Source organism: Rhinopithecus roxellana, chromosome 20 (assembly GCF_007565055.1).
Source record: "Rhinopithecus roxellana isolate Shanxi Qingling chromosome 20, ASM756505v1, whole genome shotgun sequence".
NCBI classification, from domain to species: domain Eukaryota; kingdom Metazoa; phylum Chordata; class Mammalia; order Primates; family Cercopithecidae; genus Rhinopithecus; species Rhinopithecus roxellana.
The window spans coordinates 72433404-72659831 of record NC_044568.1 but is presented as its reverse complement, the minus strand read 5'-3'; the positions used below and the strand labels follow the sequence as shown (position 1 = coordinate 72659831).

At 62.1% G+C, this 226428-nt stretch overlaps 21 protein-coding genes, 1 non-coding gene and 1 pseudogene across 71 annotated transcripts; 14 read left to right on the top strand and 9 right to left on the bottom strand.

Annotated features, from left to right (window-relative positions):
* Window positions 1-2015: 2015 nt before the first annotated feature.
* On the top strand, window positions 2016-30391 carry CAPN15 (calpain 15). Of its 12 annotated transcripts, none has more exons than XM_030924734.1 (15): window positions 2052-2328; window positions 9006-9056; window positions 9179-9304; window positions 16490-16768; window positions 22659-24129; window positions 25022-25230; window positions 25326-25509; window positions 25729-25952; window positions 26957-27082; window positions 27166-27318; window positions 27709-27870; window positions 27954-28183; window positions 28258-28424; window positions 28517-28695; window positions 29112-30391. In XM_030924734.1, the coding sequence occupies exons 4-15, from the start codon at window positions 16587-16589 to the stop codon at window positions 29119-29121; spliced, it is 3297 nt and encodes a 1098-aa protein (XP_030780594.1). In that variant the 5' UTR covers window positions 2052-2328; window positions 9006-9056; window positions 9179-9304; window positions 16490-16586; the 3' UTR covers window positions 29122-30391. The 12 variants fall into 12 exon arrangements, with proteins under 12 accessions (XP_030780601.1, XP_030780594.1, XP_030780592.1 ...); XM_030924732.1 differs by having other exon boundaries at window positions 29108-30391; XM_030924730.1 differs by having other exon boundaries at window positions 28517-28728; window positions 29108-30391.
* An 8473-nt stretch (window positions 30392-38864) lies between these two features.
* Window positions 38865-41296, top strand: PRR35 (proline rich 35). Its single transcript, XM_010381830.2, has 2 exons — window positions 38865-39980; window positions 40421-41296. The coding sequence occupies exons 1-2, from the start codon at window positions 38899-38901 to the stop codon at window positions 41052-41054; spliced, it is 1716 nt and encodes a 571-aa protein (XP_010380132.2). The 5' UTR covers window positions 38865-38898; the 3' UTR covers window positions 41055-41296.
* A 1590-nt stretch (window positions 41297-42886) lies between these two features.
* Window positions 42887-45359, top strand: NHLRC4 (NHL repeat containing 4). 2 transcript variants are annotated; one of them, XM_030924470.1, is made up of 2 exons: window positions 42887-42965; window positions 43352-45359. In XM_030924470.1, the coding sequence occupies exon 2, from the start codon at window positions 43587-43589 to the stop codon at window positions 44298-44300; it is 714 nt and encodes a 237-aa protein (XP_030780330.1). In that variant the 5' UTR covers window positions 42887-42965; window positions 43352-43586; the 3' UTR covers window positions 44301-45359. The 2 variants fall into 2 exon arrangements, with proteins under 2 accessions (XP_030780330.1, XP_030780329.1); XM_030924469.1 differs by having other exon boundaries at window positions 42896-42965; window positions 43377-45359.
* A 443-nt stretch (window positions 45360-45802) lies between these two features.
* PIGQ (phosphatidylinositol glycan anchor biosynthesis class Q) lies at window positions 45803-58759 on the top strand. The gene is made up of 11 exons (XM_030924467.1): window positions 45803-45960; window positions 49260-49957; window positions 51052-51183; window positions 51350-51470; window positions 53582-53708; window positions 53891-54044; window positions 54198-54309; window positions 54956-55036; window positions 55650-55764; window positions 56899-56960; window positions 57532-58759. Exons 2-11 carry the CDS (start codon window positions 49269-49271, stop codon window positions 57682-57684), a joined length of 1746 nt encoding a protein of 581 aa, XP_030780327.1. The 5' UTR covers window positions 45803-45960; window positions 49260-49268; the 3' UTR covers window positions 57685-58759.
* On the bottom strand, window positions 57843-58661 carry LOC115895197 (annotated as a pseudogene).
* Window positions 58760-64067: 5308 nt separating the features above from the next.
* On the top strand, window positions 64068-105230 carry RAB40C (RAB40C, member RAS oncogene family). Its single transcript, XM_030924468.1, has 7 exons — window positions 64068-64111; window positions 64254-64426; window positions 91387-91447; window positions 93115-93175; window positions 101317-101394; window positions 101749-101971; window positions 103300-105230. The coding sequence occupies exons 2-7, from the start codon at window positions 64285-64287 to the stop codon at window positions 103581-103583; spliced, it is 849 nt and encodes a 282-aa protein (XP_030780328.1). The 5' UTR covers window positions 64068-64111; window positions 64254-64284; the 3' UTR covers window positions 103584-105230.
* A 139-nt stretch (window positions 105231-105369) lies between these two features.
* WFIKKN1 (WAP, follistatin/kazal, immunoglobulin, kunitz and netrin domain containing 1) lies at window positions 105370-109675 on the top strand. Its single transcript, XM_010381824.2, has 2 exons — window positions 105370-107359; window positions 108139-109675. The coding sequence occupies exons 1-2, from the start codon at window positions 107189-107191 to the stop codon at window positions 109612-109614; spliced, it is 1647 nt and encodes a 548-aa protein (XP_010380126.2). The 5' UTR covers window positions 105370-107188; the 3' UTR covers window positions 109615-109675.
* A 312-nt stretch (window positions 109676-109987) lies between these two features.
* Window positions 109988-111815, bottom strand: METTL26 (methyltransferase like 26). Of its 7 annotated transcripts, none has more exons than XM_010381821.2 (6): window positions 111549-111815; window positions 111068-111230; window positions 110838-110897; window positions 110448-110515; window positions 110277-110355; window positions 109988-110202 (listed from the first exon to the last, which is right to left on the bottom strand). In XM_010381821.2, the coding sequence occupies exons 1-6, from the start codon at window positions 111788-111790 to the stop codon at window positions 110155-110157; spliced, it is 660 nt and encodes a 219-aa protein (XP_010380123.1). In that variant the 5' UTR covers window positions 111791-111815; the 3' UTR covers window positions 109988-110154. The 7 variants fall into 7 exon arrangements, 4 of the variants coding, with proteins under 4 accessions (XP_010380123.1, XP_030781418.1, XP_030781417.1 ...); XR_749990.2 differs by having other exon boundaries at window positions 110166-110202; window positions 110448-110621; XM_030925558.1 differs by lacking the exon at window positions 110838-110897.
* Window positions 111816-112224: 409 nt separating this feature from the next.
* On the bottom strand, window positions 112225-112295 carry TRNAG-CCC. Its single transcript has one exon. It is a non-coding gene; the product is annotated as a tRNA-Gly (tRNA).
* A 6295-nt stretch (window positions 112296-118590) lies between these two features.
* On the top strand, window positions 118591-125337 carry MCRIP2 (MAPK regulated corepressor interacting protein 2). Of its 5 annotated transcripts, XR_004055458.1 has the most exons (6): window positions 119667-119899; window positions 119975-120104; window positions 123337-123474; window positions 124281-124408; window positions 124646-124747; window positions 124983-125337. XR_004055458.1 is itself a non-coding variant. In XM_030925260.1 (5 exons), exons 1-5 carry the CDS (start codon window positions 119848-119850, stop codon window positions 124996-124998), a joined length of 393 nt encoding a protein of 130 aa, XP_030781120.1. In that variant the 5' UTR covers window positions 119668-119847; the 3' UTR covers window positions 124999-125337. The 5 variants fall into 5 exon arrangements, 2 of the variants coding, with proteins under 2 accessions (XP_030781120.1, XP_030781119.1); XR_004055456.1 differs by lacking the exon at window positions 119975-120104 and having other exon boundaries at window positions 118595-119899; XM_030925260.1 differs by lacking the exon at window positions 123337-123474 and having other exon boundaries at window positions 119668-119899; window positions 124646-124712.
* A 549-nt stretch (window positions 125338-125886) lies between these two features.
* WDR90 (WD repeat domain 90) lies at window positions 125887-144165 on the top strand. 10 transcript variants are annotated; one of them, XM_030925257.1, is made up of 41 exons: window positions 125887-125962; window positions 126606-126697; window positions 126833-127009; window positions 127094-127202; window positions 127377-127547; window positions 127815-127923; window positions 128019-128086; window positions 128461-128564; window positions 128644-128862; window positions 129277-129345; window positions 130143-130253; window positions 130327-130472; window positions 130548-130605; window positions 131616-131734; window positions 131913-132074; window positions 132171-132301; window positions 132370-132486; window positions 132926-133161; window positions 133354-133493; window positions 133732-133862; window positions 134406-134536; window positions 134821-134982; window positions 135163-135291; window positions 135535-135650; window positions 135725-135765; window positions 135884-136015; window positions 136608-136711; window positions 137154-137256; window positions 137542-137663; window positions 137864-138023; window positions 138124-138314; window positions 138422-138590; window positions 138750-138861; window positions 139196-139367; window positions 142033-142155; window positions 142306-142480; window positions 142576-142706; window positions 142777-142953; window positions 143034-143147; window positions 143251-143335; window positions 143776-144165. In XM_030925257.1, the coding sequence occupies exons 6-41, from the start codon at window positions 127856-127858 to the stop codon at window positions 143931-143933; spliced, it is 4686 nt and encodes a 1561-aa protein (XP_030781117.1). In that variant the 5' UTR covers window positions 125887-125962; window positions 126606-126697; window positions 126833-127009; window positions 127094-127202; window positions 127377-127547; window positions 127815-127855; the 3' UTR covers window positions 143934-144165. The 10 variants fall into 10 exon arrangements, 7 of the variants coding, with proteins under 7 accessions (XP_030781117.1, XP_030781116.1, XP_030781115.1 ...); XM_030925256.1 differs by lacking the exon at window positions 125887-125962 and adding an exon at window positions 126160-126269 and having other exon boundaries at window positions 127094-127266; XM_030925255.1 differs by lacking the exon at window positions 125887-125962 and adding an exon at window positions 126166-126269.
* A 262-nt stretch (window positions 144166-144427) lies between these two features.
* Window positions 144428-150303, top strand: RHOT2 (ras homolog family member T2). Of its 10 annotated transcripts, none has more exons than XM_010381818.2 (19): window positions 144428-144574; window positions 144684-144742; window positions 144819-144900; window positions 144983-145026; window positions 145855-145908; window positions 146406-146458; window positions 146533-146641; window positions 146752-146853; window positions 146971-147069; window positions 147188-147296; window positions 147379-147499; window positions 147907-147991; window positions 148063-148205; window positions 148283-148383; window positions 148452-148582; window positions 148689-148766; window positions 148903-149022; window positions 149124-149326; window positions 149620-150303. In XM_010381818.2, exons 1-19 carry the CDS (start codon window positions 144538-144540, stop codon window positions 149744-149746), a joined length of 1857 nt encoding a protein of 618 aa, XP_010380120.1. In that variant the 5' UTR covers window positions 144428-144537; the 3' UTR covers window positions 149747-150303. The 10 variants fall into 10 exon arrangements, with proteins under 10 accessions (XP_010380120.1, XP_030780927.1, XP_030780932.1 ...); XM_030925067.1 differs by having other exon boundaries at window positions 144440-144574; window positions 144986-145026; XM_030925072.1 differs by having other exon boundaries at window positions 144469-144574; window positions 144689-144742.
* Window positions 150304-151211: 908 nt separating this feature from the next.
* Window positions 151212-154649, top strand: RHBDL1 (rhomboid like 1). Of its 2 annotated transcripts, XM_030925066.1 has the most exons (8): window positions 151212-152218; window positions 152725-152886; window positions 153054-153278; window positions 153353-153501; window positions 153660-153772; window positions 153843-153943; window positions 154023-154083; window positions 154166-154649. In XM_030925066.1, the coding sequence occupies exons 1-8, from the start codon at window positions 152180-152182 to the stop codon at window positions 154435-154437; spliced, it is 1122 nt and encodes a 373-aa protein (XP_030780926.1). In that variant the 5' UTR covers window positions 151212-152179; the 3' UTR covers window positions 154438-154649. The 2 variants fall into 2 exon arrangements, with proteins under 2 accessions (XP_030780926.1, XP_010385688.1); XM_010387386.2 differs by having other exon boundaries at window positions 151212-152886.
* A 241-nt stretch (window positions 154650-154890) lies between these two features.
* Window positions 154891-156839, bottom strand: LOC104681175. Its single transcript, XM_030924460.1, is given in 7 exon segments — window positions 154891-155137; window positions 155267-155430; window positions 155511-155675; window positions 155832-155866; window positions 155869-155921; window positions 156000-156102; window positions 156473-156839. Coding segments are annotated over 7 exon segments (984 nt in total). The 3' UTR covers window positions 154891-155040.
* Window positions 156361-159046, top strand: STUB1 (STIP1 homology and U-box containing protein 1). Of its 4 annotated transcripts, none has more exons than XM_010381814.2 (7): window positions 156369-156996; window positions 157518-157659; window positions 157747-157912; window positions 158105-158192; window positions 158328-158384; window positions 158468-158584; window positions 158666-159046. In XM_010381814.2, the coding sequence occupies exons 1-7, from the start codon at window positions 156838-156840 to the stop codon at window positions 158789-158791; spliced, it is 855 nt and encodes a 284-aa protein (XP_010380116.1). In that variant the 5' UTR covers window positions 156369-156837; the 3' UTR covers window positions 158792-159046. The 4 variants fall into 4 exon arrangements, with proteins under 4 accessions (XP_010380114.2, XP_010380113.2, XP_010380116.1 ...); XM_010381813.2 differs by having other exon boundaries at window positions 156374-156996; window positions 157461-157659; XM_010381812.2 differs by having other exon boundaries at window positions 156361-156996; window positions 158105-158384; window positions 158666-159044.
* On the bottom strand, window positions 157979-160790 carry JMJD8 (jumonji domain containing 8). 4 transcript variants are annotated; one of them, XM_030925377.1, is made up of 9 exons: window positions 160524-160790; window positions 160355-160444; window positions 160151-160199; window positions 159979-160075; window positions 159827-159895; window positions 159619-159738; window positions 159465-159532; window positions 159256-159385; window positions 157979-159172 (listed from the first exon to the last, which is right to left on the bottom strand). In XM_030925377.1, exons 1-9 carry the CDS (start codon window positions 160757-160759, stop codon window positions 159156-159158), a joined length of 876 nt encoding a protein of 291 aa, XP_030781237.1. In that variant the 5' UTR covers window positions 160760-160790; the 3' UTR covers window positions 157979-159155. The 4 variants fall into 4 exon arrangements, with proteins under 4 accessions (XP_030781237.1, XP_010380119.2, XP_030781238.1 ...); XM_010381816.2 differs by having other exon boundaries at window positions 157980-159172; window positions 159251-159385; XM_010381817.2 differs by lacking the exon at window positions 160355-160444 and having other exon boundaries at window positions 159251-159385.
* On the bottom strand, window positions 157980-166939 carry WDR24 (WD repeat domain 24). Its single transcript, XM_030925376.1, has 15 exons — window positions 165452-166939; window positions 163853-164030; window positions 163038-163710; window positions 162362-162480; window positions 162163-162284; window positions 161983-162087; window positions 161559-161899; window positions 161292-161476; window positions 160524-161202; window positions 160151-160199; window positions 159979-160075; window positions 159619-159895; window positions 159465-159532; window positions 159251-159385; window positions 157980-159172 (listed from the first exon to the last, which is right to left on the bottom strand). Exons 1-9 carry the CDS (start codon window positions 165930-165932, stop codon window positions 161034-161036), a joined length of 2373 nt encoding a protein of 790 aa, XP_030781236.1. The 5' UTR covers window positions 165933-166939; the 3' UTR covers window positions 157980-159172; window positions 159251-159385; window positions 159465-159532; window positions 159619-159895; window positions 159979-160075; window positions 160151-160199; window positions 160524-161033.
* Window positions 166940-168786: 1847 nt separating this feature from the next.
* On the bottom strand, window positions 168787-182149 carry FBXL16 (F-box and leucine rich repeat protein 16). The gene is made up of 6 exons (XM_030925375.1): window positions 181818-182149; window positions 173325-173971; window positions 171726-172234; window positions 171303-171387; window positions 170943-171006; window positions 168787-170686 (listed from the first exon to the last, which is right to left on the bottom strand). Exons 2-6 carry the CDS (start codon window positions 173955-173957, stop codon window positions 170538-170540), a joined length of 1440 nt encoding a protein of 479 aa, XP_030781235.1. The 5' UTR covers window positions 173958-173971; window positions 181818-182149; the 3' UTR covers window positions 168787-170537.
* A 9341-nt stretch (window positions 182150-191490) lies between these two features.
* METRN (meteorin, glial cell differentiation regulator) lies at window positions 191491-193838 on the top strand. Its single transcript, XM_030925373.1, has 4 exons — window positions 191491-191763; window positions 191957-192357; window positions 193287-193346; window positions 193425-193838. Exons 1-4 carry the CDS (start codon window positions 191537-191539, stop codon window positions 193739-193741), a joined length of 1005 nt encoding a protein of 334 aa, XP_030781233.1. The 5' UTR covers window positions 191491-191536; the 3' UTR covers window positions 193742-193838.
* A 3062-nt stretch (window positions 193839-196900) lies between these two features.
* Window positions 196901-199611, top strand: ANTKMT (adenine nucleotide translocase lysine methyltransferase). 2 transcript variants are annotated; one of them, XM_010381808.2, is made up of 5 exons: window positions 196904-198501; window positions 198658-198762; window positions 198861-199001; window positions 199144-199194; window positions 199329-199611. In XM_010381808.2, the coding sequence occupies exons 1-5, from the start codon at window positions 198340-198342 to the stop codon at window positions 199479-199481; spliced, it is 612 nt and encodes a 203-aa protein (XP_010380110.2). In that variant the 5' UTR covers window positions 196904-198339; the 3' UTR covers window positions 199482-199611. The 2 variants fall into 2 exon arrangements, with proteins under 2 accessions (XP_030781232.1, XP_010380110.2); XM_030925372.1 differs by lacking the exon at window positions 199144-199194 and having other exon boundaries at window positions 196901-198501.
* CCDC78 (coiled-coil domain containing 78) lies at window positions 199579-203964 on the bottom strand. Its single transcript, XM_030925370.1, has 14 exons — window positions 203304-203964; window positions 202965-203084; window positions 202793-202879; window positions 202443-202577; window positions 202235-202291; window positions 202055-202143; window positions 201891-201969; window positions 201662-201787; window positions 201304-201491; window positions 201088-201187; window positions 200822-200901; window positions 200093-200159; window positions 199920-200020; window positions 199579-199782 (listed from the first exon to the last, which is right to left on the bottom strand). The coding sequence occupies exons 1-14, from the start codon at window positions 203604-203606 to the stop codon at window positions 199695-199697; spliced, it is 1620 nt and encodes a 539-aa protein (XP_030781230.1). The 5' UTR covers window positions 203607-203964; the 3' UTR covers window positions 199579-199694.
* A 48-nt stretch (window positions 203965-204012) lies between these two features.
* Window positions 204013-206704, top strand: HAGHL (hydroxyacylglutathione hydrolase like). Of its 2 annotated transcripts, none has more exons than XM_010381807.2 (8): window positions 204013-204614; window positions 204970-205034; window positions 205127-205244; window positions 205327-205435; window positions 205515-205615; window positions 205799-205900; window positions 206001-206080; window positions 206282-206704. In XM_010381807.2, exons 1-8 carry the CDS (start codon window positions 204510-204512, stop codon window positions 206448-206450), a joined length of 849 nt encoding a protein of 282 aa, XP_010380109.1. In that variant the 5' UTR covers window positions 204013-204509; the 3' UTR covers window positions 206451-206704. The 2 variants fall into 2 exon arrangements, with proteins under 2 accessions (XP_010380109.1, XP_030781231.1); XM_030925371.1 differs by having other exon boundaries at window positions 204033-204141; window positions 204485-204614; window positions 206001-206704.
* A 38-nt stretch (window positions 206705-206742) lies between these two features.
* Window positions 206743-218303, bottom strand: CIAO3 (cytosolic iron-sulfur assembly component 3). Its single transcript, XM_010381805.2, has 11 exons — window positions 218144-218303; window positions 216904-216999; window positions 214929-215072; window positions 213677-213809; window positions 212189-212323; window positions 211684-211802; window positions 210769-210898; window positions 209793-209865; window positions 208708-208845; window positions 207987-208144; window positions 206743-207626 (listed from the first exon to the last, which is right to left on the bottom strand). Exons 1-11 carry the CDS (start codon window positions 218207-218209, stop codon window positions 207388-207390), a joined length of 1431 nt encoding a protein of 476 aa, XP_010380107.1. The 5' UTR covers window positions 218210-218303; the 3' UTR covers window positions 206743-207387.
* Window positions 218304-226428: the final 8125 nt, after the last annotated feature.

Below are 226428 nucleotides of genomic sequence, written 5' to 3'. Positions count from 1 at the left end.
GGTCTGGATAATCCAGAGTCACTTACCTTCTGCTCTGCAGGCATTTACAATTCACGCCTGTGTGCCTGATGTCTTGTGACTCAGAATCTTCAAGACAGTCACAGGCTGGCCTCACGGATGCACGGGAGACTCTTCTCTCATCGCACCCATTCTCTCCAGCACTCTCCTTGTGCGGGGCAAGTTCAGTCATCTTGAAGATGCCTCCTGAGGCCTTCTTCTGGGTGAATGGGGTTCCTCCTCCACCATGGCAGGCTGCTGGGGAGGGCTGGGGTGCTCCCACCTTCTCCTCACCCCAAATGGGCCTGGCTTAGCAAAACTGGCCAGAACTGACCACTCTGCAGTGAGCTGGCAGGGCCCTCAGCATCAGATCCACAGGCTCAACTGCAGCTGCTTCTCTGGTTGGGAGGTTATAAGGCCATGAACCTTCTGCCAGCTAGATCACTGGCCCCTGGCCAGGGAGCCACCTAGGCAGTGCCAGGGAAGGACTGGGAAGGGGAGGGAACCTTCAGTCCCTGAGTCAGCCCTTGAGTGCACCCTCTCCTGTGGTTCGAAAGCCACATTTGGCCAGTAACCTGCCAGAGGAGAGCCAGCTCTCACTCTGCACCCCTCTGTGCCCCCAGACCCCCCACTGGCCCCTGAGGATGCATTTCCTGCCCTTGGGATGCCTTTGCATGGATATAGGCTGGGAACAAACGGCGCATTCAGCTGCCCTGCCTGTCTTCACAGAGGGGGCAGCAGACCTAGAGGGGGGTGTCCAAGACACAGGAATGAAGCGTCCTTACCAAAAGCTTCCAAGGACAGAAGTAAACCCCTCCTGCCAGCTTCTGCCCTGACTGCAGCTAGAAGCCGAGCTCCACGTGGGACACAGGTGTCCCTACTGCACTATGTAGAGCATGAGGGAGGCCCATCCTTGGCTTTCCTGGAGCATGAATATCCTCTGAGGGGCACTGGCCCTGGCCTTGTAGGTCTTGCTGAGACTGGCTTAAGAGTTGTTGGCCCCGGAGCAATCGTCACCCAACCTCCCACTTGTAAATCTCGCCACAGAATCGGACCACAACCAAACCGTCTCTCCGGACTCTCAGCTGACCAGCCCTGCTCCTGTGTCTCCCTCTCCTGCAGGGCCATTGCCTTCTCAGGCTCCTCATCTGCGCCTAAGAGCGGGAGTCTGGCTGCCCTCAGCACCTGCAGCCTGATAAGCTTGACGCCAAGGCACTTTCCCGAGAGCCGGCCCAGCAGTTGCTGGCAGGAGAGTGGCCTCAGGGCAGCGGGAAGGGGACCTCCGAGGAGAGAATGAGGCCTGCGCAAGGGGCCTGGGAGGACCCAGGAGTCGCCCCGGCTTCCCTCCCCCAGGCCCTGGCTGGGCGCCGTGGGCCGCGTCCCGGTTGAGGCCGGCGTGGCCGTTTAATGGCGTCCCTCCGCGACCGAGAAGGAAGGGGCCTAGAGAGGCTGTGCCCAAGCGACGCTACGAGGCCAGGTCGCGTCTCGGGTCAGGGCGGTCCCTTTGCCACTGCCGCTCTTGACCGCCGGGACCAAGCACAGCACACGGTGTCGCGAGGGGTGCCCTGGGAGGAGCGAAGGGGTCTTCGGTTCTCGCGAACACGGCGGGGTCGGGGCGGGGTCGTGGGTCCTCAACAGGGCAGCCGCCCAGAGACCTGCGGGACACGGACGCCCCCGGCCCGGCCACCCCCGAGCCCCACGGGACTGAGACGCCCCGGACGCGCCGACGCCGTGGCGGAAGGCCGCGCCCCTCCGTGCCCCCTCGCAGGGCCCTCTGGGAGCCGTAGTCCTAGCACCTCGGGCCGTCCCACTCCCTGATAAGCCTGGAGCGCGGCGCCTCCCAGGGACCGAGGCGCGGGGCCCGGCCGTCTCCAGCAGCACGGGCAGGCGGAGTGTCCCGGGCGGTCTGTGGACTAGGAGGGCGCCACCCGAGGACTACAACTCCCGGCCTGCCTCGCGCAGGCACCGCCCCGAGCTTCCGCCCCGGCGGCGCCGCGCAGCCCTGTGGGAGCCGTAGTCCGGACGCGCGATTCATAGCGCCGCGTGCGCCCCGGGCGCGCCGTAGCCGCGGGGCCCGGGCCGGGCGCTACGCTACGAAGGCAGCGTAAGGCGGGCGCCGGACGCGGGCAAGGGCCGGGGCCGGGGCCGGGTCGGGGCGCTCCGCGGCTGAGGACGGGAGGCCGTCCGGGCAGCGCGGCCGGCGGCGAGAGGGGCCCCGCCGCTCTCCGGAGGCAGAAGTTGTGGATCGGCCGGCGGGGGCGAGCGGTCCCGGGGGCCGGGGCCGCGCTGCCCGGGCCGCGAGGACTGAGGCGGCGCCGCCGGGCTGTGGAGGTGAGTCCCGTCGGCCGCGCCGGGCCGGGCGCGCAGCCGGGGAGCGCGGGCTCGGAGGGCGGCGGGGAGCGCGGGCCTGGCGGGACGCGGGAGGCCTCGGAGGCTGGGCGCGCCGGGCTCCGAGCCAGGGCAGGGACGGCAGGGCCCTCGGAGTGGGGTCAGCCCGCCGCCCGCTGGCGCCTCCAGGCCGGTGGGGACCCGGGCTGGGCTTGGGCGATGCTTCGGAGAGGAGCCCAGAGGAAGGCGGGAAGTCGGCAGGGACCTGGGCCATGTGGGTCACTCGAGGCCAGCCGCGGGGGCCGCGCACACAGGAGGCGGCCTCGGCCCTGCCTGCCCCGGCCCTGCCTGCCCTTGAGTGCCCTTATATCCGGGCCCATCGTGCGGTCTCGGCCGCGTTAGGAATGTGGTGCTGGTGCGGGCATGGCTCCCCTGTCACTTGGGGAACGGCCTGGGGGCGGCCACCTGGCGTGGAGGGGCTGGCAGGAGCCCCGTCTGTGCCAGCCATGCCAGTGTTCTCTTCCGTGTTTCTCTGGGGCTGCTGCGGCACCAACTGGGAAGTTGCAGATCTGTTCTCTGACAAGCCAGCTGTTCCTGCTGGTTGCAAAAGGGACCGCTCTAGTCCGACGGGGGGAACTCTTGTGTGGTCCGTGGCCCTGGCCCGGTGAGCTCTCGGGGGCCCCCTTACCGCCCTGGAGTTTGTTACCGGACTGCAGGTAACAGGACCCGGAAAGCAATGGTGAGACCCAGAACCCGAGGCGGGGCCTGGGTGTATGGGGCTAGTGGGGAAGACTGGGACTCCGCTGGGTGCTGAAGAGTTCTGTGCTTCTCCTTTGGGAAACCCGGGTCTCTTCCTTGGCCCAGGTCTGAGGGATGCGGAAACGTGAGTCACAGTTCAGTGTGGGAGTGCCCCGTAACTGCCTCCGCGTTCCCAGAGTCTGGGACTGGGTGAGGACATAGGGGTGATCTGCCTTCCGGTTCTGAGTGACTTCTCGACCGTGAAGTGGGGCAAGAGAGATTGTTTTTCTGGTCTTTACGGGGGAGGCAGATCCTGCAGGAACCAGCTTGGCCTGGCCTTGGGTTCGGTGTGCTTTGTCTCCTCTTGAGTCCTTCTGCTTGCTGGAGGAGCACCCCTCTTTTTCCTGCTTCTGTCTCTGCGTCTGAGGCTCTCCAGAGCTCCTTGATTGGCAGACGAGCCAGTGACCTCTGAGTCCCCAGGAGAGCCCGAGGCTCAGTGACTGCGTAACTGCACAGGGCCTCCTTTCTGGGCCTCCACAGACCGTGGTCTCTGAGAGCAGGAAGCGGCTGGTTCCCTGTAATCCTGCATCTGTGTAAGAGCCTCAAGCTCTGCTGGCCCTCTCTCCGGGCACCCCTCACTTTATCCTTGCCCTGGCCTTGGGCAGCACTCTGGTAACCCCAACGCCACAGGTGAGGAACCAAAGCTGGAGATAGCTGTTGATGGCAAGGGAGGGGGCCAAGGGAGGCTGAGTGCCTGGTCTCTACCTCCTGCTCTTTCACCAGCTCATACAAGGCAATTGGAGGGAAGGATTCTGCTGCTCAGAAAATCCTCCAAAACCATGCGTGTTGTTCATGGGCCTGAAGCAGTCAGTGAAGAACCTGAGGGGGGCCGGCCACCCACGTGGCTGTTGGTGGCCAAGCGGCTCCTGGTCCAGCCCTCTGGCCCGCAGTGTGATGCCTCTGCCCACTGCACTAGGTGTGGAAAGGTGCTGAGAAGGCAGATGACATCGTTAAACAAAGTAGCTTGGGGTCTTTGAGAAACAGTGGCGGAAACCCAGGAAGGCTGGTGACTTGTCAGGTCTGCATCTGTCCTGGGCGACTGCCCAGCCCTGGACTATGAGGCTGAAATGACAGCAGACGGGGGGTGTGCTTGGGTGGTTTCCTCATCAGACACCCAGAAAAGAGACCCCCAGCCCAGGGGCTGCCTCGTGCGCTCTGCTCTCCTCCTGCTCTGTCCCTCTGGTCCTGCCCTAGACCCCGGCACAGCAGGAGTGCCCAGAAACCCAGTGGGACTTGTTCTATGCCTACAGCTCTTCCGCATCCCTGGTGACCTCTCAGTGTGGATATGGGTTTCCTCACCACCCGGCTGTGCCTCAGCTGCGTGGAGCCACTGGACTCTCATGCCCCACGCTGGCGAGAACGCTCAAGTCTGTGCAGTTCTCATGTTGCCCTCCAGCTGGTCCCTGGCTCCCCTCCGTGGGATCTGCCTGCAGCCCTTACACTGTGACCGCCCTGTCTCCTTGCTGGATGTGGCGCTGGGAGGGCAGGGGCCGTTTCTGTTTCTTGGCAGGCCCGGTGCCGAGCACCGTCCAGCCGTGTGTGGCGCAGGTGGTCAGTGAGCACCTGGGGTCGGCTCTAACCACAGGCAGCTCTGGATACCTGGGCTCTGGCGGCCAAGGGGGACTCCTGGGTGCTCCAGGAAAGCAGCACTGCAGCCCCTGTGGCGTGGACACGGCCACACCTGAGCTCGGCTTGTTTCTGAGACTGAGAGAACAGCCTTGCTGGCCTGTGACCCTTACATGTGTGTCTCGCTGCAGGGAGGCTGTGGGTTGAGGCTGGGCCTGGAGACCTGTTCAGCCACACCCTGTCACTATGTGGGTCACACACAGCTGGGTGGAGACTTCATGGTGCGTGGCCCAGGGAGGTGTCTGGGCATGGAGTCTGTGGACAGCTACATTGTACCACTAGGACAGGGGCTACTGCTGGGCCCACAGGGTGCAAGAAATGGGGACTGTGAGAGGATGGGGCATCCTAGCCCAGGGCAGGGACCCCAGGAGGGACTGTGTGAGCCCCCCAAGATGAGCTGCGTCAGGCTGTTGCTTTGCACACTTTGAGGGGCCTGCCCGAGTGCTGCACGGGAAGCTAGCAGCGTGGCCGCCCTCCCCAGAACTCATCTAGGGCACCAGGGTGGACCCTTGAGTCCCATCGGATCATGGGCATCACCCTCACCGTCCTGGCCTCCAGATCCCACGATTTCTCAGATTCCCTGATGTCAAAGGGAAGCTTCGAGGGTTGCCATGCCCGCCTCCCTGGAGGTCCTAGACAGGACGTCAGGAGGACGCAGGGCCATCGCTGCTTTTTGAAATGCCACAGTGATTGCAGCATCCTTTCCTCTGTGGCAGGAGCTCGCTCTGCTGACGAGGGCATTCCTCCTCATGCCCTTCCTCTCACTTTGCTTCACAAAGTTGCCGTTTATTTATTTATTTCTTTATTTTATTTTATTTATTTATTTATTTATTTTATTTTTTTTTTGAGACGGAGTCTCGCTCTGTCGCCCAGGCTGGAGTACAGTGGCCGGATCTCAGCTCACTGCAAGCTCTGCCTCCTGGGTTTATGCCATTCTCCTGCCTCAGCCTCCCGAGTAGCTGGGACTACAGGCGCCTGCCACCACGCCCAGCTAGTTTTTTGTATTTTTTAGTAGAGACGGGGTTTCACTGTGTTAGCCAGGATGGTCTCGATCTCCTGACCTCGTGATCTGCCCGTCTCGGCCTCCCAAAGTGCTGGGATTACAGGCTTGAGCCACCGCGCCCGGCCTATTTATTTTTTTTGAGACGGAGTCTCGCTCTGTCGCCCGGGCTGGAGTGCAGTGGCCGGATCTCAGCTCACTGCAAGCTCCGCCTCCCGGGTTTACGCCATTCTCCTGCCTCAGCCTCCCGAGTAGCTGGGACTACAGGCACCCGCCACCTCGCCCGGCTAGTTTTTTCTATTTTTTTAGTAGAGACGGGGTTTCACCGTGTTAGCCAGGATGGTCTCGATCTCCTGACCTCGTAATCCGCCCGTCTCGGCCTCCCAAAGTGCTGGGATTACAGGCTTATTTTTTAAATTTTTTAAGTATTATTTTTTTGAGCCAGGGTCTCACCCTGTTGCCCACGCTAGAGTGCAGTTTCTGTCATAGCTCACTGTCTCCTGGGCTCGAGTGATCCTCCTGCCTCAGCCTCCCAAAGCACTATGGGACTACAGGTGGTCGCCACCACACCCAGCGTCCGCCCTTTGTAAGTAAAGTCCCCCAGGCAGGTGGAACCTCTTACACCTTCTGCCCCCTGCCTGATCCCCACTCCCTACCCCCCACCTCCCTGCCCCCTGTAATGAGAAAGGCAACACGTTTTGGAGCTTTCTGGAGTTCCTGCCCCTCCTGAAAAGGTGGCTGCAGAGAGGCCGGAGCTGGTGGGGAAAGAGGTCCCAAGAGGCCTACTCTGGGCCCAGGGCCACACGGCTCCCAAGGCCCCAGTCTCCCTCTCTGCAGTGACAGGTGCCCCCTGTGTCCCAGTGGCCTCTGCTTGGCCACCAGCGAGGTCACCGGGCTGCCCAGACCAGGGCCGCTCCTGCTACCACTTGGCAAGCACAGAAATAGAGAAGTGCCAAAAACCACGAGTGCTTGTCTGGTCCTTTTTTTCCTGTTAAAAATAGAATTTGGGGCTGGGTGCGGTGGCTCACACCTGTAATCCTAGCCCTTTCAGAGGCCGAGGCAGCTCGGTCACCTGAGGTCAGTAGTTCGAGACCAGCCTGACCAACATGGCAAAACCCCATCTCTACTAAAAATAGAAAAATTAGCTGGGTGTCGTGGTGTGCGCCTGTAATCCCAGATACTCAGGAGGCTGAGACTGTAGAATTGCTTGAATCTGGGAGGTGGAGGTTGTAGTGAGCCGAGATGGCGTCACTGCACTCCAGCCGAGGTGACAGAGCGATACTCTGTCTCAAAAAAAAAAAAAGTAGAATTCGGTTGGGCTCAGTGGCTCACACCTGTAATCCTAGCACTTTGGGAGGCCACGGTGGGTGAATCACATGAGGTCAGGAGTTAGAGACCAGCCTGGCCAACATGACAAAACCCCTGTCTCTACTAAAAATACAAAAATTAGCCGGGCTTGGTGGCATGTGCCTGTAACCGAGATACTTGGGAGGCTGAGACAGTAGAATTGCTTGAACCCATGAGAATTGCTTGAACCCAGGAGGCAGAGGTTACAGTAAGTCGAGATGGCGCCACTGCACTCCAGCCTGGGTGACAGAGCGATACCCTGTCTCAAAAAAAAAAGAAAAAAGGCCGGGCATGGTGGCTCACACCTGTAATCCCAGCACTTTGGGAGGCCAAGGCGGGCAGATCACCTGAGATCAGGAGTTTGAGACCAGCCTGACCAACATGGAGAAATCTCGTCTCTACTAAAAATACAAAAAATTAGCTGGGTGTGGTGGCGGGCACCTGTAGTCCCAGCTACTCGGAGGCTGAGGCAGGAGAATGACTTGAGCCTGGGAGGCGGAGCTTGCAGTAAGCCGAGACAGAGCGAGACTCTGTCTCAAAAAACAAAAAAAAGAAAAAAGGGAAAAAAAAAAGTTGATGCCTGTGCCACTGGACACACCTACACACCGTCTTCATGCTGATCACAAAGAGGGTGAGGGGCTGGGCACAGTGGCTCATGCCTGTAATCCCAGCACTGTGGGAGGCCCAGGCGGACAGATCATTTGAGGTCAGGAGTTCGAGACCAGCCTGACCAATATGGTGAAACCCTACTAAAAATACAAAAATTAGCTGGGTGTGGTGGCAGGCGCCTGTACTCCCAGCTACTTGGGAGGCTGAGACAGAATAGCTTGAACCTGGGAGGTGGAGGCTGCAGTGAGCTGAAATTGCGCCACTGCACTCCAGCCTGGGTGACAGAATGAGACTCTATCTCAAAAAATAAAATAAAACAAAACTTTTTTTTTTTTTTGAGACGGAGTCTCTCTGTGTCGCCCAGGCTGGAGTGCAGTGGCGCGATCTCGGCTCACTGCAAGCTCCGCCTCCCGGGTTCCCGCCATTCTCCCGCCTCAGCCTCCGAGTAGCTGGGACTACAGGCGCCCGCCACCGCGCCCGGCTAGTTTTTTGTATTTTTAGTAGAGACGGGGTTTCACCGTGTTAGCCAGGAGGGTCTCGATCTCCTGACCTCGTGATCCACCCGCCTCGGCCTCCCAAACTGCTGGGATTACAGGCTTGAGTCACCGCGCCCGGCCAAAACAAAAAAAAAAGAGGGTGATGGCTGAGTGAGGAGGCCACCGTGGGCCGCACACAGGGCCCAGGAAGGACAGGGCAGGGAGTGTGAGCGTCCTGTCCACTGCAGTGGCTCCGCCATGGAAAGCGTGACCTGAGAGAAGCAAAGCTGTCTGGCTCGAAGCAGTGGCCGCCCTGCTGGCAGTTGTAGTGGCCGGGTAGCACTCGGGCCAGGATCCAGGGGAGTGTAGGTGGCCACCTGGCCATGTGCCTGAGCCCTGCCCAAGCTGGGCACCTTTCCCTGGCAGTGCCCGGTAAGCTCAGCTGCCCTCCCTGGTTGGTGCCACTCGGCAGCCCTACTCATGGACTCTTGCCCATGGCCTGTTCCTTGTAGCAGGGCCGGGCTGTGGGAGGTCCGGACAGGATCTTGAATGGCCCTGTCTGCGGTCCTGGCTGGCCAGAGTTTGACTGCACTGGACAGGTCAGGGGCCTTATACCAGGGTAGTGAGGAACCAGCCGAGCCCATGATGCTCCCCGGGCTGCCTTTGCCTCTCGGACAGACAAGCTTCTAAGGCGAAGGGTCTCCTGGGGCTGACTTTCGGGGACTTTGGCTCCTGCAGAGCAGCCTGGAGGCGGGGCTTGGTGTTCCGGGGCCAGAGTCCTCCTGGTGGAAGCTGAGGGGCCTGATTCAATGCTCCCTCCCTAGGCAGCAGCCCAGCCGCGGCAGAGAGGGCTCGGGAGCTTGCGGCAGCTTCAGGTGAGCTTGTTCCCAAGCACTGCGGCTCATTGATGGGTTTGTTTGGGCTGCGGAACTGTTCGATCAGCGGGGTTGGAGTGCCCGTGGCTGGGGGGCCTCTCCTCAGAGCCCTTGATTCACAGAACCCCTCGAGGCCAGCAGTCCTGCCCGCCCTGAAGAGCCTGGTTCTCCCAGCCGTTTGGGCTGTGGTCCTGTCGTGGAGGTGACGGTGAGGGCGCGCCGCCCGGGGTCCTGTCGTGGAGGTGACGGTGAGGGCGCGCCGCCCGGGGTCCTGTCGTGGAGGTGATGGTGAGGGCAGCACTGGGGCGGGGCTGGTGAGGAGCATGTGCAGGGCCCCCGCCGCTGTCCTCGGCCAGGAGGGTGCCTGGTCCCTGGGGAGCGGCCTGCACCTGTTTCTGGAGAATGCTGTCCTGCCAGTTGTCATTGGGGATGGGCAGTCGTAGTCCACATCCTCCCCCAGGGTGGGGCCCTGGCCTGGTTTCTTGTAGGGACGATGGGAAGCCCTGTCCTCAGCCCTCCCACCCTCCTCATGGATGAGCTTCACGTCCTTGGGGCCTTCTCCTCCACAGGGGGCCTTAGCGTCAGTGGGGACACAGGCAGAGGGGCCTGTCTTCGGGTTGTGGGGACCGACTGAGCTTTGTCCCAGTAGCGGCTGGCTCTTGTTTTCTGTCTGGACCAGCAGCCTCTGGTCTGGTGGGTGCAGTTCTAGGGCGCAGTGGGGTTGCCGTGGGGCCGGGCCGGGCCACCAGCTGCCTGGACACAGGGGCCTCCGCTTTCTGTCTGCTGCCCCGCACACCCCCAACTCGGGCAGGGGTGACACTGGGGCATCCTTGTTGGGGTCGCTGCGGTTCCCATGGTGGTGAGATGGCTCTGGTGAAAGACTGATCGAGATGCAGGGCCCGGGAGCAGGTGCTGTGTGAGTGGTACACGCCTGTGTCACCTGCGGGGCAGGGGAGGGCCCAGGGTGTACGGCCGTATACATCATTAGTTAGCAAGACAGTGAGGAGTGTGTGTGGAGTGGATGCAGCTGTGGGTGCCACCCGCGCAAGGCTGGGGGTTGTTGTGTCAGCCCTGCTCCCATGTGGGCTCCCAGCTCCCAGGTGGGACGCTGACCCAGGGAGGTGCCTTTGCCTGCACCCACTGGAGTCTCAGGAACATGCGTCCCATCCCCACATCACGCCACCGAGCCCACCACCTACCGAGGGGCACCCCGAGACCCACCACCTACCGAGAGGCACCCCAAGCCCACCACCTACCGAGGGGCACCACTGAGCCCACCACCTACCGAGGGGCACCACTGAGCCCACCACCTACTGAGAGGCACCACTGAGCCCACCACCTACCGAGTGGCACCACTGAGACCCTGTCCTGCCACAGGTGGGCTGTCAAGGCCAGCACCAGAGACCCCCAGCAGACCTCAGTGGCCACAGATGGAGTGGGGCAGCGGTGGTCACCTCCAGGACTTAGCCCTGTGCTGAGTCCTGGACAGTGTTGTCATACTGGCCCTTCTCGTGCCATCCCCTGGCTGGACACTCCTTGCTGCCCTCACGGGGTATGTGTGTGGCATGCCTCATACAGGACCGGGACCAGCCGGTTGGCCCTGCTCATTAACCACTTGTCCCCACAGGGCAGTGGCGGCCTCACCTCTGCAATTCTCCGAGGCTGGATCTAGGCCACCGCCCCGTTTAAAACTAGGGCAGCGGTTCCCAGGGAGGGTGGGGAGCTGCACGGTTGGATTTGTAGGGGGCAGGCATGGGTCCACACAGCCCGGGGCCCTCAGTACCCTGCCCCTCCAGGAAGCCCGGAGGTGGGCGTGGCTGCAGCCTGGCTCTGACAGTGCTAAGTCCTGGCCACTCTTGAGGTGCCACCCTGAGAGTGAGCCCCTGCGGGCACGGCTCTTGCTGGTTCCCATTCGCAAGCACCTAAAACAGCCTGGCCCACAGCAGAGGCCCCGGGGGTGTTTGCTAAACCAGCGGGGGGCACATGCTGCTCACAGGAGCAGCACAGATGCTCCACCAGCAGCAGGCCCTGCAGGAGCAGCAGCAGGCCCTGCAGGAGCAGCAGCGGCCCAGGGCTCGACATGCTCTGCGGGTCCTCACCCTGCTGTCCCTGGGGGACCAGCCTGGGCACATTCCTTGGTGATGGTGCTCACCCCCCCGCCCCGGTTATTCGGACAGGAACTTGGTGACGGTGCCTCCCCTCCCCGGTTATTCAGACAGGAACTTGGTGACGGTGACAGTGCCCCCCCCAATCCCCCCTCCCCCCCGGTTATTCGGACAGGGAGCCAGGAGGGGAACCACGGATTGACCTGACCTGCGTCCAGCCCTCCTCAGGGTCACTGCACTGGGTGATTGACGTGTGCCCAGGCCCTGAAGTGGGCTGGACCTGGGAGTGGCAAGTGAGCCTTCCTCCCGAGAGCCTCTGGCTGGCTGCAGCAGGCCCTGTCCCCGCTGTCCTCAGGCGAGTGGCCCTGGACATGGTAAGCCCCTGCCAAGGTCTGACCGGAGCCAGCACCATGGCCGAGATGCAGTCAGCCCTGGCTGGTGCTGCCCCTGGAGGTGGCTGCTGGTGCTGCCTCCCTCCTCACCACTCCTTCCCCTCTTTCCTGGGGTCCCCTGCCATCGGAGTCTTCCTCCTAAATTCAGTTCTCTCCCTCTAGGGGAACGCCGGCTGGGAGCCTTCGTGTTTTTTTTTTTTTGAGATGGAGTCTCGCTCTGTTGTCCAGGCTAGAGCGCAGTGGCGTGATCTCAGCTCACTGCAACCTCTGCCTCCTAGGTTCAAGCAATTCTCTGCCTCAGCCTTCCGAGTAGCTGGCATTACAGGCACGTGCCACCACCCCCAGCTAATGTTTATATTTTAGTAGAGATGGGGTTTCACCATCTTGGCCAGGCTGGTCTCGAACTCCTGACCTCATGATCCACCTACCTCAGCCTCCCAAAGTGCTGGGATTACAGGCGTGAGGCCCCCCACCCGGCCTGGGAGTCTTTTCCGTAGCTGCTCGTCCTGTACTAGCATCTGTCCATCCATGAGTGGATGGGGACACAGGGGGACCCAGGACCCACACCTGCACTCGGGAAGGCTGGCAGGGTGGATTTCCGGAAGAGCATCAGTGCCAGCTTCCCATAGTCACCCCTGTGATGGGACCCTCAGGTTGGCACGTGGCTGGCCGCTGTGTCCCGGGAGTCCCAACTGCTTGCAGCCCTTGCTCCTTAGTGGGCCTTGCCAGCCAGGGCAGGGCCCCCGCTACCCACACGGGGCTCTCGACTCCTCTGGCAGCAGGTCAGGGGTGGTTCAGTGATGCCATCTCTGGAGATCCCCTGGCGTGTGCTGGAAAACCCCAGAGAGGCCTTAACAGAGCCGGCTGTCCAGCCTCCGTGGCAGGGATGTTTACTCTTCTGGGCAGGCTCCTCTCCTCCGAGCACCCACGAGAGGGTACTGTGTGGTCCCTGCTCTCCTGGGACAGGCCTTCCTCCTGTCCAGATGGGGCCCGCAGGGTCGGGTGGCTGAGACTGGCTCCAGTTCAGGGAGGGTTTTCTGAGCGAGCACAGGGGAGCAGGAGGCCGGCAAGCAGCTCACTTCCTGCCCTGGGTGCAGCTGGGCACCATTTCTGCCCTGGGCCTGCTAAAGGCATCAGTGAGGAGCAGGCAGGACCTGGTAGGAGTCTGTGTTTCTAGCAGCACGCGTGACCCCAGGTGCCACAGGGGTGAGTGCGTGGGTGGGTGAGTGGCGAAGGCGCTGAGGCTGGCCCCGGCGGGTACACAGACCTCACACACAACAGGGGCAGGGCTCCTGTCAGAGCCAAACCAGCTCAGGGCCCGGTGCAAGCGGTTTCTGTCCCGTGGCACCTCCGCTAGTCACGGCTCCCACCCAAGCCCTGCCCTGCCCCACTGAGGGTTTGGCTGCAGAAGGGGAGTGTCGGAAAGGCCCAACCCATCTCCCGTGAGGGACTCCTGCATGGCATGGGCTGGGGAGTGCAGGGGTTGTTTGGATGGTTCCAGTGTCTGGCTTAGCCGCACAAGAGGCCCTGGGTTGATGTGGGCTCCCTGCTGGCGAGCCTGCTCCGTGCGCGCTGGGCTCCCGGCATTGCTTCCGGGCGGCATTCAGGGCTGCGTGGACCTCGCCTGGATCCTGTGCGTTTGAGCGCTGCCCCTCGTGGAGGCCGCCAGCCCCTGCGTCCTGCGCGTTTGACCGCTGCCCCTCGTGGAGGCCGCCAGCCCCTGCGTCCTGCGCGTTTGAGCGCTGCCCCTCGTGGAGGCCGCCAGCCCCTGCGTCCTGCGCGTTTGACCGCTGCCCCTCGTGGAGGCCGCCAGCCCCTGCGTCCTGCGCGTTTGACCGCTGCCCCTCGTGGAGGCCGCCAGCCCCTGCGTCCTGCGCGTTTGAGCGCTGCCCCTCGTGGAGGCCGCCAGCACTGGTGGCTGCAGGGCCCGTAGTGTGGCGCATCCGCGTGAGATGAGTGGCCAGGCACAGTTGTATCCAGAGACCCAGCCTGGAGAACGGGCCTGGATGTCTCCGTCATGTTTTTACGTTCGTTTCACACGGACGCAGCGATGTCTCAGATACCTCGGATCATGCAGGGCACGTGGCCAAGGCTTGTTTTGTCTGTTCCTTTTCTCATGTCTTACGTGGCTACCAGGAGGTCTGCCACGACTCCCGTGGCCCCTGTCCACTGCATGGCGCTCTCCGGCCTGGCTGCCAGCTGCCCCTTTGAGGGCAGATGTGAGCACAGGGTGGTCCCTGGGGAGAAACACCGGCAGGCGAGTGAGCCAGGCTGTGCCCAGTCAGACCCCTGCAGACCCCGAGGCTTGAATTTCATGGAACTCTCACCTCTTACAGAGTATTGTTTTTCTTTTGATTTTTTTCCAACCATTTAAAAATTTAAAAGCCATTGTTGGCCGGGCACGGTGGCTCAAGCCTGTAATCCCAGCACTTTGGGAGGCCGAGACAGGCGGATCATGAGGTCAGGAGATCGAGACCATCCTGGCTAACACGGTGAAACCCCGTCTCTACTAAAAAAATACAAAAAAAACTAGTCAGGTGAGGTGGTGGGCGCCTGTAGTCCCAGCTACTCGGGAGGCTGAGGCAGGAGAATGGCGTAAACCCGGGAGGCAGAGCTTGCAGTGAGCTGAGATCCGGCCACTGCACTCCAGCCCAGGCAACAGAGCGAGACTCCATCTCAAAAAAAAAAAAAAAAAAAAAGCCATTGTTGACGTGAGGGCTGGACCAGGCTTAGGGCTGGGCTCTGGTCCGCACCCCACACTGGCCCCGTGTGTCGTGTGCCCATTCTGCCTGCAGGGCAGGCCTGAGCCACCACGGGATTGCAGGGTCCTCAGGGTGCAGGGCCCGCGATGCTTCAACCCTCCCACGACCCCAGCACCTTCAGAGAAAACGGACCCTCGCGTCGAGTGGAGTGGTTCCGGCGAGCATGATCACCACACGGGGGACTTGGCAGCTTCTGCCCCAGGCTTCAAAGGAGAGGGGATCCAGAATTCTCTGTCCCACCCCCTGAAGCCCTGGCCCTTAAAGCTTCTGTCCCCAAGGCTGTGGGGAAGAACCAGGGAAAGGCTAGTGTGTCTGCTGTGCCATCCCAGGTGCTTGCGCCTCGCCAAGCTCAACCCCTGCAGTCTCAGAGCTGCAGACCCTTCCCTGGTGTCAGAGCTGCAGGCCCCTCCCTGGTGTCAGAGCTGCAGGCCCCTCCCTGGTGTCAGAGCTGCAGTTCCCTCCCGGGTGTCAGAGCTGCAGGCCCCTCCCTGGTGTCAGAGCTGCAGGCCCCTCCCTGGTGTCAGAGCTGCAGGCCCCTCCATGGTGTCAGAGCTGCAGACCCCTCCCTGGTGTCAGAGCTGCAGACCCCTCCCTGGTGTCAGAGCTGCAGGCCCCTCCATGGTGTCAGAGCTGCAGGCCCTTCCCTGGTGTCAGAGCTGCAGTTCCCTCCTGGGTGTCAGAGCTGCAGGCCCCTCCATGGTGTCAGAGCTGCAGACCCTTCCCTGGTGTCAGAGCTGCAGACCCCTCCCTGGTGTCAGAGCTGCAGACCCCTCCCTGGTGTCAGAGCTGCAGACCCCTCCCTGGTGTCAGAGCTGCAGACCCTTCCCTGGTGTCAGAGCTGCAGACCCCTCCCTGGTGTCAGAGCTGCAGACCCTTCCCTGGTGTCAGAGCTGCAGACCCTTCCCTGGTGTCAGAGCTGCAGGCCCCTCCGTGGTGTCAGAGCTGCAGACCCCTCCCGGGTATCAGGACACTGACTGGAAAGGCCCCCCCACATCCCTGAACTCCAAAGGGTATGTCCTTTGGTGCTTTTTTTTTGGCTCTGTCTGCCAGGCTGGAGTGCAGTTGTGGTACTCAAGCCATCCTCCCACGTCAGCCTTCTGAGTAGCTCAATCTACAGGTGCACACCACCATGCCCAGAGAGTTTTTAGTTTTCTGTGAAGACAGGGTCTTGCTGTGTTGCCCAGGCTGGTCTGGAACTCTTGGACTCAGGTGATCCCCCACACATGGCAGCTTTGACACTTGACCATTTCCTCCCAAGCTCTACCCTGACACTGGCTCTGTGTCCCAGAGACTTAATCAGAAGCTGGTAGAAGGACTGTGAAGTGTGTCACCGTGGGAACTGCCGTCAACCCACAGCTGGCCGGCCTACCTGCACGCCCACCTTGGCCCCGAGCTTGGCAGGGAGAGGGGGGTGTATTGGACTCTGGGGAGAGCAGCTGCCTGCGCTGGCAGGGTCCTCCTGTCTCAGGGTTAACGCTCTCAGCTGTATTTGATTTCTCCTCAGCCAGAGGGGGTAAGATGGCCTTCCCGGAAGCACAGGTGGGCTGCGTGTCAGAGGCCCTGGACAGCCTGTGCCTCTCCTGGGCCTCCCAGCAGGGGTGGCTCTCACCTCTTGGGAGGGGAGACCCCAGGAACCGGCCCCTGCCCTCAGCCACAGCCTCACAGGTTCCTTGTGTTTCTCGGGGTCTGGGGCGGGCACAGGCTCTGTGGGTACACACGGCACAGTCAGGCTCCCATCCTTCTAGAAGGCTGCAGAGTGGCGCGTGGGCAGCTGTGTGACGCGGCCGCAGATCTCCATCTGGCCTGGCCTGCAGCAGCTCCCTAGGCCCTCTGCTACCTCCCCTGCCTACCTTTGGGTACACGTCCTCTTGACCTTTTCTTCTGTGATAAAGCAAAAGCGTGTGATCTCTTTTCTCACCAAGGAATAAAACGTCTCTGAATACCACAGACGTGATGCCGGGCTTTTGGGGACCGGGGGACATCCTAGGGCCCTGAGGGAGGAGCCCCATGGGTGCCGACGTCGGGCCCCAGGCCCTGCACCGAGACATCCCCTCACCTCACCCCAGGCGGCTGGGCATGCTGGGAAGTCCTCCCAGGCTGTGTGTGTGAATCATGCTGTTTCTTCTCTATTTTCTCTCTGTCTGTTTATTTTTGTTGTGTGTCACTCTGACCAGCCGGCCACCCTGTCTCTTCCCTCCATGCTCCGCTTCGCCTGCTGCCGGCCAGAGGTGACCAGGTCCGGCTCTCAGCACGGCCACCGGCCGGAGGGCCATGGGGAGCTCCGCCTCCTCCCTGGCCGCAGAGACCGAGTCGGACCACAGCTTCCCCCGGGGGCCGCCCTACCCAGGTCCCCCGGCAGCGGCTGGCTGGTGTAGGAGCGGCCCAGGGGGACCCGTCTGGGGAGGTGCCCTGGTCAGCCGGCAGCACCAGCCCCCACGGCCCCGGGCCCGAAGGTAAGAGGTGGGGAGGGGTGGCCCCGGAGGGGTCCCGGGGGCAGAGGGCCTCTTTGTCAGGGTGCCCCCTCCTTGGCAGAGGTGCTTGCAGAGATGGGGGGGTCCCTGCTCCTTCCAGTTGTAGCAGCTGTCTTCCCAGGGTGCAGAAGCTGGGACCCCGGCCTCGGCCCGGCTGCTCGTGGGTGGGAATGGGGCTTGTGCGCAGTCCCGGCGGCCCTGTTTCTCACGCTGCGCTGCTGCACGCAGAGAGGCTGTTCTGAAGCTTCTCTTTGGGCTGGGGTCGCTGGCGGCTGCATGCTCTGGGCATGGTGCCTGCTGCCCACGGTTTCAGCACTCGCTGGGCTCCACCTGCTGCCCCTCCGGGGGTCACAGGCCGCATGGCTTGGTGGCCGAACTCCACGTGCTGGCTCCTCACAACTGTTACCGCGGCCTTGGCTACCCGCTGCGTCCCTCGGGAGCCCCATTGGGTTCTGGGGTGCCTGGTGTGGAGGCAGCCCAGGCGGCGAGGTCTGGACTAGCTGGACACCACCGATGCTCCTGCCGTCACCCCGTCCTGGCCCTCACTAGAGGCAGGGACCCGGGGCCGGGGCCTCGGGCCGGTGCTGCGGTGGCAGCTCTTGCTGTCACAGAGGGTCCAGGCCCGGCCTCTGCAGGCAACGTGCCTGCGTCTCACACTCGAAAGCGCCTGTCAGGCTGCACCTGGTGGCAGCTTCCTGCAGACCCAGCTCCCATGTGGGACGGCATCCTGCTGTCTGCTGGCCCCCAGGTCGGGGGGATGGGTATGGAGCTGCAGGCAGTGGGCAAGGCCATGACAGGTGGCCAGGCCTGGGGACCAGCCTCCAGGTGGCATCCAAGCTGAGGCCTGAGCTCCGGCTGACAAGGGCTGAGGATGCAGGGGATTAGCCAGGCGCCGTGTGGGAGAGCCCTGGAGTCCCATCTCAGAGTTACCCCGATAGACAGGGAGGAGCCTCATCTCAGAGTTACCCCGATAGACAGGGAGATGTGACAGAGGCGGGGCCGTGTAGGGCCTGGTGCTCCTCCTGCATGTGGTGGCACCAGAGCGCCTCCCATTTCCTGGTGTTACTGCCCCAGCCGCCTCCCAGTGAGCATCTCCATGTGCGCCGACAACAGCTTTATTGAGGTAGAACTTACCAGATTCACCTGTTACAAGACTGCAGTTTGGTCACTCTTAGCCGTTTGTAGAGTTGTACAGCCGTCATTGCAGTCCAGCGTTATAGCATCCTGCAGCCCAGAGGGACCCCCAGCCCCACAGTCCAGCATCACAGCATCTCGCAGCCCAGAGGGACCCCCAGTCCCGGACGGCCACTGACCAGCTTCCTGTCTGGGTTTGCCTTGTGCAGAAGGTGCGTGGATGTGGAGCCACAGGATGTGGGGCCCCGTGTCTGGCCTGTTCACTTGGCACCGTGCCCTCCAGGTTCATGCACGTGCAGCCCGAGGCAGTTTCGTTGACTGCTCGGTTGCGGGACAAACCACAGTTTATCTGTTCGTGGACACCAGGACTGCTTCCACATGGTTTCTGTGGACAATGCTGTGAACATTCTTTATGAGGTTTTGCATGGACCTATTTTCACTTACTTTGCATAAATACCTAGGAGTGGGATTGCTGGGGCGTGTGGTGAACTTCTGTAACGCTCTGAAGAACTGCCAAGCCGTCTTCCACAGCGGCTGCCTCACCTGGTTCCCACCCACAAGGCCCTTGACAGCTCCTGCTGTTGTCTGTCCTTGTGATTCTGGCCATCCCAGGGGGTGGCAGCTGGTGTCTGCTTGGCTTTGATCTGTGTTTCCCTGGTGGCCAGCCTTGTGGGGCCTCTCTCCCTGTCTCATCCACCTATGCCTGTCTTTTTTTCATTCATTCACTTATTTATTTATTTAGAGACAGGGTCTCACTCTGTCACGCAGACTGGAGTACAGTGGTGTGATGACAGCTTGCTGCAGCTTCTACTTCCTGGGTTCAAGGGAACCTCCCATCTCAGCCTCCCAAGTAGCTGGAACTACAGGCGTGCACCACCACAGCTGGTTAATTAAAAAAAAAAAAAAAAAATTGGCCAGGCACGGTGGCTCACGCCTATAATCCCAGCACTTTGGGAGGCCGAGGTGGGTGGATCACCTGAGGTCAGGAGTTCAAGACCAGCCTGGCCAACATGGTGAAACCCATCTCTACTAAAACAAAAATTAGCTGGGCGTGGTGGTGGGCACCTATAATCCTAGCTACTAGGGAGGCAGAAGCAGAAGAATCCCTTGAACCCAGGAGGCAGAGGTTGCAGTGAGCCAGGATTGCACCACTGCACTCCAGCGTGGGCAACAGAGTGAGACTCCGTCTCAAAATAAAATAAAATAAAATAAAAATACAAACCCTGAGCTTGAGGGTTGAGGGTGCAGTGAGCTGTGATCGCACCACCACAGCCCAGCTTGGGTGACACAGTGAGACGCTGTCTCAAAAAAACTTACAGAAAAATGTAGAAAAAATTGTTCCCTTTCATTTTCCAGAGGGCAGAGGACTTTCAGCCCCTGCTTTTTGAGCATCGGGCGGAGTTTCAGACCTCAGGATGGCCTCTCCAGTCTGCAGGTCCCAGCGGCCTCAGGCCACACTCCCAGGATCCCCAGGGACTGGCCTAGGACTATTGGTGGTGGCGGTGGTTCTGGCTACGGGGAGGGAGGCGGGGCAGTGGGGCAGGCGTGGGGTCTGCTGTGCCGGGCGTGTAGGGTGTGTGTCAGACTTTGGATCTGGCCTGCAGGATCAGGCCGTGGTGTCTGGTGACGCCACATCGCTCTTTCTCTTTCACCCTGGCCTCCTGCTGGGCCCTCCCCTGGGTCGGCATCCCTGTGGCCACTCCTGCCACGGCCCGCTGCTGTGGGGCCTGAGCTCCAGGCAGCTCCTGTCTGCTGCTGCAAGCAGGCCCCCAAGGTGCATGGTGAGGAGACCCTCAGGCTAGAGATGAGCAAGAGAGCAGTGGGAGAGCAGACTGTGGGAAGGCAGATGGGGTCCACACACAGAGCCCTCCCCACCACATGCACGCACAGGCGACCCCTGCTCTGCTCCGACAGAGGGCGCTGGGACTGGGGAAGGTCAGCCACAGCAGCCCTGGCATTGACTGAAGAGCTGCCTGCCCGGCTCGCTGCCCTGGTGGCCGCTGAATTCTCCCAACGCCCCAGGAGAGCAGGTGCTGTGGTCCCATGACCGCTCCCCCATATGGATGAAGGGGTGGTGCACAGGCCGGTGGAGCCTGGGAGAGCCAGATGCAGTCTGTGTCTCCCCCACAGCATGTGGCCAGCACGGGGCTGAGGTCCTGTACAGCTGCCAGGGCCTGACTCTCTCAATCAGTAAACCAGTAGTCTACGGGCCAACGGCTTCAGACACAGAGGAACAAGCGCAGGTTCCGCTCCCTCAATCACTAAGCAACGGGCCAGGCACTGGCAGCTTAGGACAGAGAGGCAACAAGGGTAGACCCCACCTGGAAGGCTGACCAGTGGCTGGGCTGTGGCCAGCCTAGGAGAGTGCAGCCCAGCTCGAGGGAGGCACCACTTCTGCCCCTCAGAGCACTGAGCAGAGCCCCCCGTGGCATCACCCACCCTGGGTACAGCAGGAGGAGCTTCTGACCAAGTCTGGCACCTCAGCGTGTCCCGAGAGCTGTCTGGGCACAGGTCGCAGGGCTGCCCGGGCCAGACAGGGCATCTGTGTTTCTCAGTGTGGCCTCAGGGGCTCCGGTGGCTTTGACCGAGGCCCTGGGGGACAGAATGCAGCTTCCTGCTCCTCGCTTTTCCTTAGAAAGAGGCTGCCTCCCAGGACGGGGATTGCATCAGTCACAGACCCGTGGCCTCCATGCTCCGGGGGCTGCTGTCCCGGCTGCTTCGGGGTGGGCTCTGTCTTGCACACAGCGAGTGGCTTCATCACCTTCCTTTTCAATTGGAGCTGAGTGTTGGCAACATTCAGATAACTGGGGCACACAGGTCTTTTGTGTTGGATTTTCTGGACACTTGCCTCGATTTTCCATTCCACTTGGCCTTTGTGCAGGAAGGAGCAGCCCATTGTCTCCCCTGAGCCCGTTCCCTTTGAAGGTGCCCGTCCCACGATAGTGGGGCCGCCTCACGGAGCATGTGTGGCTGTGACTTTAGGAGGGTTCTGGGTTGAGAATTCCGAAAGGGCTTTGCTTAGGCCTAGCTTTGGGTCTTTGGGCTCCTGACGCAAGCATTTTACTTCCAGGCATTGGTGGTCTGGCCTCAGGAGGCCACAGCTGCAGTGAGCCGTGCGCGAGCCACTGCACCATCCTGGGTAACAGAGTCAGACCCCATCTCTAACGGCCAAAAACAGTTATTGTAAGGGTTTCAGGTCTCTGAGCCCATGAACCTGCCCAGGCCCTGCAGAGGTGAGGGTGGCCTGGAGTGGCTGGGGGGTTGTGCTGAAGGGAAGGGAGGGTGGGGGCCCCGCCGAGGTCTCCTGCCACTGACCCCTGACCCTTGACCCCCTTCCACCTCGGCCCACCGAGAGAGGGCGGCACAGTGCAGACTGCGGGGTTGGTGACACTCCACTCAGAGTCTCCAACCACAGAAGGGCTGTGCCCTGCCTTCGCCCTCCTCACCCGTGTCCCAGGGCCAGGTTTGCACTTTAGGCCTTGTTCCTCCTTCATGGAAACTCTCCTGAACTGCAGGCCGTCTTCCTGACTCACCTGGGTTTTGCCAGGACGGCTCTGAAAGGTGTCTCCCAGCAGGCACACCCCACTGGCGATGTTTTGGTCATGGGGACCTGGGTTCTCTTTCTCCTCTCTGGAGCCTGTGACGCTGTTCTTGCTAGTCAGTGACAACCACAGGCCCAAAGGGAGGGTGTGTCTCAGGAGGCCCAGCCCACCTCTGCCTGCACCTGCGGTCAGAGGGGCGCAGAGTCTGTGAAGGCATCTCCCGGAGTCAGGGCTGCAAAGGTCATGGCCACTCTGCAACCCACAGGGGCCCAGGCCAGACGCCAGGGATTGTGCAGGTGCAGCCGGGAGCCCGCCGGCCACAGCTGCATCCATGCCCTTCTCCGAGTCGGTGATGGTGGGGAGATGCCTGGCTGTCTGCAGGCAGATTGCTTGGGCTTTTCACAGAAGTCCACTGTGAGAGCCTTGGTCTCTCTGCTCCAGCTGGACGCCCTGAGCATCTCCGGGCACAGTCCACCCCCGTCTACTCTGCCAGGGGCAGCTCAGGGCCCTCGCCTTGCGAGGCTGAGCGCAGGGAAGGTAGCATCACAGAGTTCACTCGGCTCCACAAAACAACCGTGTTGCTTGCGGAGACTTTGTTTTTTTGCTTCTTAAGAAGAGGCAAGTTTTCTTTCTTCCTGAACCAAAAGGTTTTAGATGGAGCACAAGATTCATGCCATATTTACAAGAACAATTGATTTTTCTGCCAGGCAAAGCAGCCAGTTTGTATCAGAGGCTGTGCTATGGAGTGGGGAGGACCCTTGCTCAGAACAGCCCATGCCTTCCCCAGGCCCCTGCCCGTCCACCCGCCCTTCTGTCTGAGTACCTCTTCCACGCCCGGGACGACCTGGTCCTGAGCCTGGCCAGGCCCCCCCGCCATCTGCCATCCACAGGCCTGGTGACAGAGAAAGCAGTGCCCTTGAACAGCAGCCTGGCTTTGGGGTGCTCAGCCCTCTCTGTAGGATCCTGTGTGGCTCAAGGGGTCTGCCAGGCCTCCAGTGGGCAAGAGGGGCCCTGAGCCGTGGATCCATTCTGGGCAGAGGCAACCGCCACCACCACCTGCCTCGAATGCTCAGCCCTAGGCTCTCAGCCCCGTAGCTCTGCAGCCACAGACGGTGCCTTCCCCAGGCTGAGAGAAGGGGGGGGTCCAGGCGCTCAGGACCTCACAGGGTGGCCCTGATGAGCACCTTCCCTTGCAGCCACACCCACTCGCCCGGGTCTATGGCCACGGCCGGAGAGTGGTCCTGTGTGCGCTGCACCTTCCTGAACCCGGCCGGCCAGCGTCAGTGCTCCATCTGTGAGGCCCCCCGGCACAAGCCCGACCTCAACCACATCCTGCGGCTCAGCGTGGAGGAGCAGAAATGGCCCTGCGCCCGCTGCACCTTCCGCAACTTCCTGGGCAAGGAGGCCTGCGAGGTGTGCGGCTTCACCCCAGAGCCTGCACCTGGAGCTGCCCTCCTGCCAGTCCTCAACGGAGTCCTCCCCAAGCCACCCGCCATCCTTGGGGAGCCCAAGGGCAGCTGCCAGGAGGAAGCAGGTCCAGTGAGGACTGCGGGGCTGGTGGCTACGGAGCCCGCCAGGGGGCAACACAAGGACAAGGACGAGGAGGAGCAGGAGAAACAGGAGGAGGAGGAGGGGCCGGCGGAGCCCAGAGGGAGCTGGGCCTGCCCACGTTGCACGCTGCACAACACGCCTGTGGCCAGCTCCTGCTCTGTCTGCGGGGGCCCACGCAGGCTCTCGCTGCCACGGATCCCTCCTGAAGCCCTGGTGGTCCCGGAAGTGGTGGCCCCGGCCGGCTTCCACGTCGTGCCTGCCGCACCTCCACCTGGCCTTCCTGGGGAAGGCGCCGAGGCCAACCCCCCAGCCACCAGCCAGGGTCCAGCTGCTGAGCCAGAGCCGCCCAGGGTCCCGCCCTTCAGCCCCTTCTCGTCCACCCTGCAGAACAACCCCGTGCCACGCAGCCGACGTGAGGTTCCCCCCCAGCTGCAGCCGCCGGTGCCTGAGGCTGCCCAGCCATCACCCTCTGCCGGCTGCCGGGGACCCCCCCAGGGCTCGGGCTGGGCTGCGGCCGCCCGCCTAGCAGAGTTGCTGTCTGGCAAGCGGCTGAGTGTGCTGGAGGAAGAGGCCATGGAGGGCGGCTCCAGCCGCGTAGAGGCCGGCAGCTCCACCTCGGGCAGCGACGTCATCGACCTGACCGGAGACAGCGTGCGTTACACGCCCGCCAGCCCCTCCAGCCCTGACTTCACCACCTGGTCATGTGCCAAGTGCACGCTCAGGAACCCCACGGCGGCCCCCAGGTGCTCGGCCTGTGGCTGCTCCAAACTGCACGGCTTCCAAGAGCACGGCGAGCCCCCCACCCACTGCCCTGACTGCGGGGCGGACAAGCCGGGCCCCTGTGGCAGAGGCTGTGGACGGGTCTCCACGACCCAGAAGGCCACCCGTGTGCTGCCCGAGCGCCCGGGCCAGTGGGCCTGCCCTGCCTGTACACTGCTCAACGCACCACGGGCCAAGCACTGCGCTGCCTGCCACACGCCTCAGCTCCTGGTGACCCAGCGGCGGGGGGCCGCGCCCCTGAGGCGCAGGGAGAGCATGCACGTGGAGCAGCGGCGGCAGACAGATGAAGGCGAGGCCAAGGCGCTCTGGGAGAACATCGTGGCCTTCTGCCGGGAGGTGAGGCACCCCTCACCCTCTCCCTGCTCCTGAGCCTCCTGCTTCTGCCCTCCCCTTCCTTGGCTTTGGGCTCTGCCCGTGGGCTGGGGAGCAGCCCGCAAGGCCTAAGATGTGATGGGGTGGGCAGCACCCTCCACCCCGAGGCTCCAAGCTCCCGACGGCCCTGGGGTCCAGCTTGGCCTCCTGACCCTTGGTCCTTGCTCATGACCAAGATGCACGACCTTCACCCCCCTCAGCCCTCCTCCTTGGTCAGGAGGGCACCAGAGCCCTGTCTGATGTTCGGGCCGCAGGGAGGCGAGGGCTTCCCAGGGACAGCGTGGAGACCCCGCTGAAGTCTGAGGTCGGGATGTGAAGTGCGAGGTCGGGATGTGAAGTGCGAGGTCGGGATGTGAAGTGCGAGGTCGGGATGTGAAGTGTGAGGTCGGGATGTGCCCGTACTCTGCCCTCATGGGCAGCGTGGAGACCCTGCTGAAGTGCGAGGTTGGGATGTGAAGTGTGAAGTCGGGATGTGAAGTGTGAGGTCGGGATGTGCCCGTGCTCCACCCTCGAGTCCAGCATGGCGTCACCCACAGTCAACTGGGGAACGGCCTGCATCCTCCCCAGCAGGGCCAGGGCCAGAGCCATGCTGCCACCCCTGTCCCTGCAGCCTCCCACTGGGGGCTGAGCTGTCCCCCTGGGCCCACACATCCCCTGCTCCTCACCTGTCCCCAGCCAGGGGCCTCTCCACAGAGGGCAGGGCGGCCGAGCGCCAAGTCTATGGCTGTCCATACTCCACCCGTCCCTTTGGGGCTCAGGCAGTGCTTTTGGGTGCTCTCCTGGGTGGCATCTTGTCCCTGCCAGGTGGAGCAAGGCCGCCTTGCCCAGCCTGAGCACGTGGCCGTGGTCTCTGCAGAACAACGTGAGCTTTGTGGATGACAGCTTCCCTCCCGGGCCTGAGTCTGTGGGCTTCCCCGCGGGCGACAGCGTGCAGCAGCGCGTGAGGCAGTGGCTGCGGCCCCAGGAGATCAACTGCTCCGTCTTCAGGGACCACAGGGCTACGTGGTCTGTGTTCCACACACTGCGACCCTCAGACATTCTGCAGGGGTTGCTGGGGAACTGCTGGTGAGGTCCTCTCCAAGGCCGGGGTGGGGCGGTGGGCGGGCGTCCAGCCGTGGTCCCCCCGAAGCTGCCCGAGGTCACCCTGAGGCTCTGCACAGGTTCCTAAGCGCCCTGGCGGTGCTGGCAGAGCGGCCGGACCTGGTGGAGCGGGTGATGGTCACGCGCAGCCTGTGTGCAGAGGGCGCCTACCAGGTGCGGCTGTGTAAGGATGGCACGTGGACCACGGTGCTGGTGGATGACATGCTGCCCTGCGATGAGGCCGGCTGCCTCCTCTTCTCACAGGTGGGGCAGCGTGCGGGGTGTGCGCAGGCGGCAGGGGCAGCCTCTGACCCCGGCCCCCCTGCCCCACAAACAAGGCCAGCTGCCTCCTCTTCTCACAGGGTGGGTAGTGTGGGGGGGCAAGCAGGGGTGGCCTCTGATCCGGCCCTCTGCATGTGCAGTGGAAGCAGCTGTGGGGTAATGGGACTGGGTGGGGTGGCCTCTGACCCCGGCCCTCTGCAGGCGCAGCGGAAGCAGCTGTGGGTGGCCCTCATCGAGAAGGCACTGGCCAAGCTGCATGGCTCCTACTTCGCGCTCCAGGCGGGCCGTGCCATCGAAGGCCTGGCCACGCTCACCGGCGCCCCCTGCGAGAGCCTGGCGCTGCAGGTCAGCTCCACTAACCCCCGCGAGGAGCCTGTTGACACTGACCTCATCTGGGCCAAAATGCTGAGTTCTAAGGAGGCTGGGTAAGAGGGGGGGCACTGTGTGGTCAGCCGCGTTGGGAGGAGAGGCGAGGCGGAGCGGTGGGAGACGTGGGGCTGGTGGCACCTTGACCCGGTTCTGCGTCCACGAGGTGCCCCAGCATGGGCTGACCCCATGTGGCCAGGCCACAGCCCCCATCACCTCCCCCTCCCTGGGTGGGTCTGGAGCTGGCATTCTCATGCCAGGAAGGCCACATCCTGGCCCAGGCTGTGGGGCGAGCCCGATGCTGTCACCCCCTCAGGGCAGGCATGAGGGGCGTGTTAAGTTTGGCCACAGCCTGGTCAGCGGGTCTGTGCCTTGAGCCCTGGAGGCCTGCTGAGAGTGGCCCGGTGCGAGCACCTCGAAGCTCCCGGAGCCCTCCTCAGCTGACCCTGGGCAGTGCCGCTGTCCGCCCGCCTGGGAGCCACAGAGCCCAGAGCCAGCCCCACAAGGCCTCCAGGGGACCCAAGCGTGCCACCCCTAATTCAGGCCCTGTGTGCTTCAGGCACGGTGGAGGGGGCTGGTCCAGAGCCTCCTGAACACACTTCACATGCTCCCTACAGGCAGGCGTGGGCCCTCCTCTGCTGTACCTGCCTGCCCAGGTGGCCCCGGTCAGTGAGGGCACCAGTCAGCAAGGCCCCCCAGTCAGTGAGGGCCCCTCTCAGCCATGCGCCCAGTCAGTGAGGGCCACAGTCAGCCATGCCCCTGGTCAGTGAGGGCCCCGGTCAGTGAGGGTCCCCAGTCGGTGAGGCCCCCGGTCGGTGAGGCCCCCGGTCGGTGAGGGTCCCGGTCGGTGATGCCCCCGGTCGGTGAGGGTCCCGGTCGGTGAGGCCCCCGGTCGGTGAGGGTCCCGGTCGGTGAGTTCCCTGGTCGGTGAGGGTCTCGGTCGGTGAGGCCCCCGGTTGGTGAGGGTCCCCGGTCAGTGAGGGTCCCGGTCGGTGAGGGCCCCAGTCGGTGAGGGCCCCAGTCAGTGAGGCCCCTGGTCAGTGAGGGCCTCTCTGCCACACAGGTTCCTCATGGGTGCCTCCTGTGGCGGGGGCAACATGAAGGTGGACGATTCGGCTTACGAGAGCCTGGGCCTGCGCCCCCGCCATGCCTACTCCATCCTGGATGTTCGAGATGTCCAGGGCACCAGGTAGGGCCGGGCTGGCTGAGGGTGGGCAGGTGCCGATGAGCCACGGGCAGTGCTGTTCTGATCCTCAGCCCTGTGGTCTGCAGGCTTCTGCGGCTCCGAAACCCATGGGGCCGTTTCTCCTGGAATGGCAGCTGGTCTGACGAGTGGCCGCACTGGCCGGGTCACCTGCGTGGCGAGCTCATGCCACACGGCAGCAGTGAGGGCGTCTTCTGGATGGAGTATGGCGACTTTGTCAGGTATCAGAGCCGTGGGGCAGTGTGCGCGCTGCTGCCGCCCTCCCAGGGCCAGGTCCTTCTCTGCAGAACAAGCCTGTCCCTCCTGCTGACCTGGGGTGGGGACGGCTTGTCTGTGGCCCAACCCAAATGGGACCTGGGGCTAAAGCTCGATGGTGCTGACCTCAGAATCCAGGTCCACCCAGATCAGCAGAGCCCAGAGCCCTGAAGAGCCACCCCTGGAGGGCTTCTAGTGTAGGCCTCAGGGATGGGCCCCCAGGGGCCGGGCTGCAAGAGGACGGTGACAGAGCAGCTGGCACCGCTGGGGTCACTGGCCTGTGGTTGCGCCAGGAGCTGAGCCATGGAGGTGTGGGCTGCGTTGGGCTCAGGGCCTAGTCCTCCCGCTGCCCCCAGGTACTTCGACTCTGTGGACATCTGTAAGGTGCACTCGGATTGGCAGGAGGCGCGGGTGCAGGGCTGCTTTCCCAGCTCGGCCAGTGCACCCGTGGGGGTGACAGCGCTCACGGTGCTGGAGCGGGCCTCGCTGGAGTTCGCACTCTTCCAGGAGGGCAGCAGGTGTGTGCTGTGGGGCCGCACTGGGCTGGGCTGGGCTGGCGGCCATGGCCACACGTGACCCCAGCCCGCGGTGTCTGACGCAGGCGCTCGGACGCAGTGGACAGCCACCTGCTGGACCTGTGCATCCTGGTGTTCCGGGCCACGTTCGGCAGCGGTGGCCACCTCAGCCTGGGCCGCCTCCTGGCCCACAGTAAGCGCGCGGTCAAGAAGTTTGTCAGCTGCGACGTCATGCTGGAGCCTGGCGAGTACGCAGTGGTGTGCTGCGCCTTCAACCACTGGGGGCCGCCCCCGCCGGGCGCCCCTGCCCCCCAGGGTACGTGCCCCCTACCCCAGGCTCATGCCCCAGGCCCACAGGGAGGGCTGCAGCTCACACGCCCCTCCTTGTAGCCTCCAGCCCCTCGGCAGGGGTCCCAAGAGCCTCCCCAGAGCCGCCGGGCCACGTGCTGGCTGTGTACAGCTCCAGGCTGGTCATGGTGGAGCCTGTGGAAGCTCAGCCCACCACGCTGGCCGACGCCATCATCTTGCTCACCGAGAGCCGCGGAGAGCGGCACGAGGTGGGTGGGAGGTCCTAGGGGAGGGTGGCGTGGGGCAGGGGGAGTCTGCCCCAGCCCCTGCCCTGCCCCACAACTGCTGTGCCTGTGCCCAGGGCCGTGAGGGCATGACCTGCTACTACCTGACACACGGCTGGGCGGGGCTCATCGTGGTGGTGGAGAATCGGCACCCAAAGGCCTACCTGCACGTGCAGTGTGACTGCACCGACAGCTTCAACGTGGTGTCCACACGTGGCAGCCTGCGCACCCAGGATAGCGTGCCACCCCTGCACAGGTGCACCCCCACCCCGCCCCCACCCCTGCACAGGTGCGCCCCCGCCCTGCCCCCACCCCTGCACAGGTGCACCCCCGCCCCGCCCCCACCCCTGCACAGGTGTGTCCCCGCCCCGCCCCCACACCTGCCCCACGCCTGCACGGTGCGCCTCCACCCCCACCCCACTGCACCCACACCCAACCCATACCCCCACCCCTGCTCGGGTGTGCCCATACCCCTGCCTCCACCCCCACCCCACTGCACCCACACCCAACCCATACCCCCACCCCTGCTCGGGTGTGCCCATACCCCTGCCCCCACCCCTGTACGGGTGTTTGTCACCCCCCTCCTGCCTCTGCCCTTGCACCGGTGGGCGCAGCGCTGTCCCCTCCCCCCCCCACCCTCCCCGGTCCTCACCAGCCCCCTCCCCTAGGCAGGTCCTGGTGATCCTGTCCCAGCTGGAGGGCAATGCTGGCTTCTCCATCACCCACCGCCTGGCACATCGCAAGGCAGCCCAGGCCTTTCTCAGTGACTGGACAGCCTCCAAGGGGACCCACAGCCCCCCACTCACGCCAGAAGTCGCCGGTCTGCATGGGCCCCGGCCGTTGTGACCACCATGCCCGGGGCAGGGGCTGTGGCAGACGGACCCCCACCCCCCACACGCACTTTATGAGGGAGACCCCGACAGAGGACGCTTGAACCAGAATCTCAGGACCCTGCCCAGGGAGCTGCCAGCCCAGTGCGCAGCTTCCCATGGGCCTCCCGCCCCCTCCCTCCCCTCCCTGAGCACCCACAGCCCGCCTGGCCAGGCCTCCCGGCCACCACGCAGAATACCTCGAACCAGACGGGCTGTGAACCAGCCCCACTCACCTGCCAGCCCCAACACCCGACGGGGGGCCGAGGCCAGGCTGCCCCTCCCTGTGGACTCACAGTCTCCTGTGGGGGAGGCAGCCAAGAGCTCTGTCCGCAAAACCAAATCTGGGTGGGATCAGGGACGACCCCTCATGGGGCATAAGATCAGTTTTCCCCCAGAGCCCGGGTCCCTGTTCCCCACGGGGCAAGCGGGGTCCCTGGAGCCCTGGTGTGGAGTGGGAAGTCCCAGGGCGGTCCCTGTCTCAGAAGGAGGGGCCCTTGGCCAGCCACCCCGCAGCGACACTATGCAATTGCGCCCGCCAGGATCGAAGCCATGACCGGGTGCAGGCGGGCGCCAGACCCGCTGTGGGTGGGCACCAGTTCTCAGCACCGCTCACTGCTGCGGCGCAGGCCAGGACCAGCAGGCTCCTCAGCCAACCCTGTCCCTTGGCCCGGCCCTGCCACAGAGAGGGACCCCAGTCCATCATGGACGTCGGCAGGGCTCAGCCGGTCCCACCTCCCCACAGAAGCCCAGGAGCGTGTGGACGTCTGAGTCCAGCTTCCTGCGTCCCCACCTGGCCCTCCTGGCCCCTCACCCCCAGGCAGCGGGCCAGCCCCGCCCCCACTCCCCCTCGTACCCTGGCAGGGGCTTCCGGGGCTGTTACACCTGGAGAAACATTCCCACTCCCCTTTGGCCTCCCTGTACTCTGAGCTGTGAATATTTTTAACCCTGTAAATATGGCCAGCTCTTGCGACACAGAGACTATTTTATCAACTGTCAGCACCGTTCCTTTACGATAGGATTCTCCACAGTGGCTTCCGACTCAGGCTCCAATGGACCAAATAAAAGCGTTTTGTTTTGTAATCACGCCCCCTCCGGCTGTTGCTCTGTCCAGGGCCCAGTGGTAGGGCAGAGAGGTTGCTGGTCCGAGGGATAGGCCCTGCCCAGGCATCCCGGGCGGGTGAACAGATGGGGGCCCGTGGAGATGGCCGTGGTGGGGTGACTCACAAGCTTTTAATGGGCAGCCGGCCCTACCAGGTAGACGCAGCCAGGAAGGACGGAGTGACTGGGTGGGAGCAGGGGCCGCAGCCCCAGGGCCAGGAAGGACTGGGCAGACAGGAGAGCAGCACGTGCAGCTTCTCCCAGCGAAGCATCCGCACTGGGGCCCTTTCTGAACCCATCAGTCACCCAGCAGGAAAAGATGGAGTGAGGGGCATGTGGGGAGAAAAGTTTCCTGTCCCCTCCCAGCCTCATCCCAGGATGGCCTCTGCCCCCACGCGAGTGCTGCTGATCAAAGAGCCCGGTCGGAGGCTCTGCTGTCTCCCTGGACGGAATTGGGGGCTGGGGTGCGGCCGGCGCAGGGTAAGAGGCTGTCACGGGCAGCGTATCGAATGTGAAAGCAATTAAAGCCACCAGCAGTGTTGGCTCCGGGCGGGCCTCGGGCGGCGGGGAGCTGCCAGAACACATCTCACCTCGGTGCCAGCGGACGCCTGCCCTGCTGTTCCGCGCCTGCGTGGCCACACCACACTCCTCCTGTGGGTGGGGGCCGGGCTCGCACCCACTCTTGTCTGACATAGAGCTGGCTCTGTCCAGCCCTAGGGTATCTGGGACCCCCATTCCTCCCAAGAGCTCCTCTGTCCCTGGCCCCACTCCCACCGCCACCCACCTCTCTGATTTCTGCCGCCCCAGCCCTGCGGTGACCCAGGACAGAGGCCCACGAGAAGGACCCTCGTGGGCAGGAGTCTCCATAGCAGGCAAGGGGTCCGTGCCCACCCTTTTAGCTGCCCAGAGTCCCCACTGGCCCAGCCAGCAGCCTCCTCTCAGCTTGAAACCCCCCGGGGGCAGCTCCAACAGGGAGGTGGTGAGGGAAAGGGGAGGCATCTACAGAGGACTTGGGCTCCCACAGCCCAGACCCTGCCAGGTGTTGGGCCGGGGCCACAGTGGGGACCTGGAGTAGGCGGCTGGCAGCAGGTAAGGGGAATAGGTACGAGCGTCCTGCAGGCAGCAGGGAGGACTGGCTGGGCAGAACACACAGCCCTGGCGCGGGGCAGACCCTGGGGGCAGCTGTCAGGGCTGCCTCCTCCCTGACACAGCCCGGCCCCTGCTCAACCCTCCCCTCCCTTCTCTGTGCAGGCCTCTCCCCTCCCCCGCATTTCCTCCTGGGTTTCACCCCCACCAACAGCACCATCTCCCTGGTGTGTCTGGTCTATGCCAGCCCTGTGCCCCCACGGTGCCCTCTCCTGGCCCCTCTTGTTGGCGCTGCTGGCCACAGTGGCCTTCCTGGGGCGGGCAGTGGCGAGTTCTCACTTATGAGCCATCCCTGTCAGAAGCACTTAGTGTACAAATTAGCCGTGGCCTCCTCGCCTCCTTCCACAGTTCTGGGCTCCAGGCTGACTGGGCTGCGGCTCCAGGCCCTCTCCTGCCTGCCCGGGGCGCACGGCTGCCCAGTGTGGACCCCTGGCTGCCCGCCCATGTCCTAGCAGGAGTGCCCGCTCCCCACTGGCCGGCCAGGGCTCCCCCAGGACCCCAACCCAGACCTGGGTGGGGGTGGCCACGGCAGGCTAGGGGTGCACAGTGAGGTTTGTGGGGGTGGGAGGCCAAGGCCCAGGACCTGGATCTACCCCAAGAGTGGCCAGCCCTGGTGCTGAGGGCTACAGGGGGGCTGGACATGGGACCCCACCGCCCCCACCTGCCAGTTGGAGGCCCCGCCACCCCGCCCACCAGCCCGCCTGCCACTCAGGCGGGAAAAATCATCCATGACAGGCCCAGGAAGGCCAGCCCCGGGGGCCGAAGAGAGACGCACACAGCTCCTCTTCCCAACATATGGCTGCTGTCGGCCCCGGGCGCTGCTGGTCAGTGCCAGGCTCAGGAACCGGTGGGGGCTCGAGCAGCCTGAGCCTCCCGTCCCACCCGCCTGGCCGGCTGCCCCCTCTGTCAGTCTGCATCTCAGCCTCCTGGAACGGGCTCACTCCCACTACAGCAGCTTGGTCCTCCAAGGAGCATCCCATACCCTCATCTGTCCCAGAGGCTCAGGACACACAGAGAGAGGGTCAGCCCCACACCCGGCCCAGGGTGGCCAGTGACCTGGCATGTCCGTGAAAGAGTGCAGTGCATGGGGAAGGGCCCAGCTGGGGTCTTCCAGAGCCGGGCGGCGGGTGGGAAGGGGACTCTCTGGAGTGGACTCTGGGACGGTCGGGGCTGCTAGGGAGGACTCTGCCTGGTACAGCTGCATGCAGAGCGTTGGAGCCAGAAGACTCCTGGAGCCAGGGACCCATTCAGGCACCTCCTAACAGGATCCCTCAGGTGGATGGACCCCAGAGTTCCGCAGACTCTTTGTGTGCCCCCCCACCCTTGGGCCATTGTCCTGGGCACTCTGGCCCACTGGGGTGCCCAGCCCCCTCCGTTCTCCCCCCACACCACCACTGTGTACCCGCCCTTCAAGGCTGGCAGCCTCAGGCTGGTGCTCAGGGCCCTCACGTGTGGCCATGACCCCTTCGGCCAAGGCCGGGCTGCCCCTCTCAAGCAGGGGTCCTTGAGTGGGCTGGAAGGAGGAAGCCCTCGGGAGGCCTGTGCTCTGTAGACCTGGGGTTCTTGAAGTGCTCAGGTGGCCACAGGCCCTGGGGTCCCTTATTGAACAGACAGACATCAGCTGTGACCAGGCACCTTGCAAGGTACTGATCCCACATGGGGGCTCCAACTTGCTGCCACTGGATACGCCAGTCTCAGGACCTGCGTGGGGCCTCCAGCCTGGCTCCAGCCCTGCCATTGCCCTCACTGCGCGGTTGCAGGCGCCCCGGCCCCTGCACCTGTCCCGACGCTGGCTGTGTGTCGATGCTGAGGGGATGAGACAGGCCTGCCCCCAGGCACTGGCCATGCCAAGCACTGCCTCCACTGCCTTCCCTGAGCCCAGCTCTCCATCCTGCCCGTGAGCCCCGGGCACACAGTCCCAGTGTTAATGGAGGTGACAGGCAGGCAGCCGTGGGCAGACCGGGCAGAAGAGGTTAATGGCCAAAATGAGCTTCTGGCTGGAGGCAGAAGGAGGGGCCATGGGGTCCCCATCCCGCCCTGCACTGGGACGGGCTAAGGAGACATCAGGGCACCCACTAGGACTGGAGCAGAAGTGCCCGGAGACGGAGCACCTCACCGCCCATTCTGCAGAAGGGGGCCGTGGCCCAGGAAATTGATGGGGTGGGGGCACAGGTGCCAAAACAGAGTCCCAGTCACTGCCTCAGGAAGCAGAGGCCACCTCTCCATACCCAAAGTCAGCCCAGTGTGCAAGGGCTGGGCCCCAGCAAGTGGGTCATAGCCGCAGTGAAGAAGCTGACGTGCCCAGGCGGCCCTGTGTGTGGGGGGTGCTGGCGCTGACGACCCGGCCTCGCCTGGCTGTTCGTAATGGGAACAGTCATCTGGGCACACAAGGTACTGGCCTCACACGCCCCTCACCCCCCACCCCGCGTACGGCTGAATCTCAGGACCCCCACCAGCAAGTGCAGGGCCCCTCATCCTCGCTGCCAGAGCCCTTCCGGGAGGCCAGAAACACGTCCAAGTTGTGCCCCTGGGCTCCTCTGGGGGCTGCCCCTCTTCTCTTCTCATGCAAACTTCTGCAAAGGCCCATCGGTGGTGAGAGGCGGGGAGCTCCTTCATGGCCTTGTTCCGCCTCTGGGGCTCCTTGGTCCCCTGAGCTTCAACTGGGTTTTGTTTCCTGCACGCTGAGATCTAGGTGCCAAGACCAGGGCTCCCTGGTCCCTATTTTCCTTTCCCTGGACGATGACCAGAGCCTCCGGCCAGTTGGTCTCCTGTGCTGTCAGCTGTGGCCTCTTCCAGACCTTCAGAGGGGTCAATCTCGGGCTGGCCAGTGAGGGACTACCGGTGTCAGGGTGACCTTGGACCCTAGTCTCCCGGGGCAGTGCTCGGCTGAACACGTCCAGAGTAGGGTCTATGTATGGAAGCAGCCGGCCTCCTGGCCCCCGCTCTCCACGGGGCTGCTGGCGTGACGGCAGTCCAAGCTGTCTCCCGGCCCGGAGCTGCCTGCACGGTCAGCTGGTCAGCTGGGCCAGGCCAGGCGGGCAGAGAGAAGGCTGGCATGCTCTGCCATCCACAGCACCCCTCCCAGTCCCCTGCCCCACCCCAGGGACTTCCCTCAGACGGGCGTGGGCGGCTGTGTCAGGAAGGTGGTATGGAGGCAGGAGGGAGACAGAGCCCCACGCCCACCCCAGAACCAGGGACTGCTTTTCATGGACCCTGGGTGTGCTCCACCAGGGAGCTCTGCCAGCAGCCCGGCCAGGACCACAGGGAGATGCTGCTGGGCTCTCTTCTCAGCCCCATTTGAGGGGTGACACCCAGAAGTCCCGTGGGGTCCTCCCTTCTTCCCCAAGGCACCCCTGACCCCGACCTGAGCTGGGGACAGCCCCGGAGCCCGCAGCTGAGCCTGCAGGAAGCCCCAGGTCCTGGGGAGCCATGCGGGTCGGGCTCCCTGTGCTGCCTCAGAGCCAGCGGGGAGTAGCACACTCCTCTCTGGCTGGATACCCGGAGAGGGCCGCCCATCACATGCGTCAGGGTTAGGACGTCTCCCCGGAGTGAAGGCAGGGGCTCTGCCCCAGCCATGCCTGCGTCCGCGTCTGGGAGGCAGCAGGCCCGTCCGGTGACTCTCTCCTAGGACCCAGCTGGGCCGTGGGGCTCCAAGCCTTTATGCTGGAACTTGGTGCAGCCGGGGAGGTGGGGCTGGGAGCAGCCCTGGCCAGGAGGACACTGGGGAAAGGGCTTCATGGTGTGGCTGGGGGTCCAGGCCCGTCCCCGGCCCTGCTTCTCACCTCCACCGCCCCAGGTCCTCTCAGGAGGGGACTCCCGTGGGGAGGGGCCTTTCAAACAGCAGGGAAGTGCGTGGCCTGGTGGGGCAGCCCTGAGGCACCTCCCAGGGGAGCCGGGAGTGAGGGTTGGAGGGGTCCGCATCCAGGAAGGGGGAGGGTGCCTGGAGACCAGCCCCAGGTGGAGGCCATCAGCCGGCAGGGCGGGGTGCGAGGGGCCGGTCCGGGCAGCCTCCTGTTTGGAGGAAAAGAGCACGGAGGGCAGGGCTCGCCCAGGGAGGGCAAGGAAAGGAGCCTGGCTCCGCTGGCTCAGTCCGCGGTCCCGCTGTCCTGGGGCTCAGCCCCCCGAGCCCTGGCTTGGGTGGGCCTGTGGCTCTCAGGGCCAGAGCCCTGACGGATGAGCGCTGACGGCCCCTCTCCCGCGCCCCGTGCCGCTGACACCCATCACGCCGCGGCGGGGACCCGGGAGACCTGGCGGCCTCTGCGCACCCCCGCGGCAGCCTGCGGGCGACGGGGGAGGGAGGTGCCGGGCGCCCCTGACTCCACCGCACACCTGCGCCGCTCTCCGGGCACTGCCTCCCGGGCTCCCGGCCGCGCCACCGCGCACCCCGAGAGCTGAGCCGGTCCCGGCGCACAAGGCCGGTGAGTGCGCACGAGGGGGCGGCGGGGGGCGCGCGGGAGGAGGGGCGCGGTGTTCGGGCCGGGGGCTGCTCCTTCCCTCCCGCCGCGAGCGCAGTCGGAGGTCGCGGCGCCCCCCGGAGCCCGGAGCCCAGGCGCACGCGCGCCCGCCTCTGCCGCCAACTTCGGGAGGTGCGAGCGGCGTCGGGGGGACGCGGGCGGCGGCAGAGGCTGCGGGAGTCGCTGCCGCTCGAGGGACCGCGGGTCCGGGGGTCCGGCTCCCGGCGCCGGGCCTCAGTTTCCTCCGCGGGAGCCGCGTCCCCCCCTCAGATCCCCAGCGCGTCCGCGTGGTCCGAGTCGGGGCGGGGAGGGGCGGGAAGTTTGCGCCCCACGCGCGGCCTCACAGACTTGGCGGCTCTGCTCCCGGCCGGGCGCAGGTAGGAGCAGCGGGAACCGCGGGGGCGGCAAGTTGGGGCTTCGCGGGGCCGACTGGACGCGGGGCGCGGGGGTGGCGGGTGGCCAGGCGTGTGGGGGGCGCTAGGGGCGGCCGGGTCCCCCCCACCCTCTTCTCGGCGTCCAGGAGCAGCGCGAGGGGAGGGAGGGCCGCCCTCAGGGGCCAGGCGGGGAGGGCAGGGCCCGGGTCTGGGGTCTGGGGCAGGAGCCTTGACCTCGCGCTCTCCGCACCCGCCTGTGTGGGGAGCCCCGCGTTCCCAGGGGGTAGCGGGATCTGCGGGTGGCCAGTCAGGGTCCCCGGCTGCTGGGTGCCCTCTCTTGCCCTGGGGGGTACCTGTGCCCCCCATACCACCGGTTCTTGCCCAAACAGAGAAAGGTGAGTGGGGCTGGGTGTCGGGGCCTGGCACAGGGCTGCTGGCTGCCCGGGGAGCGATTGCCCGGTCGGGCTGGGACGAGCGTGTGAGTGCGTGTGCGTGCGTGTGCCTTTGTGTGTGCGTGTGGCTGCTGTCCGGGGGTGTCTTCTGCTCTGTGTACACACACCAGGTGGGTGCCAGGCATCCTCCGGGTCCCCATGGGGTCAGCAGCTGCTGAGACAGCCCCTCGGACAAGCCCCTGACCCAGGAGCCCCCAGTCCCTGCTGGGAGGTGGGATGCGTTGTGGCATCAGTCGGCACAGCTGTGTGGCTCCCAGGGCTGGGTGATCGATGGCCCGGCACAGCTGCCTTTGTCGCCGGAGCACCCACACCCATTTGTCATCCACATGGGGTGGGGGGGCGGCAGGCAGGGAGAAGGGACCGCTTCTGCACCCACCACCGGGTCCAGGCTGGGTCTGCAGTCCCTCAGGGAGCCCCAGGTCCTCTCCTGGCCCAGCCCCTGCCTCCCGACCCCCACCCTGTCTCAGCCACAAACCAGCTGGTCAGCCTCTGCCTGCCCCCGCAACCCGTGACCCCCCTGCAGGGCCCCAAGCCTTTGGACGAGTGGACCTCTCCAGCCATGTTGATCGTCCCCCCAACGGTACCAACACAGTGTTTTGGGGGCAGCAGACAGCACTGCCCCAGCCCTACCCTGCTCAACCTACCGGCCATGCATGACCACGGGTGTGACTCCCAGCCATGTCTGCGTGTGTCCTGGGGAGTCGGTGTGTAGGGCCTGTGTGAGTACGTGAGTGCTGTGTTGGAGTGGTTTGGAAAGCCCCCGACACCTGGGTGTGCAGTGAGTGTGTTATCACAGACAAGCAGCCATGTCAACCGTGATGAGGTGTGATGTGTGTGTAGCCAGGGCCCCGCACTTGGTGGCAGGCTCTGTTCTGAGCTCAGGTGGCACAGAGGTGGCTTCTCTGGGCGCTGGGTGAGGGCTCCATGTGAGCCTGTGGGCTGTGCACCCCACACAGGCGCGTGCTGGGGCGGTGGACAGCCCAGGTGGCAGCCCAGATGGAGTGTGGCGTGCATACCAGCGCCGTGTGGGGCGTGGGGAGGAGCGGGTCTTGGCTGAGTGTGGCCGCTGCAGGCTCGGCCACTGACCTGCCTGAAGCCACCCAGATGGAGCTGGGCTGAGCAGGTGGCTGAGCCGTGGGGCCATGCTGGGACGTCCACTCCCCACAGCCTGGCCTGGCCCCACATGAGACTGACCCCCTCAGAGACTCCCAGTGCCCACCTGACGCCCTGCTGGAGCAGGCTCTGTGCGTGTGCGCAGACACACACATGCATGCACACACGCACACACATGCACACACGCACACGCATACACATGCACACATATGCACACATGCACACACACAGGCACGCACATGCACGCACACTCGCACACACATGCATACACACACGCACATGTGCGCTCACGCACACACACGTGCACACGCAGCATCATCCCACACAGGCCCTTCTGTTGGTGTCTCGTCTCAGTGCCTTTTCCTCGGCTTTGAACAGGGGCAGGCAGATCGGCAGGGGCCGGGGTTGCTGGAGGGAGTGAGACCAGGAGGCTGACGTCTACCCAGAGTGAGCCCTGGTCACGCTGATTCTTTTAGCCACGCACATGCTGTGGGGAGATGGGTGTGGGCTGAATTCTCCTAGAAATTGGCCAGCCTCAGGGTGGGGATTTGTGTAGGGTCAACCGATAAAATAAAGGATGCCTAGTTAAAATGGAATTTCGGAGAAGCAATGAACACCGTTTTGGTGTGCCTTTCCAATATTGCTTAGGCATCACTTAACACTCAGAAATGACGTACTGCTGATCGCAGTCAGATGCAGCTCGGGGCCTGGACTTTGCTTTTTTTTTTTGGTGCCCTGCACTTTGCTGACACCCTGGAAGTGTGTGTGGGGAGGAGCTGAAGGATGGGGCTGGGGGTGGTGCAGGGCGGGGCACCCAGGCTCCTGTCCCTGGAGCCGGGGGAGCCCTGGATGGAGAGCAGTGGGGAGTTAGTCAGAGGCAGGCTTGGCACTGACTGTGGCCCCATCTACAGGTGGCCATGGTGCCCAGCCCTGCCCCATAGCAGTCTGCCATGTCACGGGAGGCGGGCTCATGCCGCGTAGGCACAGGGGCGAGGGCTCGGTCTCGGAAGCCCAAGAAGCCACACTACATCCCGCGGCCCTGGGGCAAACCCTACAACTACAAATGCTTCCAGTGCCCCTTCACCTGCCTGGAGAAGTCGCACCTCTACAACCACATGAAGTACAGCCTCTGCAAGGACTCCCTCTCGCTGCTGCTGGACTCCCCGGCCTGGGCATGCCGCCGCGGCTCCGCCACACCCAGGCCCCGCGCACCCACTCCAGACCGCCCCGAGGAGCCCGAGCCCGGCAGGCAACCCCAGGGAGCGCAGCCCTTGGATGCTGTCCCCACGCCTGACCTCGTGGTCGCTGATGTCCGCTCCCTGCACCGCGGCGGAGGCCCCAAGCCCAGGGCTGAGGGGTCCCCAGGGCCACCACTCCCTGTGGCTGGGGCCACCCGGAAGGGTCCTGGCCCCAGTGGGCTCCTGCCTGAGTCATGGAAGCTGGGGATGGGAGGGAGCCCAAGGGGCATGGCTGCAGGGGATGTGGCGTCAGCGGGCCCTGAGGGCAGCTTCCCCTGCTATCCCCCGCCTGCCCCAGGGGAGTTCCCTGAGGCCCACAGCCTCCACCTGTCTCTGCTGGGCATCAACTACCCGCTCAGCCCAGGCCTCTGCTCCTTCTTGGGGCCCTCACTGGCCGCTGCGGCTCACGTGCCCTTCCTGGCCTCAGCCAGCCCCCTGCTGCCCCCGGCTGCGGCCTTCCCAGCTGCGCAGCCCCCTCAGCGCCCCACCCTGGGCCCCCGCCTGTACTACCCGCTGCTTCTGGAGCACACTCTGGGGCTGCCAGCAGGCAAAGCTGCCCTTGCCAAGGCCCCTGTCTCCCCCAAGAGCCCCCCTGGGACTCTGGTTCCTGGTCTGCTGAAGGTGCCAGTTCCAGGGCTGGGGCCGTGGCCCCGAGTCACCCCCAGGGACCCAGGGCAGGAGGGGGAGCTGGAGCGGGCAGCCCAGAGTGACACCAGGAGGAGGCTGTCCCTGGGAAGCAGGCTGGAGCTCCCGAAGGCGCCCCCCAACCTGACGAGGTTCTGTTCCCGGAGCAGGTGGGCGTCTTGGGCTCCCGGTTCCTGAGGTGGATGGAGGGGCTGGGTGGCTGGGCATGGCGACTGGGTGGCTGGGCATGGCGGCTGGGCATGGCAGCTGGGTGGCTGGGCATGGCGACTGGGTGGCTGGGCATGGCGGCTGGGCATAGCAGCTGGGTGGCTGGGCATGGTGGCTGGGTGGCTGGGCATGGCGGCTGGGTGGCTGGGCCCCGCGGCTGGGCATGGTGGCTGGGGTCTGTCCTGAGCTCAGTTGCTGGGAAAGTGGGCTCTAGGCCACAGAGGGGAACTGAGAGCTGAGATCCAGCTTGGGGTTCTCGGGGTCTCCAGGAGAGCCCAGGCTCTAGGCTGGGGCCGCAGGGCAGAGGCCATGAGGGGAGTGGGGCTGGGGCCGGAGGCGCTGTGGGGGCAGTGTGGCCTCCTGACCGGCTCCCACCCCACAGCCTGCCCACCAGCCCCTCTGTGACGCTGTGGTCTGAGGACAGGGAGCCAGGCGGCCCTGAGACCCCCGGCCCCGAGGGCCCCCTCCCACCGCAGCCACGGGGCCCAGTGCCGGGAAGCCCAGAGCACGTGGGTGAAGACCTGACCCGGGCCCTCGGTGACTACGCGAGGGTGGAACGACGGCTGGGGCAGCTGGGGCCCGCAGGGGGCCTGGCCCCGAGACCCCTGCGGGAGCAGTTGGGCAAGATCCGCCTGGAGCTGCTCACCATCCACCGGGCACTGGAGCGGGCTGCAAGGCCACCCGACGCACCCCTCGACCTCTCTGTGAAACGCGCCCCTGCCAAGGGACCCCAGGCTCTCGGAGAGGCGTGGGGGCAGCCTGAGCTGAGTCCCATGTTGACCAGGGGTACCCCCGAGCCACCCAGCATGCTGGGCCCTGCAGCACCCCAACCCTTCTCCGGCCACACCACAAAGTGTGAGGCCGACTCCAGCGTCCCACCCCCGGGGCTCCCCCTCCCGGCCTCAGATGACCCTGTCATTCCTGGCAGTGGCTGGGGTACCTGTGTTACCACAGGGAGTTCCCAGACCCCTGAGGCTGTCTGTGGCCTGCAGAGCCCCCGGGGCGCCGAGGTCTGACCAGCAGCGCCTGAGGTCTGTCTGTCTCTGCCCACAGCGAGCCGGCCCCTCTCCTGCGGCCCCCGCCCCTCACCTGCTCCAGCCCCATGGCCAAGGCCTGGGACCTGCCCCACCCCCGCATGCATGTGGATAGACCCCACGGGCCGTGGCCAGCGCTTGTCCCTGGAGCCACACAGGGACACGGGAGGTCACAGTTATTTATTGATCACAATTGTGGACATTAAAATGGAAAACTCTTCACACACGCTGTCTGGGCCTCCTTCCTTTGGGGCCCTAGTGTAGCCGACTGGACACCCCCTAAGGAAGTGTCCTGGCCTGGGAGTCCTGGGTGGGCAGCAGTCCTCCCGGGCCTCTGTCTTCAGGCTCGGCCCTCTCCTGTGGGCTGGGCTTTCCCTGCGGGGCTGGGGTCTGGGGGTGGGCGGGACATCAGTGTCAGGAGCTGAGCAAGGAGAGGCGTGTGATCTGGCCTGTGTCCGGGGTGGGCACGGACCCCTGAGCATCCTCTCGCCTCTGAATTCAGCAAGGCAGCTCTAATGTCAGCTCTCCAGCGGTTAAACGGCGACCCCGAGGCTGTGTGGCTAGAGGCTGCTCACCCAGCATGGGCTCTGCTGGCCTCTGCCAGCCCCTGCAGCCCAGATAGGTATCGGCCTTCACGGCTCACTGCCTCCCTCCCGGCGTGGCCTGGCTTGGCCCTCCCACGGGCAGGGGATGGGCAGGCAGGGAGGGGTGCCCAGGACCCCCACAGCAAATCACTTCTCTCCTGGGGGAGCTGGCCAAACCCTCCACGCCCACCCTGGAATGGGCCCTGGAGCCCACGCTGACCCCCCAGGAGGAGAAGCAGTTCCTGGCTGCACCTGGTTTCCTGAGCTGAGCTGGGCCGGCCGGGCTGGGGCCAGTCCAAGCAGGCTGGCAGCGGGCCCCATTAACTACCAGGGAGATAGCATCAGCCCCTACCCTGCCTCAGGGCAGCCAGAGCTGGGGTGTTGCCTTGCCAGGGAGATAGCATCGGCACCCACCGCCTTGGGGCAGCCAGAGCTGGGGTGCTGCCCGGCCAGGCACGGAGTGCTGTGGGGACAGGTCCTAGCTGGGCCCCTCTACCCAGAGGCTTCTTGGAGGGGCTGCAGGGAGTCCTGGGCAGCCAGGAGGTGTTCTCAAGTCCCCACTCTGAGGGAGACTCCCTATACTCAGCCCCCGCACCCCACATGTCCACCGCACCCCACACGCCCACCACACCCCACATGTCCACAGCACCCCATATGTCCACCGCACCCCACACGCCCACCGCACCCCATATGCCCACAGCACCCCATATGTCCACCGCACCCATGTCCACTGTACCCCATATGTCCACTGCCCCCGAGTTTCTCACCCCCACTGGGCAGACAGGTGAGCATGGCCTTGCTGGGGGCAACAGTACCCGTCTCCCAGGTGTGGAGACATGCATGACCTTCTTCGCTGTCAGGACAGGCCTTGTGGAGCGTGCCTCAGCCAGCAGGTCACCCACCCGTGGTCCAGACCCAAGGGCCCTGCTTGGGGGTGGTGGCCTGGGGCTGCCTTGCCACTCGGATAATGAGCTTGCTGGTTGTGGGGGGACCGTGGGGGACCCCCTGAAGGGGGGTGGGCTGCATGGCATCCGGCCGTGCAGGGGACGTGGGAATAGTGTCGGGGCAGAGGGTGCAGGCTGCAACGAGGTGCAGAGGCAGGAACACCGCAGCATGGGGAGTCGTCAGGAGACTTGATTTTTCTTTCATAGAAGCTTCCGGGCCGAGGCCTGAGACTGCGCTCTCCCTCCTCCACCCGGCCCAGCTGCATCCCTGCCAGTAGCTCCTCCCACTTCCTCCGTTCTAGTTTCCAACAACAGAGGCTGCAGCCACCCAGCCCCGAAGCAGGGCCCAGCGAGACTGGCCCCAGGTAAGAGACCCCTCCCTTGGCCTCTCTTGGTGGGGCAGGTGGAGGCCCTCAGAACAGGCTGCCTCGCCCCAAGGGGTCAGAAGTCTCCCTGACCTGGGGGCTCAGGTAGAAGGGCTATGTGTGGGTGACCCCCAGGTAGAAAGGGGTTCCGTAGGCAGATGGATTTGAGAAATGCTGCTTATCTGTCTGATGCCCGTGAGCGCATCTGGGGCTCAGGGGAAAACCCACAGCGCGCTCCATGGGTCATGTGTCTCCCAGACTCGAGTTGCAGGCACCCAGACACTAGGTGGCCACTGGGCTTGGGGGTCAGGCACACCCTCAGGACCTGGAGGACCCAGCCTCATAGGAGGGCACTGGAGGAGTGACTTTGCCATTCCCACACACAGTGGGGCCTTATTCTCTGTCTTGCAGCCCCAAACGTGATCCAGCTGCAGAGAAGCTGAGACGGTGATTCCGACCGACTGGACTCCGGCCTCCGGCTGTCTGCACCTCACGCTGGACCTGCCTAGAGACTCCCCTGGCTCCCAGCAGCCCCGGCTGCTTGGGCGGATCCGGGTGCCCGCAGGGGCTGCAGGAGGGCCCCGGGGCCTGCACTGCTCCCCCGATGGCCTGCTCTTCCTCATGGCCGGGGCTGCACCCTGTGTCCACGTGCTGGATCTGGAGGGACGCCCTGTCTGCCTCCTGCCCTGCTGCACTCCGGGCACCGGGGCCTTTGTTCCAGAGGATGTGGCTGTGACAGTGTCAGGGCTTGTGGTGGTCAGCGATCCCATCCATGGGGCTGTCCATGCCCTCCAGCACACAGTCCGGGACCCCGGAGGCCGCTGGGTGACAGTGGGCACCTTCCTGTCTCCCCGAGGGCTGGCTGTGGATGCCCTCAGCCGCCTCCTGGTGACAGACTACTTGCCCGGGGCTGTGCACAGCTTCACGTTGGGCCCTGCTTGGGAGCCCCTGGCCCCAGCCTCCATGCTGGGTCTGGAGGGCCCCTGCTGGGTGGGCCCGGGGCCTGATGGGGGCCTTGCTGTGAGTGAGGAGTTTGGGGATGTGAGGCTGTTTGGCAGTGCCCACCAGCCCCTGGGCTCCCTGGGGGGCTGGACGGGGCACACTTTCGGCTGCCCAGCAGGCATCTGCTCCAACTCAGAGGGCAACATTATTGTAGCAGACGAGCAGAGGCGCCAAGTGACCATGTTTCCCCGGGCTGGGCCACCCATCTGCCTGGTGTCGGAGGGGCTTGGGCAGCCCTTGGGAGTGGCCTGTGCACCCCAGGGCCAGCTCCTGGTGGCTGATGCCAAGGACAACTCCATCAAGGTGTACCAGGGCCTCAAGGAGCTGGCCTGACCTGAGGCTGGGTTGGAACAGGCCTCCTGTGCCTGAGGCCAGCTCCAAGGCCCTTGGATCACCGTGGGAGGAGTCCTCAGGGTAGGTGGAGCCTCTAGACTATGGGCATTGCCTGCCTGATGCCAGCACCCCCTGGGCTGGGCCCTGGGCTGGGCTCGAGTTCTCCTGATGGCGAGGCTCCGGATCTCAGGGGCAGCCCAGAGTCAGTGCCTCCCAGGCTGCCCCTGCCAGGCCTGCAGCCTCCCCTGCTGGGGCCGCTCTCTGCTGTCCCCATTCAGTGCCCTGGGCCCTGCATTCATGCCCCCCACACCCACTCAGACCCTGTGCCTGGACTTTGGGGCTGGCAGCTGAAGCCTTGAGATCCCGGGCCAGCTGCTGGCACACAGCTAGGCAGGCCCTCCCGCCAGGTGCCCCCGCCCAGGCCTCCCAATCAGAGGCAGACAGGCAGGGAGGGTGTGGCTGGGCTGGGCTGGGCGGGGTGGCCTGGGGCAGGGGTGTAGACCCGAAGTGTCCCCAACCTCAGAGCGACCTAGAGTCCTGAGTCTCCAGTAGCTTCTCTGGGCCTGGCAGAGGTAAGGGGGAGGTAACCCTGGAGTGTCTGGAGGCCAATGGCTGGCTGAACCCCGGATGCCTTTTATTCCACGTCCCCATGAATGAAAGCTGTCTGGGCCTTCATTCTGTAAATAGGGACAAACAGCTCCGTGCTTATGGTGCAGCTGTGCTGAGAGGGCCTGGGGGAGCCTTCCTGCAAGGAGAGACTCCTGCTGCTTTAGAAAACTGAGAAAAAACAGGGGTCTAACCCTCTCCTCCCATTTTACAAGTGGGGCAATGAGGCGTGAAAGGAGAGGCGTCTGGGTTACTCCGTGGGTCTGGGGTCCAGGGAAGGGCCTGTATAGGGGAGGGAGCTGGGAGGGGATGGTGTCTGGCCCTACCCCTGTGGGGTGGGGAGGTGGGGCTCCCCTGTATCACAGGACATCACCCCTGAAATGTCTGGGTCCTGTGGGTGGGGGATTAACTGGGCAATATAGTTAGGTGCTCAATAAACGTAGTTGCTGCTGAGGTCTGGGCTGGGGTCTTGTTCCCGGGATCGGGAGGCGCTGGACGCCTGTGTGTTCCCTCCTGACGATCGCTGGCGGCAGCCTCTGGGCTGGTCCTACCAGGGTTCAAACTTCCCGGCACCACTGGCCTTGGGGATCTGGGGGCGGCCCCTCTGCAGACAGCAGGGTGAGCGGGGCGGGACCGGGCTGGGGCCGGGACCCTCCTGGAATCCCGCAGGGCCTGAGGACCTGTCCACCTGGCGAGGCTGGGAGCAAGGCGGGGTCCGGGTTCCACGAAGGCCAGGTCCAGTCGGTTTCTCAGGCGAGGAAACCGAGCGGACGGAGGGCTGGCGGCCCAGAGGCTGGCTCGGGAGGTCCGGGCCTGGGGGCGGGGCGGGCACGCTGCGCCGCGGAACGCTGGGGCCAGGCGGGCGGGCGGGCAGCCCGGGCGCCTTTGGGGGCCGGACCGTCGCGCGGCAACGCGCGGAGCCGGCGGAAGTGGGGCTCCGGTCCCGCGGCTGGGCTGGAGGCCGCGAGCGCCGTCGTCTGCCCGGGCCGGCCCAACCGGGTTCCCAACCCCATCCGGACCCTGCTGCCCGAGCGCGCGGCCCCGGGAGCACCCGGTGAGCAGGGGGGTGGGCGGCGCGCGGCGGGATCTCGGGCAGCGCCCCTGAGTCTCCGGGCCCGGGCTGGGGGCCCCGCACTCCCGCCCGCGGCGCCGCTGGTTCCTCCTCCGGGAAGTGGGGCCGTCCCTGGGCCCGCGCCCTCCGACCCGCGCCCACCTCGGCCCCTGTGGACCCTGTGGACCCTGTGCAAGGGCGGTCGGCGGCCCGGGCCTGGCTGTGGGCCCTTCGCAGTTGTCCCGGGTTGCAGGAAAGGGCAAAAAACAGAATCATAGGCTCCTCCCAAATGAGAGGGGAAAGCCTGCTTGAGGAAGGCAAGTTTTTTTTTGTTTTTTTATTTTTTTTGAGACGGAGTCTCACCATGTTGCCCAGGCTGAACTCGTGTTTATTTTTCATTATTTATGTATTTATTTTGAGAGGGAGTCTCGCCTTGTCACCCAGGCTGCAGTGCAATGGCATGATCTCAGCTCACTGCAACCTCTGCCTCCCGGGTTTACGCCATTCTCCTGCCTCAACCTCCCGAGTAGCTGAGACTACAGGCGCCGCCACAACGCCCGGCTAATTTCTGTGTTTTTAGTGGAGACGGGGTTTCACCCCCGTCTACGCTGGTCTTGAGCTCCTGACCTCTGATCCGCCCACCTCGGCCTCCCAAAGTGCTGGGATTGCAGGCGTGAGCCACCGCGCCAGGTTCGTGTTTATTTTTCAAACAAGGCGCTGGGAAACGCAAATTCTCCGGAGCTCTTGTGGAGCGATGGCAGGGAGGGGCGGCTCAGCCAGAGATGGCCCTGGCCCGTCCTCACTGGCAGGGGTCCCACCGTGGCCTCATTCACGGGACCAGAGGAAAGTCTTTACTGCTTTATATGGTTGACCTCCCTACCTGCCTGGTCTGGGAATGGCCTCACAAGAGCACTCAGGCTCATTCTTAGCAGAGGAAGCTCTTCTGGCTAGCCTGGCGCGTGCGCGCATGTGCGTGTGTGTGTGTGTGTGTGTGTGTGTGTGTGATTTCTCCCCGCAGTCTTTAAAGATGCTCACGTTGCCGCTGTTTCTGCCGCTTTCTCCCGTCCCGCACCTCCTCTGCTATCGATCGCTTCTCTTTCATCTTCCTCTGGCTGTGTGATCGCAGCAGCCTCTAGTGCAGGCTTCTTTGTGCCGCCGACCGTCCCCGAGGCTGAGGTGGGAGTGTGACGGGCGTTTGCCCCACGGTACGTTGAGTTCTGTCTCACTACCCGACAGATAAGAACAGCTTCTGCCCTCCCAACTCCTTCAGTAGACACAAGGCGCTGCTTTTTTTTTTTTTTGGGAAACTTTGTAGATGAAGCAGAAGGAATACACACAAAGAAAGCGCACAGATCCTGAGCACATAGCTCGGTGAATTTACCCAAAGTGAGCCCACTGCAGAACCAGCTCCCCCCAGAACATCTGTTTACTGTTAGACCAATTGTGTTTCCTTTCCGACAATCTCTGTGGGCGGTTTTCCTTAGTCCCTGTGAAAGCTCTTCCCCAGCAGGGCGTGATGAGTCCCTGGGCTGAGCTGGTGTGAAAGGTGGGCTGTGCAGGGTGGTCCGCCTGTGGTGGTCACACAGCCAGATGCACTGGGCCCCTCACAGGCACAATTGCTCTGGCCCTGTCACGGTGTCCTTGGTGCCCCACCTCAGGTGGCCTCCAGGCATCCGCCCGCTGCCTGCCCTCTCTGGCCACTGAGGACATGGGCATTTGGGGAGTTCTACAGCCGACCCAGAAGGCTCTTTCCAGTTAGAACCCACGGCCTTGAGTGGTGGGACCCCTCCAGCCCCGGTGCGGGCTGCCTGCATGGAAGGAGAGCAGCTGCACCAGGGACCTCTTAAGACCCAGGCATTTCTGTGTGAGGCCTCTTCCAGAGCCCCTCCAAGCTTCGGGAGAGGACTTCCAGGTCACACCACCCCGATGTGTGCGTCCCACTGTGTTCCCTCCTCCCTAAGGGCATGGTGGGCTCTGGGACCTCCAGGCATCCCGCTCTGTTCCCTCGTCCCTAAGGGCATGGTGGGCTCTGGGACCTCCAGGTGTCCCGCTCTGTTCCCTCATCCCTAAGGGCATGGTGGGCTCTGGGACCTCCAGACCCAGGCTCAGGCCAAGCTATGTCCTTCCCTCGAGTGTGGGCTCCATCCTGGGGGGTATCTGCTCAGGGTGGCTGCTCCACTCTTCGTGCAGGCGAGATGGGGCTTTCTGTGTCTGAGGAAGGCGAGCGGCCCAGCCAGCTGGCCAGCAGTGCCCCCACCGCTAGGCGGTTTTCCTGCCCTGTGGGACCCTGCCGGGGAGGGCAGCAGTGGAGGAGGAGGAAGCCCCAGCTGGCTGCGCGGCTCGGCAGGGACCTGTGAGAAAGGGGGAGGAGAGGCCCAGGGCCTGGGAATTGCAGGGGCTTGGGTGGCTTCCTACTCAAAGGCCACCTTGGAAGGCTGGCGTCCCTCAGCCTGAGAGTGCAGGATGCGGTTCTTCCACCTCTCCAGGACCTGTGAGCCTCTCTCTCCCCGTTTCTAGGCACCCACATGGTTGGAGAAATATATCCTGGAGAGAAATATGCCCTGGGGTGGCTGTGGGGATGTTTGGGAGAGCCAGGCACTGCCCAGGTGCCACTGTGGGCAGGGGTCAGAGTGGAGGCCGAAGCCCTGTGTGCCCTGAGCCTGCTCCCTGAGCAATGAGGCAGGTCCTTCCTGCCCCCAGGGAGGGGCTTGTGAGAGGCAGGGACCTAGTGGGGGCGGCCCACCATGTGCACGAGGGTAGTTTCGGCAGCCCAGCAGCACTTCATTTTAAATTTTCATTTTATTCTTGCTTAATATGTGAATCATGGTTTGTCACAGTTTCAGTTGGCGTGACCTTGCTAATGAGATTGTATAGCTCTCCATGTGCTACACCTTTAAGAACACCTCTCTAATCAGGTTTCTTAAAAACAAAAATAAGAAGCCTGGAGTTCGGTTCGGCCCCACACCCCTGTCAGGTGGTCCTGAGGAGACTGTGCACTGGGCCGGCCCGTCTGGAAATAGTGGGGCAGGCCTGGTGGCTCATGTGCTTGGCTGCCTCGTGCGGGTTGGGGTGAGGGCCTGGGGTGGAGGTGGGGACAGCGCTCTGGCTGCCCCTTGGAACAGCATGGCCTGCATGAGGTGGCAGCCAAGGGGCCCTATGGCCTCCACCACCAAACTCGAAGCTGAGGTGCCCCGACCTGTGGCCCTGTGGCTGCACCTGTCAGCCTGTCTGTGCCACATCCCGCAGCCCACGGTGGGGGAGCAGCAGCAGCTCTGAGCCGAGCCTCTCATCTTCTCTTCCAGCCTCCCAGCATGGTCCTCAAGGCCTTCTTCCCCACATGCTGCGTCTCGGTGGACAGCGGCCTGCTGGTGGGAAGGTGGGTTCCGGAGCACAGCAGTGCTGTGGTCCTGGCGGTCCTGCACTTTCCCTTCATCCCCATCCAGGTCAAGCAGCTCCTGGCCCAGGTGCGGCAGGCCAGCGAGGTGGGCGTGGCCGTGCTGGGTACCTGGTGCCACTGCCGGCAGGAGCCCGAGGAGAGCCTGGGCCGCTTCCTGGAGGGCCTGGGTGCCGTCTTCCCCCATGAGCCCTGGCTGCAGTTATGCCGGGAAAGAGGCGGCACGCTCTGGAGCTGCGAGGTCACCCACCGGCAAGCGCCCACTGACCCCAGTGCCCCTGGTGAGGACCAGGTCATGCTCATCTTCTATGACCAGCGCCAGGTGCTGCTCTCACAGCTACACCCGCCCACCGTCCTGCCCGACCGCCAGGCTGGAGCCACCCCTGCCAGCACGGGGGGCCTGGCTGCGGTCTTTGACACAGTGGCGCGCAGTGAGGTCCTCTTCCGCAGCGACCGCTTCGATGAGGGCCCCGTGCGGCTGAGCCACTGGCAGTCAGAGGGCGTGGAGGCCAGCATCCTCGCGGAGCTGGCCAGGCGAGCCTCGGGACCCGTTTGTCTGCTGCTGGCCAGCCTGCTGTCACTGGTCTCAGCCGTCGGTGCCTGCCGGTAGGTGTCCCAAGACAGGGAGGTGGCAAAGAGGGGCGTCCCGTGAGTGCTGGCCTGTCCCTTTGTCTGTAGTGGGCACAGAGGCCCGGACGGGCTCTTCCTGGGCCCAGGCCCCCTCCCCACTTCCTGCAGCCGGGCTTTGGCCCCATCCTGCCCTCCCAACCCTCGCCTCTCAGAGGGTGTCCCTCACCCCTGGGGTAGAGCCAGGTCTCCAGGCAGCCTCAGGGATTGCCAGGGGCCCTCCCATTAGATGTAGAGGGTGAACCTCAGTGGCTCAGGTCCCTGAAAGAGAAATCACATGGTGAGCACAGATGTGACTGCTGCTACCTGGGGGCACTCCTGAGGGCACACGGGCCCGCTGGCCTCCCTGAGCCCAGCCCGTGCCCCCAGGAGGACTCTGGGCACTGCAGTGCTCATGGGCTGTGGGAGTGTCATCCACTTGCTGGCCCCGTGTGCCTGGGGGAGTGGTCTACAGGCCCTGCTGCTCTCCACACTCACAGGTGCTGCTGGCCAGGGGTCAGTCTAAGCCCAAGGGCTCTGGGGGCACTGGGGTCGCCCTGAGCTGTGACTGAGAACAGAGGGCCCCCTTCCACAGGAGACCTCATCTGCCTGGCGGAGGCACCTCGTGGGGAGCAGCTGGGGTCACCCTCCGTTGCCTCCTGCCTTAGATCTGGGGGTCCCTACTTTGGAAGCCTGGGGTGCTCTTCCTTGTGAGAAGCCGAGTCAGCCCAGGAGACCCCTGCCCAGGCTTCTGGGCCCCATCGGCGCGGCGAGGCCCTGGGCCCGTGGGGGTTGCTGTTGGCTCGCAGGTGCTGCCTTGGCGACAGCTCTGAGAGCACGTGGTGACCACAGGGTCACTGACCCAGGGTCAGCACCTGTGAGGAGGTCAGGCTCTGTGTTAGTCATGTGCACTGTGAGGTGGCTGCTGTGAGCACTGCCTACCACCACCTGGGCCACCGAGGGCCCCTCCCACCTGCCCCCCATCCCGCTGAGCTCAGGAGTGTGGCCTGGGTGTTTGTGGTCCCCTGCACAGTGGGGGACGGTGGGAGGAGGATCTGGACAGGGGCACATCACTCCTCTCCGCTCCCACACAGAGTGTTCAAGCTCTGGCCCCTGTCCTTCGTCGGGAGCAAGCTCTCCACGTGTGAGCAGCTCCGGCACCGGCTGGAGCACCTCACACTCATCTTCAGTACACGGAAGGCGGAGAACTCTGCCCAGCTGATGAGGTGTGGGCCTGCCCTGGTCTCCCCTGCAGGGCTGGGTGTGTGCCTTCTTACCCCTTCCCCATCCCCCTCCACACCACGCTGACCCCTCCGGCCAGGCAGGCCTCCTCCTGCGGCCCCAGGCTGTGCTGGCCACCCTCATGCCGGCTGGGCCGGACTTCCCTTCCAGGAAGGCCAACACGGTGGCCTCCGTGCTGCTGGATGTGGCCCTGGGCCTCACGCTACTGTCCTGGCTCCACGGGAGAAGCCGCATTGGGCATCTGGCCGACGCCCTTGTTCCTGTGGCTGACGTGAGTGGACTGGGGTGGAACCTGGTATCCTGGGTGGGCATGGGGACCCTTCCTGGGGCAGTAGAGCCTTCCCGGACCAGAGTCACCCCCACCCCAAAGCCAGCTCTACCTTCTCCATGCTCTGGAGACATGGCCCTCCCTGGGACCAGGAGCAGGAACTCCAGGGGTGCTGGGACCTGGGCAGGGCAGGCCTTGCAGGCACACCCCCCTTTCCTTCTGAAGGGGCCGTGTGCAGGAGCCACTGGGCTGAGGCTCTGGGGAGCCCGCCTCTGCCTGTGGGCCCAGTGTTGTGGTGTCTCCCTTGTGGCCCCTCCCTGAGGTCAGCGCTGCTCTCCTGTTTCTCTGGGGCCCTCTGCAGAGCCAGGGACATGAACCTTCCCTGTCCAGGGCTGTGTGTGTGCGGCCTAGCTGGGACTTCCTGCCCTGCCCCTGTGCTGATTCTATAACTCCTGTGCTGAGAGTCAGAGGCACAGCTTGTCTCCCATCTCCCACCTTCCCTGCATGCTCTGTGCCCCATTTCCAGCCGGGTGCAGCCCCCTCCTCTGCAGGCCTAGTGTATTTCCACACTGCCTCTGGACCTTCAGCTGCTCTGTCTTCCTCCCTCAGCACCAAAGCCCTGTCTCTTCCATTAGGAGCTTGTCTTCCTGACAGGGGTGGTCCCTGGCTCTTTGGCCCACCCTTGGGCCTCTGTGGAGGCCTCCTTGAGGCCTGGCTGAGTGGGTCTTGTGTGGGCTGCAGGTGTGCACTGGGCCTGCTTGTGGCCAGGCCAGGCCTCTGGGGGCAGCAGTAGGCACGTCTGTCTGCCATGGGCTGTGGAGGTGCAGGGAGACCCAACCCAGAAGGAAGGAGGGGCAGGGCTTGGGAAAGGGCTTGGCGACTTTGCCTGTGGTCGTCTGCACCCGCCTCTGGCCTTCCTTGTCCTAGACCTCTCTTTTGCAAAAGTGCTCAAAAATATAAATATTTAATTTAAAAATGAAAGTCTCTTCCTGCTGCCAAGCTCTTATCCTTTAAATATTAAATAAGCTCTATTTATAAAGAATGTTCTTTTCTCGGCCGGGCGCGGTGGCTCACGCCTGTAATCCCAGCACTTTGGGAGGCTGAGGCGGGCGGATCACAAGGTCAGGAGATTGAGACCATCCTGGCTAACACGGTGAAACCCCGTCTCTACTAAAAATGCAAAAAATGAGCCAGGCGTGGTGGCGGGCGCCTGTAGTCCCAGCTAGTCGGGAGGCTAAGGCAGGAGAATGGCCTGAACCCGGGCGGCGGAGCTTGCAGTGAGCCGAGATCAAGCCACTGCGCTCCAGCCTGGGCGACAGAGCGAGACTCCGTCTCAAAAAAAAAAAAAAAAACATTCTTTTCTCCTTCTTGTCAGTCCTGCTGCGGCTGAGGCCTTGGCCCAGGCTTGGAAGGGGCCTGTGCAGTTGGCAAGTGGGGGCCGAGGTGTCACTGTCTCCGTGGTGGGGAGGCTTAGGCTCCCTTGGGGTCTGCCCCCCGGGGCCAGTACAGCCTCTGGATGCTGGGTTTCTTCCTGGGCGTCCAAGACCCTCCCCTGTTTGCTCTTGGGGGTGCCTGTGCCCTCAACTTGACGTCATCCTCCCTCTGGGGACCTGCCCTCCTGCCTTGTTGCTGCGGCCCTAATGGACTTTGCACTGTCTCACTTACCTGTGGCCATCCCGGGCAGCCCTGAGCCTCAGTGATGGGGTGGGGTCTCTGGAAGGGACTGTGTCTGCTGTGGGTGCCCCTGCAAAGCTGGAGCTGAGTCAGGGTCTGCCAGGCCTCAGCGTGTCCACGTGTTTGGAGCTGAGGGCTGTGGTGGGTCCCGTGGCCCAGGTAGTGAGAGGGGAGGAAGATGGTGGAGGTGGGTGCAGGGAGGGGGCCGCGTGCCCGGCCATGTCCCCCAGGCCGGTGGAGAGAGCCTCCAGAACAGCCTTCTCAGACCCCAATCCTGGAGCCATCTGTGAAGGGGAGCCCGTGTGCTGTCCACGCTAGGATGCAGCGGCCCCCGGCGGAGGGAAGGCTGACCAGGGTGGGGGCCTGTCACGAAAGAGCCTGGGGAGATGCAGGTGCTGAGCCTGGCTGCCCCTGCCCCAGCGTGGCCCGTGTCCCTGCAGCACGTGGCCGAGGAGCTCCAGCACCTGCTGCAGTGGCTGATGGGTGCTCCCGCCGGGCTCAAGATGAACCGTGCACTGGACCAGGTGCTGGGCCGCTTCTTCCTCTACCACATCCACCTGTGGATCAGTGAGTGCAGGGCAGGCGGGGGCCCCAGGGACCCCAGAGCTTGCTGAAGAGGGTAGGGACCCAGCCAGACCCCACCCCCTGCGCCCCCAACTCTGCTCCCTGGCGTCCTGTGTGTGTGAGGCTTGTGCTGGGCCAAGGGCTGGGGTCTGAGCGCCTCCTGACGGCCGACCCCACCCTGCCAGGCTACATCCACCTCATGTCCCCCTTCATCGAGCACATCCTGTGGCACGTGGGCCTCTCGGCCTGCCTGGGCCTGACAGTGGCCCTGTCCCTGCTCTCGGATATCATCGCTCTCCTCACCTTCCACATCTACTGCTTCTACGTCTATGGAGCCAGGTGGGCGCGGGCTTCCCTTCCCCACCGCCCTCTGGGAGGTGCAGAGGCTCCTGCTGGGCGTTCAAGAAGGGCGGGTCGGGCGAGTGGGGCGGGGCGGGGGCGGGGTGAGTGGGGCTGGGAGCGGGCCCGGCCTGACAGCACTGTGTCCTGTAGGCTGTACTGCCTGAAGATCCATGGTCTATCCTCACTCTGGCGTCTGTTCCGGGGGAAGAAGTGGAACGTTTTGCGCCAGCGCGTGGACTCCTGTTCCTATGATCTGGACCAGGTATGTATGAGGCAGGGTTCCTGGCTGGAGGGGCTGACTGCCCCCGGCCTGCATCCGCAGGGCCAGCGCGGCTGCTTGGGCACCACAAGGGGGCAGCCTGCTCCCGTCCTGCAGCTCAGGACCGCACAGGCCCTGGGAATAGGTGCCGAGTCTGCGGTGTGGGCTGCACGTGGGGCTCTGAAGCTGCGCAGAGCTTCCCTGGGCCACAAAGAACGGACAGACACACAGCCCCGAAGGTGATGCTGGCATAGGGCCTAGAGGTGCCCAGGGTCAGAGACTGGGGTGACCCAGGTGCAGGCCCTAGTGGTGCCCAGACTTAAGAGGCTGACTCTGGCTGTCCCATCTGCTGCTCACACCTGACAGCCCCTGGATGCTGCCATCCAGAGTGTGTTCTTGGTGACTGTGTGGCCACGCACCCTCTTGGTTGGTCTGGCCCCCACCTGTCTCCCCTGCGAGTCCCCCAGTCCATGGGGTGGGTGGACACAGCCCTCCTGCTACTGAGACTGCTTCTGAGCAGGCTGTCCCGAGTTCCCTCAGGAAGCCGCAGAGTCCCGACTGCAGCTCCGGGATGGGGGAGGGCGCAGCGCTGGGCCGTCCCTGGGCATGGGGTCCTGCTGATGCCCGGCGTGCCGGCCCCTCCCCACAGCTGTTCATCGGGACTCTGCTCTTCACCATCCTGCTCTTCCTCCTGCCAACCACGGCCCTGTACTACCTGGTGTTCACCCTGGTGAGCTGCGCACCCCCAGGCCTGGGCACAGGCTGTGGCCACTGGGCCTGGCTGCAGTGCTCTGTGTGGTTCCTGCCAGCACTGCCTGGGAGCTGTCAGCTGTGGGGCGGGCTGTCTCCTGCTGCAGGCCACGTGGGTGGCCTTTCAGGACCCTCTGGGCAGTGTGTGCTGGGCCCTGGAGCGGGCAGGGACCTAGCCTGGCCGGGAAGACCCCCTCACTGCCCTGGAACACACAGCTGGGTGCTTGGTGGGAGGACCCACGGCAGGTGGGGTCATGCAGGATGCCTTCCCTGGTGCCTGGCGCTGGGGCAGACGGTGGGAGGTGAGCAGAACCACCTCCAGCACCTGGCTGATCCCCAGGCCTCGATCCCCTCTGCACGTAAGGCTGTGGGGAGGCACCTCTGACCTGGTGGGAGGGCCGACTGCTCCACCTCCAGCTTTGCTCCAGGGCAAGGCCCAATGGCAGGCTCCGTGCCCTGCTCAGGGTGTGGTCCCTGCTCTCCCCAGGGCCCTGCAGCCTCTGGGCCCCCTTCATCACAGCCCAGGATGGGGTCGGGCTCCTCTGCCCCCAGGCACGTCTGGCCGGCCGGTCCTAAGTGCTCCTCTGCCACAGCTCCGGCTCCTGGTGGTCGCTGTGCAGGGCCTGATCCATCTGCTCGTGGACCTCATCAACTCCCTACCACTGTACTCACTGGGTCTTCGGCTCTGCCGGCCCTACAGGCTGGCGGGTAAGTGCTGCGTACTGGACAGCTGTCCCTGGGTGGGTGGAGGGGAACCATACCTGTGGGCCCTGCAGAAGCAAGGACAGCACAGGCCGCTGTGCCTCCGGCCTGGAAGCCGTGGTAGACATGAGCAAGTGGGCAGGGAGGACAGGGCCTCCCAGTCCCAGAGGTCTGCAGGATCAGCTGCCTCCAGGAGGTGGAGAGAGAGACTCATCTGCCGGCACAGGTTCAGACACTGGGCGATCCGAGGCCACAGGCCTTTGTTCTTCTGCCTTGGGATTTTCTGGGCTTGGGAGCCTGAACTGCAGGCCAGGGGTGTGGTGGGTCCTAAGTCGGCCCATCCCAGCAAACTCAGAGGCACTAAGAGCCAGCAGGGCGGCCATCATCCAGCAAGTACCCTGTCCACTCTGCCGGAAAACCCCGTCCACTCAACAGCACAGCCTGCACCTGTCCCTGCGGCTCTTCCCTGCTTGCCAGACACGTGGCTTCTTTCAGTGGAGCTCTGCAGGAGATTTTTTTTTTTTTTTTTTTTGAGACAGAGCCTTGTTCTGTCGCCCAGGCTGGAGTGCAGTGGCGTAATCTCGGCTCACTGCAACCTCCGCCTCCTGGGTTCAAATGATTCTCCTGCCTCGGCCCCCCAAGTAGCTGGGATTACAGGCGTGTGCCACCACACCCGGCTAATTTTTTGTATTTTAGTAGAGATGAGGGTTTCATCATTTTGGCCAGGCTGGTCTCAAACTCCTGACCTCATGATCCTCCCATCTCAGCCTCCCAAGTAGCTGGGATTACAGGCACAAGCTATCACACCCGGCTAGTTTTTGTATTTTCAGTACAGATGGGGTTTCACCACGTTGGCCAGCCTGATCTTGAACTCCTGACCTCGTGATCCGCCCCCCTCGGCCTCCTAAAATGCTGGGATTCCAGGCATGAGCCACTGTGCCTGGCTGCAGGCGGCTTTGATGCTGCCCTGGCAGCAAGCTCCAGAAGTTGGGGTGGGGAAGGGGCAGGGAGAGCCTCGTGGGTGGCCACAGCCAGCAGCACCTGGATGCCCCTCAGAGAGGAAGGGACCTCCGGCCTCTGCCCATGCGTGGAGCCGACCCCCACATGTCCTCCCTCGTAAGCCCCTTGCTGTCCTTGCAGCTGGTGTGAAGTTCCGTGTACTGCAGCACGAGGCTGGCAGGCCCCTCCGCCTCCTGATGCAGGTGAGGCCCCTGTGGCCAGGGCGCCCCTATGCTGCTGCCCCTGTTCTGGGACAGTGGGGTCAGCTGGGTGTAGTGTCTGGATGGCACCATGCCAGCCTGCGATGAGCCACAGGAAGGGTCCAGTGGAGCTGAGGGGCAAGGCCCACCCAGGAACGCCCTCCCTTACCCCCAGGGCCTGAGGACACTGGTGTGGTCCTGTGGATGGGGCCCATTCTGCCCTGTGTCAGAGGCGCCCTTGGCTGGCTGGGGCTGCCCTGGGCCCCACAGGGCTCAAGTTCTGGGTGGAAAAGAACCGACTGAGTGAGTCCTGGAGTGGGGCGTGTGTCCCTGCAGCATGGCCCCTCAGAGTTGGGCAGCCCCGAGGCGAGATGCAGCTCCTGCCTCCCCACAGCGCTCCCTTCTGGCTGCAGGCTCACCTGCCTCCCTGGGAACTGGGACCGGCTTATCCCACAGGCGAGGGAATGTCTGGGACAGCGCTGGCCCTGCCCCACAACTGCCCGCCCCCGCCCTCTCTCTGCAGATGGGGTTGGAGCTCAGACCACCCCGCTGACCGCCGCCCTTGTCCTTCCAGATAAACCCGCTGCCCTACAGCCGCGTGATGCACACCTACCGCCTCCCCAGCTGTGGCTGCCACCCCAAGGACTCCTGGGGTGCTCTGTGCCGCAAGCTGTTCTTTGGGGAGCTCATCTACCCCTGGAGGCAGAGAGGGGACAAGCAGGACTGAGGTAGCCGGCCGCCGGCTCGCCCAGAACCACTGCACAGCCACGGCCAGCCCTCCGCCAGAGTGGTGGCAGCTCAGCTGGCTCGTGGCCCGTGCTTTGTGGACGCTGCTATATGCTCCCGAACACGGCAGGCCCTCCTATCACACCTTGGGCTTGGAGGTCATTGGGGGTGAGCAGATGTGGGGGTGGCCAGCCCGGCTGGCCATGCTCTATCACTGGCACTGCCTGCCTTGGGACCCGCTTCCCACCTGCTGCAGTCACCACGGTGGCGAGCACAGCAGCCCTAGGTGTCCAGAGCACTGCCCTATGCCCACCCTGCGTACCCAGGTCCGGAGGGCCCGTCCACCACAGCAGCCCCCAGGTGGAGAGGCCGGCTGGTCTCCCTGGGGGCTCCCCAGTGGCTCTGCCCTGGCCGGGGGGGGTGGAGGGACCCTCCCAGGATGAACCCCCCAGGGCCAGGCACCCTCCGGCTCCCTCAGCCAAACAGCACCCCGCATGTGGGGGACTGAAGCAGTCGCTGACCCCCATCCCCAGCTCTAGCCCTAGCGGGCCCGGGACCTCACTCCCTGAACCACACGGGGTTTATTTGCTGATGTTCCCTGGAGAGGTCGCTTTGTGAAGGAGCTGTCAGCAGGCCGTCAGCCAGGCTGCTGTGGGGGCGGGAGCAGCCTCAGTGTCAAGGGCCCGCCCACTGACCCAGCCATACGTATTCGTGAGTGGTGCCCCTGCAGCAACAGGCCCTTGGGCCAAATCTCTTGTCTCCCATCATGGGCCTCCCAGGGAAGGAGGAAGCCCTGCTGTGCAGACAGCTCTGTGGCCCACGGGTGTGAGCAGCCTGGGAGGGGCTGTGGCACTGAAGCCAAAAGTGCCTGCCAGACAGTACGGCCCGGGTGCGGGTGTTCCCTTCAGGAGGGGAGCCTGCAGGTGCCGGCTGGCGAGGGGATGACACGTGCTGTGGGCGGCAGGAGGCAGCGCCCATCTCAGCAGCACCAGGACCACTCCGGACTCCCTGGCGACCCAGCACTGGGGAAGCCGTCAGCTGCTGTGCAATAAAATCTGCCCCGTGTTTGGAGCGCAGGCTTGGCCCCGGGTCCACGTGCACCACGGGTCCAGGGAAGCTCCAGGGTGGGGATGCGGATGCTACCTGAGGGATCTGGGCTGCCTCACGTGGGCCTGCCCTGCGGAGTCGACGCCGGTCTCCTGCTCGAGGCCCTGACGACGGCTGACGGGACGAGCTCGCAAGCCCTGGGCCCTTGACGACTTTGGTGTAGGTGGGTGGACCCGGGCCCCCCACCCTGGGGTCATGGCCTTGCCCTGACACAGATGGCGCAGGGGTGTAGGCCTCCAGGGGTGAGGCGGGGCGAGCAGCTCCAGCTCTGGGTCTGTGGAGTCCATGCAGGGTGGGGCCCTCATGGGTCCTGGCCCAGTAGAGCTTGCAGCTGCCACATCAGCTAATGGTCTCTGTTGCCTGCAGTGCAAGGGGCCCACCTGGCAGGCCCCACAGCCCATTCCGAGCCCAAAGTGTACAGGCCTCCATCCAACCTGGACTTCCAGGCAACTAGAGGCTGGACTCAAAGGCACTCAGGGGCCACCAACCCCCTACCTGTGTCCCCCGCCTCCCCCCAGCTGCCCACCTGGCCCAACACCCCTCCCATCTGTATCCCCCCCCACTCCCCCTCCAGCTGCCTACCCTGCCCCTACCAGCTGCCTACCTGGCCTGTCACCCCTCCCACCTGTGTCCCCTATGCCCCACAGCTGCCCACCTCGCCCCCCACCCTACCTGTACCCCCACTCCCCTCCAGCTGCCCACTGGGCCACCACACCTCCTAGGGCTTCCACCCGGTGAAGGTCTTGACGCTCGGTCCACTGCTCTGTGATGGCCGTGTCATGGGTCATGTCTGGCAGCGGTCACTCCCTCTGGTGGGCACTGGGCTGACTGCCTACCCTGAGGGAACACCGTCACCCCAGCCATTCGCAGCCACCAAGAGGTGCCACCTGCACCTCCAGGCTCCAGCTGTCCTCGCTGTACAGCCTCTGCCTGGAGACAGCCTACCCCTGTGGGGCGCCCCTCATTCCTCCACCAGGGCTCTGGCCACCCCTGCCTCACTGACCCAGACAGGACAATGGGCTAGAGCTTTTCCAAGGCCTGCCCAGGACAATTTATGGACCCTTAGGACACCCTGAGAAGCAGACACCTTCCCTTTCAGAGCTGGGGCCGCCCACAGAGAAGGGTCTCACCAGTACTTCACAGATTCAGACTTACAGAAATGCTGTGAGAATGACACAGGGTGCTTCCAGCACCCCTCACCTACATGCCCCCACGACCTCGTGCTGTGTGTACGTTTTAACATTTAACATTTTGTCTTTTTTTTGAGTCAGGGTCTCACTCTACTGTCCAGGCTGGAGTGCAGCCTCAATCTCCCTGGGCTCCAGCGGTTCTCCCACCTCAGCCTCCTGAGTATCTGGGATTACAGGCACCCACCACCATACCTGGCTCATTTTTGTGTTTTTAGTAGAGACAGGGTTTCACCATGTTACCCAGGTTGGTCTTGATCTCTTGGGCTCAAGCCACCTGCCTGCCTCGGCCTCCCAAAGTGCTGGGATTACAAGTGTGAGCCACCAGGCCCAGCCAGCACATTATATTTTTCTGCACCATTTGAGTCAGCTGCCCATTTTGGCTCTAGAATTTTCAGCGTGCATTTCCTCAGAACAAGGCAGCCAGTGCGGTGCTCAAATCCGGGGCTTTTGCACAGATGCCGTCCAAGCCACCGACCCCATTCCCGTGTGTCCCATGTGTCATGGGCCAGTCTCCAAAGCCTCTGGTGCTTTAGGGATGAAGCCCATTACTCAGGCATGTCCCTGGTTGGGTCTGCTGATGACCCTCATGATGAGATGCCAGTCATGCTTATGGCAGCAGTAGCAAGGCACCACCCAGGGTGGCACACAGAGTCCACCTGTTCATCCCAGCGATGCCAATGTGACTACTTGGTTGAGGTTCTGTCTGCGGGGTTTTCTGCTGCAAAGCCACGTTCCCTTGTCATTAGTAACTTGTCCATGGAAACGGGACCATGTTCACGCTGCCCCTCACTGCCCTCATCCACTGCACACTGTCCACCAAGGTGATTGGCTCTGTCCACTTGGGATGTGAGTGAGGCCTCCCCATGGCGGCAGGCCAGGACCAGGGGTCCCTGAGTAGCTGAAACTTGTAGGTGCTCCCTGGGCACAGGGCTTCAGGGGCCAAGGCTTGTCTGCCCCACTGGACAATTGTCCACCCCCTTAGCAGGACTTCGAGGACATCCCAGCGGCCGCTGAGCATCCAGGGTGCAGGGCGGACACCCCAAACCGCTTCCGTTGTCCCCCAAGCCCCTCGGATGGGGGCTCCGCTTAGTGGCCTGGCCCGTCTCTGCCAGTGGGTGTGGGGCGTGGCACGAGGGGACTGTCAGGGTCTCCACCAGACACTGCTCAGGCCTTCGAAGTGAATGCCCAGCTGGTGGCTCACCCAGAACTGCTGGTTGGAGGTCTCTTCCCACACTCCACTGTCCCTGGCTGCCCTGCCCTTGGCCTGAGGTCCCTCAGCAGCAGGGACGGTGTCCTGGCCCTGGGGCCCAGGCCTGGCTTGGTCACGGTGGACCCCAGGATATCCTGTGTAAGTGCACGCAGCTGCATGGGAGGCGCAGCCCCTCGGTCCACAAGGCCTGGATGCCAGAGGACGGTACCCCGTCCGTCCCTCCCTTCACTGGGCGTGTGCCCCAGGACCCATCTAGGTTCCCTGTGACGCTTTTCTGCTCAGAGGCTGGGAGGTCACAGGGCACAGCAGCTTTCCGAGGATCTCACCCTATGGAAAGGTTCCTGAACCCAAACCACAGGTCCCCACCAACAGGGCTGTGTCCACAGGCTGTGGTGGGCAGGTCCAGTGGGAGAAACCTGACTTCCTCCTCAGCCAGGGGATGGCCCCTTCTTGTCCCAGGAGGTGGGAACCAGGCAGCAGTGGCCCACAGCTGGGTCTGGAGAGCATTTTACTTTTTTTTTCTTTTTTAAAAAAGTTTATTTTTGTGAAGACCATAAGAACATTTTTAATTGTTTATTTTTGAGCCACTTTTTTTTCTTTGTTTTTTTTTTTTTTACTGAGACAGAGTCTTGCTCTGTAGCCCAGGCTGGAATGCGGTGGCACAATCTCGGTTCACTGCAACCTCCATTTCCCAAGTTTAAGCAATTCTGCCTCAGCCTTCCAAGTAGCTGGGATTACAGGCACATACCAACATGCCCAGCTAATTTTTGTACTTTCAGTGGAGAGGGGATTATCACCATGTTGGCCAGGCTGGTGTAGAACTCCTGACCTCAGGTGATCCACCCACTTCAGCCTCCCAAAGTGCTGGGATTACAGGCATGAGCCACCGTGCCTGGCCTCAGAAAGTGTTTCTGATTTACATGTTCAGGAAAGGGGGAAACAGCTGCTCACCACTATCCCCGCTTCCAGGCAGCCTCAGAAACCGAGGAGGAAACATCACACCTTTGGTGCTTCCCATCCCTGGAGTGAGGGGCCTCAGGAACTTCACAGCCAGGGCTCAAGTCTGGGCACAGTGACCTCTGGGCAGAAGAGGCTCTCCCTGACCTGCCAGGTTGATTCCGGGTCAGTTAATGCCTGGGGAACGTGGCAAGACGCCATCTCTACAAAAAATACAGAAGTTAGCCGGGCATGGGGGCGCCTATAGTCCCAGCTACTCGGGAGGCTGAGGCTGGAGGATCGCTTGTGCCAGGGAGGTAGAGGCTGCAGTGAGCCGAGATCGCGCCACTGCACTGCAGCCTGGACGACAGAGGGGGCCCTGTTTCAAAAAAGAAAAAACTGGTGTGTCCATATGGTCGCCGCTTAGTCAAGGCCGTGTCTTCAGCTCTGGGGGGCGGGAGGTCACTGGAGGTGTGGGGCCACCCGTCCTGGCGTCCCTCTGGGTGAACAGCACCTGCTCCCAGAGGCACAACCCGGGTCGGGGTCCCTCGGGAGGAGGGTTCTTGCCGGGCTCTGCTCCTCGTCGGCCGGGTAGAGGTGACCGGCTCCGCACCCGGTCTGGAGAGAGCTGCGCTGGGTCGACGCTGACGTTACTGCTTTTACTTACTACTGTAACAGCGTTACTGAGCGCAGAGCACGTATCACAAAGCTCATCCGTTCCAAGAGTCACTGACGTTTAGTAACTTCACCGAGAGTGGCAGGACCATCCCACGACTGTAGGACCTTTTCATCACCCCAGAAAGACCACGTGCCCACTCAACCCCCGACCCCACGCCGGGACCCGCGAACGCGGCCGCCTCGCTCGCCCACGCACCTGCGGCTGCCGGGCCCTGCTGGGACCAGCGCTCGGCGGCGCCCCCGGGAAGAGTGCGGTCCGGGCCCTGGGTCCCCGTCCAGAGGCGCCGCTGCCGCGGTGAGCATGTCAGGCCAGGTCTTGAGCTCGCGCCGGCCGCGCTTCCCGCGTCTCGCGCTGTGGCGGCCGCGTCCCCGGGCGGAAGGCTCAAGCTCGGTGACGCCGCGGGGTTCCAAAACCTCAGCGCCTTCGCAGACTCAGTGGTGACCCAAGGGTCCGCCCCGCCGCCGCCGGACGGAAGTCCCGCCCCCGCCCCGGAAAGGAAGTTCCGCCCCGCCGAGCGCCGATTGGCCGCACCGCCTTGGGGGAGGACGCGCCCAGGACCACCCCACCGCCTCCGCCGAGGTTTCTGCAGTAGCAGGCGGCGTAGCCTGCGAGGGGCTTTCGTTTCCCAGACTCAGCCGCCTTGCCTCGGCCCGAGCGCGCCTGCATCCCGCCGCCCGTCCGCGCGTTGAAGGGGCGGCTACAACCTGGACTTCCGAGCCCCTGATTGGCGAGCGTGCAGGAAAGGGGCAGGGTTAGCAGAGCCGTGATGGACGTGCAAGCGGCCCAATGGCGCCGGCCGGCGAGGGGGCGGTCGAGGACAACGGCGTTGTGGGCCGGGGGCGGGGCAGCCGGTGGCTCTGGGATTTCTCTGGGAGGCAGCCGCAGGGAAGGGAATGATCCTGGTGAACTTGTAATCGAATCAATGGTTCCGGGAAAGCAGGAGGCGAGTGGCCAATGGCGACGGTGATGAGGCAGGCGTCCGCTGTCTCCGCAACGCCGTGTGGGAAAGGGAGGGGCGGTCATGACAGACGGGCGAACAGGCCAATGGCTGAGGGAAAGAGAGCGGCGGGCGACCTATGGTGACGACGGGAAGGCAGGGCGGGGCGTCGAAGAGGCGGTGCGACAGGAGGCCCGGGGGCGCCGTGTAGGACGCGGTGAAGGCGGGGCAATCGTGACGGACGGGCGGACGGGCCAATGGGTTTGGGAGGGCGGGCGAAGGGTGGCCAATGGCGGCGGCGCGGCCGGGGGCGGGGCAGCGCGGCGGCGCTGGTGGTGCGGGAAGCGGCGGGGCGGTGGCGAGCCTGAGGTGCGCCCGGGCGACGGGCTGGGCGGGGCCGGCGCGGGGCTTCGGGCGCGCCCACTCGGCCGCCCTGGGGCGGACGCAACGGGCGCAGGTGCAGCGCGCGGGCTCTCTCACGCCGCGGCCTCACCCGGCGGTGCCTCAGCAGGCGGCCGGCGCTGGGCGCGGGCGGCGCGGCCATGGGCTCGCAGGGCAGCCCGGTGAAGAGCTACGACTACCTGCTCAAGTTCCTGCTGGTGGGCGACAGCGACGTGGGCAAGGGCGAGATCCTGGAGAGCCTGCAGGACGGCGCGGCCGAGTCCCCGTACGCCTACAGTAACGGTAAGGCCCAGCCCGCGGCGCGCGCTGCTACGCGGGGCCGGAGCCCGGCGAGCTGGGCGCGGAGCTCGCCCTCGGCCCGACCCTTCCAAGCGCCGCCGAACGTGCCCAGGAACGCCTTTGCCTGACTTCCAGACCCGGTGGCTCGGCGGCTGCGGGGTGCCCGCGCTCCAGTCCCGAGGTGACGCCGGGGAGCAGGAGGATGGACCAGAGGGGCGCGCCCAGCGGGGACGGTGCCATGGACCCGGGGTCTGGGGGACGGTGTCACGGGTCCAGGATCTCAGGGGAAGGTGTCATGGATCCTGGAGAAGGTGTCATGGGCCTGGGATCATCTGGGGTCCGAAGGAAGGTGTCGTGGGCCTGAGGGAAGGTGTCATGGGTCCAGGATCTGGGGTCTGGGGAAAGGTGTCACGGGCCCAGTAGAAGGCATCATGGATCTAAGGGAAGGTGTTATGGGTCTGGGATCATCTGGGGTCCGAGGGAAGGTGTCACAGATCTGGGGGAAGGCATCATGGATCTAAGAGAAGGTGTCATGGATCTAGGATTATCTGGAGTCCGAGGGAAGGTGTCAGGGACCCAGGTCTGGCGGCAGGTGCTGCTGGACTGCTCTTGGGACCCTGTCTGGAGCATGCACAGATGACAGGCCCTTATAGGCAGACTGTTCCCCGGAGGTATTTACTTACAGTTGAGGGAGTCAACACTTTGTGCTGGAAGAAAATACCTCTGTAATGAGTTACTGAGCATTTTTCTTTTTTTTTTTAATTTTTTTTTTGAGATGGAGTCTCACTCTGTTGCCAGGCTAGAGTGTAATGGCACAATCTCGGCTCACTTCCATCTCCGCCTCCTGGGTTCAAGCGATTCCCCTGCCTCAGCCTCCCGAGTAGCTGGGACTGCAGGTGCACGCCACCACGCCCGGCTAAGTTTTTGTGTGTGTTTTAGTGGAGACGGGGTTTCAGCATGTTGGCCAGGATGGTCTCGATCTCCTGATCTCATGATCTGCCCGCCTCGGCCTCCCAAAGTGCAGGGATTACAGACGTGAGCCACCGCGCCCGGCCTGAACGTTTGTTTTTAACTTCCGGTTGCATGGCTAAAATACACAAGATAGAGCGCATCACTGGGGCTTGCCTGCCTGAGCGTGCCTCTTAATTTAGGTATTCAACATAGCGAAGTGGTTAACAGGGTCAGTGAGACGGCGTGGTCCTCATCACCTCTCATGGGGGCCTGGACCGAATGGGATGTTTCCTTAGAAGACCTGGGTGGCCCCAGATGAACTGGGAGCAGTCAGCATCCAGCCTCCCCATAGTCCATCTGCGCTTCAGGGAATGCCATCTACACTGGCGAACTTACCTCTCCTGGTCCCTGCCCTCTCCCCTTGCTTTGTTTCTTGGGCTCTTGTCTGTCCTGTCTGACTGCCCTGAGCATCTGCTGTTTGCTGAGTTGCTTGCCCTTGGCTGCTGAGAGTGTGGGCACAGCATCCCCCACTCTCTCACTCAGGGGTTGGCAGAGTGTGGGGTTACCTGGACTGACTCTGAGTGCGCTTCCTTCTGGCACGGCTTCAGCAGTGGGCAGCAGCACCAGGGGCTCTGGAAGCTTGTGCTCTTGGCCTCAGCCTGGAGGAGGGGTTGAAAAGGGCCAGGGAGGAAGAGCTCTGGGTCCATTTTTAGGTGGGGGGAAGTGTAAGGCCCACTAGGGGCATTGGGGGCTCACACGTTAAGCCCCTGCACCAGCCACAGCCTCCCGGGCCTGCACTGGACAGCGACTGTCTCAGAGTTGGGAACTCCTGACTCAGGTGGTGGGCGGCCAAGCTGATGGTGCAGGTGGCGTTGCCTTCTAAAGCCTGGCTCCAGGGTGCTGTGCACTCCCAGGAGGCTGGCGGCGTGCGTGTTTGTGCATGTTCAGACGAGCACGGGAAGGGCTGGGCTTCATCAGGGTCAGTGTTTTCCCGGGACATGAATGCTTGCTTCTGAGGGCCAGCTCAGCCACACTGGCCAGCTCCCCTACTCCAACCACAGCACACAGCCAGGAGCTGGAGAGACAGGACCCTCCTTCCTCCCTGTCCCCTTTGTCGGGCTGCGGGGCATTGCCACACTTCCTCTGACATGCTTGCTGAAGTGGGGCCAGTATTGTGTAAGATGTGGAGACCTGCCTGCTTGCAGAGACTTTGGAGGCTCACAGTGGCTTGGACCAGAAGCAGAGAGGAGACTCCACTCTTAGAAAGACACCATGTGCTCTCAGGGCCCGGGACATACTTCCAGGTCCCCGCGGGAGTCCTGTGGCCTCGAGCAGAAAAGGGAGCGCCTCTGCGCTGTGGAACGCGCTTTCCGTGTCTAAGGCCTCAAGGTTAAGACGTGCACAGCACAAGGAGCAGGTCTTTGTGGTCAGGTGGCAGCTTGCCAACCCCAGGGGCCAGCCCTCTTCATCAGGGTGAAGTTGGTGGATCTGAAGGTTTCCCGAGGGGGCTGCGGGGTCTCGGAAACTCAGGAGCAGCTGGTTCTCAGGACTCAGCATCTTGAGAATGTATTCTCCTTTGAAAGAGTTGTAGCAGGAGCTTTAGGTCTCTGGCCCTCATGGGAAGGACGTATGTGTTAAGTTTCGTTGTTTTCTCTCCTTTATTGTGAGGTGCCCTCTGTGTTTCCAGTTTCCATGTTTCTGCAGGGCTCCCCGTGGGGCGGTGGATGCTTGTGACAGGGAGGCCCCTTCTGTGCAGGGCTCGCTGCTCCAGCATGGCCGAGAGCTCCTTCAGCTCACACCAGATCACTTACTTGCCTGTCTAGCACGTTCCTCAGACAGGTGTGTGAGCGTACGTTGCCCTCTCCAGCTTCACAAACAAATGAGTCATCAAAGTGACCTTTTTCTTAGTACTGGCACCTGAGGCAGCAGCGTGTGACTGCATGCCCAGCACCTGTGGAGCCCCTGTGAGCTCTTCCATGTCCCCTAATGCGGGTGTGCGCTGGCTTTCTGGATCTCTAGGTCTGGAAAGGTTTTCCTGTCTTTGACACCCAGCAGTGATCTTAGGGAGTGCTTCATGCTCTCCTCAGGACAAAACAGAGCCCTTTGCATAGAGTGCCTCTGAGTGATGGTGGTGAGTTACCCAGCAGGAATTACGCTTCATCCAGGAGTGTGGGTGGCACACACGGTGGGGAGGAGACAGCTTCAGTTTGGGAGCAAACCTGCAGTCAGGCTCCAGGGTGTGGGCCAGGGTGGTGGGCCCATATTGGCCCTGAGGAACCACCCTCATGGGGTGCACACCCCTCCCCCAAGCCCAGGAAGCATCCTGCTGTGGCCAGGCCCGCTCCTGCTCTGTGAAGGGTGTTGAAGGTCCTGGATGAAGGCAGTTCCTCCCTCTGTACCTTGTCCCCTACAAACCTTCCTGGGAGCGAGTTTGCCTCCAGCCACGTTTGTCAGGGTTTGTGTGCCCAGATCCTGGAAGACTTCAGAAGGGGTTAATCCTCTTGACTTTATTTCTCTCTCTGCTTCTTTGGGAGTCAGTGTTGGTGGAAGCTGCTGAGTGACACTCCGGTCCTTCGAGCCTGGCAAGTTGTGAGGAGAAACGGAGGGAGGCAGTTGTGGACATAGCAAGGCTAACATCGCGGTTGCTGTGGATGTTGGGGTCTGATGGCCACTGAGATGTCTGTGGGGCCACACTCTGCCTGCTGTGCCCATGGGAGCGAGGGCACCCTGTGTGGGAGTCCCAGCTTCTTCGGCTTCACAACTCCCTGAGCTTTCTCCAAACAGTTACAAACATTTCTTCTCATCTGACTTGAAGTTCACGGCTCCAAAGTGGCCAATTCCAGAGGAGACTATCTTCAGAGGCTCCTCTGTGTTTCACTGTCCTGAGTGAAAACCACGTGTGTGTTGTCGGCTGCTTATCCCCAGGGCTAGCTGAGGCTTTTGCGGGAGGTTCTAGCTGTGTGTCTTTAGGTGACTGGACAGCCGTGCATGGCTTCCCTGTGCCTGCTGTTGGTGTTGGGCACCACTGCAGCCCGGAGTCCCTTCTCTTCCCCTGCACTTGATTGGGTTTTGCTCGTTTTCTTTTTTTTCTTTTTTGAGACGGGGTCTTACTTGTCCCCCAGGCTGGAGTGCAGTGGCATGATCTCGACTCACTGCAGCCTCTGCCTTCTGGGTTCAAGCGATTCTCCTGCCTCAGCTCCTGAGTAGCTGGGATTACAGGTACCCGCCACCACACCTGGCTAATTTTTGTATTTTTAGTAGAGACAGGTTTCACCATGTCAGTCAGGCTGGTCTCGAACTCCCGACCTCAAGTGATCCACCTGCCTCGAGGTTTTTGCTCGTTTTTCTGGGGCAGTGTTTTGGGGTTTGCTTTTCCTCTGTGAGGTGCCAGGTTTTCCAGCAGGGTGTTGTTATTGGAGGAACAGGGGTGATCACCATGGTAACAGCTAATGCTGCCAACGTGTGATGAGTGCCTGCCAGCACTGGTGGGTGCTTCCTGCTGTCCCCATGTAGCCTCTGCTGCCACCTGTGAGAAGGCAGCACCACCCCCATTGTGCAGACGAGGGATTGAGGCTCAGGAGGTAGCAGCTGTCGAGGGCGGGCTCAGGGTCTGGAGGAGCTGCCCTGCAGACCTCCTGTGAAGCAGTGGGCTTCATGGCTCTTCCCCCGTCCTCCTCCTCACCTCCACCTGGGCCTGGGGTAACTGCCACACACCTACTTCTGCTGCACCATGTACACTAAGTTCTTCTGAGACCCGAGCCTCAGAGGACCGCCCCAGCCCCAGGGTGACCCTGGGCGGCATCTGGGAACCCACATGTTCAGGAGGTAGGACTTTGTGGGTCATTATAATTTTTTTCTTTCTTTTTTTTTTTTTTTTTGAGACGGAGTCTAACTGTTGCCCAGGCTGGAGTGCACTGGCATGATCTCGGCTCATTGCAGCCTCCGCCTCCCGGGTTCAAGTGATTCTCCTGCCTTAGCCTCCCAAGTAGCTGGGATTACAGGTGCCCACCACCACACCCAGCTAATTTTTTTTTTTTTTTTTTTTTTTTTGAGACGGAGTCTCGCTCTGCCGCCCAGGCTGGAGTGCTGTGGCCGGATCTCAGCTCACTGCAAGCTCCGCCTCCTGGGTTTAAGCCATTCTCCTGCCTCAGCCTCCCGAGTTGCTGGGACTACAGGCGCCCGTCACCGCGCCCGGCTAGTTTTTTGTATTTTTTAGTAGAGACGGGGTTAGTAGACACCGTGTTAGCCAGGATGGTCTCGATCTCCTGACCTCGTGATCCGCCCTTCTCGGCCTCCCAAAGTGCTGGGATTACAGGCTTGAGCCACCGCGCCCGGCCTTCTAATTTTTATATTTATAGTAGAGACGGGGTTTCACTGTGTTGGCCAGGCTGGTCTCAAACTCCTGACCTTGTGATCCACCCACCTCGGCCTCCCAAAGTGCTGGGATTACAGGCTTAAGCCACTGCGCCCGGCTCGTTATAACTTTTTTCAAGACAGCCAGGACCCTGCGACTTGCCAGCTCTGCCTGTACCAGGCCTCCCACCGGGGGCACGCTGTCCCGTACCCCAGAGTACGGGACAGGCCTGAGGGCAGCCCAGTCCCTCCCAAGTGACTTCATGTCCCTGAACTCCGACCGGCCGCCCGCTGGGCATCGGTTCACACTTGCCCTGGTCTCGTGTGGGACACTGCCCCAGAGACACCGCCTTCTGTTGATGGCTGGGACCAGGGCCTCGCTCCTCTCTCTTCCTGGCCTTGCTCATGCTCTGCCCTCAGTCTTTTCCCGGCTCTGGCTGTGGACTTCTCATGAAGGCCCGGTCCTGAGCCCTTGAGTTTTTCTCCCTCATTTCAGACATTTGTTCTGTCATTTATTGGGCATTTTACGAGGTGCTGGGCCAGGAACTGAGGGTGCAAAGGAGAACAAAATACAGACAGTCTTTTTTTTGTTTGTTTGTTTTTTGTTTTTTGTTTTTTGAGGCGGAGTCTCGCTCTGTCGCCCGGGCTGCAGTGCAGTGGCCGGATCTCAGCTCACTGCAAGCTCCACCTCCCGGGTTTACACCATTCTCCTGCCTCAGCCTCCCGAGTAGCTGGGACTACAGGTGCCCGCCACCTCGCCCGGCTAGTTTTTTGTATTTTTTAGTAGAGACGGGGTTTCACCGTGTTAGCCAGGATGGTCTCGATCTCCTGACCTCGTGATCCGCCCGCCTCGGCCTCCCAAAGTGCTGGGATTACAGGCTTGAGCCACCGCGCCCGGCCTGAGACAGTCTTTTCTTTTACATACTTTTGAAAAAATAAGAAAGGGACCTTTAGGATGTGGTGTGGCCGACTGGAGGAGGTTCAGCACGTGGAAGTGCATGGGAGGGATGTGGGCCTCGGCTGCGTGGGGGATGGCTTCCTGGAGGAGGCGCACCTGAGTGAGTCCTGTGATGGGCAGCCCAGGCCAGCGGCCCTCAGATGCAGGAGCTGCTGGTGTCACCAAGCTGTTCAGACCCTTCCCAAGCTCCCCAAGTGGGAGTGCCACTTGTCATCCGGGTTTTGAGAGCATTCCTGGCAAAGACAGCCTGTGCGAGGGGCCTTGGGAGAGGCAAGCAAGCTGGCCCCCAGGCAGGGTTGGGGGTCAAGCGTTCAGCGTTCTCATGACATCTGAAGCCACAGTCCTCTTTCCTTCAGGACTGTCTGTTCTTCCCTGCCTCTTTCCCACCCTCCTGGGCAGGCCCCTCTGTACCTGGGCCTAGGGGTGCCTCCCACCTTTGCTCTGTTCCTGGAGACCATCACCAAAGCCCATCTGTTCTCCCTTCACTGGGCTCCTCCTTCCTCCCTCCCTCCCTCCCTCCCTCCTTCCTTCCCTCCCTCCTTCCCTCCCTCCTGACCGGGCTGCTCCTGCCTCCCTCACTCCTTCCTTTCCTCCCTCCCTGGCTCCTGGGCTCCTGGGCTCCTGGCTGGGCTGCTCCTGCCCCCCTCCCTCCCTCCCGGCCAGCCACACCAAGCAGAGTTGTGCCTGAGAGCTCCCACGGCCAGCTATGAATGAGGGCAGCAGGCCACTGGGTTCTGGAGGTTTCCAGAGCCACTCCTGGACTCATCCATGTGTGGTGAGGTTCCTTCTGTTTAACTCCATGCTGTGGAGACAAACCCACCTCTCCCTGAGAGGGTGCTGGACTATGAGATTGATTGTGTGTCTGGTTTAAATTATGGTAATTGTGCTGAATTTTGTTGGTTTAAGACAGAGTTTTGCTTTTGTTGCCCAGCCTGGAGCATAATGGCGTGATCTTGGCTCACTGCAACCTCTGCCTCCCAGGTTCAAGCGATTCTCCTGCCTCGGCCTCCCCAAGTAGTTGGGATTACAGGCCCCCACCACCATGCCCAGCTAATTTTTGTATTTTTAGTAGAGATGGGGTTTCACCATGTTGGTCAGGCTGGTCTCAAACTCCTGATCTCGTGATCCATCCGCCTTGGCCTCCCAAAGTGCTGGGATTACAGGCGTGAGCCACCACGCCCGGCCTCTGTACAGTTTTGTAAGTTGGGCTGGCATGGCCTTACTTAAATGTTCAGGAAACTGTTAAGTTAGTAGGTACAATATTTAATGTTAAGTTTGTACAGTGGCCAGATGCCAGAACTTTTGGACAAGTGAGTTAATGTCCACCTCCAGTCGTTAGCACTTGCTCTCAGTGCTTGCATGTAGCAGGGCAAATGCTTGCACGGCAGGTGCACGGCAGTGCCAGCCAGGTCTCTCACAGGGTGGTGTGGACACAGATGACTCTTGGGTTGAGCACACATGTTGTGGCTTGCATGATGAGCTGAACTGAACAGTATTTCAGGAAGGAAGCCACGTGGGGGAGCTGAGAGGTGGGCGGGAAGGACACAAGGGAGGGATCTGGATCCTTGCAGGTACTTTCGCCTCTTGTTCTATTTGAAGATTGCAGCTGGGAAGGTGCGAAGTTGCTGGTCCCAGAAAAGCTGCCCCCTACCCTGGTCTGGAGCCCCTGTGAGCTGGCGTAGAGTAGGAAGGGGCTGCATCGCAGCTGGGTCCTTCCCTGGGCTGCGTGTAATACGGGTAACACCCCACGGAGGGCTGTTCTGGGGCCCAGGGGCCATGTCAGCCAAGGTGTCGTCTGCCGGGTATTTGGAGAAAGCAGGGAAAGGTGTCGGTGTCCAGCATCCTGGTGCAGAGAACACTGCCGAACCAATATGAGAAGGCGGGGAGACTGCTTGTCTGGCTGGGTTGACTTCCTGGGCGGTCGGGAGAGGGATGTGCAGACTGTGGCACTGGCGGGTGTCAGTGACCAGACGTTGTGGAGGTGGTGGGGAAGAGGAGCAGCTGTAGGAAGAAGGCCTGCCTACCAAGACCGTGGTCTGTGGGCACCCTCAGGGCAGGAGCTGGGTGGAAAAGGGGCCTCTTCGGTCCTCTCGAAAGCAATGTAAACAGATGGCAACAGGCTGCACTCGCACTCTGAGCCTAAGGTAGGGAGGAGGCTCCTGAGCCAACCTGGGGATGACAGCGCTCTCTTGCTGAGATCAAGATTTTGAGTACAGCAGAGATTTCTGGACATTTGTCCTTCAGAAATTAGAGGGACAAGGGCATGGGTGCTGTGGAGGGGTAGGGACCCATGGGTGTGGGACAGAAGACCAGGGAAGGACCAGATACCCTGAGTGCCTCTGCCCACCAAGCTGCTGCACGTGGAGGTAGCAGGGGAGGTGATCCAGGCGAGGCGGGATGGGAGGGGCTCAGGAGCAGCCAGGCCCTAGTGCTGGTGACGAGGGGGGTGGTGGGCAAGGGCATATGGAAGGGTCTTCTGACCACGGTGTGCAGAGGGCTTGGTGCTGGGGGGCCCGGAGCGGTGGAACGGGTGCAGGAAAGAGTGGGTCCCATATTCCCAGATGGCAGAGTGGAAGCAGAGGCTCTCGGCCCCCAAACAGCCTTCGCCGTCTTTACAGTGAACAGAGTCTGCAAACCAAACTGGGAAGGATTTGAATCCTGGATGGGTGATGTGGGCCTGGCTGCGTAAACTGGCCCTGCCCATCCCATGAGAGGGAAAGCTATCCAGCATCTTTTTTTTTTTTTTTTAATTTGTGTTTTTTGAGACAGAGTCTTGCTCCGTTGCCCAGGGTGGAGTTCAATGGCGCAATCTCAGCTCACTGCAACCTCTTGAGCCTCCTGGGTTCAAGTGATTCTCCAGCCTCAGCTTCCTGAGTAGCTAGGATTACAGGCATGTACCACCACACCTGGCTAATTTTTTATATTTTTAGTAGAGATGGGGGTTTTACTGTGTTGGCCAGGCTGGTCTTGAACTCCTGACCTCAAGCAGTCCACCCACCTCAGCTTCCCAAAGTTGGTGGAATTACCGGCATGAGCCACTGTGCCCAGCCCAGCTTAGCATCTTTGGAAAAGAGCAGAGGGCTGGGCGCGGTGACCCACACCTGCAATCTCAGCACCTTGGGAGGCCAAGGTAGGCGGAGTGCTGGAGCCCAGGAGTTTGAGACCAGCCTGGGCAACAGAGTGAGACCCCACCTCTACAAAAAAAAAAAAAAAAAAAAAAAACAGGCCAGGCGTGGTGGCCTATAATCCCACCACTTTGGGAGGCTGAGGTAGGTAAATCACGAGGTCAAGAGATTGAGACCATCCTGGCCAACATGGTGAAACCCCGTCTCTACTAAAACTACAAAAATTGGCCGGGCGTGGTGGCTCACGCCTGTAATCCCAGCATTTTGGGAGGCTGAGGCGGGTGGATCATGAGATCAGGAGATTGAGACCATCCTGGCTAACATGGTGAAACCCTGTTTCTATAAAAATACAAAAAATTAGCTGGGCGTGGTGGCGGGTGCCTGTAGTCCCAGCTACTTGGGAGGCTGAGGCAAGAGAATGGCATGAACCCAAGAGGCGGAGCTTGCAGTGAGCCGAGATTGCGCCACAGACTCCAGCCTGGGTGACAGAGTGAAACTCTGCCTCAAAAAATGTGTATATAAATTCAAATACAAACATTAGCTGGGCTTGCTGCCACATGCCTGTAGACCCAGCTACTTGGGAGACTGAGGCAGGAGAATTGCTTGAACCTGGGAGGCAGAGGTTGCAGAGAGCCGAGATCGCGCCACTGCACTCCAGCTTAGTGACAGAGCAAGACCCTGTCTCTAAAAATAAAAAATAAAGAAAAGAGGATGGAAGAAGAGAAGAGCCGAGACCTGGAAATGGGCAGGTACTTTACAGTTTGTACAGCGGCTGGATATAAGAACCTCATGTCAACCCTGAGTGAAGATGTAGGCCGGGCGGTCAAGCACAGCACTCTCCAGCAGCTCCGACAGCATGGGCCACCCGGCGGGAGCCCGTGTGCTGCTTTCCCTGCCCTGGGCCGGCGGCTGCTGGTGGGCTTTCGCCTGACTTCCTGGATAACAGTGTTGTCTGCCACCTGGGCACAGCACCACCTGGGCACAGCAGGGAGAGCCTGTGTGTCAGACCTCACTGGGAGGGGCGGTAATAGGCTAGATGACATCAGAATTCAGGACTCTGAACACAAACACAGTGACACTGATCAGGGTTGCCAAGGTGCTGTGTTTGGGTCCAGAAAATCACTGCTGCAGGGGAGGGGAGTGCGGCCAGAGCCCAGGCCCCCACCCCTGCCGAAGCTTCCACTGACAGGGGACCCTGCTCTGCCTGTGCCACCGGCTTTGCTCTGAGGGGTGTCTGTGTCCTCAGGCTCTGCCAAGGCAGTAGCAGGCTGATGTCTGCCCATGTCGGCCAGCCACAGCCCTAGTGGTTGCCCACGGAGGCTTGTGCCCACCTGATTCCTGCCTGAGAGGAATCTCTGGGTCAGCCGATGCCAGCAGGACCCGCGTCTCCTGGTCAGCAGGGAGGAGGCGACTTCCCTCGGGGCCATGCCGTGCCTCCTCTGTGTGCACGGCTGCCATGGCTGCTTCTGTCCATAGGTAGATCTGTGAAAATGCACGCCCCGGGCGTTCGTGAGTGTCAATGTGGGTTCAGCAAGGTTTTGTTCCCTTGGGGCATCACACTCCTTTCCTGTCGGGTTTGGGACTCACATGGCCCCCTTGATGTTGGAGCCTCTTCAGGCGGCACCTGCGTCCTGGGCTATGCCCTGAGTTCCTGGAGCTCCCTGCGTCCTGGCACAGCCTGGTACTTCCAGCAGATGTGGTTCCTGCCTGCCCTGGAAGTGGCCATCTCTCTAAAGAGGCTGGGTCCTCTTGGTGGGGAGAGAGAGAGAGAGTACGTCAGCTTCTTACATTCCGTTATTAAAACTTGAGTATATGCCAAAGAGTAATAACAACAGTAATAGCAGCAAGTGCAAAGCGTAAGTAATAAGAATGGATGTCACCTAACCTGCTGACTTTAAAATACTGTTATGTTGGACTTTTTAAAAGAGCTTTTGTGCCAGCCATGCATGGTGGCTCACGCCTGTGATCCCAGCACACTGAGAGGCTGAGGCAGTCTGATCAAGAGATCAAGACCGTCCTGACCAACATGGTGAAACCCCGTTTCTACTAAAAATGCAAACATTAGCTTGGTGTGGTGGTGGGCACCTGTATTGCCAGCTACTCAGCAGGCTGAAGCAGGAGAATCGCCTGAACCTGGGGAGGCAGAGGTTGCAGTGAGCCGAGTTTGCACCACTGCACTCCAGCCTGGGCGACAGAGTGAGACTCTATCTCAAAAAAAAAAAAAAGCTTTGGTGCCTGAGTGCATCGCATAGACAGTTTAACCCATAAGTCATTATCAGCAAGTGGTGACCGCTCAGGTTTTTGCCTGTGGGGGAACAGCAAGGTTTTGATTCCAGTCTCAGTGTTGTGAAGAGTTGGCAGTCACACTGTGACAGAGCCTGGTGTGTGGCAGCCGCGTGAGGCTCTCCTGGGCTCCTCTGGAGGCAGGGTCCCTCCAGCCTCCCAGGAGCAACCTGCCCCTCTGTCTGCCTCTGCATTTAACCCTTAGCCTCCCTGCTGAGCCGCCTCCTGGTCATTAGCGTTGAAGCTCTTCCCTCTTGGTTTAGTTTTCCTCACTGTGCCTACTGCTCGTGTCTGGAATAGAGATAGAAGATGTAGCGCCCGTGTGTGTGGAGCTGGTTTTTTAAAAAAACTGTAATACCAAAAAGTATGATTTTTTGTGTATTATCCACACCATCAAGGCTGTATCACTAAGTATCTGCTCATTCTGAAAGCATCCGTCCTTTCTGAATTGAAATGAAAGAACAGGAGAAACCATTTGTGTCCAGCCTGTTCGAGGTGTTACATTGGCCCTAGCTGGGCTGGGCAGAAGGCTGTTCTCCCCGGAGCATCAGTGTCCCCACGTCAGTTTCCAGAGCTGGGTTGCCGCGGTCCGGCTCAGCGTGAGTTTGCTCAGGTGTGTGCTGAGCGCCCCTGTGCACTGGACTCTGGGCAGGGCAGGTCCCCACCACACCCACGTCAGGTGGGGCGATTTGATCCTTATTGGGACTGTTCCCCCAGTCTCAGTTCACCAGGGCCACACGTATGGTGCCCAGACAGGAGATTCTAATGAAAAATAGAATTGTAATCCTAAAATTACACAAGAGGGAATGCTTATAAGTTTATCAAATATTAAAATATGACAACATAGGACTGGGTGTGGTGGTGCACGCCTCTCATCCCGGCTACTTGGGAGGTCAAGGCAGGAGGATCCCTTGAGACCAGGAGTTCAGACTAGGCAACATAGCAAGACCCTATCCCTACAAAAAAAGTTAAAAAAAAAAAATGGGCCAGGCACGGTGACTCACGCCTGTAATCCCAGCACTTTGGGAGACCGAGGTGGGTGGATCACTTGAGGTGAGGAGTTTGAGACCAGCCCGGCCAGTATGGTGAAACTCCGGGCGTGGTGGCGCATGTCTGTAATCCAGCTACTCGGGAGGCTGAGGTGGGAGAATCACTTGAACCCGAGAAGGGGAAGGGGGAGGTTGCAGTGAGCCGAGACCGTGCTACTGCACTCCAGCCTGGGCAATAGAGAGGTTCTCCGTCTTAAAAAAAATAAAATAAAAGTGGCCGGGCACGGTGGCTCATGCCTGTAATCCCAGCACTTTGGAAGGCTAAGGCAGGCGGATCACGAGGTCAAGAGATCGAGACCATCCTGGCTAACGCGGTGAAATGCCGTCTCTACTAAAAATATAAAAATTAGCTGGGTGTGGTGTCAGGCACGTTTAGTCCTAGCTACTCGGGAGGCTGAGGCAAGAGAATCGCTTGAACCTAGGAGGCAGAGGTTGCAGTGAGCTGAGATCACATCACTGCACTCCAGCCTGGGTGACAGAGCTCTCAAAACAAAACAAAACAAAACAAAACACTACTGATTTGGAGACACATTTAATGATTAGTCAGTGAAGTGGGTATGCCTGATATCTTAAGTATGTAAAATAACCGTGGAGTCAAATATGCAACGTTAGCAGTGGTCATCTCTGTTTTTGTTTTGTTGTTTTTTGTTTTATTAGAGAGACGGGGTCTCACTCTGTCTCCCAGGCTGGAGTGCAGTGATCATAGTTCACTGCAGCCTCAAATTCCAGGGTTCTAGTGATCCTCCCACCTCAGCCTCCCAAGTAGCTGAGACCACAGGCATGCACCCCAACACCTGGCTAATTTTTTAATAAATTATTTTTTTATTTTTGAGACAAAGTCTCATTCTTGTCCCCCAGGCTGGAGTACGATGGTGCGATCTCGGCTCACTGCAACCTCCGCCTCCCGGGTTCAAGCGATTTTCCTGCCTCAGTCCCCCAAGTAGCAGGGGTTACAGGCACCTGCCACCATGCCTGGCTAGTTTTTTGGTACTTTTTTTTTGTAGAGATGGGGTTTCACCATGTTGGCCAGGCTGGTCTCGAACTCCTGACCTCAGGTGATCCACCCACCTCGGCCTCCCAATGTGCTGGGATCACAAGCATAAGCCACTGTGCCCGGCCAATAAATTATTTTTGTAGTGATAAGTTCTTGCCGTGTTGGCTAGGCTGGTCTTGAACTCCTGGGCTCAAGTGATTCTCCCACCTTGGCCTCCCAAAGTGTCGAGATTCCAGGTGTGAGCCACGGTGCACAGCCAGAAATGAGTCTTAAAGTGGACATGCAATTGGGGTTTAAGCCACACTAAGCTGGATTTGTAATCATTGAAAATAATCTGAGAGCTACAGGATCTGCTCCTTAAAAGATGGGCAAGGAGGCCGGGCGCGGTGGCTCGCGCCTGTAATCCCAGCACTTTGGGAGGCCGAGGCGGGTGGATCACGAGGTCAGGAGATCGAGACCATCCTGGCTAATATGGTGAAACCCCATCTCTACTAAAAATACAAAAAAAAACATTAGCCGGGCGTGGTGCCTGTAGTCCCCGCTACTTGGGAGGCTGAGGCAGGAGAATGGCGTGAGCCTGGGAGGCAGAGCTTGCAGTGAGCCGAGATCGCATCACTGCACTCCAGCCTGGGTGAAGGGTGAGAGTCCCTCTCAAAAAAAAAAAAAAGATGGGTGAGGAGAATTTTTTTTTAAGAGAGGGTCTCGGCCGGGCGTGGTGGCTCATGCCTGTAATCCCAGCACTTTGGGAGGCCAAGGCGGGCGAATCACAAGGTCAGGAGATCGAGACCACGGTGAAACCCTGTCTCTACTAAAAATACAAAAAATCAGCTGGGCGCGGTGGCGGGCGCCTGTAGTCCCAGCTACTCAGGAGGCTGAGGCAGGAGAATGGCGTGAACCCGGGAGGCGGAGCTTGCAGTGAGCTGAGATTGCTCCACTGCACTTAAGCCTGGGCGACAGAGCAGGACTTCCTCCCAAAAAAAAAAAAAAAGAGATAGGGTCTCACTGTGTTGCCCAGACTGGTCTTGAACCCTGGGGCTGAAGCAATCCTCCTGCCTTGGCCTCCTGAGTAGCTGGGACCGGAGCTGTGTTTTTTGTTTTTTGTTTTCTTAATGTTCTGTGTTTGGCCAGGTGTTCTGTGCCAAGCGTGCCTGCTCTTTGTAGACACGAGAGCCCTTTTGGCTTGTTGTGGGTTTTAAGGCGTTAAGTAAAAGCTCTAGCTTCACAGGAAACTGGTCCACAAACTGCTCTAGAATTTCTTCTGACATTTGGCATGCTGGTGTAGACAGACACATTTGAAATTTGTTAAGGTAACTTTTCCTTCTTTTACTGTCCTCAGGCAGGCAGGTGCCGGTTTGCCAGCAATGGGGTTGGTGGACATGGGTCATCCTTGTTTCAGAAGACATCCGAGGGCGTGGCATGCCGGGAGCTTGAATGAGGAGTGCCGGCCCGTGCATAAATGATGTCCAGCCCCAGGTCTTCCGGGACAGGCAGCGTCTTCACGTCCGGCTCTGATGTGTGTTCAGGCTCTCTTGTAGGGTAATCCAGTCCCCTCATCCTTCAGAAAGACCTACTAATCCGAATTCAAGGCAGATCAATACCCTGTGGGTTTGTTTTAAAATCAATTTTATTGGGAGATGATGTCTGTGTAATAAATGTACTTTCTTTGCATGTACGGTTCTATGAGTTTTGGCCCATGTAGGTACCTATGCAGCCAGTACCCTCATCAAAATCAGGAGCACTTGCACCCTCCTCCCAGAAAGCCCCCCAGCCCCCAGCACTCAGCTTCCATCACCATGGGCTGCTTTTTCCTGTTCCGGCCATCGTGGACAGGAAGCAGATCCTGGTTTCTTTTGCTCCGCAGTTTTGAAACTCATTCATGATGTACGATGTAGATTCTTCTTTTTTGTTCCCAAGTCATGTTCCTTTGCACGAATATACCCCAGTTTGTTTATGCATTTACCTTGTTGATACACATTTGGGTTATTTTCTGGTTTGGGGTATTATGAATAATGCTGCTATGAACGAGTTCTTGTTTTTTCTTTTTTCTTTTCCTTCTTTTTTTGAGACTCTCACTCTGTCGCCCAAGCTGGAGTGCAGTGGTGTGATCTTGGCTCACTGCAAGTTCGGCCTCCTGGGTTCACACCATTCTCCTGCCTCAGCCTCCCAAGTAGCTGGGACTACAGGCGCCTGCTACCACGCCCGGCTTATTTTTTTTTTATTTTTTTTTTTTATTTTTTTTTTTTAGTAGAGACGGGGTTTCACCATGTTAGCCAGGATGGTCTCCATTTCCTGACCTCGTGATCTGCCCACGTCGGCCTCCCAAAGTGCTGAGATTACAGGCGTGAGCCACCGCGCCAGGCCTAAAACTTTTTTTTTTAATTATATTTTTTTTGGTAAAATACAGAAAACATGTCATTTTAGCCATTTGCAGGGATACAGTTCAGTGGCACTAGCACTAAACTATAACTAGAATACGCATGAGTCCTTCTGAAGGCGTTTCTCTTAGGTAGATATCGAAGAGTGGAATTGCTATCATACATGATGAGTGTACGTTTTATTAGATTGCCCAGCCTGGGCAACATAGTAAGAACCCGTTGCTATAAACATATTTAAAAAATTAGCCTGGGGCTGGGTGTGGTGACTCGACTGTAATCTCAGCATTTTGGCAGGCCGAGGCAGGCGGATCACTTGAGGTCAGGAGTTCAAGACCAACCTGGCCAACGTGGTGAAACCCCGTCTCTACTAAAAATACAAAGTTAGACTGGTGTGGTGGCAGTGCTTGTGGTCCCAGTTACTCGGGAGGCTGAGGCAGGAGAATCACTTGAACCCGGGAGGTGGAGGTTGGAGTGAGCTGAGACTGTGCTGCTGCACTCCAGCCTGGGCAACAGAGTGAGACTCTGTCTCAAAAAAATAAATTAGCCTGGTGTGGTGGCGCACACTTGTGATAGTCTTAGCTCCTCAGGAGGCTGAGGCAGGAGGATTGCAGGATCCCAAGGTGGAGGCTGTAGTGAGCCATGATTGTCCCACTACACTCCAGCCTGAGCGACACAGTGAGACCCGATCTCAAAAAAGAAAACCGTTTTGTAAAGGTGCCCTATGGTTTCACATAGTCCCATCAGCAATGCATGAGAATTCCAGGTGCTCCACATCTTTGCTAACTTTTGATGTCAGCTTTCCATCTTTTAATTAATCAACTTTATTGAGGTGTAATTTGTGTACAAAAATCCCCTTTCCAAGTCTGCAATTCAGTGAGTGCGGACAGGCATGCCGGCCTGAGAAAGCATCAGCCCTCGCAGCCTCGCCCTCTGCAGGCCTCTCACACCCTGCCCCCGGCCTGGCAGCTGCTGGTCTGTGTCTCTGTAGACTCATCTGCCTTGTCTCGTTTTCACGTAAATGGAGCCACGCAGGGCGAACTCTCCTGTGTCTGCTGCCTTCTTTCCACATCTTCTGGGTGAGCTTCGGCCACGTGGTTGAAAGCGGTTGCTCCCTTGCTTCCTGCGCTGAGTGGCCTCCGTGTGCACGAGGCTGCAGTGCGTTTGCTCCACTCTAGATGGGCTTGGGATGGTTTCCATGTTGGGTGATTCTCGCCGTGCTCCTGTGAGAAGTCTCAGAGGCGTCTGGTGAACACAGGTGCCCGTTTCTGTTGGGATGTACTGAGGAGTGGAAGCTGGGCTGTAGGACCTCTGTAGATGCTGCCGAGCCATTTTCCAAAGCACTCACCCAGTTTCTGTCCCACAGGAGGGAGGGAGAGTCCTGTCTGTTCTAAGTCCCGCCTTCCTTTTAGCCATGCTGACTGCTGCAAGCTTGTGTCTTTGTAACAACTATAGAATGTTTCTGTTCTCTCAGTAACTGTTCCCCAGTGGGTGGATTTTTAGTTTGGATCCAGTTTATTTCTAATCAATACAGGGCCACCATAGATGGCCTTCGGTGGTTTCCACCTTTCTATTCCTTTATCTGTGACTGCTGTCACTCGTCCTCTCAGTCCTCAGTCCAGTGTGGGTTTCCCTGGCTGGGGCATCGCTTTTTGCAGGCCCTAATCGAGGTGTTGGCTGGGGCTTTGCCTTCTGAAGGCCCTAGAGGAAGATGTTCCCTTGCTCATTGGGAGGTTGGCAGAATTCCGTTCTTGCTGGTGGTAGGACTGGCAGCAGCACCTTGCTGGGTGCAAGCCGACCCTTTCCCGGTTCTCCAGGCTGCCTGCATTCTTCACAGAGGGCCCTTGCCCGTTTGCAGAGCCAGCACCGGCGGGTGAAGTCCCTCTAGTGCTTTGACTCTCCTTCTATCTCATCTGTAGCTCAGCCGGGAAAGGCGGTTAAGGACTTGTGTAGTTAATTGGCCCCACCCAGATAATCCCGGATGATCTCCCACCTCGAGATTGCATACCTTAGTCCTGTCTGCAGAGTCCCATGCTGGCAACTCAGCAGCAAACAGCCCCTGCACTGTGCCCTGCAGGAACATGGCTGCTGGTGGCAGGCTGGCTCTGACAGACAGACTGCCATGTGAGCCACTGCCACGTGAGCCAAGGAACCTCCACTCCCGAGCCGAGGGTGGTACACAGGCTCAGCAGCCAGCCTTCCTTGGCTGCCTTACAGCAACTCTGCTGACAGTCCCTGGGCAGATCGGCCTCCATGGGCAGGGGCACAGGTGCCATGTCCACTCCCCCAGACCACCAAGATGTTGGTGACTGTTGAAAACAAAGTCGCCTGGGCACACTGGCTCACGCCCGTCATCCCAGCACTTTGGGAGGCTGAGGCAGGCAGATTAACCGAGGTCAGGAGTTTGAGACCAGCTTGGCCAACATGGTGAAACCCCATCTCTACTAAAAATACAAAAAAATTAGCTGGGCTTGGTGGTGGGCACCTATAATCTCAGCTACTCGGGAGGCTGAGGCAGGAGAATCGCTTGAACATGGGAGGTGAAGGTTGCAGTGAGCTGACATTGCGCCACCGCACTCCAGCCTGGGCAACAAGAGTGAAACTCCATCTCAAAAAAAAAGAAAACAAAGTCGCATCTGGTAAAGCAGACAAAAAAGAAAAAAAAAAAAAAACGAAGTTGCACCTGGTAAAGCAGATGCCTCAGTGACGTTTTCAGTCCCCTTCCTCCCCCTCCACTGCCCGTTTTCAGATAGATGCTGTGAGATCCCTCCCAAAGGGTGCCCGAGTCTGCACCAGGCAATATGCTGTGCCCGTCCCCACCTCCCTCCACACCTTCCTGGGCGCCCTCCACGCCCATGTACTCGCTGGTTCTCACGCTGCTAGGAAGAAGTACCCGAGACTGGGTCATCTGTAAAGAAAAGAGATGTAATTGACTCACAGTTCCGCAGGGCTGCAGAGGCCTCAGGAAACTTAGAGTCATGACGGGAGATACCTCTTCACAGGGCAGCGCGAGAGAGAATGAGTGCAGAATGAAGCGGGAAGCCCGTTCTAAAACACCATCAGGTGTGGGGAGAACTCACTCACCCTCACGAGAACAGCACGGGGGGAACCGCTCCCATGATTTAATTATCTCTACCTGGCCCCGCCCTCAACCCCTGGGGATTAGTCAAGGTGAGATTTGGGTAGGGACACAGCCAAACCTTATTGCTCCTGCTCAGCTCCCACCTGGCCCTCTGTCCCCTGAGCCTGCTCAGCCCCCACCTGGCCCTCTGTCCCCTGACCTCAGCTCCCACCTGGCCCTCTGTCCCCTGAGCTCAGCTCCCACCTGGTCCTTTGTCCCCTGAGCTCAGCTCCCACCTGACCCTCTGTCCCCTGAGCCTGCTCAGCTCCCACCTGGTCCTCTGTCCCCTGAGCTCAGCTCCACCTGGTCCTCTGTGCCCTGAGCTCAGCTCCCACGTGGCCCTCTGTGCCCTGAGCTCAGCTCCCACGTGGCCCTCTGTGCCCTGAGCTCAGCTCCCACCTGGCCCTCTGTGCCCTGAGCTCAGCTCCCACCTGGCCCTCTGTGCCCTGAGCTCAGCTCCCACCTGGCCCTCTGTGCCCTGAGCTCAGCTCCCACCTGGCCCTCTGTGCCCTGAGCTCAGCTCCCACCTGGCCCTCTGTGCCCTGAGCTCAGCTCCCACCTGGCCCTCTGTCCCCTGAGCTCAGCTCCCACCTGGCCCTCTGTGCCCTGAGCTCAGCTCCCACCTGGTCCTCTGTCCCCTGAGCTCAGCTCCCACCTGGCCCTCTGTCCCCTGAGCCTGCTTAGCTCCCACCTGGTCCCCTGTCCCCTGAGCCTGCTCAGCTCCCACCTGGTCCTCTGTCCCCTGAGCTCAGCTCCCAGGTGGCCCTCAGTCCCCTGAGCTCAGCTCCCACCTGGCCCTCTGTCCCCTGAGCCTGCTCAGCTCCCACCTGGCCCTCTGTCCCCTGAGCTCAGCTCCCACCTGGCCCTCTGTCCCCTGAGCCTGCTCATCTCCCACCTGGCCCTCTGTCCCCTGAGCTCAGCTCCCACCTGGCCCTCTGTCTCCTGAGCTCAGCTCCCACCTGGTCCTTTGTCCCCTGAGCTCAGCTCCCACCTGGTCCTCTGTCCCCTGAGCCTGCTCAGCTCCCACCTGGTCCTCTGTCCCCTGAGCCTGCTCAGCTCCCACCTGGCCCTCTGTCCCCTGAGCTCAGCTCCACCTGGTCCTCTGTGTCCTGAGCTCAGCTCCCACCTGGCCCTCTGTCCCCTGAGCTCAGCTCCCACCTGGTGGTCCTCTGTCCCCTGAGCTCAGCTCCCACCTGGTCCTCTGTCCTTGCCTCACCCCAAAGGGCTGGGCGCCGGGACCGGCAATGCAGAGGCCAAGCCTGGGAGGCCCAGGATGCTGGCTTCAGGCTGCCAATCCGTGGCCCTCAGTCCCATCAGGACCCTTCTAGACAAATGGTTGTGGCATTCCCTTTACCATCCTGAAAAGAATGAAACTCGACTGGCCATGGTGGCTCACGCCTATAATCCCAGCACTTTGGGAGGCTGAGGCAGGTGGATCACTTGAGGTCAGGGGTTCGAGACCAGCCTAGCCAACATGGTGAAACCCCATCTCTACTAAAAATACAAAAAAAATAGCTGGGCGTGGTGGCGGGCACCTGTAGTCTCCCTACTTGGGAGGCAGAGGCACAAGAATCACTTGAACCCAGGCGGTGGAGGTTGCCATGAGTCGAGATTGCACCACAATTGTGTGGCAGGTCATACCTGTCATCCCAGCCCTTTGGGAGGTCAAGGTAGGCAGATTGCTTGAACCCAGGAGCTCAAGACCAGCCTGGGCAACATAGTGAAACCCCTGACTCTACAAAAGATACAAAATTAGCCAGGTGTGGTGGTGGACACCTGTAGTCCCAGCTACTCAGGAGGCTGAGGTGTGAGGAGCACATGAGCCCAGGAGTTGGAGGCTGCAGTGAGCCTTGATCACACCACTGCACTCCAGCCTGGGTGACAGAACGAGACCCCTTCTCAAAAAATAAAAGCGTGGACTGATGAGGTCAGAGAGGTTTGACTGTTTGGGAACAGGGGTGCTGCCATGGCTGAGTAAGGGGCCATGGGAGCCCCTCTCAATGCCACGTGAGGGGACGGGGAGGTCAGGCAGTGCCTGGTGTGGTTCCCAACAGCAAGCACAGGAGATTTATTCTCTGGGAAAATTGAGTCGTGGACACCAGACGCCAGGGGGCATGGTGGGGGATGGGGTGGCGGGGGACAGGGTGGCGGGCAGCTGGTGGCCTGAGCAAGCCTCCTTACCTGGAAACCCAGTCCCACTGGCATGCAGATGGGAGCCCGTGGCAGGATAATGGCAGGATAACCGTCAGCCCAAAAGAAGTAGCCTCCAGACGTTGCCGGGAGCCCCAACTTAGAAGCCAGAGTCACCAGCTTCCTGGTGGCTACTTAGGGTCTGTCCTTGAGGGTCCCCAGAATGTGAGGAAAGACCCAGACAGACAGGAAAAGAGCTCAGGGAAGAACATTGTACCAATGGCGTCGTCAGAGATGCCGCATCCAACAATGAAGAGCCGGACGCTGCCAGAGGGGAATTGCTCAGAGCACCGGAAGGAGCTTTTAGAAATTATAAATAAGCAGCATATTTTTCAAAAGCCATAAAAGGGCAGAAAAGAAAGTTGAGGACATCTCCCAGAAAATAGAACCAAAAGAGATTAAAAAACAACTGGGCGATCCCTGCAGTGGTTACCCTGGCTGGCGCGGCTCAGGATGGAGGGCGGGAGCCTCTGTGGGGGAACTGAGGCACGTCAGGATGTGTCTCCAGACTGCAAGGGCCTCAGAATACGAAAAAGACCACCCAGGACAATGTGGGCAAAGAAAATGCCTTAAAAGCTTTTAGAAAACAGAATGGGTCCCACAGGAGGGTGGGGACGTGAACAGCACCGGCCTGGTGCCTTGGGCGCCAGGCCAGGGCCAGATGTCGCTTCACACCAGCCTGGCTGGGAGTCCGCTTGCTGGAACTTGGTCTCCTGTAACTGCTGGGGACATGGCACCCCGTGCAGTAGACAGAACCAGCAGCCCAGGTGCTGATGGCTTTGCTCTGGTGGCAGGACAGGTGTTCCTCCCTTCCTCAGTGTCCCCTGAGGTCAGAGCACCTGTCCCGGGGGAGCCGGCTCTCCCACGTGGCTGACCAGGACGCTGCTGTGTGTCTCATGGGGTTGTGTTCAGTCGGCCTAGAGGCAGCGCCTGGCTGGGGCTAGATGAGTGAGAGGTTTGTTGGGAACAGTAAACCTGAGGTGGTGAGCAAGGCCTGCGGCGCCCAGCGGATGAGGAGGAGAGCAGGAGGGAGGGTGGCAGGAGTTGCTGGTGCCGCATGAGGCCTCAGGGGACCTGCAGGGAGCAGCTGACCCTCACTGGCGCTCTTGCCTTTTCACTGAACCGGGTGTTCGCTTAGCTTATTTTTGAAAAGACATTTCACCAGGAGGTAAAAGTGAGCAGCACACCAAGAGAACATGTCACAATTAATACCGGGGACCCCTCATGGGTTGGTGTTGAGCTCTGCAGCCGAAGCCCACTGCCCCTGCCCCTGCGCTGTCGCCCAGCACGGGCTCCAGGCCTGTCCCAGGCCACTGCTCTGTGCCTCCAGGCGCTCCTTCTCCTTCCCGCCCTGCCCTACTCCATCACCCGCCTGCCCTGACCCTGCCTGGATAATTGAGACCTTCCAGGCCAAGGACCCCCTCCCCAGGATCCTGACACCTGTCCCTCCTCTGAGAGTCCAGACCTTTTCCAGAGCCACATCCTGGAGCCAGGAGGGCTCTGTGTGGTCAGTGGCTGTGGCTTGCCGGGAACAAGACACTCAGTTGACTGTGCCTAGAGAACAGGCCTCTGTTTGTGTCTAAATGGTATCCATGGGGACGTTGTTTCATAGTCTTCTTGAACTTTTTCTCCCCAGTGTTGCTGAGAATCCTGTTCTGACGCACAGTGTGGGCAGCCAGGTGTGGAGCCTGCGGGGTGGGTGGGAGGTCAGCAGGTCAGGAGGTCCCACGGGTGCCTACAGCAGACACCCAGTGGGAGGAGTATCCCGTAGCCGCCTCTGATCCAAGAGTGCAGCGCTCTAGAGGCCCCAGCCTCTGTGAGTGGCTGACATGGTCCCCAGGCTTTGCCCGGCACCCCTGCCCCTTCGTGGCAGCTATGGCTCCTGGCAGCCCTGGGCCATGGCGCCATCTAGGGGTGGCCTAGGGGAGTCCCCGGGCCATCAGCACCCATCCTGTGGGTGTTGCTGGTGCCCGCCTGCTTGGCCAAATTGACACATGGAGGTAACTGTCAAGGAGGAGCAGCCATGGCCTTTGTTGCAATCGTGGTGTCCAATCTTAGCCTCTCAGGTCAGCCTTGTGGGGGCTGCAGCAGCCAGGACCAGAAGGACTGAGGCCCCTCCGTCCATGTGTCCTGCTTGACAGAACTGTGGGAGGAGGGAGGTGTGGGAAGGGTGTGGACGGCATGAGTGCGGTTCCTCCCTGAAGAGTGTTGTTTCACTTGTGAGTGAGCACAGGACAGCTGCCCTCGCCTTTAGAATCAGGAGCACAGGACAGCTGCCCTCGCCTTTAGAATCAGGAGCACGGTGCAGCCGCATGCAGCACACTCACTGGGTGAAGGGCCTGGCTTCCCCATGCCGGCCGGCACTTGCTGCCAGCTGCCCTTTGCCGTGAGGCTGGGGCGTGGTGTGGTGGTGGCTTGGATGTGTTTCTTTGCTGGACGATGTGGAATTGCCTTTTCACTGCTTCTTGGCCGTTGGTTTATCTTCTTTGGAGAAGTGTCTATTCAAGTCCTTTGCCCTTTTTTTAAAGTATAATTTCCATATTTTTTCCACAGAGGATAGTTTTTCTTTAGTCCTTAAGGACTCAGCTTCTTATGTGGGCCTTAGTGGAAGTCGTGGGCAGCACCCAGGTCTAGACCCAGGTGGAGTGCATGGTCTTGGGGCCTTGGTTGGGGTTGTGGGCAGCACCCAGGTCTAGACTTGGGTGACATGCATGGCCCTGGACTTGAGCGGGATTCCTGACTGGCTCGCCATGAAGGGCACCACTGGGGCAGTGACGCAGCTTTGCACGCAGCTCAGGAAGCACACAGTCGGCGCAGATGCTTCCAAAATGTCTCCAAGGCTGTGACCTCTACCACATCCTGATGTTAAACTGCCAAACTCCACCGCATCCCGATGGTGAACTGCCTAACTCCGCCGCGTCCCGATGGAGAACTGCGTAACTCCGCCGCGTCCCGATGGAGAACTGCGTAACTCCGCCGCGTCCCGATGGAGAACTGCGTAACTCCGCCGCGTCCCGATGGAGAACTGCGTAACTCCGCCGCGTCCCGATGGAGAACTGCGTAACTCCGCCGCGTCCCGATGGAGAACTGCGTAACTCCGCCGCGTCCCGATGGAGAACTGCGTAACTCCGCCGCGTCCCGATGGAGAACTGCGTAACTCCGCCGCGTCCCGATGGAGAACTGCGTAACTCCGCCGCGTCCCGATGGAGAACTGCCTAACTCCGCCGCGTCCCGATGGAGAACTGCCTAACTCCGCCGCGTCCCGATGGAGAACTGCCTAACTCCGCCGCGTCCCGATGGAGAACTGCTTAATGACGCTGTCCCTGGGTACACACTGGGTGCGACTCCTGCAGTGATGGGCCGCCCATAGCTATGGCCCTTTTGGCACAACCATTGTTCCTTCTTGTCCTGGAAACAAGGACCTGAGAGAGACTGTCCGTCCATCCTAAAATCAGGACATTGGGTTTTCTGTTGTTGAGTTGGAGTCATCCGCAGAGTCTGGAGATCAGTCCCTAGGAGACCGTGATCTGCAGACATTTCCCCCCATCTCTGGTTGCATTTCTCTCTGTCGATGGTGTCCTTCGATGCGTGAGAACAGCCTTTGATGGGCATTACGCGGTGGCCAGGCAGAAGGATGGCGTGGGCAGAAGAGCTGATGCCTGAAGAAGGGTGCAGTAGGCAAAGTGACCCGCGGGGTCGGCTTGCAGGGGTCAGCCCCACACGGAGAGACAGATGGGCACAGACACACAGGCACACTGTGCAGGCGCACTCTGTGGGAGGGCGTCACTGATGTTTAAAAAGTGCCCGTTTCCAAGCCCCTTGGAGAAAGTGTCATAAAAAGACAAAACATGAATGATGTTTCTAAGGTGGGGGAAGGCGCTGAGCCCTAAAGGTAGAAGCTTCTGGAAAGTTTCCAGAGGGCCCAGAGCCTGTTTAAGATGTTGTGCCTGCGTTAAGTGTCCAGAACTGTCTGTTCTTTTTGATTTGTCTTGGACTGACCTTTTCCCATAGAACTGTAAGGAAATAAAAAGTAATGATGTGATGTGGGCCGGGCGCAGTGGCTCTCGCCTGTAATCCCAGTACTTTGGGAGGCTGAGGCGGGTGGATCACCTAAAGTCAAGAATTTGTGACCAGCCTGGCCAACATGGTGAAACCATCTCTACTAAAATTACAAAAAGTAGCTGGCCGTGGTGAGAGGCACTTGTAGTCCCAGCTACTTGGGAGGCTGAGTGGGAGAATCGCTTGAACCCAGGAGGTGGAGGTTGTAGTGAGCCGAGATCGTGCCACTGCACTCCAGCCTGGGCAACAGAACGAAACTCCGTCTCAAAAAACAAAACAACACAAAACAAAAAACAAAAAAAAAAAACGCTGGTCACGGTGGCCCATGCCTGTATCCCAGCACTTTGGGAAGCCAAGGCGGGCAGATCACGAGGTCAGGAGATCGAGATCCTCCTGGCTAACATGGTGAAACCCTGTCCCTATTAAAAATACAAAAAAACTAGCTGGGCGAGGTGGCGGGCGCCTGGAGTCCCAGGTACTCGGGGGGCTGAGGCAGGAGAATGGTGTGAACCCGGGAGGCGGAGCTTGCAGTGAGCGGAGATGGGCCACTGCCCTCCAGCCTGGGTGACAGAGCGAGACTCCGTCTGCAAAAACAAAATGAATGTGGCACGCAGGCGGGTGGCTGGCTGAGGTCAGTCCGGAGAAGCAGTATTTTATTTATTTATTTATCTATTTATTTATTGAGCTCTGTCGCACGGGCGAGAGTGCAATGGCGTGATCTCGTCTCACTGCAAGCTCCGTCTCCCAGCTTCAAGTGATTCTCCTGCTTCAGCCTCCCAAGTAGCTGGGATTAAAGGCACCCGCCACCACGCCCAGCTAATTTTTTGTATTTTTGGTAGAGACTGAGTTTCACTATGTTGGCCAGGCTGCTCTCAAACTCCTGATCTCATGATCCGCCTACTTCGGCCTCCCACAGTGCTGGGATGACAGGCGTGAGCCACCGCGCCCGGCCGGAAGCAGCATTTTAAACTTGCTTGCCCTCCCTAACACCAAACTTGGTGGTTCCTGGGCTGCAGCAAGCCAAGACTTGGAAAAATTCACCTTTGAGAATTCAACCTCAAAATGCATACGAAGTAGGTCAGGGTGGAAATAAGGCACTGCCCTTTCTCCAGGCACGCTGGAGTCCACACCCTGCCTTTGCCCAGTGCCCTCTGAGTGAGAGGCCCTGTGCCTTGCACCCAGTGCAGCCCACAGAGGGAGGCCCTGTACCGGGCAAGCCGTGCCCACGAAGAGGCTGGCCTGCTGGGCTGTGGGGCCCGATGGCCTGACCCTGTTCTGACCACCCTCCTGCCCTGCCCTGCCCGTGGCCCGTGTGCAGAAGTGGGCAGGCCTGGGTTACTGGGCTGGAGCCCCGAGATTGCCCCCTGCCCCACTGACTGAGTGTGGGGGAGCTGCTTGTCCACTTCCTCCTCGTGGGGCTCGGCCCTGGGTGGCTGGTGGCCGAGGCTGGTCTGGCGGGCGCTTGCTCTGAGTGGTGCGTCCCCTCAGCGCCCTGTGCTTCCTCGCAGGGATCGACTACAAGACCACCACCATCCTGCTGGACGGCCGGCGTGTGAAGCTGGAGCTCTGGTGAGTCGGGGCTGCGGCACTTCAGTTCCTGGCTGGGGACACGAATGCCGCTGGGAGAACAGAACCTTCAGAGGAGCAGGAAAACGTCCTGTGCACATTTCACGTGGGGGAGCCCCTCACAGCCCCTGTGTGAACACAGAATGGGTTTTGCTCCGAGAGGTAAACAGTCTGGGGCACTGTGTCCCGAGAGGTCCCAGCTTCCCTTCAGCCCCGGAAGACCTGATTCCATGGTGGCTGTGGTCCTTCCCTCCCGCTTCTGCCGGCTTCACCTCAAAGAGCATTTCCCAGCCAGGCGGCGGCTCAGCCTGTCATCCCAGCACTGTGGGGGCCGAGGAGGGTGGGTCACCTGAGGTCAGGAGTCCGGGACCAACCTGGCCAACATGGTGAAACCCCATCTCTACCAAAAATACAAAAATTGGGCTGGGCGCGGAGGCTCACGCCTGTAATCCCAGCACTTTGGGAGGCCCAGGTGGGCAGATCACAAGGTCAGATCGAGACCATCCTGGCTAACACGGTGAAACCCCATCTCCACTAAAAATACAAAAAGTTGCCAGGCGCGGTGGCTCAAGCCTGTAATCCCAGCACTTTGGGAGGCCGAGGCGGGCGGATCACGAGGTCAGGAGATCGAAACCATCCTGGCTAACACGGTGAATCCCTGTCTCTACTAAAAATACAAAAAATTAGCCGGGCGTGGTGGCGGGCACCTGTAGTCCCAGCTACTCGGAGGCTGAGGCGAGAGAATGGCATGAACCCGGGAGGCGGAGCTTGCAGTGAGCCGAGATCGCGCCACTGCACTCCAGCCTGGGCGACACAGCGAGACTCCGTCTCAAAAAAAAAAAAGACAAAAACAAAAAGTTAGTCAGGCGTGGTGGCCGGCGCCTGTGGTCCCAGCTACTCGGTAGGCTGAGGCAGGAGAATGGCACGAACCCAGAAGGCGGAGCTTGCAGTGAGCTGAAATCACACCATTGCACTCCAGCCTGGGTGACAGAGCAAGACTCTGTCTCAAAAAAACTAAAAAATAAAAATTGGCCGGGCGTACTGGCTTATGCCTATAACCCTAGCACTTTGGGAGGCCGAGGCGGGTGGATCACCTGAGGTTAGGAGTTGGAGACGAGCCTGGCCAACATGGTGAAACCCCGTCTCTACCAAAAATATAAAAATTAGCCAGGTGTGGTGGCAGGCACCTGTAGTCCCAGCCACTCAGGAGGCTGAGGCAGGAGAATCACTTGAACCCAGGAGGCAGAGGTTGTAGTGAGCTGAGATCGCACCACTGCACTCCAGCCTGGGTGACAGAACGAGAGACTCCGTCTCAAAACAAAAGCATTTCCCAGAATGTCAGCGTTGATGAGATGTCAGTGTCCACAGGGTTGGGGTTCCCCAGCCTGGCAGGACAGTCTCCTGGAGCTCCCAGGCTCACTCACCAGGTGGGCGGGGACCTTCTGCTGCCTGCTTGACTCAGCAGCACGGCGCCAGGCTGCTGTGACCTGTGCAGACAAAGTCTCTTAGCACAGCCCCATTGGCACCTGTCCTGGCCACCCCGCTGCCCTCAGGACATCCAGGTGGGTCCGCAGAGGAGGGCAGGAGGTGAGCCTCTCCTGGGAACCACAGTGCAGGCGCTAAGGCTGTGTGACCCCCGTCCCAGCCCCTCCCCTCCCTTTGTGTTTCAGGGACACATCGGGCCAGGGCCGGTTCTGCACCATCTTCAGGTCCTACTCCAGAGGCGCCCAGGTGAGTCCAGCACCACTCTTCCTGTTGCTTTTCAAAAGATGTTTCTCCTGATTCTTTCTGAATGTGAGTTGTCCTGTCAAACCCCCAAGCACTTTCTTTCTTTCTAAGGATATTTTCACGTTTGTTTGTTTATTTGTTTGTTTGTTTTGAGACACAGCCTCACTCTGTCACCCAGGCTGGAGTGCAATGGCACAGTCTCGGCTTACTGCAGCCTCCCTGTCCCGGGTTCAAGCGATTCTCCTGCCTCAGCCTACCCAGTAGCTGGGATTATAGGCGTGGTGGGTATACTTGGGGCCATGTGTGTGTAGGCATGTGCACGGGTGTGGCGGGGGCACCGGCTCAACCACCCTTGTTTCTGTTTCTGGGCCCCCCAGCACACTTTTGTGCTGACTGGATCTGCTGGTGAATGTGAGGCCGGAAGGAGGGGAAGGACGTAAAGCGCATGTGAACAGACCTGTCATGGCCACTGTTGTTGCTGCTTCAGTGAGAGGGATTCAAGCAGGTCTGTCCCATCCGTGATGCCCCTAAGACTTCTGGAAGAGCCAGGGGAGACCCTCTGGGGCCAGGTCCTTAGCCTGGAGCCCCCCATGTGGGCCCAGGGAGGCTGTCTGGGTCTGGGATCTGGATCCTTTGGGGGCGAAGGTTCAGGTCTGCGCCATGCAGCTTCTGGCTCAGGTGGGTCCCCTCTGGGGACCCCTCTGGCTCAGGTGGGTCCCCAGGTGAGACGGGGATGGACACTGGAGTTTCTTTCCCCGGCAAACTCATTTCCTTCTGTTTCTACACTGAAGTGTAGTCCACGTCAGCTCTGCTGTCTTCTACCTGCTGATGGGGGGTGGGAAGGACCCCGGGGCGAGATGGGTAGCACCCTGTCCCGGAGTTCCCTCAGAGATGTTGGCGACTCCCTTGTGGGAGCAGAAGGGCCTGCAGGCTCTGTGCCATCCCTGTGAGAAGTGGAGTGACATGGCCGTGATGCACGGAGCTGGCAGGTGGAAGACAGGCAGGTTCGAGGGTGTGTTCCACAGGCCCTGCTTGCTATTGAAAGAGGAGCTGGGGCCGGGCGCAGTGGCTCAAGCCTGTAATCCCAGCACTTTAGGAGGCCAACGCAGGCGGATCAGGCAGATCACAAGGTCAGGAGTTCGAGACCAGCCTGACCAACATGGTGAAAACCCGTCTCTACCAAAAATACAAAAATTAGCCAGGCGTGGTGGCGCGCGCCTATAATCCCAGCTACTCAGGAGGCTGAGGCAGGAGAATTGCTTGAACCCAGGAGGTGGAGGTTGCAGTGAGCTGAGTTTGTGCCATTGCACTCCAGCCTGGGCGACAAGAGTGAGACTTCATCTCAAAAAAAAAAGGAGGAGCTGTGTGGGTGATTTACATCTACAAAAACGCCTTGTCTTCCTTTTGCTTTTAAGTATTTCGTGATTTTTCTACAATGAACATATACTATTTTGGTATTAAAAAATATGGGGCGTGGTTATCTTGGATGACAACAAAGGGTTGTTGGGGAGATGCTGGAAAAGGCAGCAGGGAGGCTGAACCTGACGGGCATCCCACCTCCCCTGACAGGCTCCACCGTGGGCATCCCAGCCCCCCTGACGGGCTCCACCCCAGGCATCCCAGCCCCCCCTCCAACAGGCTCCACCCCGGGCATCCCAGCCCCCCCGACAGGCTCCACCCCGGGCATCTCAGCCCCCCCGACAGGCTCCACCCCGGGCATCCCAGCCCCCCCTCCAACAGGCTCCACCCCGGGCATCCCAGCCCCCCCGACAGGCTCCACCCCGGGCATCCCAGCCCCCCCGACAGGCTCCATCCCCTGCATCCCAGCCCCCCCGACGGGCTCCACCCCAGGCATCCCAGCCCCCCCGACAGGCTCCACCCCGGGCATCCCAGCCCCCCCGACAGGCTCCACCCCAGGCATCCCAGCCCCCCCGACAGGCTCCACCCCAGGCATCCCAGCCCCCCCGACAGGCTCCATCCCCGGCATCCCAGCCCCCCTGACGGGCTCCACCCCAGGCATCCCAGCCCCCCCGACAGGCTCCACCCCGGGCATCCCAGCCCCCCCGACAGGCTCCATCCCCGGCATCCCAGCCCCCCCGACGGGCTCCACCCCAGGCATCCCAGCCCCCCCGACGGGCTCCACCCCAGGCATCCCAGCCCCCCCCGATGGGCTCCACTGCAGGCATCCCAGCTCCCCCTGATGGGGCTCCACTGCAGGCGTCCCAACTCCCCCTGATGGGGCTCCACTGCAGGCGTTCCAGCTCCCACACTGGGAGGTCTGTGGGACATGAGGGCCAGCACAGTCGTGATTTCTGTTCAACTGCATGAGAACTTAAAAAAAAAAAAGCAGTTCCCAAGCTCTGCATTTGCCAGGCTGAGGTTCTGGAAAGCAAGCTCTGTTATCATCTCTGTGTTCTTTCCGAAGCATCTGGCACAACCGGTTATGTGTTTGTTTTGCCTTGTTAATTCTGGAAGTTCTTAGCTGTCATTTTCCACACGAGAGGAGCAGGTTTCAGACCCAGGTGCACATGTTGGTCCTGGGTTGAGGGTGCCAGGCGCTTCCTTGCCCTGGGAGAAGCACCTGAGCCTCTGGCTGCCGTGACTGAGCATTTGGGCCACCCTGGGAGCCTAGCCCTGTGCTGTGTCTCTCCTGCCTGGTGAGCAGCAGTGAGGTGAGGGTGCATCCAGCTGAGGTGCAGAGCCCGCGTTTGCAGCAGGGTTTCTCCTGCCGCCCCGATGAGACACAGACTAGCAAGGACTGTCTGTCGCAGCTGGGATTTGTCACTCTGCTGCCCTCTGTTAAGAGTGGAGAGGCCTAGGCCGGGCGCGGTGGCTCAAGCCTGTAATCCCAGCACTTTGGGAGGCCGAGACGGGCGGATCACGAGGTCAGGAGATCGAGACCATCCTGGCTAACACGGTGAAACCCCGTCTCTACTAAAAACTAGCCGGGCGAGGTGGCGGCTCCCGTAGTCCCAGCTACTCGGGAGGCTGAGGCAGGAGAATGGCGTGAACCCGGGAGGCGGAGCTTGCAGTGAGCTGAGATCCGGCCACTGCACTCCAGCCTGGGTGACAGAGCGAGACTCCGTCTCAAAAAAAAAAAAAAAAAAAAAAAAAAGAGTGGAGAGGCCTGGCAGGTCCCCACAGCCTGGGTCTTGCAGATGGTACCAGCAAAGGCCACTGGCCACTCCCTGCTGCTGTCCCTTGTCTCACAGCAGCAGCCCCATGGCTCTTCCCACGAGGCCCTTCACGTGCCGCCAGAGGCCAGGCTTCCTAGACTTTGTGGTTGTGTTTGCGTGTTGTGTTGCTGTGATCTGAGGCAGCCCCTCTCAGAAGCGGGTGCCACCCGCTGGTGGGATGAGCGAGTCACCCAGGTGCAGGTCCCTTGGTGTGTGGAGGGTGGGGCAGGCTCCTTGTAACTGCTGTGTGGTAACTGCAGTGTGGTTGACGGGACGTGCTGTCCCGTTTGGCTGAGAATTTGGGGTCAGCGGGCTTAGCACCAGGAAGGGTGTGGCCAAGTGCCCTGTCTCCTTCAGGATAGAGGTACGGATTTGTTTCCCTGAGAAGGGGTTTATGTGGAGAGTGGTACAGAAAGCACGCATGCTGCTGGCTTGTTGGCACACGGGCAGGTGGGCGTGAGTGGGCACGGCTTGGCAGTAGCTCCCACTTTACATGTCAGTTGCTCCTGGGCAGAGCCTGGGTGCAGGGATGCAGGCAGGAGGGCTCCACTCTGGCTGGCTGTACCTTGGGAGCTTCAACCACATGGATGGAAGGGGCATGTGTTTGTCAAAATCATCAAAATGTTCATACCTCGGATCTTTGTATTTTCTGCTTTGTAAATTACAGCTCAGTAAAAAATGATAGCAGAAAGGGCACCCACTCTTAGGCCCGGCAGTTCTACTTCTGGGAATGTATCGTGTAGGTCGAGTTGAACAAAAAAAGTGTAAATGTACTCAGATGTACGTTGCCAACGTTACCCAAGAGCCAGCGCAGTTAACGAGCGGGCGGGAGGGCGGGGTCTGAGCTCAGCGCGTGCTGGTGGGAGCAGCGCAAGTGCCTCGACCCCGCCCCGAGGCGTGAGCGGCACCTTGGACACTTCTGTAGACACGGAGGAAACTGTCCGGGGCGGCTCCTGGTGGGGCGTAGAGCAGGGGAAGAGCGTGCACTGACTCATCCCCTAGAGCCTCGCTCGTTTTTCGTTTTGTTTTGTTTGGTTTTTTGAGACGGGGTCCTCTGTCACCCAGGCTGGAGTGCAGTGCCGCGATCTTGGCTCGCTGTAAGCTCCGCCTCCCGGGTCCAAGCGATTCTCCTGCCTCCGCCTCCTGAGTAGCTGGGACTAGGTGTGCACCACCGCGTCCAGCTAATTTTTGTATTTTTAGTAGAGACGGGGTTTCACCATGTTGGCCAGAATGGTCTCCTTCTCTTGACCTCATGATCCGCCCACCTTGGCCTCCCTAAGTGCTGGGATTGCAGGTGTGAGCCACCGCGCCCAGCCAAAGTCGCTAGTTTTTAAAAAATCAGATCATGCAGGGCGCGGTGGCTCACGCTTGCAATCCCTGCACTTTGGGAGGCCAAGGTGGGCGGATCACGAGGTCAGGAGTTCGAGACCAGCCTGACCAACATGGTGAAACCCCGTCTTTACCAAAAATACAAAAATTAGCCAGGCGTGGTAGCGGGCGCCTATAATCCCAGCTACTCAGGAGGCTGAGGCAGGAGAATCGCTTGAACCTGGGAGGCGGAGGTTGCAGTGAGCCGAGATCACACCATTTCACTCTAGCCTGGGTGACAGAGCGAGACTCAGTCTCAAAAAAAAGAAAAATTGGCCGGGCGCGGTGGCTCAAGCCTGTAATCCCAGCACTTTGGGAGGCCGAGACGGGCGGATCACGAGGTCAGGAGATCGAGACCATCCTGGCTAATACGGTGAAACCCCATCTCTACTAAAAAAATACAAAAAACTAGCCGGGCGCGGTGGCGGGCGCCTATAGTCCCAGCTACTCGGGAGGCTGAGGCAGGAGAATGGCGGGAACCCGGGGGGCGGAGCTTGCAGTGAGCTGAGATCCGGCCACTGCACTCCAGACTCCAGCCTGGGCGACAGAGCGAGACTCCGTCTCAAAAAAAAAAAAAAAAAAAAAAAAAAAAAAAAAAAAAAAAAAAAAAGAAAAATCAGATCATGTGTTATTTTTAGAAAATAGAAGGTGGTGGAAGAGTCTGTTTGCCCCATGCTCTGCCCCTTCGAGACACACGGCTGAGGGTGCTAAGGGTGCCGTTTGTTAGGCGGCTTCTGGTCACCAAGAGTCTCCTTTTCCTTTCCCACTCTGTGGTCATTTGGGTCCCTGTGGCCTCACTGTGACCCGCGCTGGAGCATGAGTATGCCTCCAGGTCCTCCTGTGCCATCACCCCTGCCCGTAACCCCTGCCCCTCAGACGTGGCCATCCCAGGAAGTGGGGGCCTGCTCAGGGCAGCGGCCGGGAAGTGTGGCCAGGGCCCCCAGCCTCACAGCACACTTGGAGCCTGAGCCAGCCCATCACCCAGGAGGCGGACCTTCTGCTGTCTTTCTAGAGTTTTCAGTGTCATGGGAACAGGAGTGTTTGCCACAGAAAACAGGTCAGCATAAAAAGTCACCCACTTTCGGCCGGGCGCGGTGGCTCAAGCCTGTAATCCCAGCACTTTGGGAGGCCGAGACGGGCGGATCACGAGGTCAGGAGATCGAGACCATCCTGGCTAACACGGTGAAACCCCGTCTCTACTAAAAAAATACAAAAAACTAGCCGGGCGAGGTGGCGGGCGCCTGTAGTCCCAGCTACTCGGGAGGCTGAGGCAGGAGAATGGCAGGAACCCGGGAGGCGGAGCTTGCAGTGAGCTGAGATCCGGCCACTGCACTCCAGCCTGGGCGACAGAGCGAGACTCCGTCTCAAAAAAAAAAAAAAAAAAGTCACCCACTTTCCAGCCTTTTAGCGTTTATGTCCATATAAACTTCTTCAGTGTAATATGTTGTGTGTTTATACTTTTATTTTTTTAAAATCATGCTGGGCCGGGCGTGGTGGCTCATGCCTGTAATCCCAGCACTTTGGGAGGCCGAGGCGGGCGGATCACGAGGTTAGGAGATGGAGACCATCCTGGCTAACACAGTGAAACCCCATCTCTTCTAAAAAATACAAAAAAAATTAGCCGGGTATGGTGGGGGCACCTGTAGTCCCAGCTACTTGGGAGGCTGAGGCAGGAGAATGGCGTGAACCTGGGAGGTAGAGCTTGCAGTGAACCGAGATTGTGCCACTGCACTCCAGCCTAGGCAACAGAGTGAGACTCTGTCTCAAAAAAAAAAAAAAAAAAAAAGAAAAGAAATCATGTTGGGCTGGGCACAGTGGCTCACACCTGTGATCCCAGCACTTTAGGAAGTTGAGGCAGGAGGATCACTTGAGGCCAGGGGTTCAAGACCAGCCTGGGCAACATAACAAAACCCCATCTCTAAAAAATATTTTTAAAATCTTAGCCAGGCGTGGTGGCTCACACCTGTAGTCCCAGCCACTCGGGAGGCTGAGGCAGGAGGATTGACTGAGCTCAGAATATCAGGCTGCAGTGAGCCGTGATCATGCCACTGCATGAACCCCAACCTGGGTGACAGAGTGAGACCCTGTCTCAAAAAAAAAACAAAACAATGCCATCCATAGTGCTGGGACCTGCGTTCTCACCTCCCCTGGGCTGCATGTCTCTCCTTGGCCAGCACGGACGCTTCTACATGCACTGCTGCTGTTTTCAGCGTCTGCACGGTACATTCCACCGCCGCTTACTCAGCTGTCCTCCGAGGCTGGACGTTTAATTTGTGTCTGGTTTGTTGTTATCAGCGCTGCTGTGACACACATCCTCATTTACTTCCGAGTCATGGCTTGCCACACAGGAGGTTGCCACGCCGGAGGTTGCCACGCGGGAGGTTGCCATGCAGGAGGGTGGGCTGTGTTGCGTGCGTTGGTGGCCCACTCCCCAGTCTCTCCCCCTCCCCCAGCAGCAAATGAGCCAGCCCCTGTCCCTGGGCCCCAAGCTCCAGGGTTAAGCCCTGGGTGTGCATTTGCTTATTCTGAATCTTACCATTTATCACCCACCAGACTGACTTGGCCATCTCTGGCCTCGAAGGGTCTCCCTCAGCAAGAGGTGTCCTTCCTGAGCGGCCACTCCGTCCTGAGCAAGGCCTTCACCCTAGGAGCTTAGTCATTTCGGTCTTGTTCTCAACAGGACCTGGGGGCTGCACTGCAGTCTTCCAGATATCAAAAGATGGTTCTAAGAGGCTCTAAAAACCCTAATTTTCAGATGGATAGTGCCCTCTTCCTGCAACCTCAGCCCCTTGTGTGATAGGCTCTTTGGTTAAGTGCAGGTTTTGTCAGCCTAGGAGTCGGGTGGATCCCAGCTTATTGGCTGGATCTGGTTGCAGAATTATAGGGTGGGAGTGGATGTTGGGGAGCGGCGGGCGTAGAGGGATGGGCCTGTGATGTGACCGTTTCGCCCAACGGGGCACTGAGTGTGAGCAGTGTGCTCCCCGGTGCTGCTGGAGAGCCATGACTGTCACTGCCGAGATATTTAGGGCAGGTGGAAACAGCCCAGAGCTGAGCTCCAAGGAATTGGTCTCTAAGGGATGTGGCAGAAAGTCCCTGTGGAAACCCTGCTCTGCCTGGCTGGGGGAGCTTCGCAGAAAGTGTCCTGGAGGGACTGGAATTCTGCTCTGCAAGTTTTAGGTTGGAAAACTCAGAAATGCCCCCACTCAGCTCTGTCCCGGGTGCCCCCAGGAGGGTTCACTGATGGACTGGCCGAGAGGACACTTGCTTCCACAGCTGCACGTCCCCCGGATGCCAGGACCCCTCATCTGCCTGCCCAGGAAGCTTCCACAGGCTGATGGCTCCAGGGGAGGGAGGGGAGGCAGCATTTATGACACCATGGAAGGCACCCACCCTCCTGCTGCAGTCCTTGCCGGGTGAGGGCAGAGGTGGGGGGCAGGGCTGCACCAGCTGTGTGGAGGGCAGTGCCAATCTGCCCATCCACCAAGTACTATGCGTCCTTGGCCCTGCCCAGGAACCGAGACCCCTGCACCTGAGTGTCCCTGGGCCTGGGCTGGCCCTGCGTGTCGGTGACCCCTGGTGACCCCCAGGTCTCTGTTGCAGGGGATCCTTCTGGTGTATGACATCACCAACCGCTGGTCCTTTGACGGCATCGACCGCTGGATCAAGGAGATCGATGAGGTAGGCCTGGGTCCGGGGTGCCCTCCCGGGGAAGTCAGACTGGATGGAGGTGCCTGGGCCCCAGGTAGGCTCTGGATTCCCGCCTGCCACCCCTCCTGTGGCCCTGGCTCTGCACCCTGCACTGTCCCACGGCCTACACCTGGGCTTGCTGGTCACTGTGCACGCAACGGCCGGGCATGGAGCCCAGCAAGACCAGGAACTACGGGGCCACCTGGAAGGGCCTACAGTGTGGAGCCTGAGCCCTGGACTTTCCACGGCCCCCACCCCGTCATAGGCCAGACAGGGCGGGCCCTGCTGAGGCTGTGGGTGGGTGGCGCCCTGCGTTTGTGCCTCTGCTGAGTTCTGTGCCCCCAGCATGCACCCGGAGTCCCCCGGATCTTGGTTGGAAACCGGCTGCACCTGGCCTTCAAGCGGCAGGTCCCGACGGAGCAGGCCCGTGCATATGCAGAGAAGAACTGCATGACCTTCTTTGAGGTCAGCCCCCTGTGCAACTTCAATGTCATTGAGTCCTTCACGGAGCTGTCCCGCATCGTGCTCATGCGGCATGGCATGGAGAAGATCTGGAGGCCGAACCGAGGTGCGTGGGCGGGCGCCGGCCAGCCCTGCAGTCCCCAAACCTGGGCTGCCCTGATCACGTGGAGGCTGAGGGGGGCCGGGGGCCTATGAGGGAGGTTCAGGCAGGTCCCTTGGCCATGTGCAGTAGGGGCTCTGCCGGCGGCAGGCCAGTCACTTGGTAAGAGTAGCCTCAGAGGAGAGGCAGCAGCACCGGGGGGCACAGGAGGAGCTGGTGACCTCCCTCAGGGTGCCGCCGTGGCAGTTGCACTTTGCCATTCTGGTGGGTCCCCGGCATTGCTGGTGTGGCAGTGTGTTCTTGCGCCTTCCCTGGTTCCGGGGCTGGCATCCTGCTGTCGGGGGCACAGGAGCCATGCCTGCAGCTTCGTGTTGTTTCATTTTCTCTTCCTGGGAGGCCACGTCCTTGATCAGAGGCCCCAGTGGAGCCCCCTCAGGGAGGTACTGTTGATTCTGTGGTGCCTCCTGGCAGAGTTCACTACTGGACAGAGAGAGGGTGGCTGACGGTGTCACTGTCCTTCTTAAGAGGAAGCACGGGCCGGGCGTGGTGGCTCATGCCTATAATCCCAGCACTTTGGGAGGCCATGGCAGGTGGATCACCTGAAGTGAGGAGTTCGAGACCAGCCTGGCCAACACGGTGAAACCCCGTCTTTACTAAAAATACAAAAATTAACTGGGCGCAGTGATGGGCGCTTGTAATCCCAGACACTCAGGAGGCTGAGGCAGGAGAATTGCTTGAACCCAGGAGGAGGAGGTTGCGGTGAGCGGAGATCGCGCCACTGCACTCGAGCCTGGGCGACACAGCAAGGCTCCGTCTAGAAACAAAACAAAACCAAAAAAACCAAAAAGGAAGCACGGGGAGCCATGAAAAGCCTGGTTGTACCCCAGGCCAGCACAACCTAGCCCCCACCCGTATGGAGCTCCCCTCCCTAGCTCTGCAGACTGGAGCTGGTGACAGTCAAGCTAGATTGAGTCAAAACCCAACCAGAGATACAGCAGAGGCTCCAGAGCAGGTCGGCTCGAAGGGCCAGATCACGCAGGCCTCACACCGGGCCTGCAGCGTCCAGGCCAGGAGCTGGGCAGAGCGGCCTCGGGCAGCCCCACAGCAGCACTGCCCAGCGTGCCTGGCTTTAGGGAGCAAGGCAGGGGATGGCGTGCTGGTGGGCACATCTGTGCTGACCAGAGAAATTTGGGCATCCAGGTCCTCCGGGATCCCAGTCCGGGGGACACCACTAGGAGTGTGGAGACCCCGCCGGGCTTCTCTTGGGCACCTCAGGTCTCCCTGTGCAGGGCCTCCCCACAGCCCCGTGGTCTGACACCCCCTCTGCCCTGCAGTGTTCAGCCTGCAGGATCTCTGCTGCCGGGCCATCGTCTCCTGCACCCCCGTGCACCTCATCGACAAGCTTCCACTGCCCGTCACCATCAAGAGCCACCTCAAGTCCTTCTCGATGGCCAACGGCATGAACGCGGTCATGATGCACGGCCGCTCCTACTCCCTGGCCGGCGGGGCCGGCGGCGGCGGCGGCAGCAAGGGCAGCAGCCTCAAGAGATCCAGGTCCATCCGCCCGCCCCAGAGCCCCCCGCAGAACTGCTCGCGGAGCAACTGCAAGATCTCCTAGCAGGGGCGGGCAGAGCCGCCTGTGCAGACGCCAGGAGGGCTCGAGCTGGACACTCCTGGCTGGATGCCGGGCCAGGGCCACCTGCGTGGAGACTGGCCACACAGCTGCCTCCAAAGCACTGGGCTTTCCTCACACCGGAGCCGGGTGCGAGGAGCGGCATGCACAGAGCACGTGTGGCAGGCGGGAGGAGGGGGCGCGGCTGCGCTGCTGCTGCTTCTTGGTCTGAAACGAGCCGGACCTCCCCAGCTGCCTGGCGACTGGCGGGGAGCCTGGCTCGCCTTTCTTATTTATATAGAGAACACTTCACCTTTTTTGTATATTTTAAGGGGCCTTCAGGGAAGCCTGGGTGTGGTCCCGTGGTGCGCTGGTGACTTCGTGGCCACGCCAGCTGTGGGGGCGCACTTGCGACGCCTCGGGAAGGGGATTCGCAGCAGCGATGGTCAAAGCGTCCTGTGAATCCATGTGCTGCAAGTGGCAGGGCTGCCCAGAGGCCGGGGGGAGCGGATGGGGCCGGTGCTTCCCCTGGAAGCTCGGGTGACCTCAGTGGTCACTGTGCTGGCAGTGGATGGAGGGTGTGGTCCTGTGGTCAGAGCCCAAGCAGCACTTAGGAGAGAGGAGAAAGGAGGTGCGCCTGGGAGCCCATACTTTTGTTGTTCCCCAAATCCCTCCCCACGTGGGACTGAGAACCTTCCTGCTGTCATGTGACACCTTCGGGGACACTGAGCACTCAAAACTCAGATCATCATCTCCCACCCTGGAGAGTGCAGAGCTATCTGTAGACTTATGAATATTCGATGGGCGGTGGCATCCGGGCCCCGGGCACCTGCGTGCAACCTCCTGTTCTCGGCAGCTTCTGTCGCTGGCCCTGGGGTCCCCACAGCTGCAGCTCTCCTGTGAGGTCGCACGGCGTCAGAACCATCCTGACCTTCTTAGGGACATGCCTGGAACCACCTCATCCACGTCCACGTCCACCTGGGGACCTCGGGAGGCTAGGCCTCTCCTCAAAGGCCCACCAGCCCGGCACTTGTGCTGAGCCCCAGGGACGCAGGGCCGGCCACCTCTCTCCCGAAGCCATTGGCCGCTCCTCCACCCAGTGCTTCTGCCCACGCCTGCCCCAGCAGCCCCTCTACAGGGTAGCAGTTGCCTGGGCCTGCCCACAGCACTGGTGCTCACCTCTACCTCCTGCCCTCGGGCCACACAGCACGGCATGGCCAGCACACAGAAGGAGCCCTCCCAGGACCGAGGACCCCCGTGGTGGACTCCATGGCGCAAGCTTCCCAAGGTGGTCCCACGGAGGGTGCTACTGGGCACCAGTGGACTCGCCCCATGGCCCATTCCCAGGAGATGAGGGCCGTGGCCTGCATGAGCTGCCAGATGAGTAAGGGAACCCCGGCCAGGCGGCCCTGCCACAGTCCCCAAAGACACTGGCCTCCTGCTCCAGCCTCCCTGTCCTGGCCCCACCTGTCCTGTTGCTGCCAACAGGACCCTTGTTTGGGATTATGAACAAACCACACAGACTTTGAGGACCTACACGGTCCTACATTCACGGCATCAACACTACCCGCACTGCTGTTAGACACTCCACCATTCCTGGTTCTTTCCGAGCCGTTCTTTGTACAGTAAACGGAATTCGGCTGTGGTCCCCACGTTTTGCTGTGTCTGGTGGGGTGGGTCTGGCAGTGGTGGTGCCCCGTGCCAGGGGCCAGTGCTGCTTTGTACCAGGCACTGACCTCTGGCCTTTGTTTTGCCTGCTGTCGCCTGCGCTGACCAGGCCGACCTGCGGCAGTTAGCTGGGTTCGCCTCAAGAAAAAGTGAGGGCTGCAGCTGGGCCTGGTCACGGCCATTCTCCGCTTCCCGGTGGATGGGATCCCAGCTGGGCTGTACCGAGCCCTCGCTCACGGCCCACGGCCCATGGCAGCAGATGGCCTGGGTGGACTGTCCCCACCAGCAGCAGGACCCCAGAGGGCCAGGCCCTCCAGTCAGCCCCCTCAGCAGAGAGCAGCCTGCACGCTGGCCAATCTGGGGTGCCTGCCATGCCTGGCCCAGGGGTATGTGGACACCCCGGAGGTGTGCAAGCTGGAATGGGGCACTCCAGTTGGTACAGGGACCACAGCCTCAGGCTCAGGTGCCTCCCTTTGCTGTTTCGTGGGCTCATCCTGGCCTTAGGCCCCTCCCTGGCAGCTCCAGCCCAGCCGCCTGCAGCTGGGTCAGGCCTAGCTACCCCACCCCCGTCCCCTTGTAGAGCAGGGACTGTGGCGCCTGGAGGCATCTCTGGGTCTCATTCTGACCAGACCACGCTCCTGTTACCCTGCCTCCCAGGTCAGAGGTCAGACACAGGGTCAGGGGGACACTCCCGTCCGGTCTCAGAGAGAACCACTCCTGGAGGCCGGTGGAGCCACAGAGGGTTTGGAAAGGTAGATTCCAGGCAGCCCTTTGTCCTGCACCAGCCAGGCCAGCCCCCTGCCCTCCCCGACGAGGAGGAGCCAGCCCGGGGATGTGTGCCCCGCTGACGGGGTGGGGGGGCGGCTGGGGCAGGGCAAGGCTCTGTTGCCCCAGGACACTTGCTCTCTCCAGCTGCAGACGCCCTCGCACTTGGCCTTCCCTCAGGCGGCGCCATCCACGCAGAGCCATGTCCAGGGCTGCGCAGTGCGTGGGCCGAGGCTCCGGCGTCAGCGTGTGGTGCTGTTCTTATGTTTGTGGGCGGCCACAGGCCTCTTCCTGCTGCACCTGCCCCGCCTTGGGGACGGGCCTAAGCCCCAAGCCCGCAGCCTGGTTTCAGGGATGGGGTCTCTGGGAATGCAGTCCTGCCAGGTTGGGCCCCACCCCACCAGGGGCAGCAGAGCATAGAAGACTGGGCTGTGCTGGGCATCCTGCAGGCCCCTGTGCCCCTACAACAGCCGTGGAACGGGAAGGAACCTCAAAGGAGCAGAGTGAAGCCCTCGGCCTGACCCGGACACACGTGACCATTGCCAGACTGGACCTGACCTGGGGGACCCAGGCTGTGGTCAGCCACGCTCCGCGGGGAGGGCCTATGCCTGCCACCCCACAGCATGGGAGCCTGGGGTCCAGAGGGCGTCAGGGACAAAAGCTGGGATCTGCTGGCCCTGCCCCCACCCTCCTGAGGGTCGTCAAGGAGACTGATCTCAGCCCAGGGGTGGAGGAAGGGGTTCGGGTTACAGGGTCCCCTCTCCTCCCCCTCTCCAGCCAGAGCCAGCCCTCCTCCGCACCCGGTGACCCTCATGGCCAGTGGCTCTGTGTTCCTGGGCCTCTGGCCCCTCCCCAACCTCCTCCCCTCTGCCCTGTGCTGACCAGGGCCGGGGAGCCCCCGCACGGTTCAGACAGAGGGGCCAGGCTGAAGCTGGAGAGGAACCAGCGTCACACAGACGGCCTTTGAGAACTTGGAGACCCTGTAACCCACCCAGCAGGGGCGTCAGGACAAGCATCTGCTGCAAGCTTTGGCCTCAGGGGCGAAAGGGAGCCCCGGGGTTCGGGTGGGGGCGCCAACCACAGGCCCGGAGGGTGGATGCCTGCAGGAAGCTGGGCTCGGCAGAGCCCGAAGAGGGGCTGGTGGCCACACCCCCCGGCCCCCTGGCTCGGCGGCCCCCATGCCCGCCCCACGGCCACTCCTGACGCTCCTGCTCCTCCTCCGGCTGACCTCGGGGGCCGGCTTGCTGCCAGGGCCGGCGAGCCACCCGGGCGTGTGCCCCAACCAGCTCAGCCCCAACCTGTGGGTGGACGCCCAGAGCACCTGTGAGCGTGAGTGTAGCGGGGACCAGGTGAGTGTGGTCGGGCTGGGGTCCCGGGGCTTGGGGCAGCCAACCTGGGCAAGACCCTACTGGAGGCGCCGTGTTCTGCCCGGGCTCCCCAGACTTCTGCTGGTGTCCCCATCGTTGCCCTCATTTAAGAATAAGAGCCCTCCCACTCCAGCTCTCGTGCTCCCTATGTGCCTTGCCCCTACCCTGGACACCATCATCCACTGGGGATCCCCCCCACCCCGTTACTGCCTCTCCTTCTATCCTCTCCTCCCACCCTCTCCTCCCATCCTCTCCTCCCACCCATTCCTCCCATCCTCTCCTTCTATTCTCTCCTCCCACTCTGTCCTCCCACCCACTCCTCCCACCCACTCTTCCCATCCTTTCCTTCCATCTTCTCCTCCCACCCTCTCCTTTCATCTGGGACCAGTGTAGACGGTGACGGGGGTGCTGCAGCCAATGTTCAGCCTTTGTCCTGGCCTGCACCACCTGCTGGGTGGCCCTGAGCACTGTACGCCCTCCTTGGGCCTTAGTTTCCTCGTCCTGTACAATGTGCCAAGAATAATGGAACTTGCTTGGGGGTGTGAGGATTCTGGAAGGTGAAGCCAGGTGGCACCTCTGGCGCTGTGGCTCCCCACAGGGGACGGAAAGGACACTGAGTCCCTGGGGAGGCGGCCCTGGTGGCGGCCACAGAGCAGGGGGCTCCCTGCTACCCCACCTGGGCCTCCCTATTCAGGGGCCTGGCCAGAGCCCCCAGGGCGGGGGGGCATCAGGACTCCCACCTAAGTGTCCCCCATCCCCAGGACTGTGCAACTGCTGAGAAGTGCTGCACCAATGTGTGTGGACTGCAGAGCTGCGTGGCAGCACGCTTCCCCGACAGCCCAGCCGCACCCACAACAGCGGCCTCCTGCGAGGGCTTTGCATGCCCACAGCAGGGCTCCGACTGCGACATCTGGGATGGGCAGCCCGTGTGCCGCTGCCGTGACCGCTGTGAGAAGGAGCCCAGCTTCACCTGCGCTTCGGACGGCCTCACCTATTACAACCGTTGCTACATGGACGCGGAGGCCTGCCTGCGGGGCCTGCACCTCCACATCGTGCCCTGCAAACACGTGCTCAGCTGGCCACCCAGCAGCCCGGGTCCGCCGGAGACCACTGCCCACCCCACACCTGGAGCCGCGCCAGTGCCTCCTGCCCTGTACAGCAGCCCCTCCCCACAGGCGGTGCAGGTGGGGGGTACGGCCAGCCTCCACTGCGACGTCAGCGGCCGCCCGCCACCTGCCGTGACCTGGGAGAAGCAGAGTCACCAGCGGGAGAACCTGATCATGCGCCCTGATCAGATGTACGGCAACGTGGTGGTCACCAGCATTGGGCAGCTGGTGCTCTACAACGCGCGGCTCGAAGATGCCGGCCTGTACACCTGCACTGCGCGCAATGCGGTTGGCCTGCTGCGGGCTGACTTCCCACTCTCTGTGGTCCAGCGAGAGCCGGCCAGGGACAGAGCCCCCAGCATCCCAGCCCCGGCCGAGTGCCTGCCGGATGTACAGGCCTGCACGGGCCCCACCTCCCCACACCTTGTCCTCTGGCACTTTGACCCACAGCGGGGCGGCTGCATGACCTTCCCGGCCCGTGGCTGTGACGGGGCGGCCCGGGGCTTCGAGACCTACGAGGCATGCCAGCAGGCCTGTGCCCGTGGCCCCGGTGACGCCTGCGTGCTGCCTGCCGTGCAAGGCCCCTGCCAAGGCTGGGAGCCGCGCTGGGCCTACAGCCCGCTGCTGCAGCAGTGCCATCCCTTCATGTACGGTGGCTGCGAGGGCAACGGCAACAACTTCCACAGCCGTGAGAGCTGCGAGGATGCCTGCCCCGTGCCCCGCACGCCGCCCTGCCGCGCCTGCCGCCTCCGGAGCAAGCTGGCACTGAGCCTGTGCCGCAGCGACTTCGCCATCGTGGGCCGGCTCACGGAGGTGCTGGAGGAGCCCGAGGCTGCCGGTGGCATCGCCCGTGTGGCGCTCGAGGATGTGCTCAAGGATGACAAGATGGGCCTCAAGTTCTTGGGCACCAAGTACCTAGAGGTGACGCTGAGTGGCATGGACTGGGCCTGCCCCTGCCCCAACATGACGGCGGGCGACGGGCCGCTGGTCATCATGGGCGAGGTGCGCGATGGTGTGGCTGTGCTAGACGCCAGCAGCTACGTCCGCGCTGCCAGCGAGAAGCGCGTCAAGAAAATCTTGGAGCTGCTGGAGAAGCAGGCCTGCGAGCTGCTCAACCGCTTCCAGGACTAGCCCCCACGAGGGGCCTGCGCCGCCCCGTCCCGCTGAATAAACGCGCTCCCTGTGCCCTAGACCTCCTGGCTTGCTGCTGCTGGTCAGACGACCCTCACCCTTCCAGGCGCCCCATCCCCAGCCAGTTTCTGCTGGGGCCTTGCCACCCACTGGGGCTTGGGCTTTGGTACAAGGTCACCAGGGAGCGCCAGTCCACCCCTGCATCCCCCACCAGCTCCATCCTGCCTCAGCAGCTGTCCTGGCCCCACTCCTGCTGCCCCAAGCTCCAGCAGCAAGGACCAGGACGTCCCAAGCCCTTGACCCCACAAGAGACCCCGTCTCCCACCCACCCTCACAAGGTGCTCCTAGGAGGAGGTGGGGCGGACACCAGCAAGCCGGCAGCAGGAGATGCTTTATTCTGAGCAGGCTGGGACTTTCAGCCACCGGCTGAGAGTGCAGACTGGGTGGGGCTGTTGTCCACAAGGCCCAGCCTAGGGAGGCAGGGTTTGTGCCCCACAGAGCCTCCGGCAGGGATGCAGGTGTGTGGGGTGAAGGAGGGGCTTAGTTTTTCCTGAAGATCAGGCACTTGTTGTTGGCTGGCATGTCCACCTGGAGAAACGCTTTACTGGAGGATGGCCCTCAACCCCTAGAGAGGCTGCCTGGGCCCCCGCTCCCCAACCTACCATCCTCTCCAGGAGCAGGCCACTGGCCTGTCCCAGGTCCTCCAGGAGGGCTGTGTCCCGAAGGCCCCATTCCGGGTTCCTGCAGAGTGGGGGGAGATGGAGTCGTGGCCTGGGGGGGTGCCACTCAAGCCACCTGCCACCTGAGCCAGACCCCCTGCCACTAGCTCTGACCTGCATCTGAGCATTAGGTCAAAGTCCACGTTGCTCTGGGGAGAGATCTTCCCGTTGATGGCATAGGGCTGCGGGGATGCGGACACAGCCCACTGGACCAAGGTCGCTATTTCCCAGAGAGCCCGGGACAGACTTGCAGTCTGGGGTCCAGAGAATGAAACGGGCACCCCCTCCCTGTCCCCAAGAGGGAGTCAGCCAAGGCCAGGCTGGTGGGCAAGGGGGTAGGGAGGCTGGCAGGTGACCCAGGGAGGGGTGCAGAGTGGAATTGGATGGGAGGCCATGCTGGTGGCTGGGCGGGGGGCAGGGAGCCAAGGAGGGAGGACTCTGAGTAGGGCAGGAGAGAGCAGCTAGGACTTCGAGCGGGAGGCCGCCCTGGACAGGCCCACTCACCCCGTAGGTGATGAGCAGGGCTCTGGGTTTGAGCAGGTGTCCTGCTGCTCTGAAGAGCCCCTGGGGAGTAGGGAACAGGACGGCAGTGAGGCGCTGCCCCCAAAAGAACCCAAGGCCTGAGGCCGGAGACCCTCACCCCGACTGTGGTAGGGGCAAATCTGGCATGCTGGCTGCCCCCATGCAGGGTGAGGGGCACCAGGGCAGACGCCCTTGCTGGGCCCCCCACAGACCTCCGTGCAGCACAGGGGGCTGATGTGGGTCATGTTGATGCAGAGCAACAGGTCCAGCGACTGCGGCAGGATCCCGCCCCAGTGCTCCCAGCCCCACGTCACGTCCAGGTGCAGCGGGGCCTTCACGTTGGTCAGACCCTGGGCTTGCGTGGTGGCCGCGATGCTGCAGGAGGGGAAGGCTTGGGTGGAGGCCGAGTCCTGCGCAACCGCCTTTCCGACGCCCCCACAGACTTTCTAAGGGAAGGCTGGGGGGCACGTTGCGGAGCGGAGGCCAAAACAGCTGGGAAAGGGGACCTCGAGGCCCACCCACTTCCGCAGCCGCGGGGGCCACACATCTGGGGCCTGCCCCGGGGGCACCCCCAGCTCCCACCCCGCACCCTCAGAGCCCGAGCCGCATCTTTTTCCTCCGGGGCTGCGGGGCATGAGCTCTTGAGGCTCCGGCCGGCCGCACCGATCGGAGTGGCCGCCCCGGGGGCCGCACCTGTCCAGGCAGCGCTGGTCCACGTCCGACGGCTGCCACTCGGCCAGGGGGAAGGCCCGCGCGAAGTGCGCCGCGTGCTGGCCGGAGCCCGAGGCCACCTCGAGTACGCGGACGCCGCGCTGGGTCGGGTCCAGGTACTGCCGTAGCACGTGCAGGATTGGCTCCTTGTTCCGCTCCGCAGCCGCCGCCACCAGCATCGCGGCCGCAACTCCTCCCAGCTGCAGACACTGCACTGGTCGCATCGGGGGCGGTGGCCGGGCTCCCGCGGGGCACGTCGGGAGCTGTAGTCCAGATGCTTCGGGGCACGTCGGGAGCTGTAGTCCAGATGCTTCGGGGCGCGTCGGGAGTTGATAAACTACAACTCCCAGGAGCACGCGCGCCTCTCGTTAAAGGACCCGCAGCCGCCAGAGGCACGGTGGGGAGCGGCTCGGCGGTGGGTGGCGGCCCTGGGCAGGGGACTGGACGGCGAGCTTGGCTTGCTGGTTTACAGGCGCCTCAGCTCAGGGACCCTGTCACCCATGGCCGTCCACGGTTTTCAGGGCACCTGTCACTCTCCGAAATGTGTCAGCGCTGCGCCAGACTGGGCGCCTTCCCTTGGTTTCCGGTTTTCTTTCCTTTATAAATCTCTGGCGTTAGCGAGAGTTCATTGTTCAAATGGGAAAAAAAGAAAACAAGCTGCGCCGCCCGGGAATCGAACCCGGGTCGCAAGAATGGGAATCTTGCATGATACCACTACACCAGCGGCGCCGTGTACAGCAGGTGCAGCCCATACACTCAAGAGACTGTGACGCGGAAAGCCCTCTGCGCACGCGCCGCCCCTGGAGCCGGGCTCCTGGCAAGCGAGCTGGCGGTTGCCTAGGAGGACCCAGCTGGCGAGGCTGCGACAGTGGGAGTCTCGCGGTGCCCCCCAGCCCCCGAGGGGAAGGAGCGGGCATGAGGTACGCGGGCTGGAGGACAGTCTCGATTCGGGCCTGAGCTATGGAAACCGTTGGCCTTCCTGAGTCGATGGGGGCGGGGCCCTGTCGGGGCGGGGCTGGGGAGAGGGCGGGGCGTGCAGAGGGCTGGCCGGGGCTTGGGCCCCTGTTGGGAAGAGTTTTGGGCAGGGTTGCCGGAGTGGCGGGGCCACACCGGGGCGAGTCCGAGAGAGGAGGCGGGGCTAGGGAGGGGTGGGGCGGGACATGAGTGTGGAGGGGCGGGTTGGGGCGGGGGGGGGGCGGCAGAGGCGGCAGAGGGCGGGGCGGGCGGTCCCAGCCTGCAGGAACTGGGGGGCCTGCGGGAGGGGCACCAATGATGCCCCAGGGTTTCTCTGTGACACTGGGGTAACAGCACCAGCTCGGGGCTCACGGATAGTGTGAAGGGTTTGGCGATGACCCCCGAAATCAAGTCACAGGCCGCGATTTGTGTGCGCCCAAGGGTTGGGGTCCCAGCCTCATGAGCCGGGCCTGCTCCAGAAAGTGCCCAGAGCCTGACTCTGTAGTCAGGACTGTCTTAGCGCCTTTGTTGGGCCATTTTTCACCAATGGGAACTCCAAATCCGACATCGTTCTGGCTAGGGCGAGGACGTTGGAAGGGGCAAACCAGGGAGGGCCAGTCACGTGGCTCAGGGCAGGAGAGTGGCTTACAGTCTGCCAGTCTGGGACTGGGAACATGGGCCATGGGGGGCTCAGGGGGTCAGGGACAGCCCTGCCAGGGGATGGTGGTGTCTGCCGTGGTGGTGACTGGGCAGACCCTGCAGCAGGCTCTTCAGCCCAAGGCCATTCTTTCCTTGCCTGACTGGCTACCTCCATCTCTCCTTTTGTGGGCTGAGGACTTCCCCTGTGCCTCCTTCAACGTGCACCCTGCCCCCAACCCCCACCTCGAGGGGAGCCCTAGGAGGGGGGACCTGTGATGACCAGGGGTTCTCCTGGGGTCCAGGCACCTCTCCTCACCCAGGTTTCACCTGTGCTTCCCTAGGTACAGGTAAGAGGAACCCGAGATCAGTCTCTCTGGGCCTCCCTGCTTCTCCCCTTGAATGGAGCAGTGTTCAGGAGCTGCCCACAATGCCCAGCGCATGGCAGGTTTAGTGTTGCCTGACCTCAGGCTGGTGCTCGCCTGCACGCTCATGACTTGGGGATGCATGCTGGGTAGGCCACACCTGCCCTCGGCACCCCTCGAGCTCACAGCCTGGGAGGGCAGCAGCCAGACTGGATGTCTGAGTGGAGGCGTTTGCTGCAGCGGCCACATGTGGCCACACGCACACACTCTGGGAAGTCGTGGACGCGTGTCAGTGGCTGGCGGGGGTCTGGGATCCCCACGGGACGCCAAACATGGATCCCTGGAAGGATCCCCCAGTCCCTGCCACTCCTGGTGGTGTTCCCCCTTGGGAAGCCGAGGTCAAAGCTGTAGAAGCTGGGTTATCGCTCAGCCTCTCCTGAGACTGAATTTGGCTCCCCAAAGCCCGTCTTGAAAAACCTACCTTTCACCGGGTGGAAGGGACTGTGACACAGGCCACCCTTCCCAGTGTGTGTTTATCTACGCGATAAAATACCAGTGCCGCGAGCACCCCAGGTTCTGGATTCCACGCTGGGAGGCACATGGAGTCCCGGTCCTGCCCACACAGCAGCACCTGCTGGCCTTGGCCCTGATGCTCACGCCCAGTCCCTGAACACATCCTCCTGGGAAGGATAGGTCCCCTCGCTGCACCTCCCGCTCCAGGAGTCTGCCTGCCCCATCCATCTGGGGGTCTGGCTTACAGGAGGTGCTCGGGGATGCCTAAGGAGGGGCAAATCCTGTTGTACCTTAGCTCCTCAGCCTCCTCTGCCACAGAGGGCCTGGAGGGCTCACAGCCCCACCTGCACCTGTCCTCACACCCTCAGAGGCTATCCTGGGAATCCAGGCCCATGGCATTCAGGTCCAACAGCAGAGTCCAGCTCCTCTCCTGGGGTCCAGTGCCATGTGCCCCATTCTCTGGACCCCACCCTGGGGTCCTGAGCGTCCTTCCTAAGCCCTCTGCAGCCCCCTTCCGTCTCCATACCCCCCACCACTTTCCTTGGTGTCTGAGGTTTGGTGGTTGCCGTAGAAAATTACCCCAGAGCTTGGTGACTTATTTCCTCATAGTTCTGGAGACCAGAAGCGCAAGACACAGGTGTCAGCTCCCTCCAGAGGCCCTGCAAGAAAGTCCTTCCTGCCTCTTCTAGCATCTGGTGGCCCCAGGTGATCCTGGGCTCATGACCACGTCACTCCAATCTTCCAGTCTTTATGCAGCCTTCTCCTCTCTGTGTCTGTGCCCAAATCTCCCTCTCCTTTGTCTTGCAAGGGCACCTGTGATTGGATTTAGGACCCACCCTCATCCCAGATGATTTTTTTTTTTTTAATTTTTTTGAGACAGAGCCTCACTCTGTTGCCCAGGCTGGAGTGCAGTGGCACAATTTTGGCTCACCGCAACCTCTGCCTCCCAGGTTCAAGCAATTCTCCTGCCACAGCCTCCCAAGTAGCTGAGATTACAGTTGCACGCCACCACGCCCAGCTAATTTTTGTATTTTCAGTAGAGACCGAGTTTCGCCGTGTTGGCCAGGCTGGTCTGGAACTCCTTACCTCAGGTGATCCACCCACCTCAGCCTCCCAAAGTGTTGGGATTACAGGCATGAGCCACCACGCCTGGCCCCAGATGATTTCATCTCAAAATCCTTGCCTTGATTATATTTGCAAAAATTCATTCCAAATAAGGTTGCATTCTGATGTTCCAGGTGGATGTATTTTTGGGGGGCTACCATTGGATCTGGGAACAGGCTGAAGAGTCCCAAACAAACTGAGTGGCAGACTCCAGCCAGAGTCTTTTCTGGGGGGGCCAGTGGTTGCCTCCTCCATCGGCAGAACCTGAGCTAGAGCCTTGAAGGAACCTGTCTTCAAGTCTGGGTAGGTCAGGGTATGGGTTTTAGATGTGGAAAACTGACTGAGGATGACTGAAAACCTGAGCTTTGTTCACTTTTTACATAAAATCTTAGTATCATAACTAGAACCTTTTTCAAGAGGAAAAAAAGTACTTTTTTATTAGGATGTTGGGGTCTGTGAGGACCCGGCATGCTGGGGGAGGCCCCTTCCATCCAGCGGTCCTGCTCCAGGCCCTGTCCCCCTCCCCTGCCACGGAAAACGTGGCCTCTGTGAGAGCTTCACAAACGAAGACAGTGTCTATCCAGGCAAAGGTAGGCAGGACCGGACGGTGGGACAATGACCTCACCAGGAGCTACAGCCTGTGCCGGGCTGGCGAGGGCTCCTGTCCAACTCAAACTGGCCCCAGGCCCCTGCAGCTGAGCTGGGGGCACGTCCAGACCTGACCTCTCGCGTCCTTGCCCGGGCCCTATGGATGCCACGTAAGCATGGGAGCCCTGCCAGCTGTCCTCAGGTCAAGTGGGGCCAGGAAGGCCCCTCTGGGGCAGACCAGCCCACCCCTGGGCAGGTGCCAAGGACTTCAGCTGCCGGCCCTCACCATCTGGCGTTCTGCCTTCTTCAGCTCCCCCGGCTCCCTGCTGCCCTGAGGACCCCTGGCCTCTCCTCCTGCCCCCGTCCCTTTTTGCCCACTGCTCCTCCCAGGGGGCCCTTATGAGGGCTGCTGGACCCAAGCTTTGACCTCAGATGTGGCCTATTGTTGGGGCTGGATGTTTGGGCCTCCTGGCTGAAGCAAAGGCTAGGGCTGCCGGGCCCTGGGCCAGTCCAGCTTGTCCTTGCCGCCTGCAGTGGGCCCCAAGGGTGGGGGCCACCCTCGGGAACCTGTGTGAGCTCAGGTTATGCCCTTCCCCACATGGAGCTTCCCTCCGCAGCACCGCCCTCACTCTAACTCAGCTGCTCCTTGCCGCCAGGTTTTCCAAAGGAGCACGTGCCCTCAGGCCACAGGGGCCCCAGCACCCTGTCCTGCCTCCCTGGCCTGTGTGAGTGATTGCGCTGAAGGCCACGGGGAGAAGCCTGGGCAGGACACAGGCTGCACAGATGACAGGGGATCACACTGGCCTTCCTTGAAGGACACACTGCCTGGTGCTGGTGGGGGGAGGGGAAGTGGGGGAGTAGGGAAGGTGGGGGCAGGGGTGGGGCAGAAGGCAGAAAAGAGGCAGTCCGCGAGGAGTCCTTCCCAGGGCACATGCTAGGCTTGGCCTCCCTGAATGTGGCTCACCAGCTCCTCTGCCCTCTCAGGGCCACAGGCCCGGCCCAGCCCTGCAGAGAAGGCAGCTGGGGATGGAAACCTCTCTCCTTCAGCTCTTCAGCCATGCTGAGGACGGGTGCAGGGCCAAGGGCCATCTGGGTCAGAAGCTTCCCTGAGGGCTTCCCAGTAAGCCTGGAGCTCCCAGAAGAGAAGAGAAGCAGGGCCAGTGCATGGGGTGGGGGCTCCTCGGGCTGACACCCCCACCACCAAGAGCCTCCCCTCTCCCCTCCATGTGGTGCATGTTGGGCCCCGCCGCCTACCCACCACAACTCCGATTTCAGCCACAGCATCCCTGACCTCTCCTTGGAGAATGTGGGGGCCACTGGACACCTCAGGCCCTGACACTGGCACAGGCAGAGTCTCCTCTCGTTGCTGGACCAAACTGAGAGTCGGGCTGCTGTTTCTTGTGCTCTAGTAACGAGATGCAGAGGAACTGGGGAGGAAGAGGGTTTTTATTTCTGCAACCAGTTACAGGCAGAAGGCCTGGAAATTCCCGCCAGACCAACTCAAATTACAAAGTTTTCCAGAGGTTATGTGCCTTCCAAGCTGTATGTCTATGTGTAAGTATGCATTCATCTAAAGACACAAGTGATGAACTTTTTTTTTTTCTTTTTAGAGACGGAGTCTTGCCTTGTCGCCCAGGCTGGAGTGCAGTGGCGTGATCTCGGCTCACTATTTTTGGTAGAGACGGGGTTTCACTGTGTTAGCCAAGATGGTCTCGATCTCCTGACCTCGTGATCCGCCCACCTTGGCCTCCCAAAGTGCTGGGATTGCAGGCGCGAGCCACCGCGCCTGGCCAAGTGATTAACTTCTTTTAATCTATAATTAAGGTCTGAGTTCTGAAGACCTTCCTCTGGAACCTCAGTAAACTGACTTAATCTTGTCTCCTGCTAAATCATGAAGGTTTGGAGAGTTCCTTCGGGCTCCCAATAAACTTGTCTGTGGAGGCCTGGAGAGTTTCTTCAGACCCCCAGTAAACTTGTTTAATCCTAAATGGGTCCTATTAAGAATTCCTGGCCGCGCGCAGTGGCTCACGCCTGTAATCCCAGCACTTTGGGAGGCTGAGACAGGCGGATCACGAGGTCAGGAGATCGAGACCACCCTGGCTAACACGGTGAAACCCCATCTCTACTAAAAGTACAAAAAATTAGCCGGGCGTGGTGGCGGGCGCCTGTAGTTCCAGCTACTCAGGAGGCTGAGGCAGGAGAATGGCGTGAACCTGGGAGGGGAAGCTTGCAGTGAGCCGAAATTGCGCCACTGCACTCCAGCCTGGGCGACAGAGCGAGACTCCGTCTCAAAAAAACAAAAAAAAGAAAAAGAGAATTTCTTCATTATCTTGTCATGCCTCAAGGCCCAGGAGAGGACTGGGCACAACTCTTGGTGGGCTTTTGTTACATTCCAGCCTTTGAGGAAGGGCGCTGGCTTTTTTTCTTTAGAGACGGAGTCTTGCTCTGTCACCCAGGCTGGAGTGTAGAGATGTGATCTGGGCTCACTGCAACCTCCGCCTCCCAGGTTCAAGTGATTCTCCTGTCTCGGCCTCCCGAGTAGCTGGGATTATAGGTGCGTGCCACCACACCCGGCATTTTTCTTTTCTTTTTTTTTTTTTTGAGACGGAGTCTCACTGTTTTGCCCAGGCTGGAGTGCAGTGGCATGATCTCGGCTCACTGCAACCTCTGTCTCCCAGGTTCAAGTGATTCTCCTGCCTCAGCCTCTGGAGTAGCTGGGATTATGGGTGCCCACAACCATGCACGGCTAATTGTTTTCTGTTTGTTTGTTTGTTTGTTTTTAGTAGAGATGGGGTTTCACTAAATTGGCCAGGCTGGTCTCGAACTCCTGACCTTAGGTGATCCACCTGCCTGGGCCTCTACAAGTGCTGGGATTACAGGTATAAGCCACCGCTCCTGCACAGCTTAGCTTTTAATATTTAACCACTCCGCACTGAAATAATTGTTACGTTAGGGAGGCCTGCGTTAGTGAGACCTGGCCTGCTACATTCTCGCATCTGTGGGGCGGGTACAGGAGACACAAGGGCCGAAGAGGCACATGTCGGGCCTCTGGGTGCACCTCAGCGTGGGGGCCAGGACGTGGGGCAGAGTGCAGCCAGGGTTCTGACCCCTGGGGTGGAAGGGAGACTCCCAGGGCATCATGTCTCTACCGAAGTCCAGGGGGATGAGCCCCTTTTCCTCTTCTTAGATCCAGTCCCAAGACCCAAGCCAAGGGTGACCCTTCACACTGGCTCAGGCCTCTGCAGGCATCTTGGCTGAGGCTCCCCAAGTATGAGTGGTAAACCCTTGCCTACAGCCTCTGCACAAAGCAGCCCAGTAAAGATGCCCCCAGCACAGACACCCCAAGCACAGAGCCCCCCAGCACAGAGCCCCCAACACAGACCCCCCCAACAGAGTCCCCAACACAGAGCTCCCAACACAGAGCTCCCCAGCAGATGCCCAACAGAGTCCCCCAGTGTAGAACCCCCCCAGCAAAGCCCCTTTGCACAGACACCTCCAGCACAGACACCTCCAGCACAGAGCCCCCAGTACAGAGACCTGCAGCACAGAGCAGCCCCCCAGCACAGGAATCGCCCCAGCGCAGGGCCCCCCAGCAGAGGGCCCCCCAGCACAGGAATCGCCCCAGCGCAGGGCCCCCCAGCACAGGGATCCCCCCAGCACAGGAATCTCCCCAGCACAGGGCCCCCCAGCACGGGGACCCCCAGCACAGGTTCTCCAACGCCTGTCAAAGGTGGGCCCCGGGGCTCCCAGGCCCCTGCTCGCACATCGCGGCTGACCCCGCAGGGCCCTTGGGTCCTGCCGCCAGCAGTCTGAGTGCGGTGCCCCGGGACTCAGCTAGCCTCCAGGCAGCAACGGCCTTCCCGGGCCGCAGGGCGCTTCGTCTGCCTTGGCCTCGGGCCGCCGGGGGCTGGGGCGGGGTTGCTGCCGGCTCCGCCCCCGCCTGCCAGCTTCTCTCCGCCGCGTGTCCCGGGGTTGGCCCGAGCCCGTGCGGGCCCTTTAAGGGCCGGGGGCGTGTGACGGGCCCGCCCCCTCCCCGCAGCGCCCGCCGTCCGTTAAGTGCGAGCCCGGGCGCAGGGGCCGGATCTGGCCGGGGGCCGGAGGTGGTGTGGAAGCGGCGCGCCATGTACACCATCACCAAGGGGCCCAGCAAGCTGGTCGCGCAGCGCCGCACAGGTGCGCACGGGCCGGGGAACGGGGACGGGGCGGGGCGGGGCGCGGCGGCGGCTGACCGCCCTCCGGTGCCCGCAGGTCCCACGCAGCAGCAGGTGGAGGGCCGGCTCGGCGAGCTCCTGAAATGCCGGCAGCCCGCGCCGCCGACCTCGCAGCCCCCGCGGGCGCAGCCCTTCGCGCAGCCGCCGGGACCTTGGCCCCTGTCGAGGTGAGACGCGAGCGGCCCCGGCCCGGCTTCCCCTCCCCCGCCGGCCGCCCTGGCGCGGAGGGTGACCTTGGGGGAAATGTTAGTGAGGTCCGGCCACGTGCTGCGGGCGGGGCGAGCGCTCCGGCGGCGGGGGGTGCGCGGGTCCTGCCCACTACGCGCCCGCGGGCCTGCGCCTCGCGCTTCCGCCTCACCTGGCCGGCCCCGGCCCCCAGCGGGGAGAAAGCCGGCCCGCTCTTGCGTCGCGGGGGCCTCCAGCGGCGAGGCCGGCGCTTCGGGCGACCTTGGGCGGCGGCTGGAACCCTGACGTGCAGCAGGCCCAGGCCACCGTTCGCGGAGAGCGCCGGGCGCTGCTCCTCAAGGTCTCCCGGCTCTGCCCTTGCAGAGCTTAGTGGGGGAGACGGGCGTGTGCTTACGTCGGGCAGGGCCGCTGCCCTCCTCCGCCCTTCACCCCAGACACCCTGGGGCAATGGGGCCTCCTCCCCTGCCGTTGCTTCTGCCTTTCCTAACCCAGTGCCCTCCCAAGACCACAGGCGCCTTAGTCCGGCCACTGTGGCCTCACCTTGGAATCTCAAGGGTCCCAGTGGGCAACACCAGGCCCACTGGCTGTTGTCTCTTTTTTTTTTGGAGACGGAGTCTCGCTCTGTCGCCCAGGCTGGAGTGGCTGTGGTGCGATCTCAGCCCACTGCAACCTCTGCCTCTCGGGTTCAAGCTATTCTCCTCCCTCAGCCTCCTGAGTAGTTGGGACTACAGGCACGTGCCACCATGCCCAGCTAATTTGTATTTTTGTATTTCACCATGTTGGCTAGGATGGTCTCGATCTCCTGACCTCGTGATCTGCCCGCCTCGGCCCCCCAAAGTGCTGGGATTGCAGGTGTGAGCCATCGTGCCTGGCCTGTTCTCTTGAAGTCCCCATCTGAGGTCCTCTGTCAGCCAGTGAGACATGTGGGAGTTGAGTGGATTTCACTCCATGTGTGGCAGGGCTGGAGGAGCCCTGGGCAGGGCAGGGTTTGTGCTGCCCTCTGCTCCCTGGGGTCACCCACCCCCCCACCCCCAGGCCCCAGTGCTGGGAGCTTCTGGCAGCAGTGGGACCTCTGCATGAAGCCCCCACCCTGCTCCTTCACCTTCTTGGGGCAACCACCTTCCCTCTGTCTTTTTTTTTTTTTTTGAAATGGAGTTTCGCTCTTGTTGTCCAGGCTGGAGTGCAATGGCAGGATCTCCACTCACCGCAACCTCCGCCTCCCAGGTTCAAGCGATTCTCCTGCCTCAGCCTCCTGAGTAGCTGGGATTACAGGCACGTGCCACCACACCCAGCTAATCTTGTATTTTTAGTAGAGTCAGAGTTTCTCCATGTTGGTCAGGCTGGTCTCGAACTCCCAACCTCCAGTGATGCACCCATCTCGGCCTCCCAAAGTGCTGGGATTACAGGTGTGAGCCACCGTGCCCAGCCAACCAACCACCTTCCCTCTGAACCACCCCACCCCACGCTGCCACCCATCTCCCTGCCTCATTTTATTTTTTTCTTTTTGAGACAAGGTCTTGTTCTGTCATCCAGGCTGGGGGTTGCAGTGGTGCAGTCATGGCTCACTGCAGCCTCAACCTCCCGGGTTCAAGTGATCCTCCCACCTCTCAACTTCTTGAGTAGCTGGGACAATAAGCGAGCACCACACCTGGTGAATTGTTAAATTTTATGCAGATGGGTCTCACTGTGTTGCCCAGACTAGTATTCAATTCCTGGGCTCGAGCAATCCTCCCGCCTTGGCCTGTAGAAGCGTTGGGGTTATAGGTGTGGGCCACTGTGCCTGGCCCTGCCCTGCCTTTTTTTCTCCTTGCTGCTTTTCGCCACTCCTCATCCCTCACTGACTGGGCGCAGGAGGGGGGTGTTGGGGTCCCTGCGCGTCTCCTCTGGTGCACCCGGAGGGTCACGTCTTATCACCCACGACGTGTACTGGCTCTGGTTCCTGCCAGGTACGGGTCTGGGCACTACCCGTGACTGTGACAGGCCAGATACACCTTTGTTTGTTTTTGAGATGGAGTCTTGCTCTGTCACCAGGCTGGAGTGCAGTGGCGTGATCTTGGCTCACTGCAACCTCTCCCTCCCGGTTTCAAGTGCAACCCCAGCCTCCCGAGTAGCTGGTATTACAGGTACCCGCTACCATGCTTGGCTAATTTTTAGTATTTTTAGTAGAGATGGAGTTTTACTATGTTGGCCAGGCTGGTCTTGAACTCGTGACCTCAGGCGATCCGCCCTCCTCGGCCTCCCAAAGTGCTAGGATTACAGACGTAAGCCACCAGGCCCTGCCCAGATACACCTTTGAAAAGTTCTTCCGCCTGGTGGGAGACGGGTCGGGGAGGCAGTAAGATAAACTAAGGTGATATAAGTCATTGAGTAGATGAAATGGGGCCATGTGGTCACCGGACCCCAGGGTAGATGGAGGGCATGGGGACCGCCACAGAAAGGGACAATGGCATGAACCCCACAGGGCGAGAAGGGGCAGCCTGCGAGAGACGGGGGGGGGTCTGAGGCCCAGTGAGGGCAGGCTGGGGGGTTGGCTTGGGGGCTGCACTAGGTCAGGGCCATGGACTCTGTTGTTGGATTTGCGATGATACCCTAGCATTGCCCCCACTCAGCATGTGATGTGCTCAGGTGGATTCTCTCCCAAGCGCAGCTTCATGGGCTGAAAAAAGGGTGAGCTGTGGAGGGGAGATGAAAGGATTCACTCCACAGCCTTCCACTCCCTGGGCTGAAGTTTGCCCGGAGCAGTGTCCCTGGAAGTGGGAGAGGTTGGCAGTGGTCCACAGGTGCACGCTGGGTGGGTGCCCTTTTCCCCAGAGAGCAGCGGCCTTACGTAACCAGAACCCCTGGGGCGGTGCCTGCCTCCCGGGGCCCATCTCAGCCCGAGGGCCACCACCGCCGCCCTGCGATTCACAGCCCCTGGCAATGTTCTTCTCTTTTTAGACATTGATAATCCAACCTCCAAGCTTTCTTGGAGTTTTTGGCTTTCCAAGATGGGAGTGGGTTGCAGGCAAGAGGGCTTTTCCAAGTGGACAAACTTAATGCCCTGTGGTTTATGCAGAAACTCAGGCAGCGGGCAGGTCTGGGAGGTGCTGGTGCCCCTGCCCCTGTCCCATCTCCACCACCTGCACGTTTTAAGATCCTCTGCGGCCACCAGACCCTGCCAGCCCCGGGGCCGGCGGGACCCTGCGCCCCTCAAGACGCTCCTCTTTATTTTAGTGCCCCTCTCAGCTGAGGAGGAACCGAGAGCGGCGCTGGGGCACCTGAGCCCAGGAAGGCAAGCAGGCCGGCCGGGACGGCGAGTGCCTGGCGGAGCAGGCACAGCCCAGGACTCCCGGCTCCCACCTCCGGCTGTAGGTGCGGCCCCATTCCCTCCATGGCCCTGTGCCGGGCTTTGTGTGCTCAGGGCTTGGCCAGCTGGGGCCGCCCATCCCTGCCCTAGGCCCTGCTGGCCTGGACGGGCCTAGGGACCTGCTAGACGTTGCGTGTGGCACTGCAGGAACCATCTCATTTGGCATCGCCCCTTGTCTCGGGCTGGTGGGGAGTGAGTGAGGGTTATAGTCACTCTCCCCACTCAGGGACTGCCTATCCCGGCACCCAGTGCTCATCCCATGGGACCTGGGGGCAGCCAGGGAGAGGGCAGAAGCCCCTCGTTCCCGTCCAGGTCCATCTGTCCACAGAGGGAAACATCATGGAGATGGAGGCGCTTCTGTGGGGCGAGAATGTGGCCTAGAACTACACCCAGAGTGGGGGTTTGGGGCAGAGAGACATGGTCATGGACCGGGTCGTGGCTCAGGTTAGAATCTGGGTTGCTGATGGGATGCAGGTGGCAGCACAGGCACCTGCAAGACCCTCGGAGGGGCACGGAGTGGGGCCCAACTAGGGGTCTGGGACACTAAGACTGAGGCCCCCACCCTACAGTCACTCACTTCCCTCAGGGCAGAGGGCCGCAGGTGTAAGCTGAGCTGCCGATGACTTGGGGCCTGCAAGAGAGAGGCCTGGGCCACTGGCTGCTGCAGGTGGCTGCTCTCTGGGGTTCAGGAAGTGCCTAGGCTGGCCGGGTCTGGGGACAGTGGGCTGGCCCGGGGCTGCTCCTGAGTTCTGCCAGGCAGCACCGGGCCTGGGACGGGCACCAACCATGTCCGTCTCCTCCCTTCCTGCAGTCCAGGGCCAAGGCTTGTGTTCAATCGTGTGAATGGCCGGCGGGCCCCCTCCACGTCCCCATCCCTCGAGGGGACCCAGGAGACCTACACACTGGCCCACGAGGAGAATGTCCGCTTTGTGTCCGAAGGTAGCGAGCGGGGCCAGAGGGTGCGGCCCAGGCTGCTGGGTGCAGTAACATGGACCCGGGATGGCCCCACTTCAAGCTGACCCCCAGCTGCTGCAGGGCTGTGCTTTTCCTTGGCACTCTGCCCTTGTGTCCTGTGACCAGCCCTGTGTGGGGTTGGAGTCCAGGGTGACCATCAGGCCCTGGGTGGGCGATGGGGTGCCTGGGACCTGGCTCAGCCCGACTGCCCTCCTCCCACAGCCTGGCAGCAGGTGCAGCAGCAGCTGGATGGTGGCCCAGCCGGTGAGGGCGGGCCGAGGCCTGTGCAGTACGTGGAGAGGACCCCCAATCCCCGGCTGCAGAGTGAGCCCCCCAACCCCATCTCCCCAGGAGAAACCCCCCAGCCCCTCTGATCCTGACCCAGGCCTTGCCAGGTTCCCACCCCAGGGGATGAGGGAGGGGACTCTTGTGCAGAAACCTCTTCTTCCCAGCGCCTGCCGCACTCGGAGTCTGGGTGAGTGGCTTGTGGTGAGCTCCAGGGGAGAGATGCTGGCCAGCCTGGGAGGCAGCATCACTGCCCAGCCTTCTCTGCCCACAGACTTCGTGCCCATTGACCTGGACGAGTGGTGGGCACAACAGTTCCTGGCGAGAATCACCAGCTGTTCCTAGTGGCTGCTGGGAGAGGGCGCTGCTACACAGCCGACCTGTGGCCAGGAGAGAAGCATGGTGCCCCACCCACCCACTGTGCCTGGCTGGGTGCCGGCTACACCTGAAGTGCCAGCATTTGGACTTTTGCACCTGTTGTTCCCTTGGCCTGGCTGTCCCAAGCAAGCTGCCATGGCCAGGGGCCGAACCCATCTGACCTCAGCCCTGCTCACTGTGCCCAGGGACCAGCAACCGGCCCCTGGGGCTGGTAGGGAGGAGCTCCAGGCTAATAAAGTCGAGAAACTGCCTTTTTGGAGTGTCTTTGACTTGGGAGGGTGTAGGGGAGTCATGTCCAGTTCCAGTCCGCAGCCTGGGACACCAGGCCCAGCACAAACTCCCCTTGTAGCCCTGTCCTCTCAGGTCCTTGGCTTCTCACCCAGCTGCCCTCTGACAGGTGGGAGGAACATTGGCCAGCTCACCTTGCTTGGAAGTCTGTGGACCCCACTTTGCTCCTCCTTCCTCTCCCGTCGGCGTTGACTGGGACCAGAGCCGAGACTCAAGGTCTAAAGACATGAAAAGGTCCTGATCACCTCCCCCCACCACCAGGATTGGGGCTATGTCTCAGAACGCCAGGCCCCATTCTGAATCCGCGGGCCCGGCCGTGGGACACTGAGCGAAGGAGTGCGTGGGGAACCTGCCAGGGCGAGCACGGGAACCAGGCACTCCGCGGGCGCCGGCACTACCTTCCCTGATGAGCTGGGGTGACCCAGCCCACCTGAGTCAGGACCCAGGGTACCCAGGTGTGGACCAGGGGCCCCTGGACGGCGAGAGAGCAGCAGGGTGAGGCCCGGCTGTCCGTGGCATGGCCAGGCCTCAGTGCGACCTCGCCTTGCTGCTTGCACGCGGCAGGAGCCCCGGCCGAGGCGCTGACAGGTGGGCACGGGGGAGGGTCCGCAACCCGCCCGGGCTTCGAAGCCGGTCGGGCTAACACGGGGCTGCCTCGGGAGGCCCGCGGGGCAAAGGGCAGCGGGGTCAGCTGCCGGAGCAACCCTGGAGGCTGCCGACGTGAGCGGGGTGCTTACAACGGGGAGGTCACGTGGCCAGGGTGCCGCCATGACGGCGGAAGTGATGGCGGAAGTCGCACCGTTGTCAGGCAGCCGTTGCCAGGCGCCGGGCTGCATGTCCCGCGCTGGGCGCGCGGACGCTAAGGCGGGAAGCTCGAGCGGCGCCATGGCCCGAGGTAGCGCGCGGCGGGCGCAGGTCCCGGGTTCCGGGGTTCCGGGGTCCAGGGTCTGCGGCCGGGGCGCTCAGGGCCCCCGCCTAGGCCCCGAGGCCAGAGTCCCCGCTCGGGCAGGGTACCGCCTGCCGGGCGCCCACCCTCCGGCTCCCGGAGCTTGGCTTCCCTCGGGCGCCCGGACTCGTCCCGCCCGCCTCGCTGACGTTGGCGTCGCCGGGGAAGGCGCGGAGCGCCCTGGCCCCGCCGGCTCCTGCCTGGTCCCCGAGGCCCGGCCCAGCCCCGCAGTGGCTTCGGCTTGCGTGCCCGGGTCCCCTGACGCCCGCCGCCCGCTCCCCGCAGCCTGGCAGCACCCGTTTCTCAACGTCTTCAGACACTTCCGGGTGGACGAGTGGAAGCGCTCCGCCAAGCAGGGGGACGTGGCCGTGGTGACGGTAGGTGGCCGGGGCTCGCCCGGAGCCCACACCCCTGCCCTGCCCCTGGGAGAACGGCCCCACCCCCGAGGGCCCCCTCGCCCCCGCTGCACTTCTCCTGGGTGCCGTCGGTGACGCGGGCTCCCGCTTCTCCAGGACAAGACCCTGAAGGGCGCCGTGTATCGGATTCGGGGCTCAGTCCCTGCCGTCAACTACATCCAGCTGCCTAAGAACAGCACCCAGTCCCTGGGGCTGACCGGACGGTACCTGTACGTGCTCTTTCGGCCCCTGCCCAGCAAGCACTTCGTCATCCACTTGGATGTGTCCACCGAGGTACAGAGCCCGCGGCTGGGGGCTGCATGGGAGCCCCAGCACCCCTGCGTCCCGTCTCTTCAAGGCCCTGCTCCGTCCCCACAGGACAACCAGGTCATCCGTGTGTCTTTCTCCAACCTCTTCAAGGAGTTTAAATCTACGGCCACGCGGCTCCAGTTTCCCTTCGTCCTGGAGGCCAGGACACCCCAGAGAGGTGACACTGAGATGGGGTGTGGATGGTCCAGGACAGGCGACTGGAGAGAGCTGGTGCAGGCCCAGTGAGGCTCCTCTGTGGCCTGGGGGACAACCTGGCGGGGGCGCAAGCTCACAGTTCTGGGAGTCGGGTTGTCAGGAGGGTGGGCGCTGACCCTGAGTGCCTGTCCTGCAGATCTGGTGGGTTTGGTCCCCCACGGAGCCCGCTGGACCTGCCTGCAGCTCGACCTGCAGGACATTCTCCTGGTTTACCTGAACCGTCGCTATGGCCATCTCAAGAGCGTCAGGCTGTGCGCCAGCCTGCTAGTCAGGAACCTTTACACTAGCGACCTGTGCTTTGAGCCTGGTGAGGGCCGCACCTGTGCTCCTCACTCCACGTCTCACCCATGCTGTCAGCCCTGGAGAGGCCCCTCACCGGTCATGGTCCAGGATGCTTGGGAAAGTACAGTACTCAAGCTGTGCTGTCTCTGAGCTCTGGCCAGAACCCCACCCCGGAGGCAGCCGGGTGATTGGGGGGTGGCTGGGCTGGTGGTATGGCAGTGCTTTGGCAGGTGCCCCGTGCTCAGGTGGCCAAACAGCCTCCCTTGACCTGGAACAACCCTGTTCCTTGTAGCCATCTCTGGGGCCCCGGGGGCAAAGCTGCCCGTCACTCCTATGCCTCGGGAAATGGCTTTCCCTGTGCCCAAGGGAGAGAGCTGGCATGACCGCTACGTCCATGTCCGGTGAGTGGTTCTGCTTTTTTCCATGGCGGCCTCGGTGGTGGGAGGGTAGGTGGCCCTTGGGCCCCCAGACGCTGACTCTCCCTCTGCCTGCCAAGGTTTCCAAGCGACAGCTTAAAAGTGCCTTCCAAGCCGATTGAGAAGAGCTGTTCACCTCCTGAGGCAGGTGGGCCTGTGCGGTCAGCCGGGACCCAGGTTAAGGCCTGTAGGGTGCGTGGGGCTTGGTAGGAGAGGGGAGGGCTGGGAAAGGACCCAGTGGTGTGCTGAGTGCAGCTGGTGCAGGGACCCAGGGAAGGCTGTAGGTTGTCCGAGCTCCCAGAACCACATGGGTGGGAGGTCTGTGTGAGGGGTACCTGGGGGCCCCAAGCTTTCTAGCTGGAAGAGGAGGGTTTCAGGGCCTAGGGTGGAAGTGGGATGCTGGCTGTGGGTCCTGTAGAGCCTGTGAGGCTGGGCCACTTGCTGCTCCTCCCCAGGCGTCACCTTCACCAGGGGTCTGCGTAGCTCACCCCTGGGTCACTGGGGGTCTTTGCTCTGTTGTAGTCCTCCTGGGGCCGGGGCCACAGCCTCTCCCTTGCCCAGTGGCCTCCAGCAAACCTGTGCGATTCAGTGTGTCTCCAGTGGTCCAGATACGCAGCCCCACAGCCGTGAGTATCCCCTTCGTCCTCTGAGATGGGGTTGGGGCCTGACGGCCCAGGGCACTGATAGGCACTTGTCCCCCAACAGTCCGGCCAGGCCCCCTTGGCACCCAAGCCCTTCCTGGAGATCAGCCTGTCCCAAGAGCGCTCAGAGGACTCCAACACGGATGGCCCCGGTTTCCATAGCCTTGAGCCCTGGGCCCAGGTGAAGGCCTCTGACGTCCACACGGCTGCTGCCGGCACCCATGTATTGACTCACGAGTCGACTGAGGTGCCTGTAGCCCTTGAGGACGCTGGCTCCTGCAAGGTGAGTGCCCATCCCACAGCAGGTGGGGTCCGGTGACGTGTGGGCCGGGGCAGCTGGTAGCCTGCCACGAGATGCATTCAGGACAAATGTGTCTCTGACGGTCTCTGATTCAGCCTCCTGAGGCTGGTGGGAGGCAGCTTTGGGGAAGAATCTCTGTCCACAAAGAGTAAGGAAGGGCTTGTGCTCACCCCCAGTGCCCCAGCCCCAGGTGGTCTGTGGGGGACCCTGGAAGGTCTGGCAGTGCAGCCGGAGTCCCAGCTTCCTCCCTAGCACACCAGCAGGAGCTACCCAGGACCAGGGCAGTCTTTTTGAGAGGCAGGACCCAGTTAGGGGTTGGCGGGGCCCAGAGTTGGTCGGGGCGTTCTGGGGGCCTGGCTGAGCCTTCCAGGGCCTTGATGTGAATGGCGGTTTCAGCGCTTCCTCCCGGACCCTGTCCTGAGGCTGAAGGGCGTCATCGGCTTTGGGGGCCATAGCACCAGACAGGTGAGGCTCCTGGGCTGTGTCCAGGGCAGCTCCTGTTGGCTGCCCTGAGCGCTGATATGGGACGGGGAGAAAGGAGAGACCTGTGTCCTGTGGTGGCTGTGTGGGCTCCCGAGCCCCCTCGGCACAGCGGTCCCGTCCCCCTGCAGACTGCTGCTTCCTGCGTGCTCAGGCGTCTGCCCCAGCCACAGCTGTTGTCACCTCTTGGTACCAGGGGGCTCTCAGGGTCACGGGCATCTCTTACTCACTGGCTGGGCTAAGTGCTCCCCGCGAAGACCCAGAGCTCTCACGTCTTTGGAGCTCTGATGGTCCAGACCAGCAGCGTGGGGCCAGGCTGTGGGCACAACCTGTGGGTCCCTGATGGGTGGCAAGGGCCTTCTGGGAGAGGAGCCTCATGGCAGAAGAGGTGGCCTTCTCCTCTGCCCCAGTGGCTTTGGGCCCTTGTCAGGCCCTGCTGGGTGCCTGCTCTGAGTGTTTGGGGGCCCTTTGGCTTTTTGTTATCCCCACCCCGGAGTTTCTTGCACTGGAGGCGGGGCTTAGAGGACAGGCGTCTGTGCATGTGTGTACGCATGCCTGCTTGTGTGTTCCAGCTGTTCTTTTGACATCTGCAGCCTGTGACTCGTGTATGTAGTGTGTGCAGGGTGTTTTCTCTTGCCCCTGGATGGCTGTGTGCCCAGGTGTGTGTGCCAGGCCTGCCACCCCCTCTCCCTGGGCTGGAGTGGGAGGTGAAGCTGACTTCCCAGCAGCCAGGAGGGGCCTGGCATAGCACCAGTCCTAAGCTCCCTGCCCCCTTGTGCCAGGCCCTGTGGACCCCGGATGGGACGGCTGTTGTATACCCCTGCCATGCGGTCATCGTCGTCCTGCTCGTGGACACGGGGGAGCAGCGCTTCTTCCTCGGCCACACAGACAAGGTGGGTGCTGCCCGGGCCCAGGGCGGCTCACACCTGCAGCCCCTGCACCCTCCCTCACCCTTCTGCCTCCTAGGTGTCCGCCCTGGCGCTGGATGGCAGCAGCTCACTATTGGCCTCGGCCCAGGCAAGGACCCCCAGTGTGATGCGGCTCTGGGACTTCCAGACCGGGCGGTGCCTGTGCCTGTTCCAGAGCCCAGTGCATGTCGTCTGCTCCCTCAGGTGGGCACAGGTGTGCCCCACGCAGGGGATGGGGGTCAGCCCAGGCGACACTGACCACCTCCTCTCTGTTCACAGCTTCTCTGACAGTGGGGCCCTTCTCTGCGGGGTTGGCAAGGACCGCCACGGGAGAACGGTAACAGGGCCCTGGCCGGGGGTTGGGGGTCGGGGGGGCCGTCCAGATGCACGCAGGCAGCTTGAAGGGTCTTGGTTTTCTGAAACTCCACCTCGTGTGATCCTGGGTCCCTGCTCTATGTCCTCCCTGTGGTGGGGTTCTGTGCACTCCGGTGTTCATGCCGCCCCCCTGCTCTGTACAGAAAGTACCACCAGCAGCTCACGTTTCTCACATGTCTTGGTTTATCGGCCATTGGAGTCGGTTTAAGTCAACATTTATACACCTTGCTTCGTTCTCTCTGCTGGTGATGCGGTTATGAGATTTTCACATGGCAGAGCCCCTGTAGCTACCCACGCTTGGGCATCAGTGGCACGTCCACACAGCCAAATCACCTGGCGTCTCGGTGGGGGCACTTTTTTAAAACACTTTTTTTTGAGGGAGGGCCTTGTTCTGTCACCTAGGCTGGAATGCAGTGGTGCAATCATAGCTCACTGCAGCCTCGACCCCCTCCCTGACCTCCCTGCCAGCTGGACTCAAGCCATCTTCCTGCCTCAGCTTCCCGGATAGCTAGGCCACAGGCGTGTGCCGCTGCACCTGGCTAACGTTTTGTTTCTTTAACTTTTTGTAGAGATGGGGTTTCGTTACATTGCCCAGGCTGGTCTCAAACTCCAGGGCTCAAGCAGTCCTCCCACCTCAAGCCCCCCAAAGTGCTGGGATCACAGGCGTGAGCCACTGTGCCCGGCCACGAGCTGCTTTTTATCTGCCTTCCGGGTTGTGGGTGGGTTTTTACTTCTCTGTGGATGGGATGCAGCACTCAGCATCATGGGTCTCTGTAGTCGTCCCAAAGCTGCCACACGTCAGGGCGAGAAGATGAAGGGGCTGGTTTCCTTCCACCCTCCGCAGCCGCACGCTCAGAGGCTGGTCTCTGCATGAAAGAAAAGCCACCTCCAGGCGGGGCTCAGCTGGGCCTCGCAGAGTCAAGGCGGCACTGACTGGCCCTGCTGTGCGGGCTCAGCCTGGGCTTGTTGCAGATGGTGGTGGCCTGGGGCACCGGCCAGGTGGGCCGCGGTGGCGAGGTGGTCGTTCTGGCAAAGGCGCACACTGACTTTGACGTCCAGGCCTTCCGGGTCACCTTTTTTGATGAAACCAGGTGATGCAGCCGCCCATCCACGATGCTGGGAGAGGGTCTGGGCCCGGAGTGGGGACTGGGGCCCGAGCACCACCCCCTGGCTCGGGGACTGTCGTTCCCAGCCTTGGTTGTGCATCACGTCTCCTGGCTGGTCAGGGCACTGCGGGCTGCTGCGGTGCTCAGTTCTCATTCCTCGCAGGATGGCATCGTGTGGGCAGGGCAGCGTGCGGCTCTGGCGGCTGCGTGGCGGAGCGCTGCGTTCCTGCCCCGTGGACCTGGGGGAGCACCACGTGCTGCAGTTCACCGACCTCGCCTTCAAGCAGGCCCAGGACGGCTGCCCGGAGCCCTCGGCTGCCATGCTGTGAGCCCCTGCCCTTCCCCACAGCCTGCCCCAGCGTGGGGGCCCTGGTGCCTGGTACCCTGAGGGCCTTACCTTCCCTGTTGCCTTCTTGGGCAGTTTCGTGTGCAGCCGCAGCGGCCACATCTTGGAGATCGACTGTCAGTGCATGGTCGTGCGGCATGCCCGCTGCCTGCTCCCCACACAGACTCTGGGCGGCCCCCACCGGCAGAAGCAGACCTTCAGCACAGGTAAGAGGGCTCCTGCCATGTGGCGAGGGTGGCAGGGACACTGAGGCACTGACGCCCCCCGTCCCCAGGCCCCGGCATTGCCATCAGCAGCCTCAGTGTCTCCCCGGCCGTGTGTGCTGTGGGTTCTGCGGACGGCTACTTGCGGCTCTGGCCCCTGGACTTTTCCTCGGTACTCCTGGAGGCAGGTGAGGTTGTAGGCATGCTCTTCCAACTCGGGGAGAGCCTCGCCTGGATGCTGGGGCGGGGAAGGCCAAGTCCCTGGGGCTCTGCTGTCAGCCGCCCTGGCTCCTGGCTGCACAGGGAGCCACGGGGCCAAGCGACGTGTCCTGAGCCCCGGGGCGGCTGATGCCAGGGCAGCCCACAGGGCAGCCTCACAGAAGGGCTTGGTGGGCCATGGGTGGTGGGCGAAGCCTCTCAGCCTGGGTCCTGCCTAGCCTCCGAGTGGTGGTCTCAAGGGAGCTGTATGTTGCAGCCATGTGGAGCCTGGGACTTTGAGCAGCAGGGAGTGCATTTGCTGAGGTCTTGGGGACCTGAAGCCTGAGCAGTGGCTGCCCAGGGTTGGCTCTGGCATGCCGCTCACCCCGGGGTGACCCTGGGAGGTCCCTGACCCCGCCCCATCCACAGAGCACGAGGGCCCCGTCAGCTCAGTCTGTGTCAGCCCTGATGGCCTCCGTGTGCTGTCCGCCACCTCCTCGGGCCACCTGGGCTTCCTGGACACGCCGTCCCGGGTGTACCACATGCTGGCTCGCTCCCACACCGCCCCAGTGCTGGCCCTCGCCACGGAGCAGAGGCGGGGACAGCTGGCCACCGTGTCCCAGGACCGCACCGTCCGCATCTGGGACCTGGCCACCCTGCAGCAGGTGGGGTTGGCAGGAGCAGCGCGGCAGGGAAGGCCAGGAGGTCGTGAAGCAGGGGTTTGGCAGCAGGGGTGAGGGGCCCTATAGGGACTTGGTCTTTCCAGGCTGTGTCGGCCTTGTGGGTTTGGGCCTCCTGGAGAACCTTTGGGCCCTTGTGATCCCTGCCCTCCCCTCAGCACGGCCCCCGTCCCACAGCTATATGACTTCACATCGTCAGAGGAGGCCCCGTGCACTGTCACCTTCCACCCCACAAGGCCGACCTTCTTCTGCGGCTTTAGCAGTGGGGCCGTGCGCTCCTTCAGCCTGGAGGCCGCTGAGGTCCTGGTGGAACACACGTAAGTGCCCAGCCAGCCACCAGCCCCACAGAGACCCTGCGGTGGAAGCTGGGGTGGCCAGGCGGGGGTCGTGTGCAGGATGGCCAGCGCCAGCTGGAGCCCTACCCTTTGCTGCCACACGGGGACTTTTGTGGCCAGGCTGGTTGGTTGGAGGTTAAGCGATCCTGTGGTTCTTGGGGCTTCACGTCCTAGTTGGGCTTTGGGACTGGGGCCAGCGGGGTCCCTGTGTGTACTGCAGGTGCCACCAAGGAGCCATCACCGGCCTGACCGCCACCCCTGACGGCCGCCTGCTCTTCAGCTCCTGCTCCCAGGGTTCCCTGGCCCAGTACAACTGTGCGGACCCCCAGTGGCATGTCCTTCGAGTGGCAGGTTGGGCCCCCCGCAGCTGCTCCAGGGGACTCCTCCAGGCGGGAGAGGCCTGGGTCTGGTGCAGGCCAACACCTCGACACACGGGCCGGTTTCCTGGTCCACTGGCTGGGTCCTGTGGGGCGGCGCGGCTGCCTCAGTCACCTTGTCAAGGCCCTGAGATTGTGGTTTAGCGTTCGCCGGCCCCCAAGGCCCGAGGTCAGCCCGGGTCTGTGCCCAGGAGGAGGCAGGCAGCCCAAGCTCCAGGTCAGCAGCTGGGGTCAGACCCAGCCATGGCACCTGACCTGTCCTGCGGCCACCATAACTTGGGCCACCTGAGTGGTCACTTGTGACCACTGCTGGCCCACAGGGATTCCCAGCTCCCCGGCAGCGCCTGGCGCCCACTGCCACCTTGGCCTTCCTCTGCCACTGTGACGCATCTGTGCTCCTGGGCTGGTGTTTCCCGAAAGTGGGGGCAGGGGCAGCGGCCTCCTTGGGCCCTGGCCACGTGTACCCTGGCGCTCCCACCCCCCGAGCTGACCCCTGCCCCGCCCCATGTGGCCACAGCGGACATGGTATGGCCAGATGCCCCCCCGAGCCCCAGCACTCTGGCAGTCAGCAGGGATGGCCGCCTGCTGGCCTTCGTGGGACCCTCCAGGCACACAGTGACAGTCATGGGCTCGGCCTCCCTGGACGAGGTGAGTCTGCAGCCCTCCTGGGTCCAGGGAGACTGGGCCATGAGAGGCTGGCTGCAGGGGCAGGAGGGAGGTCACGGCCACTCGAGCAGGACCTAGGCCCTGTCCCACCTCCTGTCACAGTACACATCAGCCATGTGGGGTCCAGGTGCGGCCAGGTTCCTGTACAGGGCAGGTGCTGCCTGGGTGCCGAGTGAGTGTCCCCAGGGCCTCTCTCCCAAGCCTGGCCCTGGGTGGCACCAGCTCTGCCTGGGGACCTGACTGTCGGCCACTTGCCGCTACCCCAGCTGCTGCGAGTCGACATCGGCACTCTGGACCTGGCCAGCAGCCGCCTGGACTCAGCCGTGGCTGTGTGCTTTGGCCCTGCAGCCCTGGGCCACCTGCTGGTGTCCACCTCATCCCACAGAGTCGTGGTGCTGGATGCGGCGTCAGGCCGCATCATCCGGGAGGTGAGCCTCAGGGCTGCAGCCCGCTGACCTGGCCCTCCCTGTGCTGTCCAGGCCCGCCCTCTGTGCCTGCAGCTCCTCCAGCTGGGTGGGGGGCCATCACCACACCTGCAACGAAGGGAGGCCCCAGGCTGCCAGCCACTTTCCTGAGACACGGCATTTCCCAAGAGCACTGTGTTCCAGCTGCCTGGTGTCCACCCTGAGCCCTGCTCCTCCTTGATGCTCAGTGAGGATGCCCGCTTCCTGCTGATGGCCGCTGGCCGGGTGGTCAAGGTGTGGGACTACACGACACAGGCCAGCCCAGGCCCCCAGGTGTGTGTGTGGGGAGGCAGGTGGCTTTGGCCATCAGGAAAACCTCCTCAGGTGGCCCGGGAGACCCCTGCAGGTGTGGGTGGGGCAGGGAGAGCAGAAGGTGAGAGGTAAGAGTGACCCCCCAAGGATCCCCTGTGCCTCCGGGGTCTCACGCTGTGTGGGGCTCACTGCCCCCAGGGGCTGGCACACGGCAGCATCCATGCCCTGCCTCAGGGTCCCTGCATGTGACGCCGCTACCTCTAGGTGTACATCGGCCACTCGGAGCCTGTGCAGGCTGTGACCTTCTCTCCTGACCAGCAGCAGGTCCTCAGCGCAGGGGATGCCATCTTCCTCTGGGATATCCTGGCCACTACCGAGAGGCAAGTGCCTACTCTCAGCTGTGTCTGCTTCGGCCCCCCAGGCCCTCCTGAAACCCTCTCTCCTCCCTCTCCAGCGACCAAAGCTTCCCTGGGCCCTCCCCAGCCTGCGAGGCAGGTGAGTGGCTGTGTTCAGCAGGGGGGCAGGCGCTGCGCTGACTCTAGGGCTGGTCCTGTGTCTGCCCAGCGGCCCTTCCTCTTCCTCCCCAAACATCACAGGGCTGCTTATTCCCCAGGCCTGGGCACAGGACAGCTAGAGGATGCTGCGTCCAGGGCCAGCGAGCTCCCCCAGCAGCAGGTCCCCAAGCCATCTCAGGCAGCTCCACCACAGCTGGGCATTTGTGCCAGGCCTCCCGAAGGTGGCAATGGTGAGCAGCAGGGGTCCTGGGGGAGTGGGGGGATTTGGGTCTGAGGGCACAGGCCCAGTGGCAGCAGGTACTCACGCACGTCCAGCTCTGGGGTGCAGGTACCATCACTGCTCATCAGGTGGGACAGTGGGGTCAGGGAATGTGGGCAGCTTTTCCTCTCCTCATTGGGCCCAGGCACCTTCACCACGTCCGATGAGGAAGGACCCTGTGAGGAGAACCGTGACCCTGAGGGGCCACTGCTCACGGAGGAGGAGGCCGGCAGGGCTGGAGACGGGGCCTGGGCCGCGGCAGTGGGCTCCTGGGGGCTTGCCATATCTCCCCGTTCCCCCAGCCAACCCTGTGAGCAGTGGAGGGCAGGGCAGGGACGCTGGTGCGGGTGCAGGGGCCTGAGGGCGGTCGGTGAGTCCACCGTGTGAAGAGGCGAGGTCACCTGCCTGTGCCCGTGTGCCCGTGGCCCCGGCCTCTGCCCCGCTGTGCATTCTCACTGTGTGGTAGACCAGGGCCTTGTGGGGAGACTCTGCGTGTAGTGTGTGGGGTCTCTGAAGAGCTGCAGGGCAGTGTGATGCCACAGGCTCTGCCTCCAACCTGCCAGGCACCAGCGACACCAAGAATTCGGGGGCCTCACGCACCACCTGCCCGGCTTCCTACAAGGCCTTCACACCTGCCAGGGCCAGCCGCGGCCCCCACTCTGCCAAGGTGGGGAGTGGTTTCTGGGAGCCCTCTTTTTCCCCAGCAAGCACAGAGGCCCCCCCAGGGCCTCCCAGCACCTCCTCAGGGTTGTTTTTGGACTCCAAAGGGGATGCTCTGGTCTTCAAGCACCTGTCTCCTGGAGGCACCTTCATCCCGCACCCCTGCCCCTGCCCTCCGCCGGCCTCCAGACGGGACCCTGTGGTGGCCTCCTGCTGACCTGCCTTCCCCTCTCATCCAGCAGCTGCCCTTGAGAGCCCCATGGGCCTGTGTCCCTCCTGGCCCTGGCACACCGAGTGCCCACACCTCCCACCCCTGCTTCCCCATCTGTGCCCCTGGGTGCCCTCTGCAGCTGGCCTGGGTATGCCCCAAAGCAGCCTCCCATGTGCAGGCTTTGGGGCCCAGGTGGCCATGCTGGGCCCCAGCAGCATCCGGGTCTCCTTCCTTGCAGGGCACTTCCCTGCCTCCCGCCAGCGGTGAGTGGCTGCGTCTGAAGGCTGTCGTTGGCTACAGCGGGAATGGGCGGGCCAACATGGTCTGGAGGCCGGACACAGGTGGGGGCCGAGAGCTTACCCCCACCCCCAGCCAAGATGCCGCCGCACGTGGTCCAGCTGTCCCCCCCCCAAGGCCAGGCCCTGGCGGCAAATGAGCGCCAGCCATCAATGTAGGGCTCTGTTATCCTGGTAGCGCCTCCTGGCGCTCCAGCCCAGGTCCTGGGAAGAACTTTGGCTGCCTGGCGATGGGGAGGGCGCGCCTTTGCCTGGGATGATGCTAACCCCTTGGCCCCGCCCCGCGGCTCTGCCAGGCCCCACCCCCCAGGCCCCGCCCTCTCCTCACAGGCTTCTTTGCCTACACTTGCGGCCGCCTGGTGGTGGTGGAAGACCTGCACTCTGGCGCCCAGCAGCACTGGCCCGGCCATCCTGCGGAGATCTCCACGCTGGCCCTCAGCCACAGTGCCCAGGTGCCTGCCTATGTTGCCCTCCTCCTCACCCAGGACCACTGTGCCTGGCAGAACCAAGCTCCCGGACCAGTGCGGGCTCTCACCACCACAGACAGAGCAGATGGCCACCCCAGCCTCCACTCCAGCCAGAGCTGGCAGAGCTCAGGTGGGGCCAGCCGGCCACAGCCTCCCCACTCACTGCATGCCCTCTTGCCTGCCAGGTCTTGGCCTCTGCCTCCGGCCGCAGCAGCATGACTGCCCATTGTCAGATCCGCGTCTGGGACGTGTCTGGTGGCCTCTGCCAGCATCTCATTTCCCACCATAGCACCACTGTGCTGGCCCTGGCCTTCTCACCAGATGACAGGCTTCTCGTCACATTGGGTCAGTGGCGGCGGGGGGGATGGAGGCCACGGGCTTCCCTAGACCCGGGGCGGGGGGCTGCACCTGTGTACCTGACGTAGCTGCTGTATGTCCTTCCCAGGGGACCATGACGGCCGCACCCTCACCTTGTGGGGCATGGCCACCTATGACCTTGTGTCCTCCACCCGCCTTCTGGAGCCGGTGCATGGCGTGGCCTTCAACCCCTGGGAAGCCGGCGAGCTCACCTGTGTGGGCCAGGGCACTGTCACCTTCTGGCTCCTGCAGCAACGCGGGGCAGACATCAGCCTTCAGGTGCCAGGTCACCCGCTTGGTGGTTGGGCCCAGGGGTCGTTTTGTGGGGTGGAGTCTTGACTGGGGCCCGGGACACCACTGACCCATGGCTACTCGTACCCTGCCAGGTGCATCGAGAGCAGGTCCCAGAGACGGTGGGGGCTGGAGAGCTGACCTCGCTCTGCTACGGGGCACCCCCCCTGCTCTACTGTGGCACCAGCTCTGGCCAGGTCTGTGTCTGGGACACGCGTGCTGGCCGCTGCTTCCTGTCTTGGGAGGCAGACGATGGTGGCATTGGTGAGTGCCCTGCAGAAGCCCTGTGGCCCTCAGGACCCCAACCTGGGATCCTCAGAACTGGGGCAGAGGCCTCGTCTGCAGCCCTGGCGTCCGGGCAGCCTTGTGACCACGGCCTCTGGGAGGGCGGCTGTGGCCCCTCATGGCTCCTCCTGCCCCCAGGGCTGTTGCTGTGTTCGAGTTCTCGATTGGTCAGCGGCGGCAGCACAGGGCGGCTGCGCCTGTGGGCTGTGGGGGCTGTGTCAGAGCTGAGGTGCAAGGGCTCAGGCGCCAGGTGAGCCGCTCACCCCCGTGTGCTTCAGCTGCAGGGGGTGTTGGTGTCCCTGACCGGGGCTTGCAGCCAGTGCCCCCCGCTAGGCTGTCCTGCAGACCAGTCTGCGAGCCCCTCTGAGGGACAGGCTTGGGTGTGGCCTGGGCCTCGCTGGCTGCCATCAAAGACGGGCACGGGCGCAGAAGCCCCAGCTCCATGGGCTTTCTCTCCTTCCACTGGGAGGGCACAGCCAGGTCCCAAGATGCAATGCTGAAGGCCCTGCCTCAGCTGGGGACCCAGCTGGCTCTTGGTGTCAGCCTTGAGACCCGCTGTTCTCTCTCCTCCCCTGCACCCTCAGGTCCAGTTCTGTGCTCATGGAACACGAGCTGGTGCTGGACGGGGCTGTGGTGAGCGCCAGCTTCGATGACAGCGTGGACATGGGCGTCGTGGGCACCAGAGCGGGCACACTCTGGTTCATCAGCTGGGCCGAGGGCACTAGCACACGTCTCATCAGTGGCCACAGGAGCAAGGTGAGGGACTTCCAGCCTGGACGGAGGCAGGGCAGCCGAACCTGGCGCCCTCCCTGCCTGCTGGCCCCATCTCCGCCAGCCCAGATTATTCCAAGTCCTGCGGTCACTGGCTCACAGCGGCTGCCTTGGGGTTCACAGGAGGGAGGTCTTGGGTGTGCACGTCCCTCAGAGCCATTCCAGTTGTGTCTGCATCAGGGAGCCGCCTGGCAGGCCTTACAGGTGTTCTCAAACCGTCCTTTCCATGCTATTGCTTTGCGTTTTTTGTTTTGTTTTGTTTTGTTTTTTAATTGTCAAAGAAACCACATTAATCCAGGTGTGGGGGCTCACGCCCATAATCCCAGCACTTGGGGAGGCCGAGGCAGGTGGATCACCTGAGGTCAGCAGTTTGAGACCAGCCTGGCCAACATGGCGAAACCCTGTCTCTACTAAAAACACAAAAATTAGCTGGGCCTCCTGATGTATACCTGTAATCCCAGTTACTCTGGAGGCTGAGGCAAGAGAATCACTTGAACCCGGCGGGCAGAGGTTGCCGTGAGCCAAGACTGCGCCACTCTACTCCACCTGGGCGACAGAGCAAGACTCCATCTCAAAGGGAAAAAAAGATTAAAAACCCCATATCGTCTGTCCCCGCACCTCCCATAGACTGGCTTTGCTGACTCAGTCTCATGGGCTCAAGAGGTCAGGAGGCCGGGCGGCTGCTGGGTCAAGTTCTGCTCTCTCTGGGTCAGATCTGGTCAGGTTCTGGTCGGTGTTGGGTCCGGTTCTGTAAGGCCCAGCTCTGTTCTGCAGCCTCCTGGTGCTGGAGCCGTGTCTCCAAGAAGCACACAGCACTCACCTCTCTGGGACCACCTGGCCTGGAAGCTCCATGGCCTCATGGGGTTGGGGCAGCCACCGTGTTGCCCCCTCACCCGCCAGCTGCAGCCTTAGGAGAGGTGGCCTCCTGGGCTGAATGGGGGCAGCAGGACAGGTGCCAGTCCTTCCCCTGCTGGAGCAGGTTTCTGGTGTGGCGTTGGTCCAGCAGCTGCGGCCACGGGCTTCCTCCTGTGGGTCTCAGAGCTCTGCGTGTGGTCAGCCGGTCCCCACAGCATCGCTTGTCCCTTGATGCCGAGTCCCATCTTCCAGTTGTCCCTCGCTGCTTTCTTTAGACACCTGTCTTTAGTATTTGAAGGTGATGATAGCCAGCAAAGGAAGTGGAGTGTGAGACGGGTGAGAGTTGGTTACCTTTCTGGCAGCAGGTTTGTTGGGTATGGTTGTCATAGCCTGAGCTCTGTGCACTTCACTAGGTGAGTTTCAGCATATTCAGCAGCTGTGGAACCAGAGGAAACCTTGTGTGTGCCTGTTCCTCGGTCACTCTCCATTTCCCGCCTCCCCAGCCCCTGGCAACCACGGAGTGGCTGTGTCTGGATTTTCCCGTTCAGGATGTTCCGTAGGAACTGGCTCCCCTGCTTCTCTCCCCGAGTGTGGTTTCCAGGATCATCCCGGCCACTGTGTGTGCCAAGCCAGTCATTCCTCTTGACGGCCAAACACTGTTCCATCGTATGGGCAGCTCACGCGTGTGTCCACCCACCAGGGCCGGGAAATTCGGGTCCTGGGTCCGTGACCTGAGCTGTGGTCGCTGGTGGCTTCCCTGTGATGAGAAATTCAGGCCTCGCCTGTGTGGCTCTGTCCGCGCCTGGGCTTCACCATGTCCTTGCAGGGCCCCTCCCGGGGAGACAGGCTGAGGCGCCCCGGCCTGAGCCCCGCAGCCCCCATTGCTCAGCTGATCCAGTCTTGTTTGTTTGCTTCTTTGTTTGTTTGAGACGGAGTTTCTTATCCCCCAGGCTGGAGTGCAGTGGCCGGACCTCAGCTCACTGCAAGCTCCGCCTCCCGGTTCACACCCTTCTCCTGCCTCAGCCTCCCGAGGAGCTGGGACTACAGGCGAGGAGCTGGGACTACAGGCGCCGCCACCTCGCCCGGCTAGTTTTTTTTTTTGTATTTTTTAGTAGAGATGGGGTTTCACCGTGTTAGCCAGGAGGGTCTCAGTCTCCTGAGCTCGTGATCCGCCCGCCTCGGCTTCCCAAAGTGCTGGGATCACAGGCGTGAGCCACCGCGCCCGGCTGAACTGATTTTCTTAATGAAGTGCATCGTGTTCTCACTTGCACGTGAAGTCCACATTTGGTGCCGGCTGCATCACTTCCTCTCACTAGTGAGTGGCACCTGTGTCTCCTTTCTGCCAGTCCAGCAGTCCCAGCTGTCAGTGGCACCTGCATAATGACACGTCTGCCTTTCCCCCTATCCGCACGCAGCGGTTTTGGGAGGAGAAACGCGACTGCGTGGCATGCTCGCTGCAACCAGCAGCGTCTGTTCTTTCGATCTCGTTCTGCAGCCTGCTAGGGACACGGCCACACTGCTGTGTTTGAGGTGCCGTCAAAACATCTTTCTCCTCGGTATCCCACTGGGTTTGACTGGCTAGTAGGCTTCCTTTGATTTGGACTCACCCAGATCTAGCACAGGGACACACACGAGAGGCCGGAACCGCTCCTTTTCGCCATGTGGAGTTGGCCGGGGCCAGAGGCACATGCTCTGGTTTGGACAGCCCGGCCCTGGGGGCTGGAATAGGAAATGCCTATGTCCCTTTCCCCTGCCGAGGGGCCAACACCCCCAGCCTAGCTACGGCTTCCCTCAGGTGAACGAGGTGGTCTTCAGTCCCGGGGAGTCCCACTGTGCCACCTGCAGTGAGGACGGGAGTGTGCGGGTGTGGGCCTTGGCCAGCATGGAGCTTGTGATCCAGTTCCAGGTGCTGAACCAGGTGTGTGGGGAGTGCCCAGGCTGGGGATGGGGTGAGGGCCTGCTCGCAGGGGGCCTGGCGTGGGTGGGGCAGCTGTATCCTCCCTCTGGCCTGAGTGTGTGTCCCCAAGACCCCTGTGAGTGCTGAAGTTTCCCCACTGTGGGACCCCAGAGCTGCCTCTGCCTCGCATGGAGCCCCCAGTGCTGTGGCCGCCCTGAGCAGCAGCGGCTAGCGGCAGGCTATGGCGACGGCTCCCTGCGCATCTTCAGCGTCTCCCGCACGGCCATGGAGCTCAAGATGCATCCCCACCCGGTGGCGCTGACCGCTGTTACCTTCTCCACCGATGGTGAGGAGTTGGGTGTGTGGGGGATGGTGCTGTCCTGACCTGGCCCAGGTCCAGTCTCTGGGCTGGGAGCTCACAGGGTGACGGTGTGGTCCCAGGTCAGACTGTCCTCTCTGGAGACAGGGATGGGCTCGTGGCTGTGAGCCACTCCCGCACAGGGATGACCTTCCGTGTGCTGAGTGACCACCAGGGCGCCCCGATCTCTACCATCTGTGTCACACGCAAAGAGGTAAAGCAGCCCCAAGAGCCAGGGAGCAGGGGCCAGGGTGCTGGGGGGGCAGGTACCATCTTGGCCGAAGGCACATATCGGTCTTCACCCACTCCATTCCCAGTGTGAAGACTTAGGGGTGGAGGGCACAGACCTATGGCTGGCTGCCAGTGGGGACCAGCGGGTCAGCGTCTGGGCTTCCGACTGGCTGCGGAACTGCTGTGAGCTCGTGGACTGGTTGAGTTTCCCAATGCCTGCCACCACGGAGGTAAAGCATGCTCCTGGCACTGTGGGTAGGGCTGGCGCCCGTCCACCCCACCACAGCATGCTGTGCCTTTGCAAACTCAGGGCCACCTGCCGCCCTCCCTCGCTGCCTTCTGCCCCTGGGATGGGGCGCTGCTGATGTACGTGGGCCCTGGCGTTGACAAGGAGGTGATCATCTACGACCTCTCCCAGAAGCAGGTACACACACCGGCTGCTTGTCACCAGAGCCCCAGGGACCCAGCGTGGTGGGTGGGACCTGGCTGAGCCCACAGGCCTGGAGCCTCACGCTGGCTGCCCACAGGTGGTGGAGAAGATACCACTGCCCTTTTTTGCCATGTCCCTGAGCCTGTCCCCGGGGACCCGCCTCCTGGCTATTGGCTTTGCTGGTGAGTACTGGTGGATGTAGTTTGGGCCCATCTTAGGTGGGGGCCATGTAGGCTGACTGGTGCCCTGCTCCAAGACAGGTGCCTCACCTGTGCCCGGGCTCCTCGTCTCTGGGGTGGGGTGAGGACACCTGCCCTAGAGAGGGTCCTGGGGTCAGGAGATGATGAGGCAGGTGAGGAACCAGGCACAATGCCCAGCACAGGGCCTGAATGCAGGGTGGCAGCGACTTTTAAGGAGGGACCCGGCCCAGCTGCAGGCCGACAGCCTGGCAGTGATGGGCCCCCTAGTCCCAGTGGCACGTGGAGGGCACAGCCAGGAGCCCTTGTAGCACTGGCTCCCCTGACCAGCATCATGCCCAGCCGGGACAGTCCGGGTGGGTTGGGGGAGCCCTCTGTGTGCTGCCTGGCCCTGACCCTGGCCCACCTGCGCCATGTGCCCACAGAGTGCATGCTGAGGCTGGTAGACTGTGCCACGGGGACTGCGCAGGACTTTGCTGGCCACAACAATGCAGTGCACCTGTGCAGGTTTACACCATCTGCCAGGCTGCTCTTCACGGCCGCCTGCAACGAGATCCTGGTGTGGGAGATCTCCGGCCGCTGAGATGCAGCAGGGACTATGGTGCTGTGTGTCACGGCTGGTACCTGGACACAGGCTTGGCAGAGAAGCCAGGTGGTCAATGGCTTCATGCTGGGACAGGCCAGGATTCATGTAAATCGTCTGGACAAAGCTGTTGTGAATTTGGCGATCTGAAAATACTTTAATCTGTTGCCCTTTTGCCTAAGGAATTTTTAATATTTCTATCTTGTAATAAACATGGGTATTTATTGCATTATTGCTGCATTGTTGCACCGGCTGTCTCTGGTTACTGCTGGCCGGAGCTCAGCCTCTGCCCGTCCCTTAATCGGCTGTTTGTCAAGGCTCCTGTAGCCCTGAAGCAATGACCGGTCGGCCTGCCAGGGTTGGCCTGGCGCCGGGAGCCTGCGCTGCCTGCAGTGCCCGGCGCGTCCACGCAGTGGCGCCGCCGCACATCCTGGCCGCTCTGGCCCGCCCGGCTCGCTTGTGCGGCTGTGCGGGCGGGGCCGGAAGTATGGGGCCAGCGCGGGGCCCAGTACCGGAAGTGCGGGGCGGGCGCGGGGGCAGAGCGAAAGCCTGAGGACCGGGTCGGGGCCGGGTTCCGGGTCCGGGAGCGGTCGGGGCGGCAGCCATGAGGCGGGACGTGCGCATCCTGTTACTGGGCGAGGGTAGGCGCCGGGCCGGGGGTCTCGGAGCTGCGGCGGCCGGGGCGCGAAGTGAGGGGGTCGGGGGGCGCCTTGACCTTGGTCCCCGCGCTGAACGCCCTGCCCCGCGCAGCCCAGGTGGGGAAGACGTCGCTGATCCTGTCCCTGGTGGGCGAGGAGTTCCCGGAGGAGGTGAGGGGCGCGCCCGCCGCGGGGGTGGGAGCGGGCCCAGCCGGGGGTCCCTGGTGAGCGCGCGGGTCCCTTGCAGGTCCCTCCCCGCGCAGAGGAGATCACGATCCCCGCGGACGTCACCCCGGAGAAGGTGCCCACTCACATCGTGGACTACTCAGGTAGCGGCCGTAGCCTCCCGGGGGCCCGGCCCGGAGCGGTCCGGGGGGCCTGCTGGGTCTGCAGTGGAGTCTCTTCCCCTAGAAGCCGAGCAGACGGACGAGGAGCTGCGGGAGGAGATCCACAAGGTACCCGTGATGCGCGGGACGAGGGAGGCGCTGGGCGCGGGCTCGGCCTAATCCGCTTCGCCGGCTGGGGGATTGGACTGAGGTGCCCAGGGTGCCCTTGGCCCTGATCGATCCGTGACCTCCGCACAGCGCGCCCCGCTGGGAGCCGGCACCGCTCAGCCCAGTGGTGCTCCAGGGATAGCAGGGCCCTTCCCCGCGAGCTGTCCCTCCCTCCTGCCCAGGTGGCAGGCAGCAGCGTTTGCGCTTTCTGTGGGCTCTGTGTGCGCCACCTCCCCCTGCTGTGTACTCCAGCCCACCGCCCCGGCCTCCGGGCACCCGGAGCTCCTAGTACCAGAGCACGTGTGCCGGGGACATCCCAGGCCAGGACGCAGGCCACAGCCACCTGGCAGCCCCTACTGCCAGCGCCCCTCACTGCGGTCCTGTCACTCTGCAGCGAGGGGAGAGGCAGGGGCCAAGACAGCGGCTATCTTGCATGGTGTAGGGTTGCAGGTGTGGCCGTGTCTGTCCTGAGCCCTCTGCTCTAAGGGTCTTGCCAGCCACAGCTATGCTGTTGGGGCCTGGTGTCCCTGCACTGGCAGTGGGTAGGGAAGAGGCTTCTCTGAGGGTTCAGCAGCAGCTGCCAGTGTGACACGGGGGAGTGCCTGCCCTGCCAACACCAGGCTGGAGGCAGGTTTTAGGGAAGGCTGGGCTTTCCCGGCCTCAGAGCTGCAGTCATGCTACCTGTGAGCGTCTGGGGCCTCCTGGAGCCTTGAGATGGTGCGGAGCGGCCAGGATCGTCAGTGGTGAGCCAACAGCCCTGTCACCCACGCCTCGTCACTGTTCCCTCAGGCAAACGTGGTATGCGTGGTGTACGATGTCTCTGAGGAGGCCACCATTGAGAAGGTGAGCCCTCAGTGCAGACCCCAATGGCAGAGACACGGTGGCCCCTGGTGGCCCTGGTGGACCCTCACTCAACCCGTGGCCAATGCCATCTCTCACAGCATTTTGTGGAGCCTCACACAGAGTCCCCTGGCTCTCTCCTGTGATCCCATTTCCCCCCAGAGGGTGTGGGACGGCCCCATTCTGAGCCATTTAGGCCAGCAGCCCTTTCTTCTTCAGTTTCCAAACCTCAGGGGGAACCTCAGAGGGCCTTTGTCAGAGGCTGCCCTGGGCTTGGGCCCCAGTGATCTTGGGGGTGTTTGGGAGCCACTGGGGTTGTACATATGAGGCTGCACCTGCTGCCTGCCTTCTCCCACCAGCTTTGTTCCTGTGGGCGGGAACTTGGGCCCTCGGTGGGCCTTGACCTCCCCCTTCTGCTCTCCCCGAGCCAGGCTCGAGCTCCAGCTGGGAGCCATGTGCCCACGGGCAGCCTCACCCCACAGCCAGGCTTTGCTTTTCAGATTCGAACTAAGTGGATCCCACTGGTGAATGGGGGTACCACGCGGGGGCCCAGGTAATGAGGGGGATGTGGAAGGGGCTGGGACCCCCGGCTTCCCTGCCCCTGGTGACCATGGGCCTTCAACCCAGGGTGCCCATCATCCTAGTGGGCAACAAGTCAGACCTGCGGTCGGGGAGCTCCATGGAGGCCGTGCTCCCCATCATGAGCCAGTTTCCTGAGATTGAGACCTGCGTGGAGGTCAGTGGGTCCCAGCTGAGGGGCTGAGCTAGGGGCAGGGCATCCTTCATTCCTCGTGTCCTCGGTCGGTTCCTCGGGGCATGTCCCTGAGTCTGTTCCCACTTTCCCAGTGTTCAGCCAAGAACCTGAGGAACATCTCAGAGCTGTTCTACTATGCCCAGAAGGCTGTCCTGCACCCCACAGCTCCCCTCTATGACCCTGAGGCCAAGCAGGTGAGCATTGGCTGGGGCCTCACACACTGGTTCCCCAGGGGCCTGGGGGGTGCTGGGTGGGGTGGCGTGGCGGGTGGGCACGGGCCGCCTGAGGGTGCTGAGCCAACATCCCCGCAGTTGAGGCCCGCGTGCGCCCAGGCGCTGACACGCATCTTCAGGCTCTCAGATCAGGACCTGGACCAGGCACTCAGTGACGAGGAGCTCAACGCCTTCCAGGTGTGCCCCCGCCCCACCCTCGGTGCCCAGCCCCCTCGAACCTCTGCTGCTGTTAGTGACCGGAACGGGCCATCTCCGGGTAACTGGCTGACTCCCAGCAACGTTCTCTCGGAGGCAGAAATCCTGCTTCGGGCACCCCCTGGCCCCGCAGGCCCTGGAGGACGTGAAGACGGTGGTGTGCAGGAACGTGGCGGGCGGCGTGTGGGAGGACCGGCTGACTCTGGATGGTGAGGCCGGGTGCCCACCTGTGCCCGGGGAGTGTGGGGAGGGTGCTGTGCCTGGTGCTCCCCCTGCTCTGTCTCGGTGCAGGTTTCCTCTTCTTGAACACGCTCTTCATCCAGCGTGGCCGGCACGAGACCACATGGACCATCCTGCGGAGCTTCGGCTACAGCGACACACTGGAGCTGACGGCCGACTATCTCTTCCCTCCGTGAGTGGGGCTGGGGTCGAGTCCTACCCTCCCTGAGGCGAGGTCTCACTCAGCAGGCCGTCTGGCGTAGTGCCCTGCCTGGCTGTGCCCTGAAGCCCTCAGCATCCACAGAACTCTGAGTCAGGTGGGGGCTGGCCCCTGGCCAATCCCGCACGCCTGACTTGCTCACCCTGCTGGGGTGGGCAGCTTGGGCTGTGGCCTGGGGTCCTCAGCCAGGCCTCCCATGTGCTGGAATCAGATAGGCACTCTCCTCTCCATCGCAGCTGCAGGGTTGGGGGGCATACAGGACCCTCTGGGTCCTATAGGGAGGGTCCGACTGCACAGACGGGGCCGGCAGGGTGACAGAGGTGCCGAGCGTGGTGATGCAGAGTCTCCTGGGGACTGGATGGGCTGTCGCCTCCCTGCAGGCTCCACGTGCCCCCCGGCTGCAGCACTGAGCTCAACCACCTTGGCTACCAGTTTGTGCAGAGGGTGTTTGAGAAGCATGACCAGGTGAGAGCATGGCGACACCCCCGCCCCCGCCCCTCGCCGGCACACATGCCACCACATCCCTCCTCCTGCAGGACCGCGACGGCGCCCTCTCGCCCATGGAGCTGCAGAGCCTCTTCAGTGTGTTCCCGGCAGCACCCTGGGGCCCCAAGCTCCCGTGCACAGTCCGCACAGAGGCCGGCCGGCTGCCCCTGCACGGATACCTCTGCCAGTGGACGTAAGCGCGGCCCACACCACACCCTCCCGCCGCGCCACCCTCCCCACCGTAACACTGTGTCTCCCGCCCACCCCCAGCCTGGTGACCTACCTGGACGTCCGGAGCTGCCTCGGACACCTGGGCTACCTGGGCTACCCCACCCTCTGTGACCAGGACTCGCAGACTCGCGCCATCACAGGTGGGCACCCACCTCCCTGGGCCCGGGCCCAGCATCCTGGCAGCCGTCCTAACTTCACATCCTCACAGTCACCCGTGAGAAGAGGCTGGACCAGGAGAAGGGACAGACGCTGCGGAGCGTTCTCCTATGCAAGGTGGTGGGGGCCCGTGGAGTGGGCAAGTCTGCCTTCCTGCAGGCCTTCCTCGGCCACGGCCTGGGGGTAAGCACCCTAGACCCCCCCACCCCCACCCCAGGGCTCCAGGTGTGGGGCAGGGCAATCTGGGGGCCACTGGAGCCAGCGAATGTCAGGACCTCACCTCCCTCAGCACCAGGACACGAGGGAGCAGCCTCCGGGCTACACCATCGACACGGTGCAGGTCAACGGACAGGAGAAGTACTTGATCGTGAGTGCTGGGGCGGCATGGCCTGTGCCTGAGGGTGGACCCAGGGACACCCAGGCCTGCCTGGCAGAGCTGGCCCAGCACAGCCCTAGGGGGACCGAGCCCCAGGGACCCTCCCTCAGGCCATGGTCTGTCCCAGCTATGTGAGGTGGGCACAGATGATCTGGCCACATCGCTGGACGCCGCCTGTGATGTTGCCTGCTTGATGTTTGATGGCAGCGATCCAAAGTCCTTTGCGCATTGTGCCAGCGTCTACAAGGTGGGGCCCTGCAGGGGCCACGTGGCCACAGGGCAGGGTCTGTCCCCCCAGCGGTGCCTCGGCCACCCCAGACTGTACCTCATACTGCTTTCTGCCCACAGCACCATTACATGGACGGGCAGACCCCCTGCCTCTTCGTCTCCTCCAAGGCTGACCTGCCCGAAGGGGTTGTGCCGGTTGGCCCATCGCCAGCTGAGTTTTGCCGCAAGCACCGGCTGCCAGCTCCCGTGCCGTTCTCCTGTGCTGGTCCAGCCGAGCCCAGCACTGCCATCTTCACCCAGCTTGCCACCATGGCCGCCTTCCCGTGGGTACCCGGCAGCACAGCCCTGGGGACTAGCAGCGTCTGTCATCGGGGCAGTGGGCAGCTGTGGTGTCAGGCCTGGAAATGGGGCCAGAGTGACGGACAGGGTGGAGCTTTGTGTGGCAGAGGAAGCCAGTGTCCAGGCATGCTCCTCCAGGGCCTGGCCTCTGCCAGCTGTGCCTCTGGTCTGGGAATCTGGCTCTGAGGCCCTGTGAGTCCAGGACATGGGAGGGTGCCCAGCAGCAAGCCGGGGACATGTGCCTGAGGCATCTGCAGATGATCCTTCTCTCTTGCAGACATTTGGTCCACGCAGAGCTGCATCCCTCTTCCTTCTGGCTCCGGGGCCTGCTGGGGGTTGTCGGGGCCGCCATGGCCGCAGTCCTCAGCTTCTCGCTCTACAGGGTCCTGGTGAAGAGCCAGTGAGACCCCTGGTACCTAAGTCCTCTCCCCTGACGGTGTGGCTCACTGCTGGGCTCTGCAGGGGCAGCACAGCTGGGGTGCAGGCCAGGCTGCCACTCTGGGAATGCCCTTCTGCCCGGACTTTTTGTTTCTGAAGGCAGTCCGGCTGCAGCAGGGCCTCAGGCTGCCATGCACTGTCCTGGCTCCTGCCAGACCCCCAGGGTGGGCCGTGGCAGGTGGCTGAGCAGGAGCTCCCGAGTGCTGGCCACCGCTGTCAGGGGTTGCCCACCTCTGGGCATCATGTGTGTTGGGCTGGGGAGCACAGGTGTGGGAGCCGGTGACCCCAGACCCGGAATTCTCAGGGCTTTACCCCCCTTTCCTGGTACTGGGTGGCCAGTGGGTGTGAGGAGGGCTGGAAGGCAGAGCTTTGGGCCAAAAGCAGGCATTGGGGGGGATCCCCCTCAAGTCTGGCGCTGTTTCTGTGACGGCAGCAGAGGACCGGAGGTTCCTGATTAAACTTCACTGTGTCTTTTCCATCTGGGACCTCAGTCTCTGAAGACAGCTTGCCTTGATTCAGCCTAGAATGTGTTCTTTGTCTTCACGTGGGCTGGAAACGCCACCCTCCCTTCGTCCCTGGGTCACTGTCCTGAGGTCTCAGGCATGTGCATATGGCCTCTGGAAGTCCACTCTGGGCCACTGTGACCTGGGAGCCAGTGTCCCTGGAGGTCTTGTGGTCTGGGAGTGGGAGCTCACTGCATGAGGACGGTGTGTGCCCGGCATGGACTGGGGGGCACCGGTACCTGAGATGTTTTCCTGATGGCCCCTTCTGAGGGTCCAGTGTGCCCTGGCACTGCCCGCCCACTCCCCAGAGCGTCCTGCCAGCCTCGCTGAGCTGCGCCAAGAACCTGGGCTTGTGTGACCAGATGTGGTCACTGCCTGCCACAGAGCAGGGTGACCCTGGGGCCCTGACCCAAGGGAGGCAGGATGGACCAGAAGGACGGACAGGCTGGGAGTTGAGCCCAGATACCTGCTTCTCGGGACCCAGGGCATGGCCTTCCCAAAGTCACCCAGACACATGTCAGAAGGCCTGGTCCCCACCTCCGGTGTCTGCCTTTAGGGAATGGCAGGTGGGGCTCCTTCCCAAGTCCTGGCCCATGCGGGCCCTGCCTTAGAGCTTGTGGCATTGGCCCCTGAGGTCCCTCCCGCCTGATGCTATTTAAGCCCGCTGTACCCCATGGCCTGCCTTCTGGGACCACTGCAACCCTAGGAGGAGCCCTCTGAGTGGCTCTTGCAGGGGCTGCCATAGTCACATGTATCTTTTTTTTTTTTTTTTTGGAGACAGTTTCACTCTTGTTGCCCAGGCTGGAGTGCAATGGCGTGATCTCGGCTCACTGCAACTTCTGCCTCCCGGGTCCTGGTTCAAGCAGTTCTCCTGTGTAGCTGGGATTACAGGCACGTGCCACCACACCCAGCCAATTTTTATATTTTTAGTAGAGACTGGGTTTCACCATGTTGGCCAGGCTGGTCTCGAACTCCTGACCTTGTGATCTGCCCTCAACCTCCCAAAGTGCTGGGATTACAGGTGTGAGCCACTGCGCCCGGCAGTCACACGTGTCTTATTTGTCACCTCCATTGTGGAGCAGTTGGCCCACCTTCCGAGGAGTAGGTCCCCTCATCCCAACTGCAGCCCTACCCCTGGGGGTTCCACTCTGTGTGGGAATGCCCCTTGTGCCCAGCCCTGGCGCCTTCTTAGGGCGGGAGGTTTTGCTGTCCTTCATGGAGTTACAAGAGCGGTCAGGGGCCTCCACCCCAGGGTGTGGATGAGTGGGCTGGGCTTGGTTGTCAGAGCCAAGGTGGCTGCAGCAGGGTCTTCCTCACCCTAAGGTGGCTGTAGAGGCCATGCAGGGCCGTGCTAGGTGAGGGGAGGAGGGGGTGTGTCTGCCGCAAGAAGGGAGCTGCAGCCGGTAGGAACTTGAACCGCAGAGAGCACTGGGTCAGCCTGTGGGGGGCGGCAAGCAGTGGTCAGGGAAGGCTTCCTGGAGGAGGTGACATCCTCATAGGCCTGAGCCCAGGAAGGCTGTGAGAAGGCGAACGGACTTGCATGGGGGTTTTAGGTGCCCCCCCAACCCCCGTGACTCCATTTACCAGCGGCTGCGGCGGAGGTCGTCCAATATGCTGGAGCTGCGCCAGAGCGGGGGTGGGGGTCCGCACTGAGACGCGGTGCTCGCTGGAGGCGGTTCCTGTCCGGGGTGTGCGTCCGCGTGCAGGGTGCGCGCGTGTCTTGGCCGCGCGTGGCGGCGTGTGCGGCAGGGGCGGGCAGGCGGGCGACTCGGTGACGCGGCCCAAGCGCGGCGCCGAGCGGAGCGGGCGGAGCGGGCCGGCTGGGGCGGAGCGGAGTCGTCCGCAGAGCAGCCCCTCCCGGCCGCGGCCGCCGACCCCGGCCCCCGGCCCGGCTCTATGGACAGGAGCTCCCTGCTGCAGCTCATCCAGGAGCAGGTGCGTCGCGGGGTGGTCTGGGGAGCTGGCACCGCCCCCAATGCGGCCCTCCTGCCGCTGAGCTGAGCTTGTGCAGGACTGAGCTCCCCGAGAGCCCCGCTCGGCACCCACCCCATCCCTGCACGACCTTGGCTCCTATGTCTGGGACCCCAGGAGACGGCTGACTGGACCAGGGCTCCTGGCTGGAGAAGGGAGAGTCGGGGGAAGGAAGGGAGGGAGGGAGGGAGATTGGGCAGCTGGCTGGTCTTGGACCTTGGCCCTCCCCTTCCAGGATGGGTAGGGTGGAAGACGGGGTAACAGCTGAGGAGCTGGAGGACTGGGACCCAGGCACCAGTGCCCTGCCAGCTCTTGGGATCAAGCAGGGTCCCAGGGAACAGGCAGGCACGGGGCCCCTGTCCCAAAAGTGCTGGGAGCCTGAGCCTGATGCTCCCAGCCAGTCTGGCCCAGCCCTTTGGTTCAGGGGTCGGGCACACACTCAGGCCTTGGCTGGCGGCTCCTCACTGCAGCAGCTGGACCCCGAGAACACAGGCTTCATCGGTGCGGACACCTTCGCTGGCCTGGTGCACAGCCATGAGCTGCCCCTGGACCCGGCCAAGCTGGACATGCTGGTGGCCCTGGCTCAGAGCAACGAGCAGGGCCAGGTCTGCTACCAGGAGCTGGTGGACCTGGTCAGTGCCACGGTGGGAGGCAGCAGGGGCACTGTGTCCTGGCCAGAGGAGGCGGGAAGGCGACTCCTCACTGCAGGGGGGTTTGTGGATGTGGGAAGCTGGGCGAGCCTCCCAGGCAGGGGTGCCGTGGAGAGGTCCGTGGCCCACGCTCAGGCCCCTGTCCCCAGATCAGCAGTAAGCGCTCCAGCAGCTTCAAGCGGGCCATTGCTAATGGACAGCGGGCACTGCCCCGGGACGGGCTGCTGGATGAGCCAGGCCTAGGTGTCTACAAGCGGTTTGTGCGTTACGTGGCCTATGAGATCCTGCCCTGCGAGGTGGACCGCCGCTGGTACTTCTACCGTCACCGCAGCTGCCCACCCCCCGTGTTCATGGCCTCGGTCACCCTTGCCCAGGTGGGCCCCCTAGCCGCTGCCCTGGGAGCCTCTCGCGCTCCTGGCCTTGACCAGCCTAACACTCGTGTCCCCAGATCATCGTGTTCCTGTGCTACGGGGCCCGCCTCAACAAGTGGGTGCTGCAGACCTACCACCCCGAGTACATGAAGAGCCCCCTCGTGTACCACCCTGGGCACCGTGCCCGTGCCTGGCGCTTCCTCACCTACATGTTCATGCACGTTGGGTGAGTAGTGCTGCTGCCCCGTGAGCCCCCCTCCCTGCACTGCTATTACATCAGAAAGACTAAGCCCCAGGGCAGGTGCAGCAACTTGCGGTGAGGGCTGGGGGTGGGGCCGGATGGCTGACCCCACCCCTTGTGCCTGTTTGCTCCCGTGTGGCCAGGCTGGAGCAGCTGGGGTTCAACGCTCTCCTGCAGCTGATGATCGGGGTGCCCCTGGAGATGGTGCACGGCCTGCTCCGCATCAGCCTGCTCTACCTGGCAGGCGTGCTGGCAGGTGAGGCAGGCGCGCACCCCCACCCCCTGCCCTGGCCGGCTGCGCCCTCACCCGCCCCTTGCTCACACAGGCTCCCTAACCGTCTCCATCACCGACATGCGGGCCCCGGTGGTGGGAGGCTCCGGCGGGGTCTACGCCCTCTGCTCAGCACACCTGGCCAACGTCGTCATGGTAACGGGCCTGCCCGGTGGGGGGTGTGGGGAGGGGCCCCTGGTGAGCCTCACCACTTCTCATTTGCACACCCCCATAGAACTGGGCTGGGATGAGATGTCCCTACAAGTTGCTGAGGATGGTGCTGGCCTTGGTGTGCAGTGAGTAGGGGGCTGGGGGGAGGGCCGGGGGGCCTCTCAGCCTGCAGCCAGGGCACCTCCCACCTGCCGCGTCCCTCTGCAGTGAGCTCCGAGGTGGGCCGGGCCGTGTGGCTGCGCTTCTCCCCGCCGCTGCCCGCCTCGGGCCCGCAGCCCAGCTTCATGGCGCACCTGGCGGGCGCGGTGGTGGGGGTGAGCATGGGCCTGACCATCCTGCGTAGCTACGAGGAGCGCCTGCGGGACCAGTGTGGCTGGTGGGTGGTGCTGCTGGCCTACGGCACCTTCCTGCTCTTCGCCGTCTTCTGGAACGTCTTCGCCTACGACCTGCTGGGCGCCCACATCCCCCCACCGCCCTGACCGGCTACCTGAGGCTGCATAGGCCAGGGCTCGGCATGTGGTGGCCGCCCACCAGGGGCCTTCACGTCTGCCCTTTGTGAACGGACATCTCAGGGCTGCTGTGCCCCTTGGGTGTGGGTGGCCTCAGAGGAGACCCTGTCCCAGCCACACCCCTACCCCCAGGACTTGCAGTCTGAGCCTTTTTGGATAATTAATAAATATTTTACACAGCACCAGGGGGCTGTCCCGGGCTTTGGAGACTTGTCAGGACCCCCACAGCTGCTGAACAGACCATGAGGCCCCTCCCCACCACTAGGGCCTGGACTTCCCTCCCTGTGCACCTCTGCACCTGGGGTCAGGTGTGGGCATTGTTTCAGGGCCATGGGTGCTGTGTCTATGGGAGTTGGAGGCCCCTGGGAGGGCTGGGGGCCCGGTGTGCAGTCAGGCCGGGTGTGTCATCAGGCGTGAGTTTGGGAAGTGTTTATTGAACTCCCATAGTGGTGGCCTCCTCTTCAGCCTCCCTGCCATCCAGTGAGACCCGGAGGCCTAAGCTTGTGTGGCAGGTGAGCAGGCCTGGACTATAGCCAAGTTCACTCAGCCTGGGTCCCACGCTTCTTGGCTGGCCTAGTGTCCTCGTGGGTAGCCAGGCTGGGGCCAAGGTTGGGCAGCAGATCTGGGCACAGCCTCTGCCCCACGGCCCAGGTCCACAGTGCTGTCTCCACTAGGTGGGGAGCACACAGACTCAGGCCCAGGGGCACAGGCCACCCCAACCTGCCCACACACAGTTCATTCACCTTGGCTCAGAGCTGTGGCCCGCTCTTGAACCTGGCCCAGATACAGCAGGTAGTACCTGAGGGTGTACTGTGGGGCCAGCAGGCTGGGCACTGTGACCACTGCCTCGTCTGACATGAAGGCCTCCATCTCGAGCTCCAGCCACCAGGACTGCTGTGAGAAGCGAGGAGAAGAAGCAGCCAGACACCCCATCAGGACAAGCTCTGGCTCCGACTCCTGGTCCTAGAGACACACAAGGGCCCAGACTGTCTGCTTCACAGACAAGGACGCCTATGTACCCAAGTCGTGCCCGCCCAACTCACCTGAGGCTGTGGCTGTGGTGGGTCCACACCGCAGAGGGCAGACAGCTTGGTGACCGTGGCCCCCACGTCTGGCAGGGGGCAGAAGGTGGTGGTTGAACAGTGCACAACCAGCTCAGGGGGATTGGTGGTCACCAGCTGCTGCAGACGTGGCCGAAAGCGGCCCCTCTGTGGGAAACCAGGTCTGGGTGCCTGGGGTGGTGGACCCACAGGGAGGCCCCGCCCCCGCGAAGACCCGCTCTGGAGGCCCCGCCCTGCTGATGCCACGCCCCGATGAAGACCCGCCCTACGGAGGCCCCGCCCTCGAGGCGGGCCGCCCCTCACCGCCAGCTTCCAGGCCAGCAGCCGCTCCAGCTCCCTGTCACATGGTTCTCCTCTCTGCCCCTGCTGGCCGCTGGCAACTCCTCCCGATACCTGGGGAAGGGCGGTGAGGGGAGGTCCGGCCACAGGGGACGTTCGCCCCACGGATCCCTTTATCCCTTTCCACTCTACCAACGGTCCAGGGCTTCCAGCCGCACTCGGGGGTCCGCGCGCGCCCGTAGGACCTCTCGATGGCGCTCCAGAATGGAGGCCCAGCGACTGGGGTCCTCACACCCTACAGCGCGGGAAGCCGCTATGTTCACGCGGAGGGGCGGGCCCGGCTGCTGGGGGCGAGGCCTCTGGGTGGGGGGCGGGCTGCTGGGGGCGGGGCCTCTGGGTGGGGGCGGGCTGTCGGGGGCGGGGCCTCTGGGTGGGGGCGGCCTGCCGGGGGCGGGGCCTCTGGGTGGGGCGGGCTGTCGGGGGCGGGGCCTCTGCCGATGGGGCCGGCTGCTGGGGGCGGGGCCGGCTGCCGGGGGAAGGGCCTCTGGATGGGGCCGGCTGCTTGGGGAGGGGTCTCTGCGCGTTGCGGCGGGGGCGGAACGCCAGGTGGTCGGGACAAGGTGTTGCGGGAGTGCGCCCTCAGCGAACCAAGTAAGGCATCTCACTGGGAAAGTCGAATGTGTGTGGCGGCCGCCGCCGAGGCCGGTTCCGAAGAGGCCTCAGCAGGGCGGGCCAGGGCCTCCGCGAACGCCGACCCTTAGGAGCGCCGAGCGAGGGAACTGCAGTGTTCCTCCCAGCCTCCGACGCCTCAGGCCTAGCGTCCCTGTCCAGGCTGATTGGGCGCACGCGCGGCCCCACTCGCCCCCACCCGTGCGTCCCCGCTGGTCCCGCCCCCGGCCGGAAGTTCCGGCGGTGGAGCTGGGCCGGGCCCGAGAGGATCGCGGGTTCGGGCTGCGGGGCTCGGGCTGCGGGCGCTGGGCCGCCAGGCGCGGAGCTTGGGAGCGCAGCCCAGGCCGTGCCGCGCGGCGCCATGAAGGGCAAGGAGGAGAAGGAGGGCGGCGCGCGGCTGGGCGCTGGCGGCGGAAGCCCCGAGAAGAGCCCGAGTGCGCAGGAGCTCAAGGAGCAGGGCAACCGTCTGTTCGTGGGCCGAAAGTACCCGGAGGCGGCGGCCTGCTACGGCCGCGCGATCGTGAGTGCGCTCGCGCGGGAAGGGCGGCGGCGCCGGCGCCGGGGAGGGCCGGGCCCGTGCCTGGCTGGCCCCACCGAGGGTCTGGTTCCTCTGCGGGGCATGTCCTGGGCTCCCAAAGCCCAGCCGTGGTTCTCGAGCCCAGCGCCGGGTGCGGAGAACGAGGGTGGGATGCTGGATGGAGGCCGGCCGGGTCGGGGGGAGGGCAGGGGCCCTCGCCCCTTGAGGATCCCAGGTCCAAAGCCCGGACTCCAAAGATTTGGAAAACTTTACAAAACCAAGTGGAGTCAAGCGGATAGGCTCAGCCAGTACTCCACTGTCTGCAGATCCTTGGATCCAGGGGCTTTGACGACTGAGAAGCCTAGTTTCTTGATTCTAGCCAGAGCGCAGAAGCTGGGACGGGCCGTGGGACAGAGGGGGCGCGCTGAGCCTACACCCTCATCGGCTGGCCCGGCCTTGGTCCCTAGACCCGGAACCCGCTGGTGGCCGTATATTACACCAACCGTGCCCTGTGCTACCTGAAGATGCAGCAGCACGAGCAGGCCCTGGCCGACTGCCGGCGCGCCCTGGAACTGGACGGGCAGTCTGTGAAGGCGCACTTCTTCCTGGGGCAGTGCCAGCTGGAGATGGAGAGCTATGATGAGGCCATCGCCAATCTGCAGCGAGGTTGGCTGACAAGCTGCCCGGTTGTGGGGCCTCAGGGGCCAGGCGGGTGGACTGGCCAGAGAGTGACCTGAAGCTCCCCTTCCCCAGCTTACAGCCTGGCCAAGGAGCAGCGGCTGAACTTCGGGGACGACATCCCCAGCGCTCTTCGAATCGCGAAGAAGAAGCGCTGGAACAGCATCGAGGAGCGACGCATCCACCAGGAGAGCGAGCTGCACTCCTACCTCTCCAGGCTCATTGCTGCGGAGCGTGAGAGGTGGGACCCTCACCCCAGGTCGCCCTGTCTTGGGATAATTCTGAATCACCGACTACCAACATGAGCGTTTATTGAAGGCTTTATTGGCAAGCAGAAAACGTGGGGAAGAAGCATGAATGTTAGCCCTGAGGTTGGGGTGTGGTCAGACATCTGTCCATGTCCATCTCTTACTGGCTCCTGGTCAACCCCCAGGGAGCTGGAAGAGTGCCAGCGGAACCACGAGGGTGATGAGGACGACAGCCACGTCCGGGCCCAGCAGGCCTGCATTGAGGCTAAGCACGTGAGGGTGCCCCCCGTCCACATGTGGGTCTGTGTGCACCTGGCATGGGAGCGTCCCAACCTTGTGTTGGGTCTGTGCCCCATGGAGGAGGGAGGTGGGGTGTCCTGCACAAGTGCAGCGCTCAACTCTTCACAGGACAAGTACATGGCGGACATGGACGAGCTCTTCTCTCAGGTGGACGAGAAGAGGAAGGTGAGTGTTGCTTGCCGCAGTGGGTGGCAGGTGCTGGAGCAGTGCCCCTTCCCAGCCTCTGATCATGTGCCCCTGTGCCACAGAAGCGTGACATCCCCGACTACCTGTGTGGTAAGATCAGCTTTGAGCTGATGCGGGAGCCGTGCATCACGCCCAGTGGCATCACCTACGACCGCAAGGACATCGAGGAGCACCTGCAGGTGAGGCTGCGGCTGGGGGAGCAGGGCCAGCAGCATGGTCCTGGGCCCACTGACTGCCCTCTGCCCTTCTTGTCACTGCAGCGCGTGGGTCATTTTGACCCCGTGACCCGGAGCCCCCTGACCCAGGAACAGCTCATCCCCAACCTGGCCATGAAGGAAGTTATTGACGCATTCATCTCTGAGAATGGCTGGGTGGAGGACTACTGAGATTCCTTGCCCTGCCCGGCATCCTGGTCCAGGAGAGCCCTGGGCGGAAGCCCTCCACCCCTGTACATAGTTTGTGTTGCTGGCCGCCCCGGCCCCTTCCAAGTTCTGCTGTTGGGCTCTGGACTATTCCCCCTCTCAGCATAGCTCTTGCTGGGCCGTGATTGTCCCCTTTGTGGGTTGGAAAAGCAGGTGAGGGTGGGTTGGGCTGAAGCCACTGCCGCCACTGTCTGTGTAATAAAATCCGTGAGCACGAGGTGGGACGTGCTGGTGTGTGGCAGGCATGCCTGCCAGCTGCTTTGGCTAGCCAAGGAAGGTGGAGATGAAGACGCTGGTGTCAAGGTTGAGTGTGGCATGCCACCAGCGGTCAGGGAAGTACAGCACCTGGTGGAGAAAGGGAGTGCAGCAGAGATTAGCTGGGGGCCTCTGGCCTGGCCTGGCCCTTTCCTGCCAGCCACTGACCTCACCAGCCTGGATGGTACACTCCAGGGGCCGTGCAGACGGTGGCAGGGCTGGGTATGTGTCCCGGAGCCAGGCCAGCGTGGTCTTGTTGGGGTGGAACTCTGGCGTCTTCTCAGGTGGGTAGAGGAACCAGCGCTGGGGGCAGAAGCAGCAGCGTCACCCTTGCCCGTTTTGGTCACTGAGCCCCAAGCCTCAACCCCAACCCTGCGCTGACCTTACGGCCGTAGATCACTTCTGAGTACCCAGGCCCATGCCAGTGGAAGGGCACCCCCGAGCCAGCTCCTGTGGGGTTATGAACACTTGGTGACCAAGCCATTTTGTACCCACCCTCAGAAGCCTCACTCCTCCCAGTCCCGAGCAGCATTCACCTGCGATTCCAAAGCTGTAAGCTGGAGCGGTTCCCAGCAGGCCAAATGGGGGTGGGGAATAGTGCCGAAAGAGAGAGGCCCACTCGGTGAAGTTGTTGTCCCCGAAGAAGTACAGGGTGTCTGCCAGTAGAGACGGTGGGGGCAGGGATCCTGGCACCTGGAAACTCCAAGCGTCCCCACCCCCTACCGCCACCTCGGACTGACTCACCATTGCCTAGGGAGGTGGGGTCCTGAGGGTGCAGCAGCTGCTCCACATACTCCTGGAAGGGCAAGTCCACTGCAGGAGAGACGGGTCAGGACCGGCTGGTCCAGCCGTCCCGGTGCTGGCAAACGGGCGGGCCGCAGGGGTGGGCCGCTCACCTTTCTGGTAGGAGTAGGTGTTGGCGGTGCTCAGGCGGACCACTCTGTCCCCAAACGAGGCCAGCAACTTTTCGCGGGAGCACAGGGCCCGGAACCTCTGCGGAGGCGGGGAGGGGGCTTAGTGGCCGGACCCAACACGGGCAAGAGCGGCCGGGGACGGGCGCGCGCTCACCGAGTTGTCCGTGAGTCCCTGCAGGATGACGGGCCTGACGAAGGCGTACCTGGAAAGAAGTGCAGAGTCGCGGCCAGGTCCGACCGTCACCCTCGCCGCCCCCGCCCCTCACGCGCGCGCGAGATCAGGGAAGGCGGCCTTGGGCGGTCCGGGCAGACGGGCGTGTGAACAGAGCCCGACCTCCGCGACCAAGGAAGCACGTACTGCTGCACGAACTCGGCGTAGGTGAGGTCGGACCGACGCTCCACCGTGCAGCGCTCCTCCTCCGCCACGGCCCCCGGCCCGCCCGGGCGCCTGCGGGCACAGCTGGGTCAGCCCGCGCCCCACCCGCCGCACGTGCCCCCACCGCCCCGGCCCCTCCCGGGCCGCTCACCACCCGCCGTCGCCCTCCTCCCCGGAGCCGGGTAGAGCCACAGCCGCCAACGCCCAGAGCGCGAGCAGCCGCGACGCCCGCGCCATGAGCCCGCCGCCCTCAGACAGCCGCACTGCACGCCGGGAACCTCGGGCCCGTCCGCCAGCCATTGGCCGGCAGCTTCGTCGTCGTGGCAACGGCCGGCAGCCGGGACGGACCCCGGAAGTGACCTCTTGGGCCCGCCCCGGAAGTGGCATCTACAGGAACGCTGGGAAGACCGCCCGAGAGCGACTATTGGCGCCGCCGGTTACCATGGCGACAGCGCCGAAAGTCCCCGCCCGCCAGCAGCACCGCGGGCATACGGCGGGCCCGCCTCGCGATGGGGTGACACGCAGTGCTGACAGCGGCTCCACTTCCTTTATTGGGGTCTCGGCCTCCGCCCGTCTCGGGCACAAGACCAGGCGGGGTTCTGCACGCGGTCGGCCGAGCAGTCAGGTCCCCGGGCCCCAGGCAAGCCCAGCAGATGCCCCATCAGGAGTACTCGCAGAGGTGGCCGCAGCCCGCGGGACAGTGGGAGCTGCCTTCCAGCCATTTCATGATGTGCTGCAGGTGGCCGCCGTGGCTGCAGCCCTGGCACCACACGAACAGACCCTTGACCACGTGGTGGCAGACGGCACACATGCTGGCGCAGCGGTGGCACCTGGGGACGGGCAGGAGGGAGGGCGCCTGAGCAGGGGCTCCTGCGCTGCCTGCAGGCCCCTGCCCCACCTCCCGACCCCACTGCCCCACCTGTCGCAGACCCAGCCCCGGTTGCTCATGGGCCGCTTGCAGTGGCTGCAGTTGACGTGCAGGGTGGTGGAGGCCTGGTTGAGGCAGCTGACGGCGCGGCTAGTGCTCAGCTTGACCACCTCGTTGGACACGTTCCAGAGGCGGAAGCGCTGCAGTAGGTCGATGTAGGAAGTGTACCAGTGCTCCTGGGGGAGGGAGCGCCCGGTGGTCAGGATCTGGGTGCCAGGGGCGGCGCTGCAGAGGGGGGAGGCCCCGCCCACCACACACCTGGGTCTGCTCGTCGATGTCCTTGCGCACCCGTTCACCCAGGATAATGAGCACAGACACAGCCATCTGCACGTCGCCCTGCTCAGCGTAGAAATGCAGCATGTCGCGCACCAGCACGCTGAAGAAGTCAGGTGGCAGGCGGCTATCGTAAAGTGCGTGTGAGACAGACAGGAGCGAGAAAGAGGAGTCCACGGGGGCCAGGGAGGCCACATCCGCCTCGCTGCCGCTCACGTGCGGGGAGTCGGCCTTGTCCTGCAGGTGCTCGGGCCCGGGAGGCGTGTCCACGATCTCGTGGCGCAGTGGAAAGGCCTCCTGCGGCAGCACACACTCAGGCTCCTCGGCTGGGAGGCAGGGACCAGCAGAAGCTCTGAGTCTCTGTCCTCCATTCACCTCTGAACCCCACCCTGCCCAGACCCCCACTCACGGTGCGTGTGTTCTGGATCCAGCAGGTACAGCTCGTCCTCCTCACCCTCCACATCACCCAGCAGGTAGTCGGCAGGTACGTCGCTCCCCTCGGTTTCCTCATTATCTGTCCGACAATGGGGCGGGCGTTCAGGGTCCTCTGGGACACCCCCACCCCTCTCCTGTCAGCACCCCAGCCTACCCTCGTTGGTGATGAGTGTGGCGGAGGAGTCGAGCAGAACTGTATCGCTCCGTGTGTCTCCTTTGCTGCGGTCCAGCCGCGTCTCACTGCCCAACCCTGGGGCCATATCCTTCAGGTTGAAACTGGGGGCAGGAAGGGCCCATGGGTGGGGGGGCTCGAACAGCCCCAGCCCCTGGGGAGAGCTGCCCCCGGCATCTACCTGTTCATGAGGGGCAGGCCACAGGAGCCACCCTTGCCCACGCTGTGGTTGAGGTTCGCAGTGGGGACCAGGCCAGGGCTGCAGTAGATGATCCGCAGCATGGTCCATGTTTGCGCCACCTAGGGGCAGGCACTGGTCACTTGCGGGCGTCCTGGACACCCAGCACCCCATGCAGGTCCCCCTCTGCCTGGACCGAATCACAAGCCCTCAGCATTCAGCTGTCCCAGGTACCCAATGTCCAGGCCCACCCCAAGTAGGAAAGCTGAGGCTCATGGGAAAGAAAAATCTCAGGCACTGCCCTACAGCAGCACAGAGGGAAACAGAATTGGGTGGTGGGGACCTGTGGGGCAGCCAGAGATGGGCATGGGAGCGGCAGCTCACAGCTCCACCACTGCTGGTGCGTGGAGAGCTCCAGAAGCAACAGGGCAGAACAGAGAGCTTGAGTCACACGACTCCCCAGACCACCCCACAGAGGACAGTCCCAGGTCTGGCCCACCCTGGAGCCCTGGCCCTGTGTGATCCTGACACCCCCAGTGATCAGGGCAAGGGCTGTTGGTGTGACCGGCTAGAATCCACTGCGGAGCTTGAGGTGGGGGTGGTGGGCGCAGCTGACAGAGGAACAAGCCCCTGCCCTGAGGTTGTGGCTCCGGGGCCCCCAGGCTCAGCACCTACCTACCTGGTTGCGGCCAAGCTCTCGAGCCACCTTTGCGTTGTGGTCACAGAGCTCTGCCAGTGGCCGGCCAGCCAGCGCATAACGCTCAGCTGTGTCTACAAACCAGCGCATGCCGCCGCCACCCGGCTCTGTCTCAAAGACACTGAGGGCGCTGGAGGCCAGGCCTGCGAAGGGCTCGGCAGGGTCCAGCTTGCGCTTAAAGAAGATGGGGTGGCGCCGGTCGCCAGTGTAGGGCTTGCGCCCCGACTCGGCAGCCACTAGGCTTTCCTTGGCGGCGAAGGCCAGGTCCCCGAAGAGGCCATAGCAGAGGCCCTCGGGGTTGGCACGCTCGACGGGCTGGCTGGCATCGCGGAACAGGTGCTGGCACAGTGAGCTGTCCTTGGAGCCAGACAGCAGGAAGGAGGGATCGTGGGGGTGGCGCCAGGCGATTCCTGTAGTGACATCTCGGTGCTCCTCAAACATGGCAGCTGGCACGAAGGGCCGGCGCACATCCCAGACATAGATGTTGTGGTCCACCATCATGGAGCACGTGGCCAGGTGGTGGCGGCACTCAGGCCGCCACTTGACACGGGCCACCGAGGCGATGGTCTGCACACAGTGCATCTCCTTGGCACGGTGTGTGGTCATGTCCCAGACCTTCACCATCTTGTCGCGCCCTCCTGTGGCCAACCAGCCCCTGTGGGAAGGCCCACCCAAACCCTCAGTGGCCTTTCCTGTGGAGAGGGGACCCCCCAGCTCTGCTGCTCCGGACTGACTCACAAGTCTGAAGCAGTGAGAGCTTACTGTCAACCTGCTGCCCCCTGCACCCCATGCCACACCTATCCTCGGGGTGCCAGTCGCAGCAGAAGACGGGTCCATTGTGGGCTGTGAACATCCTCTCGCACCGGTCGGGACGCCGGATGTCCCAGAGCTGCACGTTGCCATTCTCAAAGGTGGAGGCAAAGGTGAAGTAGTCCCGGATACTGAACTGCACGTCCCGCACGCTCTCAGACTGGCCTGCAGGCAGGGGATTGATGCAGGGGAGGTGACAGGGCTGGCCCACGAGGTGCGCCCTCAGAGCAGCTGCGGCATGGTGTCATACACCTGCCTGTGGCCCAGAACAGAGGCCCAGAGGGTAGTCTGGACATCCCCAAGATCTGCCCAAGGAAGCAGCCACACACAGTCGCCACAAGAGCCTGGGCCCGGGAGCAGGACGCCAGGTGGTTTTTAACACATACTCCTGGGCCTCGTTTGCCCTAGATTCTGCATCCCGCATCAGTCCATGAGCAAAGCTGTGGTGTATCCTCAGGATGCAGCGCTGGGCACTGGGCGAGCAGGAACCCACCTAGCCATAACCCACTCCCACGGCCCTGTGGGAGGCCCAAGGAGGTGCTGACGAGGGTGCCCCAGCCTCGGTCCAGTCCTTGGAGCTGGAACTGCCTGGTCCGCCCCAAAGGACTGGACGAGTCAGGGTCCAGGTCCACCTAGGGGACCACCACACCAAGAGACTTCAAGGGTGGTACCCAACCTTCCTCTAGGGCCCTCCAGGGGAGGCAGCTCAAGATCTGTGTTTTGTTTTTTTGAGATGGAGTCTCCCTCTGTCACCTAGGCTGGAGTGCAGTGGCACAATCTTGGCTCACTGCAATCTCTGCCTCCCAGGTTCAAGCGATTCTCCTGCCCCAGCCTCCCGAGTAGCTACGATTATAGGCGCGTGCCACCAGGCCTGGCTAATTTTTTGTTTTGTATTTTTAGTAGAGATGGAATTTCACCGTGTTAGTCAGGATGGTCTCAATCTCCTGACCTCATGATAAGCCCGCCTTGGCCTCCCAAAGTGCTGGGATTACAGGTGTGAGCCACCGCGCCTGGCCAGGATCTGTCTAAAGTGGCCCGTACATTCTCTGAGTCCCTTGAGGGCTCCACCTTGTGCTTCATACCTCGTCTCCTCCAGGTGAACAAGGGAGAGCTGGTTCAGGTCAGCCACCAGGGAGCTGGGCCTGTTAGGAAACGGGCCCCGGGGCACTGGAGAGCAAACCCACCTCCTCTGCCTCCCTGGGCCAAGAAACCTGGAAGTCCTGGTGGACCTCCTGCTATGAGGTAGCCTCTGTAGCTCCGAGGTGAGGGAAGAGAGTCATGCAGTGGCTTCTGCTCATCACCCAGGCTGGCTGGGAGACCGCTGGGGCTCTGCCCTCCCTTACCCCACAGCTAGCCTCAATTTCTGTTGGTCTCATCTCTTGCCTCTTCCCACTTCACTGCCCTGGCTCACATGCAGTCCAGCCCAACCTGCCCCAACCCTCCCCTGCTGATTCCCTTTCCCCCGAGAAAGCCCTCTGTGAGTGATCCTGAGGGCCTCTGATGCACGGAGCCCTTCTCCGCCTGCATGGACAGGCTGGGCACTGGCAGAGATGCCCACCTGCCCTGACCCGCCTCTGTGGCCTCACCCGAGAAGGTGCTGACAGAGTCCTTTCTGCGGAGATCAAAGCACTTCATGAAGCCATCCTGGGAGCCACTGAGCAGCACGTGGGCTTCAGTGGGGTGGAAGCAGACTTTGTTCACCGTGCGCTTGTGTTCTGTGAACAGCTGGTCCTGCTTGTTGCGGGACGGCCGGCCCAGGTTCCACGTGACCACCACACCATTGGTGGCTGCTGTGGCCAACAGGTTCTCATCCATCTGGTGCCACACCACGTCAGCGCAGCTCAGATTCAGTGAAGGCTTACGCCCCACACGCAGGTTCAGCTTCTCCACGAACTGTTCCTCCTCAATGGCATAGATCTTGAAGATGCTACGGCCTGCCACGACCACCTGGGCTGCGTCACGGCACACACTGATGGCATTGGCGGGAGCATCCAGGTGGCAATGCATGGTGCGACCCGTCAGCACGCTGCCACCCAGGGCTGTGGTCACACGGGACATCTTCTCCATGGCTGCACAGGTGATGAAGTCAGGGGTCAGGAGGTCAGTGAGGTGGGTTGGTCTGGTCAGCCTGGGTGGGTCATTTCAGACCTTCCACCCAGGTTAGGACCCCAGAACTGCTTGGGCCCGGGCTGCTTAGTTTTAGTGAGCCAGTCCAGGGCTGTCCATCAACCAATCAGCCTGACAGGCAAGCTCAAATTCACTGGAGTCCGTCAGTCCAGTCCATCACCCTGGCTGAGCGGTGAGGGGGCTGCCTAGCTTTCCTTAGGCCTGTCAGTTTCATGTCTGACTTCCATGGAAGACCCTAGCTGGACATACCCGGCCCAGGCCACCTCTCGGTCCCCCGATCAGCCAGATCCGGGCAGTCACTAAACCCTCGGTCAGTCAATCCCAGCAGGGGAAAGAAGAAACTCCCGCCGTCCGCACTGTCAGCCCTGGGGGCCTCTGAGGGCGGCGGAGCTCTAGGGAGGAACAAAAGAGGGGAGGGAACAGAGGGCTAGAGGTGCCCGAGGGCTCAGGCATTAGACGCGAGAAGGGCCCAGAGGGACCTCAAGGACCGAGCTACTCAAGGAGCTCGAGGTGTCTGGCGGGACCGGAGGCAGGAGAGAAGCCGGCGACCCGGAGAACACGGTTCCTGGGAGCGGCGCAGAGGTTCCCCGGCGCAGTGGCGCGGGGGAGCGGACGCTGCGGGATGAGAACCAGAGGGCCCGGGGCAGCCGCTCTCGCCGCGCGAACCCGAGTCTTTTACTAAAAGCGCACGGCTATCCGGAACCGCCGCGCCGGAAGACGCTGTCTTTCCCGCCCTTCGCCGGAAGTGGTCCTTTTCTTACCCTCCCCTCTCAGGTAGTGGGAACAGACTCTCGCCCCACACCACGAAAGTTCCGGGTCGGGAAGCTGCGTTGGCTGAGGCCGGGAGAGGCCCAGGACTGGAGTCTGCGGGCCGCCCTGAGCGTCGCCATTGCGCTTCGGTGCTGTGCTTGTGTGTTGTTTGTTTATTTATTTAAACGGAGTCTCGCTCCGTCGCCCAGGCTGGAGTACAGTGGCGGGACCTCGACTCCCTGTAAGCTCCACCTCCCAGGTTCAAGCGATTCTCCTGCCTCAGCCTCCCGAGTAGCTGGGACTACAGGCTCCCACCACCACGCCCGGCTAATTTTGTATTTTTAGTGGAGACGGGGTTTCAGCATGTTGACCAGGCTGCTCTCAAACTCCTGAAGTCAAGCGATCCCTGGCTTCAGCCTCCCAAACTGCTGGGATTGCAGGTGTGAGCCACCACGCCTGGTCTGTGTTTTTTAAGTCTCAATTTCAGTATGTTAATACCATCTCCTATTCCAATCCCCAGGTTCATCATGACGTCTGGTCATCCCTCGACAGGTTCCGAGCTTCCCCTCCTTCCTCACTCCTGGACCTCAGGAGCAGCCTCCCAACAGCTTTCCTGGGTCTGTCGTTCCCATCTGATCTGAAACCCGCACGGAAGTCAGGTACCAGGTCTTCTGCCTGAGGCCTCTGGCAGCTCCCACTCTGCTGTGAGTGAACCCCCAACAGGTGGCCTCTGCCTTCCCCTGTGTACCTCCAGCCACAGCAGCTTCCACCCCCATTCCCAGCCCACCAAGCCCTTTCCTGTCTCAGGGACATTGCGCATGCGATGCCTCCTCCACAGAGAGGACCTCCCTGACCACTGTCCTAATGGGCCTTTCCATCACTGTGGCCTCCACGGCACTTGTCACCACCCATTCGTTTGTTTACTGGTTGTTGGTCATATACAAGGGTGAATTCCACCAGGGCAGGAATCACATTCTGGCTCAGTCCCCACCGAATGCTCAGTGCCTGACACACTTGTTCAACCAGTTGCCCTCTTTCTTTTTTCAAAACGTTTTGAAATGGAGTTTTGCTCCAGTTGCCCAGGCTGGAGTGCAGTGGTACGATCTTGGCTCACTGCAACCTCCGCCTCCCGGGTTCAAGCGATTCTCCTGCCTCAGCTTCCTGAGTAGCTGGGATTACAGGCACACGCCACCATGCTGGGCTAATTTTGTATTTTTAGTAGAGACGGGGCTTCTCCATGTTGTTCAGGCTGGTCTCAAACTCCCAGCCTCAGGTGATCCGCCCGCCTTGGCCTCCCCAAGCGCTGGGATTACAGGTGTGAGCCACCGCGCCCGGCCTCTTTTTTAAAATGTTTTGAGACGGAGTTTTGCTGTTTCACCCAGGTTGGAGCGAGGCGGCGCGGCCTCGGCTCACAGCAACCTCCGCCCCCTGGGTTCAAGTGATTCTGCCTCAGCCTCCGTAGTAGCTGGGATTACAGGCAACCACCACCACACCCAGTTAATTTTTTGTATATTTAGTAGAGACAGGGTTTCACCATGTTGGCCAGGCTGGTCTCAAACTCCTGACCTCAGGTGATCCACCCCCTTTGGCCTCCCTAAGTGCTGGGGTTACAGGCGTGAGCCACCGTGCCCAGCCTCAGTTACCCTCTTTTGACCTTTCTCCCCGGGGTGTGAGACATTGTCTGCTATTGGTGCATTGTGTAATCTTTTGCGACATCCTTGTCCCTGCCTGTTACTCTGTGCATAGAACAGGGCTCATTTCTGCTTCTCTGGAAGGGTGGGCTAGAGTCTAGAAATTTTGGAGGGAATATTATGTGTAGTGAGTTTAGTGTCATCTCTGCCTTTAAGGAAGGGGAGGTCCTCTGCCTTCCGTGTAGTCACTGCTGTTTCCATTCTACCACATTGGCACCCAGCCTCTACCCCTTTGTTGCAAGAAAGAATAAATCTGATAAAAGGTACAGGAGAATCCGGAGACCTGCGACGCCCAGGGCAGATATGCCATCCTACACCTTGGTCTGGTGACCTAAACACAACTCAGAGACATATTTTTACAATTTTTTTAATATATATTTTTATAAACAGGTCACGTGATAAAATAGCACAAGAAACACTTACCAAATATAAGGTTATATCTTCCGCATATACAGGAGAATGAGGTCGTTATGTACAATAAGAAAATGATTTTAGGGGTTGGTTGGTTTTGTTTTCCTCTCTCCCCTTAATTTTTCCTCCTACAGTCGTTGGAAATATCACAGCTTCAGTTGCATTAATACTTTGGGCAAATGGACAGCTGCCCCTCCCCACTACGGGTTGTGGGGAGGAGGGGCTGGAGAAACTGGCTCCTGACCACTCAGCCCTGGAGCTTCCTGGGGCTGGAAAATCTTTGGGCTGTTGATCTGTTTCTGATTCAACAGCATCTCTCTCTCTCTTTCTCTCTCTCTCTCTCTCACTCTTTCTCTCTCACTCTCTGGCTCTCTGGAAACTGGTTACTCTCTTCCAACCAGATAGGGACTGTCCCAAGATTGGGTGTGGGCGCTGTATCTCCTGGGGCTCAAGGTTGGGATGGGAAGGGGCCCCAGCCCCCTCCTCAGCGACGGCTGAGGTTTGCCAGCATCCCCCAGGACTTCCAAATGTCTCGGGCCGACAGAGCACGGTCAGAGCCCATTTGGGCAGGCAGAAATTTGGGAAGCTGGGGAGGGGTGAAGTGAGGGGGAGGCTAGAAAGGAGCCCTCCCTCCTCGGGGTGTCTAGGACGTGCTGGCCACTGGAAGTTTGGAGTCGCTGACCCAGTGCTGACCCTGACCCTTGGCTGGGTCCACTCTGCAGACCACCTGAGGAGAGCGCCCAGGGTGAAGCTCGGGGCCCAGGCCTGAACTGAGCCCGGCTGGGTGCAGGAGCTGAGGTGTGGGGTTGGCCCAGGCCTCTCCCCAGGCCTGAGGGTGGCTCCAGCTCGGAGGCTTGCAAGGTGCCTGTGCTACCCCTGGGTTGAGGCCGATCGGAGTCAGCTGGGATAATGTTAATGACTCCAAGTGATCGCCAGCCCTTCTGCCCTCTCCCTGCCCAATTCTGTCTCAGCCTGGCCAGGGACCAAGGCTGGGTTAGGGGGCGGACAGGGGGCTGCCCCACACAGCGGCAACGAGGAAGGGAGGCCGCGTGGGTCAGGCTGGATGGGTGAGGAGGTGCGGGTGGGGCTTGGGCTCTCGGCGGCGGGCCATGGCTTTGGTGGTGGCCTGTTTCCCCTGACACCCCTCGGAGGGCTCCAGGCATGGTGCGGTGGAAGATGCAGGAAGCCCGTAGGGCTCTTCCGGGCCCCTGTGTCCTGGGGGACCCAGCCCCCTCAATTCCCTTGGGCCCTGCCCGGGATGGGGGGACAGTGGGGAGACAGAGCGGGTGTGGCGGGGAAGGCGGTAAGGACAGTCTGGAGAGCTCAAAGCGCCCCCCAAGGACCGAGCCCCGCCCCCCAAGCGGGCGGGCGAGCGAGTGATGGCGGCGGCTGTGGCTGTGGCGTGGCGGAGGGCGGCGTGCAGTGCGGGCACGAGGGGCATGCACAAAGTCCCCGAGTGTGCGTGCGTGCGTGGGGCGGGCCCACCCGCCGCCCCCATGCCCGGGGCGGGGCCGGGAGGGCGGAGGGGCCGAAGGCCGGGGCGGGGCTTTCCCTCGGTTCACCCCGCCTCCCGCGCTAGGCCGGGGGCGCGGGGACTCCCCCGAGCGCAAGGCGGGAAGAGGGGGCTCGGCGGCGCCCCGTGCCCCCGCCCAGGTCATGGCCGGGTTCCCGCGACCAGGGCGGGGGCCCCGTGCTACTCAATAACGAGGCAGCGAGGCAGGTGCTGCGAGAAGTACTTGAAGAGCTCGGGGGTGGCCCCGGGGCAGTTGGTCAGTTCCAGCTCCTCCAGCTCCTGCAGCTGCACCAAGCCCGACAGCCCGGTGGTAGTGAGCAGCGGGCAGCCTGCGGCGGGGTTAGAGGGCGGCTCAGTGCGCAGGGCGCAGGGCTTGGGCGGGGACGGCGGGGTCATAGGGCGACTCAGTGCCCGCGCCCCAGGGCTCGGGCGGGGACGGCGGGTCGCGTCTCCCTCCTCCTCCGCCTCGGACCCGGGACGGTGTGTCCGCGTCGGGCATGAGTTTGCGCAAGGACCGGGCAGGCTGGACGGGCGGACTAGGTGGGGGTGAGTGGTCACTGCTCAGAGTAGAAACGGGGGTCTCACCTGCCAGAGACAGGAGGCGCAAACTCCCCAGGGCCAGGAGGTGCTTCAGCCCGAAGTCCTGCACCTGTCGGGCGTGGAGGAGCGACTTAACGATTTCCGCTTGCACGGAGGCGGAGGGCACCCTGGGGTCCATGGAGGGCTAGGCGGGTTCAAGCCCGGGGTTCCTCAGTCATCCCGGAGCCGGGAGGCAGCTGGGAAGTGCTGGTGGGGGCCGCCAGGGACCCCTGGGTTCCGCTTAAGTCGGCTGCTGGATAGGGAGGGGCCCCAGACTCTCCGAGGATCTGAGTGGGGCCGGCAGCTCTCCCCGCGCTCCCACCTCCCCGCCGATTCCCCAATCCCAGGGTGTTTGAGAGCCGGTACCTGGCAGCACCATCGCAGGTAGAGGCTGCGGAGGGACGACATGGTGGACAGATAGCTGAGGCCAGTGTCCGTGATGCGTACACACCTGTGGTTGCACCAGAGGGGACCCCCGCCTTCAAATCACCTGGCCCGGACCCTCCCTCGTCTTCCTGGGAGTGTCCCTGGCGTGAATCCTTTCCTGCCCCACCTGGAGCAGCCACAGGCCCCTCCTCGATCCCACCCACCGGCAAGGACAAGGGTCCAGCCAACCCGTGCTACGGTTCTGCCCGCTCCCCAGGCGCTCTGCCAGCCGCGCCACAGCCGCGGCCCCGCCGGAAGCCCCCTCCCCCCGCCCCGCCTCTCCCCGTGCAGCCCGGCCCGCCGCGGCCCCGCCCCGCCGCCCGCCCTGTGCTGCCCCGCCCGGCGCGGTCCCGGGACGCGCACCTGTCGAGCACGAGCTCCTCCAGGCGGTGCAGGTCGCAAGCCACGTACTCCAGCGCCATGTCGGTGATGCGTGGGCACCACGAGAGGTCAAGGCTGCGCAGCTTGCGCAGGTTCTCGGCCACGAGCTCCACGCCGTCGTCGGTGACCTTGGAGCAGCCCGAGAGGCTGAGCGCGGTGAGGTTGGGCAGGCTGTGCACCACGTTGACCACGCCGTGGTTGGTGATCTCCCAGCAGGAGAGCAGGCGCAGCGTGTGCGTGCTGTGGCCCTGGCGCGCCGTGAAGTAGGCCAGCGCTGTGTCCGTCACGTGGTAGGCCTGCAGGCTTAGCTCCGCCAGGTTGGGCAGCAGCTGCGAGATGGCCGCGATGGCGTCGTCGGCCACGTTGATGCAGTCACTCACGCTCAGCGAGGTGATGCGCGCGCTCAGGCTGGACCACAGCCCGGCCTCGGTGAAGTCGTTGCAGCCCGACAGCTCCAGACGCACCACGCCCTGCATCTGTTCAAGCATAACCTGCAGGCGGGCGGGCGCCGGGTCAGCGGGGCGCCCGGCCTGGGCTCCCCGCCCCCAGCTCAGTGCGTTCCTTCCGGCAGCGAGCGCCAGAGGATTGCAGGAGACGGGGTGGAGCTCGCAGGGAGGAAGCAGTGGTCCTGGGTAGGGTGTAAACATGCAGGGAGCTGAACCCTGAAAACACTTGGCAGTGTGTGAGGAGGTGGGGCATCGGGACGAGAGCCCAGGGCTTGGCAGAGCAGGTGCCAGGGGCTTGGCACCAATGTTACAATTAAACTACAGGCCCAGCTGCCAGGCAGATCCTCTGACCTCTGCTCCTGGGAGATCCTTTCCCAGATGCCCCTCAGCCTCCCCCAGCATCCTCCCCACCCTGCATTTATTTTATTTATTTATGCATTCATTTTGAGATAGTCTTACACTGTTGCCCAGGTTCCAGCCTGGAGTGCAGTGGCATGATCTCAGCTCACTGCACCCTCGGCCTCCCGGGTTCAAGCAATTCTCCTGTGTCAGTGTCCTCCCAAGTAGCTGGGACTACAGGTGCCCGCCACCAGGCCTGGCTAATTTTTGCATTTTAAATAGAAACAGTTTCACCATGTTGACCAGGCTGGTCTCGAACTCCTGACCTCAAGTAAGCGACCCGCCTTGGCCTCCCATAGTGCTGGGATGACAGGCGTGAGCCACCGGGCCTGGGCCCTGCATTTAATCGACTGCTCTGCTGCTGCCATCTTGAATATCTTGATCGTCTTTGAGCAAGGAACCCATTTTCCCTTTGCATGAGGTCCCCCAGTAGTCAGTCCTGCTTTCGCCCACCCCAAAGCCACCATCCTCTCCAGCCCATTGCTGCTGCCCAGCCCTGTCCCCCAGCCCTGTCTCCCCCAACCAACCTGGACGCACACCCCCCCACCCCAAAGCCACCATCCTCTCCAGCCACCACAGGGTTGCTGCTGCCCAGCCCTGCCTCCCAGCCCTGTCCCCCTCACCACAGCCTGGGTACACACCCCCAACCCCAAAGCCACCATCCTCTCCCGCCCCCACAAGGTTGCTGCTGCCCGGCCCTGCCCCCAGCCCTGTCCCCCTGCAGCCTGGCGCACACCTCGAGGCCTGCGTCCGTGATGGTGGAGCGCTTGAGGCTCATGGCTTTGACACCCTTCTTGGAGAGCGCATAGTTGTCAATGAACTCACAGATGTCCAGGTCGGAGACGCCAACCAGGCAGAAGCCCTCGAAGCCTCTTGCAGCAAAGCCCTGCAGGTTCACGAACTCCTTCTCGCCGCCAGGCAGCACATTGTAGAGCTCCTTGGCGTGCAGCACCGGCGTGAGGCCTGCCCAGAACTTGGGCTGGTAAAGCACGCGCCGCCAGGCCTTGCACACCTGGGCCAGCACACACTTCTCGCAGGCCGAGAAATACCAGAAGAGCCCATTGAGGATCTTCTCGTCCGTGGCCAGTGGTGGCCGCTCCGCTGGGGGCCCAGGTGCCAAGGCTGAGGCTGGTCCACCTGCCAGGGGGCACGGGCCCCCAGCCAGGGCAGCCCGGGGCAGTGGAGCAGCCAGGCTGGGTGGTGGGAGGGTGGGTGGGGGTGGTGGCTGGCAGGGACGGTTCTTGGTGGCCGGCGTGCCCTTGGTGATGCTGGCCGCACCCAGGCCGTTGGGCTGGCCTGGCAGCTTCACCAGACCATTTCGAGGCAAGCATGGAGGCTTGGGGTCGCCGTCGACGCCCGGGCCCGACATCTTCCTGGCACGCTCTGTGGATGAGGGCCAGGAGGGGAGTGAGTCTGTTGCTGAGTCTGGAAGGCCGGGGTTGGGGGCAGGTGCAGCGGGGCTCCTTCCCTCCCTGGGTGTCCCCACAGTGCTCCAGAACCACCAGACAGAGTGGATGGGAGTGCCTGCCTCTCCCTCCCTGACTGTGAGCGGCAACAGGAAGCTGACCATGGTCACTCGCGGCACTCACTGGGCACCTACAGTGTGCACTAAGCTCAACCTTCATTGCCCATTGCCCATGGACACCTTCTTTTCTTTCTGTTTTTTTTTTTTTTTTTTTTTTTTGGAAACAGAGTTTCACTCTTGTTGCCTGGAGTGCAGACTGGAGTGCAGAGAGGTGATCTTGGCTCGCTGCAACCCCTCCGCCTCCCAGGTTCAAGTGATTCTCCTGCCTCAGCCGCACGAGTAGCTGGGACTACAGGTGCCTGCCACCACCCCTGGCTAATTTTGTATTTTTAGTAGAGAAGGGGTTTCTCTCTGCTGGTCAGGCTGGTCTCAAACTCTTGACCTCAAGTGATCCACCTACCTCGGCCTCCCAAAATTCTGGGATTACGGGCATGAGCCGCCACTTCTAACCAGACACCTTTTTGTCTGCCCAGTGAGGCCAAGAAACACCAACACTTTTTGGCACTTAGGTACCATGATGCCCATTTTACAGAGAAGAAAATGGAGGTGGACCTGGTGAGACCGGGACTGCCCTCTTCACCTCTTCTGCTGTGCTGTCCACTGTCAGTACCCACCAGGCCCACCCCTCTGGACAGGCTGGGGGAACTGAAGGGAAGGGTCTGGAATGGACTCTGGCCCCTCCCCTGCAGGGTGACTGCGCAGCTCTCAGGAGGTGCTCTGGTGTTGGCTCTGTAGCCAACCTCCATGCGCACAGGAGTTTCCCTGGCTCAGAATCTACCCAAGGAGCTGGGTGCACTGGCTGATGCCTGTAATCCTGCACTTCGGGAGGCCGAGGCGGGTGGATCACAAGGTCAGGAGTTTGAGACCAGCCTGGCCAACATGGTGAAACCCCATCTCTACTAAAAATACAAAAATTAGCCGGGCTTGGTGGCGGGCTCCTGTAGTCCAGCTACTTGGGAGTCTAAGGCAGGAGAACCACTTGAACCCTGGAGGCGGAGGTTGCAGTGAGCTGAGATCACACCACTGCACTCCTGGGCAACCACACCGGGGCAACAGAGTTAGACTTTGTCTCAAAAAAAGAAAAAAAAAAAAAATCAATGCAAAGAAAGGGTAGGCATCTTCCCAGGGTTTGCCATGGTGCCAGCATGGTTAGCCCTGGACACAAGCTGTCACTTTAACCTCCCCAATGGGGACGATGCTGTGATAACCGTACCCACTGCACAGATGAGGAAACTGAGGCCAAGGCCGGGCAAACTGCCTGCCCGAGGTCACGGCCAGGTAAGTGGTGAAGCCAGCGTTCGGGCAGAGCTGGCTGCGGAAGGCCATGTGGAGGCTATCTTCAGGCCAGTGACATCCACCCACAAGGTGGGGTGGGACCAGTCCTGGGTACCCTCCGCAGGCCTCCAGTCTGTGAGTGGGGTGGCAGGGGGCACTGGGCACAGCCACAGAGCGAAGGAGAGGTGGGACCCTCACGGTGCTACCATCTGCTCCGCAGTCCGGATCTCCTGCCACCCCCACCCCAACATCCGGGGAGGAGGTTAGAGCCCCTGGGGTCACACGCCCTGGACTTGAAATGGGCCCCACCCTGGCTCTGTGGTCTTGGCAAGCCACTTCCCTTCTCTGAGCCTCAATTTCCTCACCTTGAAGCCTAGGGAGGTGACGGTACCTACTGCCTTGGGGCATTGCAAAGTGGATGAGCTCAGTGCATGGCTCATAGCAAGGGCTGGGAGAGTGACGTCTGAGCCCCACGGCCACACTCCAGGGCAAAGCAAGATGCATCTTTCCGGGTCTTAGGTGACCCCAGGACTAAGCCTGGAGCCTCATGCAGATCCTGCCTTCCTGCCGCAAAATCTCAGAGGAGGGGCCAAAGCCACTCCCAGCCCACCCTGCCCCCTCCTGCCACGGCCTCGCTGGGAGGTCTCTTGGAGCCACCAAGGGGGTGTCTGGGAGTCTCTCAAGAAGATTCCAAGGCTTGGGGGGCCCTGGAATACTCTCAGGAAGAGGATGGCTCACATCTTTTTGGCCGAGTGTCTCTTCTGGGTCTACAGGGCCTGGTCAGCTCCACCACAGAGAGTGGTGGGGTCTGGGATGGCATTGCAACCCCAAGGCCGGCAGCCCGTTCCCCATAATCTGGTCAGGGCGGAGGGGAGGGAGGGAGGCAGTGGGAGGTCCTGCCCTGCTCTTCCCAGCACCAGGCCCCCGCACTGGCTTCCAAGCCCCAGACAGGGCCAGCCTGGCCACCGGCCCACATCTGGGGAGGGGTCCAGACCAGGGCCAGGACCAGGGGTGTCACCAGAACATGTGGCCCTTATGGCTGAGAACCCAGCTTTGGGTTTAAAGTCCTTCCTGCCCTGATGGCAGGAGCCCCAGCCCCACCCTCTGTACCATCTCCCTCTCCCCAAAGGTGTCATTCAGGTCCTGGAAAGTGGAGCCAGGCCCTTCAAAGAGGAGGCACCCACAGCTGGTGACCCCCGTCATGTGTGCATGATAAGGGTCAGCCTCCCAGAGGCTGACGACATCACAGCGTTTGCAAGGGCCTGCCGGGGTCACACATGTTCCGACCTCACGGCCGCCCTTAGGGGTGGGGGTGTCCCTACCTCAGGTTTCGGGTAAAGAACACGAGGCTCTGAGGAGTATTTTGCCCCCGGTGTCCGGGGAGGCCTGGCGCAGGGCTGCCTTGGTTCCCTCCCAGAGCCGGGGAGAGGGGACATCGCAGGATGCCTGCGCCCGAGGGGGCAGCACCAGGCCCACGGCCGCCCCGACTCCAGAGCGGGAGGCAGCCCCAGCCTAAATATGCTACGTGCCCCCAGATCCGGGAGTGCCGACTTCACCGCCAGGGACGCCTGGGCCTCCGCAGACCCCGCCGGTCGGCGCGTCACCCGCGCCAGCACCATGGACAGCGGCCGCCCCAGCCGCGCGCTCAGGGCCAGGCCCAGGCCAGTTTCACCGCGGACAGCGGCGGGGTCGGGGCAGCCCCGCAATCCCCGCTCAGCAGGGAGGGGCCCCAGGGGCGGGGAGTGGGGGAGAAGCCGAGAACGATCCGGAGGAGGCGGCGGGGGCGGTGCCAGGGTAGGAATAATCCCGGAGCAGTGCCGATTTAGGTTGAAAACGCTCCCAGTCATGGGCCTGCACGTGGAGCGCCAGGGCTGGGGGGGCCTGGGGGAGGCATTCGCAGGGCTCCTTTCCCGCCCCGCTAGGGAGCTCACGTTTCCTGGCGCCCACAGTCCTGTCCCCACCTCCAGGCCTCAGGGTCGAGATGGAGAAATCAAGCCACACTTGGAGAGCCCACAGGAGGGAGGGGACAGGTTGAGGAGCGGCTGTCGGGGTATGGGTCCCGGCCTGGCTGCCCTCATCCACACCCACACCGCAGCCAGAAGACGTTGCTCTGCCTGTGGTCAGCCCTCGACCCATATGCTTGGTGGCAGCTGCGTCCCTGCAGAGGCGGCTGGCTCCGCTGCCCCCCAATCTCCTGCGTCCCTGCACAGGCGGCCCCGCTGCCCCCCAATCTCCTGCGTCCCCGCACAGGCGGCCCCGCTGCCCCCCAATCTCCTGCGTCCCTGCACGGGCGGCCCCGCTGCCCCCCAATCTCGTGTCCATGTTCCTGCCGGCCCCCGCTGCTCCTCACATTCCCGGCTTGACTGACTCAGCCCGAGAATCTCCCACCCTGTAGCTCAAAAATGCAAACAGCCACACACTTTGGCCCAGGCATGGGTGCTGTGGGAGAAAGCTGAGCTCCCAGTGGAGACTGGGATCTTTCTGCTGGTTAAGTGAGAAGTCCCTGGGGGCTCAGACAAGGGCCCCTCTGCCTGGCCCTGGCCCCACCCACCCAGCCAGACGGTCACCCAGGAGCAGGTTCCCATGGCTCACAGAGCCCCCTTTCCTGCTGGTGACTGTGAGAGCCCTCATTCCATCCAAAGGGGCTCGGACGACCTGCGTGGGCTGCTAGGGACTACCTCTCCCTTTAGGGACAAGCACCCCATGTGCTAATACGGGGAAGAGACTTGCTAAAAAGGCGGCCACGCCTGCACCATCCTCAGCCTCAGTCCCTGGGGTGCTGGCTGAGCTTGAAGTGGAAGGTCTGTCGAGGCCCCTGGGCTCACCCCAGGGGAAAGAGAGAAAGGTGGCCCTACCTCAGCTGTCTTGTCCTCAGCAGCCTGAGCCTGGCCTGGGAGCTGCTGGGGAGAGGTGACCGTGGCCTCTATGTCCTCCCCAGGGGATGCAGTGTGAGGCGGGTGGCCAGAGTGAGCCTAGGGAGCACAGTGGGGCCTGGGTGCTCCTGGGAGGACCCCGCATGTAAGGCGTCCAGGCTAACCGTTCCCAGTCATGCGGGGGCCCCACAAAAGCTGCCTCTTCTGCGATGCAAATCACTGAGCCCTGAGACCTCAGCTCCTGCCCCTTCCCAGCCCTGATGCCACAGCCCAGTCATGCCATTCCTCCTCCCCTGCCCCTCTGCCTGGGCAAATGCCGTTCCCCCTGCTTGCCTGGCAGGGTTTCCCTGCCTTAGCCCTGCAAGCTCTTCTCCTCCATCCCTCAGCTCCTGGTGTGAGGTGGCCCCTGCCTCCTGCTCCAGGACCCCCAGCTCTTAAGAAAGCCCCTCCAGGGTCTCACAATCCCATGGGTTATCATCACCATCCATCTGGTGCCTCTCCTCCTGGCCTGAGGACTCTTGAGGATGGACGGCACCAATGTGCATGGCCTCTGCATGTTCGTGGAATGAATGAATGAGGAATTTGGCCCCACTAGCTCAGTCATGCAGAAAGGGGAGCAGCTGCCAGGGCCCCCCGAGGGCTGATGGAGGATTGCTCAAATTTAGGAGGAGGCCATTCAGCGGGGACGGCATAGCTAGGGAAATTAATCTGGATCGTGCCAGGGCCAGTGTCCATGGGGAGGGTAGCCTCTGGGGTTGGGATTAGGTTGGTACCTGAGTCACTGAGAGGGCTCCCAAGACCCCGGGGCTGAGGTGGGCCTTGGAATAAACAGAGCCTTCAGATGAGGAGAGCCCATCTCCTTTTCAGCTGGCTCCCTCCTCAGGAGCTGCAGGGCTGAGGAAGCGGCTGCCTGTCCTCCACCATCTGGCCCAAGCCAAGAGAGGGAAGGGGGTTCTCCTGCCCTGCTCTCCCTGGCACCACACGCACCCCTCCTCCGACTGACTGGAGCCCTTCGTTCACACACTGCCTAACCAGGACTGGGGAAGCAGAGCTTGCAAAGGGATTTGCCAGAAGTTACAAGAGCTACGATTGGCTCCAAGAGCCCCGGGGCTGGCTGATTCCCTGTACCTGGGTCCTGGCCAGGTGCACCTCACAGGGTCCTCGCTCTGCTCTGTTCTGCCTCATGGGGTCTCGATGCCTTCCTGCTGGGCCCTGGGCTGGTGGTCTCTCCAAGCACTGCCCTCATCCTGCAGGGTCCCTGCCACGGCGCTGAGTTCCTTGTAGAGGCTGCACACTGCGTGCCCACCCCTGGGACATCCTTCTTTTGGATGCATGCCTGGGAATCCTCCTCACCCCTCAGCGCCCCCAGTTTGGCGGTCTCTACCTCCATCTCTGGTGCCCCCATCTCTGTGAGCATCAGACCAGGGCACAGCCTAACCAAATACTCGGCCCTTATAGAACCTCAGGGACCATTGAGGCCTGCCCAAGGAGGGCCCTGGAGTTGCACAGGGCCCTGGTGGCCAGAAAAACGCACATCGGGCTCCATCTGCAGCGGCAGCCCCAGAGACTGGGGTGACAGCTGGGGTGGCTGGGGATTGGGGACAGGGTGCAGGCTGACACATTCCGTGGCAGCCCCGTGACGCAGGCACACCCGTGTCCCTGCCACTTGGCACGTGGCACAGCGGCAGAGCTCCTCTCCCGCCCCCAGCTTGAGATGCTTCTGGGGGTGCACCAGGGGCTCTGGGGAGGGGCACCATGGCCCAGCAGGCACATGGCCTCGAGAGAGACCCGTGTTGCTGCCCCAGCAGACTAAGGACCCATGGTCAAGCCCAGGGCAGCTCAGCCTTGCAGGCTGGACACCCTGGGGAGTGGGTGCTGGGATCCACGCCTCATCTCAGCCCCTGCTCGGGAGAGCGTGAGCACTCTCAGAGGCGAGGCCTGGGCCCCTAATGCCTGCTGCTCCAGGCAGCTGCCAGAAACCATCACCCCTCTTTCCTGCCCAGCGAAGGAATGAGGCCCGAACCCACGCACTGCAGCCGGTTTGGCCGTTGGCTCCTCCTGCACCACTGGTGGGGAAGGCTCAGGTCTTCCCCTGCTCACCCACAGAGCTCCCTTCACTGCCACCCAGTCATGGGAGGCACAGCAGTGGGTGCCCACATGCAAGGAGACGGGGTCTTTGACTGGCTGAGCAGTGCCACCCGGGTGGGGCATCCCTAACCCCCGGCAACACAGGGCTTCCTGGGTCCACGTCTGGCTGGTTCAAGGGCCCCGTTCCTCCCACCCACAAAGCCGTCTGTGTCCTTCTCCATCACTGGGAGTAGGACTGGTTCAGCTGCCCTGGAAGTGGGTGTGAGCTGGAGGCAGTGAGTCCATCGATGAAGGGGCTGAACTCACGGGTCTGGCCCCAGGTGAGGGGCGGTTGGGGTGGCAGGGGGCAGGGAGTGGGGCAAGTGAGTCCTAGAGTCCCCCCACACAGCCGTGTTTGCAGCAGGGCCTTGAATTTCCCTCCCATCCAGGCGGCTCCAGGTCCGGCTCTGTGTCCACCTCTGGCCGGGCCAGCCAGGTTCCACCAGGCCTCTGCCCTGGCCTGGGAGATGGAAAACCCCTCAGTCTCCTGGCCTCACCCAAGCCTTCTGCTCCAAGGCTGCTGTCCAGCACCACGCCGAGGGGGTGGGCTGGGAGAGGGCCCTGTGTCCAGCTGCGTGCCAGGGAGGCCTGAGCTGCCCCTGGCCATTGGGCCCTCGGATGCATGGGTGTGGGGGAAGGGCCTGAAGGAAGAGGCAGGTGAGGTGGCCTCCACCATCTGCTCCTCCAGTGGAGGGCAGGCTGCGTGAGCAGAGCCTGGAGCCTGGGAAGGGCCTGGAGTGGCCGCTGGGCCGTGGGTTCCTGAGGCGGCCACCGCAACCCTCTCTCCTTCTGGGGTGATGGGTGGGGAAACCTCTCCACCCACCTAATCCCCAGGAGGACACGGGACCCCTCCCCAGCAGGTCTGAAGGTGCCGTTTCCCTTCCGAGGCCCTCCAACCTTGGCCAAGGCCCGGTCCCGCCTCCAGAACCAGGAAAGTGCCAGCCTCCCCCCACCCTCCTCCTCCCGCGGGCGGCAACTCAGTGCAGGCCCGGGTCCAGAAGCAGCCTGGGGAGGGCCGGCCCGCAGGCCGCACAGCCACGCGCCTCCCCTGCAGTTGAACGGCCCCTGGCCTGTCACTTAGGTCCGAGGGCGCCCTCTGAGCCCACCAGGCGGGGTGGGGGCCGGGGGCCTACAATTCCTCCTTTCGGCGGCCCAGGCGGCACCGATCCTCAGCCCCGGCCGAGTGGCCGATAGGGAGCGGGCCTCTTCCAGGCCAGGGGCCGGGTCGCGGGGCTGCGGAAAGGCCAGGCAGGGACGGAGGCCCAGCGGCCGCGGGGGAGGTGGGGAAGGGGCTGCCGTTCCGTAAGCCCTTACCCGGAGGCGACGGCGCGGCCCCCACCCCCACCCCGCCCCCTCCTCATTGTGGCCGCCGCGGAGGTGCGGCCTGGCCCCCTCCCCGCACCGCAGCCCGGCCGCACGCGCACCTTACCTCGGCCCGGGCTCCTGGCTCATGCCACGCTGTCTGCCGGGTGACCTCCCGTCATGGGGAGCCCGGCATGGGCGTCGGCGCGCGCGGGGGCCGCCGGGGTGCTGGACTGGCCGGCAGGGCCCGGCCGCGCCCTGCGCCCCGCGCCCCGCGTCCCGGCCTGGCCGGGCCCCCTCGGCCGCGCACGGAAAGGAGCTCCCCGGTGGGAGAGGATCGGCCGCCCCAAGCCTCCCACCGGGGAGGCTGAGGCTGTGCCCAGATAAATAAGGCCGCTTTGCAGGGAACCAGGCGGGCGCCTCCTCCTCCCCTCGCCCTCCCCGCGCTCCTCCGCGGCCGCCGCCGGCGCCGCGCGCGGCCCCCGCCCGGCCCCAAACGCCGCGCCCCGGCGCGCTCCCGGCGTGGGGAGCCAATCCGGGTTCGCGAGCCCAGGCGGGGGCGCCGAGAATGCCGAGCCCCGCCCCCGCCCCGCCCCGGCCCCCGCGCGCGGCGCGCTCCCGGCACGGCGTCCACAAGCACGCGGCAGGCCCGGCACGCGCCCCCGCCCCCCTCGCCGCGGGCACCCGCACAATAACAAACCCGGGCGCGCGGCGGGCGGGCGGGGAGGGCGCGGGAGGCGGAAGGGAGGGCGAGGGGAGGCGGGAGAGCGGGAGCTGGCGGGTGGCCCAGGGGTCCGGGGTCCTATGGGAACGGGGGCGGCACCGCACGTCCCTGCCCTTGGCCACCACCTGGGGAGGCGAGGAAGGTGAGACCCGGCCCAGAGGAGACAGGGTGGTCAGACCCCCATCTCTGGACCCTGTCGCCCAGCCCGCGGCCAGGGCCTTTCACAGCCCTCACACCCCCCGTGCACCTGCTGCGTGCCTGGCCAGAAGCCCCTCGTTGGAGACCCTGGCACACCCGCAGAGCGCGCAAACAAGTGATTGCACGGATCATTTCAGATAGTGACAGTGAAAGCATCCGAGGGCTTGCGGTGGTGACTTCTGACGGGGGCGGGGGCGTCCTGAGGGTGCCCCACTGGAGCTGAGACCCCCACGGTGCGAGGGAGGGATGGCTCGGGAATGGGTGTGCAAAGATCCAAGCAGCCTGGCAAGTTCTCTCGGGAATAAACTGGAGGCTGGAGGCGGCGGCCGCTGCAGCCCGGGCAGGGGTGGGGCGTGCTGGGTGAGGTGAAGGACCCGGTGGGAACCGCTGGAGACCCAGACGCCCCAGCAGGCTCAGGGCAGGAGAACGGAGGCCAATGGCGCCCCATCCTGGGGGTCTCCTGGGAGCAGGGTTGGGGGAGGGAGCAGCTGTAGGGAGAGCAGAGGGGGTCTTTGCGTCCGGGAAAAGCTGCAGGGCTGAATGGGGCTCCCGAGAGTATCTGAACAGGAGTAAAACCAGCTGCTGTTCCCAGCGTCCTGATGGGAGGGGCCGGTGTGAGGCTTGGGCGCAGGGGGAAGGAGGGTCAGACTAACGGCATCCTGGCTGGGTCCCGGGGTGGGGCTGGTTCTGTGCGTGCTGTGGGGGTGCCACTGGGTCTACCTGGGGTGAGCGCAGCTCTTCTGCGTCTTGCCCCGTACATGGGTACTGACCAAAGAAGGTGCCCGGAGTGGGGCAGACAAGACGAACCCCGTGAACACCGTTGGGGCAACAGGGGAGCGTCCGTCCAACCTATCCAGGAGTCTCCAGTGCGTGGGTCTGGCAGGCTGGCCTTCCGGCAGCGACTTCCACCTCGCTGACAGCAGGCGGGGACTGCTCCTGGTAGGAAGGTTTCACCTCATGCTTGGGGCTCTCACCCCACAGCAGGTGCCAGGGTCTCAGGCAGAGAACAAGCTGTGCTTGTGTTGAGTCCCAGCTGGGGCTGGACACACCCCAAGTGCATAGGGTGAGTGTGGGGGTCAGGCATTTGGGTCATGCAACCCTGGCGAGGCCCAAGAAGCCAGCCCTACCTTTGCGGAATCTAAGCAGGAGAGAATGCGTGGAAGATCATCACAGAAAGGCTGACCGTGCTCCTTCAAAGCTGTGAACCCACCTACCCTCCACCTCTGTCACCAGCCGTGACCCACCTACCCTCCACCTCTGTCACCAGCCGTGACCCACCTACCCTCCACCTCTGTCACCAGCCGTGACCCACCTACCCTCCACCTCTGTCACCAGCTGTGAACCCACCTACCCTCCACCTCTGTCACCAGCTGTGAACCCACCTACCCTCCACCTGTCACCTCACCTGTGCCGGGCAACTTTGTCTGTCTCCACCATGGTTGGTGGCAGCTACTTCCCCATTGGTCTCTCCATCCCTCTCACATCTCCTGTTCTCCCCAGGATGCAGTGGGGTCATTTTGCCGTGCAGACACGGTCCTGTTCTTCCCAGGGCCCTGTCCACTCTTTGCTGCAGTCTGCACAGCCCTGAGGGCCTGGCACGGCTGGCCCACAGCCTTGCTCTATACCTGGCCCCTTGAGGATGAAGCTTCAGCCACACTGGCCTTTCTCTGGGTCCAGGAGGGTGCCCATCCCTCACCTGGAGCACCCCTCACCTGGAGCACCCCTCCCTTCACCTGAAGCACCCCTCCCTTCACCTGGAGCACCCCCTCCCTTCACCTGGAGCACCCCTCACCTGGAGCACCCCTCCCTTCACCTGGAGCTACCCTGCAGCACCCCTCCCCTAGAGCACCCCTTCCTGGAACATGTCCTCATGTGGAGCACCCCTCCCTTAGAGCACCCTTCACCTGGAGCACTCCTGTCGTGGCCCCTTGCCTGGAGCACTCCCTTGCCACCTACACCTGGGTGACTACTTGCCTCTCAGACCTTGGCTAATGTATTCTCCCCTAGGAGCCCTCCCTCAGGTGGACAGGGCCACAGACCCATGTCCTCACCGCAGCACCAAGGACCTTTTTTCTCAGCCTGTGTCTGCCTGTTGTCTGATGGTGCATTTGATGAGCTGTTGGCTGACTGTGCCCGCTGAGGGCCAGGGTGGGGTCTTCTTCCTCACCACCCTGTCCCTAGGCACTGAGCCTCCAGCTCAGTACATCACGGATGCATGGCAAATGTGGCGAATAAGAGAGCGATGCACCAGCAGCATGACAGGTGACTGGCATCAACAGTTTGGATCCCCTCCCATGGCGGGAGGCCCATTGTAGAGGATACCTTTGGAGAACAGCTCATACCCCAGAGGGAAGTGGCTTGAACAAAGAGGGCTGCTCAGCAGACTCATCCCCCCCAGGTCTCCTCTGGGGGATGCGGATACCACTCAGGCCCGCACCCCTCCATTGGTCCTGGGGACTGATATGTGCCTGGGCTCTGGAGGGCACCTGGAGCACCCCTCACCTGGAGAAGCCTCATCCAGAGCACTCCGTTCCTGGAGCACCCTCACCTGGAGCACCCTCACCTGGAGCACCCTCAGCTGGAGCACCCTCTCACCTGGAGAGTCCCTCACCTTGAGGACCCTCTCACCTAGAGAGCCCCTCTCCTGCAGAACCCCCACCGGGAGCATGCTTCCCCTGGGCCACCCCTTGCCTTGATGCCTGAGCACTGAGGGGTCTCCCATCTAGGTGGCTGGGAGGGCACCCTGGAGCCATGGGGTGAGGACCAGAGGCTGTGGCACATCTTGCCCTGAGACTTTGGAGGACTGTGAGGGGACCCACATTTACTTCAGCTCTGCACCTGTGGTGAGACCCCCACACTGGAGAGCAAAGTGATTGCTCCAGGGGCCATATGGTCATGCCACCCCCACCCACTCCTCCTGCCCCCTGCCCGGAGCACAGCCCGAGAGCACCTGGGACCATCCATGTGAGGCGGCGGGCTGTGGGTGTGTTTGGCCGTCCTAGCCCCTCCACAGTCAGAATGGGCACCCACAGGCGTGAGAACCTCACAGCCATGGGGGGTGCCCAGAGTGCCATGGGCAGTGGGATTTCTCTGATGCCCTCCAGCTCTGCTCCCTGCCTGGCCCGCCCCCATCAAGGCTGAGGATGACTCAGGGCCCAGCCATCACCATAGCAACATGCGTCGCCTAGCAATGGCGGTCTCCCGGCAACGGTTGTCTCCTAGCAATGGGATATTTTCCTGGGCCCTGGCTGGAGCCCGGCGGTTATTTTTAGCCCCACAGCAAATCAGTCGGCAGCTGCATTTTTGGCTCCTTGAAGAGATGCAAGGTGTGGGGAGGGGGGTGGGTCTCTTGGCAAAGGGAGGAAAGCATGCCCAAGATAGGAACCTTGCTGCCGTGGGCCCGGAGGTGCAGGCCTGTGGGTGGGCGAGGCCGGATCCTGCCTGTGCAGGGGGGCTGGTGGCCAGTGGAGGGGAGCCAGGGTTGTGCAGGCTGCCTGGGTGAGTTGACAGCTAGGACTATGTCCTTGGGGGACCCCCAAGAACCCTGAGCCTCGTAGGTCAGCTGGGTGGAGGGGACGCAGGCCAGTGCTCACAGTTGCACTATCAGAGTGTGTTTCTGGATGGCCCAGGGTCTGACAAGCTCTTGGTACCCACTGCACCTCAGTCATAGGAGCCATCTTCACTGTCCCAGACCTGGGACACCCAGGGAAGGGGCAGCGGGGGGCCAGCAGAGCAGCACATTTGGCCAATCCCATGCAGGGCTCAGCTGGGGACACAGGAGGGGCTGGCCTCAGGTCAGCCCACACCTCTCTCCTTGCTCTGCTCCCAGTGAACGGAGACGCAGGCGGGCGTCTTGGCCTGCGATCTCACCCTTCTCTCTATGCTTCCTCCCCATTTCCTGGGGGACTGTGTTCACTGGTGCATCCAAACTCCCCAGCTCCCTCAGGGCCAATGGGCTGGGTGGGGCCGGCCTTACCCGCCTCCCCTTTGCAGTGGGTCAAAGGCTCTGAGGCAGATGAAGCTTCCAGCAAACAAGGAGCCCCCAGGGCTCACCCTTTGTGGTTCCCGGTTTACTCGAAGTTCCATCTGCCTCAGGGCCTTTGCCCCTCTCCTCCCCAGGGTTGCGGCTCCCTTCCTGCCCCCTTCCATCGACTCCCCGTACCTGGGTACTGACCAAAGAAGGTGCCCCTCGCCCTTGGTGTTGCTCCCCCAGGGCCCCAGCCAGCCTAGCTCCTGCCCTGGCTGTGACAGCTCCTATTCTGTGCCCGGCACTGTGGTTTCCTCGTCGAGTCACTCTGCACTCCGTGGAGCAGCCACCTGTCCACAGCCGCTTCCCTGGCGGACATGGGGCTGCCTGTGCCAGGCAGTGCTCTGGCTTAGCTCATGGCAAATGCAGCATTGGTGTCCTCTACCGACCAGGACCTGTGTCTAGTGGGGAGAACGCAATGGCCAAAGGCGGGAACCGTGTGGCAGTGACCAGGGTCTCGACCGCCCCCACCTCAGCACCCCCTCAGGCTGCAGCTCCAAGGACCCTCTGGGCAAGCCAGGAACAGAAACTAAGTCTCAGGCTTCGCGACAAGCTGTGAGGCTGGCCGCCCCGCTTTGGGCTGAGGGGCTTTGTGATACAGTGTCTGTGTTTGGCCACGGCCAGGCCGACCCCCAGCACGAGAGATGATTGTCCCAGCCTCTGCATTCTCCAGGGGCGGCCTCACGCACCAGGCCCAAGCTTCCTGAAGCAAAACTTGAGGGAAGTTCTTCCTTTTGTCTGACTTGAGTACATCTTGTTGCTGTTGTTCTTGTTCTGACCTGGGTGGAAATGGAGAGACGCTTCTGCTAGGGTTTTAGGGTACTGGAGGGTCTGGGAGTTGGGGCACTTCAGGAGGCCCCCAGACAGCACAGACAGCCGGGATGTCACCTGAGCTTGGGGATGCCTTCCAGGCTCTCCTCTGCCCGGTCACCCCCCACTTAGTCTGCAGGTATTTACTGAACGCCTGCACCGTGGCATGTCGGGTCCTATACCCATAGCAACTGAGGCCAGACTCGGCCTTCCAGGCCCCTCCTGTAGGCAGTAGAGCACCCACTGATGCCAGGTGCTTTCCTGGGTGGGGCCAGGGGCTGTGAGGAGAAGGGGTGTGTTGTCCAGGGCTTCTCCTGTGAGTGGCTGCATTGGCACCGGACCCCTGGAGATGAGGCTGGGAAAGAGGCAGGGACGCTGGGGTTGAGGCGTCAACTCGGGGTCAGGCATGTGCCCTTCCAGACCAGGTAACCCCAGGAACCCCTCCCTCCAACCACAGACACTGGTCCCTCTCTTGGGGAGGCTGGGAGGGAGGTCCAGGGCCCAGGCTGTCAGGAGGGTGTCTGGGGCTGACCCTCACGCCGCCACCAGAGGGCGCCTGGAGCCCGCCGTGCTGACCCGGGGACCGCCAAGCGGCAGCAGCCCTGGAGGGCAGCATGGCTGCAGCGGTCGACCCACGTGCCTCTCCCGCGACCCCTGAGTAGATGCAGCAGCCCATCCGTGTGCCTCTCCCCACCTCTGCGAGCACCTCATGTGCCCAGCCCCAGGCAGAGTCTACTCTTTTACCTTTACGATTTTTTATTTTATTCATTTATTTATTTATTATTTATTTATTTTGAGATGGAGTTTCGCTCTGTTGCCCAGGCTGGAGTGCAGTGGTGCGATCTCGGCTCACTGCAAGCTCTGCCTCCCAGGTTTCATGCCATTCTCCTGCCTCAGCCTTCTGAGCAGCTGGTACTACAGGCGCCCGCCACCATGCCCAGCTAATTGTTTGTATTTTTAGTAGAGACAGGGTTTCACTGTGTTAGCCAGGATGGTCTCCGTCTCCTGACCACAGTTGTGCTCTGCCTGCCTCGGCCTCCCAAAGTGCTGAGATTACAGGGCCTGAGCCACCAAGCCCGGCCTATTTTTATTTTATTTTATTTTATTTTATTTTATTTTATTTTATTTTATTTTATTTTTTGAGGCAGAGTTTCACTCCTGTTGCCCAGGCTGGAGTGCAATGGCACGATCTCGGCTCACCGCAACCTCCGCCTCCCAGGTTCAAGCAATTCTCCTGCCTCAGGCTCCCTAGTAGCTGGGATTATAGGCATGAGCCACCGTGCCCAGCTAATTTTGTATTTTTAGTAGAGACGGGGTTTCTCCATGTTGGTCAGGCTGGTCTCGAACTCCCAAACTCAGGTGATCCACCCGCCTCGGCCTCCCAAAGTGCTAGGATTACAGGTGTGAGCCACTGTGCCCGGCCTATTTTTAATTTTTATTGAGACAGGGTCTCACTCTGTCGCCCAGGATGGAGTGCAGTGGTGCAATCACAGCTCACTGCAGCCTCACCCTCCTGGGTTTAAGCAATCCTCCTGCCACAGCCTCCCAAAGTGCTGGGACTGCAGGCATGAGCTGCTGCACCCAGCTAATTTTTGTATTTTTAGTGGAGTTGAGGTTTCACCATGTTGGCCAGGCTGGTCTTGAACTCCTGACCTCAAGCGATCGTCCTGCCTCAGCCTCACAAAGTGCTGAGATTACAGGCATGAGCTGCCACACCCGGCCTTAATTTTTTTTTTTTTTTTTTTTTTTTTTTTTTTTTTTTTTTTTTTTTTTGAGACGGAGTCTCGCTCTGTCGCCCGGGCTGGAGTGCAGTGGCCGGATCTCAGCTCACTGCAAGCTCCGCCTCCCGGGTTTACGCCATTCTCCTGCCTCAGCCTCCCGAGTAGCTGGGACTACAGGCGCCCGCCACCTCACCCGGCTAGTTTTTTTTTTGTATTTTTTAGTAGAGACGGGGTTTCACCATGTTAGCCAGGATGGTCTCGATCTTCTGACCTCGTGATCCGCCCGTCTCGGCCTCCCAAAGCGCTGGGATTACAGGCTTGACCGGCCTTAATTTTTATGTAATTAATTTTTTTGAGACGGATTCTCGCTCTGTCACCCAGGCTGAGTGGAGTGGCGTGATCTCAGCTCACTGCAACCTCCACCTCCCGGGTTCAAGCGATTCTCCTACCTCAGCCTCCTGAGTAGCTGGGACTACAGGCTTGCACCACCACACTCGGCTAACTTTTGTATTTTTAGTAGAGATGGGGTTTCACCATGTTGGCCAGGCTGGTCTTGATCTCCTGACCTTGTGATCCGCCTGCCTTGGCCTCCCAAAGTGCTGAGATTACAGGTGTGAGCCGCTGTGCCTTGCCAATTTTTATTTTTATTTTATTTTTTATTTTTTATTTTTATTTTTTTTGAGAAGGAGTTTCGCTCTGTCACCCAGGCTGGAGTGCAGTGGCCAGATCTCAGCTCACTGCAAACTCCGCCTCCCGGGTTTACGCCATCCTCCTGCCTCAGCCTCCCGAGTAGCTGGGACTACAGGCGCCTGCCACCACGCCCGGCTAATTTTTTGTATTTTTTTTTAGTAGAGACGGGGTTTCACCGTGTTAGCCAGGATGGTCTCGATCTCCTGACCTCGTGATCCGCCCGTCTCGGCCTCCCAAAGTGCTGGGATTACAGGCGTGATCCACCGCGCATGACCTCCTTGCTCCACTTTCTGTCCTCATGACCGTGGCTACTCTAAGGTGACTCACAGAAGTGGAATCCAACAGTGTTTGTCCTTTTGTCTCTGGCTTATTTTGCTCAGCATATAAGCCTCCAGGCTCATCCAGGCTGTACCGGGTGTCAAAGGGCCAGAATTTCATTCCTTTTAATGGCTTAATAATGAACCCACCGCCAGGGGGCGCGGTGGCTCACCCCTGTAATCCCAATACTTTGGGAGGCCAAGGCGGGCGGATCACCTGAGTTCGGGAGTTCAAGACCAGCCTGATCAACATGGAGAAACCTCCTCTCTACTAAAAATACAAAATTAGCCAGGCGTGGTGGCACATGCCTGTAATCCCAGCTACTCGGGAGGCTGAGGTAGGAGAATCGCTTGAACCCAGGAGAGGAGCTTGCAGTGAGCCAAGATTGCACCATTGCACTCCAGCCTGGGCAAAGAGCAAAACTCCATCTCAAAAAAAAAAAAAAAAAAAAGTAGACCCACTGCACTTGCTTGTCCACTCAGCTGCTGACAGGCATTTGGGTGGCTTTCACTTTTTGGGGATTGTGATGGCTACTTCTGATCTGCACCTCGCCCAGAGAAAGGGGCTGGCGGAGCCCTGTAGGCGCCTGCAGGGGTGCCCATGGCTGCTCCATTCACGCCCCTCCAGGAGCCCCGTCTGGCCCGGGGTCAGTCCTCCGGCAACCATGGGGTGCTGCTAGGTCTGAGGAAAGGGGCCTAACCCTGTGGGCTGCGCGCTTCACAGCAAGACCCCCTCCTGCAGACAGCCTTACCAAAACCCGAGGCCTGGCCCAGCTCCAAAGCGCAGCCCCGAGGCCAGGCCCTCCCCAGCTCTGGAGTCATGACCCCTCTCCTCTGGGGCACCACCTGCCTCTGGGGAGGGGTCAGCAGGACCGGGCCGGGTTGGGAGGGATGTGGCCAACAGGCCCAGGACCCAGTGTTAGGAAGAACCAGGCCCGGCCGCCCGATCAGCAGGCAAGGCGGAGCCACCAGGTGGGCCACCATCCCTCCCCCCTGAGGTTTCCGTGGGCATCAAAACCCCGGCTCCATCAAGGGCTCCAGGACTCCGATCCGGACGGCGCAGGGGGCGAGGCCAGGGTGAGGGCGCGGCGAAGGGGCGACGCACAGCATAGGCTGGGCAAGGAGCCTCCCTCCCGCGCAGAGGCCCCCCGCAATCCCCGAGGTGCTGGGACCGTGGGACCGTCCTCCCGCGGCGCCGGGGCTCGGGCCCTGTCCCCGCTCCGCCCCGCCCCTGCTATTGGCGGAAAGTTCCGGGCCGCGCCGCGATTGGCCGGGGCGCCGCAGGCCCCGCCCCCTTCCCGACCCGCTCCAAGGCGGCCGGGGCGCCGGGGCTGCGCGGCGGGCGGAGCGGCCGCGGGCATGGGGGCTTCGCCGGGGCCGGGCGGCCGGCGCGCCGGGCTGCTCCCGCCGCCGCCCGGACCCGCGCCCCGCCGGGGCAGCGGTGGTGGGAGCCCCGACTACCCGGACGCCGCCCGCCGCGCCGTGGGGTTCCCGGCCCCGGCGCTGCTCTGCGCGCTGTGCTGCGGCCTCCTGGCCCCGGCCGCCCGCGCCGGCTACTCCGAAGAGCGCTGCAGCTGGAGGGGCAGGTACGGCCCGGGCTGGGGGCTGTCCCCGCACTTGGGACGGGGTGCGCTGCGGCCCGGACCCCCCAGGCGCCCTCGGAGCGCGCAGAGCGCTGGTCCAGTTTCCCCCTCCGCGAGGCGGCCCCGGGAGGCTGCGGGGGCTGCGCCGGGCGGGGACTCGCCCCCGCCTCAGCGCCCCGTCCCGTCCTGTCCCCAGCGGCCTCACCCAGGAGCCCGGCAGCGTGGGGCAGCTGGCCCTGGCCTGTGCGGAGGGCGCGGTTGAGTGGCTGTACCCGGCTGGGGCGCTGCGCCTGACCCTGGGCGGCCCCGACCCCAGCGCGCGGCCCAGCATCGCCTGTCTCCGGCCGGTGCCACCCTTCGCAGGCGCCCAGGTCTTCGCGGAGCGCGCAGGGGGCGCCCTGGAGCTGCTGCTGGCCGAAGGCCCGGGCCCGGCAGGGGGCCGCTGCGTGCGCTGGGGCCCCCGCGAGCGCCGGGCCCTCTTCCTGCAGGCCACGCCACACCGGGACATCAGCCGCCGCGTGGCCGCCTTCCGCTTTGAGCTGCGCGAGGACGGGCGCCCCGAGCTGTCCCCGCAGGCCCACGGTCTCGGCGTAGACGGTGAGTGGCGGTCTGGGTGGGACAGGGTGGGAGTTCTGAAGTCTCACCCTGCCTGGGCTTGGCGGGAATGTGCCTTGTCGGCCCCACTGCAGAGGGAAAAAGTGAGCTCCAAAGGTTGAATGGACTTGTCAAAGGCCACACAGCCAGGGACTGCCCGGGAGGGATGGCCTTCCCGCCCTCCCTTCCCGATTCATCTCGGGAAAGAGCTGGCAGGAGCAGAGTGGAGGGAAGGGGAGGCCGAGCAGGGCAACCCTGGGCCTCTGGTCCCTGAAGGGTTAGGGGAGGGGATGGTGGGGGCAGAATCAAAGCCTCCGGCCAAAGCTGTCCGGCCCAGCGGTGACCTCTCTCCCCTCCCCCAGCCCAACCAACAAAAGTCCAGTGTGCAGCCCGGTCACCATGGAGACTCCTCCCGCCTCCCTGCAGGGCACCAGGCCCAGCTCTTGGCTCTCCTGGAGCTTGGCGCCTGACCCTGAAAGGGATGGGCTCTCACTATTCTGCCCCCTGGCCCTGGGCCAGGGACCTCAGACCACCCTTCTCTGCCCCCACCTCCTATCACCCTAGCTGGGCTGCTGCTCTTCAGGCCCCAGATTCGGGAAACTAGAGGGGTCCCAGATGCTGGGGTGCATCTTCAGACGGGGGTGCAAGAGGGCAGCCCAGGACAGCTGATGGCTAGGCACCCCCCCAGGCCCATGTCTGTGCGCATTCCTGCCTTGGAGATGCATGCCTGCAGGTTTCCTGAGTACAGGTGTCGCCCAGGGCATGCACACTTGCTGTGTGGCTCCCTGGGACCCCCAGGTGCCAACAGGCCCTGAGCGCGGGCTCTGCTCATTTGCCCACTGCCTCCTGCCGCCTGTGCAGACAAGGGACGGGGCCTGAGGTGCTGCCGGGAGAGGGCAGGGTCTGTCCTCACCACCCCCTCTGCATGCCAGGTGCCTGCAGGCCCTGCAGCGATGCTGAGCTGCTCCTGGCTGCATGCACCAGCGACTTCGGTGAGTGTCCCCACCATGGGGGGAGCTTGGAGCCTGCCTTCCCCTGAATGCCCACCCTAGCCACATGCCTCCCCACAGTAATTCACGGGATCATCCATGGGGTTGCCCATGACGTGGACCTGCAGGAGTCTGTCATCACCGTGATGGCTGCCCGTGTCCTCCGCCAGACGCTGCCGCTGTTCGGGAGGCGGGGATCTGGGGAGCAGGGGCTGACCTCCATTCGTACCCCACTGCGCTGTGGCATCCGCCCAGGCCCAGGCACCTTCCTCTTCATGGGCTGGAGCCGCTTCGGGGAGGCCTGGCTGGGCTGTGCCCCACGATTACAGGAGTTCCGCCGTGCCTACGAGGCTGCCCGCGCTGCCCACCTCCACCCCTGTGAGGTGGCGCTGCACTGAGGGGCCAGATGCTGGGGAGGGGCTGGTAGGAGGGAGGGTGGGGGGCCCACTGCTTTGGAGGTGATGGGGACTATCAATAAGAACTTTGTTCACACAAGCTGCTAGGGACCTGGTCTGCTGTGTCCAGCCCAGCCTTGGGCCTGCCTTGCAGCTGTGAGGACGGCTCCAATTCCTGCCTCCGGCGGGAGACTGACACTCAGGGGAATGGTATCTTGTTCAAGACCATTTGGCAACTGAGAGGGAGAGCAAATGTGAGGAGGAGCTATACCCACATTCTGGGGAGGGGCTGCCGCTGGGTGGGGGCACATGGGGACCTGCACTCATGCAAGCTTCTGCTCTGCTACACCCACCAGCCCCGTTCTCGCCTGCTACCCTGGCTGCTCTGCTGCACCCACCAGCCCCGTCCTTGCCCGTGCCCTCGCCCGCTACCCTGGCTGGCTCCCAGTTGCGTCCCATGCCAGGTGCTTCTGGGGCTCAGCAGGAGAAGAAAGGGGCAGAGGAGCATGCGGTCCCTTGGGTACGGTGGGGGCAGGCGGGCACACGGTGCTCCGGCTCTGAGCCAGGCCTGTGAGGGAAGGGGCTGCAGTCTGGCAGGTGCCGACTTCCCCCGCGGCCACTGTGAACCCGCAGAGTCATCCTTGGCCCCGTCCCGCCCTTGGGGAAGAATGGGCCCCTCTGTCCACAGGCCCCTTCGACGTGCTGAGCATCCAGACGTGGCGAGGAGCCCGAAGGCTGTGGGGTCCCCTCTGCAGGGTCCTGCTTGTTGCCTGTTTCCGGCAGGCAGGGTGCACAATGGGGTCTCTAAGGACCGTTTCCCGCCACTGGCCCCATTGTCACTGTCTCCGCCTTCCTCCTCAGCCTTTCAGCCACATAAAGGGCCAGTGAGGTTTGGGACAGCCACAGCCCAAGGTCCCGGGGCTTTAAAAGACCCTGGGTGGGGGTGTTCCAGGCCCCCTGGTCCTATGCGAGCTGCCTCCTCTCACCCCAACCCCTCGGATCCTGGGAAAGAGACAGTCACAGCTCAGGGGCCAGGGAAGCCCTGGGCTGAGGCCCAGAAGTGGCTTTCCGTTCTCACCTGGGCCAGGGGTGGGGGTGGAGGCCAGAGGCCCTGCCCAGGCAGACAAAGCCCCAAGCTTTCAAGGGGGAAACTGAGACTGTGTGAGGGACACGGCTGTGCAGAGCCCACAAACACGGTCCTTTTTCCAGGTGGGCGGATATAGATGCCTGATGAATGCTATGCTCTCTGTGGACACCTGGGGGGTCACCTCCAGCACCATCTTGGGACTTCCATGGGGCAGGCTGTCTGAAAGTTGCACGTGCAAGTTACCTTTTCTTTTTTTTTTTTTTTTTTTTTTTTTTGAGACAAAGTCTTGGTCTGTCACCCAGGCTGGAGTGCTGTGGCCGGATCTCAGCTCATTGCAAGCTCCGCCTCCCGGGTTCATGCCATTCTCCTGCCTCAGCCTCCCGAGTAGCTGGGACTACAGGCGGCTGCCACCTCGCCCGGCTAGTTTTTTGGAGCTTTTAGTAGAGACGGGGTTTCACCGTGTTAGCCAGGATGGTCTCGATCTCCTGACCTCTTGATCCGCCCGTCTCGGCCTCCCAAAGTGCTGGGATTACAGGCTTGAGCCACCGCGCCCAGCCTGCAAGTTACCTTTTCACACAGATCGCCTGCCTGCCACAGGGCTGAGGAGGATGGGCGTCATGCACTGCGGGGGGTCCTCCCACCTTCTGCCCCTCCTCAGGTTCCTTGCTGCTTCTCTCCTCTCCCCAGAGTCCCAACTGTGGCATGCTGAGGGCTCACACACAGGACTGCTCCTGTGGGGCAGCCAGCCTCCAATAACCCCTGGACAACCTCCACTTTTTCATCTCCAGCCCTGACCACTTCCTGGGACCCACAGCCTTACATCCACCTGCCCCCAGCCCAAACACCCACAAAGAGTAGAGGAGGAGGTAGCCCACGTGCCCTCCCGCACCGCTTCCTCCACTCCTGTCTTGGGGAAGCTTTCCCATGGGCCGACCAACCGCCTCACCTTTGGCACCTGCCCTGCTTCTCTGGCCAGCTTGCATTCTTTTTTTTTTTTTTTTTTTTTTTTTGAGACGGAGTCTCGCTCTGTTGCCCGGGTTGGAGTGCAGTGGCCGGATCTCAGCTCACTGCAAGCTCCGCCTCCCGGGTTTACGCCATTCTCCTGGCTCAGCCTCTGGAGTAGCTGGGACCACAGGCACCCGCCACCTCGCCCGGCTAGTTTTTTGTATTTTTTAGTAGAGACGGAGTTTCACCGTGTTCGCCAGGATGGTCTCGATCTCCTGACCTCGTGATCTGCCCGTCTCGGCCTCCCGAAGTGCTGGGATTACAGGCTTGAGCCACCGCGCCCGGCCCTCTGGCCAGCTTTCTACAACCTCTCCTCTTCGGCCACACCCAAGTCCACCTGTTCACAAACACCCTGGGCTGGGCCCTGGCTGCACCCTGGCCTCTACCCACCTATCCCAGGAAGTGCCTGAGTCCTGCACCTATAGACCCTCCCAGAGAAAGCCCTGGCTGTGCAACCAGCCATCTTCTCAAGAGACACAGGCAGACGCAGGGCCACAGGAGCGCCATGGTGCCCGAGTGGGTCTTGGAGCATTAGGCCAGGGGCTTCATGCCTGCCCTGGGGATGGGTGGCCAAAGTGCCATGGGAGATAGGGAGATGGTGTGGGTGAGCACATGGGCAGGAGCTACAGGAGCCTGGGGCCTGTGGATCACAGACCCCTCAGGCAAGTGCCAGTTCACACAGGCACAGGTGGCTGGGGGGTGCCCAAAGACGAAGAAGCAGAGTGCCTGGTGTGGACGTGAGAGGAGTAGGAAGGCCGGGTGCGGGGGCTCACGCCTGCAATCCCAGCACTTTGGGAGGCTGAGGCGGGCGGACCATGAGGTCAGGAGTTGGAGACTATCCTGGCCAACATGGTGAAACCCAGTCTCTAATAAAACACAAAAAATTGTCCGGGTGTGGTGGCATGCACCTTTAATCCCAGCTACTCAGATGGCTGAGGCAGAGGAATCACTTGAACCTGGGAGGCGGACGTTGCAGTGAGACAAGATTGCGCCACTGCACTCCAACCTGGGCGACAGAGCGAGACTCAGTCTCAAAAAAAAAAAAAAAAAAAGATGAGTGGGGAGGGCATGCTAGAGCCCAGTTAGGTACATTCATCCAATAAGCTTTTCCCCAGCGCTTCCTACCGTAACTGCTCTAGGTGCAGGAAACAATGTAGGCAGCAGGACAGGAATGGGCCGTCAGCTCCCCCTAGAGCTCAGTGTACACCCTTCCTTTCCTGGGAGGGCTGTTCCAGGCCCCCAGGAGACAGGACACGCTGAGCTGGGTGGGGCTGGTGCCAACATGTGGGCAGGCCTGTGAGACACTCTGCATTTGGGGGCTGTGGTCTGGGGAATAGCCATGTCTGGAAGCAGCCTCTCTCCCTGCAAGAGCTCCCGACCCCAGCCACGGAGAGTTAAGGAAGAGCCAGGCCAGGGCGTGCACAGGCAATCCCCGACATCCGTGGGTGTCCAGCCCTACCCTGGGTGTGGAGGTCGTGGCCCAGCTGCCTGACCCAGAGCTTGGCTCTTCCACTTGCACCTGCCACCCCCGGCTTCACAGGGTCACCGCTAGGAACTCAGTCTTGTTGTGTGTTGTTTTCTGGAGAAGAAAGGTGATCTCCCAACTCCCGGGGCTGTCCGCCTCCCCTGCAGCTGGGCAGGAGCCAGAGGCCCCCCATCTGTGACATGTGGCTTTCCTCCCACCACACTCGCCTGAGAGCCAGCATCTGTCTTCTTGGGATTGCTCAAGCTCTCCTCCGTGTCAGCCCCTCCTCCATGCCCTTCTCCCTCAGACCCCAGCCCCCCATCCCTTTCCCGCGCACTGGGGTTCATCGCTCAGGCTGCAGCAGGGAACTGGAAGGACGTCCTCCAGGGGTCTGGCTAGCGCTGGGTGTCCGAGTCAGTTGAGCGCCGCCCACCAGTCTCCCCGAGGCAGTCACGGGGGTGCTGGCGCCTGGACGATGTCTCATCCCGGGGAGCCGTTTTCCCACCGGCTCCCTGGGCTCCAGCCGCCCCACGTGAGCCCCGTTTGCTTCTGGGGCCAGGATCGCCCCTCTTCCAAGGCAGGCTTCCCTTCCTTCCATGCCAAGGACTAGCAACCACGTTTCCCTGGGCCTCTAGCCCGTGAGATCGCCGGGTGTATCCCGACTCCCGCCGGGACGTGCGCTCCTCCAGGGCAGGGCCTGCCTGTCCCCTTCCGCGGGTCGCCAGCAGCCAGCACAGGCCACAGACAGCGGTCCGCAGAGCGGACCAACGGAGCCGACCCTCGCAGGCTTGGAGCGGGACAGGGCGGGGCAGAGCCCGCGAGGCTGCCGCTCGCCGGAACCCGCGGGAGGGCAGCCGGGCCGGGCCGAGCGCACCGCAAGACGGACCGACCGCGCGGGCTCTGCCGGCCACTTCCGGTGTCGCGCGGAGGCTCCGGGCAGGAAGGGGAGAGCACACCGCCAGCTCCGGGCCAGGCTGCGAAGGCCGCGGACCCGAGCCGGGAAGGACCTTGGGAGGACGACCCTGAGCCGCGCGTCCGGCAGCCATGGAGCAGGACGACCCGGCCGAGGCGCTGACGGAGCTACGCGAGCGGCGGCTGGGCGCGCTGGAGCTGCTGCAGGCTGCGGCCGGCTCGGGCTTGGCGGCCTACGCGGTGTGGGCGCTGCTGCTCCAGCCCGGCTTCCGGCGCGTGCCGCTGCGCCTGCAGGTGCGGGGCGGGACCAGGCCGGGGGCGGGGCCGGGTAGGGGAGCTCGGCTGCCGCTCAGGGTCTCGAGGTCTGGGCGGGGCCGGGGTGAGCTCCGCCCCACGTCGAGTGGTTCGGGCAGGGAGCGGCCAGTGGACTCCCGCCGCCTCCCGGTCCAGGTGCCCTACGTTGGCGCGAGCGCGCGGCAGGTGGAGCACGTGTTGTCGCTGCTGCGAGGCCGCCCCGGAAAAACGGTGGATCTGGGCTCTGGCGACGGCAGGATCGTAAGTGCCCGTGTCTGGGTCTTCGCTGCCCCACACCCCCTACCTGCCGGCGGGCGCGGCTGCCCCCATCCTGGTTCCCACACTCTCGGTGCCCACAGGTGCTGGCGGCCCACAGGTGCGGCCTCCGTCCGGCCGTGGGCTACGAGCTGAACCCGTGGCTGGTGGCGCTGGCGCGGCTGCATGCCTGGAGGGCCGGGTGTGCCGGCAGCGTCTGCTATCGTCGCAAGGATCTCTGGAAGGTAACCTGGGGAACCCTGGCCACCACCTGACAGCCCAAGGTGCGGCTGACACCTGCGAGGGCTGGGGGCTGGGACTTGGAAGCTGCCGTTACCCCGTGCCCACCAGGCCTGTCCCCCGCTGGGGCGACTCCTCTTCCGGCAGGTGAGCCTGAGGGACTGCCGCAACGTGTCTGTGTTCCTGGCCCCTAGCGTGGTAGGTTCGGGGTTGCCAGCCCTGCTGGGAAGTCCCAGCCACACCCCAGGCTGTTTGCTGCTGAGGCCTGGGCCCACTCGGTGGGTGTTAGGCTTGGGGGCCCCGCCCCCCCACTCTGCTGTTCTCTCCCTCAGCTCCCACTGCTGGAGGACAAGCTGAAAGCAGAGCTGCCTGCCGGGGCCCGCGTGGTGTCTGGGCGCTTCCCCCTCCCCACCTGGCAGCCTGTGGCCATGGCTGGCGAGGGCCTGGACCGAGTCTGGGCCTACGATGTTCCTGGGGGTGGGTAGGCTGGGGAAGTCGTCTCCTCGGGGAGACCCATCCAGGCTGCCCCCCGACCTAGTTCTGCCTCCGTCCTGGGGGCCCCTGTTTCTCTGGCCAGCTGAGTGTTCAAATATGATAAAGACTCTGTGGGTTCTATACTGACTCATGTTTTGTGGGAGACTGGGTGGGAGGGCTCCGTGCTGGCTGTGATGGGCTCTGCTCTGGTCCTGGGAGATGAACTAGTGGCTGCCGGTCCTTGGATGCTGGAGCTTCCAGGGGTTCCCTGAACCTGCCAGCTTCCTCAGCCTCAGGATTTCTTGCTTGTACCTGCTCAGAGGAACCATGCTTAAGTTACCTGGCCAGCCGTGGACGGGTCTGTCCCTAGTGCCTGAGGCAGCCATCGTCCTCCATTCTGGCCAGACCAGGGCCCTGGGGTCACACCGTGCTCCCTCTCGAGAGCCCACCTGCCCAGGTGCTGGTCCACGTACTCCTGTAGCTCAGAAAGTTGCTCTTCAGCCACCGTGGCCCGGACCAGCAGCTGTGCCCGCTCCCGTTCCAGCTCTGCCTGCCATGGGGGTATAAACCATGAGCTGGGGCATGGCGTGAGGAGGGGCCTGGGCCAGCCCTTGTCTCCTACCTGGGTGCTGCGGGAGAAGTCCTGAAGCTTCTGGTGGATCTGGGCCCAGGATGCAGCGTCCAGGCCCCTGTGAGGGGAGAGGAAAGGAGGAGTGGTTTCAGGCCTGTGACCATGCTGAGTCAGGTTCCCAGAGCCGGGAGGGGACACCTGGGAGTGAGTGAGGGAGGCATGGGCCCCCCGTGATCCTGTGGCCCAGCCTAGGCCTTGGAGCCATCCGTGTGTGGGGGCAGTCCCGGCCCAAGGGGTTTGCTGGCTGCTCAGGGAGGGCTAAACCACAAGGCCAGCCCAGATAGTGACCCCAGCGTCAACAGGGATGCCACCCCTACACGGGTGTGCCCTAAACCCTGGGAGATGGTCCTTGGGGAGCCCTGCCCATTGTACAGCTGCGAACATGGAGGCCCAGTGGCAAGGGCTGGCCAGGTCACCAGGCACCCTGCTCCCACCCCCCGTGTCCTCCAGGTCTCAGCGGAAACCTCCCTCGGGTGTGCTCTCTCTCATCCTCCGTGTTTAAGGCCAGCTCCACCTGCAGCAGCTCCTCTTCCCTCCTGTGATTATCAGTGTCCCCGGGACCCATGGAGGGACCCCAGTGTGGGGACGTGCCACTGAGTGTGTTGCTATGACCAGACCCTGCCTGGCAGGGGCTTGGTGGAGCAACTGGAGCCCCAGGGTGCAGGTGTTGCTCTCTGCCCATCCCCCACAGGTCTCCCCCACACCCATGAGGGCACTCACTGTGGGTCTGATGTTCCCCCCTGGGAGGCTCCACCGGGTCCCTTCCATGGGGATGAGAGCAGTGCCTCAGGCCCGCCGTGCTGCACAGGTTTGTGGTGGGGACATCTCAGTTGGCTGAACAAGGCAGGCCCCTCAGAAGCCTGGGGCTGAGGTCTCTTTTGAGCGGAGGATGAGGCCTGGGGCAAGTTCTGGGGCCAAGGCCAGTGTGGGGCAGTGGGTGGGTGGGGACACCTGGGCCTGGAGCTTCTGGGGGTCTCTAGCCTCACCTGGTCCTCCCGATGGCTGAAGTCAGTGACCAGGGACACGGGCAATGGTTCCAGGTCCAAGCTGGCTGTGTCAAAAATAGCTCGGGCGTTCCCAGGTGCCCTGTCAGCATAGACCAGTGTCTGTCTTGGGCCACTCCTGCTGCACACCAAGCCTTTGAGACACAGAGGCTTAAAGACCCACAGGTGCCTGACGCCTCCCACCCCAGCGGGGCCCACCTGTAGGCAGCCAATAGCTCCTCATGCCTGTGGTTCAGATCCACCAGCCGCTTGTGGTAGGTGCGGGCAGCCCGGGCCAGCTGCTGCTCACGGCTGCGGTGCGCTGCCCGGATGTTCTCCAGAGTGGCCTCCAGGAATGTCCGGAGGGCCGTGGTGGCTTGCGCCTGGCCTGCACTGTCTGCATGCTCCTGGAGGCGGGGGGCTATGACCGCATGGGGCCCACCCCCCATCTTTTCCAACCATCCCCCACCCCAGCAGGCTGAGCAGTACGGGTGCCCTGGGGTCTCCCTGAAGCTATCCAACACGTCCAGGCCAGGCTTGGGCTCCCCAGGCCTCAGGGTGCTCCTGCAGGGCTCACCACTGCCTCCCGAGCGCAGTGCTGCAGCCGCAGGACGTACTCATCCTTCAGCTTCTTGAGCTGCAGCTGCAGCCGGGCGTTCTCAGCCTCTGCCTGGCGGAGCTGGCCTCGGCAGCTGCACAGCACCTGGGGTGGAAGCAGCCTTCATCCTGTGCCCTGGGAGTGGACCCCGGCTGAGTTTTGGGGCCCCCACCCTCCAGGTCTCCAAGCAGGCAGGGCAGGACCTCACCACAGCCTGTGTGGCCAGTCGCTGTCCAGCTGCTCTGGCCTCCTCTCGGGCTCCCTGCAGCTGCCGGCCCAGGGCTTCCCTGAGGACACAGAGGTGAGGCTCAGGCCCACGGTGAGGGGTTCTCTCTGCTCCGGGATGGGGCCCCAGGTGAGACAGCCACTCACACACGAGTCTCCAGTGCCTGCTGCCGGGCCTCCTGACGCTCCAGTGCCCACTTCACTTGTCTCTGCAGCTGCTCCTGGCTTCCCAGTAGCTGTGGGGTACATAGGGCTGGCTGGACGAGACCCTAGGTTTGGAGTCCCAGGTGCTGCCCTCTTCCCTGAGCTAGGTGGCTACACACTCACGCCATTCCCCAGCCTCTGCTGCTCATTCTCAGGGTTCATGGCGTTCTTAGGCTGTACCTGAATGGAACGGAGGGGAGGGAGGGCTAAGCGGTGGGTGAGCCCCAGTCTCGCTGAGGCCCCTGCTGAGGCTTCCCTCTGGCCTCTCCCAGCCAGGCCCCCCATGTCCTCATGTGACCGGGAGTCTGCAGTCATCAGAGTGTCCAGGCACCTGGGCTTTGTGTCTGAGCTCTTGGGCTGGTGCCCGGCAGTGCCTGGGGTCAGCCTCCACTGGGACCGCACAACCCTGGCTGGTGTGATCTCCATGCAGCTCCAACTCCAGCACCCGGCTCTCCAGCCGAAGGATCTGTAGGACAACTGGCATGAGCGGGTGCACCTGCCTGCGGGCCACCTGAGGGAGGTGAACATTCACCTGGTGCACACTCAGGGACACGCAGCACTCATGGGGCAGGCCGAGACCCACAGATGCCACGCTTGTGTGCACACCCGTGCAGGGCACGTGTCCTGGGCCTGCACCCCTCTGTCCCCCATGCACTGAGGCTGGCTCACACAGCTGCTCACCTCACTCTTCAGCTGGAAGATTTCAGCCTCATGCTGCTCCTGTAGGCGGTGGGTTGTGATCTGAATGTCGACCAGCTCCTTGGAGATCTGTGGGTGGCCAGGTGAGAGATGGCATCTGTGGAGCCCTGCTGGCACCCTCCCTCCTCACAGCACCCTGGGGCCCCACACCCACCTGCAGCTGCTGCTCCTCACTGAGCACCGGATCTGGTGGGACCTCTGCTTCCAGGCTGGTGGCCCCTGCTGTGGTGCCCCCAGGAGCTCCTGGCAACCAGTCCTTGGCTCGTAGCACAACCTGGGGAGGCACCGCCACCCATTCCCCAGGTGGGTCCCTGGAGCGGTGGCCCCACTCCCATGCAGTCAGCGACCCCCTCTCCCTGCCTGGCTGAGCTGCAAAAGTCCCTCCCTTGGCTGAGATTAGACCCAGGGTGCAGGCACCTGCACCCTCCTGGCCTCTGGGGGAAAGGGCAGACTCCAACCCCATGGCAGGCGTGGTGCGTCCCAGAGGACTCACGTTGTCCACCTGCCGAGGGGGAGGTCCAGGCCTGGGGCCTGTGGTGGCTGCGTGTTCCATAGGTGAGGGGACCCTGGCCAGCTCCGAGCCCGGTGCCGCCTCCACGCTTGGCCTCCCTATGGCAGCTGCTGCCACAAGCACTGCTGCGTGCGTTGCCAAGGCCTCTGTTGGTTCCAGCTGACTCCCAGGGCCCCGCCCACGGTGGCAGGCCAGACCTGTGGTTGTGGAAGAGGAAGGACAGCGCTTCCTCTCCGTGCCTCCGTTTCCCCATTTAGGGAATGCGGCCCAGCGCCCCCTGCACATTCCCTGTGCAGATGGAACCAGGTGCGTGAAAGCACCCAGCCTGGGCGCTGCGGACAAGCACGCAGAACGGAGCAGCAGCCCGCCTGCAGGATCCTCTGAGCTACACTCGCTGGACACCTTCTGTGTACCTAGCAGTGCTGGCTGAGCCCCGGACAGGGAGGTATGTCTCTGTACCTCCGGCCTGAGAATCGCGGCGCGGAGGTCCCAATCGGGGCCAGAGAACTCGGAAACGACTGGCTCAGCAGGGGCGTTCCGGAGGGCTTTCTGGAGGAGGTGCCAGCGCCGGGCGCGGCGGGGTCGGAGCGTGCGCGCGGCGCCCCACCGGGCACGCGCACCGCCGGCGGCTGGCCTAGTGGTCTCACCGCGCGCAGGATCCGGGCCGGGCGGGGGCGGGGGCGGGGGCGGGGCGTGTCCGCGGAGCGGGGCGGTTGGCGGCTCCCGAGCCCAGCGCCGCGCTCCATCCGGACCCCGTGACCGGCAGCCGAGGCCCCGCCTCCGTCTGTCTGTCCTTCGGGCCGTCAGCGCAGCAGTGCGGGTGAGGCGGGCGGCGGGGGAACGCGGCTGCCCGGGGTCAGGGGTCTTGCGGCGGCAGGGAGGGGTGCCGAGGGGCGGGGCCTGGGGGAAGGCGTGGCCTTCGGGGACTGCGGCTCGGCCTGGGGGCGGAGCCCGGGCGGGTTGGGGACCGGCCGGGTTCCGCTTCTACTGGAGCCCGGTGCGTAGAATTCCACGCGAGTGCCGGGGAGTTCCTGGGGAGCCGGACTCCGCATTTGGCCCCCAGCTTGTTGACCGAGCCCGCTTCGCACAGCCCTTCCTAGGGTGTGGAGAGCGGGCCCCGCCCTGAAGGGGCACCGTGGGCTGGGGGGCTTGTTTTGGAGCAGGCACGGGTGGCCGAGCTTCGTGACCATGAAGGTCAAGGTCATCCCCGTGCTCGAGGACAACTACATGTATCTGGTCATCGAGGAGATCACGCGCGAGGCGGTGGCCGTGGACGTGGCCGTGCCCAAGAGGGTGAGGGCAGGCCGCGGGCGGCAGGGACCCCGCCGTGACCCTCGAGAGCCTCCCTTACCCCCCTGGCAGGAGCGAGCCCCCACGTGCAGTGCTCTCCGGGCGTCATTGGCGACTAGGGTTCCTCGATTATCTCGGGGCTCCCTGAAGTTAGAGCGCCTCTGGCCTCCGCCCTTTCGCTGCTGCCTGGCGGTCTCCGCACGCGCTGGGCGCAGTCACCGCCCGCTGGGTCCCCGTTGCCTGACGCTGCCCCGGGCCCTGGCCGGCCTGGGGGCAGTGAGCGCGGCGGACCTGGCGCCCCGATGAGGGGGTGGCCCACTGGGACCGTCTGTGTTATCGTCACTCCCGTCCCTTTCAGCTGCTGGAAATCGTGGGCCGGGAGGGGGTGTCTCTGACCGCCGTGCTGACCACCCACCATCACTGGTGAGCGCCGGCGGGGCGGGGGAGGCGGGAGGACGCCGCCGCCCTGTCCCACCCTGACCTAACCTGGAGCCCGTCCGCCTGCCCGCCCGCAGGGACCACGCGCGGGGAAACCCGGAGCTGGCGCGGCTGCGTCCCGGGCTGGCGGTGCTGGGCGCGGACGAGCGCATCTTCTCGCTGACACGCAGGCTGGCGCACGGCGAGGAGCTGCGGGTGAGCGCGCACCCCCTGGAGGGGCGGGGAGGGCGCCCCGGTTCCGCCCGCCCTCACAGGTCTGCGCGCTCCTCCGCTGCAGTTCGGGGCCATCCACGTGCGCTGCCTCCTGACGCCCGGCCACACCTCGGGCCACATGAGCTACTTCCTGTGGGAGGACGATTGCCCGGACCCACCCGCCTTGTTCTCGGGTACCCGCAGCGCAGAGCGTGCCCACCCCGCCTCCCGCCGGCCCCGCCCCATCTGCTCTGACCCGCCCTCCCCCGCCAGGGGACGCGCTGTCGGTGGCCGGCTGCGGCTTGTGCCTGGAGGGCAGCGCCCAGCAGATGTACCAGAGCCTGGCCGAGCTGGGTACCCTGCCCCCCGAGACGGTGAGCGGGCCTGGGCCCTCCCCTTCTCTCCCGTGGGCACAGCCCCCACGCTCCGCACTTGCACTGTGCCAGGGGTGCAGAGTGAATGCCCACCTGAGGGCAGCCGGAGAGGGGAGGCCAGGCCAGCGGCGCGAGCACCTTCCCCGCTTCCTGGCGCGCGCTCAGCCAGCGCTCTTCCTCCAGAAGGTGTTCTGCGGCCACGAGCACACGCTCAGCAACCTGGAGTTTGCGCAGAAAGTAGAGCCGTGCAACGACCACGTGAGAGCCAAGCTGTCCTGGGCTAAGGCACGGCCCCTTTCCGGCCTCGGCAAGAGGGTGGGGGGCACAGGCTTTGGGGGGCTTTCAGAGAAGGCCCAATGGTGACCAGGGCCTGTGGTCACTCCAGAAGAGGGATGAGGATGACGTGCCCACAGTGCCGTCGACTCTGGGCGAGGAGCGCCTCTACAACCCCTTCCTGCGGGTAGCGTGAGTATGGCTGTCGTCCCGGGGCCTCCACCGTCACGTGGACCCTTAGGGAGGCATCTGGGGACCGCGTGTTGAGCTGAGTGAGCATCTCTGGCTTGGGGGAAGCTACTTATTAAGTGCCTCCCCGCCCGCCCCCGCCCCTCGGCACCATCCTCCTGCGTGGGCAGTGGGCCCCGCGCCTCACTGCTCTCCTCCCTGCAGAGAGGAGCCGGTGCGCAAGTTCACGGGCAAGGCGGTCCCCGCTGAGGTCCTGGAGGCGCTCTACAAGGAGCGGGCGCGCTTCGAACAGGCAGGCGAGCCGCGGCAGCCACAGGCGCGGGCCCTCCTTGCGCTGCAGTGGGGGCTCCTGAGTGCAGCCCCACACGAGTGACCCACCCAGACCCTCACAGGGCTGGGGCCTGCGTCCCTCCTCGTGACCTCAGCTAGGTGGACCCGCGCGAGGGCCACCTCTGGAACATTCTTCGTGGCCTTGGCCAGCCGTTTGCACAGCCTCGGAGAGTGGGCTTGTGCTTCCTGGGTGGACACACAGGACCACTGTGTGGGCCCGTGTGGGCCCTGAGACCTGAGTTTCTGGGAAGCGGGGCGCATGGGGCTTCTGAACTACAAATAAAGCTTGGAAAGGCCGTTCTGTTGGCAGATGTGCCGGAAGAGGAGCCGTTTCATAGGCATGTTTGAGGGGGGTGCCTTTATTAGACAAACGCTGGGAGACAGGCCTGGTGGGGACCTGGCTGGGGGATGACACAGCTAGTGATGGCTGCCGCTTCGTACTTGGCTTGCCTTGGACCACAGCCTCGTAACAGTAACCCCTGCTTTCCAGGGGCCCGGCACCCCCTCCTGCCAGGGTCCACACACAGGGTTGTGGCGGGACCACCTCTGCAGGTCCAGCTCTGTCTCCCACCTTCTGCACAGAGCTTCAGGAGAAGCTTCCAGAAGTCAGGGGTGGGAACCTGTCTTGCTCTGCCTCAGGCAACCCCAGGACAGGCTGAAGCCCCTCAGGCACTTGGGTGCCGGACTAGCAAGAGCAAGGGCAGCACCTGTGGGCCTCGGCCCAGGGCCAACGAACAGGCTGTGGGACCTCAGGGACCTTCTGCTGCCTGGGCCACCCCACCTGGGCAGAGCCAGCGGGGAACCCAGAGGCACCCAACTGGAGGTGACGGGGCAGCCGCGGGTCCTGGCCAGTCCTAGCTCCTGCTCGGGTCCCAGCACACTCTGCAGCTCACTCACAGTTTTGGGGGGAGCCCTGGGGTCTTGGGGCATGTGGTTCCGCTGTCACGCACGGCCTCCTGGGAGTCCTGGTGCTGCAGCCCCTACCACCGGATACCCAGGCCAGTGCTGGCCTTCTCCACCGCGTGGTACTGCGTATGCAGCAAGCGGCCTGCACACTCCGAGTCCGTGCCCTGCAGCCAGCGTGTGTACAGCTCCTGAACCCCAGGCGCATCTTCGGGCACCTCAGCCCGGACCATGCTGTACAGCCTCTCCACGTGCTGGAGGAGCTCCCTGCTGGGCCTGTCTGGGGCCTGGAGCTGGCCCCCGCCGTTCAGGCAGCCTGTGGAAGAGCAGACGGGACACATGGGTCACAGCCTGGACCCCAGCCGAGCCTCCTGACCACCTGGGAGCAGGGAGGTGACCGGGCCCCCCTGTGCCCCACTCCCTCCCACTCCCAGCCTGGTAGACCCCAGCCGAGCCTCCTGACCCCCTGGGAGCAGGGAGGTGACCGGGCCCCTCTGTGCCTCACTCCCTCCCACTCCCAGCCTGGTAGACCCCAGCCGAGCCTCCTGACCACCTGGGAGCAGGGAGGTGACCAGGCCCCTCTGCCTCACTCCCTCCCACTCCCAGCCTGGTAGGTGGTGGCCCACAGCTCTGGTCCTAGAAGGGGCCATCGTGTCCTGTCCCTCACGGGAGCTACCTGAGGGGCAGGCCATGACCTCCACATAGTGGTAGGGGCAGCGCCCGCGTTTGAGCCTCTGCACCAGGTTCTGGATGTTGCGGAAGCCGTACGCCATCGCGAAGTGCAGCAGCACCTGGCCCTCCTTCTCCAGTGTCACCTCCTGGAAGTCCTTGTTCCTGGGGGGCACAGGTGGGGTTTGTCTACATGGCACACCCACCAGGCTCCTGCCCGCCTGGAAGGGGAGGCCTGCTGGGCTTCAGGGGATGACCGGGCAGCTCCCAGGGCTCTGTCCTCTCTCGGGCAGGGGGAAGGACAAGAACGGAGAGAAGGCAGAAAGCTCACTGCCACGAGTCCAGCAGGGGCCTCACCTCCAGCTTTGGGCTCCCTGTCTGTAAAACAGGCCTCTCTCCCCAGGGATGGCTGTGAGGCCCTGGCCCTCCCGCCTGGGATGTGGTTGCATGCCCTGTGCCAGACACCCACCACCCTTGCCCACGCTGGCCTCTCGGGCTCAGGGTCACCATGCCCCACAATGGGCCGACTGAGGCCTGGAGGGCTTAAGTGAAGTCACACCCTGAGCCCGCCAGGAGGGCCCTGCCTGAGCCCAGGGTCCCCCCCAAACCCTGCAGGCCGCCCTCCACCCAGCCCACCTCTGTGGGAGGACCCCGGGTGAGGCAGGAGCCCAAGGAAGGCTGGGGGCCGCATGGTCGCTCTGCCCAGAGATCTGGCCCATCCCACTGACCTCAGGGGTTTGTAGGTAACCTCAGCCACGTGGATTCCAAAGAGCTCTCGGGCCGCGTGCCGGAACACGTGCTCCAGGTAGCCCCCCGAGCCCCCTCCGCGATGGCTGGTGGGCTCCTCTGCAGAGGCACCGCTGCACCTGGCAAGGAGGGGGGGCCTCAGCACCGCTGGGGCTCTGCCTGCCAACCGCCGGAGCAGGGCCTCTGTCCCTCACACATGAGCGTTTGCGTTTCCAAGTGGGAGACAAGTCACAGGCACAGAGGAACAGCTCCAGTGTCCCTGGCCATCACAGGGGCCCCGCCACTTCTTTTTTTTTTTTTGAGATGGAGTTTCATTTTTGTTGCCCAGGCTGGAGCGCAGTGGCACGATCTTGTCTCATTGCAACCTCCACCTTCCGGGTTCAAGCAATTCTCATGCCTCAGCCTCCCAACTAGCTGGGATTACAGGTGCCCACCACCACCCCCGGCTAAATTTGATGTTTTTAGTACAGAGAGGGTTTCACCATGTTGGCCAGGCTTGTCTCAAACTCCTGACCTCAAACGATCTGCCCACCTCGGCCTCTCAAAGTGCCAGGGTGACAGGCATGAGCCACTGCACCCAGCCACTCAGCCACTTCTGAGGTGGGGCAATGAGTGGGGCAAATAGATTTTTGTTCATTTTAATTCTCAAGGGTTGTTGTGATTTTGTATATTAATTATTTTTGGTGGGTAAATAGATGGTATCTTATGCTTAATAATAATTTTAGTTGAATGATGAGGAAGAATGTAAAGACCATGGATATCATAATAGGAGGTGATGTGGATATGTCTAATTGAGGCATTTCACTGTAGAGAGATAGTATTTCTCTCAGTCTTTAGCTTAAAAGGTGAATGCTGGGGCAGCTGTACAGTGGATCTGTGGAAACAGTTGATAGAAGGCTTACAGAGTGGAGGTGTGGTAGATATATGGGGTGAAAGTACAGATTTATAGAGTAAATACAGGTCGCCAAGATGGGCTGTGGGGAGGCAAGCCCAGAGCAGGGGGATGCTATCCCCAGAGGCAGCGTTAGAAGCTAAAATAACAGTTCTTGGTGGCAGACATACGTACAGGCTGTCCAGAGGGGCTGGTTCCAGGTCGGGGAGGGAGACGTCCTCTTCCTCCAACAACCTGAAAACTTCTCCTGCAAGGAAACCACAGCACAGACAGTCTTTAGCTGAGATCCCAGCAACAAAGTCAGAGAACATCCTAGCCACCTGCATCCCTAGCAGTCTGCACTTTGGCCCCAGAAGGCCCCAAATGTCCACCCCAGCCCATGGTAGGGAGGCCAGGCCTGGTCACTCCTGAAGCCCCTCTGGAGGCCACCTGGTCCTGCCCAGATGGACACTTTGCTCACCCAGTGTCCATCTGTCCAGCCTCTTGGGCAGTCTGCTTTTTTTTTTTTTGAGATGGAGTCTCACTCTGTCACCCAGGCTGGAGTGCAATGGCGATCTCAGCTCACTGCAAGCTCTGTCCCCCGGGAATCAAGTGATTCTCCTGCCTCAGCCTCCCGAGTAGCTGGGACTGCGGGTGCACTACCACTACTCCCAGCTAATTTTCATATTTTTAGTAGACATGGGGTTTCACCATCTTGGCCAGGCTGGTCTTGAACTCCGGACCTCGTGATCCACCTGCCTCTGCCTCCCAGAGTGCTGGGATTACAGGCATGAGCCACCGCACCCGGCCACAGTTTGCTTTTCTGCCTCACATTGGGGAGACTGTGGGGCTGCTTGACTCAGGAATGGGGTGACTAATGGGAAGTGAAGGGGCTGCACTAGAGAACCTCTGTCCACCTCCAAAGACTCATGTCAGAGCCAGCAAGGAGGTACTACTGAGGGCCACTTGGCCGCAGGTCCCCGAGACAGACCAGCTGCAAATGGGCCCACCTGGCTCCAAGGGGAGAGACGAGGTACGCACATGCGTGCAAGCCCCCAGGCTCCAGCCAGAGCCCCCGCAAGCAGGATCCTGGGCAGTTGCCACCTGTGCCTGGGGCTCAGGAAGCAGACCAGGAGGCTCGAGGGCTCCGGGCCGCACGGCGTGACCGCACCTGTTGTGAGGACACAGTCCACGTCCCGCGTCTGGTGCTCCTGGTTGAAAAAGTCGGGTCTAGAGGCTTCCAGCTTTTTGTCATAGCAGGGCATCACTGTGACGTGGTAGATCTTGTCAGGAGTCAAGCGCTATGAGGAGAGACAAACACACGTCTCGCCAATCCCAGCAGTACGGTGGCCGAGGCGTGACCTGGAACTCAGCCATCCTGCAGCCAGGCCAGGCCCCGAGGGACAGTGAGCCTCACTCTATTTCCCAGGAAGCCTCCTGCTGGCTCTGCGGATGTGTCCCTGGACAGGACAGGCCCTGGCTGCGACAGAAAATGACACTGACCCGTTCCCAGCATGCCTGCACTCCCTAACAGCCAAGTCCAAAGGAGGAGAAGTGGCCTTCCCATCGCTCAGGCCCTCTTACTGCACACCAGCCGGGGAAAGGGATGTCACGGGGGAAGCAACCAGCCCCAGCCCCCGGTGAAAATCCGTGTTTTCAGGTGGGAGGTGCTGTAGGGGACACGGGCGCTCCAGGCCCAGGCACTACCAGGGCCGCCCTCACCTTCTCCCGCCCCCTGCTGGCTGAGTGTCGTCAGGCTTCAATCCCGCTGGGCCTCAGGTGGGGGTGGTGCTGGGCACCCTTGTGGACCTGGTGGCCAGGGCTGCGTGAGGGCCTCCTGCTCCCTCAGCCTCAGGCCTGGCTGCCTCTGGGTGAGCAGTGAGCACCTTTGGATCAGAACGTGGCCCTGTACTGCCCAGCAGGAGAGGAATGGCCTGAACCAGGAGGGAACAAGGGTGGAGGTGTGCTCGGGAAGGCCACACACCGGGGCGAGGACTCTGTTTCCTGCAGCCTCGCAGCAAGCAGCCAGAATGGTCACTTCTGGCTGCTCCCCAGCCTGAGCCTGGGGCTGGCCCAACGCCGTTACCTGCTGCTGGGCGAAGAAGTCCTTGACCAGGGAGCCCATGACCTGCTGCGGGGACCGGGCGGTGCTGATGTGGGGGAGGATGAAGCTGCCGTGGGTCTTCTCGGCATAGCAGATCCAGCCTGAGGCGACAGGGGCACACGGGGCTGGCAGGGGCGCACGGTGGCCTCCGCACCCACAGGCAGCAGCACGACATTCTGGAGGCGGGCCCGCTCATACAGGAGATCATGATGACATTAACGAGTGCTCGTTCCTGCTCTCCCCACCACCACGTGGAGCTCGGCGTGCACGCAACACCGCCTAGGGACCTGAGGTGACTGCGGGTGGCTCCCAAGGGAGGGCGGCCCCTTCTCCACAAAAGGCCATTTGTGCCAACATTTATAACCCGTCCTGCGAAACCGGCTTACGTCTCCATCCCCATCCCCCGCCTTGTCATCCGTGTCCATATCACGTCACATTTTAACTTAACTGGAATGTGACTCTCACACCACCCGCCCCATGAGCACACCTGGGCAGGCGGAGGCCAGCAGGGGCAGGGCCTGTCTGCAGTCGGCCTGTCCTCGGAATCGCCGCACAAACTCTCGCTGGCTCTCCAGGAGGCTGAAGTGCCTGGAGAAGGCGGTGTCGAAGACAAAGTGCACCCCTGGAAGGTGAAGGTGGGTGCCTGGTTAACCCCGCGCGGGACACCCACGCGAGTACACGCCTGTGTGTGGGCCACCGTGGTGCTGCTGGGGGACGTGTGTGGCACCCGCTTCCCGTGCCAAAGCCCCGGCCCCACCGTGGGGACCTCCTTAAGCCGCGTTGCCTCGGCATCCCCTGTGAATGCAGGCCTTGCTTTCCCACCCCAGCGGCAGGGCAGCCACTGGCAGCTCAGTCCTCCACCCTCCCAGCTCCTTAGCGCGGCTGGTCCAGGGAACTGCCACGTGTGCTGCTCCCGGTGACCCTCCCTAGGGCACAGCTGGACGTGGCCTGCTGGAGTGGCCCCTCGGACCCTGACTGTGCAGACCTGCCACAGGGGCCGCCTCTCACACACAGCAGGACTCCTGGGACAGGCCCACAGGCTCCAAGCCCAGCCATTAGAACTGCTTGGTAAACCTGCCTGATCATGCCCTGGACCCCAGCAGAGGCACCAGCGCGTGGGTCCCTCTCTCTCTGCCTGACCTGTCACTCCTGCCTTGTGTAACCCATGGTCGGAGGACTGCCCTCAGACTCACTGTGCCCCACCTGCCCGTGATCTGTAAGTAAAAATCTTTGAACTTGCTTCCTATTCCGGTGGGGATGAAACCCACACCTTCCACCTGGAGAACCACGGGCTGCCCCAGGCCAAGTTTTCCCTGAGACACCAGGTCAGGCTCCCAGTGTCAGAGCACTGCTCAGGCACCAACTGGACGTGGGTGTGGGTCAGATGAGAGCCAGGGCGCACCTGCCAGTGTCAACAGGTTTCCAGTGTGAGGGACCCGGGACACAGTTGGATGACAGGCAGTCTGCTGGGTACAAAACACACAGCCCTGCCTCACTGGGAACGAAGGGACTGGACATGGCGGTTACCCGTGAAAGGCACACAGTAGCTATGAGGTCCAGCCCCTTCATTCCCAGTGAGCCACCAGGCACAGGAGCCTGGTTAGCTGGGGGCTCTCAAGACACCCAAGCCCAGCTCCAGGCACACAACTGAAGTCCGCCGAAGCTGGCCTTAGCTGAACCCCGCAGAGCCCCGGAGACAGCGCCTTAATATCATCAGCTAAGAAGTACAAGGAGTTGGTCAGCCCCACCTTACAGAAAGTGCACAGTCAGAATGCAGACGTTTTCTGTGAGAAGGAGCTGCTCTCAAATGCCAAATCAAAACTTCAGGCTGAGGTCACAGAGGGAATAAAGTTTCTGTAGCACTGAAGTTCAGGGCTGGGTGGCATGTCAGTGACTCAGAGGCACGAGGAGCCTGGGCTCACTCAGACGCCCCCTTGGTGTGGAGTGGCAGTGTTACCCCAGGTTCAAAGCCTACCTATTTTTTTAAAGAATGAGGTTAATTTCCTGGCAGTGTCTGTAGGATTCATCTGAAACCGTGCAGCCAGCGATGCTCTAGACTGTGGCGAGACTGAAACTACAACCAGCCTCTGCTGACTGGGTGCCACCATCTGCAAAGCAAGGGGAAGACGCTGCTTACTCTGCCGGCCTTATGCTGATTCCTGGTGGCCAGAGCTACCCAGTGAGATGCCGTTGGCTCTGGAGAGGGCATGCCAGCTCCATCAAGAGTGTCTTGGCCAGGCGCGGTGGCTCAAGCCTGTAATCCCAGCACTTTGGGAGGCCGAGACGGGCGGATCACGAGGTTAGGAGATCGAGACCATCCTGGCTAACACGGTGAAACACCGTCTCTACTAAAAAAAATACAAAAACTAGCCGGGCGAGGTGGCGGGCGCCTGTAGTCCCAGCTATTCGGGAGGGTGAGGCAGGAGAATGGCGTAAACCCGGGAGGCGGAGCTTGCAGTGAGCTGAGATCCGGCCACTGTACTCCAGTCCGGGCGACAGAGCGAGACTCCGCCTCAAAAAAAACAAAAAAAAAGAGTGTCTTTTCTTTTCCCCCCCAGAGTCTCGCTCTGTTGCCCGGGCTGGAGTGCAGTGCCGTGATCAGAGCTCACTGCAACCTCTGCCTTCCAGGTTCAAGGGATTCTCCTGCCTTAGCCTCCTGGGTAGGTGGGATTACAGGTGTGAACCACTGTGCCTGGCCAAGGATATCATTTTTTTTTTTTTTTTTGACAGGTCTTGCTCTGTCACCCAGGCTGGAGTGCAATGGCATGATCTCGGCTCACTGCAACCTCTGTCTCCTGGGTTCAGGTGATTCTCCGGCCTCAGCCTCCCGAGTAACTGGGATTACAGGTGTGCGCCACCATACCTGGCCAATTCTTGTATTTTTAGTAGAGACGGGGTTTTGCCATGTTGGCCAGGGTGGTGTCGAACTCCTGACCTCTGGTGATCCACCCGCCTCAGCCTCCCAAAGTGCTGGGATTACAGGCGTGTGCCACTGCGCCCAGCAAGGGTGTCATTTTGATGTGTATTTAGAACCTGAAGTTCCGGGCCTGACACGTTCACCACTGGCACCAACTGACAGGTAAATCGCTGAGATCCCAAGCCTCAGAAAGGCACGTGCCACCTGCAGGCAGGACGGCGGCACCACACAAGCTGCCCTTGGCAAAATGTCTCGGCTGCTGGGGTGGATTTCAGGTTAAAGCAGAGTCCTCGGGCCACCCACCACTTACTTTGTTAGCATCTAGAACCTTCTTCAGCTCTTCGTGACTCTGCTGGGTGATAAGCACGGTCTCTGCAGAGGTGATGCAGCCGCTGCACGCCAGGCAGTCGTTTAGTGAGACCTTGGCCTTCTCCAGCCTGTGGGTCCCGCCGTCCTACAAGGGAGAAGAACTCGGTGCGCATGACGAGCCCCCTCTGCATGAGGACGTGGAGCCAGAGGATAGTGGAGTCCAGCTCATAACCAACAACCAACATGGCTGCTGGCTGGGCTTGTGTGCTGCTTAATTTTTTTTTTTTTTTTTTTGAGTTGGAGTCTCGCTCTGTCGCCTGGGCTGGAGTGCAGTGGCCGGATCTCAGCTCACTGCAAGCTCCGCTTCCCGGGTTTACGCCATTCTCCTGCCTCAGCCTCCCAAGTAGCTGGGACTACAGGCGCCCGCCACCTCGCCCAGCTAGTTTTTTGTATTTTTTTTTTTAGTAGAGACGGGGTTTCACCATGTTAACCAGGATGGTCTCGATCTCCTGACCTCGTGATCTGCCCATCTCGGCCTCCCAAAGTGCTGGGATTATAGGCTTGAGCCACCGCGCCTGGCCGTGCTGCTTAATTTTTAAAAATTAGACATGTATTACAAAAATGCACACACACATTCTAGATTTTCATAATGCCATCAAAGTCTACTTTTTGGTACGACTTGGTTAGGGCATCAGAATCACAGGAATAAGGCTTGCCACTGGTCTCTCAGCAAAGCAACTGCCACCCTGCCCACCCATGGGGTCCTGGACAGGTGCTGGCCCCAGTGCACACTCACGGGGCTGTGGAGCAGGAAAAAGCTGAAGGTGGGCTCTGAAAGGAGGAGGCGGGAGAGCTGAGGACAAAGAAGGAAAGGATGAAGGGATGGGAAGAGGACAGCAGAGGGAGGAAGGCTGGGAGCCTGGCCCCCCGTTGGCAGGGCAGAAACAATCGTCAGACTAGGCCAAACAGATGCAGGAATGAGGTGTTCCAGTGGGGACTCTGGGACATCCCTTAGCCACTTTTCTTAGATGCAAAATGCACCAAGCTTGAGCTCCCCCAACTCCTCCTGCAAAGGCAGGAATGGTTTGAGCAGGGCCAGGGGTGCTGCAGTGGCCCGGAACGCAGCCAGAGGAGCAAGGTGACTGGGTGGGAACCGGGTGGGAACCCCTCGCAGCCCAGCTCTCTGCTAGGCCTGTGTGTCATGCAGAGTCACAATCTGAGCTCGCCCTGTATTCCTACGTTGGTTCTGCCTAAAGGCACAAACCGACAGCCGGGCCCACCAGCACCCCAGCACCTTCCAGGGGTTCCCTTCGTTTGTGGGCCAGGCCCCCAGTGCTGGGCTGGAAATCGTCTCTTGGTGCAGTGGTTCATGAGATCAGGCAGACGTTTTTTAGAGTTCAAATGGCAGACAGTCAGGTGAATTTTAACAGTTTCTTTATTTTTTTGAGATGGAGTCTCTGTCTCTCGGGCTGGAGTGCAGTGGAGCAGTCTCGGTTCACTGCAGTCCCTATCTCCCGGGTTCAAGCGATTCTCCTGACCTCAGGTGATCCACCCCCTACCCTGGCCTCCCAAAGTGCTGGGAATACAAGCGTGAGCCACCACGCCTGGCCTGAATTTTAACAGTTTCATCAGGATTTTATCACTTAGAGAGGAAGTACTATTCTTTAAGAATAAGAGGTCTGAACTAGAAAATCTTACATGGTTAGAACTAGGGGGAACGGGCGGACAGGATCCACCATCTCTGCAAAAGAGGCCCTCTGCTGAGAGCAAGCTGTTTGGCCCAGGTGCTGCTCATTCACCTGCCCCAGGCACCCTGACCCCCAGCCTCCCAGATGGCAGGTGAATTCGACCAGTGGAAAAGGGCTGGAGAGACGTGGAGCGTTTCAGCGTCACCGCTCCGTGCCGGAAGGAAGCAGAGAAAAGTGTTTCGGACCGGCCAGGCAGGAGAGACGGTGGAGCAGCCTCCTGTGCCTTACTTGGTTAACTTGGAAGTAGCTCCCGTCATCATCTATGCGAATCTTGGCCACGCCACTTCCCGGTCTTTTTTCCACTTTGACAGGCTTGATGCATTCCTAGATCAGGAAGAGACCCCAAATCAGGGCCTGTGAGTGGGCAGAGGCTCCCTGGGAGGCCAGGTCTCAAGAATGGCTGCCCAGCCACATGGCACGAAGGCTCTGCCCGCAGCCATACACTCAGGGACTGAGGCTGCTCTCACCTCAAGGAACGGGTTCCCAACATCCTGCGGCACTGAAGGTCCCAGTGTGCACGAAAGCCAGTGCTAATGGCGCCTACAAACTACCCACCCGCGGAGACACCACCAACGCTGACCTTTACCCTTCACGTGAACAGGGGCGTGACTACCACAGGGGCCAGAGTGTTCCACTGCCCATTGAGAGGACGTGTGCTTGGATCTGTTTGGAGATCACCTCCTGCCTAGTGCCCGGGAAACAAGTTCATTTCTCTCCCTTCTCCTTGAGAACCCTGTCAGCCCAGAAAGCCGCCTCCCAGCTAATCCCTGCCGGAAGCGCTCCCAGCGCGCCTCTCGCCCTGCTGAGCTCTGGCCCCACGGAGCTGTTGGACGTGGACAGGCAGGCGCACCCAGCTAAGGGCGCCTGCAGCCTCCCGGGTTCAAGGGTAGCTGTCCGGCCCACCTGGGCGACGTCAAGGACAGCTCTACTGAGGAGCCATTGCGGGGCGTCTAGGGGGCCGCCCCACTGCCCTCAACTGAGGTGGGGTCCCCACCGCGCCCGTTTATGCGGATACAAAGCCTGTGGCTTCGGGGTCCTGAGGCCTGACAGGGCGTCCGTGCAGGGGAGGAGGCCCTGATCCGGGCCTCGCCGCGCTCCAACTGCGACCCAGGGATCGGGTTAGAGTTAGGTACAGGTGGGAGCCGCCTCCACTGCCTCCCCTGGGTTGGGCAGGCGGGCGCGAGCCAGCGACCGCTGGACCCTCCCTCGCGGCCCGCCCGGACACTGTGGGGCACAGGAGCGGGCTGGGGGACGCCGCCCTCCCTAGCCTCAGTTTCCCTGTTGGTAAGAAGCGGGCCGCAGTGTCTGAGGCCCCGCGCCAGGGTCGATAGAGACCCCGACGACCCCCACCGGGCTCTCGGGATTCGGATCTCATTCCTCAGAGGAGGAAGTGGGGCGCAGAACAATTTCCCTCCGAGCGAGAGGGCACCGAGCGCAGCCTCGCCCCCGCCCGCCCAGGCCGGCCCACCTGAGACGGCCCGATGAAGTCATCCAGGTCCGTCAGCTGCAGCGCCCCACTGAAGGGCGACGCCATGACGGCCGCACTGCCGCCGCGCGGAGGTATCCCCCAACGGCGTGAAACGAAGGGGCTGGTTCCGCCACGCTGCCGCAAAGCGCCCGCAAGACGCATGCGCACCTTGCCCCGCGGCCGGCGCCCTCTGCTGACGAGCCCGGGCGCTGCTGCTCCCCGCACACCCCGCGGGAACCCGGGACCGGCCCTTTTCTTCGCCTCTCGCGCGTCCCCGGCCCCGGGTTGGGGTGAAGGGGGCGGCCGGGCCAGCGCCGCAGCTCCGGCCCCGGAGTCTCTCCGCCTTCACAAGAAAGCGGAGGGGATCCTGGCTCCGTCCACTTCGTTATCCGCTGCGTACCTGCGGACCAGGTGCTCCCGGATGCAACCCAAGAACCCGGAACTCGCGTGGCAAGCAGAAGGCGCTCAGCTGGTGTTGGGGAATTCAGGCAGGGAAGAAAGCAGGGATGGGGGCGAGGCCTCACCTTCCTGGGGAGCCGCTCCCAGGGCCTCCAGCACCCTTTTCTGTTATCTTGGAGATCAGTCTGGAAAAGTCCATACCCCTGGGAGACCCTAAAACAGGACTGCGGGCCGACTCGCTTTTTTTTTTTTTTTTTTTTTTTGAGACAGAGTCTCGCTCTGTCGCCCAGGCTGGAGTGCAGTGGCGCAATCTCCGCTCACTGCAACCTCCACCTCCTGGGTTCAAATGATTCCCCTGCCTCAGTCTCCCGAATAGCTGGGACTACAGACTCCCGCCAACACGCTCCGCTAATTTTTTGTATTTTTATTAGAGACGAGGTTTCACCGTATTAGCCAGGATGGTCTCGAACTCCTGACCTCGTGATCTGCCCTCCTCGGCCTCCCAAAGTGCTGGGATTACAGGCGTGAACCACTGTGCCCGGTCCTGACTCACTTTTTTTTTTTTTCTTTTTTGAGATAGAGTCTCACTGTTGCCCAGGCTGGAGTGCAGTGGCGCGATCTCGGCTCACTGCAACCTCTGCGGCCTGGGTTCAGGCGATTCTCCTGCCTCGGCTTCCCTAGTAGCTGGGATTACAGGCACCTGCCACTGTGTCCGGCTAATTTTTGTAATTTTTAGTAGAGATGGGGTTTCACCATCTTGGTCAGGCTGGTCTTGAACTTCTTACCTAGTGATCCACCCACCTCAGCCTCCCAAAGTGCTGGGATTACAGGTGTGAGCCACTGCGCTCGGCCCCGACTCGCTTTTTAAGCCGTTGTTTGTCATATGTCCGGTTACACGTCTAACGGCCAGTTTTATGGGGACTTTTGAGGAAATTCCTGGATCTAGGATGGCATCTTTCCGGCCCAGGCAGGCTCAGCCCATGGAGATCTCACGGTGGCAACATCCTAGGCCCCGGCCTGTGCCGCATCCTCCCCGGGGTTCTAGGCCCTGATTCCGACCATGTGTCCGCACCTGGATGCGGCCTGGGCACTCCTGCACCTGCCCGCACCTGCCCATGGGGTTTGGGCCACCAGCCTGTATGGCCTCCTCCATCACCTGCAGCTGCTCCTATCGGCTAGACAGGACCTTCTTCTCCTGCAGCACGGACGAACTTTCCCCAGCACCTGGGCCAGGTGGGCTTCCAGGCAATACCTGGCCGAGCTTGGAGATGAGGTCCCTGAAATATGTTCTGTTAAAAATAGAATAGGGGGCTGGGCGCGGTGGCTCTCAGCTGTAATCCCAGCACTTTGGGAGGGCAAGGCGGGTGGATCATCTGAGGTCAGGAGCTGGAGACCAGCCCAGCCAACATAGTGAAACCCCGTCTGTACTAAAAATGCAAAAATTAGCCCAGCAGGGTGGTGTGCGCCTGGAATCCCAGCTACTCAGGAGGGTGAGACAGGAGAATCGCTTGAGCCTGGGAGGTAGAGGTTGCGGTGAGATTGCACCATTGCACTCCAGGCTGAGCAACAGAGTAAGACACTGTCTAAAAAAAAACAAGAAAAATTAGCCAGGCATGGTGGCACATGCCTATAATTCCAGCTACTAGGGAGGCTGAGGCAGGAGAATCGCTTGAACCTGGGAGGCAGATGTTGTAGTGAGCCGAGATGGTGCCATTGCGCTCCAGCCTGGGCAACGAGTGAAACTCTATCTCAAAAAAAAAAAAAAAAAAAAAAAAAAAAAAAAAAGCCAGGCATGGTGGCACGCGCCTGTAGTCCTAGCTACTCGGGAGGTTGAGACAGGAGAATCGCTTGAACCCAGGAGGTGGAGGTTGCAGTGAGCTGAGATCACACCATTGTACTCCAGCCTGGGCGACCAAGCGAGACTCCGTCTAAAAGAAGAAAGAAAGAAAACAATATGAAAGAAACTTAATGCCACTGAAATGCGGTGGAGTGGGTTTACAGAAAATGTGAGAGTGAGGAGGGCTGTTGAGATTAGGGGAAGGGTCTTTGGCGAGCTTCCTCTTGCTGCTCTGGGTGGAGCTGTGGTGGGGGTTCAGCCCCTTGGGGGTTCTTCATTAACTCAGATATTTCCCTGGAGCCTCTGGGCTCTAGTGCCAACCTTGTGCCTCTGGGCTCCCTGCTCTCGATTTTGCAAATTGTTTCATCATCATCATTAGCGAGTATTTACCATGCACTTCCCATGTGCTAGTCCCTGAGCCAGGGCCTGGGAACCCGGGGCTTACGTGGATCCGCGAGGACACGAGGGCTGGCCAGGGACATAGGACAAGGCCGGCTGAACCCCAGGTTGCTGTGATGCTGTGACTGTGTGTGGGCACCCCCTTTCCCTGGGCTGGAAGGGGGGCCTGGTGGAGGCGTCTGCTCTGGGGGCACCCACAGGACCCCCTGTTGCCTACGGCCGCCCCCAGTGGTTGGGAGGGAGGCTGCGTGCTAGCATCCTCTTGCCTGTCTGGGGTCATGGCACTGGGGGAGCCGCGTGGTCCCTCCCCTGGGCTCGTGTCAGAATTTCACGCTTGGAAGGGATCATCCTGTGTCTGTCTCCTGAGGCTTCTGTAACAAATGACCACACGCCGGGGCGAAAGCAGAGGAGATGCATCCCCTGCTAGCTCTGGAGGCCACACGTCTGAGGTCACAGTGCCATTCGCCATGCTTCCTCTGGAGGCTGCAGGGAGGACCCTTCCTGCTTTCTCCAGCTTCCAGGGGCTCCAGGTGTCCTTGGCCTGTGACTGCGTCGCTCCAGCATATTTTTTATTTTTTCTTGATACAGCGTCTTGCTCTTTTCCCAGGCCGGAGTGCAGTGGCGTGATCACAGCTCACTACAGGCTCAGGCTCCCAGGCTCAAAGGATCTTCCGGCCTCAGCCTCCCAAGTAGCTGGGACTACGGGTGTGTGCCACCACGCCCGGCTGTTATTTTTACTGTTATTTATTACTATTATTATTTTTTGAGACAGAGCCTCGCTCTGTCACCCAGGCTGGAGTGCAGTGGTGCCATCTTGGCTCACTGCAACCTCCACCTCCTGGGTTCACACCATTCTCCTCCCTCAGCTTTCCAAGTAGCTGGGACTACAGGTGCCTGCCACCACGCCTGGCTAATTTTTGTGTATTTTTAGTAGAGATAGGGTTTCACCATGTTAGCCAGGATGGTCTCCATCTCCTTTCCTTGTAATCTGCCGGCCTCAGTCTCCCAAAGTGCTGGGATTACAGGTGTGAATATTATTATTATTTTTTGAGACAGAGTCTCACTCTGTCACCCAGGCTGGAGTGGAGTGGCACAATCTTGGCTCGCTGCAACCTCTGCCTCCTGGGTTCAAGCGATTCTCCTGCCTTAGCCTCCTGAGTAGCTGGGACTACAGGCGCCTACCACCGCGCCTGGCTAATTTTTTATTTTCAGTAGAGACAGGGTTTCACCGTGTTGGCCAGGATGGTCTTAATCTCCTGACCTCATAATTTGCCCGCCTCAGCCTCCCAAAGAGCGGGGATTACAGGCGAAAGCCACCGCGCCCGGCCCTTATTATTTTTTTTTTGAGACAGAGTTTTGCTCTTGTTGCCCAGGCTGGAGTGCAGTGGCGTGATCTTGGCTCACCGAAACCTCTGACTGCTGGGTTCAAGCGATTCTCCTGCCTCAGCCTCCTAAGTAGCTGGGATTACAGGAGTCCATCACCAGGCCCAACTAATTTTTATATTTTTACTAAAGGTGGGGCCGGGCGCGGTGGCTCACCCCTGTAATCCCAGCACTTTGGGAGGCCGAGGCGGGTGGATCACGAGGTCAGGAGATCGAGACCATCCTGGCTAACACGGTGAAACCCTGTCTGTACTAAAAATACAAAAAATTAGCTGGGCGTGGTGGCGGGTGCCTCTAGTCCCAGCTACTTGGGAGGCTGAGGCAGGAGAATGGCGTGAACCTGGGAGGCGGAGCTTGCAGTGAGCCGAGATTGCACCACTGCACTCTAGCCTGGGCAACAGAGCGAGACTCCGTCTCAAAACAAAACAAAACCAAAAAAAAAAAAAAAAAAAAAAACGGGGTTTCACCATGTTGACCAGGCTGGTCTCAAACTCCTGGGCTCAAGTGGTCCTTCCACCTCAGCCCCCCATTGCTGGGATTACAGAGTGAGCCGCTGGGGCCCGCCTGGATATATCTTTTGGGAGGCTGCCCTGCAGCCACCGCAGCCCTCATTTCCAGGCTCTTGTGGGACCCTCAGGGGTTGAAGGACAAAGAGATGCTTTCCACCTCCTAACCGGGTGTGTGGCTTAGGGAGGCTGTGTGGGGGCTGGGCTGCCCTGCAAGGGGCAGGCAGGGTGGAGGTGGGGCCTGTGAGTCTGGTGGAGGGGACGCAGCCCAGGTTGGCTGAGGGCCGGCAGGTGGTGCTGTGGAGCCCACGTGGGCCAGCAGGTGCCACAGCCCGGTACAGGGGAATAAACAGCCCAGGCCAGGAGTTCCTGGGGGGAGAACAGAGTTTTCCAGAATTAGCTAATTTTTCCTGAACATCTGATTTCAAAACGTTTACTGAACTTTTCTGTGTTCCATCAAGGCCTCTGCTTCCAGGAACTGGGAAAAGAGAAGTGGGTTCACTGCGGGTCTGGCTGGCTGGGCTGCAGGAGAAGAGGTGGGTTCACGCCTTGGTCTGTCGGGCCGGGCTGCAGGATGTGCACTCAGGCTCAGCCCATGTGGTTTCCAAGGCCCTAAGGACACAACAGGCCAGATGCCCCCATCACACACAGGGCTGGGGAGCGGCCACTGGGGCCCACGGTGGTTCCCGCCCCACCCCACCCCACCCCGCAGGGCCACCCTCCCAGAGCGGTGCTGTTCTTGGTTCTCGCCATAGAACCCGGTTTTAGGTTTGGGGGCCCAGGAGCTGCCTGGTGCGTGGGTTGTGGGTGGGTGGGGGGTGATACGGTTTGGCTCTGTGTCCCCACCCAAATCTCATCTCGAACTGTAATCCCCGTGTCGAGGGAGGGAGGCGATTGGATCATGGAGGAGGGTTTCCACGTGCTGTTCTCCTGACGCTGAGTTCTCACAGGGGCGGCTCCGCCTCTGCCCTCTCGCCTCCTGCCACGTGAGACGTGCCTGCATCCTTCGCCTTCCGCCGTGATGGTAAGTTTCCTGAGGCCTCCCCAGCCCTGTGGAACTGGGAGTCAGTTAAACCTCTTTCTTTTATTTTTATATTTTTTATTCTTGAGGCAGAGTCTCACTCTTGTTGCCCAGGCTGGAGTGCAGTGGCATGATCTCGGCTCACTGCAAACTCCGCCTCCTGGGTTCAAGCAATTCTCCTGCCTCAGCCGCTGAGTAGCTGGACTACGGGTGCGCGCCACAACACCTGGCTAATTGTTGTATGTTTCGTTGAGACACGGTTTCACTGTGTTGGCCAGGCTGTTCTTGAACTTCTGACCTTAGGTGATCCGCCCGCCTCGGCCTCCCCAAGTGCTGGGATTACAGGTGTGAGCCACCTCACCCGGCCAGACCTATTTGTTTATAAATTACCCAGTCTCAGGCACTGTCTTTACAGCAGTGTGGGAATGGACTCATGTAAGTGGGGAAGGCGAATCCTCCAACTCCCCACCTGTGTGGCTGCCAACGTGCAGGACACGAGGACAAGCTTCCCAGAGGGCCAGGGCCAGGCAACAGAGTGCAAGGTAGGCTGGTATGGCCTTGAGGTGGCCTAGTACCCAACAGGAATGTGAAGATGAGGCCTGGGGTGACGGCTCACACCGGAAATGCCAACACTTCAAGAGGCTAAGGTGGGAGGATCACTTGTGCCCAGGAGTTTGAGACCAGCTTGGGCAACATATTGAGACCTCGTTCCTACAAAATGATTAGTCGTGTGTGGTGATGCATACCTGTGATCCCAGCTACTCAGGAGGCTGAGGTAGGAGGATTTCCTGGACCTGGGAGGTTGAGGCTGTAGTGAGCCGTGATTGCACCACTGCACTCCAGCCTGGGCGACAGAGCAAGACCCCGTCTCAAATAACAGTAAAAAATAAATACGGAGATGCTGGCTCCTATGGGGAGCTGGGTGGACGTCGGGGGCACACCCTCCAGTCTGCAGAAACTTCCCACCGCTCTGGAGCTGAGGTGCTTGAGGGCTCCTGAGGCCCTGTCTCCTGGGTGTCAGAGGGAACGTGGGAAAGGCTGCCAGGCCCTGGGCTCCCCGGTGGGTGGCCCCATGCAGCCTGTTATTCATAAAATTTGGAGAGAAAGTGCGTTTTTGTCAGAAAGCATGGGGTGCTGATGGCCATTTCCACCTGTGATCAGACCTGGACTGCCTGCCCACACGCACCCCCGCCCTCTGTCAAGCAGGACTCTGGCTCTCCGTTGGCCAGCAGGTGTTTTATTTGTTGAAGGGAATTGCTGTTGGGAAGAGCTTGGGGTCATTAGCAGCATAATCAACACACACGTCTTCCCTGGGGGCAGCCACGTCTTGTCAACAGGTGGAGGCCGGACATGCTGCAATTAGCAGCTAATGAGGAGGCCTGTGTGACCCACGCCTCCTGCCACAGGTGCACAGTGAGTTGTGAATACGCTGACAATTTAAAATAGCATAACAGGGCTGGTTGCGGTGTCTCACGCCTGTAATCCCAGCACTTTGGGAGGCCGAGGCAGGTGGATCACCTGAAGTCAAGAGTTCGAGACCAGCCTGGTAACATGCCGAAACCCTGTCTCTACTAAAATACAAAAAAATTAGCCAGGTGTGATGGTGCACACCTGTAATCCCATCTACTCAGGAGGCCGAGGCAGAAGAATCGATTGAACCTGGGAGGTGGAGGTTGCAATGAGCCAAAATCACGCCACTGCATTCCGGCTTGGGCAACAGAGCGGGACTCCATCTCAAAAAATAAAAATAAAGTAGTGGAAAAAAACTACAGGAAACAGAAAAGAAAAAAAGCTGAAAAGAAAATTTGACATATGAAAAAGCATATTGGCCGGGCACAGTGTCTCATGCCTGTAATCCCAACACTTTCGGGGGCCCAGGCGGGCAGATCTCTTGAGCCCGGGAGTTTGAGACCAGCCTGGGCAACATGGTGAGATTCCATCTCTATTCCAAAAAAAAAAAAAAAAATAAGCTTATTACAGGAATTCCAGGAACTGACTGTGGGCAGTTGCATGGAGATGGCCTGTAAGAGCTGGCCAGCTTTCACAATCTTCAGCTTTATTTTGAAATCTTGCATCGAGATGAATAACTGCTTTTCTTTCTTTTAGGTCATAGCTTCCCCCAGAGAATATGTTCACATTAGTTTTCCATGTGGCACTGCTTTGGTTGAAAAATTTTTTTTTTTCTTGAGACGGAGTCTTGCTCTGTCACCCAGGCTGGAGTGCAGTGGAGCAATCTCAGCTCACTGCAACCTCTGCCTCCTGGTTTCAGGCGATTCTCCTACCTCAGCCTCCCGAGTATCTGGAACTACAGGCGTACGCCAGCATGCCCAGCTAATTTTTGTATTTTTAGTACAGGTTTCACCATGTTGGCCAGGATGGTCTCGATCTCCTGACTTCGTGATCCACCTGCCTTGGCCTTCCAAAGTGCGAGGATTACAGGCGTGAGCCACCGCACCCAGCCATTCTTGAAACTTTTCTTTCTTTTTTTTTTTTTTTTCCTTTTGAGACGGAGTTTTGCTCTTACTGCCCAGGCTGGAGTGAAATGTCAGGATCTTGGCTCACTGCAACCTCTGCCGCCTCCCGGGTTCAAGCAATTCTCCTGCCTCAGCCTCCCGAGTAGCTTGGATTACAGGCGCCCGCCACCTCGCCTGGCTAATTTTTGTATTTTTAGTAGAGACGGGCTTTTGCCATGATGGTCAGGCTGGTCTCTGACTCCTGACCTTGTGATCTCACCTTGGCC

Coding starts and splice junctions, on each gene's coding strand:
- CAPN15 (XM_030924731.1), top strand. CDS start 16,587: ATGGGGAGCTCCGCCTCCTCCCTGGCCGCAGAGACCGAGTCGGACCAC. Junction 27,083..27,165: donor CGAGATGTCCAGGGCACCAG/GTAGGGCCGGGC, acceptor TGTGGTCTGCAG/GCTTCTGCGGCTCCGAAACC. Junction 28,425..28,516: donor GCCGCGGAGAGCGGCACGAG/GTGGGTGGGAGG, acceptor GCCTGTGCCCAG/GGCCGTGAGGGCATGACCTG.
- PRR35 (XM_010381830.2), top strand. CDS start 38,899: ATGTCACGGGAGGCGGGCTCATGCCGCGTAGGCACAGGGGCGAGGGCT. Junction 39,981..40,420: donor AGGTTCTGTTCCCGGAGCAG/GTGGGCGTCTTG, acceptor CCCACCCCACAG/CCTGCCCACCAGCCCCTCTG.
- NHLRC4 (XM_030924470.1), top strand. CDS start 43,587: ATGGCCGGGGCTGCACCCTGTGTCCACGTGCTGGATCTGGAGGGACGC.
- PIGQ (XM_030924467.1), top strand. CDS start 49,269: ATGGTCCTCAAGGCCTTCTTCCCCACATGCTGCGTCTCGGTGGACAGC. Junction 53,709..53,890: donor CCACATCCACCTGTGGATCA/GTGAGTGCAGGG, acceptor CCACCCTGCCAG/GCTACATCCACCTCATGTCC. Junction 55,037..55,649: donor ACTACCTGGTGTTCACCCTG/GTGAGCTGCGCA, acceptor CCTCTGCCACAG/CTCCGGCTCCTGGTGGTCGC.
- RAB40C (XM_030924468.1), top strand. CDS start 64,285: ATGGGCTCGCAGGGCAGCCCGGTGAAGAGCTACGACTACCTGCTCAAG. Junction 91,448..93,114: donor CGTGTGAAGCTGGAGCTCTG/GTGAGTCGGGGC, acceptor TTTGTGTTTCAG/GGACACATCGGGCCAGGGCC. Junction 101,972..103,299: donor GATCTGGAGGCCGAACCGAG/GTGCGTGGGCGG, acceptor TCTGCCCTGCAG/TGTTCAGCCTGCAGGATCTC.
- WFIKKN1 (XM_010381824.2), top strand. CDS start 107,189: ATGCCCGCCCCACGGCCACTCCTGACGCTCCTGCTCCTCCTCCGGCTG. Junction 107,360..108,138: donor GTGAGTGTAGCGGGGACCAG/GTGAGTGTGGTC, acceptor CCCCATCCCCAG/GACTGTGCAACTGCTGAGAA.
- METTL26 (XM_010381821.2), bottom strand. CDS start 111,790: ATGCGACCAGTGCAGTGTCTGCAGCTGGGAGGAGTTGCGGCCGCGATG. Junction 110,516..110,837: donor CCCTGCTCATCACCTACGGG/GTGAGTGGGCCT, acceptor GCATCCCCGCAG/CCCTATGCCATCAACGGGAA. Junction 110,203..110,276: donor GCCTGCTCCTGGAGAGGATG/GTAGGTTGGGGA, acceptor GCGTTTCTCCAG/GTGGACATGCCAGCCAACAA.
- MCRIP2 (XM_030925259.1), top strand. CDS start 119,848: ATGTACACCATCACCAAGGGGCCCAGCAAGCTGGTCGCGCAGCGCCGC. Junction 119,900..119,974: donor GGTCGCGCAGCGCCGCACAG/GTGCGCACGGGC, acceptor CGGTGCCCGCAG/GTCCCACGCAGCAGCAGGTG. Junction 124,409..124,645: donor TGTCCGCTTTGTGTCCGAAG/GTAGCGAGCGGG, acceptor CTCCTCCCACAG/CCTGGCAGCAGGTGCAGCAG.
- WDR90 (XM_030925252.1), top strand. CDS start 126,209: ATGTCCCGCGCTGGGCGCGCGGACGCTAAGGCGGGAAGCTCGAGCGGC. Junction 137,664..137,863: donor CCCTCAGCCACAGTGCCCAG/GTGCCTGCCTAT, acceptor CTTGCCTGCCAG/GTCTTGGCCTCTGCCTCCGG. Junction 138,591..138,749: donor GGCAGACGATGGTGGCATTG/GTGAGTGCCCTG, acceptor TCCTGCCCCCAG/GGCTGTTGCTGTGTTCGAGT.
- RHOT2 (XM_010381818.2), top strand. CDS start 144,538: ATGAGGCGGGACGTGCGCATCCTGTTACTGGGCGAGG. Junction 147,500..147,906: donor GCCGACTATCTCTTCCCTCC/GTGAGTGGGGCT, acceptor GCCTCCCTGCAG/GCTCCACGTGCCCCCCGGCT. Junction 149,327..149,619: donor GCCACCATGGCCGCCTTCCC/GTGGGTACCCGG, acceptor TCTCTCTTGCAG/ACATTTGGTCCACGCAGAGC.
- RHBDL1 (XM_010387386.2), top strand. CDS start 152,491: ATGGGTAGGGTGGAAGACGGGGTAACAGCTGAGGAGCTGGAGGACTGG. Junction 153,502..153,659: donor TACATGTTCATGCACGTTGG/GTGAGTAGTGCT, acceptor CCGTGTGGCCAG/GCTGGAGCAGCTGGGGTTCA. Junction 153,944..154,022: donor ACCTGGCCAACGTCGTCATG/GTAACGGGCCTG, acceptor ACACCCCCATAG/AACTGGGCTGGGATGAGATG.
- STUB1 (XM_010381811.2), top strand. CDS start 156,838: ATGAAGGGCAAGGAGGAGAAGGAGGGCGGCGCGCGGCTGGGCGCTGGC. Junction 158,385..158,467: donor AGGTGGACGAGAAGAGGAAG/GTGAGTGTTGCT, acceptor CCTGTGCCACAG/AAGCGTGACATCCCCGACTA. Junction 158,585..158,665: donor ACATCGAGGAGCACCTGCAG/GTGAGGCTGCGG, acceptor TTGTCACTGCAG/CGCGTGGGTCATTTTGACCC.
- JMJD8 (XM_010381816.2), bottom strand. CDS start 160,759: ATGCCACTTCCGGGGCGGGCCCAAGAGGTCACTTCCGGGGTCCGTCCC. Junction 160,200..160,354: donor TACGCCGAGTTCGTGCAGCA/GTACGTGCTTCC, acceptor ACTTCTTTCCAG/GTACGCCTTCGTCAGGCCCG. Junction 159,739..159,826: donor CCCCACCTCCCTAGGCAATG/GTGAGTCAGTCC, acceptor CTCTACTGGCAG/ACACCCTGTACTTCTTCGGG.
- WDR24 (XM_030925376.1), bottom strand. CDS start 165,932: ATGGAGAAGATGTCCCGTGTGACCACAGCCCTGGGTGGCAGCGTGCTG. Junction 161,900..161,982: donor GGATCCAGAACACACGCACC/GTGAGTGGGGGT, acceptor CCTGCCTCCCAG/CCGAGGAGCCTGAGTGTGTG. Junction 161,203..161,291: donor CGGGGCTGGGTCTGCGACAG/GTGGGGCAGTGG, acceptor GCCCGTCCCCAG/GTGCCACCGCTGCGCCAGCA.
- FBXL16 (XM_030925375.1), bottom strand. CDS start 173,957: ATGTCGGGCCCGGGCGTCGACGGCGACCCCAAGCCTCCATGCTTGCCT. Junction 172,235..173,324: donor TCACGGACGCAGGCCTCGAG/GTGTGCGCCAGG, acceptor GCCCGCCTGCAG/GTTATGCTTGAACAGATGCA. Junction 170,687..170,942: donor GCGCCTCCTGTCTCTGGCAG/GTGAGACCCCCG, acceptor ACCCCGCCGCAG/GCTGCCCGCTGCTCACTACC.
- METRN (XM_030925373.1), top strand. CDS start 191,537: ATGGGGGCTTCGCCGGGGCCGGGCGGCCGGCGCGCCGGGCTGCTCCCG. Junction 192,358..193,286: donor CCACGGTCTCGGCGTAGACG/GTGAGTGGCGGT, acceptor TCTGCATGCCAG/GTGCCTGCAGGCCCTGCAGC. Junction 193,347..193,424: donor TGCATGCACCAGCGACTTCG/GTGAGTGTCCCC, acceptor GCCTCCCCACAG/TAATTCACGGGATCATCCAT.
- ANTKMT (XM_010381808.2), top strand. CDS start 198,340: ATGGAGCAGGACGACCCGGCCGAGGCGCTGACGGAGCTACGCGAGCGG. Junction 198,502..198,657: donor GCGTGCCGCTGCGCCTGCAG/GTGCGGGGCGGG, acceptor CTCCCGGTCCAG/GTGCCCTACGTTGGCGCGAG. Junction 198,763..198,860: donor GCTCTGGCGACGGCAGGATC/GTAAGTGCCCGT, acceptor CGGTGCCCACAG/GTGCTGGCGGCCCACAGGTG.
- CCDC78 (XM_030925370.1), bottom strand. CDS start 203,606: ATGTGCAGGGGGCGCTGGGCCGCATTCCCTAAATGGGGAAACGGAGGC. Junction 202,578..202,792: donor TCTTCCAGCTGAAGAGTGAG/GTGAGCAGCTGT, acceptor GTTGTCCTACAG/ATCCTTCGGCTGGAGAGCCG. Junction 200,160..200,821: donor GGGGGAACATCAGACCCACA/GTGAGTGCCCTC, acceptor CTCCCCTCACAG/GGGCCTGGACGCTGCATCCT.
- HAGHL (XM_010381807.2), top strand. CDS start 204,510: ATGAAGGTCAAGGTCATCCCCGTGCTCGAGGACAACTACATGTATCTG. Junction 205,436..205,514: donor CCCACCCGCCTTGTTCTCGG/GTACCCGCAGCG, acceptor CTCCCCCGCCAG/GGGACGCGCTGTCGGTGGCC. Junction 205,616..205,798: donor GTACCCTGCCCCCCGAGACG/GTGAGCGGGCCT, acceptor CTCTTCCTCCAG/AAGGTGTTCTGCGGCCACGA.
- CIAO3 (XM_010381805.2), bottom strand. CDS start 218,209: ATGGCGTCGCCCTTCAGTGGGGCGCTGCAGCTGACGGACCTGGATGAC. Junction 213,810..214,928: donor AGGTTCTAGATGCTAACAAA/GTAAGTGGTGGG, acceptor CTTGCTTTGCAG/ATGGTGGCACCCAGTCAGCA. Junction 209,866..210,768: donor GGACTGTGTCCTCACAACAG/GTGCGGTCACGC, acceptor GTTTCCTTGCAG/GAGAAGTTTTCAGGTTGTTG.